A 234,858-nucleotide genomic window follows, 5' to 3' on the forward strand; every position below is an offset into this window, starting at 1 on the left:
TATATATATGTTCCTCTATTAATAATAGTATCAGTATTATTTTAATGATAATGATAGGGGAGACCGGGGCTATTCGTGACACGAGCAATCGGGGTAATCAAAAAAACCACGAATAAGCGTTCAAAGAAAGAACCAGTTCGCAGGGGCCGTGGACGCCTTCGAAAAGTGGTTCCCCGTAATCGAATGTGAGCGATGAGGGCGATTAATGGAACAGGCGTTACTTTTTTCCTCATAATTTTTTATACATATAATATGTAAATTCTGACAAATAAAGGCTTTATCAAAGTATAAAGTAGATAAAAATTACAAAAACGAAAGAAATCCATATAGTTTGTTCAATCAGAGAAAGTGTCCCGCATTACCCCATGGCATGTCACGAATTACCCCGGTCCCGGGGCAATTCGTGACACATGACACAGCGATACATTCCTTGATATATTTTGAGACTCGTAAGAAAAAAACCTATTTTTTTTTCTTTTAAACTAGAGAGATGGACGATTACATCGCACTAATAAAAATTTTTTAAACATTTATACGAAGCGAGAAAAAAATTCGAAAAAAAATGTGTCACGAATAGCCCCGGTCTCCCCTACTTTACAGTGGTGTACATACGAATAAAACGATTTCAGTTTACAATTGGTTTTCTTATTTCTACCGTAACGATTAATGTGATTACGAATATATATATTTCAGTTTTATTCTTTAATCTTTAGTTTCTTTTAAGAAACTACTTGATTGTAGGTGCTGAGAATCCTGCCATTCCACATGTGCGAAAAATTCACTTCACAATATGGCAGTTGATCACGACGTTAAGTTCGTGTGACAACACAGTTGAAACTGTGGTAAGAATTCGGTTAAACTACGGCTGTGTTCCAAAATTCACTGCCAGCGCTGACGTGTACTGTAGATTTCCAGCACTGGCTGGTGAATTTTGGAACATTGCTTTCACCATTTTTTATGCCAATTACATTTCTATCACTAATTTACCGACTTATCCCTTAACCCTTTCGGTACGGGGCGACCGGGACGCGAACGGCCCTCCAGTGGCCGGAGCGTCGATCCGCTGATACACGCTATTCGGCCGAGAGAGCTAGGCACTCGACGTTCAACGCCTTCAATTTATTATATGTAATAAAACTCAATAACAAAAACAATTTAAAAATTTTTTCAACAAAAGCATTTCAAGTTAACATTTCAAGTTGCTCGACCGCAGTGAAAAGCATGTGGACAGTGACTATAGTCCCTGCTCGGCCGCAGTGAGCAGTATAATGGACTGCAGTGACTATAGTCATTCTCCGTACCGAAAGGGTTAATGCGATATTTAAATGTAAGGAAACTATAAGGATCACATACGTGGTCCTCACTTGGTCCGTATCAGGTAACCTTTTCAGGACCTTATACGATTAAAATCCTCATGTCCCATGATCATGCGCTGCGTTATTTTCGGATCAGGGCCATATTCAGATAACCTGACTCGGGCCTGACCAAAAAATCAGGCATTTTTATTTGGACCTGATATTGCCTTGCGGCTTGCCAGGATTTCTGCTCGGGTTGTTGTTCTTAGATCGAGTTTTAGACGAATAATACACTTTCTCGATTATCAAGATAAGAAGTGCCAGGACCATACTGCCCGCCAACATCATCAGAGCTGGCGTTACATCGCTTAATTCGACCAAACCGTAATAAGGTACCTCTCTCGGATTATCTCGTATAAGATATTTGTTCTTCAATTTGCTTATAACGCCATTAAGCTGAAATCTCCGGAAGCTGAAAAATGTGAAAAGATATTTAGAGTATTTATTCTTGAAGAGGGCTCCCCCGACGGGTTCCTACCTTGCCGAAGCCTCGGGGCGGGCGTGCGTGGTACGCGGGACGCGGGGGACGACGGGACCGCTCGGCGGACCCGGTGTTCTCGGGGGCTGCGGGTGGCCGCCCTGAGGCGGATGGGGGGGCTTAAGGACGCGCACGGGGATCACCCGCTCAGGGGTGTAGCCGGGCGCGCCCGACCAAAAGGAACCTCCCAAGCCAAGGTGTGAGCAACCGTGCTGATGGCTGCGTGGCGCAGGGGGTGCTGCGTCGCAAACGGTGCCTTCCGGAAACCGGGCGACCTCCGGGAGTAACCCCTTCGGGGGAAGCCAAGCTCTGGGCAATTTCCGATCGGTCTCGTATTATAAAATCTTTGAAGGTTTAAATTTCTCTCGTTTCCCTTTCGCAACTTATTCCTTACGCCGAGATTATAACTCAATTTTTTAACGGGCAATTTGTTGTTCTTAGATCGAGTTTTAGACGAATAATACACTCTCTCGATTATCAAGATAAGAAGTGCCAGGACCATACTGCCCGCCAACATCGTCAGAGCTGGCGTTACATCGCTTAATTCGACCAAAACGTAAGAAGGTACCTCTTTCGGATTATCTCGTATGAAATATCTGTTCTTCAATTTGCTTATAGCGCCATTAAGCTGAAATCTCCGCAAGCTGAAAAATGTGAAAAGATATTTAGAATATTTATTCGCTTAAAAAGGGAAAAGCAGTCGTAAGAGTAGTTCTATCTGAATATAATACATTTCTTGTAATTTTGTGATTTCAACAACATTAAAATTTAACGATATTCTCGCATTCTTAAATAAGTATTTATAAGACCAAATATATGAAATTTATACCTTAAAAGTTATTAAAAATTATATTTTTAGAATTAGTGATATTAATAAAATTTATCGATTTATCATATGCATCAACAAACACTCAACTTATAAACATCAGACAATTACGTAGTACAATAAAGGATAACAGTTTTCCAAACAATAAATGTATATTAAATAATAAAATATATCTTTGTAAATTAATATATACATTAGGACTTACTGGTAATTCATGAGGCCAGTGTAAGGATTACCTTTCGTTAGAGTTAGCGCCGCATTGCCGACTCTTCCGGTCTCAATATATACGACACTACACGGTATAATGTTAAGATCTCTGTTAAATACCTCCGCCGCGTAAAACGCTAACTTGTTTCTCTCGCAGAGCTGCGTAAGAATTGATATGAAAATGCACGACTTAATGAAACTTAACGTCGTTGATTTCATTAATTAAGTAATATCGCTAACTTGCTTGAATCCCTCCGTCGGTGATAGCGGTAAAAGCTTCTCTTCCAGCAGTTCGTACATTTGCACGAAAACGGGATCTTTGGCGTGCTACAAATTTTGAGAAAGCATAATTTGAAGAAAAATATTTTTTTCCCAGTTGTGTAGTCGGAATAGGGGATGTCTCTTCCTTAGAATTTTCGCCAGTAATACTTACATTATAAGAATACAAAAAAGAATTTAAGAACAATATATTCTCTACAAATTAAATTCTCTAACGTTTAAAATTGCCTCTACAAGAAAATTACTAAATTATTAAGATTTATTGTGTATGTCATGTAATAACTAATACAATCACGAGACTATGCTTTTATTTGCGAGCGTTTCAATCGAAATTACTGTGACTGACAAATTACTGTTGCGCAAGAATAATTTCTGCGCTTTAAATAACGGCGAGCTCACACTAAGATCGTCGTACTCGGCGCTATTTTGCATCACAATTAATTTGTAAGAGCCATCCTCAATGTAACCCTCCAGAGTGGAAAAAGGCAGTTTGGGCATACAGAGTACTATATTGCTGATATACGAGGCGGAATAGATGGCCAGAATTACTATCGACGAAACAGAAATCGAGAGAAAAGCCAGTCTCATCGATGACTCGCTGGGAAATTCTTTGGATAAAATATACATTTGCATTATTATTTTGGTGTCAAATATACATATATATGTAGAGGAAAGTCCCCTATTATGAGATACCACATCTATTTTGCGTGATTGCCGGAAGTTTATGTGCAGAATTGAAAAATGTAGAAGGCGAGAGTACGCACGATCGAATAATGAATTTCCCACTAAACAGGTTTTACTCTAAGGGCAATAAGTTCATGATGAAACCAACAAATAGAATTTATTAGTTTGGCAGAAACCTCGCTATCGCTTATTAGGAGCCTATCTCATAATAGGGGACTTTCCTCTATATATATGGCATATATTGACATATATATTAGCATATATTGATACATATCGACGCATCACACATAATTGCTTAAAACGTGACTAATAACACAAAAATATTATGCTAGACAAATATTGAATGTCTCTAGTAAACGTTACCTGACAAACCTTGCTGACAATAAATCCCCCAAACATTAATATAGTTTTCGAACATCAAGTTCATCGAAAAGTATCCTCTTGTCTTCATGATAGTCAATAGAATAGAAGCTGCTATTATTATCATTAATAATGTTATCCAAGTTCCATAGCTGAATGCCTGGAACATTTATCGGTGAAAGAAAGCAGCAATTTATTCCACTTTGTTACCGTGAATCTTTAGCATAAATTATCTTAACACTGTTTTTTGTTCAATGTTAACACTTTTCCCAGAGATGTAATTAAACAATCTTAAGTAATTGCATTTTTAATTTTATAAATGAACAGGATGATTATAAAGTCTTTGTGCAGTTTTAAACTTCTATCATTGTACAATTAGAGGGGTAAAAATTACAGTGGTGTAAGTAAAATATTTTAAAAAATTTGACTTACCTATACAACTGTAATTTTTAGCCCTCCAATTGTAGCCAATATAATTACCATAGGCATATGTAATACATATATTAAATAATGCATGTCTACTATTAATACACCTAATACTAATTTATGTATAGGTATTGTTGATATAAAGATAATTATTACCCTTAAGTATAAAGACCATTCCACCAAGAGTGTGTTAGGCTCCTTAAAATAAAGGCGGTATGGCGAGCGTATCAGTGGTATTGTATAGTCGATGACGTTTTGTCTGCCAGTCGTCATCGCGAATGCGGAGATACCGATATCAGCTTCGTTGGCCACCAACTGGCCGATCGCACCTGTCCACACCTTTTTCTCATTGCTCCAGATGCCGTATCCCTCCACCGGATCCAGAATCTCCACCGTGAAGTTCATCATTTTGCTGAGATCTATCAGCAACAGACCGAAAAACCCGTCGACCGTACCGTTCTCGTGCGAGATCAGCAGCGAGTTCTTCGTGCATATATCAACAGAATTGTCAAGTCAATTTACGCGAATCTACGGATCTATAAATCATTGTTAAGGAGTAATAAATAATCGTTCAGATCATTGTAATATCGATTTCGTAGCAAATTGCGAGATAATTTTTTTTCAAGGTGACTATTTTCTAGAAGGTCGTCGCTCACGACCATTTTCCGATTCGCAAAAGAAGTAACGCACAACGGAGCTCGAGGAAGAGCGAAAAACTTACGTTCGTGGATGCCACGCGTACAACATCGCCGAACATGTCGCTCCTTCTAGCGTAGAGGGACTTTCGCGTCCTTAAAAGTAAACCTCTATCGGGGGACCACAAGGCCAGGTCAAACGTTCTGGTGCGATTATCGCGAATGGCGTACCACTCGACTAGAATCGGGCGAGCGTAGCAGAGAACCAGCATCTGTGTCCTGAAATCCACGTTGAATACGTTATCGGTTGGATGTCTACAGCGCTCCTCGAGAGGATTTCCAGGACGCTGAAGAAACATAACGAGCCAAATGGGAAAAGAGATGGGCTTTATGCTCCTCGTGGTCTCGGCGAACTCGTCCATGGTCTCCTCGGTGTCGAGGAGAACGACAAACAACGGCCGCGTGACATTCTTCCAGTACTTGTTGTACTCACTCGTCAGATCCGAGAAAGTTATGGTCACGGTCATGACTTGGCGTCGTGAGAATTCGCGCGACCACGTGTGCACCAATGTCATCGTGTTCAAATCTGTAATATTCGAATCGAAGATGGTATTATATTTTACTTGTTGTCAGAATTAAATACTTTCTAAACCATAACTGCATTTAATTTCTTCAACACTGTTAACCCTCAGGGTACGGACTATAAAAAGGTTACGTTCCGTACGGACATGGGTTAGCCTAACCCGGCGACTTTGATTGACTGTATATCGGGCTGTAATTTGTCAATTGAAACAATTTTTTTTTTTTTTGGATCGGAAATTTTCTCAAAAATACAATGGCGTTGATAGATTTATTACATTATTTGTTTAAACAAAGATACATTTGAAAACACCATTCACTTTCTTTGAAATGGCGCTACTTTCAAAATTCGCTCGGGTTACGCTAACCCAGTCCGTACCCTGAGGGTTAAATTCATAGGGTTAAATTAAACTCAATTTTGCGAGTAATTTTTAACCATTCCATAGGTCGCCAATGCTCCTACTCAATATGTAGTTAATTTAACTAAAATAATGTTAATTTGACTAAACCAATGGAGTTAAAATAATCCTATTTTGTTTCAAACTAACTAACTCATGGTATTGGTTTAAATTTCATCCTGTAACCTTTAATAGTGAAGGATAAAAGTTAGAAAAAAGTGACTTAATTTTTTTTATTTAATTACATTTTATTCAATTTAAATCCGTAACAATTAGATAAAAAAGAAAATGATTTTTTGAAAAATTGAAAATATCTTTAACGTTAAAGAATATCGTATAGAAATGAAATAATTTGCACGTGAAATGATGATTCAATATTTGTTCGAAAGTTCGCGGAAGTGCAGTATGAGAAATGATAACCGGAAACTGTTCCCGGTATCTACTCACCGTAATTGTCAGACCACACGAAAATAACACACGACGTGCGATAATATCTGTGGACGTCGTTGATCAGTTGGAAATAATTGTTAATGCCCATACTTTCTGTCAGCGTTTTGGTGCCCAACACGAGGAAAAGTATTACGATTGATCGCCCTGTCGCGTATGTCATTTTGCAAAATGCAGATTAACGGCTACTGTGTAAAAAATAAATTTCGATTTCATCCAGTTGGACAATGTTGCAATAAATAATTAACGTTTAATTCGGAAAAATTATCCCTCTTGTGAACAAAAACGAACAGGTGAGACTGTAGAGAGGCACAAAGAAATCGGAATCCTAAATCCTACTAAACACAACAATGAATTGAAGAGTCCTTTATCGAAAAAGCTCACAGCGCGGCTATCGCCGCCGGAGGTGTTAAAAAGAGGAATGAGGATACTGCAATGCGATTCTCTCAAGGGTGCGAACGCGTGACTGAAGGGCGATCATCGCATACAAGAATTTATTGGATCCTAGGATCTATATAATTAATTGCGGCAGCATTATTATACAAATTATGTAGATGGGGGTATGCGACGGTACAATTTTTATCGGCGAATTATCGGCCAAACCGATAAATTATTCGCTGTCGTTAAGCTCACCATAGCTGGCATTACTTATCCATCTACTTCTTATACACCCGTTACTATTTCAAGTTATATCGACGTATCTTAGCTTTCAACTCGATGCATAAAGATCAATAAATTTAAACGTGCATGTCTCGCAAAAGGGATGTGGTGTTGAGCATGGAAAAAATTTATTTGATATTGATAATTTAATTATTTAATATATTGTTTAATTTGATTTCTTATGTTGAATACTTTGAATGATTGTCAACGAAAATTAAATGACTTTCAAAAAAAAAATGCTAAAACTGAAGTTTTGTTTTCTTCTCTCGCTAGGAAGATGTTTTAAATTCTTATTTTATTTTAGTGTTAACACGCTGCAAACATAATAATTTGCAATATAATAACTTAAATTTTCATTTATGTACTATAATCACTAGGCTTAGAAAAAATTCAAAATTGTTAATAATATTAATATTTAAGTAACATTTCGAAAATTATTCAAAATCGCCCACGCACGACTCGTAAGCCAGCCATTCTTCCCATTTCATCTTTGGCAGAGCTGGTCACATTTGAAAATATCGACGACATGTTTAATATGTTTAATACTTAATACTTATTATTTCCCCTCGTTTGAAACTGTCGCGGAAACGTCTTGTGACTCACAAACCATTTATCACTCCATATGCACGGAGAAAAAAGTGATGTACGTTGCATCAACAGCATTAAGTCTAATTGAAAATAATCTTGTTAATTCAATTCATGCTTTCGTTTTAATAAAATAAGTATTTCTTCTTTTAATAAAATAAGTATTGTTTCACTAATACTGTTTATTGTCTATTGAATTAACAAGCTTACTTCCAATTAGCCTGATACTGTTGATACAACATCATTTTTTTCTCTATGTGCGTCAGCGTGAACAAAATCACACGATAGATATTGTATTAAACGTGATTATAATTCCATATTACCGATACCGAATACAACATTGTCTCTGACATAACTTTGATCGCTCAAAAGGTGTACGAGCAGAAGTGAAAGTCGAGCTCCTCGATCGCCGAGTAAACTTTTACGGGTATACTAATTGTTAGTCGTAGTCGGCACTACCACGTAGAACGATTAACTTATAGGTACCATCGTCGACGAATTCTTCTATCATCTGAAAAGGCAGAACGCGAGTGCATGCCGTTATAGGAAGCAGACTAACGCCGCCGAATAGTGAACCGCTATCAACACCGCTGTCAAAAATATCGTCAAGTACGCGATGCGCAACGACATTCTTTTCGGAAAGAAAAAATTTACTTAAAGCTCCAGTCAACTTTTGAAGAAGGAAAGAATAGAGTCCAAGATTAATCTAATTAAAATAATTTATTAAACGGCACAGTATTATTATTACTGTTATACAGATATATGTCCTAGCAATAATAATACTGTGCCGTTTGGAAGATATTTCGAACTGACCCCCGTAATCTCCGTACTTGTCTCCAGGATGGGTGAATTAACGAGCGCCGCGGAATAACGTCTTCGGACGCTCAGTATATCACGTCGACTAAGACGTCGACGTTGAAGTGAATCCTTGCCGAAGTGCCGAGAAGAACGACAAAGCGACATCGGACACTTGGAGGATCGGTCGAGGGAAGTTTTCAGCGCGATGGACCGGGGAGATCAACTAAACGGGTAAAACTTCCGCTTAGCAGGACAAATGTCTCCCGGTCGCAGTAATACGCAGGGTAAATGCAGGGACGTAGATACATATCGAGCGCTTCAGATAACATAATTGCGGTGATTCTGCGACGTGGAAATTGCGATCGATCAAACGGGGTAATTTGCTTTAATCGCTCTCCTTCCTTGCGCTGTCGCTATAAATGATAAGAATCAACGATATCTTCTTAATATTTATGTTAAATAATAAAATGCGAGATTTGGAAATATACACAGTTAATTAAGCGCAAGGTCTTCCCCGGCTGTTAACGTTACAGTTTACAATAAATAAAAATACCTTTTTATTAAGTATTCTAAAAGTAATTAAACATTCCATTTATGTCAAATAATAAACATGTCCGGAGATACTGATTAATTGCTAAGCGCGATTAATTCTTAGATTAGATTTGCACCGATGTGAATCACTCATATATGGCGATACGAAAGTGAATGGTATAAATGTGATGCGAGATTTGTACTACGTACAAAATCGTTGACTTTACGCCCATAAATTTGAAAATATCGTTCGTATCCGACTCTGGACACATCCATATGACTGTGCGATTTTCAGTAGACATAAAGGAAATCTGTGTATATATTATATATTATTATATTACATATATGTATGTATAAATAATGTATGATCGACGATACATAAATCATGAAATGCATAGAACGATTGTCGCAACTTCAAATTCTAAAAAAATAAATAAATAAACAAATTAGAAAATTGAATGAATCACAACAGCAGCCTCATTGTTGCGGATTGCGAGCAATAAGTAGTTATCTTCAAGCTATAATCGATTATGAAAACGTTCAAGAAAAATACAGAGAGCGACCTCAAGCTGATAATATATAATATATATACATACATATGTCACATCTGTTTGTGCGATTGCTTTCTGGACAGCTCTTATTAGTTTCGAAGTTAATGCATAATGATATGATTCATCGATCGCCTCGCGGTCGAAGAGTGCTGCTGGCGATCATCAAATTCGCCTAGTAATCATGGCACCAAAAATGATTCAGCGACTACCGTGCGAACAACCGGCCTCGTTGCTTTCACAACAATTGCTAATTTATGAGCGATGTTAATACAAGAAAATAGTGACTGTTAATATCGTCATTCAATCAGAGAGAATTTATATCGTTACTTTTATTGACATCGGCATTTTTAATATTTCCTGCTTCTCCGATAATTCTAATTTGTAAATTATAATGAGTATAATAGCTATATAATAGCCACAAACGTATTTATATTATCTCGATCTATACTAATTAAAATTGTTTAATCTCAATTGCATTTTTTTTAGATTTTTCTGTCAATAACTACCTTTTATTGTCGTTTTACGCGCCGCTTATGTGATATACTAAAAAAATGCAATTATTTCCAAGTTTTCGTCGACGACGCAACGTCCACGCGTAGCGGCACCGACGAGGTTTTCAGTCGTGGCACACATTTATATTTTATAATTATGCGAAATAACGCGGTTATCCTCGGCTTATCGCCACCTATAGTCCTGGCATCTCTGCCTACACCTTGCCGCGCCATTCTTGCGGCGACGCTCGAGCGAAGAGGTAGCAGTGCGAGTCACACGCATTCATGTGTGCTGCCGTAATAAATTATAGTACATCTGATAAAATACTCAATTGATATATGTTTTATGATATTATAAATATTTCGTACCAGCGACGAACGTGCTCATTTTCGGGATGCAAAGCTGTCGTATGGTTCCTCGCCGGCGATAAATTCCCAAAAGCGGGGTACGACTTTGATGCAGTGAGGTGCTCCAGCAGTTTGAAGACCAAAAGTAAAAATCGCGAGACGTGGAAAGAGCAACTGTATGTTAACACGGCAATGCCACGAGTCGTTCAAAGACTCATACGTGACTTTAAATCGCCGCCAATTGTCTATAAGCGGTTCGTCGCGTCGCACTTTCGGGAGCGCAAAGTATCGTGTAGGGGAGAGAGGGGCACTGTAGGACACTTTTTTTAAAGTTCATATCTTTCTCAATTTTTAAGAAATTGGTTCTTTGACTCAATTATAAGTTAATTTGGTTGTTAATACTCAATATAAACGTATAATAAAACAAACACATTTGAGAGTAGTGCGTTGTTTCTACCTTTTAAAATAATGTTCTTTCCGCCCTAATCTGCCTCCCTGGAGGGGAAGTTTAGGACGCTGCTGGGGCAGTTTAGGACTGATAATAAAAATCCAAAATAATTTTCGTCTTCGTATTTTATTTAAAAGTAACAAATCTCTTGCTAGGCAACATCTTACAAACCTCTTTTAATATATTTAGAAAATATATTAAAAATTAATAATATATTTTTGTCTTTATCAATACAGTAGGTAATTTGTAGTAGGCAATCAAATAAACATAAGTGTCCACCTATTGGAACCTTAATTAAGGCAAGAATTAGTCTCACAAATTTCTCTTTCAAATTTATCTCTCTTTCTGTCAAATTTCTTTTTGTCCAATACTGCCCCAACCCTAACTTGAAAAAAGAAAACGTAATATTTTATACCAACTCTTTTATTATGTTGTTGTATTTCGTTTATTGCAACGCAAAACATATAATCATAACCAGAATATACAACTGAATTTCCTTTTGAGCAATAGTTTAATATAAAAATACTTACATTTGCGAGCTAAAATAATTACAACAGCCAGCGAAAATCACTAACAGCTAGTAGATTAGTTTGACAACTAACAGCGTGGAAGCTCTCATGTAAAGTTTATCTATCGACCGGTTGCCAACCAAAAAATGCGTTTAACATAAAAAAAAAGTGACAAATTTGTTCTTTATTCGAGATCGGCTAAACTGCCTCTGTCCTAAAGTGCCTCCTTCTCCCCTAATAATAATATAATTATGACATAATTATTACCGTTTTCCTAATTTAAATTCGGGAATGCCGTACAAGTGTCGCAACCAATTATGCCTTTCCGTCGCGATGTATTTACGGGCAATAATTGTCTTGTAACAGCGACGCCTTACTTACGTGCGTCCGGTACTCATTTTTTGTGTACCGAAAAATACTTGGATTTTTCCCGTGATAATCCTCTCCCATTGGGTACAACCTTGCAGATGGTGGAGGGGCTCAGTACCCCGAGGGGTTCAGGATACGTATTACGGAACTTCTCAAAATGGATTTCGATCAGAGTTTAATTATTTCCTAGATTTCTATTGTATTATTTATGGAAAACTGTCATTTTGACAGTGAATCAACGACGACTGCCATTTGTGTTCCATGAGCGAAACACGAAGTAAATTAAATATGTATTTTAAAAGGAGATTTTCTTCTTTCTTTCTTTTTTTTTATTATATATATGTTCCTCCATTATAATAATAGTATCAGTATTATTTTAATGATAATGATAGGGAAGACCGGGGCTATTCGTGACACTGCTGAAATTTTGTCGCGGGCCTAACTTTAAAATGCTTGCTGCTAGAAACCTGTAATATCAATGACAGATGTCTCTTAGTGTCCTACTCTAGGTACCAACGGAATGGCATTTGCGTGTCAACCTTTTTTTTCTCTCAGTGACAAAAAGTCTGACTTCAAGTGCACAAAGTAAAATTTTTCAAATCTCGAAAATTTGTTTTCTCGCCGAATAATAAGAGATCCGAAACGGTAAGTTGTATTCAGTCACTCGACTTCACTAAGCATAATGCATGAGTAGATTTTATAGTATTCTTTCTTATCTGTGAGTCACGTATCATGAATGAGGAAAAACCACGCCGGGGCATTTCGTGACACGAGCGAACAGGGTAATCAAAAAAACCACGAATAAGCGTTCAAAGAAAGAACCAGTTCGCAGGGGCCGTGGACGCCTTCGAAAAGTGGTTCCCCGTAATCGAATGTGAGCGATGAGGGTGATTAATGGAACAGGCGTTACTTTTTTCCTCATAATTTTTTATACATATAATTTGTAAATTCTGACAAATAAAGGCTTTATCAAAGTATAAAGTAGATAAAAATTACAAAAACGAAAGAAATCCATATAGTTTGTTCAATCAGAGAAAGTGTCACGCATTACCCCATGGCCTGTCACGAATTACCCCGATCCCGGGGCAATTCGTGACACATGACACAGCGATACATTTCTTGATATATTTCGAGACTCGTAAGAGAAAAACCTATATTTTCTTTTCTTTTAAACTAGAGAGATGGACGATTACATCGCACTAATAAAATTTTTTTAAACATTTATACGAAGCGAGAAAAAAATTCGACACAAAAATGTATGACGAATAGCCCCGGTCTCCACTACTTTACAGTGGTGTAAATACGAATAAAACGATTATTCAATTATCAACTGAAGTAGTTCAGTTTACAATCGGTTTTCTTATTTCTACACGGAGAGAATTTTCTCTTAAAATTTACCCTGAAATCATGGTAGTTTTGGGACAACATGTACCACCAAGAATTTTATGCGAGCTATTTTGATTAATATCTACCATAATAAAATATATTAATATCTATTACATTAAAATATGAAATATGTTTGATTAATTTTACTAAAATATATCTAGGAAATTTCAATAATTTTTCAAAATTTACCAATCTGCTTGATAATTTTTATCACGTTGTTTGTAAAATGTCTTTTGTATATTTTAAAAATTCCTTGGTAGCCAAGTTGTCCTAAGATTGTAGTGAATTTAAGGGTAAAATATAACAAAAAATTCTCTCCGTGTACTGTAACGATTAATGTGATTACGAATATATATATTTCAGTTTTATTCTTTAATCTTTAGTTTCTTTTAAGAAACTACTTGATTGTAGGTGCTGAGAATCCTGCCATTCCACATGTGCGAAAAATTCACTTTACAATATGGCAGCTGATCACGTGACGTAAAGTTCGTGTGACAACACAGTTGAAACTGTGGTAAGAGAATTCGGTTAAACTACGGCTGTGTTCCAAAATTCACTGTCAGCGCTGACGTGTACTGTAGATTTCCAGCACTGGCTGGTGAATTTTGAAACATTGCTTTCACCATTTTTGATGCCAATTACATTTCTATCACTAAATTACCGACTTATCCCTTAACTCTTTCGGTACGGGGTGACCGGGACGCGAACGGCCCTCCAGTGGCCGGAGCGTCGATCCGCCGATATACGCGATTCGGCCGAGAGAGCTAGGCACTCGACGTTCAACGCCTTCAATTATTATATGTAATAAAGCTCAATAACAAAAACAATTTAAAAAATTTATCAACAGAAGCATTTCAAGTTAACATTTCAAGTTGCTCGGCCGCAGTGAACAGCATATTTGGACAGTGACTATAATAGTCCCTGCTCGGCCGCAGTGAGCAGTATAATGGACTGCAGTGACTATAGTCATTCTCCGTACCGAACGGGTTAATGCGATATTTAAATGTAAGGAAACTATAAGGATCACATACGTGGTCCTCACTTGGTCCGTATCAGGTAACCTTTTCAGGACCTTATACGATTAAAATCCTCATGTCCCATGATCATGCGCTGCGTTATTTTCGGATCAGGGCCATATTCAGATTACCTGACTCGGGCCTGACCAAAAAATCAGGCATTTTTATTTGGACCTGATATTGCCTTGCGGCTTGCCAGGATTTCTGCTCGGGTTGTTGTTCTTAGATCGAGTTTTAGACGAATAATACACTTTCTCGATTATCAAGATAAGAAGTGACAGGACCATACTGCCCGCCAACATCGTCAGAGCTGGCGTTACATCGCTTAATTCGACCAAACCGTAATAAGGTACCTTTCTCGGATTATCTCGTATGAAATATTTGTTCTTCAATTTGCTTATAACGCCATTAAGCTGAAATCTCCGCAAGCTGAAAAATGTGAAAAGATATTTAGAGTATTTATTCTTGAAGAGGGAAAAGCAGTAGTAAGAGTAGTTCTATCTGAATATAATACATTTCTTGTAATTTTGTGATTTTAACAACATTAAAATTTAACGATATCCTCGCATCCTTAGATAAATATTTATAAGACCAAATATATGAAATTTATACCTTAAAAGTTATTAAAAATTATATTTTTAAGAATTAATGATATTAATAAAATTCAACGATTTATCATATGCATCAACAAACACTCAACTTATATAAACATCAGACAATTACGTATATAGTACAATAAAGGATGACAGTTTTCCAAACAATAAATGTATATTAAATAATAAAATATATCTTACTTGTAAATAAATATATACATTAGGACTTACTGGTAATTCATGAGGCCAGTGTAAGGATTCCCTTTCGTTAGAGCTATCGCCAAATTGACGATTCTTCCGGTCTCAATATATACGACTCTACACGGTATAATGTTAAGCTCTTTAAATACCGCCGTCGTGTAAAGCGCTAACTTGTTTCTCTCGCAGAGCTGCGTAAGAATTGATATGAAAATGGACGACTTAATGAAACTTAACATTGTAGATTTCATTAATTAAGTAATATCGCTAACTTGCTTGAATCCCTCCGTCGTTGATAGCGGTAAATGCTTTTCTTCCAGCAGTTCGTACATTTGCAGGAAAACGGGATCCTTGTGATGCTACAAAATTTGAGAAAGCATAATTTGAAGAAAAATATTTTTTTTCCCAGTTGTAGTCGGAATAGGATGTCTCTTCCTTAGAATTTTCGTCAGTAATACTTACATTATAAGAATACAAAAAAGAATTTAAGAACAATATATTCTCTACAAATTAAATTCTCTAACGTTTAAAATTACCTCTACAAGAAAATTACTAAATTATTAAGATTTATTGTGTATGTCATATGTAATACTAATACAATCACGAGACTATGCTTTTATTTGCGAGCGTTTTAATCGAAATTACTGTGACTGACAAATTACTGTTGCGCTTTAAATAAAGGCTCACACTAAGAACATCGTAGTGGGCGCTATTTTGCATCACAATTAATTTGTAAGAACCATCCTTAACGTAACCCTCCAAAGTGGAAAAAGGCAGTTTGTGCGTACAGAGCACTAGAATGCTGATAAACGAGGCGGAATAGATGGCCAGAATTACTATCGACGAAGCAGAAATCGAGAGAAAAGCCAGTCTCACCGGTGACTCGCTGGGAAATTCTTTGCATAAAATATACATGTGCATTATATTATGGTGTCAAATATACATATATATGTAGAGGAAAGTCCCCTATTATGAGATACCACATCTATTTTGCGTAATTGCCGGAAGTTTATGTGCAGAATTGAAAAATGTAGAAGGCGAGTGTACGCACGATCGAATCATGAATTTTCCACTAAACAGGTTTTACTCTAAGGGCAATAAGTTCGTGATGAAACCAACAAATAGAACTTATTAGTTTAGCAGAAACACCTCGCTATCGGTTATTAGGAGCCTATCTCATAATAAGGGACTTTCCTCTATATATATGGCATATATTGACATATATATTAGCATATATTGACACATATCGATGCATCACACACAATTGCTTAAAACGTGACTAATAACAAGAAAATATTATGCTAGACAAATATTGAATGTCTCCAGTAAACGTTACCTGACAAACCTTGCTGACAATAAATCCCCCAAACATTAATATAGTTTTCGAACATCAAGTTCATCGAAAAGTATCCTTTTGTCTTCATGATAGTCAATAAAATAGAAGCTGTTATTATTATCATTAATAATGTTATCCAAGTTCCATAGCTGAATGCCTGGAACATTTATCGGTGAAAAAAAGCAGTAATTTATTCCACTTTGTTACCGTGAATCTTTAGAATAAATTATCTTAACACTGTTTTTTGTTCAATGTTAACACTTTTCTCAGAGATGTAATTAAACAATCTTAAGTAATTGCATTTTTAATTTTATAAATGAACAGGATGTGATTATAAAGTCTTTGTGCAGCTATAACCCTAGAAAGCATATATGAATTTTCTCATACGTGAAAGCGGGGTAATAAATTACCCCAAACTTGTACCGCGTGTATAATGTTTCTATTTGTTGTTAAAAAACTTTGTAATAGATAATTTGTTTTGCTCTTTAATAGGGAAGACGATAGTAGTCATCAGTTTCTGGTAGTAAAAAAAAACAGTAAAAAAATTTCGAAAAACAAATGGATGAAAACGAACCTTCCTAAGTCAGGGGCATAATTTGAATTTCGCGTGGGGTAACGTATTACCCCACATATGCTTTCTAGGGTTAAACTTTTATCATTGTACAATTAGAGGGGTAAAAATTACAGTGGTGTAAGTCAAATATTTTAAAAAATTTGACTTACACCACTGTGGTTTTTACCCCTCCAATTGTAGCCAATATAATTAACATAGGCATATGTAATACATATATATAATGATGCATGTCTACTATATTAATACATCTAATACTAATTTATGTATAGGTACTGTTGATATAAAGATAATTATTACCTTGAAGTATAAAGACCATTCCACCAAGGCTGTGTTAGGCTCCTTAAAATAAAGGCGGTATCGCGAGCGTATCAATGGTATTGTATAGTCGATGACGTTTTGTCTGCCAGTCGTCATCGCGAATGCGGAGATGCCGATATCAGCTTCGTTGGCCACCAACTGGCCGATCGCACCTGTCCACACCTTTTTCTCTTTGCTCCAGCTGCCGTATCCCTCCACCGGAACCAGAATCTCCACCGTGAAGTTCATCACTTTGCTAAGCTCTATCAGCAACATCCCGAAAAGCCCGCCGACCGTACCGTTCTCCTGCGGGGTCAGCGGCGAGTTCTTCGTGCATATATCAACAGAATTGTCAAGTCAATTTACGCGAGTCTACGGATCTATAAATCATCGTTAAGGGTTAATAAATAATCGTTCTAATATCGATTTCGTGGTAAATTGCGAGATAATTTTCTTTCAAGGCGACTATTTTCTAGAAGGTCGTCGTTCACAACGATTTTCTGATTTGCAAAAGAAGCAACGCACAACGGAGCTCGAGGAAGAGCGAAAAACTTACGTTCACGGACGCCACGCGTACAACGTCGCCGAACATGTCGCTCCTTCTAGCGTAGAGGGACTTTTGCGTCCTTAAAAGTAAACCTCTATCGGGGGACCACAAAGCCAGGTCGAACGTTCTGGTGCGATTATCGCGAATGGCGTACCACTCGACTAGAATCGGGCGAGCGTAGCAGAGAACCAGCATCTGGGTCCTGAAGTCCACGTTGAATACGTTATCGGTAGGATGTCTGCAGCGCTCCTCGAGAGGATTCCCAGGACGCTGAAGAAACATAACGAGCCAAGTGGGAAAAGAGATGGGCTTTATGCTCCTCGTGGTCTCGGCGAACTCGCCCATGGTCTCCTCGGTGTCGAGAAGAACGACAAACAACGGCCGCGTGATATTCTTCCAGTAGTCGTACTCACTCGTCAGATCCGAGAAAGTTATGGTCACGGTCATGACTCGGTGTCGTGAGAATTCGCGCGACCACGTGTGCACCAATGTCGTCGTGTTCAAATCTGTAATATTCGCATCGAAGATGGTATTATATTTTACTTGTTGTCAGAATTAAATGTTCTCTAAATCATAACTGCATTTAATTTCTTCAAGGATAAAAATTAGAAAGAAGTGACTTAATTTTTTTTATTTAATTACATTTTATTCAATTTAAATCCGTAACAATTAGATTAAAAAAAAATAATTTTTTGAATCGTATAGAAATGAAATAATTTGCACGTGAAATGATGATTCAATATTTGTTCGAAAGTTCGCGGAAGTGCAGTGTGAGAAATGATAACCGGAAACTGTTCCCGGTATCTACTCACCGTAATTGTCAGGCCGCACGAAAATAACACACGACGTGCGATAATATCTGTGGACGTCGTTGATCAGTTGGAAATAATTGTTAATGCCTATACTCTCTGTCAACGTTTTGGTGCCCAACACGAGGAAAAGTATTACGATTAATCGCGCTGTCGCGTATGTCATTTTGCAAAATGCAGATTAACGGCTACTGTGTAAAAAATAAATGTCAATTTCGTCCAGTTGGACACTGTTGCAATAAATATAATTAACGTTTAATTCGGAAAAATTATCCCTCTTGTGAACTAAAACGAACAGGTGAGACTGTAGAGAGACACAAAGAAATCGGTATCTCAGATTCTGCTAAACACAACAATGAATCAAAGAGTCCTTTATCGAAAAAGCTCACAGCGCGGCTATCGCCGCAAGAGGGTTAAAGAGAGGAATGAGGGTACTGCGATTCTCTCAAGGGTGCGAACGCGTGACTGAAGGACGATCATCGCATACAAGAATTTATCGGATCCTAGAATCTATATAATTAATTGCGGCAGCATTATTACAAATTATGTAGATGGGGGTATGCGACGGTACAATTTTTATCGACGAATCATCGGCCAAACCGATAAATTATTCGCTGTCGTTAAGCTCACCATAGCTGGCATTATTTATCCACCCGCTTCTTATACACCCGTTACTATTTCAAGTAATATCGACGTATCTTAGCTTTCAACTCGATGCATATAGATCAATAAATTTACATGCTCGCAAACGGGATGTGGCTCTGAGCAAGAAAATAATTTAATATATTGTTTAATTTGATTTTTTATATTGGATACCTTGAATGATTGTCAACAAAAATTTAATAACTTTCAAGAAAAATGCTAAAACTGAAGTTTTGTTTTTTTTTCTCGCTATAAGAAGATGTTTTAAATTCTTATTTTATTTTAGTGTTAACACGCTGCAAACATAATAATTCGCAATATAATAACTTAAATCTTCATCTATATACTATAATCACTAGGCTTAGAAAAAATTCAAAATTGTTAATAATATTAATATTTAAATAACATTTTGAAAATCATTCAAGATCGCCCACGCACGACTCGTAAGCCAGCCATCCTTCTCATTTCATCTTTGGCAGAGCTGGATACATTTGAAAATATCGACGACATGTTTAACATGTTTAATTCTTAAATTTCTTAATACTTATTTTCCCTCGTTTGAAACCGTCGCGGAAACGTCTTGTGACTCACAAACCATTTATCACTCCATGTGCACGGAGAAAAAATTGATGTACGTTGCATTAAGGCCAAAGCACATATGACAGTCGTAGTCGTGGACGTAAGTAACGCACAAGCTTTGGCGTATCTTGATCCGTCAGATCGGGGACTACGACCGTCGTATATCGCTACGCCATGTTATGTTCTTTGGCCCTTAGTCTAATTAAAAATGATCTTGTTAATTCATGCTTTTGTTTTAATAAAATAATTATTTCTTCTTTTAATGAAATAAATATATTTAATAAAATAAGTATTGTTTCACTAATACTGTTTATTGTCTATTGAATTAGCAAGCTTACTTCCAATTAGCCTGATACTGTTGATACAACATCATTTTTTTTCTCTATGTGCGTCAGCGTGAACGAAATCACACGGTATATATTGTATTAAACGTGATTATAATTCCATATTACCGAATACAACATGGTCTCTGACATAACTTTGATCGCTCAAAAGGTGTAGAGCAGAAGTGAAAGTCGAGCTCCTCGATCGCCGAGTAAACTTTTACGGGGACTAATTGTAAGTCGTAGTTGGCACTGCCACGTAGAACGATTAACTTATAGGTACCATCGTCGACGAATTCTTCTATCATCTGAAAAGGCAGAATGCGAGTGCACGCCGTTATAGGAAGCAGACTAACGCCGCCGAATAGTGAACCGCTATCAACACCGCTGTCAAAAATATCGTCAAGTACGTGATGCGCAACGACAATCTTTTCGGAAGGAAAAAATTTACTTAAAGCTCCAGTCAACTTTTGAAGAAGGAAAAAATAGAGTCCAAGATTAATCCAATTAAATTAAACGGCACAGTATTATTATTACTAGGACACGTATAACAGATATATGTTCTAGCAATAATAATACTGTGCCGTTTGGAAGATATTTCGAATTGACCCCCGTAATCTCCGTACTTGTCTCCGAGCACCGCGGAATAATGTCTTCGGACGCTCAGTATCACGTCGACGGATCCTTGCCGAAGTGCCGAGAAGAACGAAAAGAGACATCGGACACGCCGAACAGAGCGATAATCTCTTTTTTTTTTCACCGTTGGAGGATCGGTCGAGGGAAGTTTTCAGCGCGATGAACCGGGGAGATTAGCTAAACGGGTAAAACTTCCGCTTAGCAGAACAAATAATGTCTCCCGGTTGCAGTAATACGCGGGGTAAATGCAGGGACGTAGCTACATATCGAGCGCTTCAGATAACATAATTGGTGGCGGTGATTCTGCGACGTGGAAATTGCGACCGATCAAACGGGGTAATTTGCTTTAATCGCTTTCCTTCCTTACTCTGTCGCTAAATTAAGAATCAACGATATCTTCTTAATATTCATATTGAATAATTAACATAAAATGTGATATAAAATATGAAAATATACGCAGTTAATTAAACGCGAGGTCTTCTCCGGGTGTTAACGTTACAGTAAATAAAAGTATCTTTTTATTGTACATATTCTAAAAGTAATTAAACATTCTATTCATGTCAAATAATAAACATGTTCGGAGATATTTTGATTAATTGCTAAGCGCGATTAATTCTTAGATTAGATTTGCACCGATGTGAATCACTCATATATGGCGATACGAAAGTGAATGGTATAAATGTGATGCGAGACTGTTGACTTTACGCACATAAATTTGAAAATATCGTTCGTATCCGACTCTGGACACATCCATATGACTTTGCGATTTTCAGTAGACGTAAAGGAAATATGTGTATATATTATATATTATTATATTACATATTATATTACATATATGTATGTATAAATAATGTATGACCGACGATCGATACATAAATCATGAAATGCATAGAACGATTGTCGCAACTTCAAATTCTAAAAAAATAAATTAAAAAAACGAATTAGATAATTGAATGAAACACAACAGCAGCCTCATTGTTGCGGATTGCGAGCAATAAGTAGTTATCTTCAAGCTATAATCGATTATAAAAACGTTCGAGAAAAATACAGAGAGCGACCTCAAGCTGATAATGTATTTTATATATATATACATATGTCACATCTGTTTGTGCGATTGCTTTCTGGACAGCTTTTATTAGTTTCGAAGTTAATGCATAATGATATGATTTATCGATCGCCTCGCGGTCGGAGAGTGCTGCTGGCGATCATCAAATTCGCCTAGTAATCATGGCACCAAAAATGATTCAGCGACTACCGTGCGAACAACCGGCCTTGTTGCTTTCACAACAATTGCTAATTTATGAGCGATGTTAATACAAGAAAATAGTGACTGTTATAATATCGTCATTCAATCATCTAATTAGTGACGCGCATGAATGGATTAACGAGATTCCCACTGTCCCTATCTAATCTAATAAAAAAGCAGCGCCAGCGGGGAAAGAAGACCCTGTTGAGCTTGACTCTAGTCTGGCAAAAGAAATAGGCAGAAATAAATTTTTCTTGTAAAAAACTTGGCGCTGCTTTTTTAAAGTCTATCCAGACAAACTTGCATAGGTGCATAAGCATATGCATAAAGAGATGGATTGGTCTATTTCCTTTTGCACATATATCTGAATCAATCAATTTCTTACGCTTATGTTTATGCGCGATGCAAATTTGTCTGGATAGACTTTAAAAAAGCAGCGCCAAGTTTTTTACAAGAAAAATTTATTTATTTTATTTTAATTAAATATTTTTATTTTATAATGTTACCTCTTTAATTCTTTGTGATTAAAATGATTAAATGATTCTTTGTAATATTATAATTTTATCAAGGAGAATTAAAACTACTACCACTTGGGTTGATAGAAAGATCCTCAGGAATACAAAGATACATACCACTTGGGTTGAGTTAAGTAACACAATTTTGTTTTATTTTTTAAGAGTAGTTGCACAACAATTATTTTTCAAAGCAATATATATATTCTCTTTGTAGTTGGCGTAATTTAAAGATTTCATATATTTTTTTGAAATATATATATCACTTGGATTGAGAGTTTAGTAACGCAATTTCGTGATATAATAATAATTTTGTTAAGGTATATATATATAAATAAACGCGTATTTATTTCGTTTTTTGTTATATATAAATAATATATAGATATTTGTATAGAAATATATTCAAATAAAATAATGAGAAAAATAAAATTTTAACATTTATTTTTTCAATTTTAATAAAGTACTTTGTTGTTTTAAAGCCTATCAATGAGCACACAATTAAGTTTATAAATAAAAAATGTTTCTTAACGTTTATAAAACGTTTATTTTATATTTGAAAAATAATTGTTTTACATTTGAAAGGTTGTTTAAATGTTTGAAAAACATTTTACGTTTGAAAAATGTTCTTTTAATACGAATACTAAGATTATTATACAACTAATAATATAAATATATAAAAGAACAATTTTTAAGATGTTGTTTTTCAAATATTGAAAAAACTTCAAATGTGAAAGAAATATTTATTCAAATCTTAAATTAACGTTTTTCAAACGTTAAAAAACATTTTAGAACACGTTAAAATAGATGTTTTTGTAACATAAAAAAAACACTTTCTCAAACGTTAAAATAAACATTTTCAAACATTAAAAAAATGTGATTTAGTATACAAGATAGATTGCGGGGATTGCGATGCAACATATATAGGGCAAACCAAACGTCACTTAACGACACGGGTTAATGAACATCAAAAAGACATTAACAAACATGATAGCAATCACTCGGTCGTTAGTAAACATCGTGTTTTGGTAGGCCATAATTTTAAATGGTCCGAAACTAATATCATCCACAGGGAAAAAAACACGAAAAAGAGAGAGATTGCAGAAATGTTTTTAATCAAAAAACACTCCAATACGATCAATTTGAAAAAGGATACAGAAAATTTAAACCCTATATATGATAAAGCCTGCGGTCTACTTGACGCTACAAATGCTACGAAGCGTTCTTCTTCTCCTTCTTTCTTTATTGAAAGAAAGGAGAAGAGGAATGCTTCGAAGCATTTGTAGCATGAAGTGGACCGCAGCCAAAGTCATTGCGTCAGGATGACATCACGTGAGCATCACATGTATAATAACAACCTAATGTATTCGTAAACCGTGAAAACGATTAGTATGTCTTCGAACTCCGACATGTGATCACGTTTGTTGTCGGCGCTCCTTCGATAATGTTTTGCTCCGCTTATCTGAGCGACAGCGTTGCATCGATGTGGGCGCAGTCATCTTATTGCACTCATTCTCGTTTGTCACCAACTACACGTAAAGTATAGTTTTTCAGAACACACAATTTTTCAATATTTGATCTTTCGCCTGCATTGACTTGACCATTGTTCTTATAGTGACTGTCTTTATGACTATTTCTGGTAAAATTTTCAATAATATGGACGTGTAGGTTTTGACATTGTTAACAGGTATCGCTTTTCATTAATTTATTAAATCAGCATTAAAATTGTTATCCCTTCGACCTAATTAATTTTATTCTGAATTGTTTGTCAGTTAGATGCTTGAGAAGGACCTAATCCAAAGGTCGAAACGTCGCAGCGTTTTGTATACATTGCCAATCGTTAGTCGATAACAATAAATGTTTCGTATTAAAAAAATGTCTTTTTAAACGTTAAAATAAACGTTTTTTTTACATTAAAAAGACACTTTCTTACACGTTAAAATAAACGTTTTTAAACACTAAAAAAATGTCTTTTTAAACGTTAAAATAAACATTTTTTAAACATTAAACAAACATTTTTTTTAAACGTTAAAATATACGTTTTTAAACATTAAAAAAATGTCTTTTTAAATGTTAAAATAAATATTTTTTCAATGAAAAAAAGGTCTGTTAACCCATGATTTTTAACATTTTTAAAAATGTTTTCAAAAATGTTTTCCAAATGTTTTTAAAAATATTTTTAAAAACATTTCTTTGCTGATTGGGGCCTTGCGGCTTGCCAGGATTTCTGCTCGGGTTGTTCTTAGATCGAGTTTTAGACGAATAATACACTCTCTCGATTATCAAGATAAGAAGTGCCAGGACCATACTGCCCGCCAACATCGTCAGAGCTGGCGTTACATCGCTTAATTCGACCAAACCGTAATAAGGTACCTCTCTCGGATTATCTCGTATGAGATATTTGTTCTTCAATTTGCTTATAACGCCATTAAGCTGAAATCTCCGCAAGCTGAAAAATGTAAAAAGATATTTAAAGTATTTATTCTTGAAGAGAGAAAAGCAGTCGTAAGAGTAGTTCTATCTGAATATAATACATTTCTTGTAATTTTGTGATTTCCAAAAACATTAAAATTTAACGATATTCTCGCATCCTTAGATAAATATTTATAAGACCAAATATATGAAATTTATACCTTAAAAGTTATTAAAAATTATATTTTTAAGAATTAATGATATTAATAAAATTCATCGATTTATCATATGCATCAACAAACACTCAACTTATAAACATCAGACAATTACGTAGTACAATAAAGGATGACAGTTTTCCAAACAATAAATGTATATTAAATAATAAAATATATCTTTGTAAATAAATATATACATTAGGACTTACTGGTAATTCATGAGGCCAGTGTAAGGATTCCCTTTCGTTAGAGTTATCGCCAAATTGACGATTCTTCCGGTCTCAATATATACGACTCTACATGGTATAATGTGAAGCTCTTTAAATACCTCCGCCGCGTAAAGCGCTAACTTGTTTCTCTCGCAGAGCTGCGTAAGAATTGATATGAAAATGCACGACTTAATGAAACTTAACGTCGTTGATTTCATTAATTAAGTAATATCGCTAACTTGCTTAAATCCCTCCATCGTTGATAGCGGTAAATGCTTTTCTTCCAGCAGTTCGTACATTTGCACGAAAACGGGATCCATGACGTGCTATAAATTTTAAGAAAGCATAATTTGAAGAAAAATATTATTTTTCCCAGTTGTAGTCGGAATAGGATGTCTCTTCCTTAGAATTTTCGCCAGTAATACTTACGTTATAAGAATACAAAAAAGAATTTAAGAACAATATATTCTCTACAAATTAAATTCTCTAACGTTTAAAATTACCTCTACAAGAAAATTACTAAATTATTAAGATTTATCGTGTATGTCATGTAATAACTAATACAATCACGAGACTGTGCTTTTATTTGCGAGCGTTTCAATCGAAATTACTGTGACTGACAAATTACTGTTGCGCAAGAATAATTTCTGCGCTTTAAATAACGGCGAGCTCACACGAAGATCGTCGTACTGGGCGCTATTTTGCATCACAATTAATTTGTAAGAGCCATCCTTAACGTAACCCTCCAGAGTGGAAAAAGGCAGTTTGGGCGTACAGAGCACTAGAATGCTGATATACGAGGCGGAATAGATGGCCAGAATTACTATCGACGAAGCAGAAATCGAGAGAAAAGCCAGTCTCATCGATGACTCGCTGGGAAATTCTTTGCATAAAATATACATGTGCATTATTATTATGGTGTCAAATATACATAGAGGAGACCGGGGCCTAACCATCAGTTTTTTTTCGGTGCCGATTTTTAACAAGAAAATAAATAATTTTAGTTAAATATGGTATACCACTGTAAAGAGTGAACCTTTAGCTACAAAATTTATATAGGAAATTTTTATCTACGTCGCTTTGTTTAACCGGTATAGAGCAAAAACGACAACGGTGGAAACATTGAAATCTCAAAATTGCCGGGGTTTAACCGTCACACTGCATTTTCAATACATATACGTACATCTAATCCTGAAAAATGATAGGATACATCTTAATAATTGTTTTTTAAGAGAAAAATATAAAAATTTATTTAAAATTTTTATGCGAAACATTATTAAAAAATAGTTACGAGGGTTCCTCTTTCCGCAGAAGTCACTCGCCCAACTTGTTTCACTCCTCGACGTCCGATGACTCTATTCGGTGTCTGAACGGTTGTAATTCCCGTCTCATCCATATTCCATATGCAGTGAGCCTGGAAATGCCCGGAAATGCCTTGGAAATGCACCCGGACTGCTTACTGACGGATTAACCCCAAACACAAGTTTCAGGTTTGATCGCCCACGAAATATTAGACATCAACAATAATGAAAAAACTACACTGGATTCGTGTTCAGCATGCATTACTCTTTATAATCACGTACCTCGAGATTTGGAGAGCAAATATTATTGCAGATATTACAAAATTTCCACGCGCAGAAAATGTAACTTTCACCTTCCGAAAACACGTTTGCCCTCGTAAAAATCATAACACGGCAGGTAACCAGCCGAAACTCCGTTGGTCACATGGGTACCATAAGCAGCGTTTACAATGTTAATAGCGAGTTCGCACAATATACAGGTTCCGAGATATTTGATTTGACGGTTCAACCCCGGCGACGGTTAGGCCCCGGTCTCCCCTATATATGTAGAGGAAAGTCCCCTATTATGAGATACCACATCTATTTTGCGTGATTGCCGGAAGTTTATGTGCAGAATTGAAAAATGTAGAAGGCGAGAGTACGCACGATCGAATAATGAATTTCCCACTAAACAGGTTTTACTCTAAGGGCAATAAGTTCATGATGAAACCAACAAATAGAATTTATTAGTTTAGCAGAAACCTCGCTATCGCTTATTAGGAGCCTATCTCATAATAGGGGACTTTCTTCTATATACATATGGCATATATTGACATATATATTAGCATATATTGATACATATCGACGCATCACACATAATTGCTTAAAACGTGACTAATAACACAAAAATATTATGCTAGACAAATATTGAATGTCTCTAGTAAACGTTACCTGACAAACCTTGCTGACAATAAATCCCCCAAACATTAATATAGTTTTCGAACATCAAGTTCATCGAAAAGTATCCTCTTGTCTTCATGATAGTCAATAGAATAGAAGCTGCTATTATTATCATTAATAATGTTATCCAAGTTCCATAGCTGAATGCCTGGAACATTTATCGGTGAAAGAAAGCAACAATTTATTCCACTTTGTTACCGTGAATCTTTAGCATAAATTATCTTAACACTGTTTTTTGTTCAATGTTAACACTTTTCCCAGAGATGTAATTAAACAATCTTAAGTAATTGCATTTTTAATTTTATAACTGAACAGGATGATTATAAAGTCTTTGTGCAGTTTTAAACTTCTATCATTGTACAATTAGAGGGGTAAAAATTACAGTGGTGTAAGTAAAATATTTTAAAAAATTTGACTTACCTATACAACTGTAATTTTTAGCCCTCCAATTTTAGCCAATATAATTACCATAATCATATGTAATACATATATTAAATAATGCATGTCTACTATTAATACACCTAATACTAATTTATGTATAGGTATTGTTGATATGAAGATAATTATTACCCTGAAGTATAAAGACCATTCCACCAAGAGTGTGTTAGGCTCCTTAAAATAAAGGCGGTATGGCGAGCGTATCAGTGGTATTGTATAGTCGATGACGTTTTGTCTGCCAGTCGTCATCGCGAATGCGGAGATGCCGATATCAGCTTCGTTGGCCACCAACTGGCCGATCGCACCTGTCCACACCTTTTTCTCATTGCTCCAGCTGCCGTATCCCTCCACCGGATCCAGAATCTCCACCGTGAAGTTCATCACTTTGCTGAGCTCTATCAGCAATAGACCGAAAAACCCGCCGACCGTACCGTTCTCGTGCGAGATCATCTTCGTGCATATATCAACAGAATTGTCAAGTCAATTTACGCGAGTCTACGGATCTATAAATCATCGTTAAGGATTAATAATTAATCATTCAGATCATTGTAATATCGATTTCGTGGCAAATTGCGAGATAATTTTCTTTCAAGGCGACTATTTTCTAGAAGGTCGTCGCTCACGACCATTTTCCGATTCGCAAAAGAAGCAACGCACAACGGAGCTCGAGGAAGAGCGAAAAACTTACGTTCACGGACGCCACGCGTACAACGTCGCCGAACATGTCGCTCCTTCTAGCGTAGAGGGACTTTTGCGTCCTTAAAAGTAAACCTCTATCGGGGGACCACAAGGCCAGGTCGAACATTCTGGTGCGATTATCGCGAATGGCGTACCACTCGACTAGAATCGGGCGAGCGTAGCAGAGAACCAGCATCTGGGTCCTGAAGTCCACGTTGAATACGTTATCGGTAGGATGTCTACAGCGCTCCTCGAGAGGATTCCCAGGACGCTGAAGAAACATAACGAGCCAAATGGGAAAAGAGATGGGCTTTATGCTCCTCGTGGTCTTGGCGAACTCGCCCATGGTCTCCTCGGTGTCGAGGAGGACGACAAACAACGGCCGCGTGACATTCTTCCAGTACACGTTGTACTCACTCGTCAGATCCGAGAAAGTTATGGTCACGGTCATGACTCGGTGTCGTGAGAATTCGCGCGACCACGTGTGCACCAATGTCGTCGTGTTCAAATCTGTAATATTCGCATCGAAGATGGTATTATATTTTACTTGTTGTCAGAATTAAATACTCTCTAAATCATAACTGCATTTAATTTCTTCAATTGAAGAAATTAAATGCAGTTATGATTTAGAGAGTATTTAATTCTGACAACAAGTTACCTAAGTCGTCTACAGACGATTCCGAGTCTCGACATCGAACTCGCGAAACTCATGTTCGACCGTTAGACGCCGTGCCATCGTAAGCGGTGAGATCCCGACGACGCCGCGACGGGCAGAGGCGCCGTACGGCAAACCGGTATGATTTTTTGAAAAATTGAACATATCTTTAACGTTAAATAATATCGTATATATAGAAATGAAATAATTTGCACGTGAAATAATGATTCAATATTTGTTCGAAAGTTCACGGAAGTGCAGTGTGAGAAATGATAACCGGAAACTGTTCCCGGTATCTACTCACCGTAATTGTCAGATCGCACGAAAATAACACACGACGTGCGATAATATCTGTGGACGTCGTTAATCAGTTGGAAATAATTATTAACGCCTATACTCTCTGTCAGCGTTTTGGTGCCCAACACGAGAAAAAGTATTACGATTGATCGCGCTGTCGCGTATGTCATTTTGCAAAATGCAGATTAACGGCTACTGTGTAAAAAATAAATGTCAATTTCGTCCAGTTGGACACTGTTGCAATAAATATAATTAACGTTTAATTCGGAAAAATTATCCCTCTTGTGAACTAAAACGAACAGGTGAGACTGTAGAGAGACACAAAGAAATCGGAATCCCAGATCCTGCTAAACACAACAATGAATCGAAGAGTCCTTTATCGAAAAAGCTCACAGAGCGGCTATCGCCGCCGGAGGTGTTAAAAAAAGGAATGAGGGTACTGCGATTCTCTCAAGGGTGCAAATGCGTGACTGAAGAGCGATCATCGCATACAAGAATTTATCGGATCCTAGGATCTATATAATTAATTGCGGCAGCATTATTACAAATTATGTAGATGGGGGTATGCGACGGTACAATTTTTATCGGCGAATCATCGGCCAAACCGATAAATTATTCGCTGACGTTAAGCTCACCATAGCTGGCATTACTTATCCACCCACTTCTTATACACCCGTTACTATTTCAAGTTATATCGACGTATCTTAGCTTTCAACTCGATGCATAAAGATCAATAAATTTAAACGTACATGTCTCGCAAAAGGGATGTGGCACTCAGCAAGAAAATAATTTAATATATATTGTTTAATTTGATTTCTTATATTGGATACTTTGAATGATTGTCAACGAAAATTGAATAACTTTCAACAAAAATGCTAAAACTGAAGTTTTGTTTTTTTTTCTCGCTATAGAAAAATGTTTTAAATTCTTATTTTATTTTAATGTTAACACGCTGCAAACATTATAATTCGCAATATAATAACTTAAATCTTCATGTATGTACTATAATCACTAGGCTTAGAAAAAATTCAAAATTGTCAATAATATTAATATTTAAATAACATTTCGAAAATTATTCAAGATCGCCCACGCACGACTCGTAAGTTAGCCATCCTTCTCATTTCATCTTTGGCAGAGCTGGATACATTTGAAAATATCGACGACATGTTTAATATGTTTAATTCTTAATACTTATTTCCCCTCGTTTGAAACTGTCGCGGAAACGTCTTGTGACTCACAAACCATTTATCACTTCATGTGCACGGAGAAAAAATTGATATACGTTGTATCAACAGCATTAGGGCCAAAGCACATATGACAGTCGTAGTCGTGGACGTAAGTAACGCACAAGCTTTGGCGTATCTTGATCTGTCAGATCGGGGACTACGACCGTCGTATATCGCTACGCCATGTTATGTGCTTTGGCCCTTAGTCTAATTGAAAATGATCTTGTTAATTCATGCTTTCGTTTTAATAAAATAAGTATTTCTTCTTTTAATAAAATAAGTATATTTAATAAAATAAGTATTGTTTCACTAATACTGTTTATTGTCTATTGAATTAGCAAGCTTACTTCCAATTAGTCTGATACTGCTGATACAACATTATTTTTTTTCTCTATGTGCGTCAGCGTGAACGAAATCACACGGTAGATATTGTATTAAACGTGATTATAATTCCATATTACCGAATACAACATGGTCTCTGACATAACTTTGATCGCTCAAAAGGTGTAGAGCAGAAGTGAAAGTCGAGCTCCTCGATCGCCGAGTAAACTTTTACGGGTATACTAATTGTAAGTCGTAGTCGGCACTGCCACGTAGAACGATTAATTTAGGTACCATCGTCGACGAATTCTTCTATCATCTGAAAAGGCAGAACGCGAGTGCACGCCGTTATAGGAAGCAGACTAAAGGGCCTCGCACACAAAATTGCATAGGCTGCATATGCATAGCATAAGACCGCTAAACCAATGAGCATCTTACGTAAATTAATATAACGACTTTATGCTGGATGCTCATTGGTTTAGCGGTCTTATACTACGCTTATGCTAAGCTATGCATTTTGTGTGCGATGGGCTTAACGCCGCCGAATAGTGAACCGCTATCAACACCGCTGTCAAAAATATTGTCAAGTACGCGATGCGCAACGACATTCTTTTTGGAATGAAAAAATTTACTTAAAGCTCCAGTCAACTTTTGAAGAAGCAAAAAATAGAGTCCAAGATTAATCTAATTAAAATAAACGGCACAGTATTATTATTAGTAGGACATGTATAACAGATATATGTTCTAGCAATAATAATACTGTGCCGTTTGGAAGATATTTCGAACTGACCCCCGTAATCTCCGTACTTGTCTCCAGGATGGGTGAATTAACGAGCGGCGCGGAATAACGTCTTCGGACGCTCAGTATATCACGTCGACTAAGACGTCGACGTTGAAGTGAATCCTTGCCGAAGTGCCGAGAAGAACGACAAAGCGACATCGGACACTTGGAGGATCGGTCGAGGGAAGTTTTCAGCGCGATGGACCGGGGAGATCAACTAAACGGGTAAAACTTCCGCTTAGCAGGACAAATGTCTCCCGGTCACAGTAATACGCGGGGTAAATGCAGGGACGTATATACAAATCGAGCGCTTCAGATAACATAATTGCGGTGATTCTGCGACGTGGAAATTGCGACCGATCAAACGGGGTAATTTGCTTTAATCGCTTTCCTTCCTTGCGCTGTCGCTAAATTAAGAATCAACGATATCTTCTTAATATTCATATTGAATAATTAACATAAAATGCGAGATCTGAAAATGTACGCAGTTAATTAAACGCGAGGTCTTCTCCGGCTGTTAACGTTACAGTAAATAGAAGTATCTTTTTATTACATATTCTAAAAGTAATTAAACATTCTATTCATGTCAAATAATAAACATGTTCGGAGATATTGATTAATTGCTAAGCGCGATTAATTCTTAGATTAGATTTGCACCGATGTGAATCACTCATATATGGCGATACGAAAGTGAATGGTATAAATGCGATGCGAGATTTGTACTATGCAAAAAATCGTTGACTTTACGCCCATAAATTTGAAAATATCGTTCGTATCCGACTCTGGACACATCCATATGACTTTGCGATTTTCAGTAGACATAAAGGAAATCTGTGTATATATTATATATTATTATATTACATATATGTATGTATAAATAATGTATGATCGACGATACATAAATCATGAAATGCATAGAACGATTGTCGCAACTTCAAATTCTAAAAAAATAAATAAATAAACGAATTAGATAATTGAATGAAACACAACAGCAGCCTCATTGTTGCGGATTGCGAGCAATAAGTAGTTATCTTCAAGCTATAATCGATTATAAAAACGTTCGAGAAAAATACAGAGAGCGACCTCAAGCTGATAATGTATTTTATATATATACATATGTCACATCTGTTTGTGCGATTGCTTTCTGGACAGCTCTTATTAGTTTCGAAGTTAATGCATAATGATATGATTCATCGATCGCCTCGCGGTTGAAGAGTGCTGCTGGCGATCATCAAATTCGCCTAGTAATCATGGCACCAAAAATGATTCAGCGACTACCGTGCGAACAACCGGCCTTGTTGGTTTCACAATTGCTAATTTATGAGCGATGTTAAGATACAAGAAAATAGTGACTGTTATAATATCGTCATTCAATCAGAGAGAATTTATATCGTTACTTTTATTGGCATCGACATTTTTAATATTTCCTGCTTCTCCGATAATTCTAATTTGTAAATTATAATTAATATAATAGCTATAATTGCTATAATAGTATTTATATTATCTCGATCTATACTAACTGATTAAAAATTGTTTAATCTCAATTGCATTTTTTTAGATTCTTCTGTCAAAAACTACATTTTATTGTCGTTTTACGCGCCGCTTATGTGACATACTAAAAAAAATGCAATTATTTCCAAGTTCTCGTCGACGACGCAACGTCCACGCGTTGCGGCACCGACGAGGTTTTCAGTCGTGGCACACATTTATATTTTATAATTACGCGAAATAACGCGGTTGTCCTCGGCTTATCGCCACCTAGTCGTTCGTAATAACGCGAATGTAGCGAAAGTTATATAAACGCGTTTGTCCGTCGTCCGCGTGCGCGCATAGGCAGATCTAGAAAACGTGAGTTGAGCGCGTCACTCCGCAAAATCGTGGCCGAATGAATGAGCACTTTTCCCCGTTACTTTCCAGACGCTTCTGGACTGTATGCGGCTGTCGCAATATTTCTGGACCTTTCCGCGCCTCCGGCGAAGCTATCGATCCGCTCCACAGCGAAAAACATATGTAGAAATACGTAATATTATATATAATAGGCATGAGATAAGAAAAATACGATAAAATTTAACGAAATTAAGAAACGAATGCATTGAGAAATAAGAGAAGGACTGCAGTTATAATAAAAAGAATTGTGTATGTATATGTTTTGGATATAGTTATTTAATATGTAATTGTAAAGTCTATTTTTTAATCAATTCTGTTTAATACCTTTTTTAAATTCCAGATTTGAAATTATTAATCAAATTATTACGCATGTCATTTATTAATCATTTTACAGTAAATTTTAAATGCAAAACTGAATTTTCGAGAATCAATAACGCGTAAAGTCACCGTCGATATCCACACGTCAGGAATAAATCAAGTCAATTGTTTTACGCATTATTCTCGCATAGCGGAAAACGTTCCTGCAACTTATCATAAACAATTAATAACCTAGTGCAACAATCTAGTGCAATATTTAATTTTAACCCTCCAGCTAGTTTAATTAAAAGAAAAGAAGGTGAAAATCATATTATGCTCTATGATGCAACTACGTAGCGCAACGACGCTATCACCTCCAATCGTGAATCATCATGCAACGACAGTCACGTGGTTTACCATCTGTCAAAATAGGCAGACTCACTCAGAAATGGCGGCGCGTGCGCCGACTTCCGCCGTTCAAATTCGTCCGACAAGAAAGACCCTTTCTCGTCCCGAAATCATCATCTTTCCAAGCGAAACCCCTTCCCACCGACGTGTCCGAATCTTGCGATAAAATCGCGAAGAAGAAACGAAAGAAATGACAAGGAGTAACGGCGGAAGGATCGAGAACGGCGCGCGACGCCGGAGTCGCCGGAAGTGACTGGCGGCGCCTAGACGAGTGTCGACGTGACGGACGTTTGGTGGATTATCGATCGTGTATAAAAGCGAGCGGCCGCGGCGTCGTCCCGACAAACGACGCGCGACTCTTGACGCAACCGCATCGGTGAGGAAGACGAGGAAAACAGGGAAAAGAGCGATATTATACGTCGTCGACGATATATTTCGGATACTTCGAGACGTTTCTTCCGTAGTCTCTCTCCGCACTTGAACGTACGCCGAACCGAACCGACGCGACGATATGGCTAGGCAGATTAACAGGCAGGCGAAGCTGAGCTTCAAGGTGTACCTGGAGGACCCGTGGACCTGCACGGAAGTGCGCAGATTCGGCGTCGACGCCGACGTCGCGACGAATTTCGTCTACCTGCGCGAGAAGCTGCAGACCATCTTCCCGGATCTGCGGGGCAAGAACTTCACCGTCAACTGGAAAGGTGAGTTCTTTGTGTGTTCTCCTTTTTTCTCTCTCTCTCTCTCTCTCTTCCTCGAAGGCCGCGAACGCAACGGCGAGGTTGTTGATCTGACGTCAGCAATCGACGTCGTTTATCAGAAGCCTTGTATCACTTAATGTTCTGCGCTGTGCGTTATCTTCTGCGAGCTGACAACGTATTTGATGTCAGCAAAAGCAAATTGAATTCAGAATTGCGTATAAGTACCTACTCGTGCCCAGCTTTTTGTGTAGTTTCCTTTTTTTCTTATTCATAGGTACCCTAAGGACAAAGGTATACACCTTTTTATCATTAAGGCTGCGTTCGGAAACGTCACCCGAGTGCACACGAGTATACTCCCTTCTCTTTCTATCTCAGTGAGTTAGGAGAAGGGAGTATACCCGTGTATACCCGGGTGACGTTTCCGAACGCAGCCTAACAGTTCAATTATTCAAGAAGCAAAAACTGTTACAGCAATGTATAAATGTATAATGTTAAATTATTGAATCTTTAATCTTTACTGAAACTTGGGGCCCTGAAATTTGATGTAAAATGTTTTGTAGTATCTAAATATAATGTATCCTTTTGTTTTTCCTGTTTACTGTACAGATCGAGTGTAAGAGGCACTTAAAACAAATTTTGATATATTAATTCTTGCACAGTGAACCTTTATAAATTTATATTTTCAGCGTAACCTTATAATATGAAGAAGTAAAGTTACTATGATCTATGATACGGTCAATGTTCTTTGTGTGCTAAATAGAAGTCACAGCTGTTAGTGTGCTGGGTGATCGCAGCTAACTATTCAACTTGTCTTTTGCACTAATAGATAATGAACACGAGACCATTACCATATCCACCAACGAGGAATTGGAGATCGCGATACACGAGATGGATAGGCACAACATCTACAAGCTGTATATCTCGCTGCGAGCAGAGCGAGACCCGATAGATATGTTAAACATGGAAACGCTGCATCCCGGCGTAGTATGTGACGTGTGTGACAAGAATATACGTGGCTTCCGCTTCAAGTGCATGCAATGTCCGGATTACGACTTGTGCACCAGCTGCATGACGGCGGGCAATCATCCGGAGCATTACATGGTCCGTATGACGCAGCCGATCGAGTGGACGAGCTATCACGGCCGCCGCTTCGCTCACCACATGCGCAAGTTCGTGAAGAAAGCGGCGCAGCACTGCAAAGAGGACGAGCGTAGGTGTCCGCACAGGAGCAAGCGAACCAGCTGTCCTGTGTTCGGCACTGATGGTAAATTTGGACCTTTTGATCCGTCTATAATAAATTCACTGGAGAATTTCGTAATAGACATTTGTGCCGGTCCATCAGACGAGAGCCAGGAGCAGAAGCGGACTAAGGAGCAGCAGAGGGAACCGTCCGCCGAGGCTGCGACCGAGGCAACGGAGGATCCGCAGCGGGAAGCGACCAGGCACTCATTCTCACAGCTGTTGAAGATCGTCGAGGACAACATCTCCAACATCTCGCAGTTCTTGGATCCGCTCGGCATCAACGTCACCGTGATGGCCGAAAACGATTCCGCCAAGAACAAGCCCGCGAGCAGCGCTCAGACGAAGGGCAGCACGCAAAAACCCGAGACCCGCGCATCTACGTCTTCGGAGGACTCGTCTAAGAAGACCTTCCCCGGTGAAGGAAAGAAACTGCGCGACGATCCTGTAAGTACTGCAGCTACTCCTTCGACGGATAATGTATCGTCACAAAAGGATGCAGCGGCAACAGCAGCAGCGGCAGCAACAGTAGCAGCAGCGGCGGCAGCAACGGCGGCAGCAGTAGCAGCAACAGCACCAGCACCGGCACCAGCACCAGCAGCAACATCTACTGAACAAGCGGCCGAAGCCGAGGAATGGACGATGATACAAGGCGAAAGCCCCAATATTAGCCGCACCTCGTCCATTTCCTCCTCCATGAACGGAAGTAATACGCCTAAACAGGTACGTTCCGCATATATGCAAAATAAACAGTAGTTGACTAGAATATGCAGAATTAATAAAATATTAAAAGGTTTAATGATATTTAAAATACATATAATCAAAAATGTTACTTTCCAGACATAATCGCACAATATTAGGGAATTAAGATATATAATTAAGAAATATAATAATTTAACATATACATGGTGTTATAAAAAGAGGATTCAGGATTTGAAGGATTGATAGAACCCCATTTGCAAATTATTCGCTTTACCAATACCGAAAATTCATTTCTAATTCTGATAGAACTGATTTTTTCGACCTACTCAGCTCAATAGATACTATCATTGGTACCTGGTACCAATGATAGTATCATAAATCCTGAATCTTATTTATTGCGCGTGTGTACGTATCACGTATTCAGAATACCTCATTATACAGGCTGCTACACCATCAGCACCCGTGGCAGAGCCAGAAAAAACGCCGTCAAACTCGAGAATCTACCCACCCTTACCTGAAGAAGTAAGAAACGAGTTTTATCATCCAAATCCCAAGATCCAACGCGCCGTAGAAGCGATGATGGCAATGGGATTCTCCAATGAGGGCTCATGGCTCACCCATCTGTTGGTTGCGCAAAACGGTAACATTGACAAGGCGCTGGATGTAATACATCCGGTACGGATCCCCCATCATTAGGAGGGATGGGGCCAAACTTTAGTTAACGATAGCTTACGTAATAAACGGCAACAAAAAAAAAACAGTGTTAACAGTTAAAATACTTGGTATAATAGTTTATAATTATTATTTGTTAGATATTATGTCTGTTTTATGTTGAATTTATTTTACACATATGATTTTTTTTTTTAAATATGAGCAACGCATAACTTTAATTCTTATAACAGATCATTAATAATATTTCTTTATATACGTATTGCTAAATTTATGTTGTACACGCACCTGATATTATTTTACGATATTACGATATTATTTAAAAAAATGTATCCTCATATTTGTGCGATGTATGTTGTATCCATATTCTTAGTATTTTATTCTTAATCTTAACATAAAGGACACTAAAATATTCTTTGGTGACTGGATTATTATGTATTACTATATGTATTCTATATGTTAATAAAATATCCATGATATTGAAAATAAATGTTCATTTAACTTCAAAGAAATGTTCCTATTAATACAGATAAAATAAGTCTAAAAAAATGATTAGAAATAACTTTTATGAAGACTAAAGGTACTAAGAGCTTTAAAAATTTTATTATAAATATCTCAATGTTCAATTACTTTTACAAGAATTTACATCGCTCCATTAAGCCCAACGGATTTTTATTAGTAATTAATTCTAATTCTCTCTGACCATTGGGTGTTAAGTTTCTGATCCATTTGCGATCCTTGTAATACTCTATCATGCTGTCAAATTCCGCGATGTTGTAGTCTTCGATTAAAACTGGCAAGAAGGGATCCAGATGCTCGAAGCCTTCTTTGCCAAGCAAATATCTGGGAAGATTGGATTCCCGTCGGTCCTGAAAACAAAAAAGATTTTTCCCTGCATTATTATCCATCCGTGTTTAATGCTGAAGATTTTCTTGAATTTTAAATATGAAATGTTTCCATTTCTCCGGATCCAAGTAATCTGTTAAATTTTATTTAGATAAAGAAATTATGCAATACAAGTTATGGTACGTACCTTATTTGCCTTTTCGTCTACTGACAGTACTATTGCACCGTTACACCAATCGTCTTTCGTTATATCGAAGAATGGTACCGCCAACGAGACTTGCTTGGGCAGAACCATCACCTTATTGTCGTCGTGGATGTTCGTGTGACTCGATGTGAACGCGTTGAATCCGTCTATCATGACCAACGTCTTGCACTTGCCTGCAGTGCTGGCGAGTTTTAGTTCCTTTATCAGCGCGTCCACTACGCCACAGGCGTACTTCATGCGACTTATACCAAAGTCGATGAGCTCTGGGATGGGAGTATCTTGCGCAGTCATTTCGCGTTGATTCCATACATAATCCTTGGATACTTTGAGCTGCAAAACGAGCGCCCGTTAGATACAGCCGGCAAAGTAATGTCTCGCTGGATGCACGTACATCTAATTGTGAAAGTAACTTCGAGTTTTGAGATTTGAACTGTTTCAACCACATCCCAGCATCGATCGGCAGATCCATGCAACCTGGAGATAATACCGAAGTCGCGACCTCTTTAAAGTCCTTGAACCAACGAGCAGCTGAAGAATAAACGGCAGTTAGTACAAGTACAACGCTGAAGGATGATGTATCTATCATTTACATAAAAATATAACATACCCCAATATACATGAACAAGTATATATTTCTGCACGAGGGCATAGTGTAGTATGTGACTCAATGTAATACTTTTTCCTGTTCCGTATTTCCCGTCTATTTAATATCGTTAAGGCTTTTTCATTTGTATTATTGTTAATGCTATTTTAATATAAAATATAACGCAAATTGTAAGACCAATCCATTAGCGACAAAAAATGATGAGATTGAAAAGAACTCTTACGATTTTGCAATGTAAAAAACATTAAAATAATTATGCAACTTTTTTTTTGTATCATATAGATTACACATGTATGTTTTTAATATGACAATATAGTATTTAAAATTTAGTTACGAATTTAACACATTAGACTCTATGGCCTGGTAACTTAATATTATCTTTGGAATTTGATTCAAAACGAGCCTCTTTACCTAAATTTAATTTTAATATAAAAAAATAAGCGATTTCCTTTTCTGTTTCCAAAAGGATACATAATACATATTTATTGACAGGCCTCGTTAGGTCGGCTTGACTGAGGTAAGACATAATTTCGATCGCAGGTTGCCTGATCAATAAAGCACACTCCTGAAAAGTGGTGACTTGCTTTGCAAATGTTTGAGGTAAGCCGCCGTACTGAAAGAGTTGTTGCTGTACGTCTGTCGGCACGGCATATAATCTGGCAATGTGATCCGTATTGTGATTCACTGGATTGTTCTCTGTCGTGCGGAACGAGCATACTTGAGTCACTTGCTCATCCTTCACCTTAACAGCTGTGCCGAATTTCCTGCCGTACGTTTTGTGTATTCCCCTCAGAAGCGAATCTGCAATCATTACGTTCGCTAAACCTTTGCCTTCTCCTTAGAGCGACTTTGATCACAAACTCGGATAAAATTAATCTGTAATTAGTTCAGCAAAATTCTTAACTATATGAGCAATTCATTGTCCCTAATCGAATTTATTCTCGTGTCAGACAGCAACAAATCAATAATTGGATCCATTAATAAAATGCTACATTACAGACATTACTTGACCAATTAATCACCAATTAATTAGTCAACTCGAGTTTGGTCAAAATTAATGACGAACGTCATCTTGCAAGTTTTATTATCGCTGTCATTAGTTGCACAGAATCGTGATCGCATAAATAAAATTTGCAAGAGGTAAGACAAGTCACAGTGATCACAGGCGTAGGTATGCTCCAGAGCATTGTCGATTGGTTTAGCACTGACAAATTAAACGCCGACGTAAATGAAATCTTACATGAACGTAAAGACATTGTGCTGCCTTTCTTCTTTCAGAACGAAGCACGTTTGACTGCAATTATCCCGAGTCCTCTTCGAAATTGCACGTTCAATAATGCATCGTGTCCCACGCCGTGCGAATTTGCGAATTTGACATAACCTACGTTTTGAGTTACTTCCTATAGGGATAAAGTGCTGCTAGGTGGAATTCCTAGGAAACACATTTTTCTATGTGTAGTATTTATACGTATATGGAGTATATACACATGTATATACATGATGTGTATATTTATATATGTATATGTATTAATTAAAATCCATATATATCATAAATTTAAAAATATATAGACTTTAAAACTGTTTGTATTATATATTATTATAATGTATATTTTTTTATAGTTTAAATTTATTTTACACAATTTAATGTTCTTATATCAAACCTAATTATTTAATTCTTATTTTAGAAAATAGATAAAATACAATTTTAAAAAATTGCTCGGAGGGGTAACATTACTCTGAATTCATTTTATTATTTCGTTCACGCAATTCCCGACCGCGTTTACGTATTTACAGCCTCGTAACATGATTATTTATCAACACTCTTTCGTCGCAATTACAATAGAACAATCACAGATCACATTGGAACCTCGCCGATCTTCCGTAAAAGAAATAATTTATGTAGATAATAATCCATTATATTTATATTAGATAATTAGTCGCAACAAAATATATGTCCAATCCTTGTAAAGTTCCGCAAGACCCTTATATTATATTTTTATTTCTCCCGCGTAAGATATAATTTATATATTTAACATTATAGTCGCTACAAAATATAATTTTTATATATTACTATCGCGTCGTTCTTCTCTCGTGGAAGAAAATAATTTATACAATTATAATATATCAAACGCTCTAAAAAATGTGCCCAACCTTCGAAAGAGATCTGATAACATCCTCGGACTTTACGGAGAACGAAACCAAACGAAAGTTACACGCAAGGCCATTCGATGTTAGACAGAAGTTGTAAAACAATCGCTCGGTTCGTTTTCGCAAAAATAGTCCTCGTCAATACGTACGTTTTATTTAGGAAGGTATAAAAGAACCTATGTAAGGATAAGTAGATCTCCGACATGCTTTGCGATGCTTCTATGTCTTAATCTCGTCGGCACTTGGACCCGCAATAATAACGCTATTATTGGCAACAATAGGCGTTTCCAGCCGATGATCATTTTCATGCTTCTTTATCGTATAATTATTAGTCTTCTTGCCGGTCAAAATCATCAGATCCGAGTGTATTCTGAAGTGCAATCTAGATTCCAGTAAATAGCCCGTATAGTTTTTCCTGGAATTTAAACACAGTTAATTTTTCCAACGTAAAAACCAACAATATTAAATATAGCATAATATAAGATCCAAACTAACTTGGCGTCTTCCAAAAAGCTTATAGCCAGTTGAGTGTCGCCCTGATCCTGTGCCAATAACGCTAATTCCACGGTAGCATAAGGAAGTAAGTACGTGTCCTCTTTGATAGATTTTTCCAGTTGTAAAACACCTCGCAGACACTCCTCCGCCAATAAAGGATGCTGCATTTGCCGTAGACAGGCGCCCTTCAGTAGCAACAGGAGCGCTTCGTTGTCTACGTGATAATCACTTTTCCTGCACAGTACATCACATATTTATTACTTATAACTTATAATATAAGAACAAATTATATCTATAATTACAAAATAATAACACGAATGCTTACTGTATTTTGCATTTTTATTTAATCGTAAGATTGCCAAATCTGTCAAAAATAAATTTTGCAAAATACCTGCTATAAATTTCATCGACAAAATGCTACAAAAATATAACAGAATTTGTTAATAAAATATGATGGCAGATTGTCTGCAGAATTCTGCATTGATGCAGAAACCTGCCGTCAGATTATGTCGATAGACTCTGTCGAGTACAAAATTAATACAAACGTAGTTCATGTTAATATGTCACAATATTCCATTTGAATCTGCTGGCAAATTGTTAACATTTTATCTACTGGGTCGCTTCTTTTAATCTTATCGCTCATTCTGTATGCCTAATTAACATTAATCTTTATCGATTTTTTTTCGTTTCAAGCTTTGTGCAATCATATATTTTATAATACACACTTATGCTGAAATAACAATTAGAATCATCGGAGAAACTTACGAGGCTGCTTTAAGTTCCCTTTCCTCTTCTTCTATCTTCTTGAATATATTTAATATCAAATCCTGTCGCTTGCCTATTATCCTGAACATGTTCCACACGTACATAAGCTCAAACACGGGCACGACTAGGTTCTTCTTTTGTGCAAAATAACGCTCCGTCTTCTTGATCATGAACTTCTCCAACGGCAGCGACTTGCCGGCAATGCGCTGCTTATAAACCGGTGCCTCCATCATCAGGCTGTCGACTCGCTGTTTCTCCGCGCTCCAGGTCGACGGTTTCTGCATAAGCAGGATCGCGGCCTTCTGGTACAGGTAGATAGTGCGCGACCAGTTGGATTCTTCCGCCAGCATCGTGGCGTACGTGTCCGCCTTGCTCCACTGCTGCATCGAGCAGTGCGCCCACATCAATTCCCAATAACAGAGAATACCGAACTGCGGCCAAACATTCTGACTTTTCCACGACTTTATATACCAGTCTATGCACTCTTCGAAGTTGGCCCGAGTGAGTTCCAGTCTTCCCTTGAAGAACAGGAACCACACACTGTTCGGATAGACGCTCAGTTCCTGCTCCAACACCTGCTCGCACCAGTCCAGGTCGCCGTCCGAGTGACTCAGTATGAAGGAAATTATCAAATGGTAGGTCAATAGAGACGTCACGCAAAGGACGTGTCGCAGGCCTGTCCTATCGTTGCAGCCCTCTCTCAATTCCATTAGACCGTATTCCTAACAATTAAGTTGATAAATAAAATTTAACTTCAACAATATATTCTTAGTAAATAATAGCGATAATATTTTTAGTAAATTAAACTTTAGCAATATATTCTTCGTGAGTAATATATGCTCATAAGATCATAATCTTAATCACCTTATCGCCGGAGAACCCGATAAACTCTAATAATTTAATGACACGTGCCGGTAGCAACGAGATCATCTGGAACAAAGTACGATTTTATAAGTATATACGATAAGATAATAGTTGTCGAGATAAAAATATATATACATATATGTATATATAAAATATATGCATACCAAATTGAATGTGCCGATGCCCATGTGAACGCCGCCTTCGAAATGCACTTTGTGATTATCGTCTTTCCACTTCCGGTTTTTCAAGATCGTCATGCATTCCCTGCAAGAGACAATAGTTGTGAATTGTTGGCGAAATCACGAATCGACGAGTCCGTTGTGGCTTATTTACTTGTACGACAGAAAACAGGTACGAATTTTCAGTCCTGCCTTGACAAAGCTGATCAGAGTCTCGTCCTCCACAAACGTGAGCATCGATTTCAAGAGGAGCGACTCGGCATAACAGAGCTCCGCATGCACTTCCTCTGCAAGATTAATCCTCGGTCATTCCTTTCATGCACTATGCTTTACGCGTAAAAGCTATTTGGTTACATCTGGATTAATCAGTCACTGTAAAATTGTATCTGGCAAAATGCCTCGGCAACAATTTCTATTAATATTAACGTAACAAAAGATTTACAGTAGCACAGATTATGTTAATACTGTAAATTATTAAAGTTTATTAACAAGAAGACTAACTGTACGTGTTATACAGAATGTAACAGGAGCTTGCCATTAATTATTGTCACTCTCACAAAGTCTGGGATACCCTATATTAATATTTGTTGATAAATCTCTCTATAAAAATTCCTCTAATTAAAGGAGCTTGAATTCACTTGTTATTGAAATCGATGTTATATAATAAATTTGACGTCACTTTTGTTAGGTAATATTCATTAGATACGCAACGAACAGATATTGCATGCCACTTTACACGTATACGCAATACATTACCGATCGTGTAAGCGTCGTAGTTAATCTTCTTGACCATTTTCCCGATGTTTTGCGTAATGGTGGTGTGCTTTCGGTGTTTGGAGCACAAGCTTATACACTGCTTCAACATCGCCGACGCCTTCTCGATGTGTTCCTGCACATGACAAAATTGCACATGACAAAATTGTTAAAGAATTAGCTAATGCGATTCTAGGCTGGACGAATAAAAAAAAATATTTGGAGCATAACGGAAGAAACATAATGAATAATCGGAATACTTGTTCGAATGTAAACATCGCCTCTAGGTACGCGAACACGCTAGCCCCCAGAGAATGGTACAGGCTACTGTCCGCCCATGGCTCCATGATTTTTCTCGCCTCGTCGAAGTCGTTGTTGAAGAAACAGTGAATCGCCCTTTTCGACTCCATTATCGCTGTATCCAAATCCATAGATGCGAGTCTGAGACAAGATTTTTCCTCTTAAAAGGTTTGCAACGTCAAAAAAAAAAAGTTGACATAAAATAATGTGCAAACAATTACGATACGCAATGAAAGTTTATTTTAAGTAAGAGGTAATCTTTCTTCCTAGACAAGATTAAAGAAAAAAATGTGCTTTGACATGAAATAATAGGTAAGAAAAAGAGCTGATTCTGACGCAAGTAATTTTTTTTCTCGGATAAGAGCAGAGAAAAAACTTTGACGTAAAATAACACGTAAACAATATATAATACGTACTGTGGTAATGATTCCTGAGCATCTTGAAACTGAAATGCAAAAAGATTGATACATATCAAATACAGAATGCGGACGTTAAAGTGCAGAAAAAGATAATAAATTAGCTTCATAAATATCTACCTCGTCATCGGCTTCAACGTCCGACATCTTTTAGCTGGTGTTAGGAAACCGTTCTGCAAAGGTAATGTAATTTTGCAAAATTAATTTTCTCTTATAATTCAGTATTATATATATTTAAATTTATATTTCTATAATCCATGTCAAACTATATATTAAAAATTATCGTGCTTGTTATATAACTGTTAAATTATTTGTTATACTATTTTAAAACATATTACAGTAACGTATTCTGGTCTTATCAAGAGAAACGAGAGAAAAAAGAGCTGGTATAAAAAAATATTACATTTAGAAAGTTACAAATCGATTTTTAATTACATTTAGAAAGTCACGAAGTTAATAATCCAAGCAGTACCGTGGACACTCCTGCAGAAAAATAATTTCCGGTTTTATCAACTCGACTCGGACCTGTGAACAACGATAATACAATCAACTAACTGATAACGCACGTCCGAGGTGAGGTAATGTCTGCTTATGCCTGGAAATATTTAAAATAATATTTAAAAGAATATGGAAAACTTTTCGCGAGAGTGACGCTTTTATGGCATTCAAGGAAACGCCGCGCGCCGTCGCAAAATGCCGCCTTGATCTAATGAACGGTGCTAAGATATAAAAGTGACATTATCCGGTAATCGGCGAGCAGTAACGATATAATTATACGGATGATTATAGATGATAAGGGAAACGGGCACAAAGAAACGTTGCTTCTGCGTTACACAACATCGCGGGGTATTTGCGCAAAATAAAACGTAGCCCTTGTCTCGCAATACTCTTATTCCAAGACACTTTTAGTTTCAAATTCGTCTTCCATTCGCCGCGGTATTTTTAAGGTGAATATTTAATAAATATATAAAATAGCGCTCTGTCGTATGGCATAATATCCGTTTGATTTGCATTCGTTGCAACGGGAATTATTGTTCGTTGCACTAAACTACCAAAGGGACCGTCACGGACGAAAGTTCGTTTAAATTCCAGCGCGTAATAAACAATTTAACTTTCTTATCCCCCCGCCGCTCCCTCCCCAGGTTCCGTTCACCAATTTCACTCCGCGGCAGCTGGGAAGCCCCGCGAGCGTTAGGGGAGCAAGAAACTCGCGACAGAAGCGGTAACAAAGTGCGGCAAAAGAGAAAAGGGGACCATATTAATTTTTCCTCTTTACAAAATTTCCTAAAAGCGTCGCGACTCCTCGAGACCGACCGACGAGGAGACAAAGACGAACGACACTTCACCTGCGATGCAAATTTGTCTCCCTAATCTCCGAAAAGACGTGGTCTCTCCTAAACGGAGGATCTTCTCCACCGCACCCTGGCGCGGCGAGGCCGGTCTCACCAGGTCGTTTAAAGAGTCGAAGGGGATGTCAACGAGAAGACGGCTCGGGATCGCGACGAGCTCGCGCCTCCGAGACGGTCGGCGAGGAGCGATTTCGAACCCTCCGCACGTGGAAAGTAGACTGCCACGAAGAAAGTATAGGCAGGCTAGACCTACATTTCCTAAACCCGCGCACGACGGAGAGGAGAGGCGAGAAGGAGGACGAGGCGGCGGAGGAAGAGGAGGAGGAGGAGGAGGAGGAGGACGGAGAAAGCGCGCGCACTCGTGAATTTCGCGGACGTTCGCGGTCGCACGACGGCGAAGAGCCGTCCGCTAAAGAGGCTTCTTATCAAGGATTTGCGCGGCTGATACCAGACGGCGATCGCTTCCATGGCTTTCTTCGTCTGATTAGATCGCGATAAGATCGCGTCTTCCTGCGAGATAACCCTGGTGGAAAAACCTCTGTTTTTTATATTATTAATCACAATTTGCATAACAATTTTCGGACTTTCTCAGAATGCTCAGAATTTTTCAGATTTTCTTATATGAATTGGAACGTTTTTGAGGAAAAACTCAGACAAAAATAAGAATAAATTATTTCAGATTTTTCCCGCCAACACAACTTTGTAGAAACCTGAATAAACATGAGAAAATCTGTGCAATTTGTCAAAATAAATTTTCATACATACGGATACTAATAGGAATGAGGAAGTAGAGGATGTTGAGTAGGAGATAGACAATTGGAATAAAGTGTAATACAAGGATACAAGGATAGCGAGTCTACTCATAAATACACAGTAAAAAATCGTGTACATAGCGGTCGATATGTTAAAATCTTCTTGTGTTACCAAGATTTGATTATTATTTCAATGTAAAATTAACATACAACAGCTATGTTATTATTTTCTTAACATTTTCATGCGTTACATTTATGTCAACGTGATAACTGAACACTTTATATATGTCATTTAGAAATTAAATATTATTTTGAGTTCTTTTAACGCAATTACTTAAAAAAATCAACACGTCTTAAAGTTATTTTAGCACATAAACAAAAGTTAAAGTAAATTTTCAAATAATCGTAAACTTTGACACACAAAATAATTAAATTGACTAAAATTAAATGTTTCTATTACACATAATTCAAGTAAAATCTGTAAAATAATTAATATCATGTGTTAATATAACTTGAAAAATAAAGTCGAAAGAACAAATGTAAATGTAAAGTATAATGTCAATTAATTAACATTTCTAATTTGTCAACAAGTAACACACGATGAATGAGTCATTTTAACTTAAAATTTAGAGTGGACTTTCTGGGATATGTAAAAAATGTTAAAATTACGTATTATTTTTTACTGTGTAGATGTAAGGTATGGATGGATGAAAAAATGTAAATCAAGTCCCTTCTTGGCTGTAAACTCTGAAGTAATCAATTCCATTCTGTTCATACATACGGATACTGAACTATTCCTCATCCAATTATTTCTGAAAAAAGTATCTGAGAAAATATATTTTTCCAGAATTTTTCACGAGTCCCAATTCTCGCAACATTTCTGAAAAAATATGAGAAATTTTTTCCACCAGGGCAGCGGGTCGACAGGTCGCGGAAAACTCTTCTCTTCCCTCCTCCAGGACGGCGATTGCATTTTCAACGTACGTCACGCTGGAAATTAAAAGGCGACTCGAGATATGATTCGCTATTTAATTACGATTCAAGAAAGAGAGAGGGACAAAGAAACCTTTCGACTTCTTTCGCGTGCGTCATTCGCATTGTGAAGAAATAAAGATTAATCGAATCGTTAAAAGTGCAATAAAAATAAAGAAACAAGTTTTTCATTTACGTTTACGCTTAATCTTCGGAGGATGAAACGGGCAATTTTGCAGAAATTCTATTTCAGATAGCTTTTGACATTATTTTCTTTTCACTTTGTTTACGTTCACGCGAGACGACGACAAGCTGACAATTTTTGGCCGAGATTCTCGCGTTACGAGAAGCCGATTCGAATGCCAGTTTCGCGGAGGAGCGTGAATAAAACGTTCCGTTTATTATTACTTATTTATGATAACAACAAACGCGTTAACCTTTGAATAGATACAATTTATTTTTTCGACTATCCCGTATCATACAACTCCGAAATCGGGCGTGTGTGCGGTGTGCGGTTCGAGCGAAACAAATATTTTGCCGAAAAGCAGATAACTGCGGGCGGCGTCAAAACGACGATAAACTCGACGACGCGACGCGACGTCGAACTTTACGTTTCCGAAATTAAGTAATTATCTCACGCCGCGAATGACAGAGAGTTTCCCTAATTCGTTCCTCTATTCTCGCAATTCTCTCGTAACTCATTCCCGTAACGGTACGCGGGCGCGATATGCGTAATCACGGCGGGGTCGATCGCCATCAATAATTCATCCAAAAATAGAGCACGGTGCGTGCATGCCTGCCTGCCTGCCTCTGCCTGCCTTGTCTCGTTAAATAACGGCGAGAGCCCCCGCGCGCGCGTCAGGCGATAGGGCGCGGGTGGACGCGCGCGGCGGTGAAAATCGATCGTCGCCGGGAAACGGAAACGGGGTAGACCGGAGTGTGGAGCAAGTATAGGGCTGTGTGTGTACCGTCCTGGCCTTCCGTCGCCGTCCCGCGTCATCCGCAGATCCAGATATCCGATGCGGGCGCGATGGATGATCACGTGGGTGAGCCGGGTCCGCTTCCCGCGCGCGGTGCGCGCCGCGCTCGAAAAACGCGACGGGACGCGACGATTCCGGCTGCCCGCGAGCCGCGTGAAGCCAACCGCGATTACCGAACAGCGTCGATGAACAGCGCCGACGTACCGTCGACGAGCGTGTCGCGTGCACCACTGACCTGGCGGCCGACGGCGACGGCGACGGGGCGACGGGCGACGGGACCGTCGGCGACGGCGGCGGCGGTGGCGGCACGTGACCGCCCGCGGATGACAGGCGCCCAGGATCGTAGCAAAGACGACGGCCCACGGCCGGATTAGATTTGAGAAAAATGTGCCTTTTTCAGGTCGATCGGAGGTCTCTTTATAAATTAACAGAGAGGGAACTGATCCCCTCGTTCTCGATTAGGCTTCGACGCTTTCATTCCCCGACGTTTTTTTCCTTAGAATCTGGATACGCATCGACGCTTCGACTAATGGATAATTAGTTTGACTTACGTCCGTTGCTGAAGATGAAGAATATACATTGTAAAAGAAATAGAAAAATAAAATCAACGTTTAATGATCAAAGACTTTGTAATTGAAGGAACGTCAGAGGTGCAAAGTTCGAGCTTTTAAGAAGAATTCGATTATTTATTATCCCCCCCTCTTCGCAGAAATCTAATTTCGATACTGTATGGACAAGAAGTTAAATTAATCGGAGACTGATAAAACATTGCCTTCTTCAGATTTAAATATGTAAGCATTATATCATATGTTACATCTATTTTCATTTCTTTCCACGGTGATTTTCTGTTATCTATTATCGCACTGCGTCACAAGTGTCCTTTTTTTTTCATTTTCTGTTATCTATTATCGCACTGCGTCACAAGTGTCCTTTTTTTCCAAGTGGTGTCTTATCTCACACTAAATTGCTTCGTATCGAGAGAAGAGTAGTATGAGGAGAATCATCGAGTGCAGAAAGCTGGAGATAACGACGTAAAATAATTTCCCCTAAGGCGATTAAGCCGAGACAGAACGTCAAACGGGACGAAAGTCGCGTCCTATTCTCGAACTCTGAGGAAAACAAAAGAGATAAATCAAGAAAGTGTTTTAAAAGTAGGTATACGTAGAATCGGAAATACATATATGTACCTCCAAGTACATACACTTAAGATTGACGAACAAATCTGTCGTCGAGTCGAGTTTAAAATCAATATGCCTCGAGGATCAATCAATAACTCGAGATTCCAACGGCCGAGAACGAAAACAGGTGTGCCCCCGCTGAACCTCTTGCGTGACGAATTTGCAAGTCGATGACGTGTTCCGTAAAAAGAAAGAAAAAGTCGTTTCGTGGAAAACACAACAGATTTTCCTCACATCGTTTACTCGATGATCCTTATATAAAAGAAATAAAAGTTAAGCCTATCGATCCAACAAGTAGGATTATAGAATATATTAATTTAAGCGTTAGAAAAGAGGATTCGAACTAAAAGGCTGCAACGAGTCGCATTGAGGTCGTACAATTTGGAATAAACGAGGATCAACGCAGAATTTCATAACGAGCTAATTGCATGATCGCCCGCGCGAATACGTCAAAGTATAACTTAGTATACACTCCATTATAAAGTATAATGCGACTTCTAATTATAGCTTATCTCGAACGTGCGAATGTTCATTTCTTTAACATCCTTCGTATTTTAATTGCGTGCGTATTATATAAATCCCGGGCGTTTTCCCGGCTGATTCCTGAACGTCGAGATAAAAATTCATCACTCGATACAGCTCATTCATCTCACTTTTATTCCCACCTTCCTCCACGTTTTTTATTCCGCCGTGAACAGGGCCTTCGAATCGCGGATGCGCCGGCAATCTTCATCCTGCTGGGACGTAAATGTGAAAAAAAAATTAAATATTCTCGGTATAATACGTAATGCATATAATAAATGATACTAAACTGTTGCGCAACGCCTGTACGTGTCGCAAATGACCGATACTATGCGCTTTGTTTCTGTGGAAGTGATTCACGTCAATGTATCAGAGGAGCACTCGAGATCTGCAAGATATATTCTCAATCAGCGATTTAAAGTTCAAATTTGAGCTTCTACATGAGATTAGAGATAACATAAAATATTAGCTGGTAGAATCCAGTAGATTCGGGCAGATTCGTATCAGCTCTGTAATCCATTAATTAGCATAATCACGAAGTAAGTGGTACTTACTTCGTGAGCATAATGCTCGAATTCTACCGGCAGTATTTGCCGATGTAATCTGACAGCAGATTTTCAGCAGAAACCGGCCAGAATCTACCAGTTTGCAACTATCTAAACAGATTAATAATCTAAACAGATTAATTAATCTAAACAGATTAATAATCTAAACAGATTAATTAATCTAAACAGATTAATAATCTAAACAGATTAATAATCTAAACGGATTAATTAATCTAAACGGATTAATAATCTAAACAGATTAATAATCTAAACGGATTAATTAATCTAAACAGAGATTAATAATCTTAAACAGATAATAATCTAAACAGATTAATAATCTAAAACTGGGATTAATTAATCTACACGATTAATAATCTAAACGGATTAATTAATCTAAACAGATTAATAATCTATTAATAATCTAGCAGATTAATTAAGTGAAATTTATATCATATTTTGAAACCGTAGATTCTGCTCGGCCTCTGCCGTCGTATATTTTATTGCATTTCTTGATTTCTAACAGATTCATAACATTCTTAATGCCCAGGTAACAGAACGTTCCGGCCCGTATTACAGCAATTGCAGCAATTACAGCAATTACATCAATATTACAGCAACATTCCAGGATTCCTGCAGCAATGTTGTAAGAGTCTCGATTCTCGCAATACAAACTGGAATTGCTGTAATATTAATAGAATATTCTACGTTAGTTGTTAGATTCTATTACATTTGCGCGGGCAAAAATTCCGGCGAGAAAAAATCTGCTCCCTCAGATTTGGCCATTACGTTACATTATTTACGTTTTGAATCGAATTCATTTGCTTACGTCGGCACCGATGCAAACGCGAGAGAGATAAACAACGTGCTGACACGAGTCCGCGCGACGTGTCTTTTCTTAACAGTTTTCTCTCTCTCTCTCTCTCTCTCTCTCACTCTCTCGCTTTCGGAGCCTTCTTCTCTTCTTATATTTCTTAGTAATTCTTAGCTCCTACCTCTTTTCAGAGGACAATACGGCCACGCTTTCGGAGCCGAGACATCGCGATCGTCGCGGTTGACAAAGTGACAAATCGCACGGGAAACGCGACGATGCGAGAAGAGACCGCGGCTCGCCTCGCGGCGGTGGCCAGCGGTGGCGGCAGCGCTCGCGTGACGTGACTCGCACGGTCGCGTCGCACGTCGAAATCGCGTACCTTGGCGTACCTGCTCGCCCGAGCGAGCAGAGAGTCGCCGCGCCGACGTTGGCCGACGTCGCGGCGTCTTCGGGAGCGTCTCCTGGACGCGCGCGGGAGAAAAGGAGCGAGTGGAACGCGGCGATCGTGCCCGGCGCCAAGATCGCGATCTATCGTGACGACGACGGCGACGTTGTCGTCGTCGCGACGCCGCCGCGGCGCAGGCGATACCGACCTACCGACGGCCAGACAATAAACTAGACCCCCTGGCTCCGCGGTCTACCTCGCGGGATCGTCGCTGCGTCGACTGTGACAGACGGGAAATGTAGGAACGCTTTTCTCTCTCGTCTCGTTCTACTACCCTCCTTGTGCTCTCTTTCCTCCGGTCCGCGGCTCGCGCGGCCGATTCCGACAATCCGACGCGGCTTACGCAACATAACCTTCTCGCTCCGGGAACGGCCAGCGACAACGGAACGGGAGACGGGACTCCCCGCTGCGCGGCACGTAGACGTGTCCTCCTCCCCCTCCCCCTTCCCCCCCCCCGTCGACTCCCGCGGACTGGAGCAGACTGGAGTGCGTCCTGCGTGTGGATACCGTGGATCTGTGGATTCGATTGCGGGAACGGGCCGCGGCGCGCGTCGGTGTCGGGCGCGTCCCTCGTCGGTGCACCGGGGGATCATATGTTATTACCACAATGCGTTTGTTATTACGGGGAATCCGTCCTCTCCTTCCGTTCCACTTGTCAGTCTTGTCACCGTCCCTTCCGTTGTTGTGATCGCTCTTGCAACAATAGTTAGGCGTTGACAGCCTCGCTCGGTGTTACGCTTGACATCACGTGTGTGTACAAAACTACAACGTGTGTACAACATGTTCCGTATTCTTGGATCACTCTTTGACCTCTCAGAAATGCTGAGCTTGTGGCCCGTTTTGGAGAATAACAATTGATACATTGTTAAATTTATACGTGTAATTATACGCGTTAATCTTAGCATATGTTTGTTACGCGAACTGTGATGCAACGATGACGCTTATGACGCTACAAAGGAGCACTCTTCTGGTTCTTGTAGATCTGACTGTCATCGCGAGGGTATGAGGAACGATCCGTGCCGCGGCAGCTGCATTGGAGGATTACCAGGTGCGAGCTAACTTTGTGTTTCCTTCCGCTATGGAGAATCAAGGTTACCACCATCAAGCCATCTCGACTCACCAGTCTTTCTGGAAGAAGAATACGCGGGCTGTACCGGGAAGGTGTGTATCCCTTTACGATTTTGCTTTCCGTGTACCTGGGTTTTCTCGCGGATCAACTTACTAATCGAGAAATCTCTCTTCGAAGGCCAAGCCTGAAGCAGGACGTCAGGCCCGGCAAGTTCAATCCCACGGCGATTGGGTCCGGCAATCTGACCGGTACCGCTAACAGCAGCGGCGGCCACGGTACGGGAAGTGGAAGCGGGGGCTCCACTTCGTTTCAAGACTTTCAGGAGAGCGTGGACGACGCGTGGGACTCGGGGGACGACGAATTCTGTACAGTCTCGGATGTGAGGATATCGAAGAGGGTCAGCCACTCGGCGGCCCTTAGCGTTATCAATAGTCATAGATCTGGCAATAAGTGTTCACAGCCGCCCCAGGCGAACGCCAAGGCGGTCCAACAAGAAATTATTCCGGAGGAGAAGAAGGCGGAGGCCCTTCAGAGGCTGGCGGTGCAGCCGTTGCATCTGCGCAACGTGAATTTCCACTCGCAGATGATTAACAGCCAGCACTCCGGCGAGGATGCGGATCTGAAGCACGGTGCATCGCCCCTGCACAGGCCGACGCAATTCCCCGGTAGACCGCAGCCGCTGAGGCAGACAAATGCTCCCAATAAATTTTTTATACCTTCGAAGGAGCAAGGTGCGTATCTGTTCCTTAGTACGTTTAGCAGCGATCCTTAAGATGAGGTTTAAAAAAAACGCTTGTAAATCTGCTTAGACGGCGAGAGCAAGGTGGACAAGTTTCAGTTACTTTTGGAGGCGTCCGTGCTGAATCTAGATGAATTGAGGCAGCTATCGTGGTCGGGCGTCCCTGCCAAATTACGTTCCGTCACTTGGCGGTTATTGTCTGTAAGTAGAGAAGGTAAACGTACCGCATCATCGAGCCCGATAGAACGCCGCCGCGAAGCGTTAAGCGACACCGCGTTCGTGACGTTGCAGGAGTACTTGCCGGCTAATCTGGAACGTAGGCAGCCCGCGTTGGAACGCAAACGGTTGGACTACTGGAACTTGGTGAAGCAGTATTACGACGTCGAGCGGGACGAGGGTTTTCAGGACACGTATCGCCAGATTCATATCGACATCCCTAGAATGTCGCCGCTCATCTCGCTGTTTCAGCAGACGACGGTGCAGCTGATATTCGAGAGAATATTGTACATTTGGGCGATCAGACATCCTGCGTCTGGTTATGTCCAGGTATTTGGCATAGCAACGTGCCTTTTTTATTCATTTCATTACGTGGTAAAGAGTCAAGATTCGTGTATCATTAATTCGTATATCCATTGTTGTAGGGTATGAATGACCTCGTGACACCCTTCTTCTTGGTCTTTCTGCAAGAGGCCATACCGATACAAGCCTGGCAGGATTTGGAAAATTACGACGTGGCATCGTTGTCGAAGGAGCAGCGTGACATTATCGAGGCGGACAGCTTTTGGTGTCTATCTAAATTCTTGGATGGTATACAGGACAACTACATATTTGCTCAGTTGGGTATCCAGCATAAAGTGAATCAGTTGAAGGAGCTGATACAGAGGATCGATGGTGAGTATCCTACTGTGAATTTACCGTGTCTAAAACATTTGTCCTTTTTTTTAACATTTTATGATAACATTTTAACATTTTAGCGCCGTTGCATCAACACTTGCATCAGCACGGAGTGGATTATCTACAATTCTCCTTTCGGTGGATGAACAACCTGCTAACCAGGGAAATCCCACTTCACTGTACCATCCGACTATGGGACACGTATCTGGCGGAGTCCGACAGATTCGCCTCGTTTCAGCTCTATGTATGCGCGGCCTTCCTTCTTCGTTGGAGGCGACACTTGCTCTTGCAACCTGATTTTCAAGTAATCCATCCGCCATCTCTATGCTACAATGCAGATAGAGATAAAGCACGATCGGTTGTCATACTTCCGTGATTGCAGGGGCTAATGTTAATGCTACAAAACCTGCCCACGCAAAACTGGACGGACTCGGAGATCGGCGTGCTGGTGGCCGAGGCGTACAAATTGAAGTTCACATTCGCCGATGCGCCGAATCACCTGCAGGCCCACGATACAACGACCAGGTGACCACTTTCAGACGGATTGGGTTGATGTTATTATGAATAGTGGCCAAACCGAAAGGCCGAGCGTTACCGTGTTATCGCCGGTACTCCTCTTCCGTCTCGCCGTCACTATGTACTGTGACGTTCAGTCTATCACGGCCATATCGAAAGTTTCCGGACTCCTAACACGCGGTCTCCTACGTTTCGTTCCCGCGTCGGCTATTAAGTTTTCTCGATTACTTTATGCGTTATAGAGTTTATTCCTTTGTTACATTGAAGGACTTTGCGAAAAGGATTTAGATATACTCGCCATGTTCCACTCGGGAACAAAATGTAAAATGCGTTTCAAGACGCGGAGAATGTAACGCGAATCAATTGCCATTTCCCGGTTTTCATTAAATTTTTATATATATAATAAGTCTCAGACATATTATATACAGATAATATATATAGACAGGAAAGTTTTATATATCGACCCTGTGTTGTGCTTTTACATGGTGATTATGCCGTTTTCTACCAGTCTTATATATTCCTATATCCCAATTATCACGAATTTGGTTTCAGAACTAACATTTACACCTTAATATCTCATATTGAAACGACATCATGATATTATATTTCATTTTATAGCATACGCTTTATTTTGATATATTTTATATATTAAAATATGCGACTTGCCATATGCCACGGATATATCTTGTAATTGTGATATGTAAAAGAATTGCAATCGTAGAATGTGAATTATAGGATCTATTTGATATCAGACTTTCAATTATCATTTAGAGATAATGCACGCAGATCTGTGCAAGCTCATATTTTTTATACGATTTTAATGGATATTTTTAATGCGAGTCAGGTTCAATGTCCCAATTTATTGCAAGACAAATCTTGGATTGGAAAGGGAGGTAGGTATATTACCTATATTAAAAGGTTTATTATAAATAAATACGGCTAATACCAGCGAATTATCTAGCATCTAGTATTATCTAGCTACGGCATTTCCTTAATTATATTTCAGTCGTCCTCTATATCGATTTGGCCATAATCTGCGTCGTCCAACGGCGGCATCATCGACAGCGACTCGTTGAAATTAAAGGTCTCCTGCAATACAGTAAAGGGACATTCAATTAGACATACTGCAGACAATGACAAATACCTGCATGATGTCGCAAGGATATTTTTTAGATTTTTTAAAAACATTTTTTGTTTGGTGCTTCTGATATCATACGGTACATACGCTCACGTAATCCACGTGCACAGGCGTCGGGTATATACACGGCATGCATTCCATCTGCGTGACACCGTTATTATCGGCGGTGCACTCGCAGAACTGACACTTGGTCGGCTCGGCTGTGAGGGCGATCCTCTTCGAGAAGACGCTCGCGAACTTCTTGATCGAGGCCGACTTCTCGAGACGCAACTTGTCCCCGCTGAATATCGTGCCGTTCGTCTCCAAGGATAGCGGCGTGCAGTAGCCCAGCACGGTCTTGGCGAGCTTGACCTGCCTCCTCAGATCCACGTCGCCGACCAGAACGCGGGAATCTTTCTTCGTGTAGGCCTTGGCCGCATCTAAGCCGTAGAAAATCTTGCTGATCTTCTCCTTCTCGAACTCGAAGTCGCTGTCCATCAATATGTGTAGAGTGATGTCGTGCTCCAGTAGTACTTGATGCAACACGGAGTACTCCAGCTGAGGTGAAAAATTAATTGGACAAGAATTCAAGAGTTATTATTCAAAGTTTATAAAACTTAGGAATCAGGATTACCGTTTGGTTTTCCGGTTCGCAATGCGAGCACGGCATCAGTATGAAGGACTTTGACACGCCAGCCCTGAAAACGAGCCGTGAGGCGAAGCCGATCGCGGCGAAGACGTCCTGACTGCCGCTGCCGATCGGCACGTGGTCGAAATAATCGACAAAGCGCGCCACGTTCTTCGTGAAGATCTGCCCATCGAGGATGATGCTCCTAGGTTTGTCGTGCACTCCATCACCACCGAACACTACCAAGGACCATCTGTTGCCCGTGAGATCTTGGTCGTCCAACTCCTTACTGAGCTGCGTGATCAGCAGCTCCATGCTACTGTTCATCTTTATCTCGCGATTACAGCTCTTGGCCTCGACGATGAACACCACGTCGGCCGACCGCGGCACCTTGTCGCCCTCCAGCCGCTTGAAACGACCCTCGGCCACCTGGCTGCCGTCCATCATGGTGCACGTGGTGCACCGGTCGGGTATTCGCAGATAAGTGTCGCGGAACAGACACATCTGCATGTACGACACCGCCACCGTGCACACCTCGGCCTCGGTGAGACTGTTCAGACACATCTCAGCGTACTCGGCTGGGTCGATCACGCCGAAACAGACGCCGAACTCCGAGCTCTTGTTCACGAACAGCTCGTCGCAGAACGTGGCCACCATGTCATCCTGCTGTTGAACCTTACCGGTGTGATTCGTCGAATCGGCGCAGTTCTCGCCGATAGACCAGCTATGAGCGAAGCTGCCGGTGTCTTTTAGGAATAACTTGTTCGAGCCTAGGACGTCGTCAAACTGTTCGTTGCTCATCGTGCCGAGGAGACCAGCCGTCTTCCCGTAATACCAGCCTGATAATTCCAAAGTGCATAGGTTGAACTTGAGATTACACTCCAGTCGAAACTGGTTGTGCTTGCGCTCGACCATCACCACGTTCTCCACTTGGTAAACATACGTGTCGTTGTCCAACTCGATCGGCAGCTGCAGGTTGCTCGTGATGTCCGTTGATTTCTGGGAGATCAGCTTCATTGTCTGGATAACGGCATAGCATTTAATGTAACTACTGTTAATAATTGATTTTGCTATTAAAATATAATGACAGACTATGGATTTTTTATCCTTTGTATTTTTGTAAGCATAAATTTTTACTAGTCAAAAAGTGAAATTTTAATTTAATTTTTATTGTGCAATAATAAATTCTACTGACATCATTGAAGAGGTCCAACTCGATAGCGTTGCTTCCGATTAGGACTATGATCTTGTGGGTGATTTCCTCCGCTTGTTGATCATATTTCACCAAAACTGCGAAAGTGTCGCGCACGAAATCCTTCGCCAATAAATAGGTACAATTTCCGGCGAAGTCGAAGTAACGTCCGTCAAAAGTAATATAATGCTGAGAGCCGATAATCATGGCTTGCGCTGAAACAGTACGAATTGTTTGTTAATCGTAGTTTATTATCTATTCGGTCAAAATTCGAAGTCTATTGGACTAAACTAAATATTGTTAAATTTTTGTGACTGCGAGACAAACCTTTGTATGGCGGTAACCAGTTTGACAGCTCCGAGTATGGCTTGTACTGATAATAAAGGCTCCAGAAGGTAGTGTTCGAGGTGACAAAGTACGTCCTGATGTCCGAGATCGCTCTGATCTCCGGTATCTCGTGGAATTCGGGCGTTTGATTGAAAGCGTGCCAGGACATGGGCAGTTTCTGCTCCAGGCACATCAGACCCTCGTTAGGATCGAAGATAAACATGGTCTTGGCTTCTCTGTAGCGGCTCTCGGCCTGCAGCGCCGTCTGACTGATGTCTATCATCTTGGAGTGCACCAGCCGGATGAGACCCTCTACCTTGAGCCTGACTTCGAAGTACTCGCAGAAATAGCTGATTCTGTCGTACAGCTGCTCGAGCTTGTCCACGGCGTAGTTGACCGACGGCAAATTTCGGAGTTCCTTCAGCTCCGACACGATCTCGTCCACGACGTCCTTGAGCTCCTTGCCGAACGGCACGAAGGCGAAATAGCGCTCCTTCACGAACTCTATCATCAGACCCGAGTATTTGTGCATGTTGGTCACTATATCATTCGCCTTGATGTCGCGGTAGACCTTGTCGATGTCGTGGGTGAAGTTAGTGAAGCGATCGAAGTACGGCGACGTGATGATTTCTTTCTTCCGGTCGTACAAAAAGTCCAGCATCTCCTTGCTCGCCTTCCACACGAGCGTCTCGACGTAATGGACGAAGCGAATGAACAGAGGTTCCATTAACTTCAGGAAGCGATACCATTGCTCCGAGATGGACGAGAAGATCGTAACCCAGAGATTCTCGATGTACTTGATGAAGGACACATGCAGGTTCCTGATAAATCTGTCGTACTTCTCGATCAGCTTCTCGATTATATTCGCTACTTGCGACAATGAGTCGCCTCTCAGTACAGCGGCCATAATCTCGGACATTTTATGGTAGGCGTTCTTGATGGTATCGATCAACCAGAGCAACGAATTTCGCAAAGCTTCCCCGGAGTCGCCCATTATCTCCCAGATTTCATTCAGGATGTTAGGAAGGGACTCAATGTGACTTCGCAGAGATAATTCGTCAATGACATATATACCGAAACCGACGATGTCTTTGATGTAAAAATCATTTGCGTTATAAGAATCGTTCAAATATACTTTGAGATCTTCAAAGTCGCGCTCGAGAATTTTCAAATCACTGAAAAGAATGGAGAAAAAGAGAATTGTATAGGTTGTGTACCTAAATTTACACATTATAATGTTTAATAATGTAGATAATTATTTTAACGTTTTTTCTATTATGTATTATACACAAATTACATTGTTAAATTCATAGTGTCAAATTATACTCAATTTGAGTCATTTTTAACCATTTCTATAAGTCGCCACTGCTCCTACTCAATGTGTCGTTAATTTAACTAAAACAATGTTAATTTAAACTAATACAGTTAAAATAATACTGTTCTGTGTTAAAATAATAAATTTTGACACACATGGTGGTTAAAAATAACAAAATATTATTTTTCAACTCAAAGTATTGGTTTCATCCTTTAATATTTAACAGTGTATATTATTTATATCATCTGTTTCTCATTAATATTTTTTGTAACATATCTGATAATATTAGAAGTATTAAATACAGATTTTTAGTACTTACTTCCAATCTTCAACGAATCCTGATACTTCTTCCTGAGCGTCCTCCCACACATCCATGATGGTAGCTCTTACTTCGCTCTTGATATATTGCTTCCAATAATCAATATCATTGTCCACGCTTTCGCACATTTCGTTGAAGGTTGTTTTTATAGTGGTCTAACAACAGTCGTGAGATAATTACTGTTAATTACATCGAAATTACATTAAACGAATATCTTCAATAAATTATCTTACAATAATATCACTCTTAAGTTCGGGCCGCCATCGCAAAGTTGAAGTAACGAGCCTCGAGTGGTTTAGCTTCAAGTAGAAAGAAACGTCCGAAATTGTTAAGTCATCATCATAGGTTCTATAAATATTAAACATGGCGTTTCGAGCATCCGGAATGTTGCCGTGCAACCTTAAGCTCACTGTCGCATCTACAAAATGAAAAATATTGAAAATAGAAAGATAAATCAAGTGGATCTCAAAAAAGATCGAAGAAAAGTCGAAGACAAAATTCTTTCAATTTTATTTCTAAAATAATAACTCACATGAAAAACAGAAGCAATAAAAAGATCAATAAAATTTATTTTAGTTTATAAGCTTTTTAAAATTTGTAAAATCGAATAAAACACAAAAGACACATATTTAAAAATTTCTAATTTTTCAATATTTTTAATATTTATTTTGGTCTTACCAACTTTTAATGTTAATTAAAAGTTTCTGTCTTGTAATATTTACCGGGTGTGTAATTCACCATCATCCATATGAGTTTCTCATCCGGATCCAAGAAGAACTTGCCGGTGGCGTTAAGTTCCGGTGTATTAATAACGCTACCATTTACGATGTACTGAGAAGGCGTAGGATAATAGCCGATCGCGAAATATTTGACCTCGTCATTGTTCACTCGTCGGTAGATTATTTCCCTCGATCTCCGGTCAATCCGACCGATGAATTCCCCAGTTTCACCCGGCATGTAACCGCGCGTGTACTGAGCATGGTTCACCGTCTCGGCCAGCATGTATTCTCGTCTATGAACGAATCCTTCGACGTCAAGGTCCAATTTAGTGGTGATATGTTTGCCGGCTATTTTGTAGATATACTTTCTGTTCGATTCGTCGCTTTCGTCCCTCAGCAATGCGGACAACGTTAACAATTTGTCCTTATTGTTGGAATAATCCGTAGTAAAAACAACGTTTAACAGATCCCTGTGGTCTCTTCTCATTAATACACCCTTCATCGTAACATTCTTCTGGAAGGTTGGATGATGAAAACTCAACACGGCTTGCTGTTGACTCTCCATCGACGTGTCGGTGATGTTCAGCCAATCGAAAGCCGCACCAACGCTCCTCGGCTTCTCTTCGTCGCGTTCCCATTGTAAATTAGCCTCGGAGTTCACTTCGTCGGTGGTGATCCTGTAGGAGCCGCCCAGGGTGAAGTTCCGTCGTGGGTAGGAGAAACTGAGGATAAGGAACTGATTGTCCACATCTTCGGTAGTCTTGTTCAGGATGTTCACGTGGTAGGACACCCAGGCGTCCTCAGCCAGGCTCAGCCAGGTGTTCTGGTCAAACTCGCCGGACAGAACCTCATAGTCTGTCTTCAACTGGATCGTCTTGTTTAAGTGCATCGCCTTCAGATGAATGTTCTGGCCGGTGTGGGTAGTCCGGATTCTGGACTCGCCGGCGATGTTGAACGCCGAGCTATTGTCCAGTCGGTAGACGTTCACCTGTTTGAACTCGACAGTGGGATAGTTGGTACCCTCGTTTCCACCACTGTACTCGTACTGGTTCACGTAGACAACGCCTATGGGCTTATAAATGTTCTCCACCGTGATCTGAATGCGGTCCTTGTCGAAACCGGCCCGGGACTCGCTCTTTGAATTATATTGAGCGTGAAACATCTTCTGGTCGTTATACGTCAAGGTCGAGTGGCCAGTGGTGACTTGCGGACGTTTCTTGTAGCCGTAGTTCAGAATACCGACGTGACGAGCGTTCAGAGGGACTTCTATGTGCAAAATGCCGTCCAGATTCGAATCCAATCGCTCGCTATGGTAATTGTAATCGGAATTCAGCAAAGCCGTGTTGTTAGGCCAGAAGAACTCGACGAATTTCTTATTCTGTTTTCTGTACACAGGAAAAGAAATAATTTAGATAAATTAAGAAAATAAAAGAAATACCCTTAAAAGATTATACACATATTTTTTTAGATTATCACACATTTGATAAATAAAATTCTTGAAAGAATTGATAATTAATATTAAAGTTTTGATTTTTAAAACATTATGCGAAAATATTAATGCTTTTCTCTGCAATTTCTCCTATCATGTAGTAAATTCACTTACAGAGTGGTAAGTATAACAAAATTGCAGCCAACGTATGCCAACTGCTGCATAGATATCGTCGCGTTAACGGTTCCGTTAACGTTATTCAGACTTTGGTAAGATATTCTTGCAGTTCCAACCTGCCGTCTTGAAGGATAAAAAAGATCGGCGTTAATTAAATTCTTCTCATTGGAATTAGCGTCGTAATTGAAGAGGAGCACCACCGTTTCCTCTTCGACGAACAGAGGCGTGTATAGAGAATATTTGAGCTCGATTTCCTTCTTGTCAAAGGTGATGTTAAAGAGATTGTTGAGGGATTGCATGGGCAACAATCCCCAAGATAGCCGGAAGTGCCCGTTAATGTCGCGCGTAGCCATTCGTATCTGAAATTTTACATTCAACTTATTCAAGTTCGTACTATCGCGTATTAATTTCATTGCTTATTAATATTAAAGAAATACAAACCGATCCGTCCGAAGCGTAATTGCTCTTCGCTCGAACGGCGTTGTAGCCCACCACGTAAGAAATATCCTGATTCTGCTTGTTAGTGTGATAGCTGATCAGAAATCGATGATCGTCATTGTTCGGGGGTGGCAGCTTTACGACAAACACCGCGTCAATGTTCTGCTGATTGCGGAAACCAATGGTCGCGTTGGTCTCAAACTCCCACGCCTTTCGATCGATGTCCAGATCGAAACCCACGTCGATGTTCCTATACAATCGGCCGGGGTTCTTGAAGAACACGTGAGTGGACAGCTCCTTCTTGCCCAGGTCCGTGGTGTCGTATCCCGTGATTAATTTCACGAACATGTCCTCCATGTAGTTCAATTTCCATCTCGTGGTTGCGTGACATCGATCGTCGTTCAGTCGATGGTCCAGCCGGACGTCACCGCTCGTGTTGGTCAGCATCAAGTTGCCTTTCACCGTCAGGATCCTGCTGTCGTTCCAGGGTGTCTCGGTGTGAATATATAGAGTGGTATTGCCGTTCACTTGCACGTTCATAAAGGTACTCAGCTGAAAAGTATTCACTTTACCAGCCTCTTGGATATCCGTGCGGGCTCTCACGTCCCAATTCAGATGGTTGAGCACGTTTGCGTCGAGGGAACCATTGAATGATCCGCCATCGACATCCAGTAGGAGACCGAATTTCTTTCTTCTCAGCCGCAAAACGAGTGGCTCGGTGTTCGCGCTCTTCGGCTCGGCCTTTACATCTATCGAAGAGAGAGTGTCATGCAGGAGGATGACAGAGCTGACGTCGTAAGATTTCGCTTGCAGTTCGTTCTTCAGCTCTCCCCTGATGTCGTACAATGATTCGTTGATCTGTCTCAAGTCACCGTGGAACTGGAAATGGGGTCTTTGCGACAGCGGCGTGTATAAATCGGCGCTGATCTTGTCGTTGTTTAAATTTCCAATCAGCTGATACTCTTGATCGCCGAGATGCGTTACGTGCACGTTTAACTTGGCGGTATTGTTTACGTGAATCGCGTTGCTGTAGAGGATGTCAGTCTCCAATGATTTTAAAGCTCTTATCCAGCTTTCCAGCTTTGCGGAAGCTTTCACGAGATGATACTCATGTTCTACTTGCCAGGCGGACTCAAAAGATATCTAGAAAGATAGCGGCTTGGATTTAAATATATTTAATTAATACTAATTTAATTAATATAAAAATCAAATCAACCACAAAATTGATAAAAAATAATTATTATACTTGTACTTTGATCAGATTACAAATAAATATCGATGCCTTACATGTTTTGATACTGGCTCTTCCATCCTTGCGTTGAACTTAACTTCCTTCCTATCTCCGGTGAAATCCTTTTTTACAGCAATTGATGTTTGCGGTATTTTTATAACGGGCGAATCGATCGCACCCGAAAGCATCATGTCCAGCAAAGCGTGCTCTAACTACGCGAAAAAGAAATCGAAATTTTTTATTTTGACAGTTTTTTTTATGCAAATATTTATTTTTATAAATTTAAAAAATTGTGCAAACTCACTCTTGCACTTCCAAGTACATCCAAGATCAATTTGTCTCCACGAATCGCAAGTGTACTTTTGTGAAGAAGGCCCTCGATGTCGTAGGTTGCGTTAACACGGACGGTTTTGAGAAATTCTAAAGGTGTCTTTATGTCGAATTTTACCAAATGCGCCTTTCCATTCTTAATGACTCGATATGTATAATTGCCATGAAATCCAGTCTGTGTAAAATTTTATGTGCTTAACAGATTTTCATTTCGATAGTATATTGTCAGTTATAAGAATATAAAATAATGCGTCAAATTAAAAATATTACCTCGAGCCACGTAGTATCTTTTTTTCTGATATTTATGTCCATGTCCATGAGGTAGGAGAGATTCTCCATATCGATGATAAATGCGTATAATGATGTTATTTCTCTAATTTTGCCGAACGATATATCAATATGTAGATCATTCTTTATATGAAAAACATCTTCTATGGTAAAGCTGTCGTCTATGACGATTTTTTCGGGTGGCAATTGTACTTGACCTAATATTTTATAGGTATAACCTTCAGTATCGATATCCAGCTCTGCCAATATATTCGGGATTATTGCAAGCCAGATCTACAAATAAATAAATATTTACGTTACATTTAATAATTATTAATTATATAACATAAAAATAATAATTATACTTCTATTTTAAGAAAATAAATATTATAATATTCTTCTAATTTTTAATTAATTTATGTTAATTTCTCTCGTAATTATAAATTAATATTCAAAATTTTAATTAATAGTATTTCAACTTTATAATTTAATTATATAATTTAAAAATTGTATAATTCTCTAATTTAAATTTTAAATTTAAATTTTAAATTTTAAAGTAATAAAGTTTTTTGAATCATAAGTTTAGTTATTTTTACAATTACCTGCAATTCCCCTCGCCAATAGAGAGCATCCTCATCCTCGTCCTCTTCCTCCTCTTCTTCCTCCGACTCAGAATCGTTCATCGTGGAACTTCTAATCCCCGGTTTCAGCGGAATTTTAACGGGTGGTGGTTTCGGTCCACCCATAGCCTTGACGCCGAATTTGGTATCTGCCAGTCTCACTGAGAATTCCGTGTCTACGTTCAACATTTGCTCGAGTTCTGTATACGTCACGATCAACTTTGTAATCACGCCGCACTCTTGCAGACCCTCGAGAGGCGTGAACACTATGTAGCTATAATCGAAATCGGTGATGTTGTTATAGTGCCAAGTGCCGAGGAAGCCCGCTGTGATGTTGTTATAACCGACCCTGAAGTCGGCCTCGCGTCTATTCAGCTTGACCACCATCAACGCCTTCTGTAACACCTCGAGGGGCGTCGCCAGCATGAGCTTGACGTTGAAATCATAAGTGGCGGTAAAGACTTGGCACAATGCCTCAACGCCCAGGGGACCGTTCGGGGTGACAACTTCCGCCACGACATGATGGTTGCTCTCCGACAGACCGAACCTGCCACGAACAAAGGCGAACTTCTCCAGTGGCGTGGTAACGTTGAACTCCACCTTGGACTCTTTCCAGTGTACGAGATTGCCGATTAGTTGACCGGTGTATTTGCGTTTATCCAGGTCAAGATTGGCCGCGCCGTAGAACCTCCAGTTGGTCATGAGACGCAGCTGGCACTTGAGCTCGCTCTTCCGATAGTTCATCAGAGGCGAATGCAAATGCAAATTGCCGGTCAAGTTGAACACGTCGTCCGATTGCTTGTCCAGGTGCCAAACACTGCGCGCATCGATCGTCTTGTCGGGGTTGTACTTGATCAGCATGTGTGTGTCCGCCGTTTGCGAGCGTAGTACCTTGTGTGTGACATTCACAGTCACCCATGAGTTGGAATGCACGGTGCTGATCAAGCCACAGTTCGCTGTCCACTCTTTCAGATCCTTGACCTCGCTCACACTAGCGTAGAACTCCGCCATCATATGCTGGGAGTCCTTCCAGTGAACGCTGCTGCTAGCTAGAATCTTGTCTGGCAGTTGCAGGTATCTGCAAAGAGAGCAAAAATAGAATCGAAATATACTTTTGATAACATCTTATTAGAATTAATAATTTTATTATTATAATTAACTTTGTTACATTTTTAATTATTTTTAATGTAACAGCGTTTTAAATATTCTATTGACGCATGCATAAATAATTCATATACCGGATGCGTGCTTACTTCGCGTTCAAGGCAGTCTTCTTCCAGTTTTCAAAAGGCGTTAATAGCTGCGATTCTAATTTGACAGTAGTTATTTCCGGTCGCACGGCATAGTCCGTGCCGATTGACGCCTTGATCACGCTCTCCGGACCCCAGTCCAGAATAATATCCACCAGGTAATTGTGTGGACTACGTGCGATCAAGTCACAAGAGCCGGTAACTAGTCGACCCGGATAGGTCAGCATTACCATCGCGCTCCGTTTGATCCCGGGAGAAGTCGCGTTCATCAGATACACCCTATTTAACTGCACCATTGTGCCCAGCTTCAAGGCGGGATCTCTATTAGCGTCCCACTTGATTTCCGCCGCAAGCTCTTTCCGGTCCTCCTCGTGCATACCGCTCAGGGTCAGATGCACGTCCCGCCACTTGTCCAGGTGTAGCTCCACGCGAATCTCTCGCGTGGTGTCGACGTTCGTCATCGCCGAGTACACGTTGCCGTGGTATCTCGCTTCCACGTAAGACATTAGGCTGGTCGCCGACACCACCGTGTGATTCAGCACAAAGGCGTACTTGTCGTAGTCCAGCTGCTCGACGTACAGACCGACTTTAAGGTCGCTGTGATCCTGATACAACTGGCAATTGAGCAGAATCGGACTGATAAAGCTCGGCGATTTTAAGATCATTTTCAGGTGATGATTGACGATGACGGCCGACGATCGGTCGGAATAAGCGCCGCGCGCGGTCATGTTGTGACCGCTGAACCACGTTCCGGAGAACTCCAGGTCGTACTCGTTCTGCGAACGCTCGTTGATACGCGCGTCGAACAGCATCGAATTGAAGTTCGGGATCGTCAGATTCGTGTGACCTTCCATAGAGAATAACAAACCGCGCGGCATGATAATGTTAACGATCAAACTGATCTCCTTGCCTGTAAAACAGGATTAAATACAGAATTTCTAGATTTTTCCTATAGCCAAATAAATTTCATTTACAAATATGAACAATTGTGAATTTTGCATGTTACCTGGCGCGTATCCTATGAGAAAACTAGTCTTCGATTCGGCGCCAAGGACGTAGTGATTGACTCCCATCTTGAGGTCCAAGTTCTGGATAGGTTTGGTAACGGCTATCAACGCGGTCACTTTCGTGCCTTGATTCTGAAAGTACATCTTCGAGTAGGAGATAATGAGTTGCGCCGTGAGCTTGTGCCGGTCGTCCTTAAGATGCGGATTGGAGTTTATCTCGGCGTGGAGCTCCAAGTGGCCGAGAGCTTGCTGGTACCAGGCGCTTATTACAGCGTTGAGTTGTGGATAGGCGGTGGAGTGCAATTTCATTTCGGCGGCCTTGTACGTTAGCGTCTTCGACGAGCGATTGGACAGCGAAACCTCCAAGTGGAGGGTCTCTTTCCTCGGCATACGTTGCAACTGATAGTCAAGCTGAAAATCGCCGGCCAGACTGATATTCCGCCGGACAATGTAGCCGACCAATTTGCTCCAGACTCGCTTCGTTTGGAAGGTCAGGTCTATATCGAACTGAGAGACGTTGTTCTTCTGTGCGTTTCTAATAACACCTGGCAATTTTAACTTTTTTAGTATTCCATCTCTCAACTTTTTTTAGTTCTTTTATAATATAATCATAATACATTATTATATATATTATTATGATAACTAATTGGATTTTTAAACGCTTTAAAAGTTTAAAGATAATTAGAAAGAAAAATTATATTATTTTTCTAAAAGAAAATATTCGAAAGAGTTAACTGATTGTAAGTATAAAATGGTAATTGCTTGATTATAAATGCAACTGTGAGCGACGAAATACCTGAAATGGCAGCGACGCGTTCGCTATTGATAGTTAAATGGGCTACAGGATGATAGGTATAACCGTGATTGAACTTCTTCCTCGTGTAACCCAAGCTGGCATCTAAGTGCTTTGTGCCATTAATATCAAAACCGATGTCCATAAAAATCTCATCTTCGGAACGTTTATATGTACCTGAACCGTACAGACATTACTATAATATCTTCGTCAATCGTCGCTATTAGAGAAAACAAGATATAAATTTAGAAAACACTAACCTTTAGCAATTAGGGAATTACCAGCCGAATGAAATAGAGCAGTAACGTTATTATTTATTGTGTCAAAAGTGACAACAGCGCTTATTTCCCTGTTCACCTGCGAGCCAGGCGTGTCGAACATCAACTTAAACGTGCTAAACTCCTGGAAGAAAATTAGCTATAAAGAATATCTGTCGCTTTCACAATTTTACTATAATTCTCATTGAATATTAATATCGTCATTTACTTATCACAATTATTATCGAAAATAATTTATACGAAAGTATTATATAAAAAATGATTGGTGGTTCTGATTATACCTGAGTCTTATTCCAACTGTATTCCAACACGTAATTCTTGGCGGTTGGATCGGCTTTGAGCAGGGAGACCTTGAAGAGCGTGAGACCGTCTAAAACAAAATAGGGCGCACTAGAATCCTTAGTCACGTTTGTAAATTGATAATCGGTGCACATCTTTAAGCCTATCAGTCTGTCCAAGGCGGCCCAGGTGCAGGTAGTGTTGCTAATAATATTCTTGGGCACGACTGCGAGGTGTCGCGAGTTCTTCTGATTCTGATCGGCTACCAGGACACCCAACGGTCTCTCCTGGACCTCGCCACCGTTAATCTTGATGAGAGCGACGTCCGAGACTAGCGAAAACACTTCGATCTTGCGGCTCGGTAAACCCAGACTGACGTGCACTAAACGGGTGTTGTTTATATTCAGATGAAGCTGCATAGTTCCGGAGGAGTAAAGGTTCGTTCGCAGCTTGAGCCCGGCGGATTTGTAAAAAGCGTCCACCGTCATTGTGTTCATCATATCGATACTCATACTGTAAAAAAAATAAAAAAAATAAAAATAAAGATAGAAGACTAAGATAGATAATTGCAGATAAACTTAGAATTTTTTATAAAATAATTTTCGAAAATATTAAAGGTGACATACACACATACATACAGAAAGAGTACAAACCTGGAAGCAATATTGGCAGTGAGTTGAAATTCCTTATCGGATAGTCGAGCGTCGTTGAGCATTTTTGAGATCTTGAAGTAGCAAGCCGCGGAACCGGCGAGATCTAAACGAATTGGCAGTCCGGACCCCATCGGTACTACGTAAGAAGAATCCAAGAACATCCCAGCCTTTTCGTAGAGAATTTCCTGCATAGCCAGGAACTCCTTTATCCTCTGCCAGGGATTGAAATTCGCTATTGCAGCCCTCACTTGCTTGTCGCCGTCCAGCATCGTGAACATCAACTCGTTCCCGAATATCTTTCGCAATAAGCAAGACACCGTAATATTATTACAATTAGGATGTATTTTTATTTTTATTTTATTTACTTTTCTATTACCTTGTAACCGAGACTTATTTTCGGATGATCGAAATTATTGTCGATAATATTAGGCAATCGTTTCACACCGTCCCAATAATTCTCATTCTCCGGTGCCGATCTAAAACGTCTGAGGAAATTCTGGAGATGATTCGAAATTCGTTCGTTACTGTAAATGCCATCCGGACCGAAGAGATTCTCCGCGTAATATTCGAGGCCCTCCATTCGTGCTGTGATTTCGAACAGATTCACGGACTGCCCGAGGAAATCGGTGGTCACGTTGAAAGTAAGCGATCGCGGCACGTATGATTTCGGTGAGAAGATCAGATTCGTCTGATAATTCACGCCAACGTTATATTCTTCGGAGAAGAAGGAGCTCTCGTAACTGCGCGAGAACTTTCTGATATCACTGTTGAACTTGTTGCCGATGTCCCGATCCGTCAGCAGACTTTGGATCTCGACTCTGGTAGGCGAGGCAGAATTGTACAGATTCGTCAAGTGGCTCCATACGAAAGAACCGACTGTAAATAAATAGGGAAAAGAATTATAAATTAGAAAAGTCATTTCTTTTCGTTAAAAACTAGAAGCGAGAATAAATCAAGATTGCTTTAGAGTCTTAACCCTTAAAACTGCTTAAAAAAATGCACATATTAAATATCTATAAATTTTTCAAAACACTCGAATTGAACATCGTTCTCGATCTCCGAATGCAGAATGCTGTAATAAAGATTTTAATGATTAACTGTGAAAAGTGCAACGAACCTTGGTTGACTTCTTCTATTTTGAGAGTGTGCTTGATAGTCTTGATAACGTTATAATCGGGGCAACGCATCACCTGTAAGTAAGAAGCTATACGGATCTCCGTGTCTAACGTCGTGTTGCGGTAATAATCGAGGAGGAATTCGTCCCGAGTCTCTTCGCAGGACGGCAGCCTACGGTGAGCATCGACGGCGGCAATGCGAACTTCCATAGGTAAGAATCCACCAGTGTCGTCTATGCATTTCTTCAATTCCCTTTGCAAGTCCTTCGTTTCGAGTCCCATATTGCCGACAGCTTTCAGAGCTTCCAGCGTCTACAATTAAATTACGTACATTAAAAATTATTTTTATTTCTCACACGCTTCTACGTACGTGTATATGTTTCATCTTATATTTTACTACAAATAGTGAGAAGAAACTGATAAATATCTTACCTCTTTCGTCAAAGGAGAAGGATGAAAACGGGGCTCGCAGCCTTGCAAAATTTTCTGTTCAAGATGCGATAGGAACACGTTCACCTCTTCCAAATTACTGCAGTCAGCGTCGTTATTTCTGCAATACGTATAAATGATAGTCGAATAGCTGAGAATAAACTGGACGTGGGGAATTTGAGACTGGAACTCCAGTAGCTTTGAAAGAGCTTTGATAGTGTCGCGATCCGGTTGTGGAAACAGAGCGAAAGTGACGATCCAATTATTGACGGTCATCTGATTAACGTATTTCTTGATTATCAGGTCATTCATTACGTTCACCGCGGCGTTGCTATTTAAATATGGCAGTGCCGCGACAATGTGTTTCCTGTTGAATAAAAGAAGAGGAAAAATGTTGTTAAATTGCATTGAATAAAATAAATTTGTCACAACTTTTTATTTTATTTTTTTAATCATTAATCCTTCGACTTTTTTGTTAATAAGAAAAATGTTTCATCTAAAAACACGGCAGTTACGTACTTCCCGTTTTTGCAAATGCTGTTAGCTCTGCTAAATAGCTGCGACAACAAGGGATAATCCAAGAAGCGTGCCGAATGGACGAAATTAGTGAATACTTCGGAGAATCTCTGCTGCAACTCTTCGGCGTTTCCAAGTCTGCACATGGTCTTCAGCAAGTCTCTGGAGGTTCGCAGCTCACCGTGCATAGTCTTCCGGGTCTTCGCGTGATCGTACAGCAACGTGGTCCTCTTGACGCGAGGTGTACGTCGCACGAAATTATCCTCGTCTCTTCCGTCATCATCGTCGTCTTCATCCTCCTCGAATCCGTGGACGGAACTCGTGCTTTCCTGAACCAGCTGAAGGACCGTTCGAGACTCGGTTTTGGCACCGGCTTTGTCGCCGTTGGAGAGCGGCTGCAGCAGTCGTACCTCCTCGCAGACCACCCTCTCGTAGATATTATGATCGATCGTGATCTCGCAGTCGCTGCGCGACTTGAACAATCCGTGCTGGCGGTGCTGCTTTCGCGGACTTCTGTAGGGATTCGACTGCACGACGGAGAAGTACTTGGGGCCGTTCCGGCAGTCGGCCAAGTGCTTGCTCTTCTTCACGATCAGGCTGGTCTTCTTGGCCTCGTACAAGCGGTAGTGGGTGTCGCAGGCGCCGTGAACGTCCACCTCGTCGCCGCGATGGTCCACGTCGAAACGCCGCATGCTGTTTTGCAGCATCGACAGGACGCCCCGCTTGATGTTTAACGCCCAGACCGGCTCGCGCCGGTCCGGGCACAGCTCGTGGATCAGCCCGTCGTCGAAGGTGAACCTCAGCGCGTGGCGCTCGAGGCTGGCCTTGAACTCGGAGCCGGCGCGATCCGGGAACTCGGGGTTGTACGCGCTACGATCGTGGCTGATGCTGGCGTTCAGAATTCTCAGGGTGCCCTCGCAGGGGCTGTCGAAGTGCACGGACAGGGTGGCGTCGATGTGCAGAGCCGAATCGTTTCTCGAATGACGGGACAGCAGGTGATAGCCCAGATTCGTGCTCACATCCGCGGAATATTTGTACACGTAATGGATATCTTCGTGATATTTGAATTTTCTCTCCAACGGAACTGAAAGGGAAGGAATAACTGACATCGTGTATATAATATTGTTCATTTATAATTACAGAACATTTTCGATTTTATGTATATTATTTTGCAACAACAGATTCCTAACATAATTTGAAATTTATTTTTCCTACGGAGAAATTAAAGAAATGAGTGAAGTTTTATTTCGCTATTTTCCAAACTTCGTGATTTTTTTACTTCAGAACATACATTAGAGAATACTTCCTATTTAATTCATTTAATTAGTAACACTATATTAAAGATGCGAGAAAGAATATAAAGAAATGAACATTAATATGTATTTCTGGAAGATAAAGTTATGTCTAACATTTGTTGCTTACTATGATTGACGTTAGTAAAATGTTTGTGCTTCGAAACATTTTTTTGTGTCTATCAATAATCTGTTTTCTTAATAATTATCAATTCCTCGTATTCTGTTATCTGTGCAACTACGCGTTTGTGTGCAAAAATAAACGTCAGAGTCCTTCACCTCGATAGACATAAGTTCTACGACATATTCTTCGAAATTAATTCAAATTTAAGCAATAAAAAAGAAATAGAAATATATATGTATTTGTATATAAAAGGAAAAAAAGAGAAACATTTCGGATTAAGTTGATAAATTAATTATAATTAGTTTGATAAATTAATCAATAAATTGTTACATGATATAGATTATTTATATTAGAAAATTTGTTTGTATGCGCGCAGCAACGCAAGCGAGATACTATCAACACGTTCATTTGAGTAAAACAATCGATTAAAGTGCAAAATATATTATCTTTCTTTGAAATTATTGACATTTACGAAGAGAAAAATGCAACGGAGAATAATTTCACGTTAGCGGTTTACAGAAAAAATGCGTGAGTCGTTAGAAAAATGAAACGGTTCTTCGTTTCCCCTTTCAACGATGCGCCATGGGATAAACTTGTAACTCAAGCCTATGGAAATATGATAGCTAAGTGTCGGAGGTGTGCTAGCCTGGACTATGTCTGCATGAAAATATTACCTACCCTTGCACTTTGTTCGGCCGCATAGCGTTGGGTCCTTGGCAATCTCTGTGTGAACAAAAAAAATCGAAAAAAATGTCACGCACATGTGAAACATCTGGCGCATATATTAGTATATATATTACATTAGTATATTAATATATTTTATAATAAATTTATTCGAAAAATAACACGTCGATTATTATACTAAGGCTGGAATATATATATTATATTAAAAAATTTAATATTATGTTATATTAAAAAATTTTAAATTCTTTGATAGAAATAAATTTCAATAATAAATAAATTTCAATAATATTTAATAATAATATTTAGTCTTTAAAAATTGGATTGTTCATTCAAGAATGACATTTTTAATACATTTTTATAAGCGCTATATTCCCAAACTATTAAATCACAATATAAATTCACATTAGCATTCTTTGTTTTTCGTTAATTTAACGCGTCGCTCAAGTTTTACGCGTATAATATGATTAAACCAGTTACTTCGAGATCATTTTCCTACAATATAAATCTGGCGAAACCCCTGATGCTGCGTCCCGTCGCAAAGTACACCGTCGTTCGATAACGATTACGAGCAAATTAATGAGACACCGGACGCCGTAATAAATATATACACACCGGAAATTAACGATAATTACCTCCTCGCGCGGCAGTTATCGCGCACGCGAGTGCAAGAAGCAGTATCGCCTTGGCGGTCATGGTTTTCCGGGGGGGGGGGGGGGCTAACCCTTGTCGCTTCCGGAATTTGCGGAACCCTCCGAGATCGCTCCTACCGCGTGGTCTTCATCCCTCGACGTGGGTCTATCGAAACATACGTCTCGTTATTTCGCCGAATCGATAGGGATCTGTCAATACGCGAACAATATCAAAGGGGCACCTCCGGAAGGATGAGGAACTTTCGCGATAAACGGTCCTCTCTCTCGCGCACCGATCACTGTATTCTTCTCTTCCTGCAGTTTCCCGCGTCACTTCCGATCCTTGAAAGTTCTACTCGAAGAGATCTTAAATCACACTTGGAGAGATGTATCTACGGAGATCTGACGTTGCCGCGGCGGCTGGGCGCTTTGTCCCGCGGCGAAAATATCCGCGATAACCACCCGGGCGATAAACCCGGGGTGTGGATCGGCGGCTTGATTGGTGATGAAGATGGAAGTGGAGAGAGTAGAGAGAGTGTGTGCGGCGTCCACTGCGTTACGACTAAATAAGTATTTCCGTTGCTGGTCGACCGACGAATGGCCGAACGACGAGGGAGCGGATCGGATGTTAAAGGTCTCCCGATGCTTTCTGTGTTTGCGCAGGGGTCGGAGGTCCGCTTACCCGATAAGATATAGCTGCCTGCGACCGGATCCTAGGAAGCCTCGTCTCTCGGCGCCAAGCGTGTCGCACGCTGGAAATCGTCGGCTTCGAATCGTCGAAATCGCCGGTTTCGCTGACTCGACTAAAAGGGAAGGGAGTATCTTTATGCAAATAGCTTAAATTACCTTGTAATCGTACGTCACATGCTTTATTTTCCGAATTTGTTTCTAAAAAGCAGAAAAACGCATCCGAACGAGACGGTCCCGAAAGAGATAAATTGACTCGCTCAAAATGATTGTAAAAATGATTGTAAAGATGCGCGAAATATTACGTAAACTAGAAGATGTAATAGGATTGCGTTATACTTTTCTCTTGCACATTCGAAATTGCTTGTTTAGCTTCTCCTCCGTACGAAAGATAAAGATATCTTTTTCTCTCCTAGTTTTAACGTTACGCGGAAATAACCGGACCTATCTACATTCGCATACAATTTGTCCGGGTATCATTGCTAGTGTGAACAATTCTTTTTAATTTTGTGAAAAATAAACGACGAGTATGTGGTGGATGTCGAAGAGTTTCAAAAATGATCGTTGCCTTTGAGTATCAACCTGAGGGTTCGAATAAACAAGAATAAAGAACGAAGAAATTAAACATAAGAAATTAGGGGAATCAGGGAATTGAGAAACCACATTTTAGTCCACAATAAAGGAATCGATTTATTATAGAGTAAAAGATAATAAAATTATTTTTTACTGTGCATAAAGTCTACGGATTAAAAAGCAAGTTTGATCAAATTCCAATTAACTTAATCGATGATTAATTTGCCAGATAACATCTGTGCTATTTTGTTAATTACAGAATGGATTTTTTCAAGTTTATTCAAAGTTACCCTAAAGGCTCCGTTCCTGATTCTTTACGTTTGAAGATGATTTTGACCAAATTTTAATTATATAACTAATGTTTATTTCTATCAACGTAGATTAACTTTAATCTCGGTTTAACTTACTCTTTATCTTCTTCTAATTTTCAGAACTAAGAATAGATTAAAAGTAAGTTAAACCGAGATTAAAGTTAATCTACGTTGGTAGAAATAAGTATAAGTCGATTAACTTTATTAAATATATAACTTTCTACGTAATATCTGCACTATTTTGTTAATTATAATGGATGGAATTATTTATTCTTTGCTATTAAACATAGAGAAAGAAGATTGAATCCGAGTTGTATAATTAGAAATGTTTTAGCTAATTCTGAATTAATTGTCGACCAGCTAATCGGAGCTAATCGAGCTCGCCCTAATTTCTTTTGTTCACTTCGCGTTCCTAAGTTTACTGTACACGCTAGTCGCCACGGTTGCGTTTCACGCATGATACGTACAGCCGCACAGAAGTTGTTGAAGTTGAAGTGCGAAGAAGATGAAAGTTCGTTCCGTTTCTCTTCATGCGCACTCTCTGCGCGCATGGATAGATCTGCCAACAAATACATACGCTACCCCACCTCTTCCGGTGCATGAGACCGCATGAAGTCTGATGAAGTACCTCACCTCGCGCAAACTGCCGAACATGGCAATGACAGTGGATGACAGTTCCGTGGTGTTGCGCGACCAACATTTTGCCATGTGCCTAGAAAACGTGAAATCATTATAATGCGCGCATTCTTACGCAAATTTCATCTTCTTTCAACAGAATTACGTTAATTCACAAAAATCGATCGTTAGGACGTAGATGGAAGTTGTTTTCAAACTGCGAGCGAGCTCTAACTCTCAACTAGATGTGGACGTGGAGTCTTGCTACTTTCTTGCATAGAATCAGACTTTATCTTTTAAATAAAATTTGATTCTATGCAGAAAGAAATGGCAGGATAATTGCTCTATCTGTACTTATCGCTATATTTTCTTGTATCTTCCAGCATATAATAATTATATACAGCATCAAGTTTTATCTTTTACATAAAACTCACGAGGTGGAGAGCGATTATTTTTATTTCTTTTTTTATGTGTAAAAATAAGAATTTCTATCCATAAACGTGCAATAAAAATACATGTCCATAGTTAAGGATTAAGCCACTTGACAATGTCTAATCGCGCTATCATTTCAGTTTTGCTTTATGGATACCGATGGTATACATAACAATCTTGACATTGTAATAATAAATATGGCGTACTTTGTACAAAATTTAATTTCGGTAAATTCGTTTGCAATTAATTAAAGTACAAGTAATAAGTTACTGAAAAACTGAATAAATAAAGGACGAATTAAACTAATAAGCGATTTGATTTAAAACGTTCATTTTGTTTGAAAATCACACACAGTGACATAATCCACTACTCGTATAGGAGATAAAAAATATATATATAGGGGCGATCGGGGCAAAGTCGTCACCGGGGCGGAGTCGTCATTGCAATTATCGGCTTTGTTCCTTCTCGGTTCTGAAATTCCGCGTCCTGCTGCTTTGTGAGTGGCTCATATTGGAAAAACCATGTTTTACCACAACTTACGATATTTTTCATGAAATTTGGATCAATTTGGCCGTTCTTAACATGTCTTTGCAGTGCTTCACTCTGACGTCTTTTTGATCCTCCGTCAGCGTGCGCAGTACGAAGCTTGCACAAACCTTCCATCTGCCCAAATCTTTTTCCAGAATTCGTTGTACAGTTCTTGTAGGTATGCCAGTGAGCTCCACGATAAGTCTTGTGGACACAAAGCGGTCCGATCGAAGGATTTCAAGCACCTTTTCCACGTTTTCGGGGGAACGACTTGTTTTTGGCGGTGCTGTTGAAGCGTTAACGATATCCTCTCTACCGTTACGAAACAGATTATACCAGTAACAAACAGTAGTATTCCCCAAACAATCACTACCGTACACCTCCTCTAGCATTTCGTGCGTTTTGCTAACTGTTATGTCCAGTTTGGAACAAAATTTAAGGGGTTACATGGGTTTCGAAGGTTAAAAAAAGCATATTTTCTCTAATTTTTCTTAAATATAATAAAAGAATTATTTTATTCAAACTTTTAAGCATATAAAAGAGCAACATTTTAACAATATTTTATAAAATGTTCATTTAAAAATTTTGAAAATTCTGCCGTCGGGACCTGGTTTTCGGAGACCCCTTTATCCTCGCGGTGGTCAGGATAACTCATGATAGCTTTATCTGAAATCAAAAAACCAAATATTTTCTGTTAGTAGGTGAGTATAGCTCGTGATTGAACGAAGGATTAAAAAAAAAATTGAAATTTGAATTTTTGGCAGAGTTGTATGCAAAAAAGTACAATTTTCGGAAAAATCTACACCACATATTGCCTTGTAAAATAAATTGTGATCAAAGAAAAAAAAAATCTTCGTTCAATCACGAGCTATACTCACCTACTAATAGAAAATATTTGGTTTTTTGATTTCAGATAAAGCTATCATGAGTTATCCTGACCACCGCGAGGATAAAGGGGTCTCCGAAAACCAGGTCCCGGCGGCAGAATTTTCAAAATTGTTAAATGAAAATTTTATAAAATATTGTTAAAATGTTGCTCTTTTAAATGCTTAAAAGTTTGAATAAAATAATGCCTTTATTATATTAAAAAAAAATTAGAGAAAATATGCTTTTTTTTAACCTTCGTAACCCCTTAATATTTGCTCTTTGTTCCATTTTATTATCCATATGTATTTGTTCAACGATGAGAGCAAGCGTGGCGTAGCAGACAGCGCACTGGTCTGCTAAACCAAAGATCTCAGGTTCGAATCCAGTCCTGGTAGAACCAAAATAAATAAATTGTATCGCTTGTCTCTCCTCCTCGACGGTATGGCAGCCCGTCAGGAGTATCCTATACCTCGAAACCCCCTCTACCTTGCCGTTCGAATTCGGCGTTAAACCGTAGGTCCTATGTGCTTGTGTACAACCTGCGTGCGCACCACAAGCACATGACTTTGGGGGAGGCCTAAGTCCGACTCGGATTCGAATTTCATGAAAAACATCGTAACTGGTGGTAAAAAGTGGTTTTATCACTATGAGCCACTCACAGAGCAGCAGAACGCATCCACGTCGAAATGTCAGAGCCCAGAAGATCGTTAACGCTTCAACAGCACCGCCAAAAACAAGTCGTACCTACGAAAACGTGCAAAAAATGCATAAAATCATTCGATCAGACCCTTATGTGTCTATAGCATTCATCGCGGAGCTCATTAAAATATCTAAAAGAATTATACAACGAATTCTGGAAGAAGATTTGCGGTACAAAGCGTTCACCAACCTTACATTTGCGCTCCGCGATGAATGCTATAGACACATAGGGGTCTGATCGAATGATTTTATGCATTTTTTGCACGTTTTCGTAGGTACGACTTGTTTTTGGCGGTGCTGTTGAAGCGTTAACAAACCTTTTTCACGTAGACAAAAATCAGTTCCTATATTGCTTAGTTCAATATATACACGGTTGCAATAATATACACACAATATACATGCATATATATGTATTAATTTTCTTTTTTCATGCGTATAAATTCAAAATATTTAAAACTTGTTGATTTTTCCTCATATCCTAAAAATGGTGCCCAAGGTAATAATAGTACTAAAAATAAAATTACAAACAAAATATAAATTTCCAATATTTCTGACAAAGTATGCATTTGTAATGATCCCCTCCGTAGATTATTCATTATTTACATAGAAGACATATTAAATATACAATAAAAAAAATTCTATGTATAGAAGTAAATCTAGAAGTGAAAACCAAACGGCCACTTTGCGAGTGAAACAAAAGATGTTAGTTAAAAAAAAAAACGATTTTATTATAATAATATAGATACAAATATTTTTCTTTTCAACTTTACAAAAGAACAAAGATACTGTCAGTACTGAAAATCTTAAATGAATATCGGAACGCAGCCAAATTTAATCAAATAACCTGCCATAAAATAAATAAAATTGAGAGGATGTCAAGACAATAATAAAGCAAATCAATATTGACTAGTAATTTTATAATAATCTGGTAAAATATATAAAACGAAGTAACAATCGAACGCATATTACGTCAAAACAGTTTGATAAAATAGCTATAGTTAATGGTCGAACTTATAATTATGTAAGTATAGGTAATAATCAAGAATTGAAATGGCATGATGTAAGTTACAATAAAATTTAGTCAAAAGTCATTAAATGTTGTGACAAATTTCGTCATTGGAAAAATGAAAAGCGCGAAAAACCAAGATTTTCGCCCAAATTTAAAATGGATCTGCGAAGAATTCGGTGATGGCAAAAATAAATCCCCACTTAGTGCTTACTGTATATATATATATATATATATAGAATACTATATTATATATATCTAGGATACTATCCTAGAACAATGATCAATCATTCCCGCTAAGTAGCATAAAAGTTTGAGTACCTTATCGTGATAGCGTTCCGAGACCACGTGCGAGGACATGTTTCGTATGTACATATATGAAACACAGAGTCTACCCCCTTTTCTTCTTCTTTCACTGTTCTGCACAGAATTAATCGGAATCATCAGCAAGAGACGGTGGACAATCAGCCTTGCTTCGCAAAAGTTCCCGAGAATTTTTAAATTATTAGATCTAGAAAAAAATAAGAAGTTAAACCAAGATCAAAATTAGATAATCTATACATTGGAAGAAATGGACATAAAAGAGGGTACTTTGACAAATCTAAAAAAAACTCGTTTGTGACATGTGACAATTGGGATTTAAAAACCATGCTGCCGAATCAGTACGATTTGAATGGTATTACTATACCTTACAGAATCAGTTAAAGCAATGGATAGATCTGGAGCACACGTTTTGTGAACCCACCGGGTATTATCCGAAGGGCTTAAAGCAAGGGCATGCTTGCGCGATTAAAAAATAATTGCAAATCTATATCTTATGATATACTATCAAAATTTTAATTTTTTGATATATCAGATAATAATAAAAGATGATAAAAGTTATTGGTTAATGCTTGCACTGTTTAATTATAAACCATCCAAAAATAAAGAATAATGATGTTATAAAAAGTAAGTCGTATAAAGTGCTGATTCAAAGTATAAATTTCTTTTGAGGAATTATCCAATTATCCCGGAATAATTGGATCGCGCGGAAATATCGCGACGCGTTGCGAATTAAGCGACCGGATGTAAAACGTTCGATCATCATCCGCGGTTATCGCTTATCTCATTAACGTGACGATGTTAATTTAGTTTTCAGTCAGTCGGAGAAGATTTTGGAGCGGGGCTTCAATCCGTTGTAAGAGGTTTGTTGGAAAGAGAGAGAGAGAGAAAAGGGTGTGTTATCAGGTTTTATTTCTCCGACCGGCGAATATGTAAATGAATCGAAGATATAACCGGGCGAGCATGAAGACGAAAGGGTGGTCGTGCCATGTGATACGTGCGATGCGTGATCATGCCTGTTGAGTGTGTATGTGATGCATGAGTATATAACGGGGACGCCCTTTTTCACGTGACATAATGCCTGCGGAAAAAGAAATCGATATAAATGACAGTAATGTCCATTTATACTAATGTAGATTAATTTTAATCTCGGTTTAACTTAATTACTTTTTATCTTCTTCTAATTCTTAGAATTATTATCGAATTTTTGGAATTTGAAAAAGATAAAAAGTTAAATTGCGATAAAAGAATTAATCTACATTAGTAGAAATAAACATGAGAGGAGTATTGCGTGCAGAATCTAATCAATCAAGACAATTAGCAACAAATTTCTTATTTTTATTTTAATTAACTGCTTTAGATGTACATTTTATAGGAACAGAAGATTACATATCATTAAAAAGTTTTTGAAATATAATCTGCACTTTTTAAACATATGGAATTAAAGCGGCTTGAAAACAAATTTTTTGTACGATTTATGTAATGGCAAATTGCACGCGCATAACTATTTATTAATCGTTCAATTTGTATATTAATATATTTTTGTTCGTATCAATATAACAAATTTTTCATCATTCCCTCTTATTTGTTATACGTGAAAAACGTTGCGAGATATTTTAAATGCTAATTATTCCCGAGTATTTTTAACAGAAAATACAAGAAACCTTAAAATTTTTTTTCAATCGTATATCACATATTTTATTGCTGTGACTACTTAGGCTGCATTCCGATATTCACTGTCAGTACTGCAAATCTGTATTTTACGTCACGTATACTACTTATAGATTTTCAGTACTGAAAGTTGCTGACAGTGAATATCGGAATGCAGCCTCAATAACATTTGACAATTTCTTCAATTTATCGATAAGATAAAGATAAAGTCGAAAAAATATCATCACTTATATTTCCTTTGTTTATAGAGGATTAAAATCTCTGCGTCAGGATTGAACAAATTCCACTATTGATATTAGTTGCTCTCTATTTACATCAAAACTCAGATAATTCTCACTTGTGACGTTATAACTCACAATCAGTTGAATGCACGTTCTTTTTTGCATGCTGAAAAGTGAGATTCAACCGAGTTTTTATCCACAATATCGAGACCGTGTGCCTTAATGAATATAATAGACTCACATTAAAAAAACTCACATTAAATGAGGCTATGAACCTGTCATGCGATAGCTTTGTCACCAAAATAAGCAGCTACTTAAGTACAAAATGACATATCTTACCTGAGTATAAAATATTTATAATTGAGTAATTCAGATCACTTGAGTGTAAATAGCAGCTGTAAATGGAAAGCGACTATTAAACAAAACAAAAAAAAATGTGTGGTAAGTGTCGCCATCTGACGACAGTGCCCTACCAGTACATGTGTAATCCATCCTTGTCTAGGGGAGTGCTAAACTTCTCTCCTTTCATACAACACGGAGGGAGATCGATACTCGGTCTCTTATATACGTACCGCTCGTTGAACGAGCGCTATCGAGAAAGCAAGTTTTTTGCAAATAAATCCTGATTTAATAATCCTATTGCAAAACCGTAAAGGAAAATTTTGTTGCAAATATTATTATGTACCTCGCTATATAAATTTTATCCATGTACATGTGAATTCAACATATATGTGTTTAAATATTATATATAATTTTAATAAGTACATTTTATTATGACAAGTTTTTTTTTAAATAAAAATTATATATTTTTTTTATTTTTAGAATTCAACCTTTACTTCATGCTAGACCTATTTTAGGAATGCGAATCGAATTTTATTTCCTCTTTTGTGTTTGAATCGAATCGAATAATCGACAAAATTTCATTGAAGAGAATAAAATGCTTTCGAATTGAATCGTTAAAATATAATTTGTAATTAATAATATAATTATTATTAGATTAAATTTTAACACGTAGATATATAATAAGAGAATATTTTAATGTGGAAAATAATATATTGATTATATATTATATTAGTATAGATTTTTTAAAAGTAAAAAACACAATTTTTAATATAAAACTAATAAAATATATTTGATTTAATGTCACAGTAAATGAAACAATTAGGCAAAAAAATCATAGACAAATTATTAAAATACTTTAATGTATAATAGTATCCAATAATCATCCAATTACATGCATAAAAATTAAAATAAAATAATTAGTAAAGAGGATAATTATTTTAATTTTAATTACTGTTAAGCAGTAAAAGGAATAAATCTATTATTTTAAAGTATATTCTGTTTCGCTCTAACTTATTGCACCAATGTGCACCAGGAAGGTCTTCGAAAAAGAACAGATGGACTGTTTGATATGCGCATTGCGGCTTGCGCCTTGCGCCGCCCTTGCGCGTCGCTCGTCTGTCGCTCGTCATGCGCGAGACGCGACAGTTTGCATATGGCGGGCGGTATCATGTTGTTGGCGTTTACGGTTTCCCGAGAGAGATCTCGTCCACGAGTGCCGTCGCCGGCGAATTTCGCGTAAGGTAGGGTCGTTGTCGCGGTGCCGATGGTCATCGACGACCGACGGCGCCCGGTCGAGCGCGGCGCGATGCGGTGCCACATGCCCGCGATCTCGGCCGGCTTCGGCGAGCAGATTGAGGTTAGCTTTTTGAATTTGCGCCCGTTTGCGCCGTCGCCGTCCCATGGCAACGCGCCAACACGCCCGACGCCGCGCCTGTCTTTGTGACGCTGACGCGCCTGTCTTTTTTCTAGGAATACGAAGTGTTGAATCTACTGGGCAAAGGCGGGTACGGGAGCGTCTATCGGGCGAGATGTCTCCGCAGCGGCATGGAAGTCGCGATCAAAATGGTAATTTCCTTGTCCGTCCTTTCTTGGAGTTTAGGGTGCGTTCTGATTCCCCATCTGGGTTCTGAAAATCTATAGTGCATGTGACATATACTATAGGATTTTTAGCACTCAGGTGGGAATCCGAACGTAGCCCTTGAGGACTGACGCCTGTTGCTCCAGTTGCATTGTTGAGCTCCAAGGCACTTACCTTTAAAATATGAACTTCGAAATGCATACGCAAAGCCGATCTCGGCAAGATTTGAGGTATTGGGCAAAAGAAATTGGACCAATGTCAATTCTTGAGGTCGCAAACACTATAGTGGCTTGCTCCGTACTCGGCGAGTTATACAAATACAAAATTTATTGCGAGGCTTCTTGTGCCGTTGCTTCAAAGCAGACAATCTATATCTACATATCCTCTTTATGTCTACTTGTCTCTGTAGATCGACAAGAAAATTATGCAAGCTGCTGGGATGATGGATAGAGTAAGGCAGGAAGTAGGGATACATTCACGGTTGAAACATCCCGCTATCCTGGAGGTATACACGTGCTTTGAGAACGCAAATTATGTGTACCTGGTTTTAGAATTATGTCACAACGGAGAGCTTCAACGCTACCTCAAAGCGCAGGGCACCAAAACCCTATCCGAGGAACACGGTACATAATTTATATATATGCATGAGAAAGGATACATTTTAAATTTTTAATTACAATTGTAACAAAATTTTGCTGTTTTAGCCGCCTATATAATCAAACAAGTGGTGCACGGTTTGCTTTATCTCCATTCCCACCAAATACTTCACAGAGATCTGTCACTGTCCAATCTACTCTTGACCAGAGATATGCAGGTGGTACGTAAAAAAAAAGAAATATGCAACATTTGTTATAAGGCAAAAAATTTGTTTCTTTTTTATTCCAACTTGATTTCTGTGCTCGCAGAAAATAGCTGATTTCGGACTGGCCACGCAGTTGAATAAGCCGGATGAAAAGCACTTGACTATGTGCGGCACGCCAAATTATATCTCGCCCGAGGTGAGTGCTTCCTGAAAATTGTCGTACAGGCCGCGATGTAACGCAGGATTGTAACATTTTCAAAAATCTTCAGGTTGCCACGAGATCTTCGCACGGCCCGGAAGCGGATGTATGGAGCTTGGGATGTATGTTGTATACTCTGTTGGTGGGCAGGCCACCGTTTGAAACCGATGCGATTAAGAGCACCCTAACTCGAGTGGTCATGGCGGACTATGAAATGCCGCTTCATCTGTCTGACAATGCAAGGGATCTGATAGATAAATTACTGAAGAAGAACCCGAAAGAAAGGATATCCTTGCGGGACATTCATAAGCACCCATTTATAACGAGCATAGAAAAGAGTAGGCTACGCAATGTAAGTGACACGTACTTAAGATATAATATCAGGTGTAAATTTAAACAAGTCATTAACAACAGGGGAGAAAATATTATTGAATTGACGAGTTCACGAATAATACAGCGTTTGTTTCACGTTTTGTTTATCCAGGAAAGAAACGGTACGAGCAAAAATGCGTTTACCGATGGCATGATGGATTCCGGGCTTGGTAGGACACTTTCGTCGTACGGCCGGCCGAAAGTGCGATCCCGATCGGAGGAGAGAATGTCCACGACACCGATGATGCCTATGGTCAGTGTGAGAAGTGAGCCGTTGTCTGAGCCTATTATGAAAATGCATTTGCACGGTGCGAGATATGCCCATTACCGCTTGAAGGAAGACTCATTGATGAGCATTCCGATATCACGCGATAAAGCATTCTCGCAAAGCGAACAGTACGGCGTCTACAACGACTTTGAGAGACCGAGGATGGTGGAAAGGCACAGGCCAAGGAAGGAAAACATCCCGGAGAACCGTAGCGCGGAAGGAACTGAGAAGAGCACAAAGTTACAAGTGTCGCCCTTAAATTCTAACAGACTGCAACCTACCAGGCACAGAACGAAGGGCGCGATTCTCACTATTCTGGATAACGGGGAAGTGTGCATTGAGTTTATCAAGCGCAGAAACAGCACGGTACGTAGAGAAGAGCGATACAAAAATCATAATATAAATAGAAATATCGCTTTATTCTATGGAAAAAAAAATGGTAGATATACATATGTACAATAAATGCAGGAATGTAAAAATACCAAATATTTTTCATATCGTAGGAAAAGATAAGCGAAGTGTGCAGAATATCAGGTGACGGTCTGCGAGTCGTTCTCTACAAACCGAACACGACTACGGAGATTGGCTCGCAACCGCTACCGTTGCCTAACCGAGGCGCCGATAGTATTTATTCGTACGAGAATTTGCCGGCGTGCCACCATCGAAAGTATCTGTACGCCTATCGTTTCGTGAAGCTGGTTCAGGCAAAAACTCCAAAATTGACATTGTACACTCAACGCTCCAAGTGTCTGTTCATGGAAAACGGTCCGCAACCTGATTGCGAAGTGCACTTTTACAACGGAGTAAAGGTACTGTCGATTCTTATCCATTAGTACTGGTTTACAACCTTGCTTTAAAGGGTATTTAAGCTCTAAGCCGTAAAAAATTAACCAATCATAGTCGAGTATTCTCCTTACATTCCATTGTAATTGATCAATTTCTTACGGCTTAGAGCTTAAAGCAAGGTTGTAGACCAGCACTTTGTGTGTGTGTGTGTGTAGTAATAAAATTAAATAAAACTGATTGTGTGTGAAATAAAAAATAAGCTGCAAAAGTCAACGATATTATAATTCTTATACATTGTTATAATTCAATTACATCTAATATTTTAATTTTATTTAAGATTTGTATATTTTATATTTAGTCTTTATATTTCATGTTCTAGGTTGTCCGAGTGGATGGTGTTGTGAAGATCACCGACAACAGCGGTACGTTTGCCGAGGGCACGTACCCGTCGCACCTCGAGACCTATTACGAGCATTACTCGGAATGTTATCAGCGTTGCTTGCTACTGGAATCCACCCTAGCATCTTTGGAGGCAGCCACCGGGCATTCCTACTTCCCCGCGATAATCGGACGACGGCCCCACACGGCTTTGAGTGATTCTCCCTGTTTTCAGGGGAAAGAAAATGTCTCGCATCACACCACAAATGGTTCCCCCATCGTAAGTAGCGGAGAGGATGCCTGATTTTTCCGCTTTGCTGAATTAACGTTGAATCTCTTTCAGTTGCCGTCGTTTGACGCTTCCTGCTCCGTCGTCTCGACGACGACTTCCAGGTCGCGCAAGATGAACTCCATGCATAATTCTAATCACCATAATGTGACCAAGGTGGCGGTGCCGGGAATCGGTTTTGTTACGAAATTGTCATCTGGCGATATTAGGGTTGACTACAGGGACGGAACTGCTTTAACTGTAAATTTCCTAAATATCGTTCATTAATTTAATTATCGATTTAACTTTAACGACAAAATATTCACGATAGTTTTCTGGTCGACACGTCACTCGTATTTTATCGACAATTGTGGTTTGTTACAGGTAAGTCCGCAAAGTCACCATGGCGACATCACGTACGAAAGTAAGGACGGCATCGCTATACGGTTTAACAAGCATCATCAGCAGAACTTGGAGATACCGGTCCAAGAGAAGCTCCGGCAATTGCCGACGGTTATCAAGTATTTCATAAACCCGATGCACCAAGGCATTCGGTAGCTCCGCACGAAAATGTAGAATATTTTGTATAGTACAAGAAATCACCCTCGTCCATGGACTGTAAGCTTGCTATAGATTTATAAATTAGCATAGATTTATAGATAGCTTATACAAATTTAAATATAGCTTTATGATTATTTCCTAAGTATATATAATAACGAGAAATAAAGAGAAATATATTATATTCTTATCTTATCTGATACGCTCAGTTCGAGTTGCTATTGGTATTTTAATATTCATTTGTAAGAAACAAAAAAAAAAGAGAGAAAGCTCGTTAAATAGTAAAACAAGGGGAATAGGGTGTTTTTCAAATATCGATATTTATTTTTATAGATAGAAGACGAGAGGCAATTGTTGATACTATATTATATATATGGAAAATTTGAGAATAATTCTTATAAGAGTGGATTAAAATTGAAAATTTTTCCATTGTTTGCGATACGTGAAGGGACATTCTGCGAAATCCGGTATCTCCTACTCCTCAGTGATAAACTATGCAGGTATATTTATTGTTACATTTCTCGATATAGAAGATATATTTTTAAATCATCATTACGATCGCTGTTTCGCCCCGCCGAACAGCAACGAGAAACAAATTTCTAATAAATCAAGTAAACCACGAGAACATGCAAGTTCCAATTTTCATAAAAATTGTTACAGCAGATCCCTCCTATTCCCGCAACTTCCCGCAAAATCCCTTCACCACGACTTTTGAGATTTTACCCGTCGGATCGGATCGTTAGAGAATACGGGCATTCTCGCCTTTGGTCGCCTCGGCGCGTTTATTGCGACTCCTCGATCGAATCGGGGTCACAGCCGGTCATCATCGCCTCCCGCCAAGCCCCGCTCCATTGAAGGGACCGACGGACGGTTTCGACGAGCGCTTACTACAGCACGCCCTACGATTCGTCGCCGGAGCAACGATCCCATTCACCATACGGAAAGTAACGGACGCGTTCGTGACGCCATGTTGAGTCTCCGGCCGAAGATACCCCGTGGAAGTCGTTCCCCCTGATCCCCGAAATTCCGACGTGCTTGCGCGCGTGTAATTGCGCGTGATAAGATCGATAAGATCGTCGGCGCGCGAGAGATCATCGGTGGACCGTTCGCGGGTGGTCGATCTTCCATCTCGTCGACGCGCAGTCTCCCGGAGTGGCTCTGACAGATGGTAAACAAGCGAGTAATAACGCAGTGGTATCTGTGAAGTGGAGATCAAGAACCTCTGTAAGCATAAGATTCCTCGAATAATTCTGAATAGTCTTCGCGTGGATGGATAGCTGGTGGAATTGAGAGTCCATCGGATTCGCCAGTTTCATCCTTCTCTCTCTTTTACGCCTAGCGATCGCTAGTGGGATGTCCTTCGCTGCCGCGGCCGTGGGACGCGCGATCGCCGCGGTAATTAACGAGCAACTGCTGCTGTAATCGCGGATTCCTGCGAAGCGTACGGGCGCTGCCCATCCCACCTTCTCCGGGCATTATTAACCTCAGGCGAGCGACTCTGCGAACTGCAAACATGGGTAAGTCCGTCGCGCTGAGATCTCGACGAGAATATCACCTTTTCGGGTCTTCTGCTGTAAATTGACATGATCGTGCGATGCCCCAGATCCGATTTAGGACCGTCGTGCGAGCGTCCATAACAACGGTATCCATACGGTTGTAAACATTGGGGCTACTCGAGGTTCGACGCGCTCGATACAATAAGCTAATCGACTGATTGAGACCGAGCTATTTTTGATACGATGTGAATTATAATTGACGCAGCATGGACGAGCGCGGAGGAAGCTTGTTAAGTGTTATTAAAGAGACGGATGACGTTCGCACGCAAGTGAAGGAGTTCTGGATGAAGACAATAATAGACGCCGCGCGCTAATTATTTCCGTCGGAGACGTCCTGGCGCGTTAACGGCACGTTTACATTGCCGAGTTTATGAATGGACTAGCGTATAATTAGCGAGTATAGTTAGACACATGTCGCGCGTTATCTGACCGAACTGTAGATAAGTGATTAGTCATCGTTTGTGGTATGGTTTAGTCATTGGCCGAACGCCCAGCTCTCGCGGCCACGCGTTCTTCGTTTTTTTATTGTTACTGTCGGATCGTTTATTGTTGCTCTTACAATTATATATATTAAAATGGCGAGGCTGAACAAACTACGTCAGGCTAGAGAGAGCGTGCCATTGCGCGGCAACTTTGGGAGTAACGCTAGCCTAGACAGATTTTCCGAGCGTAGTCTACACGGTCTAAATTCGAAGGAACGAACTTGTAGTAAGTGTCTGAAAATGCTGTTGGAATGTGACGATAAACAGTACGAGTTGTCCTGTGACAAATGTAGACGCGATAACATTGAATTCTGCTCTTCGTTACAATAGATTCTGTTGTAATTTATTTCAACAGTTACGTATCTTACGGTTAATATCTCTCTTTGAAAAATTTACTTGACACACTATGCTATATCATCACTATTATATCTAGATTTTGATCATAGCGAGATTTGATTGTGATAACTTCAATTAAATATGTAAACGGACATAGCGTCCCCTAACAAAATGACAAATATCAAAGGAATTTCCTTGTTTAGGAAACATGTGCAACGAATGCATGGCCAGGGTGCCGTATGCGACTCTCATAGCAACCATTATGTGTTGTCTGGGAGTCGGAATCTTCTGCGGAACCATGTACCGAGGTGCGACGTTGTGTGCTCTTATGATGGATCAGGTAAATCACGTGTGAGAGTACTTGGTGCTTTTTTTTTTTCAAAGTAAAGATTCTGTAAATCTCAAGTTACAAAATTAATCTAGGTGTTCCATCTGCATCTTGGATGGTTGGAAGCGGTGCAGCTAGTATTTGCGTCGATCGGAGCTTGCATGGCAGCTTTAGGATTCATGATTTTGTGCGTCGGTTGTCTCGCAACTGGTGCTACGAGGCACAAAGTCTACCGTGCGTGGAGATCCCGAGTGGGTGGGCGTATCTCCTGTGCTGTTGTAAGTTTTTAAAGTGTAAAATCCTTCATTATTCCCCATTAATGGAAAAATCACGGTGACTACAAGCTATTTTAATTATCTTAATATATACATCTTGATTTTCCAGTTTATGACTATCATCTACATCCTGCAAATAGTTTGGCTTCTGATATTTGCATTCCTGGTTATTACTACGCTGATATTTACCATATTCTGGGGCCTGTGCAGCAATCCACGTGTCCAGTCTCTTGATGACTGCATTGATTTCACTCAATTCGGTAAGTTTTCACACGTCGATATATAAATAGTTTGAAACTACGACGTTGTATTTAAGTCCATCTATATTCTAGTTTATTATATAGTATTTATGTTAATCGTTTGTTATATAAAAACTAAGAATTGATAAAGAGCAAGCAAATTCGTGCCGTTTCAGGCTTCATGTTTCCAAATAACACACGGGTGCAGGACATGCAAGTGTGCGGACCCCAGGAGGTCAAGCTCTTCTGCAAGGATTTTGTGGAGAAGGCCGAGGTGATGTTCATCTTGGCGACCGTGGCGAGCATGCTCGTGATTTTAAGTTTGATACACTACCTAATGTGCTTGTCCGCTAACTACGCGCACATACGAGATCACGAGAAGTTCCAGGAACTGCAGGAGCTGCAGTACCTACAGGACGCGACCGATCCGGACTCCCCGCAGCCGGGAATGGGTACTCTCGGCTCTCATCGCGGTAAAGACAGGTTCTAGGACACGGCCCGCGAGATCTTCACTATGAACCCTTTGTAAGGAGCCTATCGTCCACCTGACTGTCCACATAGGTCATCCTTGCGCCCGATTGGAAATCTCTTCCGGGTACCACTTCCTCTTCTCTATGTACCTAAATTCGGTATTCTGCTCATCGCGGTGTGTCTGTCGCCGTCTACGGTAGTTTACTGATTCGAGGATCTTGCGGGAACCAACTCTATGCCGTCCATTTTATCTGCGACTGTAATCGTATGTAAGCATCTACTTCGTTTTATGTAAAGATGTTTATTGAGGCACGTACCGGTTTGTCGTAAAACTTGCATCTTTAACGCGAATCGCTCGATCAAAGAGATCTCTTGCGCTCGATTCGCGGAGTTTCGGTCTAGAGCGCAAAACGTTCACGACGATATCATTCCATAAACTTCGTATTCATAGGAAAAGTATTTGAAATGTAGCCTTGTGCATTCGAAATGCGCAAGATTCCTGCGCGCACAGAGATTTTTATTTACTTGAAAGTATTTTGTTTCACTTTGGTGTACGCGCACACGCTGTATTGTGCGTAATAGTGTTATGCGAGTGTTGACGACTTTAGATCATTTGCCGGTCTAATCTTTCGGTATTAGGGCTAATTCTCGGACTATACATACCACGTACTATGTCTTCAGTACTGAGAGATTTTTTTACGAAAGAGATTTCTTTTTTTATACATGTTTACATACTAGGCTACTAAGCATATATTTTCGTTACATTACGGACATTTAAAGCATGCTGGGAAAATTACATTGAAATAATAAAAAAGACAACTGTTACATAGGATATAAAAAAACCAAACTAACAACGACCGCGTATACAACAATTGTTAAGATGATTATTAATCCAAATTTCATTGAATATTTTCCCAGCATGCTTGCTAAGAAATATTCATGTCGTTTGTGCAATTATATAAGGGAAAAGCTCATATTTCACTTTAAGCAGCTTTCCACGGAGATAAAATGTTACAGAAAACGTAACATCGTGCATATAGAAGAATATATATTCGTGGATTCTGCGTATATATGTATGTATAATATCGAATGTTGTGAAAAGAGCAATATATTTTTCCGAATAGTAAAAGAATTCCGCTATCAATAGAGAAAGGAATATTAGAGAAAGGAACGAAAGTTATATAAATTCCTCTATGCACGTTACTTGTGCCAAAGTAAAGAATTTTTGCTCTAAACAAAGATCTATGACTTATGTAACACGTCAATGTTGAGGCACAAATTAAAAAAAAATATATACGTACAATCGCGAGCTCGACTCGCCACATATTATTACTTGCTCAAATGATTTGATGATGATCACTGATTTTCGTAATGTGTGCGATTGCCGGATGAAAAACCTTGCGCGTCCCGCAACTTAAATTAGAGATACGATTTTTTTATCCACGATAATTCTAGAATCTAGATTACTTTATTATACACACCTGATGAGTAAAATGACACACATATCAAATAGCAATTTGAATTTATATGCAGCTGCAAAAGGTTGTATACAATAGAGAAGGATAAAACGGCACGCAGTATTTTTTTGCTTTTAAGGAAAGAACTTTGATTTTTTTTATTGCACTGTAAAAACTACGTGCCGCGTTCGAAAGTAATTACAATGTATATTCTATTATATTAATGAATAAAAAAATATTTCCCTCTTATAAAGTATGTGTCTCTGCATATATTTCAAAGTTTCCGTATTAATTATCTATAGTTTTCGTAGCTTTGGTACGTAATTTACATTATCATGGTAGACAAAGTATGTACAGTGATAGTTAAATTACACATTTTGTACAGTTCTTCGTTCGTCGCGTGACGTTCAGTCCTCGTCGAACTGGAGGTCCAGCTCCAGGTCGAGGGCACTGACTTCTTGGAGGGTGTTGATGAACGTGTATCGCGAAAAGATCATGTACAACTTTCGAAACCAGACGTACTGGGACTTGTGTGCGGCCATGGCACTCTGCAAGGGAAAGATAACGTTAGGAAAGAGGCCTGCGCGTTAAACGGATGATTAATTGTCTCGCCATAACGAGGCAGAATGTTCCGATTTACTTTGATCGTTCGCTTCTGCTCGTACGTCACCAGATACCAGTACGAGGCTGAGAGTAGGCTGACGGGCAAATCTAAGAGTTGAATGTACTTCCTGATTATATTAACGGACTCTAACACATATAGCTTGCAATCTGGAACACGATCGGACTTATATTATACGAGCCTGCTATATTTGTGTGTCAATCGAGCGAACGATACTCACAAGGAGGTACTTTTTTCTCTATGCACAACGCGGCGATTGCAAAATACAAGGAGATATGATTTTTATGCCGGCTCACTCCGTGTTTGTCGAACGTAACGACGGCGTTGATTTTATACATTTCTACGTATTGCAAGATGCTCTCTGCAACCGTGTCCGTTGGCCACTGTACGCCCTGATCGTCCGGCAACTCGCTGCTCCTGCACATTTGTTTATCCGACTATTATACAAGAGATAGTTTATCTTTCTATTTCAATTGGATGCAGTTATGCAATAAGGAACCAAGCACCATTTTTCTATTTTTAGTTCTGTATTGCAAAGTAATACTTCACATGGACAGGAAATTTTCTAAAAATGCATATAACACATGGAATTACATTTGACATAACGTTGGCGCAGAATTTTATTTCTAACATTTCGAAATTTACTCTAGCAAAGAAGGAAGATTTTGGAGTTGATCCCGCATTGCAGAACCGTGTCCAATTGTCAAATTTCCATCTTGCAAAAGTTAGACAAGTACACCTAGCGTTAAATATGCCGTTAGAATAAAGCAAATCCTACGATATTTCCTCGAAAGAAAAATATGTAAATAATTAGAGCACGTGTGAGCGCTTGTAAATGACGTTTCCCGAGGCACACTCACATAATGATCGTCACGTTAGCCTCTGGAATTCCCAGCACCTTCGCACACGCCCACAGCTCGTCTACCCTCTTTCTGTCCCCACCTGCAAGCATACTGGTAAACATCAATAGACACAGCGTTTACGTGACGTCTAGCCTGGTTTGTTCCCGGATCGTCGCTCACGATCCTGGGACGACGGAGAGGCCCCGCCAGTGACATGTACCCATGGATAAGCACAGGAGGTAGATCTCGCTGGCCTTGGAGCGGGCCAGCCAGTAGACCAACGGCCCGAAGAACATCACCTCGTCGTCCGGATGAGCGGTGACCAGGAGAAGTCTACCGGGTGGGCCCGGCAGCTGCCAGGCGGCATGGCCCACCCGTTTGAGGACCGCGTAGAGGAAGACGCAGACGCAGAGGTACGCGAGCAGGGCGATCAGCAGCTGCCACGAGATCTCGCGGATGTAGTAGCACCACCAGGAGATCGCCTCGTTGAGCTGCAGGCTGAGGTACAGCCGCACGTACTCCAGGTCGGCCATCATCCTGAGAATCCCCGCGTGCACGACCTGCGCGAGCTATCGCGGGCCCGCCATATGTCGCCGATAACGCGCGAGTTATCGCCCGCGAGCGAAAACGCGACGTTCCCCGGAGCCGCGCAGCGGCCGAGTTTGAGGTTAGGTCGCGCCGACTTGGCGGACCGTCTGAGCAAGTGAGCACTGTGAGCAGTCGCCGTTTTCGGCGTTTCACGGCCGAGGCGGAACTGGAGGAACCGAGGAATCGAGGAAGATATTCAGGGGGAGAGGGAAACGGTGGACGTGCGACGGAAACGTAAGACGTGAAACGATAATTTAATATATTAACTTTCAGATGAGATAATTATTTTCGTAAACATTATTTTGTCAATCCCGTTATTTAAAAATGTGAAATATATCTAGATTTACATTTTACTATAATATCTACATCGCCTCAGGCGTCAGAGATTATTTCTTAAAAATTAAGTAATCGCAATTACAGCTGACGTCGTCAGCATGACGCAATCAGAGGTAAATTAAGAAGAAACGAGATAATTGGCGGATAATTGACTCGTTGCGTGATTCAAGCGTTGCGCAGCGTTGCGCGAAGGTCAAAGGAAAATTTACAGATAAAAGTGATAAAACTTTAAAGTTTCAAAAAATCAATACGAATCGACAGGTATATCGAACTGCGAGCGCGCGAGCTTATCGACCTCTCGAAAGCTCCGCGGCTGCGTTTCAGCGTTGTGTGTTGTGTTCGTGATCGACGTGATCTGTTTTTGCAACGATATTTCTACCCCAAGTTTTCCCTCGAATTAATTACGTTATCTCAGTATCTCTTAAGAGTTTCTAAATACTTAGATAAGAAATAGGAAGAGAGGAGAGATTTTATAGACATTTTATCGTTGCTAGCCGAAAATTCCCTTGGCACTGAACGCCGCGAAGTGCCAAGTCTGCCGCAGGTTATGTCACCGCGCGAGAGGTAGTCGGAAAATCGAGAATTCCGGGACGATGAACGATCAGGAGGAGGTGGACCTGTACCGAGACACGTATGTGAGATATTTAGGTAATGGCGAGAATATTGTTAAGTACTGTTATCGAAATTTTCTGTCATCCTTCTCTCGATTTGTGTTTCACGATTCTGCGCGACATACAAGTCATACTTGATTTATAAATAATTAATAAAAAAAACAGTAAAGCAAATCGGCGTTTCAAGAAGATTTTTTTGTATACAGGTTAACAAGGTGTAAATTCTGTTTTTTGTTTAGGTTATGCGAACGAGGTTGGAGAAGCGTTTAGGAGCCTGGTACCAAAATCCGTCGTGTGGTTCAGTTATGCGTTGTCAAGCGGATATGTTCTCGCAGACACGGTGCACAAAGGTGCAAAGGTCTACCAGGTACTGCGGGAATGTTAAATTTTAACGGGGATAATTATTGGACATTTTAACAGTTTCTATTATTACAGGCGGACACTACGCCACAGAGAACCAAAAACGTCCTGTTGTCCACGTCAGATACCTTGATATGGCAGGCGTTCGCGTCGGTGATAATTCCTGGCTTTACCATAAATAGGATTTGCGCGGCAGTTCAGTTTGCTCAAAGAAAGAGTACAAGAGCACCTTGGAAGAAGCCTTGGATCACCACGCTTATTGGTTTAGTGTCCATTCCTTTCATAATACATCCCATAGACCACGCCGTGGAAAGAGCGATGGATGTTAGTTACAGGAAATGGACGGGATACCATCCAAAGGAGCCTCTATGCGGTGTGAAACACGAATAACGATAGTTGTTCGTACAGGTAGTTAATTATATAGTATGTAACCTGAGAGAGGTCGTGCTTATAAGCGAGCTATATTAATGGATATATTGGAGAATTTATTCAATTTTGTACACAAAGCAACTCAAAGATCTTATATTAATACTGGTGGAAGAATATAATATATTTTTTATGATCTCTATCTAAGGACGATTTAACGATCAAATTGATGCCTGAAAGTTTCCTTAAAATCATCAAAATGTAAATTAAAATTTTTTGTGATGTGATATACAGATAAGGATAATGAAATATGAAATAAACTCTATGAAAGAATAACTTAAGATGAATTTAAATTAAGTTAAGCTAAACTCAGTATCTGCAAATCGCGTTTCAGAGAAACATATTTACACGATCTCTCCTGGTCTAGAAACGGTACAGTATTACTGCCAGATATAAGATAGTACAACAGAATGCACTTAGAATATTTTATTGTTAATTGCAAAAATGTAAAATATTTTTGTTATAATGTACATATTACACAGCTATATGTGCATTAAGATTTTTAGCTGGCTTTGCCGCAATTGTTAAGCTGTTGAATAAAGTTATTGATTTAATTCCCCGTTCTCTATTATCTCGTAATCGTCTTCGCTTTAACGCATCGTTATGTTTTCGGTTTAATATTTTCTATAACTAATATCTTTCTTATTTTTCTCCCGTTATTATATTAAGTAGAAAATATACGATAATCCACTTTCGTGTATTTCTTACTCAAAATGAATTCGAAAAGGAAATGACGTCTCGTTTTTATTTCTATTTTATCATTATTTTTTTCCAGAAATTTATCATCGCGATATTAGAGGAATTTAGACGGTGCCGCAAAGTAGGAATGGTTTCGTAAGTTATGCACGGAGAAAGGTTCTCCGACGGTTTCCACGGTGCGGCGGTTAATAACGGCGCGATGTAGGGTAACACCCGTTTCATGAAAATGTATCGCGCAAAAAATGATACCGCATCGCGCGGCGGCGTTATAATTATACCGCAAGCAGCGCCGATTACGAGATCATTATCTGGCCGTACCACACAATTTCCCCTCGCTATCGCGGCCGAATCTGAGGTCCCGCGCTCACGATAAACGCGATTGTAATCGATATACATTTCTTAACGGCGCGATTCGAGCGAGTTTCGCATTAAGACATCAATGGCACCGACTAAGCGTTTTCCCGCGAGCGTAATTTTCGATCGTCAGATAACGTGATGAATTTTTCCGCAAGGAATAAATGACGCAAGATGTACATTGACGCGTATATCCATTTCGCGAAATAGAATTTCTAACGCGCGAAATCGACGGAATTGGCTCTGTGGCGATCTCTTAGATCCCTTTTCGCATCTTCTTGTATCCGCGATATTTTAGTAGTAATACTTCGAAATCATTTTTTTAAATATTTCTGTCGTAGGATAGATTCGCGTGATTCTCGTTCCGGAGTGCCTCCGAATTCCTGTTTTTATTTTGACAAAAAGATCGACGTCGGCCCTTTTTTAAAAAGAATTAATATATCGAATTAATTAGCGATTAGAAATCTGCCGGCGAATCTTTCGTAAATCTCCGACGACGCGGCATTCTTAAAAACGTTTACGTTCTCGTCATACTGTAATATTGCAATACTGTTTAACCCTCAGGGTACGGACTATAAAAAAGTTACGTTCCGTACGGACATGGGTTAGCCTAACCCGGCGACTTTGATTGACTGTATATCGGGCTGTAATTTGTCAATTGAAACAATTTTTTTTTTTTGGATTGGAAATTTTCTCAAAAATACAATGGCGTTGATAGATTTATTACATTATTTGTTTAAACAAAGATACATTTGAAAATTTAAACAATTCTCAAAAAATTTTCATAAAAATTCATTTTTTTTTAAATTGCATAACTTTATGAAAAAAAATGATATCGACATTTTATAAGTCGCGTTTGAAAGCTAAAAAGTTGTTCTTTGAAATGGCTGAATTCGTTTTTTGATCCATTCCAAAAAGTATATTTTTTTTGAAAAATATACTTTACGGACTGGGTGTAGACTACCCGAGTTCAATTTTCAAAATCGTATAACTTGAGCACCAAGCGTAGACTGACGCTGCCCCTTGGCGCTCACATAGTAGCTACCTCAAAGATTCCCCCCCCCCCCCCGGTACGGACCCCCACCATTCACTTCCTTTGAAATGGCGCTACTTTCAAAATTCGCTCGGGTTACGCTAACCCAGTCCGTACCCTGAGGGTTAATATATTAACGTATTTATATTTTCTGTTTTGCGAATGAAAAGAAAATAGCGCAAAAATGACGATCAAACAAGCGAAATGTTCAAACCGTTTAAACAATTAAATATCTAATTCCGCACAATTTCGCAATTATAACAATATTAGGGATAAAATCGCTAATTGTAACAAATACATATATAATAGAAAGTGATCACGTTTCACGCTTGTCAATACAATAACGAACGATACGCGCCGCCGCGCGCCGTTTTCTCGCTCGAGCGACCGAATTGATTTTGAAATATTATCGGATATTTTCTGTTAGGTTTTTTACGGCTTTTCCTGGAACTCAAGGTTGACGTCAACAACGCTCGTTTGATTTCGGCCGCGCGCGTTGCGCCCACGCAAGGTCGCCGTCGCCACGCTACCATTCGCACGCGGATCTCCGAGCGGGCCGGCAACGGCGCGTGTCGCGTTATTTTTCGGAGTACGAATCGCCGGTGTCAACAAACGCGAAATGCGATTATTCTCCTCGTCTCATCCGTCACGATTAGAGATTATTGGCTCGACGATCAATCGTCTTCGAAAATGTTTTCGAAGCTGGAATTACCGCGCGATTCGTCCACTTTGGACTCGGGACTAGAATCGAGAGGACGAGGGGAACGGCCGGGGGACAGTCGAATGGAACGAAAAGTCGCGCATTATCGTCTCATCGCGACATTTAATTGCTTTTTTAACGCTTTGACTCGGACGTGCCGCGCGGTCGTAATTTCTTTTTTATTTGCGAAAGCGCGAAATAATATACACGAATCGCACGGAGCAAGCTGCAAAGGCGAAAAACGATACGGGGGAGGGGGATGTATCGAAATTTATTAATAAAATATCTTTATCTCGGTGAATTTGTGCCGTTAACGGTTAACGATACTGAATATCGTACACTTTCGAATCGTCCGGCTTGTCTCAATTAGATATTAGATATCGAATTGACTCGCGCCGTGTGTCGCCGCGATGCGGAATGGATCCACACCGACTACACCGAGGTTGGGCGACGTCGCGGCGCGTTAGATCGGCAAACACGGTCCGATTAACCCCATGACTCGATACTCGTCGACTGCGTAGTCTAAATAACAGGGTGAGTGTACCGGCGACGCGCGTATTTCGCAGCATCAATTAACTCGACGAACGTCTCTTGAACACTGGCCGATCGGCAGAGCGACGACAGTGCTCGCGAACACTGGCTGCGTTTTGCCGAACCTCTGCTTAGCTAAGCGCAAAGTAGCAATTGAATGTGATTGGTTCTTACCTTTGGATCCAACCAATTACACTTAATTGCTACTTTGCGCTTAGCTAAGCAGAGGTTCGGCAAAACGCAGCCACTGTCCGCGTCCCGCGGACGTTTGTTCATCGCGATCGCAAGCTGCGCATTTGTTATACTCGTCGTATTTGTTGTAATCTCCCTGAAACGCGAGCTAACATCTACTTATCGTTCGAAATACGACGAGAAATACGGCAAGAGTGCCGTTGGGCGCAATTATGGCGGGGTGAAGCTGGTCGCGCGAGTTTCGAATTCTCTCCCGGCCGTCCCGGGGATTGAGATTGTACTGGTCGTCGATTTGCAAGATGTCGCGAGTGTCTCAAATCACATGTGTTTTCCCTCGCGTTACTTTACTCTCCCGTTACGATGTAAACGTTATAGCGTCCTTTATTAATGTTCTTTATTAACGCCCGAGAGTGTCGGTCGTCGTTTTAACCGCCGTTTTCGTGAGTGTCAGTGCCAGTGTCCTGCGACCGCCATGGAGGAGCGACGGCAGGACGAGGGAGGAGAAGGAGGAGGAGGAGTATCTCGAGGAGGCACCGAGCAACGACGGAGCGGTCGCCGGACGGTGAGTGAATTGTAAGGCCCGGTCTACAATGAGTCGTATGTCGGAGTCGGATGTCGCAACGTAGCCGATGGTCCAATGAGAGAATTTCTTTTTCGGAAACGAATTTTCCTCATTGGACTATCGGCTACGTTCCGACATCCGATTCCGATATACGACTCATTGTAGACCGGGCCTAACTTATTTTATTCGTCATTTATTACTGGGATTAATCGCTCCGTTTATCTCCACGGTATGTCGACGGAAAATCTTTGAGTAAAGCGAGCGCGGATTTCGTGCGATCGATTATAGGAAAATTAGTTTTAAGCGATTGTTGATTTATTTGTGGTTTAAATCGCGCGAGTGTGTATCAGCGCATTTCGGAAAAAAGAACTTTGAGAATATGATTATGTATTAAATGCTTTTGATCTGAAAGCGTTTTTTTATCTATGACAAGATTTACTGTTAAAGTTTTTGAAGAGCTAATAGAAATATGTTATGTTTACAGTATGTGTACATGTATTATAATTCTGATTATGGAATGCATTTAAACGTCAGTTTTATTTTGATAGAGAGATTTTAATATCGATTCCTTTCTCGTAAGAAAAATAAAATTAAATTTATTTTAAATTTATTCTAAAAAGTTATAGAATAAATAACTATATATGTACTCTATGTTAGATATATAATATATTATAATTTAGATTATACGTATATAATATTCGTTATAGAATTTATTTAGATGCTTGTTTTTATTTTTTGATAGAAGAATTAATATCGATGCTTTCTCATAAGTAAAATAAAAGAATCCCCTATAGTTGTTAGAATCTTTTGTAACTCTTGCATGCAGCATTTCTTTTAAACATTTATCATTTTCGTTACACGCACATCAGCCGAATGCACTTAAATTAAATTTTTTAATTTATCTTAAATTTATTTTAAGTAGTAATTCTCTGAGAAAAATATTAAATTTATTTCAAAATTTAATTTTATACAACATTGAAATTATTAATTATAATTTTAATTTTATACAATTTTGAAATTATAATTATCAATTATAATTATAATTATAATTCTATATAACTTTAAAATTATTTTTAAAAGCACAATATTTTCTCGCTATCACGTCGTCCGTGCAATTGATTTTCTATCACTTCTTCGATCTTATACATTAAACATATATTTTTCGTTTTGTCGATATTCTTAGAGAAGCTTCCCCATATAGTCTTCGGACGTTACCGTTTCCGAACACGGAGCTGCGAAGTATCTCGCATCTTGATGACATTAACAGCACGATTCTTAATCGCGTATAATCGGGCTACTCGCGCTGCTCCTAACGACATGTCGCGCGTTCGATAATTAATAATTAACTTCGCCTCTCCTCTCCCCATACTTCCTCCTCTCTCCCTCTGATTCGCGCCCCTCTCCCTCGCGCGGGATTACGCGGGGGGGGGGGGGTGCGGGGAGGCGCCTGAAGAATTTCAATGGCTATCGACGATAACGCACACCGAGCCCGGCTCGTAATCGTATAATTCTAACTATGCGATTACGGGCGCCGCGCGGCCGTAAATGAGGCGGCCAGCGCCGGCCAGTAAAGTTTTAGCCGCGCTAATAACGCAGCCCTTACCATAAATACCCTCCGGGCGCGCAATTGCAATGAAGTCGTTCGTTCGTACGCCCGCGAACACGGCCGGCGCCGTAAATATCGTCTCGAATGGACAGAAGCCCGTGATAATCCCCGCAATAAATAGCCGGTTACAGCCGCGTCTTAGAGCGCGGCCACGAACGCTCGAAAAAGCGCCTCCGCCGTTTTCTTTTCTTTTTCTCTCGATTGTTCTCCCCCTCCTGTCCTGTCCTGCCCTGCCTCTTCAGTCCTCCCTCTATTGGATTGTACTGATTGCCGTTTGTCATTGCATTGATATCCGTTTATGCCAGTTTGTGCGACATGAAGCACGAATTGCTGTAAAAATCTCATCCCTCCTCGCGGCGTGGAAAAATCGCGGAAATAGTACCTACAGAAATATTTCTTTCGTCGCGATAATTGTACAGCTATGTTCAACGGGCCTTTGCCTTCGGAAAGATTGCGCAAAGTAACAGCTACTTTGCGGCGAAACGTATTCGCAGCGGTAACGTAACGTACTTACGTTGTTGCAAAGTCGCGGGTAATGTCGCCTAACGCAATATTTTTCACACATACGCACACACACACACACACACAATGTGTCTTTTCGAAACATTACTGCAACCTGCTCTACTAAATCTCCCGAGAATCAGGAAGTAGTTAAATCGAGTGCCGCCTTCGGTGATGGTATTTTTTAATTGCGATACAATCTCCGAGCTGCAGCCGCCCGCTGTTACCGCGAAGTTGAATCGACCGACATTAAGAAGACGGATATTAAGTCTTGAATTCTCCGTCAGACTTTTATATCGGGGGGATGCGGCACACACGCCCATTCACGCAAGTGCGTTCGTACAGTCTTGGCTCTGCTGATCGCCGTCGTCGCCGCTAGCTTTCGATCCGTGAAATGACAACGTGACGACGTTTTGACGTGACGATGAGATGTTTTGACATCTCTAACCGGCGGGCGATTTTTCACGCGGGCGGCCGTAATAATCTCGCATTAGCTTTTCGGTAGCCCGTCGCCCTCGACCCTCGTAATAAGCCTAACCGAGCGCGACAATGTAATTTATAGGAGCCGCTTCTTTTTACGGCTAATTACGGCGAATCACGGTCGTACGATAGAGGATCGTACGCCATTAAGCCACCGTTGGTTCCTGATTAGGAAGAAGAAATGCGCGGGAGAAGCGAAGACGATGTGCACTGGTTTATCTGCGACTCGCGTGAAATATCCTCCGCGATGCCGCTCTGTACCGGGTGTCTCGCAATATTTCTGCGTTAACGATGTTCCGAATTTTAAGTTCCTGCCAGGTTTTTCTGGACTCTTTCTTAACAATTAAGTTTCTTTGTAAGATCAATAAGAAGTAACAGATATATTAACGAATAAAAATTCTCTCTTTAATAAATGATTAAATCTCACGAACTGAAATTGAACCTTTATTTCGTAGCAATAGAAATAATATAAAAGATTAATATACTTAATGAACAATAGAGTTCGATATTTCACCGTTAAACATTTTTGGGGTTAAGACGAGCACGTTCACTCACATTTCGATTCATCCCGCGAGGCGAGACTGTCGCAGCAGCAGCAGCAGCAGCAGCATTCGGCCACTCGGTTAATGGCACGTGGAGTCCTTTAATCGATAGAAAGGAGCGCGTGTCAGTTAGGTACTCGCACCCTACGATAACGCGCCGTATTTCACCAACGTACTAGCGCGTGTATAATAAAGGAAGATGAGAAAAGACAGAAGAGGACAGAGAAATATATGAATGAATATATGAGAAAATAGATGAAAATAGAGGATAGAAAAAGGAGACTGAGGAAGATGTGGAGAAGAAAAAGAGGATAGAACAAGATGGAGGAAGAGAGAGACGGTTGGGAGATACGCAAGATGACGTAGAAAGAAGAGAAAACCGGGGAAGAGAAGCAGATCGGTAAAAGAAGACGAAGAGAAAAGAAGAAGAAATGATGACGGGGTAGGCACAGAAGGTAGGATGAAAAAAAGAAAGAAAAGGGAGATCACGGATGACGATGAAGGAAGCAAGAGTAAGGCGGTGCACGAAAGAACAGGCACGATCGACAGGCAGAGAAGAATAAAGAAGCGACTGGGAAGAGAGGAAGACAGGATGACGGATTGATAAAAGGAAGAAGCGAAGGCGGAGCGTGCAGGAGGAACGTGGAAGGAAAAGAAAAAAGACGAAAGAAATTAACGGGGTTGATGCAGAAGACAGAAGGATGAGAGTATCGACGATAACAATATCACGTCGAGTCATCGACAACAAGCAAGCGAAAAGACATTCGCTCACTCCATTTAGAAGGGAAAGGACTATCGCGTCGGGAAAGAGAAAGATAGACAAATACTTAAAAAGCAGTATAGATAGGCCAACAGGATAGATACAGAAAACAGAGGAAAAGAATCACCGGCGATGGAAGACAAAGGAAGAGGAGAAGGGAGTTTAAATGTTCATACGTGAAAGGGCGATGTCGGAAGGCCGATGGAGGAAGAAGACAACGAACGGCACTTAGAAAGAAAGGCAAGAGAGGTAGATGCAGAAGACCAGATAGAACGGCAAAGTGGAAGCGGCGTGGCGCGGCGCGGCGAGTGGGGAGCGGGGTAGAAAGAGCAGGAGGAGGAGAAGGAGGAGGAACACACTTCGCGGGCGCGAAAGGTAAAGATTCCCTGAAACCTGTGGCATTTCGCGAGGCGGCGGTCTACCCTCTCGTCTCCCGCGACGCCGCGGGATCGATAGCGTGTCAGACGAAGAGAAGCAAGCGGCTACGGCGGTGGCGACGGCGACGGCGACGGCGACGGCGGCGTCGGCGGCGGCGGCGTCGGCGGCAGCGGCGGCGGCAGCACCACCAGCCTATTTCCAGTAACAACAGCAGCCAGCCAGCAGCAGCAGCAGCAACAGCGGCAGAAGCAGCAGTAGCAACGACGGAAGCGCCTCTCGCAAGCGAACGCGGCTCCGCAGCCATTCCACGGCCATGTCTGGCGGCGCTCCGGCTTGGCTACGCCCGTGTCTCCCGTCGCCGGCCAATCCGACGCCGTCGTACCACGTTTGCCACGGTGGTCGTGGCCAATGGGCGTAGCTGCAGCTCCACGTCGGTTGCGCCGAGTTCTGGAGGAACTCCGGGTGTGTGGAGACGAGGAGGGGGACACTCGCAGACACCGCAGGTGCAGCCAGTTGGCTGGCGAACTCGAGGCGAGTGTGCTCGCGTCATCGTCGTGTTCGCTCCGCCGCTGCCGTGACGTGACGTATCGCACCGCGCGCCGGCATCTCCGGCGTCGGTCCCCCCTCGAGATACGACACAGGGCGAGACACGGAAAGATAAAGAAAGAAAGCGGTCACTGGTCAGCGGTTCTCGCGCGCCGATCCAGAAGTCGCCGCGACAAACGCTCGGGGGATCATCCCGGGAGTGCATGAAACAAACGTGACGAAAGCACGACGCCCGCTAGTATTCTCTCATTCTCGGGATCGGTTCTCGCCGGCACGGTCGACGAAACGGATTTACCGCGTGAGGTCGAGCGAGATCCGAAAGAGAGATCGCTCGATGCACGGGAGTTCCAAGTTCCGAGAGTTCCTTTCATGTTGAAATATTTTGAACAAAGGGGCAAAAGCACTTCGCAAAGAGCGCTGGATCAAGATCAATCGTCGCGCGATCACGTTCGAGGCACGATAACGTCGAACGTGCGACGTCATGACAGGGTGTAAGACGCACGTATCTCGGGCAAGATTGTGAGCGGACGAGTGTTGGTATCTAGTGCGCCGGAAGAGGACGTTAAAGAGATCGAACGAGGGAGCAAGCGGGATCGGATCGCAATGAGGACGACAAAGCGCTCTCAGGACGACAGCTGAGAGAACGCGCGCGCCGTCCGGGGTTGACAACCCCGTCTTCGCGAACGACAGGACGACGAAGATCGCACACGAGTGCCGCGCGTTGCGAGGGGGGTGCAAGGACCGGCACGCGTGAACAAGCACGCCGCGGCGGAAATTTTGCAGTGAGTGACGAGAGGAAGCAAGAGAGTTAAAGTAAACGCTGGCATCACTGGCATCGGGGGGGAAAGTGTGAGAAGTGCGATTTAACGGCCGTTGGGATAACAACGCAGTAAAAGTGGGTGCACTGGGGCCCTCGGGACCGTTCGGCCGATACGGGCCCGTGGAAGGTGGGCCTGGTGGTGGTCCCGGGCCCGGCGAGGGAGTGGGGGCAGGGGTGGCCGCGGTCGCGGCTGGGGAGGTGGAGGGCTACGGGGGCGCCGGGGGCGGGGGAGGGGGCCCCGGGGGGGTTGGTACCCCCCGGATAAGGGTCACGGCCCTTGGCGGGCGTTGCTGCGCACCCCTGCCCGTCACCCAGGCTTGTAACATAGGTAAGAAGCATGCGAACATCGTTTTTACCTTATAGTACCCGCTGTACCCTCGGGCCCCGCAAATGGGCCTCGTCGCGCGCTAACATCACTTTCACGTAGAACGCGCACCCTGCTCCGCCGGGAGATTAATCGGAGTTAGATTTAAAAGTCAAAGAGTAAGTGTCGAAATAATGTAACGCATTATAGTTACCGATAAGATACCGCGTGGACTGTTGCTTTGAAATATTACGAAATTTCGTACAGTTGTCCGTCGCGATTGCGTATCGCGACGTAGTCGACGGAATGTTTCAAATGTTTATTCGGTTTTTCATCATGCAAAATAGACAGTTGATGATGTTAGAATCTGCGAAAGCATGTTCTGGAAACTTCAATTATTAAAATGTGAACCACGAGAGCCTTCGATACATGATAGTTTGAAAATCGATGACCGTATATACTTTCTCGTTATGAATATTTTAGACAAAATTGAGAGAGGTGATATAAATTTATATATGTATAAAATCTCTCTCTCTCTCTCTCTCTCTCTCTCTCTGTTATAAATTCTGTATGAGACAACGTTCGTGCTAAGCATTCTAAAAGGGAATGAGTAAGAGTGTAAAACTTGAGTGATCATTCTTTAGTCCGTATTTCATTTTACCCTATTCCCGATATTTATTTTACGCAGGCGCGCCGTGCAACCTTTTTACACGAGTAGAGCGCATCTCGCGTAAAATAGGATGGTTTCCGAAGTAACGTATCCCCTATAGCGCAACATCGGGCCAATGTCATGCCTAATGCACCGGAGAACCGTGCAAGATACGCGCGACGCGTGAGACAGGATCAACCTTGTTGACGCCGGAGCATCTTTGGAACGCGTAACATCTGGATTGACAATCGATTCGAGTCTCTCCGAGATTCTTCTCTCGAAAGCGGGAGAAATCGACGATAATTAAGAGTGACATCTCGTTTCTTATAATTACACTTCATTAATTTAATCGCTTAATCGCTTAATCGCTTATTATACTTTCCGTGATGTTTCTGCATCTTAAATGTCGTAAAAATCTGAAACTGGTATACACGTACGCGTGTAACTCGATTGGCAATGCCTCAAAAATTTATAAGTTGAAAAGTATTTTTTCACTCGATTCGATATATCAACAAGTTCCACCGTATTTTCTCGAATCGCAGCGCTCTATTAGTTAAGATCACTTTTTGCGCGGGTCGCCGGTTTCTTCGCGAGAGTACTCGGTAAGGTGCGTTACTGCAAAGTACCTGTTGCTGTATGCGAAACTTTTGCGGACGATTTTTCCGCTCATTTTCGCTCGTTGCCGCTCGTTCGCGGGAGCGTCGTGCCATTTCGATCAATCTCGCGACGGAGGGCGTGAATCTCTCCCCCTCCCTCTCCCCCCCCTCTCTCTCTCTCTCTCTCTCTTCCTTCCCTTTCTCTGCGAAAGAAACGTCACGCGTGAGAAGCTGCACACGCACGCATAGATCACGAGTCAATGAACCGCTCAATAGAGAATACAATCCCGCGACGTTATGCATGCAAATCTATGCTGCGATCGAAGGAGCGACGGATTTTTTTTCCGCTCGCTAGGTACGTCGCAATTGCGCGGGTCGAAATGACGTGGGGAAGTGTCTTTTACACGCTTACGCGGCGATAGACTCGCGCCGAAGTTATTCGCAAGGTACAGGGGAAGGCTGGAAACTTTTTAAGGTATGTTAATGTATTTAAATCCCGCCTCTCGATGAAGTCTGTCACATGTGCGAAAGCGGGCGAGTATAATTTTGTACGTGACACGCAAAGTTCTATTTATATTTTTAAATAGTCGCTTATATTACGCGGATAGTAATCTAGTAGTAAAAATGAGTGCGATCAGACGTAATTAGTTCGAAGCTGTTGCGTGAAAGACGGGAAAACACGTGCCCGCTAACGGAAAACATATTTGACTTATTATTTTTCTTAGAGAGAAATATTTTGCATAATTACTCGATATAATTACTACTTAGGATACAAATGTATTTCGCAATAGTGTGTAGTGGGTGAAATAGGCAATATTGAGCAAAATTGTACACACACATAGACATACATCACGTAAAATATTCGACTATTTTTTCTCTTTTGCATAATTAACAGAATTTTACGTAGAAAATCGATATTCTTTTCATTATCAGTTATATTTTATATAAAGAATTGATGAGAAATACATATAAACATAAAGTGTAAAAAGAAATCAAATCAATCGGTCAATAAATTTAATTAGGGATAAACAGTACAGTTGTTGGCCACTCTACAATGATTGGCCACATCTTGAAAAATTAAAGATTATAAAGAAATACTATTAAAATGTGTTTAATTATAAGTACAAAAATATTATAATTATTTTTTATATAGTTAAAAACATTTTAATAGTATTTCTTTATAATCTTTAATTTTTTAAGATGTGGCCAATCATTGTAGAGTGGCCAACAACTGTACTGTTTACCCCTATTAGTTTGAGTTAATGAATCATAATCAAAGAGAGAAAAAGTACATAAAAATGATTACATGATTCTTTTATATATTCCTAGAATTATTTTCAAAGTATTTCATTTTCTATGACATCGGACAATAATTACACACATTCTTAATATCGCTAATTGTTTTTATTGAATTAATTCGTCATCTGTCTTAGAAAGAACAAAAAGTGCTGATTACCCAATTTACAGTTGTACCAAAGTCGCCGAGAAATATATGTCTCTTATCATGGATCACAAAAAATTCGCGTGATCTCGAAATTAGTCTTGAGTAATTAAACACAATTAATGAGATAACTTTTAAAGTCCTATCTTCTTGAGATTTTTCAAGTGTTCTATTTCTCTCTCTCTCTCTCTTCTTTTTTTCTTCGCCAGTCCGATTCACCGAAGTCAGCAAATCGATTCGCCGCCGGCGCGGCGCGGTGCTCGGAAAATAGTAATTTTCATCGCGATGGCGATTTGCCGAATCTAGATGCACTTGTGGTAGACTTAGACTGATTAACCCTTAAAGTGCATACGTTTTTTCGGTACCTTCTAAGTGTATACGTAGGTCTGTCACGTTTAACGCTATTTTTCCCTATCTTAAAGTATTTTAAAAAATCTAAAAAAATTCATGAAACATCTGTCTACATTGTAGTTGACGATTTTATGGTCATTTTGATAAACATCGTTTATTTAATATCTCTAACAGGTTTGCAAGTTTTACAGTTACGAGCAGATATCACTTTGACTCAGACGTCGTAGACCCACGTATACACGTTAAGAGTTAAGGTAATTCGCTGAAATTCGTTCTCCTGCTTTATCCCCTTTGCGTTAGTTGTCCGCGTGTGACAAAAACGCGCATGTCGAAATATACACGAGATACGTGGGGTTGTGCTCCTGTACTGATACATATATATACATACATATATTTTTTATTTAATATATAGATATATGTATATATATATATATGTATAAATTTAATTTACTAATACATTTTATATGTACCTAAAGATATGAAACCTTAAAAATTATATCATTACTGGACAGATATGGCAGAAAAAAATCGAGATAGACGAATTTGGCATATAATAGGTCTGTTTTCTGTTGCTGAACTGGCTGCACTAGTTCAGAGTTTATTTTTTTTACCCACATTGGAAGGAAAAAGATAAACTCTGAACTAGAACAGCCATGGGGCAGCCAATTCAACAATAGAAAACAGACCCAATGATGATGTAAAATTCTAATATAGCAACTAAGATTGTTACAAATACGTTTCCAGATTAATGACACATATTTAACATGAAGCTAGAGTTGTATATGAATAGACACGGTGTCAGGCAACTGTCGAATGCGATTACGTTAGAAATTATGTTCGCGGAACGATTTCTGCTTGCTTCAGCATTAATTTCGGATCTGATGATGTTAAAAATTATATTGCCGGTCAAGATGTCGGAAGATTTTATTCCCATTTATGTTAGAGCGCACCTCGAGATTTTATCTTTAAATACGTGTGAAAGAATGACATAGATATAAATAGAGCGGAGAACTTCTCCTCGAATAATATGTTTTAAATTTTTGTTGATACTTTTTTCTACTCCGCGGTACGTCTTATCATTGGACTGTCATGCTGTTTTTGGTATTGAGTCCATTATTTCATATTTTACATTTAAAACAAATGATACAAACTATCTTTGAATAGCATTTTTTAAATGTTCTGATTATTAATGTTATATTAAAGATTTCGGTTCTTTTATCATATGTATTATTCTCTCGTCATTGCTCTGGCATTTATGATAAAGACGTCTTGATAAAGTCTCCTCCGACGGAACAAAACAAGATCCGGCATGACGCGAGCAATGACGTCCAGCCGGAAAAAATCGGATTAAGCAATCCGATGTCGCTGGATCAACAGGATTTTCGTCTCACGTCCCGTTAATCCTAATCTGGTTTATGCGATTCAACTAACTAGGTCTTTCTACGGTTTCCTGTCTCTTACTTTTTCCGACTAGGGAATCATACGCGAAGTTAGTTTTCTAACTGGGGTAGGCAATCGCATAAGTGACAGACATTTCGATGGATGCCTACATAGATAGATAAATATTTTGATAAAGCCGAGAATAATTTTACACATATTTTTTCTCGCAATCGAAATAACGTAAAAATGAGAGGTAACAGAATTTACGATTATTATTCGCTTGAAATTTATACGCATGAAATTAAGGCATTATTTACGTGTCAAAGGAGAGAAAATTATTGATTATTTTAAGTGTTTTCTAATGTCTCTGTCGAGAACAGTGCCGTTTGAGCAGTTAACTTTAATCGGCATTGATGTGATACGTGAACACCCTGTATGTCTTATATTCGTTGAGACCGTTATTCAAGCATTTAAGTCGTTACGCGATAATATCGGAATTCTACGTGGTACTTATACGCGAGATTAGCTTCTAAACGTGTTACTTTAATTTATGTTATTGATTTCGTGATTAGATAATAATTTAACGCTTGAACGTACGGCCATAATTTCTTTTTGCAAAACTTAACTTTAAATGACTATAATCGCCGCAACGATTTAAAAAAAATCAACTCGAGCTTCATGTTAAATATACGTCATTAATCTGGAAACGTATATTTTTAACAATCTTAATTGCTGTATTAGAATTTTATATGATCATTATGCGCCAAATTCATCTATCTCGATTTTTTTCCTGCCATGTATGGCCAGTAATGATACAATTTTGAAGGTTTAATATCTATGCATATAAAATGTATTCAGCAAATTAATTTCCAAGGAGTATAAAATATATTACGCATCCAACTATTCGCTCAGCAAAGATATCAATAGGTCTATTCCCTTTGTAGTTCGGCCTTTGTATTCTCTATTAAGAGAATACAAATCACTTTTGAAAACTTTATGGAATAACTTGAGAGAAAGAAATTTCAAAAACAACAATGGTGAAATTATTCGTTGATTAAAATTAAGTGACTTTAAATTCTTTTCGTTAACATTAAGATTCGCGCTATCCATCCAGGTGATCCGTTTTTGTTGTATCAAGTCAAGAGATAGCTTCGAGCATTAACGGCGGGGCGCATGCGAGTCGATTACGCGGAATAGTTTACGATTTCGAAGTTAACTTGCGAACGTTCACGGACTACGTCGCCGTCGATGCCGTTCTACCACCCTCGCCTTTCTCGCCCTTCCGCGAGAGGGATGAGATGCGCAAGGTCAGATCTTAAGGGTGGGAGGAGGGTTGCTAGGTTGACAACCCTGCCAGCCAGGCAGAGGGACTCCGCCCATTGGCGGAAACCGCGGAAAAAAAGGAAGAGGAGGGTGAATTCCGTGGGTCTCAATGATGGCGATAAAAACGGCGAGAGGGCGAACGGAGGGAAGAAAAGGAAAAGGGATAATGGTAGGGCGAAAGAAAAAGAGAGAAAAAATGTAGAGAGAGAGAGAGAGAGAGGGGCAGAGAAAGGAGAGAGAGAGAGGAGAGGAGAGAGAGAGAGAGAGAGAGAGAGAGAGAGAGAGAGAGAGAGAGAGAGAGAGAGAGAGAGAGAGAGAGAGAGCAAAGGGCGAAAGAGCAGTCTCGTTCGCAAATGTTAATTAACGACGAATTATAATTATTCGCTGTCCCGGGGCCCGGTCGCGAGAGGCGCGCGAAAAAGCGGCCGCGAAATTAGCCAGATGAAAGATCGCGCAACTATAAATGCCGAAGCGCGATCGTTAAATTCATCGATGCAATAATCCGCGGCTTTTTGTTTAAGTGCCGCGAGATTTATGGTCACGGTACCCCGTCGCGACGCTCGAAATTCTCCCTTTCCTCCCGCCTCGTCTTTCTTGCGAATTAGAAGGGAGCGTCGTTATAGCTAGGCAATCGCAACGCCGCGCAGTCCAAAGCAGTGAGAAATTTCAGCTGACCGTTCGACGATCGTAACGCAAACATTTTAACCGCGATATTTTACATTGTTCTAATTGCCGTGCTTAAATTACTAAGCGATGCCCGGTAGTAATTGAAACCTCAGTTAGCGCTCGGTAATTTTTGATATGTTTAATCGTTACGGTTATATTAACAATGAATGATGTGCATACAGGGTTGCAGCGGAAAAATGTGCGCTCTCCCTCGATGAATTTAAAGACTCGTTTAACGAAACTCTTTGTTTATCGAATTTTTCATTGACAGTCGTCGATCGTCAATGTTAATTTTCAATTATTATCGATTTATTTCTAACTAAAGTATAAATATATTCTACGACCGTAATCTTTAAATCAAATATGTTTATAAAATACAGTTACAAACTAAAAATATATTTTACGACTGTAATCTTTAAATCAAATATATTTATAAAATACAGTCACATCTTGGGTAAACCAAGATGTCGTTTAACTTTGATTTTTCGACAATTATTCATACAAGGTAATGTTGATACAACGATAATAAAATATGAATAAAATAAAATATTGTTTTTAGAAAGATCTAAATTGGGATACAAAGGTTAGGTTCATGCCAGCTAACGCAGTTATCCTCGCAATGTCAAATGTTACTCTTGATGTAGTAATTGTAATTACGATTATCTAGATTCAAAAATTTATGGTTTATAATTTACGTTTAGCAATATTTGTACTAGGTTAAGAAATGATATGCACATTCTGTTGTTTGCAACACTTTAGTGGATTATCGCACGAACATCTGCAATTGCCAACTCTTTCTATTTTTCTTTGTTCAAAAATTACATATTTCGAGTTAAATTTTGATTGCGGAGAAAAAAGAAACGTAATTACATTCAATTCTCAGTAGCGTCAAGAAGGGAGGAAAATAACACCAGATCGTTTAAGATTAATGTAATTTGCAGAAAGTGCGCGATATCCTGTCAAGATTCCTCGAAGAAATCGCCCAGCCCCAAATTCATTAAAGAATCTGCGAAACTTGAAAGGAGCGCACGCGACTTTCGTCATCAATCTTATCAGCTCAATAAAAACAGGGATTTTTTCCGCAAATCGGATTAGTTGCCGCTTTACGTGATTAGTACGGCGATTATGTAGCATTGTTGTACTTTTACACCGGTCCGGATTGTGTCAACCAGATCGTACGGCGATTTAACCGTCGAATATACAAAAAAGTCGAGCACAATGCACGCCTCGTTATGCACGCGCGCTCTTACAATGAAAGCGCTTAATCTTCTTTCTAAATAAAACGCGCGCCACGCTCGAAAGGCTCCGAACATTTCGTTCGATCGATGCTCCCAACGCGATTAATAAGCCATCTCCCCCCTTTTTTTTCATATAACAAATCATCGCCACGCGCGCTTACTTTGCGTATCTGCATGTGATTTTAATTCGACTCATTGCGGATAATTTCGCGCATAATTCCGATCAAATTTCCATTGTGATAATTACTCGACGGGCGCTCCGAACGAGCGCCCGGAAATTAGTATTTATAAATAAATACGCGCGTGTGTTTCGCGAAAGAAGGATTTTAACGTTTTGCGAGCGCCGCGCCGGCGATATATTTCATTCTTTCAGCACTGGGAAAGCAGAATTATATTATTCGAAATGGAAAAGAAAGAGAGAATATTCTCGAGTATAAACTGAAACGTTACTAGCCGCGATTTGAATCTCGCGATGCACCCGCGATTACATTAAATCGCGTAAAGCCGGGTTTGTTGCGTTACGCGGAATGCGTAGCGCATATATTTGCAGCGAAATGTTCAGCATTGCGTGCAGAACCAATATTAATTTAAGCTTTGCCCGGAACCAGTGACGTAACGTTTGTGTCCGCCGCGCGCATGCATTAATAACCCCGCGTGCGTTAATATTTCATCAAATTTCAATTGAAATTTTCGAAATTGTACATGTATCAGATCGAGCCGTTTGACGAAGCGCAAAAAGATTTGCGCATTTCATCTTTGAAGGACGTGAAAAAAAGAGATAGAGAGAGAGAGAGAGAGAAAAAAGAGAGAGAAGCAGGTAGTTTAAAGGGGGAGGTATTGAGCGAGCTTGTACTGGCGGGGCTGAACGTCATGTCCGTAAGATCGCGGAGCCCGAAGTGACGGAGGTGCGTAATGTGTTCTCTTTTAATTTCAACAGGGAGACGCGGTCTGGCGATGCTCCTGTCATGTGCAGGATGCGAGAAACCGATAATGGATCAGTACCTGCTGAACGTTTTGGATCGTGCATGGCACGTCGAGTGCGTGCGCTGTTTCGACTGCAGAGCCGCGTTGCAAGACAAGTGCTTCTCCAGGGAGGCGAAGCTCTTCTGCAGGAACGACTTCTTCAGGTACGCGGCCGTCTATGTGTGCGCGCGCTTCCAATCCTCACGTGGAAAGATTCTTCTGACTTAACCCTAGTATATTATATCCAGAGCTAGTTATTTTAGAATAAGATATGACAGCGTTATATCAGTATTATCAAATCAAACACGTCAAATTTGGTAATAAAATCGTTTATTAACGATCGAATCGTTATGCAACGTACAATTTTCTGATACAGACAAATTATTGACATTGCTGAGAAAAGATTAATTGACACTTAATAGAATTATCTTTCCATTTGAGGAGCATTTGCAAAACGCCAACACTCCTTAAGGTGATCCATGCAAATGACTGACGATTATAGAAATTGATTAATCATTACCATAAATAGGAAATTATTATTATTGAGCGGCATTATTAAATGTCGCACATCTAAATTAGAGCTCACGTTCATGATCTGCATGTACATATGCATCGATGAATATAGATACGGTCGATATAGGCTGAATATAGATCGACTACGTGACTATCCTCTCATTGCTATACTGTGCTATACGGTCAGAAAAACTTCTTAAAAATTTACGCCGATTTATATTATAATGTATTTATGATACAAAATGATAAAAATTTCAAAGTAGCCTCTCTTTTCCCGTCTTCCAGTTTTCTCTCGGACTGCCGCGAAAGTTCGCGTTGTCGAGTTTCTCGCCATTCCGCGCACCTTTCCCGGTGCGAACCAACCATCTTCTTCCCGTTTGCGATCTATCGGCGATGAATCACGCGGGAAAGATCGGCCGTCGGTGTTTTTGCGTGATTAAGCGACGGATCGGCGCGATTCGAGAAAAAGGGATCCCTCGCGGAGAGTAGGCCTTGGCGTTTTCTCGTCGAACAACGCGGGCGCCGTTCGCTCGGCCTGACCTTAACCCGGCGTTACTAAGGCGGGGGTATGACAAATCCCAGATACTATAAACATAGTATTATTTTCACAATTACTCTGTCAGTGTAATAAAAAAAATTTTTTAACAAATTTTGGACCCGACCATTTTTATTGGTAGGGGAGAGTTGGATATTACCGCGCGGTTGACAATTTCGCGCCACTGTTTAACTCAATAACTATTTGTATTACGCGCCTACAATGATCTTAATATCATAGACTAACACGGAATACCCCCCGCGAATGCGCTGTCAGTTTGTTCCGGCCGTCCATGTGAAGACACTGCGCTCTGCAAGATTTTCTGCTTATTTACTGTAATTTTGCTGGTAGTTTCGATAAGAGGTGAGTAATATAATATTTACATTACAGAATTAAATTTGACGCATTTGATAGGCTAAAACACTATAAAATTAGGTTGCAAAATGATTTTAGAAACACGCGTTTCTTTTCTATATATTTTAAGGTTGTAAAGTGAAATAATTGAGTTTGATAATTTCGCGCCTAAAGTTGAAATTTTGAGACTGATTGAATTTTGGAGACTGATAAGATTTTAAAGTTGTTTTTATAATTCATAGACAATAGGTATAACGATAACTGTGTGTTAAGAGTTACCAAGACTGTTTAGTTTACAATGTAAAGGTGCTTACAGAAAAGATCGTTGCTTAAGTTTTGATTTGAATTTATAATGATCGTTATTTGTTAACACATTCACTTATTTTTATATGTAGGTACCTACTAGACGATATTAATGCATAAATATAAAAAAAACATTTTGTTATTGTGTTCTACTTCATGTCACTGGCTGAAGCCAGAGTAATTTTTATAGGCACGATATTATCAGACCAGTTCGGTAATACCGCGTTTTCTCATTTTTTGGAAAATTGTTAATATTTTAGTTTGTGTTTAACTTTGAAGATTATTACTATTATATATGGATAGCCAAATAAATTACCTATCTAAAACTGCACATTTTGTTTTTTTGAAACATTTCTAAGCTTAGATATACGCTTCAATTCTTAGGGGCTCGGTAATATCCAACTCTCCCCTATAACTTGGTTTCGGGGACCAAACTTAATTTAAAGTATTCTAAAAAATTTCATTGTGACTCTTAACTTAGCTGAGCTTTAAGTTCTATTTTAGTAACGGCGAGTTAAAAATCGACTATTTTTGTCGCTTGAGCGATGCATAGATACGCTGACGCTATCGTGAAGCAAGACATGTAAACTAGCTGCGCGACGCGTGTTTTCGTTTTTGCGTATCTCGGAAAAACATGAGGAGTGCACGCTGACGAGTTTCCGGTGAATCTTACATGCGACACGACTCGTCGAAACGCGAAAACGCGAGGGAATATTCGAAACGCGGATTACGAGCGGCTTGCTTTTAAGTCAGAAGTCGAAATCACAGAACCTCGGGAGAGGTTCTTAAGCTTCTCTCTCGTGTTGTCGGAAGTTCGCCGGAAGGAAAAGTAGTTCAACCTAGTGATTTGAATTAATGATCGTCGCGCATAGAGGCGATTTAAACGGCTCGGCAGCATGGCCGATGATTAATTCAGACACCCGTAGAGCAAATTGCTTTCGACGTCGTTTTCGGCGGTTGCTTTATTCCTATACGGCCATCTCGCGCTGTAAAATTAGCGAAGGAATAATAGCTCGATACATCGTATGGCAAGCAATTTCGTATCGCCGACTGCGGACTATTCCTTTCAAACCTCCATCCTTTCGTGCATTTCATAATTTTGTAGAAATTTATAAAAGTAACACATTCGTAACGAGCATCGTAACGTTGTCACGAATTATTACTGTTCCTTATTATGTGTATTTCATACTTAATTGCAAATTATTGTCAGTGCCATTATTATTTATAATTTGTCTTTGAAAGCTCAGTTTGAACTTGAATTTAAATCGATCGAGATGATGCTGCAAATTATCGTTACGGTAGATCGTAACGAAATATAATTAGTTGTCTCAGTCGCTTATAACTAAAAAAAAAAATCGAAGTCGCCGCAACCGGTCTTCATTATTCGCGGCACCACGTCGCCATAGATCTGTCGCATCCTACGGTCCTTGCCGTTCCACGTGGGTGGCGAACTATGATATCACCGTATCGATTAGTCAAGGCGAAAAATGGCGAGTTCGCCGCACCGCGCCGCTGTGGCGAATTCAATTTCGCGGCCGGTACTTTTCTGCGGTAGCCGGGCCGCGCGGATCGTTTGCAAACAAAATCGCCGCATTCCCGGACGCGGTCCCGCGGAGAGGAGAGGTACTCGCTTCTTTCGTGACTTCTGGAAGTGATGAACGATCCTCTTTGTGACCGGCGGGAACCGCGCTGTAGCGCGGAATGGTAGCGCGGGCGGGGGTCGGTGGAGGAGGAGGAGGAGGAGGAGCGCCTCCGATATACGTACGTATGTACACGAGCGTGTACGAATGTATAACGAACGTGTTGTATACATTACGAGGCAGCTACTTTGCATCTCCCGGCCCGATGAAAAATTCATCAGCCGATCGAAAAATTCATCGCCGCGCGCCGCGGTGGAAAAAGCGTCGCGATTGCAGGACGCGGGATTCCCCGCGCGTCTTCCCGACCGATTCGTCGACCGATCGGCCGACGGAAGCTGCGTGATTTGTAAGTTAAAATCAGATAATTGACCATCGTGTAAATTAATAACGCAAATCACGCGTTTAATCTATATGCAATATGATGCAGGAACGATTTAGAACACGGTTAAAACGACAGTCGCGATATATTCTACTTAAGGGCTTTCGATTAACTTAATTGATGAATAATTAATAAATTTTCTAACTATACATAACTCGTCGTTTCTAATCCAATCTTCTCTTTCATACATTAAACAACAAAAAAATTAATAATTCTATCTATATTAACAAAATATTGCAAGCATTCCTTGACAAGTTAATCGCCGTTCAAGTTAATCAAAGTTTACTCGAAGTCACCTTAAAATAGAGGCGGATATTCGTTTTAATATGCGAAAATGTTTAGTTGAGATCTCGACGGAATCTCCCTCTCCCCTCTTCTCCCCATTCGTCTCCTCGCCTCCGCCATATACGAGATTCTAATTCGAATGGGTTGATCGAATCACCGAGAGTCAGGTTTATTTAATGAACACCCGTCGGGGTGTGAGAGCAGGACGCCCAAGGACGGTAAAACCGACGAAGAGCACGGAAAATACGTTCGGCCGGGGCCCGAGGGAATTCTATAACACCTCCGGGAGGTCCTCCTCCCGGCGTAGCGAGCGGTTATACGTGCGGTTATGGTAACCGGTCTCCACGAGTCGCAGCAAGGTCCTTAAAGGTCGATAATGGCCCCGTGGCGTGGCCCTCGACGGGCCCCTTCGGGCACGATCAAAAGGGCCGATGTCCCCGTTTCGACGCCGCCGCGCCGCGCCGCGCCGCGCCGCGCCGCGCGACGGCGGGCCATCGACCGCGGCGAAAATTATTGTCTTAAAATACGGTCCGCCATTCCTGAACGGCCGAAACGCTGATGAAAACATTACCGGCGGCGGACCCCGCACTACGTCATCCGTGCGCGACCGGCGACCGGCGACCGGCGACCGGCGACGCTTCGGGACTAGTCTGCACGGAGAGATGAGCGAGTGTCGCTCGTTCGCTCGCTGATCCTCCGGCGCGGACAGCTACCGAAAATTAATGAATGAATAATTCAATGGCCGACGACAGGGTTGCGCAAGACGGCGCTGCTTCACGGACGTTATCGATTTCTACCTGTGGCACTCGGCAAGTCAGTCTTGACTATTTATGAAAGCGTTAAATTATGCCATTCGTATCGGATTTTCAGCCTCTTCTTCAGATTTCGTAGATTTATCGCCGCGCTTCGTTAACGGTATCCCCCATCCATCGTCGGGTTATTTAGGATGAAGTTACAATTGCAGTGTCCGCGATGTGAACTGTTAAGGCCATCGCACACAAAATGCATAGCTCAGCATAAGCGTAGCATAAGACCGCTAAACCAATAAGCATCCAGCGCATAATGTCACCATATTAATTTACATATGATGTTCATTGGTCCAGCGGTCTTATGCTATGCTTGTGCAGCCTATGCAATTTTGTGTGCCTTTACGATCCCCGAGAAAGCTATACTTTAGTTCTTTTTCGTTGCGTCTCGTTAATATCATTCTTTTCAATTGTTTAATCAGAAAAAAATTTTTTATAACAATGACTGACCTAATTATATATTTTTACAAAAATTCAGATAACAATATGTATGTATTCTTGATTATTTTTCGGTATTATTAGCTTATTCAATTCTCCCTGATTGGCGAACCCTTTAACACGCAGGACTTTCGTGCGTCAATTGAATTAAAATACAAATGAAACTAACCCATATTTTTTAATCACTTTAATTGAATGACGTTTCCTTAAACTTATCTGTATTAGCTCGTCAACTCTTGACGTAATCTGGTTGTTAATCTGATTTAGGTAAGATATTATCGAGCTCGACGTGGCTCCGCGACAGAAATAAATAGAGAGCCGCGGACTCGTCTTTGATAATTCATTGATATGCCGACGGTATCATCGTCGGCGTGTTGCCGATGATTGCCTCGATCGTTACACGGATCGTTACGTGCGTTACAATGTTACGTTGTGCGCGACGCCGCGCGCTCGCAATTAACATATATTTTTCCGCTAACGAAGCCAGCGCGGCGCGCGCATATCAGCGCGTATGTCGATTGAATGAAAAGTATTCCGGGTACTCGCGGGTCCAGTTTGTGCCTCGAGGACACGAAGTTACTTTACGTAACGGCGTCGACGGGTAACCGACGGAAATATTGCGCAGGCGATATTAATGTTTTACGAGGGTGCTAAATAACACGGTGGGACGCAACTTGAGGCGCGACTCGCGCGAATCCGTCTTTATTTTTTTCTTTCTTCGCGACACGCGTGCGAATCGTCATGATCTCGCAACAGCTCTGCAATGTATGCAAATGGAACGAGGACGACGAAAAGTCCTTTTCCCTTGAATATAATTTTGCGGTGAATCAAAGAAACGTAAAAACCTCGTCGCTTTTCGCGCAAACTTTTATTCGCCAATACTCAATTAATTGTTTTTCATTTTAATTCTTTTATTTATGAGAAGTTATTTTGTTCACATAGAGTTTGTTTTATTTACCGGGAATGAAATAATTTATGGACAAAAAATCTGAAACCTTTAAATCTCTATCCTTTGTCCCTTTCTTTATTTCTTCATTCGTCTCATATCTTCCCCTTACAAGAATTATTTCTCTCCAAATTCTCTCGCTTCTGTTAATATTAAATCATGATCGTGGATACATCGATATTTCGTCGAATAATTGAAGGATCACGCGCGTCGCCGAGGCTTTTCATGGCAAAGGGCGCCGACGTGGCAGACCCCATTGTCCTTCCACTCTCGACTCTCGGCTCCGCGGGAGTGGACCCATCGAAACTCGAACGTGGAAACATTATAAATGCGGCGTGACGCCCGGCTACGAGTCGTAGGAGAAGTTTGTTGGGCGTGACGGGGCCGGCGCGGGTCGCAGGGTTGGCTTGGAACATCGGCGGCAGGAGGAAGGGAAGGGAAGGTGCAGCTCTCCGGGGCCCCGTTTCCCTTCCAGGAAGGCCCGGCAATAGCATCGCGATGCGTATATACCCCGCTTGTGTGTGCGCGCCCGTGAACGTTTTTTTTTTACCAACTACCGACTCTCTTGCGTCACGCCGGGCCGTCTTATTCGCGATTAACAAGAATCGCGCTGATGCTCATTTATAAACAGCCGAGAGGATGATTAATCACGCGTATACGAATAAGATTGAGTTGTTCTCGGTATTGTCCCATCGCTTCGAGGGAGGGGTGGGGGGAAGCGCGTAATTTAGATAATTATACAACAAGGAGCGAGACATTGTTAGATTCTTGCGGGGGAGCTAATGTGATACTAAATCCGGTAATAGGCTCCCAACTAGAAAAGTTATAGCGGTTTTAGTAGCTGTAAAGAGCGCCGGCGACAGCTGGTCTGATGGTACCAATCGCATTTTTACGAGGTGCAGGAAAAAGCGGCGTAGGAGAGACACTTGCATCCAGTCGGAATGTCCCGGTAACAAATTCTCAAGAGGCGAAGTAACGTTTAAGTAATACTATATAATCGCGTCGCGGAGACGACAGGCTTGGCAATGCGGCGAAGTGAAGTCGCGGTGAAGATAGAGAGAGAGAGAAAGGTAGTGGAATCGAAGAGAGAGGAGACCGACGGAACGATTTGAATCCATTTACTATGCTCCGATAACAAGCCGGTTGAAAAACGGTGGAATAATGATATATAATTGACAGGACTATAATAAAGCTAAATGCAATCCGTTACCGCGATTATATGCCGAGAGAGAAAGAGAGACACGACGGTGGACGACACCGAGAAGAAAAAAAAAAGAAGGAGAAGAGGGAAAGAAAAGAAAAGGCGATTATACGAAGGCGGGAAGGCAAGGAAAGAGGAATGGCCTAAATTCAGGGCGACCCTTTATCGCCTCCGCCTCTTGAATTTTATGCGGAGGCCCTCGTTTCTTTCCCCCCCATTTTTTTTCACCGCGTTACGCGCCCCGTTAAAACGAGACACACGAGCCCACATTTCGCTGTATCACGTTGACGGTGGAGAGATTATGTATGAATGCGAGGCATTTTTATGCGTGCAAACAGACGAGAAACGCGAATTACGTCCGGTGAGAATTTTAGGGATGCTGTTACATGAGTGACGCTTCCGCGCGCGCTAATGTTTTATTTTTTCACTCTTATCTGTGTACAACTAATGCAATTTATTATGTTCTTCTTGTTTTATTTAGATCTCTAGCTCTCTAACAGTAGTTAGAGAGTTAATTAATTAATCTCACATTTATCTCGAAGTCGTATTAATATTGAGGCACCCGAGATATAAATAAATTTTGTAAGCTACAAGAAAACGAGAAATTCACATAATTTTATCTGATGAAGCGACATTTAATTCATTTTTTTGTTTCTTCTCCAGAAAGCGAATGTACAGTTGCAAATACATTCTTCCGTAACTTTTGCTACGGAGGAAGCTACTCCCCAAACCTGTTCGTACCGTTTGAATGACATTATCTTCGTTCCGAAGCAAGATAGCGCTCTTATTTGTAGAAACCAGATCTGTACGGCAAATCAACAATCTCTTTTTATTTTCTACCTTTTTTTTTACACGCAATTGTGCGGCTTTGTAAGTTCTTTGACGCGCGATTATGGTCACAATCGCCGATATCTCACGGATTAATATCCGCGCGGTCGCCGAAGGAGACACGATCGCGCGATAAGCAGGTACGCGAGTTTATCTCGCGTGGTTCAGCTGGCGAAAATTCAACGGTGAGCCACGGTCGCTTTAAGCGGAGGTGTCGACTATCATTACCTTGAACCCCGTGGCCGCGATTACGGGAAACACTTCCCGAAGAAGAGAACTGCCGCGGAAGAGCGCCGCACGCTAATTGGATGCAGTTAATTAGAGTTCGCTCGCGCGGCGAATATTCCCCGGTGTCGCGAGGATATCGACGCGAGATATCGGTGGTAGAAAATCGCCGGAGACCGGAAAATATCGCGCTGATTTGTTAACATTTCAGCACAGAAGCGACGTTGGGATATCTAATCGCCAAGAAGCCGCATGAAATTGCTTTAATATTTCAGAGCGTTGTCCTTCTAAACTTATAGAGTCGAATGATTAAAAAACGATGGAAAAATTTTAGTTATAATAAATAGTAAATAGTTATAATAAATAGTAAATAGTTATAATAAATAGTAAATATAATAACGCGTAAAAAAAGGTAAAAATAATATTTCTCTCGGCTTACTCTCATATTAACCGTTCACTTTGAATCAGAAAATTATATAATTCTACAAATTATATAATAATGAGCGGATTAAACGAGTGAATTAAGCGTAAGCATCTAAGATAAGCATAAATAGATAGTGAGATTTATTTCACCCCGGGATTAAATCCGCGTTAAGGAGGATTATGTACTAAGTAAGTACAATGTAGCTGACAACTTAATATAATTGCAAGCGTGCGACTTTGTCTTAAAGCTTGACTCAAGGCGACAACGCACGGGTTCGTGATAGAAGTTTGATAAAGGTTAATAAGATTCATGCATATCTAAATTGCGTAACGTAAGAAGCACGGCGATCTTTGTAGAAAACCGCAGCGATGGTCTATTAAGATCGTCAGACAAAGGCAAAAAAAAGATTTAAAGAACATGTTGTAGTAATAAATAGTTGAAAGAAGGAACGCGCACGTACCAATTATATAAGCCGAGATAATAAGAATTATGGAAAAAGGGGAGAAGAGAAAGAGCAAGAAAAAGAAAGAGAGGAAGGATCTTACTTTACACGTGGAAGGGTTACTTGTCTGTTCCGCGTTGTCGAGCAAATTTATATCGCGCTGTCCCCCCCGGTGATCCCTCTTTCCCGCTGCTGCTGTCGTACGTTAGATAGCGTCCGCCGAAGGGAGATTAAAGGGGGAAAAGGAGGGAGGGAGGGAAAGGGAAAACGAGGGGAAAAAAGAAAATGGAAGGAAGAAAAACGAGAAATATCGTATCTTGAAATATCGGTGCCCGCGGCGCGGCGAAATGTCCCGCGCATTATGTATGCACTGCCCGCGAACCACACTTTTATTTCTCCGCGCTCTTGTATTTGCAGAAGATTATCCGCGTAGCGTCGCGCGGCGCACGCTGCGAACCGTTTATTTTCGGTTCCTCGTTGCGTTCGAACCGCCACCGAGTTAAACGGCTTGTCCGCGACAGAGCTAATCTTCGCACGGTTGTATCGCGCGATTAAAAAAAAAGAGAGAAAAAAAGAATAGGAGGGACACGGCGCATTAAGGAGGCACGAGAGGCATTGTGTTTTGGACATTGGGATTTGCTAAGGACCTCGAGTGACTTGATTTCTAGGCAGTGTATTCTTCTGTTTAGCGAATTTTGTAAAATTAAAGTGGAGTGTTGAGATTTAAAATTGAAGCTATCTTTGTAGTAGAGTACTTTCTATCTTATTTCAGCGTGAGTTTCTTTCTTAATGAAGTATAGAGAGTGTAAACTGATTAACTGAAAGAGAAAGAGAGAACGATTATTTATGTAATGAAAAATATTACAATCTATTTCTATAATATCTGTATATCGGGAATATAATATAAATTGCAGAAATCTCTCTTTCTCTTTTGTCTATCTCTCGGTATCATATAAAATAAAACATGGAAAACCAAAAATAATCAATAATCGCTGGTCAAAAGCTCTCAGTAACGGGTACGAATTATCCAGATTTTAAATGACACGGCGCGATAGTATTTATATTTAGTACTTACACTTTGTTATCTAGCCCGATCGTTACATAAAACGTCATTTCGATCAAGCAAATAAATTGATATAAAAGTGTCGCGCTCTGAAATTAATGTTTCATAAAATTATTGGTCAATTAAATGGTACCCTTTAATATCGTTTTCGAGAGCAAAGTGCATCCGTCGGTACCTGCTGCGCCCCTTTCGTGACTTCGATCGAAATAATTCCCCGCGTTGCGAGGAGAGGCGAATAACAAGGGGGCCCGCTCCACACACAACATCCGTCCCGGGATCGTTCATGGCGTACCGTTTCGTCCGTTCGTCCGTTCGTCCGTCTGTCCGCGATATCACACGGACACACGCGCGCGTATCCGTTCTCTCGGGTCCGTGGCAAATCGCGCCCCGGGCCCACCCCCTTTCTTTTTTCCCGTCCGGGGCCCGCCTGTCCTATATTTCTTGCTCCACGCCGGAATTCCAGACGCGGCTCTTTACGCTCTCCTTAAGGGAGCCTCTCGATTCCCCCCTCCCCCTTGGTCCCGCTGCCACCCTTTCCCGCCCCCCCCCGAGTTTCGTTCTTCTCCCTTCTCGGCGTACACGCGTGGGACCACGTAAGCCTTTAGTCTTTCTATTAATGATTTTTACGGCCTGCCTTCTTCTTCTGGGACTTTCCTTTTTTTTCTCTTCTTCCCGACGAAGACGGACCTGTCTTCTCCTGGGAGAGAGAAAAGAAAGAAGGTGGACAAAGATTCAGTATAGGGATGTCCCCTCGGGGTGCGGCGACAGGCGCAGCCGCACCTGCAGAAGTCGACACGGTCGCGACTAATTACTATGATCAATTAAATAATCCCTGTAATTAGACCGAGCTGTGGACGTAATGATGGCCGTCATTGTCCCCCGTCCTCGTCCTCGTCGTTATTCCCGTCGTCGAGAGAGCACCTCCGAGAGATCACCTCGGGCGCAGCTTCCGTGATGATAGTTTCGTTGTCCTGACCGTGAGCGTTAATTCGGACAGCTTGATGGATAGTTCGGTGAGAAAAAGCGCGCCGGCCGGCTGATTACAGGACGCTCTCGCCGGAGCGGCATCTCGCAATCACGCGATCCGACGTCCGAGTTGATCGATAAGAGGCACTCCCTTGGCTTCTGCCGTGGAAAAACTGTCCGTTCTCGTTATCGATCCGGACGGGATCGCTATTGACGGATCACGATCGCGAGATCGATTTCTGAAGAAGTCCACCAGTAAATTCGCCACGAAATGGATGCAGGAATTCTTTATTCTTAAACGCATGATTCTTCTAGTTTGAGATAATTTTTTTTAAGTAGAAACTCTACACGTTTTTAGATGACAAAAGTAACTTTAAAACCGAGTTTTATCTTTAAGGTAGTCCTTTCGCAGCAGCACCTATAGTCAAGTAACAGTCCGTCATGAGGTAATTGAAAACAAACATTGCAACATCCCAATAATTATAATAATATAAAATATGATTTTACGCGCACGATTTAATCGTATTTAATTATTTACTAATTAAAAAAATATCACAATAGTAGTGCGGTTGGACTCGATTTAGGCTCGATTTAGGTTAGATCAGGCATGACGGTACGAGTAAAGCAATATGCGATTGGATCCACTACTTATTTAACCTCATATATCAGAGCAAAACATTCGACAAGCCCTTATTTTCAAGGTAGGTGGTCGCTAAGTATATGTATTATTCGTTGAAAACCTCGGCCGCGGCGATTTGCATCATTCTATCTTTCTCGTTCATTAGATGTAAACAAGGATAGAATGACAATAGCACGCTCCGCGAACGCACATTTAGAATGACTTATTTCTTGTAAAGTGTCGATAACCTCACCTGATTTTTCGTACACATGCCCCTTACTACTATATGTGTTTAACATATATCAAATTTAGGTACCTATCTAATACTTATTCTCATGAAAGGACTACCTTAAAAGTTTTGTTCAAGTTGAATTTCGGTTACATTCAGTGTCAATGTTGCGGAACACTGAACATTCGAACCTTCAGTAGTAGTATTGTCTCACATTTCCTATAATTGTCAGAGTCGGAATTCGGAATGTCGATGCCAAAAGTACTAAACATTTCTAATTGAACGGTGGCACTTATTGATGAATGGCGCCGGTTGTTCACTCGGTATCACTAGGACTGGTTCGAAACTTCGTTCGAACGCGAATACTGGTCGCGAAAAGTATTATGCAACAATGATGATAATTAGCGACTTTTTGCGTACCGCTATTTCCTGCGGAGGTGGATGTGGGTCGTAAGACCTTTGCGTCGTAAAATCGCGTCGCTCCTGCGCCGATAACGCCGTACAGCGATTTGTTTTGCATTTGTTATTGTTCACGGGCTGACGCAATTTTTTAAAAGAATAATTCTTTTTCTCGCTTCATAAGAGAAAGAGAAAGAGGAAGCACTTTTCTCCCTTCGATTTCTTTCTTTTGTTCGTGATTGATACGCTCTATGGGGTACAAATTAAAGGAAGCTTAAGGCGCTATAATCAAAGCGACGCTTTCCTCGTCCCACATTTACTCATTACATCTGTATACGTGCGTCTTTATGAGAGGTAATCTCGATCAGCGTTCGAATGCGTACTTTTACGAGAGATATCCATCTTGCCCACGAGTGGAGAGAGTTGCGAGTGCTCGAGCGCACGATGGACGACGAAGCCCCGACGTAGGCAAGTCCCGGCGCAATACGCGAACACAATGTTGTGTTGCGGGCACGTGCAAGCAACCTTTGATATTCACCGGCCGTGCGCGAGCAACCGGGCTCCACCTAGACAAGAGAAAGAGAGAGCCGTATCTCTTTGAGATACACGGCGCGTTTTCCGCGCGCGACTTTCTCTCTCTCTCTCTCTCTCTCTCTCGCTCTCTCTCTCTTTCTCTCTCTCTCCTTCTCTTTTTTCCTTTTTCATTCTTCCTTTTCACGAGATGCACGTCAACCGCGAGACGTAAAATATTTCAGAGGCGGTTAAAGGCTGCGTGCGGTGGGAAACCTCGCAGGAACGCTCGCTAGTATGCGAGGCGGATTATAGAGAAAGAAGCTGCGCGTTGCGTCAAGTTCTTGGGTGTGCGCGACGAGCGCGATGAATAATCGCCGATCCATCAATGGCTTCACGCGTATTCGAGATCTATCCGTCTGTTAAATGGCGATGGTGTCAAATTACGCGAGAGACGCGGCGGCGCAATAATTAATATCGCGACGAATCCGCGGGGAAAACTCATTAAGGATCGCATGCGTGTGAACGTAATACGCGGGAAAAAGAACGAGGGACACGCTCGTATTTAGCGTTTATTCAACTGTCACAATTCGCCATTCGCGAAACGTTCTAATTAATTGTTTAGCAGCCGTAGTTTAATTTATTGTTTATTATATAGCGTATAGCGATCCCGCTTCTATACTAAAATTTTTCGTTAAAGGCAAATTAGTCATCCGCGATGCGCTTTAGCAGTCAATATGTCACACACGATTTTCCTATTGACGAGTTACAAAAATTTTTATTCTCCCTCCGTTGACTTACTTTTGACTTCCTTTTCTCCCCCACGCGAGATGAAAGTCTTGCTATTAATTTAAATCACACGTGTATTGTGATTTTCGGAGTTGAGTTTGAAAATGTGGCATTCCAGGATTAGAGATGCGTCGGACGGTTAGTAATTAATGGAACGGTTTACGGAGCATCAACAATTTACGCGGTTCGTGAATTCGTTAATATCGATTAACGGCGTCGCAATCGTAGATAAATAGTAAATACGGAGTGTAAATGTAACCGATGTAACGTCGTCGCGCGCGACGAGCGGTTTCTCTTCTATTTTCTCTCTCTCTCTCTCTCTCTCTCTCTCTCTCTCTCTTTCCTTCGACGGCGGTGGCACGTCGCGAGACGCCCCGCACTTGCATTCCCGTCGGACGTCACGCGTCGCGTCCACTTGGTAATAAAGCGCGGCGAATTGGGTCACTTGATACGGCACACCGGCAGCAGTCAATAAAGGGAGATTCCGCGGGATTTATTGTGCGCTCAAACGCTCAAAACGTCGATGCACACCGCGCCTAGGCGCGAACGCGCCGTGACCGTCAGGTACACCGAGAACAATTAGGCTAACAATGACTCTCAAGCGGCGTCCGGGTCACGGCTGCCCGGCGCGCGGCGTGGTGTTGCGCCTCCTATTTCTACTATACGTGCTTTACGCGTAGCGCGTACTTTTTATGGTCGATTGCGCGATAATAACGCCGCTGAATGAGAAATCCGAGTTTAAAAAAAAAATTGCAATTAATATCGGCACGCGTGGTTTTGCATTTGTTTCCTTGTTCCTTTTTGTCCAGATGCATACATTTTAAACGTTTGCACACTAGCGATTGTGAGAAACTGCTGGCGTTGAAATGTCAGTGGCTATTTGTGCAATATAGTAAAATTAAATTTACAAAAGATTATGGATTTAAAATCAGAATCACAAATGATAATTAAAAAAAATTTATTTTACACGGTTAAACGGAAATATAACATATAACAATATCAAATATAATAAAATAAAATATAACAACACCAAAGAAAAAAAATTGTGGTAATAATAAAAAGTGAGTATTAAGAGGAAAAAGATTTAGAGAAGGATTTTAAGATTCTTATATTTGTGCGAGATAATACTTAACTCTTGTGATTTTCAATCTCAGCTCCTTTGATTGATGCTGTTAATGGCGTAGATTACAAAGTAGCTCGAAAGCTGCAGGTCGATAAGTATCGCCCTACCGAAATTGCTAATAAGCGACCGATTCCGTGATCTCTCCGGCGATCTGCCATCCGCGTTTAACTTGTTTATTGTTGGCATAACGACGATGGGTAGGAGGATCGATTGAGACGTCCGCTCCTCGGAACACACCAGCCCTAAGGGCCCCGGCTAATTGCTATAATTAATTGCGTGATTGCTATAGTTAGATCGATCCGGATTGCCAGTTAGAAGAATGTAGCTTCTGCCACCGTAATGATACAGTCGCAGATATATACCTATATTGACTTGACGATTGTTCCGGTTCGATTCAGAAACGCGTCGACCGGAAAAGTTGCGAAATTTTCCTATTCTTTCTATCCCTTCATATAATTCTATCCTTCAATTTAATCTTATAATTTTGATATTTTATATACAGTTATATTTTTAATAACTATATAATTTTAAATAATATATGTAATTTCACTAAATTTAATTTAATTTAGAATTTTATTTTGACAACACACATACACGTACAAAAACGGTCTAATATTCTATTTTATATAATTTTCAAACTTATTTTCACCATTTTTTGATTAGTGTATTCAATTTTATTTATTAATTTTGTATTTTAATTTTATAATATATGATTTTTTCAATTTATAACATAATTTTGCGATTCTCTCGAGAGACTCCTTCGCACAACAGTCGTGGTAACACTCGGATGATTTAAGTTTTCGATGACGCAACGACGAAGTGGAAGAACGTTTAACGAGAGATCAGTAAGGCGTCTGAAAAAAGCAAGGCGCTTAACGATTCGGCGAGGAAGAAAAAAAATATCGGGCGGACCGGCGCGGCGCGGCGCGGCGCGGCGGTGCGTTTTTACGACACGGTAGGGCCTCGGCTCTTTATGCCTGGATCGGAACATTAAACCGCCATCTCTTTAAAAGCGCTGTATTTCTTTCATCGACATTTGCGGTCCGACTGAGTTACAAACAGAACTTGTAACTTTCACATTCTATGAGTACAGACCGTTCTATACGGTCAACTCCGAGCAGTCGCGGGCATTTATCGAGCGAGGCGTGCGCCAACCCATCCCGCGGACGACGTCAAAATAATTTCGGGGTGTAACAACGCTTCGGAGAGTTTCGCGGTGTAAATTGCGGATTAAAAAAAAGCTCGCGCCTCTCTCGCCATTTTCCGTGAAAGGTCTGTTATCGAGCTGAGAAATATGATCCATGGCACCCTCGATGGAAAAATCATCGAGAGCCGCGCGTCGTACGTGTGATAATAACACGTTGCGTGGCGATACTTGCGGGGTTTAATGATTAGGGGTTCGCGTTAACGCGCCACGACGAAATTACAACGTCGCGGGATCGGGCATGCCTTCGCGAAAAAGAAAGGCAAGTGCGAAAAAATTGCGGAATCGGAGGTACGCTTATGATTAACTTCTCCTTCGGTACCTTTTACGCTTAATACCAACCTTCTCCTTAACAATCTCGCGAAGCGTGTCGAACTTGGATAAGTTTGGGAGAAAAATTGGAAAATTAAATAGGATTATAGTCTAGCTGGAGTTTAGAAATACGGAAATTTCCCTCCCCCGCGGAAACTCCGCCGTGACGCGAACTCGCAGCTGACACCGGACAAGCGACGTTTCGGTCTCACGGTTAATCTGGCGCGCATTTTTATTTTTATTAACACACGCGTCGCCAGTCTCGGTTCGCAACACTCGCGACAATCGATCAATATCGATTTTTATGTTTAAAGTTTAAGAGAATTAAGGTAAACTTTTTTTTTTTTACAACGGAAACTTGTATTTCCTCACGGTGGAAGAACATGCTCTTCGGGGGACACCCACGCGCTCATTATCCGTCCTTTCATCGGCTCACCAGCGATAAATCTGTATTATGTGCTTGTAGGCGATACGGCACCAAGTGCGGCGGCTGCCTCCAAGGGATAAACCCGCAGGACCTTGTGAGGAAAGCGAGGGACAAGGTTTTCCACCTGAATTGCTTCACCTGCCTGGTGTGTCGGAAGCAGATGAGCACCGGCGAAGAGCTCTACGTCCTGGACGACAACAAGTTTGTCTGCAAGCAGGACTACCTGTCGGGCAAACCGCTGCCGGACACGCATCATGTGCACGGTCATCACGGTGAGCCCCGCCAAAACTTACCCCCCTTCCGTCATTTAGCCACCTCGCGTAACAATGTTATCTCGACGCGATCATATTATCGTACTTATTTACACGTAAATCCTGCGCCGAAAAGGCAATGAAACGAAGTTAAGATTGCATAATGAATTCGCGCCTAACTCGCGCGCGAGATTAAATTGCATAGCGACGTCAAATAATTAGGTTCTTCCATTATCGACAGCGGAGTTAATAAATAATTCTACGATTGAAACGGCAAACAAAATCGAGAGAGTAAAGTTAGTCTACGAAAAGCAGGCACTTCGGAGTATCACAGTTCGTCTGTGTACACTGTCCTCTTCGTTTACAGAGATCGATTCGTCGCGGGATTTAAATTTAAGCGATATCCCGAGAATCCACGTGGTCTCCGTGTTTGTCTGTACTTATCATGCCAATCGATATCGAGATTAATCTCACGCTATTTCTAATTGCTGCTGATCGATAATATGATTGCGATATTTTAGGATCAATATCCAGCTTTTATAAAGTTCGACAATTATATTATTTATTTTATTTATTAAGTTGAACGTATATAGTTATATATAATATGGATATTATCGCGGGTATGGATATTTATTGATATATATATATATATATATATATATATATATCGAGTATGAATATTTGTTTTCATACCGATGCTTTGACAAACCATAATGCTGCCAAAAAGTTACTTGATATTATAAAATATGGTATTATAAATCGTAAAAAGAATTAGTTGACGTTATGATTATTCCGAGATGTCAGTTATCTGTCTAAGACGAAATTAGGGTTGGTGATTTGCTTCGAAGGCCTCGATATTCGAAGAAACTCTTCGAAGCTTCGACATTAAAATCTTCGAAGCTTCGAAGAATCAAAATTATACAATTATTAATTTAATATAATAGTAATAGTATACCGTAATAGGAACACATTTATAAAATTATATGACAAAATCCGAATAAAATTTCTAATGTTGCAATTATGTCGCTTATATGTCGCAATTATACTTTTCGAAGCTGTCGAAGAGTAACAGCCATAAACGAAATCTCTTTTTTTTCCATCAATAAAATATAATCGAGTTGGAAAAGCGAATAGTTTAGAAACATCAATGTATTAAAAGCGTATTAAAGTTTCGGTCTTGAACGGCACGGCCTAAATATGTCGCGCGAGCTGCTACGCCGCGATTTCGACGTGGCACGTGGCTGTCAGCGGCACGCGGCGATCGATCGCGGGCTCGAAAATTCGCGCGAAATCGCGTTTGGCACACGCTCGGCTCGGTGCCCAAACAAAGTCAACGCACAATCGCCTTCCATTATATCGATCTCCGGCACCGCTGTCACCGGAACGCGGCGCGGCGCCGCGCCGCTGTCCGGAGAGGGGTAGGGCGTATTATCGCGACAGCGCTCCTCCTCGCTCGACCCTCCCCCCTCCCCTTGTCTTCCCGTCGGGTCCGCCGTCCGATCTCGCGCGTTTTACGATCGCCTCCGTCGTTTCTGTTCCCGTCGCCGATAAATAATTTTATCCGCCGCTCGCGAGAAAGAGCGGCCGTCGTAAATTATCGCGCGGCTCGCCGATCTCGAAGTCGAGAGGCCCGTCGGCGTCGTCCCGATCTCGAGATGTTCTGCCAGAATTATCGAAGAACCGGAAAGCCGTCAATAAGGAAAGACGCTTCGGTGCCGATTGAAGCAGAAGAGATATCCCGCGCGTGTGGCGAAACTATTTGGATGCTTTCCTAAAACGAAATATGAAGAGTGTCTCAAGAGAGAATTATCAAAAATATCAACATTCGTTACACGCGGTGTTAAATATCGTATACGAGGATATCCTTTTAAATTGGAGAATTCCTACAAAGACCGACGGGACCCATTTCTCGAGTGGCTCGAGAATTTCGGGATTTATTTTTTCGAGCAGGCGAGGCTCGAGGGGGTCACAGTTCAACGCGCACGCCGCCACGGATTTTACGGAGTCAGGATCAGCTTAAAAAAAAAAGGAGGGACCGGCGGGTCGGCGGGACGAGGGGGAGGGGCGGAGAGGGCAGGTTTTTCACGGGAGTTTCTACCCCGAGAAAGAGAGAAAGCGGCAAGCTGTGAAAACAGCGTGGCGCGTATGCCACCGTGAACCACCGGCCGAGAAGGGAGATAGAGAGAGAAATGGAGATGACGAGCGCGAGAGTGAGAGAGAGAGAGAGAGAGACGGCGCGCGGGTCGGCTCGGTTTCACGAGGGCCCCACTCGTATATAAGCCGTGAAACGAAAACCGAAAGGTCGTTAGGCAGGGGGCGAACCTTTTGTCGTTCCCGTTGCCGACGTTGCCGAAACCGCAAAACGCACCGACAACCCGTTTTCTTCTCTCTCTCCTTCGCCCGGCCGCCTTTTTCTCCCGGGGATCTCGGGGGCCCCGAACCCCGACGGGCCCCGTTGTGTGCTCGCCGTACGTGAGACAATGTCGTGGGACAGCCGCCGAGAGCGCGGGAGAGCGCCGCGAAATGATTTACGCCTCGGCCGCGGCCGATTCGGCCCGCCGACGACTCGCTGTCGATGAGTTTCGCGTGAAGCGTCGTCGTCATCGCCGTCGACGTTGTTGTCGGCGTCACGAGGCGATCTTGAGGCGCATACCTGCGGATGCAGGAACGAATCTGTAAGCCGCGTCAAATGTCAACGTCGAGAGGCTGCCTTCGCGGAAGGATTCTATGATTTTTCGGAGGCGGTTCCGACGCTCTACAAACAGAAATTTCGCGGAAAAGGATTAGCTATTAAATAGAAACGAAAATAGGGTAAAAAGCGAGACGGTAGGGAGTAAAGGAACAAAGAAAATTTCTTATTTATACAAATAATAAAATAAAAATATTGTTGAAAAATAAAAGTAAAATAAGGAAGCGTTCTCTTAGCATGATTTATATGCGAGTTCATTAAATAGATCTGTATTTAGTCAAGTTGTGTGCATTAGGTTTATTATAAATAACTTGCACACCGTCGATTATTTTTTACCATCGTCCTCGACTACTGATTATCGATATAACTGGCGGGAACAATAGAGGCAGGTATGGAGCACGAAATCTTCATCGCGTGGAGAACGAATTCGACGCGCAACTGGGGGCAGAATGTTGACGCGAGCCTTCAGGATGATTTCGGGCCGATGATTAAGCGACACGACCGTCTTGATGCCCGACACTTTTTCAACATTAATCTCTGCCATCCGCTCGGCCATTTGCCGGTTGTCGAATCCGCGCGGCCATCGTTCTCTCTCTCTCTCTCTCCCTCGGCGCGGCGCAAGACGAGAGCACGGTAATTATGCTCGTAGGAGACGATTAATATCCGGAGACACCATTTTTTCGGCGGTTCCAGCCGTAAAATATATTGCGTCTGGAGTATTTCGTGCGCAACGCCGTCATTAAATCTAGAAGGCAAAAGCCGACTTTTAAAAGTCGCTACTTGCCCCTCGCAGCCACGTACTTTACAATCGAGATATAGCTGCACCGATTAAATTACACCGAAAAAAAAAGTACGTGATTGTTCGAATGTATTTCTTAAAGTTTTCGAACGCGGCGTCATTTATTGCGACATTCTTCTGCCAACAAAATGCAACTATTTCTCTTGATAAATTACAGAACAATTGCGTCAATACGTGCGAATAGTCCATATTTAATTATGCTACACGTAAATATCAATGTCGGCCATGATATCAACGAATAATCGATTCTTTTTTGACAGATTCCTTGCCATCGGAAAGCGTAATCACTTTTCTTTCAAGCGAAAGTTATTTCAAATCAATTAAAAACTTACTTAAATCGTGCTACTTTGAACATCAATAATATCCATACCACGATAACTTGTAATTTATTTCTGCATGTTCGCTAAAAATTCTATCGCTGATTTCGAACTATTTCGCAATTGCACAGAAGCGATATTAAAAAAAAAATACATTTCCAATTAGCAAATAAAATTGGAAATAACTTTTTTTCGGCCATTTTGGCAAGTTAGCTTCTCATTTGTTTATAACTGTACAATGTAGGTAACATACAACTTCAAAGATTCGAAGTACCTCGTTGATGGGGCGCTTAAGGCACTTCGTTTCGCTTCTGTGCAAGTGAGCGAGTCGCGACGATGCGAATCGTTATTTTTCGAAATCGGCGGTTCGTTGGTCGATGTTATTAAAAAGGCCGGTGTCTCGCGTCCGTTCACGAGCAGAACCGTCCAACCTGTCGGCAGGCGGAGACTCGCTGATGGGCTCGGGATCGGAAGACGAGGACGAGGACGGTAGTGCCCACCATCACCATCACGATTCGGCCGTACGCGGCGCTCACCTCGGGACCCACAACATTGGCTCGGGTGGTCCCGGCGACCAGGCCGTCGGCCACGGTGGCGAGCTACCTCTCGGTGGCGATCCCTGCAAGCAGGAGGACTCCGAGGATCAAGGTGAGTAACTCTAGCTCACTTGCCGAAGATGAGATAACGAAATAATAGCGGCAGGCGATACGTTGGATTAGACAAAGAAGTTCTCTCTCGCGCAATTCTCTGTTGGAAAAAGTATTATTCATGAGAATTATCTTTTGCTGCGGTTGAATAGTGCGCGTGTATAATGTGTGTATAAAGAATCAGTCTTTTTCTTGTATCACGTTAAATCGATTATTCCCGCGAGTCAGAAATCTATTGAAAAAAATTCTATTACTTTAATAAGTAAAATAAAAATCTAGTTTTTGAAAAATAATAGATTCTTTTAATTGCCTGATAGGCGCTATAAATATTGCTCCGCAAATAGTCTTGGAAAGTTCTCTTTAATCTCTTTAATCGCATTTATAAGCGATACGTGTAAGCGATATAAATATTACCGAGTGGAGATACATATTTTTACGATATAGACAGTTTTACGCAGCGCAAACTGCCTCTCGACGGAATAAGAGAACGTCTTTATTACGTCAAAGACGAAAGATAAATCTCGCGAGAGAGAAAAGTAGCGAAGGATCGTAAACGAAAGTCAATATCGCGTAGCCAAGCGTAAAGGGCAGAGTGCACGTCTGAAATATCTAAGCTGTCATCTCGATTACCGTGATTAGACATTCCGTATGTATCACGTACACACATATCGGTGAACTGCAAACGAACCCGGACCACATTCGCACGCCGTAAATTACCCCGCGCAGTACGCGAAACTCGATCAAGAGCAATCGATTGGCGGCTCGATCGGGCTTCCCTTCGAACCACGGCGCCACTACGTCACCCTTGGAGATCCCGCGAGCACGAATTCGCGGCGTCGCGACGTCACCAATCGCCGGAGGCGTCGTCAGAAGCCGGTCTCGAGCCATTATACCGTTCCTGCTCTTTTATCGCGCGCACAACAATCGGTCCTTTAGCCGTACACCACCTAGTCTCTCACCCTCGCACAGGCCCGGTATACAAGCACGCAACACAAGCGCGTCGTTGCCCCCCTCCGCCCCCCCCCCCGGGATCGGGAAAGAGGGAGCGGACGTCTTCACGAGGGGTGGCCCCCGTTGTACGGTGCGACACTGTCCAAACATTTTCTTTGTCCCGCGGTTAAGACCTACCCGGTATACATATATACGTACAGTGTATAGATTACCGTGGAGAGCCGGGGACTTATATTCGCGCGTGTATGCGCGTGCGTGCGTACGCGTGTGCGTGCGTACGTGTGTGGTGACACTGTGCGCGATGCGTGCGTATGTGCGGGGTACGGCTTTCAGCGCGCGGCAGCAGCCACGATAATCCGATGGGGGTTTCGCATCGCTTCCGGGGGATTGGCTCCGATTGTTGTTACCTCGATCCGGCCGATGAAGATACCGGGATACACGGGGTGTCCCAGACCTACCGCGTGGCCTCTCAGCCGCGATTACCTCGACGAATCTACGGACGATTATCGCTTCCCGCGCGCGTTTGTCGGGAAGCCATCGGCCGCGATGAAATCCTTGAAATGCCCATTCGGCTTCCATCGATTTTGATTATATATTTTTAATTTAAATTTGATAAAAATTAACACTAGAACTACACCGAAGAGTAACCTATATCTATTTTTACCGACGGGATCAAAATAAGAAAAAAAGAGAAAACAAATTTATAAAATTAATTATCTGTAGATTTCAACAAAAGTCAGAGAAAATTTCAGAAATTGTGATGTTTTGAAAATAATAAATTATATTTAAAAAAATTTCAAACCAGTCATTTTGATCCCCTTGATAGTTTTGTGTAAAATGAAAATTACAAAAAAGAATTTAGCAATAATTGCATGGCATGTTGAACTTTATTAAGGTCTTTTAACGTCGAAAACTATCTCGATATTGACAGCCGTCATCTTCAATATTCGCATGGAGACACCCGATAAGTACGCGTACCTACATACGATAGATTCCCGGTTATCTCGCTCGACAATGTGTTTTCTTTTAAATTTAACTGGAATGTTGCGGTACGCGAGAGATCGCAACTTGACGGGCGTCGCTTAGAAACTCCCGTAACGCAATGATGACTACTCGTGTCTGAGGATGACAAGTCATTTCTGGGTTACCGACGAGTCACGCGTCAGCGGATACGCATAGTTCGGGATTAAGAAACCGACTATCCCCTCGACCACATCGACGACTGGGTAATAACAAACGCGCGGCGTAACGCTGAAAATATTGTGTCAGCCTTTTTTTTCCCCCAGACGCTGATACCTTTACAGCTTGTCTCTATAAATCGTGTGCGAGTGACAGCCTCGTCTCTGAAAATTGAGGGCTCGAGGATACGGAGTTACGAAACCATTATTTCGGTCTAGATGAAATTTAGATCTAGCAATTATCGAGCGATTTACTTTTACTTTACCGTTTTTCAGAATAAATTAATTTTATTGGTCTATTTATATCACGCAGCTATATAATTATAATTTAGAAGAGAACAAATCGTCGTTTGCGTGCTTATTAATTCCGGCCGCCGGCGCAACTCAGGAATTTCGTGAAACAGAACCGAAAAGTCGTGTCTCCATCTGTTCGAGAATTAGGTTCCCCGTCATTATATTTAAAGCAGACAGACGTGAAACTCGCTATCGCGAGAAGACACGAACTTCTCGCGGGGACCGATTTCGCTGGCAGTCGATCGAGCCTCTCTCGCGAGATAGGCCCCAGGTGATCGTCGTACGATTGTGACGCGATAGCTCGGCTTCGATCGGTTGAAGGTTCCCTGGACGGCGATCCCGAGACGAGGGACAGCCAAACGGAGAACAAGAGCCCGGATGGCGGTGCCGGCGGTGGCAGCGGCGACGGCGGCGCCGGCTCGAAACGACGCGGCCCGCGGACCACTATAAAGGCGAAGCAATTGGAGATCCTCAAGACGGCCTTCTCGTCGACCCCGAAGCCCACCAGGCACATCAGGGAGCAGTTGGCGAAGGAGACCGGCCTGCCCATGAGAGTCATACAGGTGGGAAAAGGCTCTCACTCACTCTCTCTCTCTTTCTCTCGCAACATTTGCACTTTGAAATTTCTCTCGTCTGTCTATTATATTACATATATCTACTTATTTTTCCTCCAGCGAAAAGTTTCTTCATAAATCGTCTTCTTTATCCTTTCCGGCACATCCTCTCCACCTCCCAAAAGCTTCATATTACCCAATCGCTTGTCATCTCACTCTTCGACTACGCCGACGTCGTTTATATTCCAGCACTCAACCAACAGCTCCTAAATCGTATCCAATACATTCAGAATTCATGTCTCCGCTTCTCCTATGGTGTACGTAAGTTTGACCACATATCCCCCACTCTATTCTAGCTCCTGTTGGCTAAAAATCCAACAACGCTTTGTGCTTCATCTCTGTGTGTTGCCTGGTTTTCCGTCTCCTTCACTCTAATACTCCTCCGTACCTTCGACGTCTCTTGCATCTGAATTCCGAGCTCCATACCAATGACGCCCCGAATACTCGTTACCCTGACCTTCTTTCCTTTCCATCACTCTGCCAAGTTTCGCGCTTCCTTCTCTTACTGTGCAGTCAAATATTTCAATGACCTTCCCTCTACCATAAGATCCTTATCCTCTTTGTCTTCTTTTCGTACAGCTACGTCCGCCTTCATTTTGTCGACTGCACTTCCTACCAGAAATGCATCTCAACCTGCGCATCACTAATTTGCTTACACGATGTCGTGTCTACTAACGCGCACACGTGCGCATCTGTGCATGTGCGAGTTGTATGTTACGCGTCTAGTATATAAGTTTAGTATATAAGTTTAAAATTTTATTCTCGTGAGCGAATCCACCACTTTGTATGTCCATTTTACATTTTAACATTGTTCTCCACTGGTAGGCTTGGAAACAACGCGTGTTGATGCCTCACCATTTGCGTGCTCTCTTTACATATTTATACTCCCCACGACTGTATCCCCACTATAAGCATCGCAATAAAATAAAATTAAATTAAATTAAATAAAACTTTTCATAAAACTGATCACGCTATCATTTAACTAATCATCTTGATAATTAAATCCGAAATAAAAATTTGAAATAAAAATTAGCGTTCTGTTAAAACCTTTAAACGAAGAGAACGGTTTTGTTATACTCAGAGGAAAAATCTTGAAAAATATCTTTAATCAGATGTTGGGGCGTTGATAATTAAATAATAATTATAAATTTAATCTTGTAATAAGAATAATAATTTACTTTTCCTCTCTCAGTTTTCGTTACGACATTTGCTTCTCAGGCATTAAATTCTTTGACTTACGAAGAGAATCGCTATTAATATCGAAGTGAATCGCGATTTGCACTATCGGCGACGGTTTTATGCAGCTGGCATCTAAATCGCAAAAGCGACGTAACGCAACGTTCAGAAGTCCTCCGCCATCGCGAACAAGTAGGAAAAAACCGCGTCGACAAACCATTTGCCGGAGAATTATTCACTCGGCTCGACGTCATATTATTTACCGAGAAATTATTTCGCGACAGCACCGTCGCGCCGGATAATTCGCGATGTATCACCGATAAAAAATTGTTTATCACGGTTTTCTCGTGTCCCAGAATGCAAAAGAACACAATAGAATGGACTAAGGGTATATCGCGTGTTCCAAGACCCACATTCTTTCAGAACATTATACCTTTACAGTTTAATATAGCAGTGGCGAAATATAAGAACAGGGAAACTGACGAATAAGCGCGATATTTTTTACAATTTTCAAGAATCTATCATATTAACATATATTATTATTCATTATTATTCACATTAATATCTATTCTTAGAGCGATTTACAATTGTAAGATGACCGTGCGCAAAATGGAAAGGGTCAGCGGAGGTGAAGAGGGAGACCCGTCGTTAAATAATTCAGCGATTAAAGGCGGCCGGTCTGCCCGTTTCAGGTCTGGTTCCAGAACAAGAGGAGCAAGGAGCGCAGGCTGAAGCAGCTGACGTCGATGGGCAGGAACCCCTTCTTCGGGGGCTCGCGCAAGATGCGCGGGTTCCCGCTCAACCTGAACCCGGGTGCCCTCGGCGGCGAGGACGGCCCGCCGCCCGGCTTCCCGTACTTCGGCCCGGACAAGTTCGAGTTCGGCTACGGCGGCCCGGTGGCCTTCCATCACGAGTTCTTCGGCGCGCATCCGCCCCCGCATCCGCACGGGCCACACTTTGCCGGTACGGGAAATCCAGGTGAATCTCCCGCCATCACAGATGATTATCGTTGTCATTATTATCGGCGTCCTCTCACTGTGTTGAAGCTAGAATAGATTCTAGTCTCGAGACAGGTAGAATCGAACGCGGAAACTCCGAGGATATCGAAGATTCTCTTGTTACGTAAATTTCCAATTGACCTTTCATATCCTCTTACTTGCAATCAGATTTTCTGTGTAAAATTCCACTGTTTTATTAATCGCGCTTTTGTCTCAATAATACAAAAACTTGAAGTAAAAAAAAAAACAGCTCGTCTCTACCGAAAGTCGGGTCGGGGCCCGGCGAGAGCCTAGTCCCGGAATCTCGCGTAATTATAATAAACCTCGAATCAAGTAGGTAGGCCCCCGCGATAATTATGACAGCCGGTTTCGGAGATGGCCGAGCGGATACGAGATCCCCTCTGAGAGCAGTACGTAATCTGTTTCTGACAGGCCTGGACCCGGCCAGTTTAGCGGGCATGGCAGCCGCAGTGGCGGTGGCAGGGGAATACCCACCTCCGGGCGCGGGGGGCGGCCCTCCGGAATTTCTCACGGGGCCCCCCGGGCAGGGGCCCCCTGCGCCCACCGGCGGCAGCCCCGGAGAGTTCCTGGCACCTTCAGGTAAGAGGGAAATATCCTCCTCCGAACTATTACCACCGAAAATCGGCCGAATCGCCGATCGCCAATCTACCTCGGCTCGGGTCTGCCCGCGAGCGGACTTAATATTTGCGCTCGCGCCGATTTATTAGCGTTATTTTCGCGATGCGGCGGCGGCCATTAACTCGCGACCGTTCGAAGGAGATCGACCTGTTTCTCGCACCGAAAAATAATATTAATATAATAATAATATTCCGCACGAGACGCGTTTCTTTATAGACGTCGAATAATTCTTTTTCATCGGAACTAGACATCCAATATCCTTAATACATCAATTTTTTTCTATTCAATTATATTTTATATTGATGTCTGTCTTAATCATTTTTCTTAACTTGATTTTCGGCAGTACGCACAAGTTAATGGCCGGGAAAGAGAGATTGTATAATGTTCACTTGAGTCGCGTTTCGTGACGATTATTCGTGACGATTTATTATACACATCTCTGTTACATCGAACATGCCATGTCGTGTTAATTAGGAACGCTTTAGTCCCGCGGTATCGAATCGAAACTGTTTCACGCCATTCAACGTTTCACGTTGAAATGAAAATTATACGTTGCCGTTAACCTTTCGCACGCGGTATCATTTTTATCGCGCGGCATCGCGCGCCATTATTCGCGCACCGTCGCGACGTTATTTCGCGCACGAAAGACACGCGCGCAGGGATTTCTAACCGGCTCTAGGATTTTCTGCAACAAAGTACAGCTCTGCGTGAATGTCATTTCCTTCTGAGCCTGTCGTACGGATAATTGAGATCTGGCAATCAGCTTGGCGTGACCTTTCGCGATACACGTCTAAATACTGAAATTCACGTTTTCCAACCGCGCGTCAGATACGCATATGCGTCTTATCCGGCTGTCACCGGCGTATCAATCACGTCACATACGCGCGTTATTAATTCGTTGAGGAAAGTGCAGTTTAACGATAGTCGCATTAATAATCATGGTACTTATAAAGGAGCGCGTTTAACGCGGCTAACGTGGCTAACGTGGCTTCTGGTAGCCCGAGGCCAAGTTTGAGAATTTCGCAACGCGGAAACTTTTATTCGTTAAAATATATGACAGCAAATGTTACGTATATAATGCCTGCAAGGAATAATGGGATAATGATAATATTCGAGTTTCAGAACTATCGATGGATTCAAGGTACATTAAATCGCATCGGATTGGCTCGAATATATGATGAGATTTTCCGGATGTTCGAAACTTTCAAGAGTCTCAAGATATTCAAGAATCTCCGGTTTCGAATGCGGAACAATTCGTATCTTTTTTTACGATTGAAGTTGCTTAAAAACTTTTACCGCTATTCCAAGCCAATCGAGGCTTTTATTCGCCGATTTCGTATGATGGATATGGCATGCGCGCAGTAGATAAGACAAAAAAAAAAGGGCCGGTGGCAGTTGGAGAGTAGGCGTTTTACAAAATGTCACAACGACGAAATATATAAAGCGTATCGCGGCTATCGGAGATCGCGCGCGTTAATATTTATAAACCGCCGGCGGCGGATTGTCTCGCCGACTTTCACGGGACTTCCGGCCATGTCGGCCGGGTCGGGTCCGTCGCGTCGCGTTGCTCTGCACGCTGCGGGATTTAAATCTTAATTGGCATCGACGCCGTGCGCGTTCGCTTGTTCCCAGGTGGAGGGCAAGGTAATCCGAGCGGCGGCGGCGGGAACGGCGGCGGTCCAGGCGGCGGCGGCGGCGGCGGCGGTGGCGGCGGGGTCGCGGGCGGCGGGTTCCTGGAGCCGCACCAGATGCAGAGCGAAGGGCTCGCCTGGTAGTACGAGTTTTAATTAACGTCCCTTTTATGATAATAACAATTCCGCCCGCGCGCCTAAAAAACCGTACGGAGGATCGCGAGAGCGCGCGCCGTCGAAAGCGCGAGAGCGAGGAAACGGCGACGGCGACTGCGGCCACGACGGCTGCTGCGGCGATTTCGAGTCCGGAGGACGACGGGAGGCTCGGCGCTTCGTTGCTTCTCCTTCCCCACCTCCGGTTTTTTCCGTTCCTTTTCGTCCCTGCCCTCCCCATTCTTTCCGTTTCGCGTTGCGATCGTGATCGCGATCGAGTCGTCGTGAAATCGACTCGTTCTTTATGTAAGATATTACGGACACGGAAGCGTTTGTCCGCGCGCCTCGATTCACGGTTATTGTCGTCGACGCACGGTCGACGCTTATTATCTCTATTGATTACGGCATCTCCCGGCGCCGCGACGCCGCGACGTTATTATTTACATTATTATTATTATTATTATTAATTATTGATTATTATTATTATTATTGTGTATAAAATTCGAAGAGGTCCCTATCGTGTAATATTGTACCCCTCCCTGTTGATTATTTCTTTTCTCGACGTTACTTTGGAGACACCCTGTAGATATCTGCTGTTGTACACCTGATAAAGACACGCGTACACCGGTCGCTAGACACGTACACACACACACTCTTACACTTGCAACGTCACACGTGCATACGAACAGATACACGGATACACGTATCCACACACTTGGAGACACGCTGTACTAATATTATTATTAAAGTATAAATATAAATAGGAAACGTGTAATTTGTATCTGTTAAGAGCGGCGAGATCGATGTAAATACACACGAGGAACACGCAGAAAAAAAAACACGCTCTATTCTCTCTCTTTGCTGAAAATGCGCGCGCGTAGCGATTTGCGCGAGACGGCTGGACTTACTCCACGAACGCCATCGGAAGTAAGAAAAAAAAATATATAGTATATATATGTGTATTGTGACGCAACAACACCGAGAGTAAGGCAGATCGGGAAAGAGATGCGCCGCCGCGACGCATAACGATTATAAATACTATTATAATAAACCACCTCGTATTTCCGTATGCGGATCTGTGCATTTCATTTCCTTCTGACCGCCGCGCGACGCTTTTCCTTCGGCTGAGCGAATGACGTTACGTAGAAGGACGGAGGAGGAGTGTTGTCCGGTTGATTGCTTAGACGAACAATTTGATATATCGCGCAAACTCCTCTTTTGTTTCGTAAGAACGTTTTATCCGATAAATCGACATCTGCCTCAATCACGATCTATAAAAAAGAATTAGGCAATTAATATCCATTTCTACTAATGTAGATTAACTTTAATCTCCGTTTAACTTGCTTTTTATCTTTTTCTGAGAATTAGAAAAATATAAGAAGTAATTCGAAAAATTAGAAAAAGATAAAAAGTAAGTTAAACCAAAATTAAAGTTAAAATCTACATTGGTAGAAATGGACATAAGAAATTAAATCAAAATACTAATTTGTGTAGATATATTTTTTTTCGACGATTGGTCTTTATAAAAATATCGTTTTGCAGCGCAGCCGAATTATTCGCAAAATTTAACGGGCCTAATCTTATCTGTTCGCCTGTCGCGCCAATAGCAGTTGATCTTGATTGCGGTCGGTCGATCAAGATTGGCGATATCATTGGCGCGACGGATCCTTTGATTTATGCTAATTAGGAAAGCGTATCTGTGTGTAACAGCGATCAGATATCGATAACGATAGACGGCAGCAAGAAATCGCCCGACGACGGAAGTTAATGAGGTAAGTGACCATTTACGTTTTTTTTTTTATTAGCGCGTGTCGTACCGGTGTCACCGTCTTCGATTTCCGTCTTTCGATGTGTATTATCGCCGTCGACAGACGTCGTTCGGCGTCACGACGATTTCAGTAGCATTATCCTAATGAGCTGCGACGCGATACTTCGCCGCGCGAATTCGACACACGTATCGGCGAACCGAGAAAGCCGCCGAAGACAGTTTATCATAACTTGTTACTGGCGCGCGGCGTCAGATCGCTCCTTCAGCGGGACGAGGAAATTATTAGTTGTCAAAGGTGGCAAAGTGATCGTCGGTATCAAGTGGCAAAGATGACTCGCCCCGTTTGAAAAGATGAAATCTCTGCGCGTCGTGCGCGACGAGAGAAATTCTGCGACAACTGCGCCGTTTTAAACTGATTGTGAAATCAATTTTTCTCCGCGTATATCCGAGAGAGGCGGGGTACAGTTTATAAATTGTGTCAGTTTTCTTGCGTATATTTGCATACGCTTTTGGGCGCAGCTCTCGGCGTGCAATTGTCGCGTTTACATTGCCGCCAATCAAGTGTGCCACATTACGCTGCATTACGTTACGCCACGCTAAATGCGAGGCGCGCGCGCGCGTGTGTGTGTGTGTGTGTGTGTGTGCGTGTGTGCGTACCTACATACGTCGCGTCGGCCGGTTCGCACAGCGCTTTTTTTGCGCGTCAAAAAGCGCGTTGGACTTATTCAAAAGGCAATCCGGCTAAATACCGGAATGACGTGCGCGAAAAAATTCAAAGCGAAAAGCAGGTATATACGCTCGCCGCGTATGACGACGTAACGGAATTACAACAACGACGCCACGTCCCACGCTTGCAAATCCATCGTTGAAATTCCGCTGAAATTTCGTTAAACACGGCATTTACATTATCCAGTATTTCTTATTTTGCATGTGATTTATATTTTTTAAAAATAATTTCTATACTCCCTTTTCTGTTTTCATGATAAGAACCTTTATTGATATTAAATCGATAATTATATTCAAATGTTATTCAATTAAATTCTAGTTTATAAATCTCTCTCTTTTTCTCTATCTCTGTCTCTCTCGTAAAACTACTTTAAATAATAGATTCTCAAAAGATTTAAATATATGCATTAACAAAGTGTACATTATTTAAGGTAATCTAAAGAGAGAAAGAGAGAAAATTGATAAATTATCTAAAAAAAACTTTATAATCACAATTCACAAAATCATTTATATTTTGAAGTGAAAATTTTCGGGATTACAAGTTCCATCGAATCTTTTATTCATCAAAGCAAGTTGTTATTAATTACTGTAATAATTAGATAAATTACTATTTATATCGACGTCAATTTCTAAGGTACTTTCGCCTTCTTTCTTTTCCCTTTTTTTCTCTCAGAAGAAAGATGGCCTTGCCGAAGGGCGGACGAGCTCAGGTGGCAAGTCGAATCCTTTTCCTTCCCCAAATCGCCGGTCGTAAACGCATCTGCGACCGACTTCGCCCCGAACGTCGTTAGCGGACGCGACATCCTTGTGTCCCGAGGTAAGGGAAAGAGAGAAGGGTGCGCCTCGCATCGGCCTGGACATCTGGTGAATTCGATTTTGATGTGTTTCTGTGCGACCCCCCGGGGGGTACGAACGGACGTTCTCCGCGTCGTATCCCCGACACGGCCCCGCTGGGGCCGCCAACGATGCCGCCGCGTGCATGCGTCCCCATGTGTTTCGCGTATACACATCGTGTATACACAAGCTCCTACCCCTGGTGCTTGTTGCAAGTGCACCCGCTAAGTGTGTGCACAGAGTCGGTGGTGGTCCCATGTCGCAGTTTACGGCTGCGCACGAACGGTAACGAGATTTCGTTTCGAGAGCGAGGGCGCCGAAATTTCTTCAAGAATCTAAAAATCTATACGATTTCAAAAGTCTAAAATAAACTTTCCTGTTTATTTTAACGAACCGATGTCTCCGGAAACTTTGCGCTTAATACTAAGAAGCTATCCCTCGTGAGACGCATTGAGAAAACAAATTTTTAGATCCAAAAAATATTTATTTAGGTGGCTCCTAATAGCTTATTTATTTAATATAATACACATATTTATTTAGAATTAGATATTTTTATTTTAATAAATATTTTTTTGGACTTAAATATTTTTTTCTCAGTGCGTTGCTCTAACGAACTCTCATTTCTGTTTTCTTTCTTTTTGAAACCTTTTTTTTTTAAGGAAGTACAATGTTCTATTTGATTTCTTTATACATACGCATTATACATCTTCAGCGAGGCAAGTTACAATTCTGTCAACAACCTTTTTTCACCCATATACATGCCTTCGCGAAATAATTTAACATCGTTAAAAGCGCTTTGTTCCCTCCGGAGAATTTTTAGGCGCCACCCGCTTTAACTGTCCATGTGGCGAAAGTTTGGGGTGTAATCTAGCTGGAGAAGCGAGCACATGTAACGCGCGTTGTAATGACGTCGACGGAGGCGTCGGCGTCCCGTGTAATACGCGCGTCTTCTGCGGTATATCTCTCGGGAGATTCGACAGATGTGCGGCCCGCCTCCGTGCCCCAGGAACTACCACGGCCTCCCGTGGGAGTCCTGCAGGGACAAACCGTCCCGGGGGGTTCGCACCCCCGGCCCTCGCGTATCCTTGTGTTCTTCTATTACCCTCGTTTACACGGAGCAAGAAAACGAGAGCGCCGAAGCAGGCCGGCCGACATTCTTACGCACTCTTATTGTATACCTGAATATACCGCGCGTGTTACCGAAATTACGGCAATTGCGACAAAATTCTGTGGGATTTTGTTAGATTTTTATTGCACACATCGGCAGAATAAAAATCTGATAATATTCCACAGAATTTTGTTGCAATTTTTTGTTGCCATCATTATTTCGGAATTTGAATCATTACAGAGCAAATGACAAGTGACATTTTCTTGCGCTATTAATTAATGGCTTGATATTATACACGTTGAACTTTACTTAATTATATTATTACAATAAATAATTTCGTGAGCAACAACAAAATTTCTTATTTATGAATCAATTTGACTTTCGGCTATTATATGGTAATTAATGTTCGTCCATTTATTAACACGACTATTTCGCCGACAAACTCTTTCCTGCCCGTATTATCAATATCTAAGTTTCTCTAATATGATATTTGACGCTTTCCAGATTTCTACACGCGCAGATTGTCTATTTTATATTTAAAACCATTCTCGCGGAATAACTTTTGCGGCGACGCGAGCTGCAACGCGAATGTTATCTTTATCATCGATAATACCGGCTATACATTCATCGATGCTTATCTACCCGTCCGAGAGATATGTACGTTCGAGGAGATATGTAGAGCAGGACGATGAAGAGGGGCTCCCAAGGGGTGGTGGTGGGCTCCAGGGCCAAGGGCCAAGCGCCCGACGTGTCACAGTCCAACGCGCTCCGCCGACTCGCTCACGTGTTCGCGCACGTGTCGCAAAACGAGCCCCCCTTCGGTCTGTCATCATTATGCAAGGAGGCCATACAAATCACGCCCCACTTACCGCGGGCGCCTTCGTCGCAGGCTCGAATTAACGCGGCGGAGCTTCGAATTGACCCCCGGGACCACCCCTCCGATCGTCGGCAGCGCCGACCGCGAATCTCGCCGTCCTTCAAGTTCTTCCCTGAAACATTTGCTTTGAAGAAGCCATCGGTTGGTTACGACGCGAACAGATCGATTTTAAGGTCCGTCGTTTTGATACAAATTATACAGTTTCAAAATCGTGCAGACACAGTTTATATCGACTTTAACTCTTTAATGTCCATTTCTAACAATGTAGATTAACTTTTGTCTCGGTTTAACTTACTTTCCATCGTTTTCTAACTCTTAGAACTAGAAAAGATGAAAGGTAAGTTAAACCAAGATTAAAATTAACCTGTGTTGATATAAATGGACATAAGACTCTCGAAATTAGACTAATAAAATTAATATACAAGTCTATACATGCGCACCTTCTTATATACAACTTCTTATATACAACTTACTTTCTTTTTAACATTTACAAATTAATGGTTAGTAATCTTCATTACATTTATCCAAATGTTTGTTACATTTTTTATTTAAAGAATCTAACGATTTTTATTATAACAATGCTTCTTGACGAGTTTCTCGATCGCAAACATTTCGCCAACTCTCCTACGAGTCTCTAGAAAAAAAAAAAAAAAAAGAGTCGCCGGTGACATTAGCGTGACAGATTCAACGACCGTACGATCGCGATAGCGCGTCGTCCACTTTATTTCTCCAATGATACCGTACGTCCCACGCATGAAGTCGCGTCATCTCCGATGGAATCCCCGGGCTCCTTGGCTCGTGCGTCTCTTTCTTCTGGGATTCCTTACGAATTCGGGGTGATATACGAGTCGGGTGACGGCGATCCGCGGGAGAACGGTGACGGCACAATGGAGACGTCGAGTGGCGACGTTGTCGTCGCGAACGACGAGGAGAAGCGCTCGTGACACGATGCTCGTACTTATTTCCGTCTCCTTTCGAGCGAACACTCGACGAGGGAGGGCGAAGGGGATTCGGGCGGGGTAGATACAGACCAGAAGTCCGTTCAGGCAGGCAGACGGATGGACGACCTCCTGGCGTTTCGTCTGGGCTTAGGCTAATCCAAAATCCGGATTACCTGCGCGTTCCACAAGCCGTCCAAGCTGCCCGCTGTCTTACGCGTCGCAACGGCCGATAGGTTCGCCTCTTTTCTTCCGTGGATTAAGCCTCCAAGCTCCACGTGTGACGTCCTCGTGAACGCGAAAGCGAACGTGCCTTTCTCTATACATGCGCGGTGTATTTCCTTTCTACTTCTCTCTGTCTCTCTCTGTCTCTCTCTGTCTCTCTCTCTCTCTCTCTTCTTCGGATCGGGATAAACGTGGACGTAGACAAAGGTATTCCGACCGCGTGTTTGTTGCTCGTCGTAGGCTGTCGGCTTCACGCGTCACCGTGATGACGTTGAAGATCCGTGTCTTGAAGAGATTTTCGGGTTTCTTGAAAAGTTCAGGGACGTTTCGAAAATTGCCCGAGAAGAATTTGAGTCGTCACGCACGAAATGAAATTATCTCAGCGTAGGCATATCGATGCGGACGTCGTCGATAGCGTAGACCTTAAATTTAATAGCTAGTCGTGTAATTTATATAACCCGGCGACTTATTGTTAGTATTTATAAAAAATAGTGATATTTACTTTGGCCTTTTAAGAATAATCACGATTATGCTAAGCTAGGACTAATCATGATTACAATAAGCTGGGAATAATCGCGATTACGTTAAGCTAGATCAAAATGTCTCTTTACAAGAGACTTTTTCTACTTACGTCACAGATCAAAGATACGTTTCAACAATTCGACGAAGCTTGATGATAGCGCCCCCGCTTCTCCCCCTCCACGAATTTTTATCCTCTCGTTATCAGAATTGTTGTGCCGCCTTGTATACGGAGTGCATATACATGCATGCATACGGCTGCCTCGACATAAATGCGGCGGCCCTTGTCAGCATTCTTATTACCATACATGCATGCAAATGCGCGTATCGCTCGCCTTTATCACCGTCTGTAGAACACGCGCATTTTTCCGGCGTGATTTTCTGGAACGGCATAAAGCTCCGCTCTCGGAGATGAGTGCCTTGCCAATCGCATCTACGCGTATACGATCTTCCGCTCCGCAGTTATTCAAGCGGAGGGGTTAATTAAATTGATCATCAGAGTATTAGAGGGGAGGAAATCACATCATTTTATAGGTATTCTTGTGAATTTGAATTTATTATCACAATTTACAATCGACAAATTGCCATGAACAATTCGTTTTAAAGGCGAATAATGCTTGCGACAATAATTGTATTTAATTGGTAATAACAGCAACGCAATAATTACACACGGAATAGTAATCATATTCATAATATAACAGCAATGGGAATGAATATTAATAGATAATATTACTAATGATGAAAAGAATAATATATATTGCCAAAAATTAAATTATCACGCGAGAGAAAAGGCGGCGAATCGGGAAAAGTATCCACGTGTGAAATCTAGTAGATGAATAAAAATGACGTCAAGAACTCTCCGCGCGTTCAAGGAAATATCTCTCACACCCCCCCCCCCGGCTTCTTGACGATTTCCCACCCTAATCGTCCCATACGCGCTTGCACCCTCTCGACCCGCTTATCAGGGCGCCTGCCCGCCCCTCGTCGACGAGATAAGTATTTGCTATTTAAAATACCAGCTCCGGTCTCGCGCGGGCCCCAAGATAAACCGCTCGTGTCGAGGGGTTGGCCGATGTACGCGCGAGCGAGAGCCGCGAACGAGTGCGAGCGGGAAGGGCAAAAAGAGGGGTTGATTATAAACCGAAGGCAACAGAGAGAAGGTTCGTGGGCGGCGGGCGGGGGAGGGGGAGGGGTGTACGCGCAGGGGCGGTGGAGTGTGCAGCAACAGCAACAGCAGCCACGGCGGTCCACCGTGAGGGTGGTTTACAGGGGGAAGGGGGGGCTGTACCGGGCATTGTTGTATAAATAGGTTTGGCGAGTTAGGGGTTGCTACCCCCGAGGGAACTGCACATGTCCGCATCGATTATACCCACCTCTTCTCTGCGTTCAATTCTCTCTCTCTCTCTCTCTCTCTCTCTCTCTCTCTCTCTCTCTCTCTCTCTCTCTGTCTTTCTCTTTCTCTCTCGCCCTCTCGGGCCTCTTCTCGATTCTCTGCCGTCGGGGGGATGGCTTCGATTCTCCCTGTCGTACAACACATCGCTCTCACTCTTTCTCTCCCTTCGGAGGCCTCTTTGCTCTCCTCTGTTTCTCTCCCTCTCTCTCTCTCTCTCTCTCTCTCTCTCTCTCTCTCTCTCTCTCTCTCTCTCTCTTCACTCGTACAGTTTTATTCCTCCTCTTTTTCTCCTCCGCTTTCTCGCTCTCAGCTTTACCCTCGGACCACCCTTGCGCGCCCGGCGAGCGCTTTCTCCCCGTGGTGCCCACGGGGCACGCCGCTCGGTTATTTTCAAGCCATTTGCTTTGTAAACGCACGCAATCTCGACCGACCACCCCCGCGCGCGCTGCACCCTCTCTCGCCGACGTCTTTCACGTAACCTTCGACCCCCGCGGACGCAACCCCTCCGTCGCATGCTTGCGCTCGAATGCCAGGCTTGAATATTCAAACTCTCGCGGCATGCCCGGTTTTTTTCCCCGATAAAAAGGCGCTCCCGCTGCGATATCTGATTTTTACCGTCGTGACATAACGCATTATGTTCTTATCACCTTCCATACTTGGCCAACTAAGTATTCGCCACTTTGCTGTTATCATCTTATCGTTTGCCAAGTACCCCTTTAAACTTCAATATTATTCATATTTGAATATCACAAATCTCAGATGTAACAAATAACTGAAAGACATTCTAAATCTCTTCTAAGAGGACAACGTAATGCTTTAGGATGTTTTTTAAATGTTTAAGAGATATTCTATAATCCTTTTAAGATATTTGTCTTAGCTACAAGACGATTTAAGCCTTTGGAAAACCTTTTAGACATATTTCGACGTAAACATTTCCATCTGTGTACCTTTAAATTCATAATAGCCGTCCTTTCTCGCGACATCTCGGTTCAGTAGCTCATACTCGTTCTCCTTTATAACTTAACCCGTTGAGGTACACGTCAGCGAAACGCCCGGTTGACCATCAATTTTCAAAGGGTTGTGCTCACGTGTTTTAACGTCGCGTTAGGGTCGCGGGGTACTGGGGATGGTGATCAAAAATAACCACAGCGTGTACGCGCATCCAAAAGCTCGTATCGGCCGCGAGCGTTCGTCAATGTTTTATTTTCGCGATTCAAAGGGGCATTCGCACACAGGGGAACGTCGAGCCGCCGCGCCGCGCCGCGCCGTCCCGAACACCCGTTAGAAATTTCCGCAGCATCCGCACCAGCGTCGCGCCCGCCCCCGCGGACGATCCCGCCGGCACCTGGCGCATGACAGAGTACACTCCGTTGGAATCACAACCCCCAACCCCTCGACTCGCTCGCCGAACGGCGGCGACGGCGGCGGCGGTGACGACGACGCCCGTTACGGCGCGTTTGACCTCGTGTTTTTATTAACAACAGGTACCGTCACGGTCCATCGGCGATGACGCTGACGGCGCGATTTCTCGATCGGACCCGCTGCCCTTAGGGCTGCTCGTGCCCGGATACCGGAAAATCTCGACGGGACGGCGATCTCTAGATTGCGCTTGATGGATTTCTTCTGTTTCCCGCGATTCAAGAGCGAGACGAGGGGCGATCGCTACATTTTCGGGGGCGCAAACAGAAATATACTTTAAATTTTGTCAAAGGGCGTTAATCTAATCGTCTCTTTGTCAATCACGATTTTCATCTCGTTTATTTTATTAATTATAATTAGAGCTGCATTATGATATATATAAGTATAGGACAGTTGCAGTAGCTGCAGATATACGAAGGTTTGAAGTTCATTTAAAAATTCATTTAATCGTACGATTTGCGCGAGTGCAAGTGGCAAGTGGATTTAGACCGTCTGGTCAGACGCGCGTATTATCGGCAATCCAGTTCGCGTCCAATAGCTGGACATAAATTCGGGGACCGTCTGAAAGAGAGTTTGAAATTGCAGGACAGGGTGGTGAGCGAACGCGCGTTTATCCCTTCCCCTTCTTCTCTTCCCCCTCTCTCCCTCTCTCTCCCTCTCTCTCTCTCTCTCGTCGATTCGTAATTCCGGGATGCTTGGCTACGGGGTGCCTCCGCCGAGGGTAATTGTGTTTCGCGTTGTCCTAATTGTGTTAGCGGGTCTTATGGGGGGATTAACGTGGTTTGGCAGAGATTGCCGTCGAGCATCGCCGAGTCTTGTCGCTGCTGGAAGAATATCTTCCCGACGGCAGTGACGATCGACGGGTGTCCGTTCATCGAAAGATTACTATTTAATTGCTGCCTCGAACATAAATGTCAGGATATATAAATGTTGCAAATATTAAAGCTGCAAATATTATAGTTACGATTATATACATAATATATGTTTAGAAAATCTTTATTTAATGAAATAGAAATGGAAAACGGTATTCTCCAAAAGCTCATAATACTCGGTGATATGTAATTATTGTATGAAACTTTAAATAAAACATGCTCGTGAAAGAGAAAACTATTACTATTTATTGCATCTTTTGTATTAAATATTTTTCGATCGATATTTAAATTTGAAATTAAAATGTATTACTTTCATTTATCATATTTAATAATTATTAAATTTGGAGCGTTTCGACATTCTTCTCAAATTTTTGTCTCACAATTAGATTTGAGAAAAGATTCGATACTTAATGTTTCATACACTGATTTGATTACAGATACATTCGAAATACAAATAATAATAAATAATACATAAAAATATCTAAATGCACAAATAAAATGCAATGGATTGAAGATTCGCGTACACTTGCGGATTTATAAAAGATTATAAGCTTCTAATTTTCTTTCTCCTCCTCATTAGATGCGATTACGGAATTGTAGCGAATTGAACGTATGGAGAGGTCGAAAAATGGTGCATAACGCGCGCGTAAACGACAATGGGCCAATTTCCAGCGGTAATAATCGTCACAATAGAACGGGCGATATTAGCACCCTCATTCCACGGATGTAACATCGATTCCGCGGCGATTACCCGCCGTTGCACCGGCCGCCGTTGCAATTTCGTACCACGCCCCCTCTCACCCCCGTGTCAGGGGGTTAGCATACACAAAACGGAGTAACGACAGGCGCACGCCGACGTAAGGAAGACACCGGCACTTACGCGGGGCGGCAAATCGTCGCGGAACTACGCCCCCCATCTGTGCACCCCCCGTGTCGGCGGGTTCTCCGTACCCTCCCAGACCACTGTTGTATCCCGTCAGAGGCATGCGTGACGGAAGAGGGTGAAAGGGTCACCGCATGGGGGCTACTTCTCGCGCAGGGTCGTCCATTTCTTTCGAGGGTTGTAACTCGCTTAAAATGCGATACGTGAAAGAGGGTGGAGCGAGAGAGAAAGGGACGGAGGAGCGAGAGAGAGATGGAATTCGGAGTCGGAGGGATGAACAGGTGTCCGCGGAAAAGTGGGTGTCCCGAACCGGGGTGTCGGCGGGTGAATATCATATCGCCACTTTATGGCGGGGGTTACGGCGCGCGTTACGCGTCGAGGGACGGTGTATATGCGTGCATATATACACGCTCATACGTAGCGGAGTGTGTGTGTGTGTGTGTGTGTGTGTGTGTGTGTGTGTGTGAGTGAAGGGCGGCGTAATGCCACGGTCTAATCGCGTTTCTGCGGCGCTAATTAATACGGCGTCTCTGACTGGCGTCGGGGATGTAAAGTGTTTTGATGGCATTTCTCGAGAGGGACAAGAAAGGTGGGGCAACGGGGCAACTGGAGGGTCGCGAGCGCGCTCGAGAGTCAGCGGGGCAAAAACGAGAGCGGCCCGTGAAATTCGACTTGGAATCGCGTGAGTTTCTAGGACGTCGATTAATACGAAATCGCTAGCCGGTTTCCGAGGGTAATTGCACTTCCGTGTGTTCAAACGGTGGACAAATGTCGGACAAAAGCCGTGGTGATAATCGCGGGCGAGGGTACTAGAACGACAGATGAGAGTGCGAAAGAAATAGTGAAGAAGAAATACGTCATTAAAGCGAATCGACAAATTTGTCTGATTATAGAATTTTAGAACAAGGATAATTTGTGGAAAGATAATAAATTATATGTAATATAAATTTTTTATACTTGCTGCTCAATTTAGTATTATAAAAAATATAAAGCAGTCAAATAAAATTTTACGATTTTCACATATACTGATAAAATGAAGGCGATGAGATAGAACCGCCGTTAAGGCCGCGAAGCTAGCGTAAAATGCGTTCGCATTGCGTTATGCTATCGCGATTGAAGATTCCCAGCCGGTTTGCTCACCGGCGCCGGTATTCGCGCAGACTCGATCCAACAAGAACGTCCACATTGTGTCTCGCATGCACATCGAGCGGAGGCAACGAGCGCGGCGATTATCTCCTCGGAAATCTCACCTGTCTCTCACCTAGTTGCTCCTTCCCGCCCCCCTCCGTCTCAAAGAAACCCCGAAGAGAACTGTCAAAACCTTCGCGATCGCACCTCGGCGCGCATTTCTGCGGACGGGAAACTTGAAGAGGAGCCGCGTCGCGCCGGATCGTCGATCGTTCAACGAGAAAGAGAAGAGAAAACGCTGTACGTCAAGAAGAAGAAGAAGAAGAAGAAGAAAGAGAAGTAGAGGGAACACCGCGTTATGCGATATCCCGCGTTGCGAAGGTGGCGGGGTCGCCGAAGGTGTGCGGAGCGAGAAGCAAGAAAAAGTAAGGGGGGGCGCGACGGGCGGGACGGGGGTCGGGGGAACGCGCGCAGAGGGTGGGGCTGGGAAACGGGGGTCCCGGATGACCCCGTGGCCCGGCACGTATGGGGCCTCCAGACTGCTGGGCCCGACTCCCGACTCCCAGCTTCTACCAGAAGGCTAACCCTGAGGAAGAAGCAAAGCCTTTCTCTCTCTTTCTCTTTCTCCCTCTCTCTCTCTCTTCTCTTCCTCCTCTTCTCTCCTCGACGTCCTCCTACGTCCACCTCTGTCCACCTCAACCCACTTGGCTTCTCTCGCACAGCCTATACTTATCCTCCTACTAATACCACCACCACCACCACCAGCAATGCCGCCGTCGCCACCACCATCACCAGCGGCCAGCCTGGCTCCCTCCCGTCCCTCGCCCCCCGCCGCCCTCTTTCCACCTCGGGTTACCTTATACTTATTGCCTCTGGTGGGCTCCGGGGCCTGCCCCTACAGGGTGTGTTATTATTATCTGACATTATCTATAATTCCGAAGCGGGCAGGAAGCCCACTTAGGGATTGTGATAGCCCCCGTGATTAAACCACCCTACCCCCGGCTCGTTCTCTCTTACCCGCACCGCCGCGCGAGCGCGAGGGCTCTCTCTTTCTATCTCTCTCTGCGTACACCTACACGGCCACCCGGCGGTGGGCGCGGGTAGCCGATACAGGCCCCTTCAAAGTGATAGGTAGGATTTTTCAGAGGCTACAATGTTGAGGAACTCGATGCGTTTACGAGCATCCGTATTTCGATGGAGAGATTCTCTCTGGCCGAATGTCGGAACTCTCCCCATTAGTCTTGCCACCTTGGCAGTTTGATGGAAACGATATGTCGCGGACTTCCATGGAAGCCATGATATCGATTGTTCTTGCGAACTCTTGAAACGCGGATCTTCCATTTGCGCCGCGAGACATTCAATGATCGCGCTTTGAAATATCAGAAATTCAATGTTCGGCTTTTTCTCTCTGATCATGGATTAGATTATCATCAGTAATCCTGGGAAAAGTAAATTAAATTTCAATATATCAGCGACACTATCAAATTCCGTGATATATGTGTATGCAAAATATATGATTAAACATATATAATACATAGTTGATAATATTTTTGTGTGGTGGAGCACATTCTCTTTTTTTCTCTCAATTTCAATAAATCCAAGGAAATCTATTGTCAAAGCAGAACGATTCCGCACGCTGTGGGGGGCACTTCCGCGTAGCTGGTAGCCAAGCATCTCGGGCACACCCGGGCAATTTTTTCTCCTCATCGCCCTCGATTAGTCAGAGACGCGTCCTGTCGGAAGTGTCGCCGTGTCGATATAGCATCAGGTGAGATAAGGGATCAGGTGAGCGTTCGCCTGCCCACGTATACGTATATCTGATCGTGGTTGAAGGGCCCTGTAGAGAGAGAGCTATTCCTCCGATCGCGCACCCCCTCGCGGCCCGAGGTGTGCCCGACGATGAGAGGGGGCGAGGGGCGAGGGGCACGGAAAGGGGGACAACTCAACAGTAGGCACCCGGGGACCGGTCCCGGGACGCTACTTCGGTAATCGCCGGCCGATTATAAACCGAAAAAGCCGGAAACCACTTACGTCCGAAACCGTGCGGCGTTTATACGCCGGTTACGTCGCGGCGAACCACACCTTGTGCCGGGGCCGGGGCCGGGGCCGGGCCCCGACCGACCGACCGACCGACCGTCTTGCCTTACCAAGAAAATCATGCGATGCGTGAATTTCGCCGGCACTGCAATCCGCCAGGGAGATCATCGAGTACGTTAACCCTTTATACGTATATAAATTCTTTGTAATGAGAAATTATCGTGTACTCGTAGCAAAGAACACGTAGCTTGCGGCGTTTGCTGCAACGTTTAATTCCGAATATAAGAAATCTATTTGTCAGCGAATTTTATTTTCAAAGAGAATTAAGTCAAAGTCTTTCAGATCTTTGTATAATACGACGTCTTATATTTATATACAATTTTACTTGACATGTAATCAGAAAAAAATATATCTCGCAGTTTACGTGAAAACTTAACGTTGTAGAACTTCCATCTTTAAGCATAACGATCAATAATTGTCCAACATTATTTCGTGCGTAATACGCGCCTCGTAATAAGTTCGTATCAACTGTCACGATAGTCATACACGTACGCATTCGCAGAAGAAGTTATCTTGCATTTACAATAAGGCACACGATGAAGGATAACGTTAAGAAGGATGTTATCATAAGAGATTAAATTTCGTCGGCGGCTTTCGTCCTTTCGGCATCCTCCCCCGGAGCGTTACTTCCTGGAGCGCTGCTACCCACTCGCAATTTTCTCCATGGCTGTCCTTGGGCTTCCAGGAGGTGCTAATTTACCGGCCGATGTCTGATCCATAAAGATCATCGCCGGAGAGAAACGGAGGGAGAGAGAGAGAGAGGGAAAGAGAGAGAGAAAGGGGGTCCGGTACAGGAAAGAGCAGCCGGGTAATAATCAAACATCCCCTCGGGGCCGGTGGTAAGGCCCCAACAGTAGGCGCCCAAGACCGGCCCCGGAACGCTACCTCCTCCCGGTAATCGTCTCCCGTCGATTATAAATCGAAAAAAGCCGGAAACCACTTAGGCCGCCGTCGCCGCCGCCGCCGCCGCCGCCGCCACCGCCACCGCCACCGCGCCGCCAGACCGATCGTCGTTTATACGACGGACTCTCGGGTTATGGTCCTGTACCAGCCGTACCTTGTCGAACGGGACAAACGGGTCTCTCGGGACGACATGCGACTCGCGCCATGAACGAGCGGGTGTCGATATGCATCTGGGATATCGCGGACCCCCGCGGGGGGTCGTGGGTCCCCGGACTGTGTCTCGTGTCTCGGGCCCCACTACTTATGGTGATTCCGGACGGAGCGGGCCCCCGAGGTGATGCTACCGTAAGTTCGTTCGTCCACTCGCTATCGTGCCGGGAATCTCGGAACGGGCGCGTAATCGATCGGAGCACGATAATGCGCAGTCAAAGCAGATCGACGGAGCCTCTCGTCTCGCTATACGGTATCAATGCCGCGCAATAGCTTCCTCAGGGCGAGTGAAATATGGCGTAGGATCGTATGAGAAGACAGAGGAGAGGAGGGAGAAGGAGAAAGATGCGGACTTTGAGCTTTGAGACAACCGTGCATGATTAATCGCTCGAAGATACCGAATCTCTTCCTCGCGACGAATGTGACTGCGTCTTTATATCGACAAATGCTCTATTAAAAAGTTTTATAGTATAAGATAACACATATCTTTTAATATAAAAGCAGGTATATTATTTTTTTAGATTAACATATATTACAAAATATGACAATTATTTTCTCGAAGTAGTAAATAATATTTTTATTGTATGTACACAACAAATAAATGTAGTATAAAATATCGCATAAGAATGATACATAAGTATGCACGGAGCAGACAGACTGAGAAAATTAATTCAATTACTGTCGACTCACAAATGAGAAGTTTCGGAAAATAAACTTATATTTTTACAAATACATTTTTCAGTATCGTTAGAGAATAATATTTTCAGTCGTACCAAAAACCGTACAAATTTCTCGATTACCATTACCAATCACGTTAAACTACTACCATTGCCTTCTGTGCACTTCATTTCCAAGAGACTGACGTAATCGTGATTCGTGATTGCGGAATTCGGCCCTGGTGGTTGGGCTGGGAGGAGGGGTGGGCGGTAAAAGAAGAGGGTGGTACGATGGTGAAGAGAGAAAGTGATAGAGAGGGAGTGAGAGGGCGGCGGCGAGAGAACGAAATCATCGGAGCGACGTCGAAAACACGCGAGCCTCGCGGGTACCCACGTGGAAACGTCATCGGCAGCTGGGCTCGCGGGGGCCCTTTCGGGGGTGCGTTCTGGGTTAGACGAGGGTAGGGATGGACGGACCGGCAGTCAGTCGTTTCGATTCGGGGGCGAGGGTGTGTGCGCGCGGCCCTAAAGCCGCCCCAAAGCGCGACCACCAAAACCCCGCGGAGCTTATTTCACGAACGACCGGCCACCCCGCTCGATCCATCCCTCTGTCTCAGCGCACACGCACACGTACGCATACGCCCTGATACGCGCCCGCGCTTACGACCCCTCCGTGCCGCGACGCGATGCGGGAGAAAAAGAGACGACGCGACGTGAGGGAGGCTTATCTTAGCGCGACCAGCAGCGCAGGTCCCGCCGGAGAAATGAAACTCGATCATCTATACTGGGTAGTCGAGGCGGAGAAGATCCGTCTTTGATGACGGAAGCCGGGATACATCGTCCCACACGACGCTTATGGCAGCGGGAAGATTGAAGAGACGATCGTGTGTGGAATTTCGTAGCGTTTGACATACTTCTAATATATAAATATTCTAGGCGAATAATAACGAGGGAGAAAGCAGCGTCTTTTATATTTATGTAAAGTAAATTAATGTAAATTCAAGTAAAATATCATGTAATGTTCGTAATTGATGCTTAAGGAACGTAGAAAATAAGCACCCGCATTATTTAGTCAAATTGATATTTGAAGTTACTTGTTAGACATAATTTTTTGACGCATTTAATTTTTTAAATTAAATATATAAATTACGATATATGAAAATCGGATATTGTTTGCAAATCAGACAGTCCTTTTCTAGAATTACATATTTAAACTTATGCCTTTTATGTATATACATATATCCAGTGGCGAGGAATGTATTCTCTCGGAAACGAGTTGCCGTTTCGTCCGCGAACGACACATCAAAACGCGCCCTCGTGCCTACGCGGTAGCACCCCTTTAAGCACCCCCGATTTCATCCGCGCGACTTTAAAACATTCTTACCGAGAGCGTCGCGTCGCGTCGCGTCGCGTCGGAGCGTGCAGTCAATTCGACAACTTCGACACCCAGTATAGGCCGGGGGTATAACGCGAAGCGGGGGAACGTTATCTGCCGGGTCCCAGGCTGACGGGGTTCGCCCTTCGGGAATAGCGCGGAGATAAGCACCCCCGTGGCCCTCCCTCTGTCCCTCTCCTCGGTTCCCTGCCCACCCTCTCTTCGCACGGTGGAGATGCAAAGAGATCTTGATACGGGCTACATCGAGGCCGTCTCTCGTTCCTCTCTCTCTCTCTCTTCCTCCCCTCGTAGATAGGTTCACCCCTCGGGCCCACGGGCTCGGCGTAAAACCCCCCTCGGTAACTTATGAGTCAGATTTATCTCGCCGACTGGTGACTGATCGCCCCCCACGAATTTCCAAACTTCGAGCGTCCGCCAGACCCCCGTTGCCGTCTTCATCGTCGTCGTGGTGGTCGCCGCAGAAATCGAAAGACCGAAATCGCGGAGCCACCCTTCCGCTCCTCCTCGTCGACGAGAAACTCGCAGCCAAAATGACTCTATCGCGAACGCGCTCGTTTCTGTAGATCTTTAGATCGTTTTGCGAAAACACATTATATGGCTCATATCTTGGGCAATTGGGCATATGTAGGTTTGTTGATCATAAATTATGCCGACAGTCATAATAATTGAGAATATAGAGCGCGCGATTGAAAACTTCGTAGAGTTAATTAGTCAGTCGGCTCATCTCTAAGATGTCTTAGGAATCATTATCCTATTGCGCACTGATCAGCATCTACTGTAGTTTAGCTGCTTTGACGTGGGCGTTGTTTCTTACGACATTACCGTCAACTCGACCGCAGGATTGCGATCCGGAGACAGTCGCTTTCATGACACTCGGTGCGCATCGGTGGCACCGGACACCGGCAAACGAGCGTAAAACTCGACAACCGGACAATGCGGCAGGCGTGGTACGCTGCCACATTTCGGTGGCGACGATAGTGCGATTTGCGGACGCTGGTGGTTTCGACCGGCCACCATCGGTTTGATTCTTTCGTCGTACAAACACGCGTTTATCTTCCAGCAGCATGTAGCCATTTTACAAGAACGCTATTCCAAAATTCTTGTTTTCCAAAGAGTGTATAAATGTATAGGAAAGGGTAACTATTTGCGCATATAGTAAAAAGTTTATAGAATTTGTACATAATAGTTTCATTCTAATTTATAGTATTCTAATTTTCAGTATTCTAATTTATATATCAACTTAGAGATGTAGTTTTATATCAATCAATTACATTATTCTTAATTATAATTTTAGATTTATTAATTGTCTTGTTATATTTTTCAAGTTTAATTTCTAATAAATAAAATAAAATTTTGTTAAATAAATTAACAGTAATTATATTTTTACTACTTTTTTGTAATAATTCATCTATTTTATTTATCAGATTTATCTAATAAACATTCGTGATATCCAATAGAAAAAAAATCTTTAAGTTGAATTAAGAATAATCTTTTTTGAAATTATTAAAATATCATTACGAAACATTTATGATATATTATACTCGCCGCGAACATGGTAAGAGATAGCGACATGGATAACGAAGCACATAATAAATTAAACTTACAAGCGTAATGGACGTCTAACGCATCTCGCAGAAAGATGGGGAAGAAGATGGGGGAAGGAACTTGAAGAAGGTTTCGCGATAGCGACGGCAAACGAAGATCGCAATGAGGTCCTATTCCGCACGTTTTATTCTGCCGCGTGTAATTCGTGCGCGACAGCGGCTTCGATCGCGCACGTTGGAGCCATGCGTCGCACGCATGAGTCTCGGTTAATCAAGTGGAACTGTCCGTCGGCTGTGTTGCGGAGGGCACCGGACAAGACAGACCGTCTGCGTGATCGACAGACAGTGTCCGCGTGACGTCGGACAGGTGGTGGCGAGCCGGCGCGCGGACCCCGCCTGCACACACCCTTCCTCCGCACGGGGGAGGATCGCAGATGCGATAAGGTACTTCTTAACAGTTCTGCCGCAGCAATCGCGCTTTCGTATCCCCTTGAAAACCGCAACATTCGGATTGTATGATTAATGTCCATTTCTACCGATGCAGATTGACTTTAATCTCGGTTCGACTTACTTTTTATCTTCTTCTAATTCTTAGAAAGAGATGAAAAGTAAGTTAAACCAAGATTGAAATTAATCTGCATTGATAGAAATGAGCTTAAGAGCCTCTCTGTTTGTATAATATAAAAATACAGAATAAATAAAGTCGTCATCCCCCCGTACACAGCGAGTGCTGTTCTGAAAAAAGATCCACGAAGTGTCCAGGTAGAATTCAAGTAGTCAAAGCCAACCCTCTTAGTTAGATATTAGATTCGACCCAGATTTTGTTCAATCATGCGGATCCCGATTAACTTCGCAAACTGAAGATGGAGAGTTCACCGTTACGGCAAATGCAAACGCATATTTGCACAAACGGAGAGTCGTATGAAAGATCTCGAGACTTCTCGTTCGACTTCTTCGCAGGGTGTATTTATTCCTGGGATTAGGATTCGGGACTACCATTCGTTTGATTACCTCGCCTAAGTCGTTGGCCCCTTGACTCTCCCCAGTTTCGTTTTCGCGATTTCATATCAGCCCCTCTCGCATTAAATGGATCGTGAGCCATTAAATTGCGCGTACGTTTCGGTAGATCTGCGCACGAAGAGGGTAATCTAGCTCCGAGGCTATATAAAACGTGCGGATTGCTGATTTTGAAGGGATACATAGCCAAACAATGCTTTGATTAACCGCGCATGGAACCGTGCATACAGAAACGCTTCGCACATTTGTGCCAGGTATCGATATTTAAACACAAAGTCTAAAAAAAAGCAGGCTTTGAGAAGAAGAGACTTTTATTTTCGTCTATTTATTCAGATCACACATACAATTTCTCATAATTTTAAATACATAAATTAATCTAAGCGTAGTTTTTTTTTATAAGGAGACAAAGAATCATTTAATTAAAATTGACATCGCAATTAGTTGAATGATCGTTAAGATGTTAAATTAATAAGATCGAATTTTTTGTGCATTTTCTGCAAGTTGATTTGGATACGTAAACTTTGAAATCTCTCTATCTTTTTTTAATTCTCAAAAACGCTTTCTCGATTATAGTAAGATTTCAGGCTTTAAATGTAAATTATCATATCTCTATGACTTGTCTATACCGTATATACCCTTAAACATAATTTATAATCATACTTGTGACGACCGCAAAGTTTTAACTTCTCGATCAGCACCGAGGGACAGATGGTGCGGCCGGAGAAAAGAAGGGTAGCCGTTCTCGGCGTGTGCCGGGGCCCAAAGGCGCGGAAAGCACCATGATCGAAGATCCTAGCGATCGACCGGAGTTGAGGGAGGCAGGGGAGAATGAGGGAACGATCCGTCCGTCGGGCACCAGATGACAGAGCCATGACCTAGGAAATCCCACGGACGCGAAGGATCTCGAAAAGGAAGGAGGAGGAGGAGGTGGAGAAGAGGGAGAGGAAAAGAGGCATACGTCGGACGGGGCACTGAAAAATTGATGTTCTCGCGTCGGTTCCACCCCCGATATACAACGTAGGAGGAGGCGAGACGGCGGGAGGGGGGAGGGGGGGAGAAGAGGAGCAGACGGGACGTCGGTGGTGAAACACGATGACTGGCGATCCGCCGCTCCTTTTTTCGAGGTCGTGGCGGCGAAACTTCAAGGACCCTCACCGGGGCCAGAAACACTCGCTTGGCCCCCTAATTATCACTACGGGGGTTCCCCTTTTCGGGCGCGGTGCCCTCTCCCGGGTACAAAACTGCTCGGCAGGGGTCCCGCGCGCAGAGCCCCCTCCTTTTACCCTCCTCCTCTCGGCGTCGCTCGCTCTTCATCCCGTCCTCCCCCTTTGTGTATATCCTCCCGTCCTCCCACGGCCGGTCGATCGACCCAGAAATATCTTCTTCTCCCTTTACCAGTTCCCCTCGATCCGACCGGAGTTTATCAATATTTTCGTGCGCGCCCCGCCATGGAAACGAACCCGTGTTCGCGGCGTAATCAAGAGCTTCGACGAAACTCGAGCGACGAGATATAGCCGTCCGGCCGATCGAGCCGATCGAGTGTGGAATTACGCTCGCGCGATCGATACGCGCGGCCACTTGTTGGAGTAAACCGGATCGTCCTGAGTAGGTGTGACTGTCAATCGCTTCGAGTGCGTTTTCACTATCCGGTCTAAAAAGGATAGCCGACACCTTTTACACGCGCGTGCTGGGAAACACGGTCCGAAAAGTTGTCACAACATCTTGTAACCACATTTCTTTTCTTTGCTCAGCGACTCTTCAAATTTTAACCTATCGTTTCTTACGTCGAAGAAATATTAAGTCGGGCCGAGTTTCGGGAAAAGAAGACGCAATCTCTTAACTCCGCTCGTATCAGGCTGGATCTCCGCGAGAACGGAAATCCCATCCCCAAATTTCTCGCGTTCTCTCTCTGCCGTTCGATTATCCTTCCGATCTCGACTTTCCTCCCCCCGCGTCCTTCTCTATCTCTCCCTCAAACGAATACGCGATCGCGTTACAATCGCAACACAAATTTCAACGCGAACAAGAGGGTATTATTCTTAGACAAACACCAGAAGCCACTTGATCCGGGCGATCAAAGTCTCCACCGAGCTTCCGCGCCGCCGCACCACCATGCGCTTAGGGGCTGTAACGCGGCGAAGAGCCACCGACAAACCCTGTAAGACCCGTATTCGGATGTTGTCCCCCTCCCCCCTCCCCCTCCCCCTCCCCCTCTCGCACCCGCCCATCCTCCCTCGCGGAATGCGTGCTGTCCCGTGCACGCATCCAACCACGCCACCGCCAGGACGAGTTCGCCCCCTTCCCCCCTCCGATCCGACACTTGGCCGGCTCGCAGCAGTTACATGCGTCTCTCCGCCGCGAGGGTGGTTTCGCCCTCGCTTGTTCGTTCAGGATGGTTGGCTTGATCGTTGATGTTTCGCCCTGCGCGCCCGTGACGAAGGAGGCCGAGGGTTGCTCGACTCCGACACGACGGACGAGAGAGCGAGAGAAGGAGACAGGGGAAGCGAAAGCGAAATGAGAAAGAGAAAGAAGGAGAGAGAAGCAGAAAGAGAGAAAGAGAAAAAAAGGAAGGGGATGCACACTTCGCGTTTCCCACGTGCTGCTCGGTGCAAACGTCGTGCATCGCGTGCTTACCTATACGTCAGTCCAAAGGGAACGGGATTAGTCAGGGGTTGCCCAAGACAGGGGTAGGTGGGGAGGGTTGGGCGCGGGTCGGGAAACGACCCGGGGGGATGATTGCAGGGCCGGCCGCGTGACGGTAACTACTGGGGCTTGGCATGACGGACAGCCCGAGCGAGCGACGGCAGCGGGCGCGCGCGCGCTTATGGTCACGCGGCCTGTCTCCTCGGAAAAGTTTCCTTGTCCATCGCCCTCTCGCCCCCTCGCCGCCTCGCCCCCTACGCGAGGCCACCCCTTTCCGCGCTCGTAACGCGATCGTTTCATGGCGTGACACCTCGCGCGATTTGTAAGGAATTTTGTCCAAGGGTTCGGGACCGTCCGGTATCCGGAATTGGACGATTAGGCGTTGCGCGTTGTATCTCCGCGGGAAGGAGGCTGGAGAGGTGTCAGAGGGATAGACGTAAGCGTTCAGGTTGAGAAACTATTATACACTCTAATGCTCGTATAATTTCTAAAATTAAATACTATAAGTTTGCTTGGAAAAAATTATAGATCATTACAATTTCAAACTTTCACGATTATATTTTCAGAAGCTCCGTATTTCAACACGCGAACTAATTTCTCAATCGTCCAAGATAGTTGCATGTGCTTTTTAGCGAAGCAACAGTGGGATATCTTCGCGAGAACTTGGTTAAAAAGGAGTCGAAATACACTTGTTTAAAAATGAATAAATATTTATCAAAACGTTAAATTTCCATAGATAAAAAGCATTTCCATAATTTCCATAATGCAATTATAACATACGACTTTTGATTTTCATAAAAACATCTTACGCTCCCTTATCTTGGGAGCCTATTATATTTTGTAATTTTTAGAAAATGAGACTTACAAAGCTCTGTTTGTAATTTTAAGAAACTAATAAGTTAATAGTCTCGCCGTCATTTCAGTTTGCAGACGGATTTTTTCAACTTCTTTACTATGCAATGCACGGCGGTTCGGTAATTTCATTTATGGTCTCTTTATCCGCAATTGTCAGCGACGGTAATGCAGCAGGTAATGCATACTACAATACGATTATCGTTATCTGCCGCATTTGGCTCGCCGCTAATTATTGTCTGGCTTAGAAACGCGTCTTATTTTTACGCGCGCGAAAAAAAACAGTTTTAAAAAATACCACCAATTTTATCCCTGAAAAACGGAGATAGAAATAATCGTGTTTTTTGGAACTATCACCGAGAGTATATCAGCGACGTCAACGTAGATTAGTCGGGCGAAACTTCAGTTCCGCGTATTTAAGCCGAGAGCATTTCCAGATCGTATTGATATATCCCCTCGAGAGAATCCTATTTGTTTTTATTATTTCGTATGATAGCGGTTATACATTTTCTATTACCGGTTACGTCCATCACGTTGCCATCATTGCGAGCGTTACCGCGCGCTCTTGTTACGCAACGTCAATATTTTACTTCAATAACTGCGTAAAACATTTTTTTTTTTTCACAAGGCGAGTAGCGGCCGTTAGTTAGCGTTACGAACTGTACAATAATTTAACGATTCCATTAATGTTTCTTTTGACGGTTATTAACTTTAATTGCAAACTTGAGAATCTTTATCTTATCAGTAACGCGTGTTTTTTTCCACGGTCCTTTGGTCAGATAAAATTTTCTAGACTTTATAAAGTCTAAATCGAGTCGATATTTCATATTAAATATAGAAATAAATATTTTACAGCTCATTATAATATAAATATTAAACTATAATAATCCGATTCAATTCATTCACACTACGGTACTTTAAATCTTTTTTTCTAATACAAAATTCATTGGTATAATGAAATTTTATTAAACACTTGAGAAATCTAATTTCAAAATTCAGATAACTAAATTTAGTTTAATTGTATATCGAGTTTTTTCAATCAATTCCAAATTAATTAAAAGTTGTCTCCACGCGAGAACTCTGGGACTCCGAATATATTGTACGCGACTCCGAAAGCTTCTCTATCTTACTACTTCCTTTCTTCGCGTAATCTATGTTGATTCAGCTCTAGTGACTCTTGCACGATTTCGAGAGATCGACGAGGATAATGGCCATGCCCCCCGCCCCCCGCCCCCCCGTGAAGTCTTCATCATCGTGTACCTCTTGGCGCTTGCCCTCTTCCCCCCTGTGTCCTCTTCCCGCCGCCTAACACCTTGCCAGTGCGCGACTCTACCTTACAATTCGATAAATTGAATTTCCCGTAATATGATAATGTTATCATTAGCCGCACGTGACGAAGATGAATGACACGATTAATCACGCCGATCGCGTGGGCCCGCTAACACAATTCCGTCGAGTTGCATTAACACAAACGCGCACGCCGATCTCGTCGTTTTTCTCTTTCTTTCTCTTCATAGAAGTGATTTATAATGCTTAACGGTCGCATAAATTTCAATTTCTCGTCGTTCTTCTCCTCGAGCGTCCACACGCTCGCGCGGTGGATCGATCTCCCTTCGATCTTAATTTGCCGAAACTTTTTGAACCACGGCTCGATCGAACGGCCGATTTCGACGTAATCGCTCTTTAAGCGGCAGCTGAACGACCCAACGTTGAAACGTCGCCGGCATTTTTACTCGTCGATACTTGTACGCGAGACATGCCTGCATTTGCATGGAAAGGATCGAAAGGATTTACGCTGAAAGGAGACGTTGATTAATGAGGCGAAAACATGAATTCGGTGATTCATGGTGATCTTGTAAGTATAACAGAAAGAGAAAAAGCAGCTTCGTTACAAACTTCTTTCTCGCAGTCCACTTGTACAAGATTTGTTTGTTCGATTCAAATAATTTAACCGTCGGATAAGATATTCATATTCAGATATATTCATATATTGATCATATTTGACATGGCAATATAAATTGTATATAATCGTAGACAGATATCTTATTTCGATAATTTCGACGTCGAAAAATTCGACGAAGCCAAATTGCCGATAAAGATACGCCACGAATTAACGAATTGATATAAACATCTTTTATGTTGATCACATTTCAGAGTCTGCATTATCAATGCGATACGCCGTCGATCGCGGGATTTTCGTTCGGCAACCGTCGGAACGAGAGTGGACGCTAATGCGCTCGAATTATACCCGACCTTGGCTGGATCGAGGGGGCCAATTCGAGCGGTAATCGCCCTTCAAGGAGCACCTAGGTGCCGGCGCACACGCGGGATGTACGCGCGCCCGCCCGACCACGCGCGCCCAGCACCGCACTACACGGCGAAGAAGAGACGGAGCCGAAGTTCCGGTGATCCACGAGGAATCTTAATGGGGAAACCGGGGCCCCGGCCGAGCGGGCCGAGCCGAGCCGAGCCGGCGCGGCCGGCCGGCCGGCCGCTCTGCGGGCAGGCAGACTACGCGCATATAGGGACGTGCAAGAACGCTCGTCCTTAACCACCTTTAACAAATTGCGGCCGCGGAGCAATCGTTGACCGACAAGAGGAAGAAGGGGAAGGGGGGCCCCGCGCGTCTAGGCTCTCGTTTTTGTGCATGCCGGCCGAGCGCGCCGACGTATTCGTGAACACGCTCGCGCGAACTTGTACAGCGCATGAAATATGCACGCTCGCGTCCCCCCGGCGCAAGCGAGCCCAACACAAGATGTCCCGGAACTGTTGGCGTTCTCCCCCCATCCTCTCCCCCCGATAGTTTCCCGGACCTGGGCGCGAAGGCGACTCAATGGAATTGCGTCTGACACGTGGCTGTAAATATTACATGTCTTAAACACGTATTTGTTAGCAGGTTTTTAACTCGAGACTGAATGTTGAGACTAAAAATAGATTAGACTATCAAAATGTTAGAATTATATATTAGAAATTATAGGATACTTAAATAATAATGTCGAACGATTATTTTCATGTATTATATTTCATAAGATTGGTTTAAAGATGCTAATTATAATACATTAAAAAAAATTGTTTTTTAAATTTTCTTCTCAAAGGATTGTACATTTCTAGTTGTAAGTTACATTAATTGTAGTTAATTCTGTTTCTAAATCAGCTCTTTCGCGAGCAGTATTAATTGTAGCAGTCAATGGGATTGAAAAAATTACGATTTATCGAGGTAAAAAAAAATTGCACGCACAGAGGCTCGCGATAAATGATACGCAGCGTAGATTGTTAATGCATTTTGTAATATGCAAGGCGATGACGTTATTTAGAATTGGCTCTTTTAGCGAACGTTACATTTTTCATTCAACGCTCGTCTCGATTTTGCCGATGCGCTTTTAAAAAATTAACCACCGGCGGGCACGTGCGCGCACACACGCGTGGAAAGCGCACGTGCCGCGCGTGATACACGCGCGTGCACGCACGCATGATGCATGCACGCACATTTCCAGCGGGTAATCAGACGCGTACCGCGGGGGTGCATTAACCTTTCGATCGCGGATTCCCGGGGTTTGTACATACGCGAAAATAAATATCGCTGCTCGAGGTGGGTATCGCGTCGTCGAACGTTTGTCCGCGAGAGGATTCGCTCCCGTTCGATCTCGCCATTCTTCATTACTGCAGCGAATAACATTTCACTTCGCATGTTCTTTTAGCCTTATTTTAAGGGGATCCTATAGTGGCAGTCGTTACCGACATTTAGTTAAATGAGTTAAACTTTTAATTGGCTTTACGGAATTGCAAAATTCTTTTACAGAATTGAAGTACGCACAAAAATGTAGTTCGGGCTGGTCGACTTTATATCAAAAACCAAAAAAAAATTAAAAATTTGAGCACATAGAGCTGTCACTGACGACAATATTTGCTTATACAAAAATACTGCAGTTTATATATACAAAATGAGATACGGTACGAACTAGGGAAAACATTTCAGAACAATATCGTGCAATTAGAACTAAGATTGAAAGCCTAGAAAAAAAGATTAGTTATTTTAACTTTTTATATGTGCAAAAGCACATTCAGGTTGATAGAATAAGCAGTATTGCGTGTAGCGAGAGATGGCGCAGCAATCGAACAAGGACAGATGCCTCTCGTTAGACAAGGACAGATATAGATATATAACATAGAAAACAGGATTAGAAATGTTGACATTATCGACGTCGAGGAAGTTCGGCCGTCGCTATAGGATTCCCTTAAGGATATATTTTTATTTTTTAAGTAATAAAAATGCTCTTCTTTTCTATGTTATATCCCGGTCACTAGGAGGTGTAAATAATGGACGATGTAAATGATTCTATAACTGTTCTAAGTAGGTATCTGAAACGCAAAAACAAAAAATTTTCTTATTCAGGAGAAGTATGGCTATCGTCTCAACTAGAATAAGCATTGTATGTTTATTAGTTTTATCTTTTAATAAAATACTAACAAAATTTTGAGAAAAACTATAATATTTTTAATTAAAAAGCCGCCATTTTGTCCAGATTGAAAATATTGGTTTGGTTCTAATTCAAACGATAGCCACACTTCTCTGAATAAGAAAAATTTTTGGTTTTTGCGTTTCAGATACCTATCTAGAACAGCTAGAATTATTTACACCATCATTTACCTTCTAGTGACCAGGATATATAAATAAAAATATATTATTAAAATAAAGCTAAAAGAACATGCAAAGTTTAGCGTTATTCGCTTTTTTTTCCTACAAAAAATTCCTGAAAAATACCTTTCTTTACGATCTTTTAAACCAAAATATCCCCTTAAAAAGAATTAAAAAGCTCTAGCATGCTATTAACGATTACTTATTCGAATATTAAGGATATATATATCCTTAATTGAAATAAATATATATATAAATCTGTCTTACCCGAAAGGTGGATTTCGATCATCAAGAAATTCGAGTCTAACGATGAGAGCGGGAACCGGAGCCGATCTAATGACGACTTCGAGCCAGGCAGAAGAGCGACTTGAACGGAATCCCGCGTTAATCTTCCCGTCAATTTGCCCGCAGGGATCTAGGATATTGGAAACGTAATCGTCCATCCCTCTAGCCTCGCCGCGGCCGCGCAATTTGTAAACCGCTGCGTTTTAACCGCGCGCGGGACAAAAAGGCGGGCGTGATAACGGCACGGCGCGCGGCGGCGGCGACGGCGGTCGACCGAGATGGAGCGAGACGCGATTTCTCGGCCCGTGGATCGATCCGCGCGATCCACCGTGTGAAACACGGTAGTCACATAGCGACACTTATAAGCGGGAAAACGAAATTGTGTGAGAGGAATGAGAGGAGCTTCGCGCGTATTTATTCCCATCGCGGATTCTCCTTTCCGTCAGATTACGGCGGAGAGAAGTGTTCGTCGATCCAATCTGCTTGCTAGACAGGAGAATAAGGTAGCAGCTATTTTAATCGACCGTCGTTTTCTTCATTACTTATCCATTTACGGCTCTTAAATATGTATCCGTAAAATATGTATCCGTTCCGATTAATTCTCCCGAGGCGCGCGCGGGTTTTGTATTCGCGTCCCCCTGCGAAGGCGTTCAACGGCCGATTATCCCGATAAGAATCAAATTTCCACAGTTCTATCCCCGAGAAGGAGGAGGACAAGGATCGTAATTGGTCCGGGGATGGCGATCCGACGCGCGTGGCACTTTCCTTAGCCCGGAACGTGTCTCACGCGCGCGGCATCTTCCGCTCCGGTGTCGGCGTGATAAGTAGGATGTCACCCGCTACATCCGCCGGTGTACGTGTGTTTGTGTGTGCGCGCAATTGGACGGTGGATGCGCGGACCGGTGTGCACGCAACGAGCGCAGCACCGGTGCGGTGTGCTGCGGCTTTCCATAGGGTCGTCCTATACGGTGGCTGGTGGACGGATGGCGCGGGAGAGACGGGAAGAGGCGCGCGGGATGGCGAACCGAGCGAGGGGGCGAGGTGGGGAAAGTGAGGACGCAGCCGGCTGAGGAGAGAGGAGCGAGGGGGAGGAGGGTGGACCGTGGGGGCTTTAATGAACCAATTTAAATGCATGCGATGATCAGTTGGCCTCTGAGCCCTCTTCTTCTTCTTCTGCGGGCTCTTTCGACGACGACCGGCTACCTTTACACACGATAGGCCACGCCACACGACACACGCTGCCTCCTAGGACCCTATACTCGGCCGAGTAGTATATTCCGCTGCTGCAGCCGCCGTCGCCGCCGTCGCCGCCGCCGTTGCTGCTGCTGCTGCTGCTGCTGCTCCTGCTGCCGCGTCCCGTCCCCCTCTCGCACTCCGTTTCTTCTCTGTTCGCGCGGATGTGGCCTCATCGACAGTCGTACCTTTTCTTGCCTCCTTTCTTTCCTCGTGCACGCCGCCACCTTCCGCCCTTCCCATTCTTTCATTCATTCCTAACCCCGCTGCCCTCTCCGTCCATTCCCTTTCCCTCCCCCACCGGCTCGTTCTCGCGTTCCTTCATCTGGAAGCTCCATCTCCATTTTTTAATGAAATCGAAATTGCAATGGAGAACGCTGCGCGCGTTTCTTTCCCTCTCGTCTTTTACTTCTTCTCCCTCTTCCTCCTTCCTTCCTTCCTTCCCTTTTTCTTTCTTCCGCTTTGTTCTATCGCTGTTTCGCGAGAACCGGCGCGAGAGATTGGGGGAGAATGGCGGAGAGGGATAAAAGGAGCTCTACTGCGAATGCGGTGTGCTGAAGCTCCGGGCGACAAGCGGGATTGTATTAACCGATCGCGGCGAATCGTCCCGCGAGAGATTTCTGCGAGCGCGAGATGAACGTGGATCCCCTCGCCAATCCCTCGAGATTTCCGCGGACGGCGTCCCGGAAAAAAGAACTCCTTTGCCTGCGAGAATTTAATTCTGGGAGAGAGAGAACAGCGACTCTGCGGTTGAGAAATATTCGTGGGTCTTCTGATTATTACAACTAAGAGGTGTGCATGTTGCGTCAACATAATTACAAATCTAACGTAATGAGAACAAGCGTAATTTTTTCCTTCACCCGCGACAAGACATTTTCTCTGATGACATGCGTAATCGAGTAAAGCCTGACAGTTCCGGGATCAAAGTCTCGGCGCCGCTACCTCGAGATTAGTGGATTAGAGGCTAACTCTTCCCCCTCCCCCATTCGAGAATTAATACTCCTCCGCGTAACAGGTATATCGCGCGGTTAAGACCTGGTCCTAATAATCGGCGGGGATGAGGCGCGAGAACAAAGCGACCGAAAACCGTGGGGGATCCCCACGGGCACCTGCTGGAGTTCTCGTACGCGCACGGGGGGAGGGCAACGAGCACAACGACAAGCCACTCGGGCGCCTTGTAAAAAGCGAGATTTGCGTCACCCCTGTGTATCGACCCCCCGCGACGCATCGACACCCACGTCGTGCGATGCGTGCACCACACGCCGTTTTATCAATCCACGCGACGGTCCTGCAGCTGCAATTTTGCGCTCCGCGAAGTCGCCATGTAAATCTTCAAACGACGAGTAGATTTACAAATGACTGGGAAAGCATTAAAATAAAAAAAAAGAGCAACTTTCTTCGATTATATTTCTAGAATTTATTTACGCAATGTTATTTATGTAAGAACTTTCTAGCGTGTCTATTTTTTTTATATATTTAGGAAATTGCCTAGAACCTATTTAGTGTATTAGCTTTTTAGTTATTTTTTAAAGGTATTTAGGTATTTACTTTAGAAAAGCATAGGGAACCGAATTCAGTTCTATTAATTAACGGAGGATGAGTAGTCTAGTTTGTAATGGATCCGGCGGCAACTAACTCATCTCGAGATGTGCACGATTAGATCAACGCCGGTCTCCCATGACTCTTCATTTCACTTTAGGACGAACCATTGCTCCACTTTGTAAAGAAACCTTCACGTTTTTTGATCGTAAGAGGCATATATGCTATTAATGACCACAAATGTAATCTCTTACATTGTACACACACAGTTTAATTTCTTTCGACAGCCTCATTGTTTCGACAGTATTAATGGCATAGAGAATTGTACATTGTTATATTTTAGATATGCGAGATATTTCTTTCTATTCCTCTCTCTTTCCAACTCTTTTCTCTCGATCGGCCAGATCAAGGACGAGCGACTAGCGGCTCTACCTATCTTCCCATGCGGTTGTACCGCGAATTAATTAACGGCGATAGACTTTATTTATAGACGCCGTGTCAAGGTCGGAGAAAGGGTTTCCCAAAGCTTCCGTCGACTGGGAGATTAATGTCGATTCCGAGTATCGAGGAGGTCCCTGAAAGAATTATGTACGAAAAACGAGCCGGTGCGGTGGGTCCCCCTCCTCTAACATCGATCCCGCCGCATTCGGGAATCTTCGATAAAAATTCGGCATATAATCTTGAGATAAAATAATACCTCCCAGCAATCAATAATAAAATTAATGATATTATATATATATATATATAAGAAATAATGCCAGAAATGTAAAGCAATGTTAAAAAATTACTGAAAGAAATAACTAACAATGCAATTGAAAGATAACGAGAGAAAAGCAACATTGTTTAGCGTATCGCTCGATCAACACGCGCACGACACGTCTCAATTTTTGCGTTCATGATTTTCTGATTTTTCTCCCACCTCCTTTGAAGGGAGAGGTACGATTCGCGCGTTCTTTGTGTCGGGTATCGAGAGGATAATTACGAGAATTCCGTGTACACGCGAAATGAAGTGGCGTTATACCAGCTCCCCGCGCGCGCGGTTTTATCCCTCTCCGTGTCGACTTCATCCGTCGACTGGCGGCTGCACGCATGAACGCCCACGCACCGAACGCCCACCTCCGGCTCTCCCTCACGAGCCGTCTCTCCCTTGATCGCCGTATTGACGTGTCTTATCGGCGATCGGCGCCCGTGGATCGTACAGTAACAAATACACGCGGCTTTTATATTCCGTTACGATCATATGCCTCTCTCGCGCGCGTCGAGTAGGCAGATAGGTAGGTAGGTAGGTATAGGTACCACGTCGCGCGCGCCTGGATGGAAGATCGCGTAATCTCCCGTATTTGAATAACATCGTCGGCCTCGGCTACTCCGCGCGTCGCGGCAACGCTCGAGGAATCGCCGAGAAGCGACCGACGATTCTTTCTCCGTGTAAATCGCAGGTAATACGGTTTCGTTAACGGAGCTTTTTCTCGAAAGAGCTTTCTTTGAATGAGAAAATATATTATCTTCAGATAGGTATTAAAAAGCTATGATAGAGTTATTTTGAAATAACAGAGCCATTTTGATAAAGCCATTTTAAAATCAGAGAAATTATGTACCACTTCTAAAAACAATAGTAACAGTGATAATATTTACTTTATTTATTGTATATTACAAATGTCGTCAAATTTACACAGGAGATAGAATGCACCGAGAATTTACAGAAAAAAAGTGTCAAATCAAGACTTATACTAAAATTAAAATGAGATTATATTAGCGTTAAACGAAGAAAACTTGCTGGAATAAAGTCATATAGTTCAACCAAGAAAAAAAAAGTTGAGATTCTTATAAGAAGATTATAGATTATTGTATATGCGAGTATAAGTTTTGATTTGACATTTCTTTTTTTTCTGTGGTAAAACGACAAATATCGCTGCTATAAGACTCAACTCGAAAAAGTAAGAAATTTCAAGAAATACAATAAAATATGAAAAATGAAAGAAAATATAGAGAACAAATGTTGGTTTATAGACACATTTCTCGATTTCACTTTGCTTTGAACTTGGCAATAATATCGCTATTCAAGGTAGCGATTCGACCGAAGTAACGGGAATGATAAAAGATTATTACCATCGGTAATTCAACATAATTCTATCATACCTTCGTCATCGCGTCGGACGCTCACGGAACATTCGTGCACGATACATACTCGGCGCGCGGCCGACTATGTTTACGATTCATTGAAAGTTACAGTTCCTGTCGAACGATAATCTCGTCGTAACGGGCCTACCAAGCCTTCTCTCCTACGGATTACAACACGCGGCGACGTCGTGAATACGTCGTTTTACGCGCGGACAGGTACACGCGCCCGTACACCCCGCAGCCTTCATAAATTCCCCCGGCCGGCCTGCCGACGCCGCCCTTTTCGATAATGATACTGAAATACTTTGACTTTTTATCTACCCTCGTCCAACTTTTATTTCGTGACGCGTCGCTCAATTCTTTACCGCATTAAAAAGTTTCCGTACATCAGCCGCATAATTTCTTATATCTCTCGTACACATTAGCGCAACTTGTCAACTACGCCTCGTAATTGAATACCGATTCTATTAGGGCGACCAGCGTTGAATATTAAAGCTGGAAATATTTGACACATTTTCGTTGACGGAGCTTTTTCTCTCGAGAGCTTTCTTTGAATGAGAAAATATATTACTGTTTTCGGATAGGTATTAAAAAGCTGTGAAAGAATTATTTTGAAATAATGAAGCCATTTTTAAATCAGACCGAAAGACAACGATTTGAGAGAGATGTATCTTGGCTGAGAGAAAAAGCCACTAATTTTCTCGTTAAGTCGCGATTTTGATAAAAAGTTCCTTTGTTTTTATACCCTTCCTCGTCTCTCATCACTGATCGAGTTCGCTGTGTAATTTATGAACAGTACTGTATATGAGATCCCCCCCCCCCTCTTCCCCGCGATTCTGCGTGACTTCGCGTTCACCGCGAATTCTCCCTGCCGTGCACCAACACGCGCGCGCCCAGCACCTACGCGTACGCGCAGCGTGTGCACGCGTGCGCTCGTCATCGTCAGGTGTTGTCGAATCGACGTGTTTTGTCGATAATCAACGTCTATCGAATGCGTAATCGAGTGCAAGCGCGCCCGCGTTACCAACCCACCCCCTATCCGTCCGCCGTCCACCTCCGCCGTGCTGGCCGACTCCGTCCACCACCACCACCACCACCACCCTCCTCCTCCGCCCGTTTCTGCGCCGCGCTCTCATTTCGCTCGCGGAGCGAGAGCGCTTTCATGAAAATTCGCCCCCGTTGCCGACGTCGTTTCCGAGTCGCAAGCGCGGGCTGTCGTTCGGCCTGCCCCGTTGATTACTTCCCCCGCTTTTTTTTACCCTTCCGTCGGTTTTTTTTTGCGCGCTCGGAACGGAGCGCCGACTTGCGCGACGGCGGGAACGGCAGGGTGGAAACGTTCGCCGGAACGAACGAACGAACGAACGAACGAACGAACGAAGGAGCTGATGGCGTATTTCTCATTTTTCTCTTCGCTCGTGCCGTTCTTTCTTTCGTTACGAAGCTAAGACCAAGAAGGGAGGCACGACGAGCGGGCGGTGGAGGTGGAGGAAGGTGGTGGAAGGTAGGGAAGGGGGCGCAGGGTAGAGAAATGATATTTTCGCCGGAGCTAAATTACGGGCGCGCGATGGAATGCGCATGCTACTCTTTCGCTGCGCTTCGCTGATGAGCGCAACACCGTCGATGCGATGTGCTATGCACAACCCGCCTGATTATGATTACTTTCCCGATTAACGGCACGCCGTAGATGCCGGCGACGACGTGTATGTTTACCGCGCGATTGCAGGCGTCGGGAGTAACGTCAAAGTCTTTTACCGACTTTTGAGGTAACGATAAATGACTTGGAAAATCTTGGAATTAAAACGGTTTGGTTTCCGTGCAATCCATGCGTTAATTAAAATCTCGATACCACTTTCGGTAGCCGAAGCGATCTCGCGTGCCCTGCGTCGTAATCGTTCTAACGCGACTGAGAACCCCAGAGATTTTTACATTGTTCCCAATTAATCCCGCCACAATGTGTGCATTTAATTATCATGTTAAATTATATATCGTCATTTTTACATGGAGTACGTATGAAACGCATCCACGAACGTTACTAGAACGAATTGGATATATTAAGAATCGAGCTTAGACGCTGAGCGATACTAAGCGATTACTTCGCTATCGAGATAATTAATATTTCCTTCGCTTTCACGGGGGCACAATGCGCGCGGCTCTTGGCTCCATCGAGAGCAGCGTCGCCGCAGGTGCTAAAGGGGCGATATCTCCGGCGGGGCACGTAGCCGCAGGGGCGGAAGGCGGACACGGAGGGGGGGGGGCAGGCAGGGAGGGGGGAGAAAGGCGATTTTTCGCCCGGTGGCTCCCGCCCTGCGGCGAGCATCGCCTCCTGCAAAGTCACGGCGGTGAAATTTAGTGCCCCGCCACTAAATTTCTCAGGTATTCCAATATATTCCGCGGTGCGTATCTACCTGTTCCGCGGCTTCTCTCTCTCTCTTCTTTCGTTCTGTGTTTCTCTCTTTCTCTCTCTCTCTCTCTCTCTCTCTCTCTCTCTCTCTCTCTCTCTCTCTCTCTCTCTCTCTCTCTCTCTCTCTCTCTCTTGATCTTTTCATTCTTTCTCCCGCTTCCTCGGCCGTCTTCCTACTCCTTTTCCTCTTCTTCCTCCTCCTCTCTTTTACCGTACATCTCGTACTCGTCCTTCTCTTCTCTCTTTCTTTCTTTCTCTCGCAGCCTTTCTCCCTTTTTCTTTCTCTCTCGAGCGAGACGAGCGTTTGTTGCACACGCTCGACTTTAAAAGAAAAGGCACGAGATGAGGATAGGCGTTCCCACCGGAGTTATTAATGGCTTTGACTTCGTTGCTATGGATATCCATAAGTCTTTGGCCTGTGAGAAAAAGAGAGGATGAGAGCGAGGGAGTCGCGGGAAGTGAGAAGGAAGGAGTGCGAGAGAGAGAGAGAGAGAAAGAGAGAAAGAGAGAGGCCCCGTCTCTCGGGCTTTCCTTGGACCTCGGGGCCGCTGCCGGACCGAAGGACGTGAAACATGAGAAAAAGGCAGAAAGATGAGAAACAGCGGACGCGAGAGGCAGAGTACATGGAATTGTCAATTTCTTGAACGTAAAGGGGCGGAAGAGCGATAAGAGAATTGAGCGGTACACCAATCTCAAGAAGCTGGGACGTCAACTGCCATTGATGTTTATTGGCGGATTTAATCCGTCGTGATTTAATCACTTCCAGAAATGCGCCGACATTCAACACATCCTGATTTTTTAATGTCTAATTTTAATTTACCAAATTAATTTACAAAAATATTTGTAAAGTTGTTTTAATAATATCTATAAATTATACAAAACTAATTATTGACCATTTAAAATGTTTGCTGCAAAAGATCTAATATTATCATAAGCGACCGAGGATTGAAAGTATCAATCAGGTAAATATATATATATATATATATATATATATATATATATATATACATCGAGAGAAATATTTAAACATCTCATTAATTGATAACGGAACACTGGGGAAAAAGGGAATAAAAAATGGGATCTCTAATTAGAATCGAATCGTCGCGTAATCAATTAACTCGACTGTTGATATTATTAGAAACTAACCAGCTTTGTTATTACAGGATAAATAATACGTCGCGTCACACAACGGACGGCAATGTGCATACAGGAAGGAATACTTTTATGCAGTAATTGGCGAATAAAATCAATTATCAGCATTACTGGCTCATTAATGAATAACATTATCGATGCACGATAATAATTTGCAATAATTAGATTCGCGTGGCAGTTAGCAATAATTAAATTGAAAACTCCATGAGATATATTTGCGCCAAACTTACATTAACCAATAAATTTGATCAAATCAACGGATATTTCATGGGAGGAATATATAATTTAAGGCTCATTTCTATTACATATATATAAATAAACGACGTATTGGACAATGAATGTTTTTCCCTCATCTACTGGAATAACTAGAAAAAAAAATCAAAAATTGACAGAAAGAATCGAATTCATACGTAGCAAAAACCTTCATTCGGTGTCGCGGAGGTGGGATAAAATTACCCGCATGGTAAAAGCCCGAGTTACGCGTCGTAAACGGGCGCATGTAGTAGCGAACGATCGTTCCAATATCAATTACAGGCGAGAATTAATTACCGGCAACGTGGCGGATAATGAAGCTTATTAATTTCGACGCTAAGAAACGGCGAAACGCGCTCGCCGTCGCGCTCGCGCGCGACGCTGTTCGCGGAAGGACGCCGATTAATTATCGCCCGTATCATCGAACGCTAATCTGCGGACGTTATATTCCAATGGGTCCCCCGCACCACCGAGTTCGAGTTTAACTTAACGCAGCGCGAACATACCCCGCTCGCGCGATTCGATCGAAAGAAACGACAGCGACTCGACAACGTCGATGTATCACCAGGTACGCAGGGCGGTGCGCGAGCTTGCATGCGCACCGTTCAATTTCCTGACTTTTCAGATAGATATCAGTTAATTCGAAGGTTTAATCCGAGATTTAATTACCGCGATACTTGTTATCACAATTTTTTTCAATCGCCCCCCTTGAGCCTTTTCCCAAAGTATCGCCGGTATCGTCGAAGGACACGGCGCGGCGCGGCGCGATCGTCTCCCAGGCTCGTCCCGTATAACAGAGGGGCATCCTGACGGACCGCGGAGAATCGAGAACCCGTTCGTGTGCGACGAGAGGGCTTCCTGGCCGCGCGTGTATTCGAGAAAACGGGATTGTACGTAACGCCTCCTCCGCGGCGTAACCGCGCGAGGAAGCGGGAGGCGGCCGGCGTGGCGACGAGGTCGGAGGAGGAGGAGTAAAGTGTGAGTAAACATAATGGCAGAAATAACGTTTGCGGGAGAGCGAGAGAAAGAAAGAGAGAGAGAGAGAGAAAGAGAGAGGAGGCCGGCGGCGGACGTTCCTTTTCGCGACGCGCGGCGGGAATCGAGAGGTACCTATTGTTGGCTCGCTATGCGAGCGATTTCACGTGCGAGTAGCCGCGTTGATCGCGCGAAAAAGGAAGATTTGCCGGCGAGCGAGCGTAATAGCCGGAATAGCGCCGGTCGGTGCGGCGATACGCCGCCGCGATGCGATGCGATGCGATGCGATGCGATGCGATGCGATGCGATGCGATGCGATGCAATGCGTCGTTCCGCCTCCCAGAGGGGCGGCGTAAAATCCGATCGTGATACACGGCGAAGGGGGATGCCGTGGATCGCGAAGAAACTATCGGCGGTAGGATCGGCAAAACTAAGAAATGACGAATTACATAATTCTCGTATCTAATTAAAATCCACATGAAAGAAGGGTTTTCTGAGAATTTAATAGAAATTCAATTTAATTTTCACAGAGAGACTATAATCTGTCATTTTTTTAACGACAATTATAAATATATTTGAACACGGAGGAGACTAAAACCTCGTAAGGACTATAAAACCGCGTAAGATGTTTGTGGTTGTCAATGAAATATGCTATCGACTAACGGATTCGAGAGATGTTTGGAAGACGGTATCGAGCATCGAGACTCGACAGATTTTCACGTTTAGAACTATTTCTAAAGAACCTATGTACGTAATTATTCGTACGCCTTTCGATCGTGATATCGACAACATCCGCGTTGTCAGATGTCATCTCACAATCGAAGGATTAAATAGGAAGCCGCGCCGGTCGCGCGCCGGTCTTGTCGCAAGATAACGTCTGCATTCCTCGATAAGGGCAAATCGCTTTGGGAGTTAATACCGAACGCGAGTCCCCCGTTGTTTTGCATCCCGTCTCCGTAATGCGGAAATTCCAGCGCGTTTCGCAATGCAGAAGCACCGCCGAGAATCCAGTGGTCGCAGCCAGCTCAGCCAGCTGTGATCCGGCATACGGCTTTCCCGGCCTCGGTGTTTCCCGGGGATTTTTCAGCATCTACCGACGCGGCGGGGAGAGATGGAAACTTCCGTGAGGAAGAGCGTGTTATCGGCGAGACTGGATTCCTTTGAAAAGCCGGCGATAATAAAGCGACGCCGTATACCGGTGTCATAACGGGAACGAGGAGGTTCGGCGGATGCCTCTCACCTTCTCGCACCGCGCCCGGAAAGGAAGATCCGACACGGAAACTGCGTCCCTGGATTAAGGACATTACGGCGCGGCTTCGCGCAGGAGGAAAAGCGCGCTTCGTAGCTTATCGGGCCGTTTGGACGTTCGTTCTTTGTATAAGAACGCGGAATATGTTCGTCGGCGTGGCGGAGGACGAACTTTATATTTCGACGCGTCGAAAGGGAGATCGAAGATACGGGAGAAATTGTTATTCCTCGTTTAACCGCGAGTTTCGCAGGCTATCCGCTGTCTGCCCAATTTTACAGGTGTTGAAAGTAAAACAAGCGATTTTGATTTTTCATTCCCCGTAATTTTAGCTTGAAACGTTTGTTATTAAAAACGCCGCGCTTATCTGGCGGTTAATGATACAATGTGCAACTAATTTTCGCTTTATTGCGTATTGGAAAAAGCAAACGTGAATTTAAGATCTGATTGCGATGTTTTTCGATATCGAGATGTTTTATCAGACTATTTCTTTTCTGCGACACGCGGCTTTCAGAATCGGACTGGCATAAATGAAAAATCGCAGGAAGCGCGATCGATACGTACTCTCGGCGAGTCGGCCGACGGAAATTCCGCAATTACGAATGTAAAGACTGACGAAACAAAAAAAAAGAGAGAGAGAAAGGAGAGAGGCGCACAGAAAGCGGCGTACATTTCGCAGACAGCGACGGCGCGCCGTGTGTTGCATTTGCCGTGTTTGCGCGCGACGTCACGGCGAAAACTGCATCCGACGATACGTACGCATTTCAAATGTACGACGTGTTCCCCCGTTGCGATCAAAGAGATAACGAGCCGCGCTAATTATAATAATCACAACATAATCGCAACATGTTTGTTACATTCGAAATTCATTTTGCCCTTTGGTCGATCGCGATCCCCCCGCTTTCGGGAAGGAACGTTTGAAAATCACGCTAAACTATACGTTCGATCGAGAAGCTATCGATTAGGAGTTTCTCTAATCAATTCAAATTGATCCCATAAATCTCTCGCAACGACTCGTTACAAGGATGGACTTTTAAACGCTCGTTCGGATCCGCGCGAACGTCCGAGAAATAAAGAAAAGTTGCATTTAAATAACCGCGGACGTAAATCTAAAATGGAACACGTTGTGTCCGAAAACGCAATGTCCATCTACCGCCGCACGGAAAGCAGATTTGACCTAATTTCGCTCGGCGGGGCTCGGCAGCCCTTATCGCAGATTACATCGGCGGGTACGTACAACTCAATTTCGCTAAAAAGTTGACCTGGTCAGTCCCCAGAGTGAGAACTGCGCATCGTTGCGCGTGGCGCGATTACGCGTCGCGCGCGTTTCGCACGGCGGCGGAGAAAAAAATAGACCGCGCGGAATGAAAACCTATGACTTCGAGGAGCGAGAAGCGAGAGCTCTCTGGAAAGAGAAAGAGAGCGAGAGAGAGAGAGAGAGAGAGAGAGAGAACGAAGGCGAGAGATCAGACGGGAAATAAAGAAACGATGGAAGAAAGACGAACGAAGAAAGAGAGGATTCTCGCGGCCGGAGTTTGGCGCAATGAAAGAAAAAGAGAGGCAGAGGAGAGGACCTTGAGGAGGGGCGGGAGAGAGAAAGGAGCGGATAAGAAAAAAAGGAGCAGCAAATTGACCGCCGCCAGCGGGAGGCCCCGGCGCGACGGGGAGTCCCCTTCGTCCGAAAACTCTCCTCCCGTCCTCCTTGGTCTCGCGGCTCTCCCTACAACCGCCCTTAGTCCCGTCTCTCTCTCTCTCTCTCTCTCTCTCTCTCTCTCTCTCTCTCTCTCTCTCTCTCTCTCTCTCTCTCTCTCTCTCTCTCTCTCTCTCTCTCTCTTTCTCTCCCTTTCTACCTCTCTTTGTCTTCTTCTCCCTTTCTCTTTCTCTCTTTTTTTGCGCTCCCCGCGCGTCCTCCCGTGCCACGATCCCTACCCGACGATCTCGCTCGCTCCACTCGAAGCGAGACAAATGAGCGGCATCCGTCTGCGTCACCTGTCCGTCAGTTCGTCCGTAACTTTTGACTCGAGGCAAATCGAGAGACGCGCCCGTCAGGAGAGGGAGAAAGAAAGAAAACGAGGGGCGGCTTTTTACTGCGGGGCCCGGTGACCCGACAACGACGATGACGACGACGGATCCCGCGGCTGACGCCCCGACGCGAAGATCTGAGGGAATAAGGGCCGGTTGCACAACGGTTATTTTTATTCGCCGCGTTAATGGAAAAGGCTGATATACCCGATTGAACTCCAGCTTCGTCATTTCGAATTAACAAGATTATATTTTAATTTAAAAATTCTCACACTCGAAGAAGCACATACCTACCTGCGCTCGAGTTCGAGCGAACGTTATTATTTTTATTGCCGTTATCTTTTTACAATTATTGCTTTATTGTACATAATATAATTATTGTACAGTTGCATGTTCTATCAATTATATATATCGTATATATAATATTTTAAAATATTTTTAAAGGTATAGATTTTTTATTACTGTAGGTTTAGGCTTAAGTAGCCATAAGCTTGTTATTGTTGATACTGATATTCACTTTTCGAGGTGCAGCTCTCTTGATCTTAGCCTTTATTATTGCACTTCAATAAACTTATTATCATTGTTGTTATTACATCGATATACCCCTTATATCCTTTTTATCGACTTGTAGCGTCGCCCCGGCTACGTGTGCGGTTAGAATAGTAACGCGCTGCCATTCGCGTGTCGGGTGGGAACGTAAAGAATAACACTCGTAGAAAACAACGGGACACGGAGATTTTCTATACGCGCCGCGCACCATAAATAATCCTCGATTACACGCGTCTCACGGCGGCTCTCTCTCGCCGGCATGGCACTCCGAAGAGGCAAATTCCGGGCTGACGAGCGCCGAGACGGGGCTCTTTCCGCGGTTGCACGCCGGATTACGTCAGCGCCGGGGGGAGAGATTGTAAAAATGCAATTTGCATTATCAGATATGCTCGCAACGACGTGGCGTCGATACGCGACGCGGGACCACGTCGTATACGAGTTTACTGGCCGACGCGACGCCCCGCGTCTTTTATTTGTTCTTACTTTTATTACCGTCGTTACGCCGATTTTGCGATTTCGCGAGATTATTTGGACGCGACGAATGTCTATATGCGCTTTCGGCAATTTTTAATGGAAAAATCCTATTTCGATGCTTCGCGAGCTCCTGTAAAATTAATCGAAGGGATCGAGTGATATATTATTTAACACTCAGTTAAGGCATCTTTAATAGATAATAAGACACAGATTTCGAGAAATAGCCTGGACTTTTTCTACTTCTTACTGCATGTTCCTCCTTGGAAGCAAAAGTAAAAATGATACTGCAATTCTTCAGTTCAATTAGAAAGAAAATAAAAGAATGTAAATAACACTTCTTCGCTTAGATGTTTGAGGGATGTTGTAGGTTCTGAAATGATTGTTAATACGTGCCTGCGTGAATTGCACTCGCGACTTCCGTCCCTTGACGCGCGAATCGACCGGTGAGATCGACGCCGTGCTCCACCCCCGTCTCAGAAACGGAAAAGCAATACTACCGGTTATCGGGGTACCGAGACCCCCATCCTCCTTCTCGTTCCCCTATCTCGCGTTGTATCTTTGAACGCGCGCTAAACATATTTTACAGGTGTTACTTCCTAGCGGGCGCGCAACGCGGAGATAAGAAACAAAGTGCTCCGGTATTCATCACGGTTATCTTTATGGATGCGCCTGTAACGCTGATGAGGAATTCTTAACTTTTATGGACGCGCCGATACGCGGACGCTGACTACTTTTCCTGGGAAAGAGCCCGAGCGACCGAAATTTATTCGTTAATTGCGTTAAACGCGATAATTAATCACCAGGCCGCTCTTTTTTAGAATCAGCTATTATTATTCTACAAATTCTTCTAATAAATATTAATATTTATAATACGCCGAATAAAAGTTCCACATGAAATAGAAAAAATTTTTCGCGTGTGAGAGAAAAATTCGTTTTCTTTTGTGTTTAGCAAGTTGTAATTTGAGTGGATTTACAATAAAAATGGAATTGCAGCTACAAATTAAGAATATTTGTATAATATTAATTTTCTTATTTAGATCAATCTCGATACAAGTATTAAATATGCTTCATAAGCTATAAATTGTTTATATAAAATACCAGAAAGATTTAATATATATCGCGGGTCTCAAGAAAAATTTGTTTTCTTTTGTGTTTAACAAGTTGTAATTTAAATGGATTTACAATAAAGATGGAATTGCAGCTACAAAATAAGAATACTTATATAATATTGAATTCTTTATTAGATCAATCTCGATTCAAGTTAAAAATGCTTCATGAGTTTTATTTATTAAAATTGTTTATATAAAATACCAGAAAAATTTAACACATATCGCGGATCTCGCAATCCATGCATGCCATAATCCAACATCATGGAGATTTCGAAAGCACCAATTAAATTTTTATCTAAAACGGGTTTTTATCTAAACACCGTCGTGAGTTGATACGCAGCGCGCCTAACTACCGAAAGGGTTAATACAAATCGTCGAATATTAAAATTTCATTAACATCCCGAGGCAACCGATAAGGCGGAAGATTCACGATTACGACGCGCGTAAACCGAGATATGCGAGTTACGCTATCAGCCGCGAGTTTGTTTTTTCGCTCGCACTCCGTGTTTTATCAATTTTATATTATATTTTATATTTCGGTGGCATTTCGGCGACCAAAGCGAAATATTCCCGCGTGCAAATTTATCGTTCAAAGCGCCCGGCAGTCATCGCGCGCGCGAAGGATCGTGCGCGCCTTTGGCGCGTGCGACGTTTACAGTAATTTACCGCCGCGGAAAGGATTCGTTAAGATAGCGAGAACACATTTCCCTTTATCTGCTGCGGGATGCACACGTCTCCCCGCGGGATGCAGTTGCGCGGGGAGAAAGAAAGAGGCGTAAAAAGAAGCGGAGGAGCGCGAATGAGACAGAGTGGAATGCGAAGCGACGATGATTCGTCGTCAGAAAATTATACGGGGTGGGTCGAGGGACAGCCTCGCCGTTTGAAAGGATATAATTTCGCACCTATTACCGGCGCAAAAAGGATCGCTGGAGGTCGAACGGATGGATGGTAGCCGCCCTGGACGCGTTCAGGAAGTGCAAACTGCCCCTCTCGTGGGAGAAAGAGAGAGAAGAGAGAGTGTTCGTTGAAAAATTATGACATCAACGCTTCCAGCTTGGGAATTAACGCTTCCGGTGCTCCGATGCCTGACTAACAAATCAAATGTAACGGAAGCCAGTGAGGTTTACTCGCTCATTCGTTATTGAAAATTTGTCGGCTGGATATTGCCGAGTGATATAAATGAATCGGTCATTTGGGAAGCGGTGCCTTTGATCAGCTCTCATATTCCTTTTCTAGTTACTCTTCTATAAGAGATCCGAATAAAATTTTCATATGTTTCGAAAAATCGTTTTGATATCTGTTGCTTAACCATAGCTAGCCACTTATTTTCGAGTCCTTAATTCTACTCCGGTTCGTGAGACCGCTTGACTTTGTCGCATTATCATTTTTATTATAATTAATATTTTTAAGCTTGTAACGCGTAGGAATTGGAAATATACAGAGTCTGAATAAGATGTTTATGTGATAATATAAGGTCAAGAAAATGATTTGAGTTTAAACTGAACTTAATATAAGGAAATGTGAAGACTAGAAAACTTTCAGCGGTCCGCTGGACCGGAATATGACGAGCTAGGGTTAAAAGTGATTACAGTTAACGGGGGCGTGTTCACTTCTGTCATAAGGACGTAAGGGGGCCCCTTTTGTCCGGCAAAAATCGCAATTCTACCGCGAGGACTCACGAATACTTTTATCTCCATAACAGGATCGCAATTCGCGACGCGAATTGCCGTCTATAAATCGCGCGTTCTCGTTTTTTTAAATTCGACGTCGCGACGTCGATGGGACAAAAAAAAAAGAAAACACGTTGTAAAACGCGTCTCGAGCGTGCCGCCGAGTGCGAGCGAAAAATGATGATTTACAGGGAAGTAAGCTACTACGTCGTAATAAAACTGTCAACCGGCCCACCCAGTACGTAGTGGTAGGACAGGCAGAGGCCGGGTCCGGACTCGGACGACGCGTTGTCGCGGTGTCTGTGAGTAAGACGAGTGCCTTCGGGATGGCCTCGAGATTAGAATCTGAACGACGCGCTTAGGTGTGTCGCCCGTCCCGAGAGGTGCATCCGGAATTCGTGCCGGCTTCTGTCCACGTGTCGCCCGTCCCGTCGTAGATCACGAGAAGAAGATGTTCCGGCTTCCGTCGAATTTCTTTATTTCCCGTCGTCGCCCTTCCCTTTCTAAAGCGAGATTCGACCCTGACTGCATGCGATGTTACCGCACGTGATCGCGGAACGTGCAGCAATCGCTGCTACCTTTCACTGCTTTTGTAGTGTCAAATTATATTTAATTAGAATCATTTTTAACCATTCAAATAGGTCTCGCCAACTATGTCGTGCTACATTGGTAAATATCATAATTTATGCACTGGGTGGGTTTCAAAGAATCGTAAAGTTTATATTAATATGTATTGCAGATGTTGTTGATCGAGATAAAATGGTTTTAAAAACTATTGCACAGACATGCAACGTGGAAGGTTGTAATAACATAATAAAAACCTTTTCTCGCTCAACCCTTGAAACGGAAAAAAGGAGTGAGGATATGTACGAAGAAGATCATTTATATTGCTTATTGCCTGTAAAGTGCTATGAATATTCCTTCCTTCTAACTCCATTCTTTCACGAGTATTGCAAACCACCTGCTATACTATTATGTACGCGTACTGAGAGGCGTAACTTATGGAAGTTACACTTACATAGTATTCTTATTCGAGAGCCAAGAAAGTTCCGTTCCTTGTTCCTTACCAAGAAGCTCATTTAGAAGGTTTTTTAATCTACTTCATCCAGCTCACTTGCAAACAACGATTTTGGATCGTATTTGATTTGTGTAACGTAATTCATTGATTAAATATTTATTGACCCGGTATATTTATTGTAAGAGAGAAAGAGTAAGAGATAAATCTGAATAAAAATCGAGAAAATGCAGTATAATAAACGTTTGTAGAAACATTGCAGAAAACGGACAGTATTATGTCTACATATTTCGATAAATATCGCGTTGACTTGAGTTTTATAAATCGTGATGTTCTATTGCTTGTCATATTATTTGAAAATCGTTATAAATACTAAATAAAATACTTAACAATTGTAATAGCTTTACGCCATAATATGCAAATACTTTTTGTATGTCTGTGTATGTAATTTGTATATAAAATAAATGTTCTATGGTCTACATTTTCTCTTCTTTTTCATTGGACCACAGAGCTTGAGTCGAACCTTTTAGGAAAGGTATAGTGCTGTATGTACCGTGGCTTTCTCTTCGTTACAATTGCAATTTTTATGGGAATAGAGTGTATGGCCCTTAATTCAATTTTCACTGTGCGAGACCAAGGTTTGTTTTGAAACTAATTTAGCATTACTGTTTGATAGTTTTCTTACTTTACTAAGAAATGATCAGTATCGTATTCCTCAGTTGGGAATCTTCGTCACCACTAGCAAAAGCTTCTAAAAGACATTTTAAAAACGTTTAAAAGACATCTTAAGGACTTCAGACGTCCTATTTCTTTTATGCGTTTTTTAAACGTTTTAAGACGTCTTTTAAAAGTTTTTGCTAGCTGGGTTAGGATATACTTTACAAACACCCAACCATACTCTATACTAGCTGTATCAGAATCTTCTCAATATTAGAGAATACTCTACAGAGGACCGTGACTCCTCCCGAAAAAAGGACAGTTTTTGAAATCAAACTCTAAAATTCGGCATCAATACATATGAGAATTTATAGATCATTAGCCGCGCATTTCGTATTTCGTTAATACTAAATTGCAGAAGCGTTTTCCATCGAATTGTGGCACATTTCTTAAGCCGGTTCTACAATACATCGCAAACGATGGCAACTCTGCTAGTTGAAAAGTGTTATTTCTGATTGCTGATTGCCAGTTACTGTCACCAAAAAAGTTAAAAGTTCGCCAACTCCCTTTTGACAACCGCAATTGACAAACGCAACGTGGAAATAACACTTTTCAACTAGCAGTTGCCATCGTTTGCGACGTATTGTAGAACCGGCTTTAGACTCGAAAAACCGAGCTTTCGTAGACAACTTTTTCTAACGTCGCGCGTCGGCTAACGATCTCCTTTGTCTTGGGTGCCTCAATAAAAAAGCGCGTGAGAGCACCCGAGACAAAGCAGGACCCAGACAGCACCAGCATGTCCAAAATCGGGACGTAAGACGTCTTTTAGCAATTATTTCGTAAAATGTCTTAAAGATGTCTTTAATGTCCCGGTTCTGGACAAGCATGCTGTCTGGGGAGCTAGTCACCGATAGCAGCTGATCGGCTATCTGAGCGACCTCGAAATCAGCTGAGTAGACTTAGATAAAAGGGCCAAAACAGTTGATCGTCCGGTCGATGGTCAGTTTGTCCTTTAATTTACTTATTATTACCGAGGCGCGAAGGTTCGGCAACATTCGGGAACTTTGCGGATGTAACCCCGGATCTTTTTGTGTTCACAGCGCACTCAATCTTACAAAAGGGGACAACCAATCCTTGACCATCCCTTGAATTTTGCTAAATATTTAACATGTTACAGTACACCCCATTCACTAATACAAGGTACAGTAAATCTGTTTAATGAGCAATAATAATTTATCAAATATTAATGTTTAAATTATTTTTTCATATCAATGATATATCAACCATGTTAATGCAAAGAAGTTGCATTCATAAAATGAGTTTAGTGCAAATTAAAAATGTGCTTTAAATGTTTTTATGCTAGATACTATCCAAAAACGTATACACATTGTAACTATAATATTGATAGTGCACAAATTGAAAGTTCCTAGACCAAAAATTAATTGTCATGTGATGTATTTTCATTAGTTATGATGTACCAAAATACGTGTAATGTCATCATAATTCTATTTCTTTTATTTATAATACATATAATAATTATAGTAAATAAAAGAACTTTATTCTGTTGAGTTAAACAATTACACACACGAAAATTATTAAACATTAATATTTCATAAATTATGGCGCATTGAACATATATAGATACTGTATCTTGTATTACTTTTTTTATTTTAATAAATTTTAAAATAATTTTAAAAATAAAGTCCTCTCGTACAAATATTTTTTTAATAATTATAGATAGAAACCGATCTGGCTTACGCCGATCTAAACTCAAATCATGTAACATTTTAAAAGTCGAACACAATAATATATATTTTAAAAGAAAATGTAGCACACACACTTACAGAAAAGGTTCACTTTTCATAAATTCTTACAATTAGCAAGGGCATTAATACCCTGAGATGTCAGACCACGTATGTGCAGTGAATTTATTACTTCCAAGTCACGACACGAATTTCCCAACTCTATTAGAACTGCGTCTTCGTATATAAAGTCTATATTTAACTGACGCATCCGTTGAATTTTTACAGTATTTTGCAAAGACGTTCAGTTTTTATACGTGTATCACAAAAATGTAAACGTCCCAAACCATTCAGCTTTTCTCGAGGTACGAAAATCCTTCGTCGTCTATGAGATGACAATGACTTAGATCCAATTCTAAGAAAAATTTGTATTAGATATATGCACTTTACTTATAATCTTGATAATTATATACTATTATATGCATATATATACATACATTTCAAATTTTTACATATCTCTGAAATTTTAAGTAGGACACGATTGTTAACATATGAGCAGTAACTTAATCTTAAGTGCGTTAAACGCCTGCCGCAATTATCAAAAAAGTTTGCGAAATCCTTAACATCAAAGTTGCTTGCTGTAAGATCTAACTGTTGCAAATATTTACATCTAGGTGTAAAATAACAAAATATGTCGTGCATATATTTGTCAAATTCAATACATCGCATGTTCAAACGTGTATAAAGTAGAGGTCCCGTGTTAAGTTATTGAAGCGCCTATTATTTACTTCATTTATGCGGCATAACGTTATCAAATCTAAATATTTAAATATTTTTAGCAGTATTTTTCATCCTGTAAAGATAAAATATAATAAATATATAATATAAAATAAATACTTTAATACTCGAAGTACGAAATGACATTGCAATAAATATTATGATGAAAAATAGACTTCTTGCTTAGGATACTTTGGAGGAAACTCAGACAAATTGCGTGATAGCTCCTTGGATTCATCCGAAGAAAGTTTTATACTCGAATCTTTACACAATTTGATTGACTTTTTAAGAAAATATGACGCGAGTTTTTCTCTCCGTTAGATTGCATATAACCAGAGATTACCTCCCGAGATACTTCTTTGTGCTTCAAATTACTCTTATAAGAAGTCTTCCTTCTTATATTGTTGCAAATAACATTGGAACAAATTAATTTTTATTATTAAAAAAATAAAAAAAATCTTGTTTTACAGAGAATAATATGTATAAGGTATCTATTTTTAATAACATTAATTTTTACTAAAATTAACTTCTTAGCTTTTTATTAACAAATTGTACTTTTATAATGAAATGTTATGATGAGCAATTCCACGTCAAATCGGACGACAAATAATAATCTTGTATTTTAAATTAGTCGAAACTTTTTTCACACAAAATATACATAAAATAAGAAGATACATATTTTTTTGTTCGTTCAAAATATTTTTTTTTCCAGAAATTATAAGCAATACAATTTTCGAAAAATAAAGAACACGTTTAGTTTAAAATTTAATATCTTTGGTCGTACTTATCGTAGAAAAATCTTCGAAAAGACATTTTAAAGCTAAGAAGACAATCTTTTTATAAAAATATTTTAAATTACAAGAAGTTGCAAAATCCAATTGTTATAAGCAATTAAAATGTTTAATAATTTTTTTCACCAAAAAGTACACATTTCTTTTAATTTTTAAAATAATGCTACTTATTTTTTATTTTATAGAAAAACAATGAATTCTATTTTTTATATATTTTTAATGACAGGCGTCGGCGCCGCGCCGTGCTCGTGTCTCTGGCTCGACCAAGTAGCACGGCACGTCGAATTCTTCGTAAATCTTTTGTATAAAGAATGTACAGTATGAATGGCATATAATGTTGAATATAATCAATATACAGAGTGTGGCATTTTAAATGCTCCAGACAAATATCTTAAATAATATGGAACACACGGAAAAACATTTTAGACAAAAGTTGTAGGATATCAAGGGGGACTAATAATGGTAAAACCAATTTTCAAAAATACAGATGAATTAGATAATCGCACTAAATGCTCTGCGACGATCACAAGGTTGAGTATTTAAAAATTAAATGTACAAAAATTATAGTGTAATTTTTAAGAGGAAATGGCAGACAAATTCTGCCAATATTCATAGTAGCTTTCATGAGTTTAGTTTCAGAACAGTATAAAAATAAATTTTACAACAAACTTCACAGAAAGCTGTTTTAGAAACTGTTATATTTTAGTAACTGTGGCTAGAAAAAGTATCACAGGAGATATATTTCTAAACGAAAGAGACATACGGTTGCGGAAAAAAAATATCAAGAATTTACTGACGATTAATGTTATTAATGTAGCTTTTGTAGTATTTCGCTGAACAATTATTTCAAACAAAGGAATGACACTATCGCCCAAAGAAAGTCAAATATAAAAAAGAAAAATAAAATAAAATAAAATTGTTTAAAAATAACAAAATTATAAATAAATATAAATATTTTGTTTTTATTAGATATTAACTTATTTTACAACCTAATTTACCAGATAATTTTTACAAAGTAAGTTTGTAAGTACAAAAATTTAAAAGTAAACGTAACTAAAAACTAAATTGATATGTCATAAACTAGTAAACAAAAACTATTCAAATTATCATTGGCTGTCGTATGTATAGACAGACACATGCGGATATCTCTCTTTCCATTGATTAACCAATTGATCGCTTATATCACAGTGTATGAAACAAAACTCTTGCAGGTTAGGACATTGTTCAAAAATAACGGAATATTTATCAGGTGTATGAAATTTCACAAGATCAAGAAATAACTTTTTTAAGTTTTTGCACTCTGCTAGTAATTCTAACTGGTGATCAGTGAGTTCAGCAAAGAACAAATGAACTTCTTGCAAGTTTTGATAAGTGGAAAGTAATTTAAATAAGCTATTATAAGTAACTGAATAATCGAATCTGTAACAAAAATCATATAATATTATTACACAGTAATTAATTGCAAAGAGAAACTTAATGTAACTTTTTCAAGATGCACGCAAGCTCAGCAAACAAATTTTAATAAAGAATACAATAATATATTTTAAAAGAAAATGTAGCACATATACTTACGGACAACCAACAAAGCGCACTTTTCGTAAATTCTTACAGTTAGCGAAAGCACTAATACTCTGAGGTGTAAGATGATGTGCAGAAAAATTTATTACTTCCAAGTCACGACACGAATTTCCCAACTCTATTGCAACTGCTTCTAATATCATATGCTTTGAGGCCCAATGTAACTCACGCATCCGTTGATTTTTTTGCAGTATTTTGCAAAAACGTTCAGTTCTTACACGTGTTTGAACAAGGTTTAAACATTCCAAACCTTCCAGATTCTCGAGGTACGAAAATCCTTCGTCGTCTATGAGTCGACAATAACTTAGATCCAATTCTAAGAAAAATTTGTATTAGTTATATGCCAATTTACCCATAATCTTGCTAATTATATAGTATATGCATATATACATACCTTTCAAATTTTTGCATATCTCTGAAATTTTAAGTAAAACACGACTGTCAACAGATTCGCTGTCACTTAATCTTAATTGCGTTAAATTTCTGCCGCAATTATAAAGAAAGTTTACGAAATCATTAACATCAAAGTTGCTTTCTGTAAGATCTAATTGTTGCAAAGATTCACATCTAGCTGTAAAGCAACGAAATACATTGCGCGTAATAAGTTTGTCAGTCACACGTCGCATGTTCAAACGTGTATAGAGTTTCGGGTCCCGTGTTAAATAATTGAAGCGCCTATTTACTTGATTCATGCGGCATAACGTTATCAAATCCAAGTATTTTAATATTATTAGTAGTATTTCATCCTGCAAAGATAAAATATAAAACTTTTATACTAGAAATGACATTGTAATAAATATTATTATTAAAAAAATAGACTTCTTAGGATACTTTACAGGAAGCTCAGACAAACTGCTTGATAGCTCATTGGATTCATCCGAAGAGAGTTTCATACGCTTTGCATAATTTGAATGACTTTTTAATAAAATACGACGCGAATATCTGCATCCAATAGGTTGCTCATAACAAGGAATTACCTCATGAGGTACTTCTCTTTGCCTCAGATTACTCTTATAAGAAGTCTTCCTTCGTATATCGCTGCAAACAACATTGGAACAAATTTATTTTTATTGTTAACAAAAAAAGAATTTGAATATTATTACCTATATAATGTCGACTAGAATAATACCTTTTACAAATAACGCAATATTCTGAGAAATTTTCTTGCAGATAAACTACATCCAAGTGTGCACTTTTTAAATCTGCTGTTAAATTATGACCATCGTCATGGCATGAAGAGTACATGCAGTTAATTCTTTTTAACAGATTAGTTAAGCTCTCGTTAGGATTTTTAGAAAGGATCAATTCTGATGTACCGATGAGCATCACAGCATCTAGCTTTGTGTAAGAGACATGTGAACTGTTTTTAAATGTTAGTCTGAGCATTTTGGTTTTAAAGTTACACGGATGCGATAACGGTGGAGAAAATAATCTTGATGTCGGCGGTACAAAATGAGACGATTTATCCCACAACTTAAACCACTTATTATTAGAATCTTGGGCCGAAATTTGAATTACGCATCCAGGATGATGTATTTCGTAAATACAGACTCTGATTGGATATACAGCTTCATGAAACTCGATACCTTCAAAACAGAAAATATATAATTATGCTCTCTTCTCAACAAAAGCATATCTTTTCAGCAACAATATCTTCTTAGCAATATCTCATAAATCAAATATTACATACAAATATAATTATTTTTGTTCGTCTTATACCATTGCCAAATAGAACTAGTCCCATCTTCAGGTTCGTTTTGCCATGGAGATATTGAAATATCGACATCTCCATTCCATCTCTGTATTAAAAAGTCAAAAAGTGTCAAATACCACAAACTCTTGTAAGTTTGAATTGCGATTACTTTTTACGAGACAATAATGTATAATACCAGGAAATATACATACCAACATTTTTTCAAAAAGAAATTGTAAATGAAATAGTTGTCCATAGTTTTGAAATTTGGGTGGTCCAATTATGTCAGGAGCAGTGTGATATATGCTAATATTCTGATGGTTCTTGGGAACAAATCTCTTCTTCGCAAATTGATAGATGAAGTCAACACTACCCTCCTCTCCTACGGATACTCTGCCGACATAGGGATATCGACTACAACTCTCGCAATATAAAGGTTGATAATGGGATGTCATATTTTTTCTCTGAAAAAAAAGACAAAAAATATGGAGAATAATAATCCTTGCTTTTGTAGTATATGCTAAATATCATGTATTTATAATTATAGCGGTAAGATTATATAATTAGATTAGATTATATAATCTAAATTTATCCTGCTTCCATTCACATGGCTAGTACTGATATTATTATTCCAATGTCTGCATGTACATTATTATTAAATATTAAAAAATTAATTATTCTAAAGAAAATTACATTTTTTTAATATAGAAAAATGTTTTTTTATAAATCTGAGATATCGCGAGCTCTGTGTTCTTCTACCACCACGCGTGATACACGTGTACGAGCCAAAGGAAATAAAAACTTAAAAAATTTAATAAAAACAAAAATTATAATAATAAAAAACAAAATACAAAAAACTTAAAAATTAATTGATAAAAAAATTTAATAAAAACAAAAATTATAATAATAAAAAACAAAAAACAAGAACTTAAAAATTAATTGGTAAAAAAGTTAGTTAAAAAAAAAGACTCCCGACTGCTGCCTAAAGTAAGTTAAATAATAATAAAAAAAACAAAAAACAAAAAATTAAACGGTAAAAGACAGGTTTAAAAAGTTCGAAATAATAATAAATAAAAAACAGTTTTAAAAAGTTTAAAATAATAAAAAATACGAACAGGTAAAATTTTTTAAAAATTTAATACATATATAATAAAAAATACTTTATTTTTACGCTATAATTAATTGCACATTTAAAAAGAGCTGTCGGGAGACGTCACGCCAAATCTAATATTTCTTAATCATATTTATTTCTATTTTACAATATTAATACTAAATATACACGCACGCGCGCGTGTTATGTGGCTGTGTATGTATATGTACGAATATACATGAAGTACACAATATGTGCCAAATCAGTATATTTGGCGTGACGTCTCCCGACAGCTCTTTTTAATTGTGCAATTAATTATAGCGTAAAAATAAAGTATTTTTTATTATATATGTATTAAATTTTTTAAAAATTTTACCTTTTCGTAGTTTTTATTATTTTTACAGTGGAAGAGAGCGGCAGGAGCAAAAATTCCGGCGCAGTCGCCGCGGGAAAGCGTTTCACGGCAGAGAACAAATTGGTCACGATCATTAACGCCCTCCTCTGGCTCGAGAGCCGAGCCCACGGCAGTTACAAAACGATATTTTATATACCTATACGCGCGCGCGAGGGAGACGGATCTAATAGCGCCGCGATGCACTTGTTGCCACGATGACGTCGAATTGAAATAAAACGCCGCGCGCGCGTTTCCGCCGGATGGAGAACGGCAAACGATCCGGACCGGCAGGCTCGATCGTGAGTAATAGCGATCGTCGAGCCTCTGAATGCCGGCACTTTCTCTCGCGAGTCGCGACTGAAAAAAATCCTGGAAATATTGGATATCGTACACCACAACTTTGGTCATTTTGGAGAATAATATTTTTCTCTCTCTCTCTCTTTCTCTCCTTGAAAGAAATAATCATCGAAAAATTATGCGAAAGAGAAAGATTTCCACCTGGTGAAAAGTTTATCCACCGATCAATACTCGGCCTAGTATAATTAATCGCTGTCCTTTACCCGGAGACGTAGGGTCAAGCGTTGCATTTTTCTCTTCTCTTTCATCGTCGATCGCGCCAGAGTCTCATCCTGGCGGCGCGATATATTCGCAAGAGGAACGCTTCCCAATTGTCATTCATCTTTTTCGCTCGTCATAAAAGGAACGTAAATTCGTTGTTGCCATTTGTCTTCCGGCGTGAGGAGGACAACCCTTCCATTCTTTCGGGAAATTCATCGTCCTCTTATTCCAGAACTGCCAGGTTGAGATCGCATACGGGGTGTATGCAAATAACGCCGGGAATACACCCTCGACGCGGCGCGGCGGCGCGATCATTGAAATCATTAAGCGTGATTTAGCATCGTAACAAGGCGTATCGCGCCATCGGTCACGTAACAGCTACCTCGCATCTCCTTTGTTCGCCGCATAATTTCGCAGCGGCACGACGATGGAGTAACGCCGACAATGAGCGAGTTACGTGACGACGTCGCGTCGTTAACTCTCGTTCAAAACTAGACGAAAAGTAAGGTGACAAAAGTAAACTGAACGCATCGTACAATGCGCCGCGAACTAATGCAAGGGAAAAAGGAAGCGTGAGAATTAATCGCATTGATTAATCGCGCTGATTTCAACGTGCGTTTCGCCAAGTTTGAAATTCAACTATTATTTTTATCTCTATTTTCCTTCTTTTTTTCAGCGCAACATCAATTCGCGTTGGCGGAAACGTTGCCCGACATATTTTTATTCAATATTATGTCGAAATTAACTGTACCTTCGGCCTTTGAGCGCGGTTCGATTAATTTTTGCGTGTACTCAGGGGGATGAAATGGGGGGGAAAGGGTGGGGAGAAAACGAGTTGGGTTCGCGGATTTCGCGATATCGCTGTGAAGTCATCGTTTGCATAGCGCTCGGCGCGACGCCGCATACATAAAGCGCTCGCGACCATTAAAGCCCGACCCTGTAGCCGAGCCTTTGGCAACGGGCGACAAAGCGATATTTCAGCGTTACGAACGTTTGAGATGCGTTAAAACAGCGATTAACGCACTTGTCGCGACGGCGTTGAAATAATCCGAACGACACGCCGCCGACAATCTGCCACTCTTCTTTCCCGAGGGAAAGGGAAGGAAAAAATCTATCGTCTAGCTAGTCATAACTTCATTTAAATATTACACGATTTCGCTTACATGTTATAATTATAATCAATCATAGACAATTTACATCTGCAGTATGTTTTTTCTATCCCCAGGTATTTATCGATCCTCCGTAAATTCGTTCTTTCTCGTAGAACGTTTGATTCCAAACGCGCGTATTATACAGTTCAAATGTGTTAATTTTTTTTTTACCGAGAGATTTCAATTACGATTCAAAGTGGGAACGATAGTATAGGCTTTGAACCAGTGTACACGCATGCCATGAAGGAAAGGTATACGTCCGCATACGGAGAGAAAGGATTAAGCTCGACTGCGTCTCGTGTGACTATCATTACGCTGTTAATAATTATCGTTTGGTAACGCACTACTACGGGGGAACGGCGATCCGGCCGTGGCGCGGCCACAAAGAGAGCCCAGAACTCCGTGAAATATATGCAATATATTCTTTATCCTCACCTTCGCACGCGCGATAAAATGGCGTAGATTGGAGCCGGAGTCGTAAAACTCTCGCGTCGAATAAAAGTCGACTGCTAATTGGGGCTCGCCTCGGATATCGTAATCTCGCGTTGCGTCTGTGCCGAATTTGTTAATTAATTTAGCGTCTCGTGAGAAACAGTGCATACATGTTTGCCGCGATCCTCCGTATGCAAAATGAAAATATACGTCTCCAGAATAAAAGGTTGCCACTCTAGAAATTAATTCAAGATAACATATTGAAGTACCCACATTTCGATGATAAAAATTGTAGAGTTATTAAGCTAAAGTGGTATTATTCGGTAATGTAAAAATGACAAATTATTGCGAACGTCGTTAATGACGATAATAGTATTTGTACATATACATACATATTTGCCGCAATTCTCTGTGTACAAAAAGAAAATACGTTTCCAGAGAATAAAAGGTTGCCACTCTAGAAATTAATTCAAGATATTGAAGTACCAACATTTCGACTATAAAAATTGTAGAGTTATTAAACTAAATCGGTATTATTCAATAATTTAAAAATTAGAATATTGTTAATAATAATGATAGTACTTGTAATAATCGTAATTTTAATTTATAAAAGTAGGTACAGACATAAAATGCAGCTTCGATCAGCTGTAGCCATATCGTAAGAGCAATAACCGATATTTTCAAGAACTTCAGAGACGGGTAATGCTTCGTGCAACTCGATCTGAAGTAACCGACCGCCGGCTTCTAGCATTGTAACGCAGAAGGAAGAAGCCGAAAGGGCACGAATCCGATTTGTCAGTTGCGCGAGTCTTCTATTGCCTAATCGCCGCAGAAAAGTGGCCGATCTCGCGCGAATCGTGCGGGTCGGCGAGGGAAAAAGGAGGCGGTGGAGGAGGAGGGTGAATCGCGCAACGGATCGCGCCCTTGCCAGAACAGAACGCGAGAGATTCGATTCGCGGTGGAGAAAACGAACGCTTAGCGCGATAAATCACGCGTCCGTCCGTCGTGCTTTTTACCGTAACGTCATTATCATAATTGCAGCAACGTTGTATCTCGAAGGCGTTTCACGCGGAAAACAAATTGGTCACGATCATTATCGCCCTTCCCGATCACTTGGAAGCAGAGCTTCGTGGTTGCTGGCCGCTGCCGCCGCCGTCGCCGCCGCCGCGCGCGAGCATCCGTGTCTACTATGCGCTGCACACGCGTGCGAAAGCGGGTACGAAGGGTGCCGCGGTGCCGCCATCCATTAGCGCATACATCTGAGAAAATCTGTGTTCTTTACATGCGCGATTAACCGCGGCGGTGCATCCCTCCGTGATTTGATAATAAATGACTGTAACCTCCCTCATTTTGCTCTAATAAAAAAAGGCAATTAATATTATAATAATAAGGAAGTTGCAATGGACAATAATATCATAAATTCCATCGTAAAATCCCGAAGACCTCTTCTTAAAAAGATATCTCGTCTTGAAAAATTGATGAATATATAAGTGACATTTATTAATTAATATTTAATTAGTTTTTTTTTTAAATAAGTTGTTATTCACGAGAAATCTTTATATGTATTCTCGCACGGGACGTATCGGAAACGAGAGTTAACTGGAGCGGCACCGCGATCGCGCGAGCGTGCTCGAGCTCTGCAGCGCGGATGCACTCGCTGGAAGAGCGACGCGCGGCATTATGCAGATGCGTTTCGGCGATCGAAGGAGGCCGCGGCGCGTGAAGCTGGTCGCGGTTAACTACGGGATGGAAATTATTCCGATTCGGCGTAATCGCGATCGCGCAACGCGCAACGGAGACTGCTCAATTAGTGGCATTCTTGCCGGCGAATCCGACCGGAAAGCGCGGAAGCGAGATCCTTATCAATTAATAGAGCAAATAGAAACGGGTAACACGGGTAGCCCGGGAAGTTGGAAATCGCCAAGCGCGGTGTTAGCGCCCGGCGAATCGGGCGATCATCGTATTAATTAATTACGGAATCGCGTCGCTAAATTGTAATTCGGCAACGCGATCCTGCGAGACGCGCATTTTGAATTACTCGCGCTTGCAAATTCGCAAGATTTCAGTGGATGCCTCTATGTTGAAATATATTAAAATTTATAAATATGAAAGATAGAGATCTGTTTTGCCTTGTCGTTAAATTTACACACATTTTGTTAAGTTTTTATACAATTATATATTCTATTCTTTCTCCAGTTTTTCAATTTCCTGAATTTTTACACCGTCATCGTTGTGATAAATTAATTTCATACTTTTAACCTTTTTGAATCCACTCTTATTCTTATTCTTCCGCGCGCAAATTAATTTTAATGATTAATTCAATTCAATACTCGAATTCACTAGCCATTAAAAATTGCGAATATCGTTGTGGCCACATTTGGAATGAAGAAATTAATCGAAGAAATTAAACGTCCGCAAACGTAATAGGCACCTTTCCGTTTGGAAAACAGCGGGTCGTAATGCGGGGCGACTGAAAGAGCAAATAAGTAGTCGCCATCAATTAATATCGCGAGGATGCGGGTATCATTTTCTCGCATTGATGAGACCACTAATCATGCGCGGCGCGACATCGCGCGGCGTGCCCTTTTTATAGCGAAACACGCCGGGGATGCGAAATTAATTACGATGCATGGCCGTCTCTTATCGCGCCTAGACAATTACGAGTACAACCGCGATACGCGTGTTAATTCGCGACGCGCGAGAGATCCGATCGGATCTCCTAATGGCCGCGTAAACTATTAAGCTCCGCGAGGATTTATGCGAGCCGGAAAAATCCCGCGCGCTTAAAATCGGTTTGCATCGCGCGAAACAATCGGCGAACGGGAATGGGAATGCATTCCGGATCCGGAATAATTCTAATCAGCGCGCGCCCGCGCGTGATTGTTATGCGCTCGCTGAGAAAATCTGATCGGAAGAGTCGAAGGGGATTCAACGTCGATCAATGAACCTCCCTCGCCGGAAAGCGAATCTCCCCGACGCGACGGGACGGGACAAAAAAAGGTACGTACGCGACTGCTACATTCACATAATGAATAAAGCAGGACGCTTTTTCTGTTTCCTTCCTTCGCGCGATAGATTTCCATTTCCGGAAGTGAGATACGGGAGATATTATGGTTATTGATGTCTCGAGAATCTCGCCTCTTTATCTATAGGAAAGCAGATTTAGCAGATGCCTGTTAATTAACGACTATATCTCGTCGGAATGTTTAATGACCCCGTGTCAACAACTTTGCCGTTTAGCTTACGCTAAGGAACCTTGAAAATTCGCAATTCCGCGCGGCGAGAAATCCGCCGCGTCGCGCGATACACACGCTAATTCGAGCCGCGAAGATTGAATCTTAATGTGTGCGCAAACCATTAAATCGCGGCCTGCGAAGCGCGGAGTGCGAGAAACAACGCGGCGGGGGATTACGTCGATTCCGCGGAGTAATTGCAATTATTTGTGGAGCGGATCCGCGCGAGGCATCTCCATAATCCGTCCCAGACGAAGGCGTCGAGCGGAGCTGCCAACGAAATCACTGCCAATTACGATATATCTGTCTCATTATCGCGGCTCACGTCTTCCTCTCCCTCTCCCTCTCTCTCTCTCTCTCGTCTCGGATTATTCTCCGGTCCGCGACGCTCGCAGGCATCTTAATGTTTCTATTACGAATTAAACAGATCAATTCGTATCGGCTAACGCAGAGGTACGTACGATGATGCGGTACTATTGATATCGCGACTAATTTTCGGTTCTTACTCGCGTCCTCCTCGCATATATCGAACTTGAATTCGAGATTATCTAGTCAACCACAAATACAGGATTCAATTCATTCAATAACAAATAATTTCTAACGTTTGAGCAAAAAAAAAACAAAGAGAGAACACTTACGGTTCGAGATATATTCGGGAACTATTAGCATAATTATATATGCGTTAGCGCAATAATTCAAGTCGCTCCCCTCGGGGAATTTTTCAGTGATAGAAAGATATGCGTGATCAAACAGCTCGGTACTAATTTTGACCAATTTTTTACGACTGATTACCAACTGGATGTAATTATATATCGTGTGCGGACAGAACTTAGTCTTGAATGCAAGATAAATTCTACTTTCTCTCCTTCTCTCTCTCCCTCTCTCTCTTTTCCTCGTTTCCTCACGCACCATTCTTCAGCGAAATTACTGTCTAATTTTCCTCGAGCCTACTGGATATGGAAAATTCAAGAAATGCCTACCGCAATCGGCGGGATATTTCGTCGTAGAAGAAGAAAAAGAAAAAAAAATCACAGAAAGAGGAGATCGCCGTTTACGGACGGTGGAAAGCGGAAACGATCGTCGACATTCCTGCGAAAATCACCATCGAGCGGCTTTATCGCCGCCGAATAACTTGCGAATTTCGCAAATACTTTCGCAAGGTTATCTTTTGTTCTTCTTTCCGTCTATAGTTGAAGATTCCTTCAAGGAACTCATAAATGACAATTTATACAAATAAAATTGATAACACAAAAAATAGCTTTAACGATAATTTCGTCTGCATTTTTATTTCATAAACAATAATAGCAATTTTTAAAGTGCACAGTAAGTTCCGAATAATCTTTTAGCCTAGCATCTAAAAATAAGTAAGAAGGAGCTATTTAAGTTAGTTAAAGAAGAAATCGGACAAAAAATTTTCAAGACAAAAAGTCAAGAAGCCTCAAAAAATCAAAAAGCCCCTTACTTCCCCGAAAATTGAAAAGCTCTTCCTTGTTTTGAAAATTTTGTATCCGATCGTTTCTTTAACTGACTCAAATAGCCCTTCCTTACCCTATATTTGAAGATATTGATCTGGTGGTCCGACCCGAAGATAACAATAATCATTATTATCGTGCTTCGCTCCGTCTCTCACTTTCTCTCCTTCTCTTTCTCTCTCAAAATCGTCGATATAACCGTCGGCTTACGCAATACCGGAAATCGATCCTCCGCGGCCAGGAAGTGGATATTACTTTCGCACGAACGCCGTGTCCCCCGTAATCGGAGCGCGAGCCGCATACTACTGATTACAGGTAGTTGCCGATTCGTGCTTGACCCTTCACCCGGAGCCAGCTCATTTTTGCTCCGGAAGAGAACGTCGACTTCGGTGAGGTAGATTAGCAGCGCGATAGAGTACGATACGTATATACGCGTAATCCTCATCCGGTGATCCATTTTCCAAACGCGAACAGAGCTATTTTCGCAACGCGCCATTGTGATGTATATAATATAGGAAAGTAATATAGAAGCGCAATTCGTAGATAGATAAACGAACGGACGGATAATTCTATAAATTTGTAAAAGCATGGAAAAACAAAAAAAAATCGGATTCACATTCGACCGCACGGAGTGCAGTTTAAGAGTTGATGCGTGCCCAAAAAAAAAAAAAGATTACCGGGCGAATCAAATTTCGCGTAGCGCAAAAGCGCTTTTTGCCATATATAAAATATACCGGCGCGACGGCGGCGGTTCTTGTTTCGCAGTTGTGATTTTAATATCGCACGAACGCGGAATTTACGCGGTAACTGAATTCGCGACTCTCTTTACGATCGAAAGTAGTCGCCGTTAATTGCCGATATTGCGGGCCCGCGATTTTAAATTAAGTGCAAATATCCCTTTGAACGCGCGCGAGTATCGTTTCTAGAAACTAATAGGTAACAACCACATTCGCGGCGCGTTTTCGAACGGCGCACGACCGTTATTAATAAATCGCTTCTTTTTTGCCGCGGAAAATGCGATTCTGTAAATGCGTTGCTTTGATACTCGCGCACGTTAACACGTGTACGGGGCGCTTCCGCCGCTAAAATATTTGCCTTATCAGTCGAAAGATACATACGCCTCTCTGACGCATCAAACGCCGAGATTTTTTCTCTCTTTTTCGCTTCGGCATTACGCTGAAATTCTTTAATTTCCATTGACAAAAACAAGACTTTAATTACTCCTCTCTTCGCATGTGTGCACAAGACAAAGAGCCGACGTCCAATTAATAAATTTAGACGATATTCGCGTCGTTAATGTTTCGATGTGCATACATAAAATTTTACCGCGCGTTGGACCTTTGAAGACCTGTAAAGTCGACGTTGGCATCGGCGTGCGTTTTTACGATCGTCGCGTAAAACCGAATTTCAGCGATCGCCGCTGATCGCCGCCGCATATCGTCGACGTGCCTTTCTTCATTCACCCGGTGGCGGATTTCATTCATCGCACCTGGGCTCGCCCTCTTCGGCGACCTCTCGCGCAGATATCAATAACGTCGTGCGATAAATCCAATGCAATTAGCAGCCGTTCGGTGCAATTAAAGTGCACGCCGCCGCAAGGAGGAAATCGCATGCGAATTCCATTCGCAGAACGGTCCGCGATATCTCGAGTCCGCGGCATCCACCGCGTTTATTTTTGTGGGGGAAGTCCGGGAGAGACCGCGTCTCTCTCATTCTTTCTCTCTCTCTTTCTCTCCGTTCTGCGGGTCCAAGCCGGCGATTATCGTTATCGCTTCTCTCACCGCCTCTAACTTCCCGAAGGACTGTCTTACGCAATGCTGGAAATTGGCGAGAGAAATGAGGGAAGATTGAGAGAGAGAGAGAAAAAAAACACTCGGGATTGGGTGGAGGCGGCGTTTTATGACAACGAGCTTTACGATTTTCCCCTTACACGTGGGTCCCGCCGATTGCGGCGTTCCCCCGAGATCGAGAGATCGACGAGACATCAATGCGTGGAAGGTCAACGCGAAAATGCGAGAGAAAATGCTTGTCGTGAAGTGAACCGCGACTACCGCGGCTGCGAGATCTCGCGGGACGCAAGAAAAATGAGAGATAAAAGAAGGGAAATACCTTTTGCATTTCTGTTACAGAAATTACGGCATCAGATGAAGATTAATATATAAATGAGAAACTTATAGCTCGTAAAATATGTATTATAAAAATTGCTTTGTTCTGTATTTTTTTTTCTGATATCGTGACACGCTACGAAGAGATCTATTCTCTCTGCGCCGATCTGGACAGTGGAATTTGTGCGGAGACAGACGAGCGATATGCGACGCACTCGAGCCGAATGTCGATCAGAGGCGATCGTTCGGAGTCGTAAATTGCTAGATATCCGCTACCCCGCGCATTCGTCAAGCGAAAATATTTTCCGGCCTGGTTGAAAAATCCGGGCGCTGTACTGCCGCTGACACGCGCGTGCACGCGAGAGAAAACGGAACGCAGCAGCGCGTTTTCTTGGAAAATCAACATGGGCGCAATTGCGCGCGATGAAAGTGCTCCGGGCTCCGGGAGAACGAAATCCGGCCGAGATTACATATTTTCGCATACCGTTTTCGAGAGTTTTCTTCGACGGGGTAAACAAAACGTTGTTTACCTAATATTCTCCGAATTGTTGCACCGTTGAGCTTCGATTACACGCAGCGAAGACAATAGCAATAGTTTGAAAAAATACGAAATAGCATAGCGTTCACGACGATGATGTGAGGATCGCGAGCGGCAAAACGGGAACAAATATTGCTTCAATTCGTGACACCATAACAATTGCCCGCGGAATCCATGCTTCGCAAAATTTATATAAATTTTCATTTAATGGACTGCTGATAACGCAAAATTGGTCGCAATTGTTTTACATGTATTGTCATTTGCAATATGACAATAATTAGTCAAACGGATGTGGTACATATTTTTAAACAAGTATAAATATAAAATATAAAATAAATATAAAATAATATTTGTAAATTGTTTTCAGCTCGATGTTACACAATACAAAATTCAATGTTAATAATATTCAGATGAAGAGAGAAAAATTACAGCGCACGTATTAAAATACTTTGCAATTTTGTTCGCTGAATAATCATTTTGTAGAATTTGTCCGAGTATGTGGCTAATTTTTATCCCAATTTTTATGTCGAGCCAATTTTTCAGAAGCTTCGGCGATATTCCGTTCCGTCTGACGTTTGCATTTTCCTGATTTTCGCTCCGTTCGCACATCGCGTTCCAGTTTCAAATCCCCACATTTCCAGATGTTTATTTGCTCTCCGCATTGACAGGTTCGTCACCGTTGTAACTGTCGATCGACGTCCTAACGACATGCCGTCGACGCGGACAAAACGACGCGACGGCGAAATCCAGAGGGAGGGAGAAAGAGAGAGAGAAAGAGAGAAAATCGCTTCTCTCCGACCGTTTGACGCGTTTTCGATCGCCCTCGAAAATCGAGGACCGGAGACAGGAAGCTCTTCATCGAAACTCCCTGTCGATACTCTAGAAAAAGATCGTTATTTCGTTCCTCACGAATCTCTTACCTTCCGCATTATCACTTGATTGCAACTTTAACACTCGTTTTTATTAATTTCGTTTAATGCGACTGCTTCCACACAAACGAAATTAAAGTACAAGACATCGTGATTTATTTTTAGAACCAAAACAGGAAAATGCATTTTACTCCATGTGTTCTTTTTTTCTTTAATAATTTATACAAAGAACGCGCAATTTCAGAGATTACACGAGAGATTATCAGCTTGCTTCACCTGAATTATTTTTACAACAAATAATGCGAGTGACAGAGTGATTTTTATCCTCAGACGCTGTTCTCGTTGCGTTAAACGTTATTCCCCGCCTCGTATTTCAAACGCTAAATTCCCACGCCGTGAAATAACGCGGAAATGTCGCGATCGAGCCGACACACGTTGCACGAGATCGGATCACCTCGTCGCGCTTATCACGCCAGGCTCGCTAGCGGCGCGGTGGCGCGCCATTTATTTTTCGCCGGGTATCAGAAGCAGCCCCGTCATCGCGCTGCCGACGATCGCCGTTCTCAAAGCAACGCGGATCGTGTTCTGGCGATCGCTCGCGAATGCACCTTTCCCTCCCCCTTCTCTCTCTTTCTCTCTCGTCGTTTCTCTCCCGTCTTCCTTTTCTCTATTTTTCCCACCTCCGCCGCCCCTCGCTCGCCGCCCCTTCTCACCCTTTCGCGTTCCTGCGTGTCGTACGTGCGTACGAATTCGATTTCACGCGATTCCCTTCGATCGGGGAGCGCCGTAAACTATTTCTCGAGCAGCCGATCTCGCCCTGCCCTCCTTCGGACCTGTGCCTCGCTCCCCCCCTTTCCCTTCGTTCCTCCCGATCCCTTTACTCCTCGTACTCCCCCTTGACTCGGGTCTCTTTCTTCTTCGTCTCTTTAGGCCGACTCCCTAAACGCGGCGCTGAAAAAAAGGCAATTAACAAGGAGAAGTATGCGGAGGTCGTATACACTCCGTGGATCGTTGGATCGATTTGTTTGATCGATCCCGAGCGATCTCTCGCTCCCTCATCCCCTCGCGGTAGTTTCGCTTCTCGTCTCGCGCGTCTCTTTTTTTCATCAGCTCTCGCCTCTCTTCTCTTCCCCCCCCCTCCCCCGGATCCCCGGCAGGGAGCAAAGAGCAAACGGATATTTTTTCCTTGGTTTTTTTTCCGGGAGTGTCGATTGACACACACGTAGTGTTTGTACGCGATGCGCGAAATGGCACGATATAAATTTAATCGATCGGATTACGATCGGCGGCTCGAAAGCGCGCGATGCACAACAAGGCTTTCGGAATTTGCGAAATAAGAAGGTGGATTCGCGGAACGATTAGATTTGCTAATAGATACGCCTGAATTGGTACGGCCTCAGTCCGGGTTAATTATTCCCGGATCGGTAATTTATCCTCCCTTTGTGGATCGAGAGGCTTAGTTCCAAAACGCGACGTACATGCCTCTGAGAAAAAAGTAAATCGCGCTAGTAAATGCTCTTGACGTCCGGGAGACACCCTGCACGCTTCTGATATAGAGCCGGATCGAATTACCGTCACTCAACGCGTTTTCTAAACTAATAGAGTGACAATCACTAGGATATAACTTTGTATATCGCCGTCCAAATCTTGATCTGGATTTGGCTTCGCGCAACCGTGAAGAACATTTTTCGTTGTGCGACTCTCGCTCTTTTCATTTTCGCGTATACTGAGTATGTCAAGATATACATAAGATATAACGATTTCTTATTTTGAGAGAACTCTTCTTTTGTCCAAATTTAGATTGAATTCTCATCATAGAATTATTTAACATTGAAAATTTAAGTGTCCTAATGCATTAAGCTTCAGGCCAAATAAATCATACAGCGTTATCTTCCAAGCAACTTTGAGTTTTAAATTGACAGAGTTTGATATCGGAAACTTTATTTTCCTAATATTCAATGATAAAAAGTCAAACTTGTTCAATCTTCAAACCGTTTCCAAATTCTATTACCGCAAATAAACTGACACACCCTGTATATGTGTCTCTCTTCTCCTCGTTATGGCAGAGAGGGCGGCGGCCAATTTTAATTCGCAGTTGGAAGCGTTCTCATAGACTGATCGATTTTTCTGATCTTGATAGGCCGCCGCCGTGTAACGCGAAACTTAAGCCGCGCCGTCATGCGAACGAGCTTCGTTCGTGAAACGTAACGGGGCGTTTTGGGCGACAGGCACGAAACGCGTTTACATAAAAAAAAAGGACAAAAAGAAGCGGGGAAAGAAAGGGTGAGGGATTAACGGGACATCCAATCGCGCGAGGATCTCCCGGGATTCGTGCGAGAACGACGCTTGTGTGACTAGTACGGAACTTTGCGCGAAGCTAGTCTCGAATTGAGGAGGTCCTTTAATATTAGTAGAGATTTTATGTTTTATAAAATACCGACATTCAAAATTCTAAAATACGATCGCAACTTTAGTGCTATTCGAAAAACGTCAGATATTTATTTCATAAAAGCGGATGAATGATCGATCATATCTCGGAAAATCTCAGCCAATAGCGCGATCTTCCAGACATTACGTAATTCCAAGTGTTATACAGTCCTCTGACGCTACGTGATTTTTGGAAATAAAAGTATCCTTGTCTATCTAATAGTTTAATTTTCCTTTCTAATTAAAATGTTTGAAGAAAAATTGCCGAGATTTTCCACTGTATACGTCAGAACGTGTGTCAGAACTCTTTCGCGCAGTCTTTGATATAATAAATCATAAAATTGACTGTAGTCGAAATCGACAGGGACTGAAAATGATGACAGATAAAGGGCGAAAGAAGCGGAAGTCAATCGCCGAAAAGCGGAGCATCGGACTCCTAAGTAGTAATGGAACGTCTGGCGGCAGACGAAAATACAGCGGCGGCCGTGAGTAAAAGCGAACGTGGGAAAAAAAATGGGCAATAATAAAGTTCACACATCGAGTTGTTCGCGATATCGCGAAGTCCGAGAACCGTCTTCGAGGGGGAAGAAAATGCGACAAGTTGTCAAGTGAAGAAAAGCATGTATGTATCCATGAAGGTTTTAACATTTCAAAGATTTTCGAGAATTGTACTTGTACATTTTTGCTGTAGTCTTTTTTCGTACGATCGAATTCACATACGTCAGTCACGAATAAAAGTGTCACTTGATTTTGTATTCGTAAGCGGCAGTGTTACAACGTGTGTTACGTGAGCGCGTAAGCTAGTAAGTTCCTAACTAAAAAGTACAGCAAGTTATTGTGCAACTTCTTACGACTGCTTCTTGGTGTATGCAGCCTTTCGTTTTATCTTGCAACGAGCCGAGAAGAAGAAGCGCGTGCTGAAATCAAAGACGAAGAACGCTGCGCGGCTGCGATTTCGTAAGAAGAACCGCCTCAAAAGGCCGCGACCGAAAGGCAGATCTGTCGGGAACAGTCCGTGAAGTTTTGCGCTTTCCTCGCAACGTATTAAGTCTCTAGCAGAGCGTAACTTCACGCTAAATACACCCATAAAGGAATAAACGAGCGAGTTTTGTGCTGTTAGACAGAGGAATTATTCACTCGTGAGCCGGATAAGGAAAAAAAAAGATACGAGTAAAAATTTAAGAAAAATGAAAGCCATAAAGTAAGATACTTATCGGAAATTAAGAGTCTAAAGAAATTCATAGCTTAGGTAAAAAAACGTTTGAAGAACTTAAAAAAATCAATTTTTTAACACAGAAATTCAGCAAAATCAAGAATGTTAATAGATTTGCGATTGCTTAATAACTGATTAAAAAAATTTTTATCTACGGATTGCGAATATATAAAAATAATCGAGATTATATAAGTTTCTTATGTGTGGATTTATTGCACTTCTTGTATTTACTATGCTTTTTCGTCCCTTACTTTTTTCTTTTTAGCTTTCTGCAAGGGTTCTCACAAAAACGCAGAAGAAACACAAAGAACAATCAACTCGATTTCCAACACTTTGAGAGGGAGACATCGAAACTGAGGGGTTTAACTGCATCTATTCTCAGCCGTGAAAAAGACGACGATTTTCGTGAAAAGACGTCGGAAAATGAAGGAGGATTCGCAGTAAAAGGACGAAGGAACGAGGTGAAAGAAGCCGAAGAGCAAGGACACGACGATAGTGAAGGAGAGGAAAGTAACTGAAGAAGGAAGAAGCGCGTCTTATATAGGAAGGAAGGAAGGAAGGAAGGAAGGGATCCTGGAAGGAAGGCGGATTCACCGCGGGATCGCAGGTAGTAGCAGGGCACGGTAGGACGATTTCTACGTGGAGGCCCGTCCCTCCGCGATGGTTTTCTTCTCTTTCTTTCGGCGCGTATACGCGAGAGATATCCTCCTCTCTCGTCTTCCTCGGCCTTCGTCGTCTTCTTCTTCTTCTTCTTCTTCTTCTTCAGGGTTTCGTGACGAGAGCGCGAAAGGGCCGAGGCCGCGAGCCGAAGCCGAACGAAACGAAACACGGTTCTCTCTTATTCGCTCCACCTCCTCCAACCCGCAGTGTGGTACACGCACACGCACGCACGCACGCACGCACGCACGCATGGCACGGCGCACATGTTTGTGCGCGCGCGTGTGCACGTGTGTACACGCATATATACGTACGCAAACGCATCTACGCGTTTATGCTTCTCTCGCTCGCACACCCGCGCTTCTTCGCTTCGTTCGGTGCCACCCTCTCTCGTACTCCCTTTTTCCTCCCTTCTCGCTTCATCCTCCGCCAACGGCCGGGCGAAGTCTGTCGACGTCCTCTTCTAATTCTATCTCGCCGCTCGACCGCCTCTCCTGCCGTCTCTCTTGCACTTCTTCCGTGTCGTTTCTGCGTCTCGTATCCTCTCCACGCTCGCCGCTCCGTCTCGCTCCCTCGCCCTTCGTGCTCTCTCGCTCGAACAACCTATCAACTCGGTGGGTAGACGTCGGGTCCGGACGACGATTCTCTCTCTCTCATCCCATCGACCGACCGTTCTTACACCGATATAGTCCCGCGGCCTGGCGCGGCTGTGTTCGTGGACGGGAACACGGGTCGCGTTATAACGGGTGTCCGCCGCCGAGATTCACCAAACGCGATCACCTATACGCGCACCTGAGCGCGAGTGAGTGCAAATTAGCGCGAGCGAACGTCTCTTAACAGATGTCCGCCGATACCGCAACGTGAAGTGACTTCGCGTCCAAACGGAAAAACTTTTTCCAAATCGCCCAACATCGACTAATGTCCATTTTTATCAATGCAGATTAAGTTTAATCTCGGTTTAACTTATTTTTTTTCTTTTTCTAGTTGTAAGAATTAGAAAAAAAAAATAAATTGTTAAACCGAGATTAAAGTTAATCGTTGATAGAAATGGACGTAAGCGATCAACAAACGTCTGGGGTTGAAGGTAAAATTTGTTGTACGCGAAATCGAAAACTGTATTCCTATGTATGATTCTTGTTATGCGAATTATATATTTTCTTGTGGCGCAAAGTTGATTGATACATAATAATTTAGGTGTACTTAAAAATATCGATGCTTATCAATGATTATCAATAAGCGATATCTTAATGGGTTTATATAATTTTATAGCCTTGCCTTCCGAAAATTGTACTGTTTCATGCGACTTACAATTAGATTCCTTTCTGAAGTTTACCTGTTTATGTAATCTCGAAGGCAAGATCTCTCATCGCGAAATTTCACGACTGGCGTGTGCAGTCAATATCGTCTAGCGAACTTTACAGTCGCCGCATTCTCTATTAATACATCAATACCTACGAAGTAGAACAACGAATGCCAGTCTGCGAGTTAGAAATAGAAGGAAGGAATTGTCATTTCGCGACATTGATCGTTCTAACTTTAATGATAATCTGATATCAATATATCAAAGAGCTATTATCCTACAATCAAGCTTTAATAACCGCTCGAAAGGACTGGCTTTCGCCAATATTTCAAGTGACACTTTTCTTATCATTTTACATATCGCGAATGAGATAGAAATATCAAGCGTCTTGCGATCGGGTCGCGTCACTTTAACAGCCTATAATTCGTAGAAAATACGAAAACGCGAATGAATGTGATTTCTTCCTCGAAGAACGAGGATCTTTGAGGATTTCCGCAGCGCACTGAATTGTCCACGATAATTCTCGGATGCTCGACCGCAGGGAATCGCGATAAACGGTATAATACAATGCGCGCGCGTACGTATCGCAACACCCTATGTTTGATTTACACATTGGCTCGCGCTGGCCGGGCTCTATAACGCGGCCTCGTAATTGTCGTCCATTCTGAAATGGCATTTCGACCAACTCCGGTCACGGGACAAGATTTGATAATATATCGTATCGAGTGATACACCGGACGACCGATAACAGGTGCTTTGGTACTCCGTTTGCCTCGCAGGTAAACGCGACCTGTCGAGCCACGGAATATTAGGGCCTCGCCACATAAATCATGCGCCGTTTAATGTCGCCAAGCGCCGCCGGTTTTAAGGACACGGGAGAACGCAGACCCGGAGAAAAATGCCACCGCGCGCGTCAACTGACAGCCCGCGTTCTGCTCCGCGAGAGATAAATTGTCTTTTCGCCGCGAGAAAATGGAATTTTTATAAGTTCGATTTTAATGAAGATATCTGTCCAACGTGAAAATACTGAAAATATGCCAGCGGTCGCGGGTCGCATTCAATTTACAAATGTATCGCAATTACGGCTCTTGTATGCGAATTATTAAAAGTCGGAGCGTCGAATTTATCGCCAAACGTGGAACACGTGAGTGTCAATTAACATTATTTCACTTGATTTCACCTCCTCCATAGATGTCGGCCGCTCGTTTGGCAGCGAAGACGGGGACATCCGGGAAAGGCAGCATTTTACACCTACGCGCGCGATTTCCGGACGCTATCAGTTTTTAGCAATTATTTACGGGGCGTTGTTATTGTTCGTGGCGCCCGATAACAGCGCGGGCCGGCCGTAAAGCAAAAATCGCTGATGGAAAATCGGGCGCGTATATCTTTTTATGAATTCGCTGCCATGACGGGTCCGCCGCGATGGGGAATTAACGACGGACGATAATAGGGACGAATAATATTCGGCCATTGATAAAGCGTGCGATTTCGCAGAGGCGATCGTAAACAAACGGATGTAACGGGTGGTCCGCGCCTCGTCGCCTCGCGCTTTTAATTAATGCACGAGGCAACATTGAAACTTCGGCCGTCTTTATTGCTCGCTCGTGCACTCCGCCTTCGCGTAATTTTTAGCGCCTTCGGCCGTCATCGAAATTTCAAATAAGTTTACGGAAATTTAACTTAAAAACCATCGAGAGAATTCAAACGTTTTTATACCCACTATGTAAAACAAGAAGAATAAGACATGTTGCAATAACGTTATTGTAAAAAATATCGATATACAAATAAGAGAATGCAATTAAATGTAGATAAATTATTTTTTAGGTAAATTCAACTTTTCGCAGATACACTTGCATTGCTCTGTCCAACTTTAACTTTATCTAATTCCTAAGTAGATTTTCAATGCAATTTGCAAACCATCGAAACTTCAGTGAAACAGTCTTTGCTTTATCTTTCATAATCCGCAATTTTCCGTGGAACAATAGGCTTAAGACACTTGACATTTTATTAATACTTATGACACGTTTACTGCAACACATAATTTTTGAATTTTCTATTTTTGTGACAATCTTACAATCATACAAATTCGTACCAGAAGTATCGATATAATTTATGCCGAGTGTCAAGGGCTTGCATTTTTCGCCATTGTCAGCGGAGTTTCTAAAAGATTTAAATCACACGCCGTCCAAACTCGAGAAAGAGACGCATTCGCGCGGCGAGGCGACCGTCAATCACCGTCGCCGAGCGGCTTTCAGCGAATTCGCAAGCGCACGTAATGAGCGTTCTCAGGTGGCTCGCTGATGATTCGCGCGATCCCGGAAGACGACACGCGACAATTCCACGGACACGGTTTTTGTCCCACATGTGCGGCGGAACAAAAAAAATCCGACGAAAGGGACAGGCGGACGGACAGGTGTCGCGGCGCGTTGATCCGATTCAATTCGGATCCCGATCGGATTTGTATCGCGGCTATCCATCGCAGATTGCGGTGGATTGCCCGATTTTAATTACGACTCGCCTTTCCTTCGATCGACTGTTTATCAGTCGATCCGCCGCGCCGATTCCACCGGTCGACACCGCAGTTTTACGGCCTACGTGCATCGCGCTACTTAATATCCTCGGTAAGTACGATCGTAACAGGTGTCGATCCCGACGCCCCGCTGTCGACAAATTGCGGCACGGCCGCCCCGGTCTCGTTCGTCCGTCTGCGTGCCGCAAGCAAATTGATTGGCCGTCCGCGACAAGATTGCGGGCCGAGATATTTTACGTTCTTGTCGCGCGAGGAGGCGTAACGAGAACGACGCCGGGGAAAGTAAAGTAGTCGATAGTTCTCGTTACACGGCGCGGTCCCCCCGACTCGCGCGATCCCGTCGCTGCTTTATGAAGTACGGTCGCGAGACGCGTCTTCGGGGTGTTTAGCCGATTAGCGCCGCGCAAACTTCATCGTAAATCGCGCTTTCGTACGATTGAAACTGCCCAGGTCGCCTTGAATTTATTATTTAGTAGCGCAATAACTCGCGCGGTTGGTTAATGCGGGACATATATTCTAACGTTTATCGCGTGCTAACGCTTTTTTCTTTCCTCGGCGACCATTCGCGAACATTATTCTAACGCGGGAAGAAATATATAGGCGCGCGAATATATACGCATCCTAAACTCCGCGCTTATTCCCAACACGCGAGCGTAATGACGGTGATAGCGGCGAATGCACCTATTCGTGCTCCGGTTTCGACTAAAGTAGACTTGCAGTACATATACACACATGGTGCCAAGTAGCTCTCTAAATTGTGTCACGATTCGAAACTTTGTATCTAAAGAGTTTCGCGTCGCTTTTCAAAATAATTGATAAATTATTAGTCCTGTAAACAGTCCGACAAGCATCCTGGAACCCTCGAATCCGCCGTGATCGAAGATCAGCCGAAATGTCTCACGGTCGTAAACCGCAAAAAAAACCCGGGATTTTTATTCCGTACCGTTGGTAATTTAATACGTGGCGTCTCGCACGGACGCAATCTTCATTTATTTAACGAACGCGTGGACGCGGAGATTGCGGACCGGCCGGGCCGCGACGGGGCTAAATGACGTACACGAGCAGCAACGGCAGCCGCCGCGCCGGTCCGTCGCTGCTTTTTATCTCCGCGTACTCCGGGTATCGAAATGCAAATCGAATCGTCCCGTAGCACGGAGGAATTACGATTCGCGCGTGGAAACGTGGCGGTGGTGTTCTCCTCGCGAACGAGAACTATTGTTCTACACCCGGGGCGGAGGAAGAAGGCAGGAAAAGGGAGGACAGAGAGAGAGAGAGAGAGAGAGAGAGAGAGAGAGAGAGAGAGAGAGAGAGAGAGAGAGAGAGAGAGAGAGCGAGAGAGAGAAAGAGAGAAAGAACGAGAGGGCGGAGGGGTGAGAGGAAGGAGGCAGGGGAAAGAGAGGAAGTTAATCAATTCGAATCACCGGGCTCTGATCCCGCAGCGCGCGAAAGATCGGCCGGCCAGATTGCGCCTTACAGCTTCGGCTACGGCCCCATTCGTTACACCGGGGCGAAAAGCCCCGGAATCGCACGTGCGTGCGGAATGGCGACAGCCAGCGGGATTTCTCGCGCCTGGATTTCCCGGGGTTTCCACCGACCGAAAAAAAATGTATACGGCTTCTCTCCTCGCGGAGAATTGCCCTTCGCGAAACGAGAACGTCGTCGTCGTCGTCCGCTTGCCACTGCCGTGGCGGTGAAGTTAGCACGAGGGCGGCGCGATAGAAATATTTCTTCAGCATTTCTCGGGCGACACGGAAGAAACGAAGGAAATTGGAGGCAAACTCGCGAGAGAGAAGGGATAACGGTGAATACAGGAAGAGAAAGAAAGAAGAGAGAAAGAGAGTACTCTTTCTTATTTTAGGGATATTCCCCTGAAGATAGATACACGAATTTTTAAAGAAAATAGAATGTAATAATGTTGTGTGAACCCGAGTTAGTAATTTAAAAGTAATAGATTATTCAACAGTCTTCTAGCTGTTATTTCATGCTAGAAAAAGAGTATTTTAACATTTTTGTGATACCTATTTTATAAAAAATTCGATGATACTCGGCATTACTATTTTTTTTCTATATCACTGCAGAAACTTTGTATTGAGAATCATCTTTCGCGTCGGCAAAAGCATGCATAAACTTCGAAAAATCGTGCGGCATTTTGCACAGCCGCTTTGTTGCAAATTACATCGAATCACGCGGATTAAATAAAGTCAGCGATTTCGTACATATTAGCAAGCAAAAAGGCGATTTAAACTCGTTTTCGCGTATCCGCCGCCGATTATCCGCCGCGGACTTAATCGAAATCGTAATGAAAGCCCTTTTAAGGAAAATATATACGCCGAAAGGGTATATAAATACAAATGAATCATTTTATGTAATACAAACTCCCAGGACGGCCGTTCGATTACGCTCGCGGCTCGCTCGGACGCATTTAATTACACGGCCGCGTCCCCCGGTGTGCGATTTTCGGGGGTCACCCCGTATACGGCGTATATACGCGCGAGCGTGACCTTTTTTTTACCCCGGGGGGGGGGGAACGCAGTTTCTACCCCATTTTCCTCGAGTTATCGCGTACGCGTTATCGCGCGATGCACCTCTCGGTACACCTCTGAATTATCGCTCATCGTACGGCGGGAAAATATGAAATTTCGCGCGGGCCGTAGCAATTTTTCTATCTCTCCACGCTCCCCTTCCCTTCCCCCTCTCTGCGCTGTCTCCCGTGCCCCCGATGCATTTTTCCGCCGCCGGCCCCGCTCGCGGAATTGTGAACAAAATGCACTCAACGGGCCGGCGGGCGGCGCGATTGAAAACGCGCGTCGGCCGTGAATGCGACTAAAGCGACGATAATAGTTCGCGATATAGAAAATTTTTCATCTCTGGCCGCGCGCGCGGGCCGTTTGCGATTTCGCGAAAATTGCTCGCCTTTCATTTCGCTCCTCTCTCACTCTCTCACTCTCTTTTTCTCTCCCGCACACGTGTTTGTTTGTTTTAACGTAGGCTACCGCGGGAGAGAGAGCTCGCGCGCGCGCGCCGATTGCCAATTTGCGCACGCGGAACGCACGCGTTGTGTGTTGTCCCGCTGCATCCCGGATGCATCCGCTCGGCATCGCGCGGTAAATACTGCAAATAGTTGCTTCAATATCGGGTATTGTGGCTTAACGATTTCATAACCGCGCGACCGCGCGTCCCGTGCGGTGACCAGAAGCTGGAATTTTCTACGAAATTTTCCAGCTGCAGCCCTCTCTCCCTCTCTCTCTCTCTCTGTGTGTGTCTTGCGGATGTAGTGGCGCGTGTTTGGCTATAGCAAATCCGGTAAATTACATGGATGCGAGAGAGAGATGAGAATCGCTCGTAAAGAGTTTTATGGGTTTTATATACACATATCAATTGTTATTAATTTCGCTCGCGCGACGCGAACGACGACGAGTAATATCGAAATTTGATAAACGCGTTAATGCACTCGATAACGTTAGCGCTTTCAACATTACTTCGGCTAAGGTAATTAATATATTATTGTAATTAATATACATAACAATTATACCGTGAGATAATTGTGACATTTATGACTGCAGTGACGTAGAATTAGAATTATAATAAGAATTATAATTCTAATCACGTAAGAAAAGCTTGATTTCTTTGTAATATTCTGTACTAAAAAAAGTACTTAACGGGAATACGAGCTCTCGAATTGAAAGCACAACTGAGATTGTATGGCAAGGATTCTGAAATAAGCGATATTTCTCTGCGCGTGCTTTTTTCAATAACTCAATTTTTCCTTTTCCCTTTACCGTTAAGCCCCACTTTCGATTCCTCTTTCACATACACGTTCATCTCGCACAATTCTTTCTTATCTACGGACCAAATACGGATCTCGCGTACCCATGGCATCGCCGACGACGTGAGAACATTCCGATTGCGCGTCATTAACGCATCGGAATCGCCGTTCATCAGCATTATCCAACAACTCAATTTCATTGCGCGTTCGTCGTTCTGCCGCCGCAGAACTCCTGGTCTCTCTGGCGCACTCAATTCCCGCACTCGCGGAATTCACGTTTCGGCCTTGCTGTAACCATTCGCCGGCACTAACCACCCTGACTCCCTCTTCCCTCCGAACCTGCGGTACCTCGTTGTTGCCGGCGCCTGGTGGAAAAAAAATACCGACGTTTCTCGGCCACCCGGTATGTGCGGTGGCACATACAGCCCCGCGGTAGACGAAGCTTTGGGTCGCCGCTAGCTGCGGGCGTCCGGACCTCGCGTCTACCCTCTCATTTACCATTTGGTACCTATAGATAGGTACCCATATATACGCGCTCAGGTACCTAATGTACGTGCACGCAGACACGCCGCTCGCTCTCGTGTGCTCGCGGGCGCGCGCGCGCGCGCAACGAGAGCGAGAAGAGGACGGCGGATAAGGGGGTGCAGAAGAACGAAGACAGCGGGATGTAGGGAGGAAGGGAAAAGCGAGAGGAGGACCGGAGAGACACGCGGCGAAAGATGCCAGAGCGCGCCCGGAGGAGCGCAGGGCTCTCTCTTCTGGGTGCCTAGGTGCTGCTGCGTGCACTTATTTTTCCACGTAACAGGCCGAGGAGGCGCGGGGCGAGAGAGAGAGAGAGAGAGAGAGAGAGAGAGAGAGAGAGAGAGAGAGAGAGAGAAAAACCCAGGAGATCCGAGAGAGGAGAATCTACGCGCCACTCGGGTCCATCGGGAGCGCGCGTTTGTTTACGCGCGTACACGCGTAATACTCGCGGGGAGGAAGATGGTTTCGAGCTTTCGGGCACTTAGCTTTGCTTCGCGTGTCTTGGGCGGAAAAAAAAGATGAGAAGAGGGAGAGAGAGCGAACGGTGTCTCTCTCTCTTTCTCTCTATCGGAACGGCGGAAGCCAGGAGAGCTCTAAGCCCGAAGGGCGCATTTTTTCAACGACTCGAAAAAGAAGAGAGAGAGAGATGGCGTACGCTGGATGGGTGGAGAACGACGAATAGAGGGTGGCAGAAGGAGGAAAAGAAAAAAGGGTGGGCGGTGATGAAGAGGCCGTGGATGGAGAGAGGAGGATTCTCTCTCGCTCGCTCGCTCGCACGCTCGCCGAGAGGGCGAGAGCCCTTCCGTTCTCCCTTTCGCTCTCCTCCATCCCTCACCTTCTTTCTAAGCGAAATTGATCAACGTCCTCGGGAAACCGATTAACCGGGGCGCGCGCGGATCGCCGACGCGGGCGCGCATGAATTTTATAAATATATTTTCTTTGAGAGAGCGCGCGCGGACATTCGGAGTCGCCATTTGCACGACGGGCACTGGCGGCTCTGCGCTCTCTTTGTGCGGATTTGAGGGAGATTGAGGTTCCCGGGAAACTTTTCTCTCGTTTTTCCCCCTTCTCATTTTTTCTGTCTCTTTCTCTCGTTTTTAGATCGCTCTACGCCCGCGCGCGTGGAATACGGGATTTAATCGGGGCGAAATGTCGGAAGGATATTTTACGGGAATATTTAAAAGTGTCCTCGCGTGCGAGATGTGCAAAAAAGAGAAGGAGGGAGAGAGAGAGGGGGGAGGAAGCTTTTCCGGCAACGACGAGATTCAAGCTTGCGTTTCGCGAAAATTCCGAAGAGAGCCCCGCGAAATTGTTTCATAACTTGTGGGTGTTTATGGCGCGCGAAAGGGAAGACGAGAATTGAGCGAACTTGGAACAAATGTATAGTTACTTCGGAGGGAAGGTCTTTTTGTCTTTTATCCTAGTAATATACACGAGTAATCATCTGTTAAAGGAGAATGTGTTCTTTGCAAATAATACACATCCAAAAATATGGTAGACATGATTTCATTCAATTGTGCTGTAATATATCCGAAAAAAAATGATATTAAAATATTGCACGTTCTATTAAGGATATTTAAACGCCATATATTATTATTTACATAAATAAAACTGAAGGTTTGATATGTCGATATGTGAGGCGATAATCTGATGATAGTACTTCTCCTTAGATAAGGAGGAAATTAAGTAAATTGATCGACAACAGAAATAGACACCCGTTATGCAAATATCAAAATATACATATGTAACAGAAGCTTCTACCCATTCTTCTTTGAGCATCCTTCTATATATTCAAATTTTTTTTATTTTTAAAGTTATGTTGCTTCTAAGTTTAAAAAGCGAATATTCAATTATCGTTCACCGTGACCACTGAATGAAGAAGATGTTAATACTGAAGTAGTAGAAGTAGTAGTAATCGGGACAATAAATTATTGCACCTGTGGCGATTAATCATGCGGTTCCAGCCTATAATTATTGCCATATCCAATACTGTACAAACCGGGGGTTAATTATAATTCCATAAAAGTTATTTTAATAGCAGACCCTTTTAATCGATAATGCCATGTTTTGTGGAAAACTCCCTCATTAGTATACGACAATATTTCAATCGCACTGGATAATTCAAGTCGGAAGGGTTCGACTACATTCAAGAACGGTGGATGAAATCATCCACGATCCTGTTAAAAATACCGCAGGAAAATGTCGAGCTTTTAAATTTTAGTTGTGTACAGCTATTATTAAATAAAAATTAACAGTTCTAGATCGACATTAGAAAATATTCTCGTAAACGCGGTTGATTGAACTGTAATGATAAAACTAAACATGATTGAAATGTAAAATCTTCTCGATTTCGAGATTTTTGGAAATTTTCGTGCACATCAATCAATACACTTTTCTAACTTTCGCTATTCTTGCAGATATAATTTTTAAATAATTATTTTTTTATTTTCTCCTCAAGTAATACTTTTTATTTCGCTCTCTTTTATTGTTACTTTAGTTTTTTGTAAAATATTTTCTAATATTTATCTTTCTTTACTTTACTCTTCTTTGTTTTCAATATTTCTACAAATATACATCTCTGTATTCATATACAATAAGCAACTACCTTCGCCGAAGTGTTACGTAAGGTAATACGCAGCGGGATCTCACGATGGATTTCTAGGTAAACGCATAGAAGAGGAAAAAAAGGACTCGGGGAGCATTAGAATCTCAAAGACCGCGACCAGGCTGACCGCAAAACTATCTCGCGAAAATCGTCTTGCGTGCACTGCCAATTCCGCGTCTCGTGCCGGTTCCCAAAGACACGGTTTAATTATCTCTCTTTCTCTCTCTCTCTCTCTCTCTCTCTCTCTCTCTCTCTCTCTCTCTCTCTCTCTCATCGTGAGAAAATCGCTTCGCGCTGAGAAAAAGGCGATTCTTCGTGTTTCTATCTTCGCGAAGTCAGAAAGTGAACCGCCGGCGATGCCAATACGCCGTAATTGTTAGGCGAGGCGGCATACTAATTATCGAGCTTACTAAGGTAACGCCGGTTTTTGCAAAATTATCATTCAACTGGAATATCGAGAGTTTCCCATTATTTCAGAGATCGTAAAGCACGAACTTGTCCCGTCGAACATCATCTTATCTAAATACGAATAGTTGATAAAGAAAAGGATATCTCTCCTTTTTATACAATTTGCCCCGTGGACAAATTATTCATCATTATACTTAGGAAATCATTGTTCTCCACCGCACATATGCGCTATAAGTATTATTTATAATAAATTACAAGAACGTGTATTGATATATTAGTTAAAAACTAAGAAATTCTCATGACAATGCGGAAATAATTCTAATCTTTTATTCATCAGCTTTAAGGACGATAAATCTAAAGGGCCATTTGTAAACGTAACACGTTTCCTTCATCTGTCTGCCATCTAATAAAGATAATCCGTTTTTCTTTTCTTCTTTTTATTAGCGGAATTATATTATTGCGCCATCGCGTGGACCCCGGCATTTAGAATGCCCGGAAGATGTGTGATACTGTCGTTTCAAGGTCGTCGCGAGACTCCGCGATAACGAAGGAAATAAATTTTCGGCGTAAATTCTGCGCACGAAGTTTCCGTACGTGCGAAGATTTATCATTTCGCCGCATTTCGCGTTAGGCGATTCTCGAATTTCGAAGCGGATCTGCTTACGGCAGACGCGTCGCGTCGCCTGTGAACATTGCGAGCGAGTCGTTACCGGTGTTTATCGGGCTTCCGATTGCGCGACGGCATAAAAAAAAAGGGAAAAGAAACGCGATTGAAATGATAATGATAATTGTGATAACACGACGCGTTACACCGTTTCACTTCATTCATTTGTCGCGCTATACGTCATTATTATCTGGTTAATAACGTAACAACAATTTCCGGTTAATTATGGCATAATAAATATATGGTGATTGTAATACGTCGTTTTGCCGGATTCTCATCTATCAGCGAGCGTCGATATACTGTAATTTATTATTTATAATTGCGTGAAATTTAATGGCACCCGTAATAAGACCGCCCGCTGCAAAAGGGGTGACAAAAACGATCAGCCACGTGCGACACGATGTCATTACTCCGCGATCTCTCATATTAATCGCCGTACGAAATAAAAAATGCATAACTGTCCTAAAATTTGCAAAAACCCTTTTCTCATCACAGACAAATATAAAATAAAATAAATCTTGATTTTTTAAAAATAAACATTAGCTTGTAATCTAAAAATTAATCTATCAATTACATAAATTATATAAATATATGAATTGTATTTATATCGAGAAGGTGAAGCTTATACATTTTTCTCATATAAAACGCTTTCTAGTTGCATGTTCAAAATATTGCTTATATCAGAACAATATTCGCTCTGTCTTATTTTAATTAAATTGGTTTGATTATTGAACAATCGTGTTAAGTCATCAAGAAAATCTCCACGGGGAGTCTTTCTTACTTAAAAAGGTCCCCCCAATTTCCTTATTCGGTTAAAAAGCTTACTAACAGCAGCGACTACGACCTTCCGTGCCACCAATACGCGCTTGCGATAAAAATAACGTGGTTCGTCACGGAAGTGGCGGCTTCCGACGCGACCATATCGTTTTCACGAGGAAAGGGAGGAGCACGTTAAAACGTGTTAATCAGCCATTCGGCTCGAGCGCGGGTAATCAGTTGTCGACGGAAAAATTCTCCGGATGATTAAGTGCTTTCGTCGGACATATGCACTCTGTCGCTTCCTTTCCCGGCCCTTCTGATCCACGTGCGTTTCCCTAAAACGACGTCGACGACGACCCCTCAGTATACCTCTTATGACCGGCAGCCCTTCGCCGGCTAATTTGTCGACAACGCGACTTCGACCGCCCTTTCGAGCCGCTCTCGATTTTTTTGTACGACAAGGGAACTCCGGGAATCGTTAATGTAACTTCTCGATACGAAGGGAAAACGCCGGCATTGTTGGAATGTAACTTCGACGAGTGTCGTCGTGGAAAGTTTCGCCATCTAATTCCGACATTGACAATGAGAAGTTCGGTAATCTAGTCCCGATGCGAAAAAGAAGAGAAGTTTCGCAATCTAATTCTAAACGTTAAACGCAAAAAGACGTCGAATTAAGATAGTTTTAATGAGCATAAACATTTCTATAATTTCGTCCTGACGCTATATATTTAAATTTAGCATCCGAAGCATTAAATTATTATCGCAAAAAAAAAAAATAGTTTTAGAATCTAATTCTCAGGGAGAAAGGACAATTTATTCTCCATAAAAGCATCCACTTTTCCATTCGGAGATCCAAGTACCGCGACAACCGACGCGGTTGTACTCTCGGGTGTTGACAAATCGCGGGGTACTCGCGACTCGCGGCGATATTGATTAATTTCTCGCGGACAATCGGCGAAGTTTTTCGTACGTTCTTTTTTTTCCACCGTAGGCCATTAGGCCCAGGAAGTGATTATCCGCAACGGGACGCTGTCAGGACGGCAAGCGAAGACGGACAGCGAGCGGACAGCCGGCCGGCGAAATTACCGAAAAACTTGTTTCGCGGCGGACGAACGAACGAGGCCGTTACTGCGAGAACGCGTCCCCGCGTTTGCCCTCCGGTCGAGAATTATTACCGCCGTGCAGAGCATCGCCGACGACCGCAGCCCGGCGTAATATTCTGACAAATGTCTACGAACGCGCCTCGTTATAATAAATTGATGATTCGGACGCCCGTCTTCACCGAGCGGCGTAAACCTGACTCGGACAAAGAAGGACTCGCGGAAAAAAAAAACGGAAAGCGACTTCCGAAATCGGTGCGAGTAGCTCGACGGGTCTCGCTGACGTTCTTCGCTCTCCGCGAAGAAAATATCTTCCTGTTCCTCAAACTTCCTTCGTAACCCACGAGATCGCACGATATCTTGTTACGGATGCCCCGCCTAGTCTCGTTACTTAAGTTACTAACGCTTTCGGTTAAGAGGCTGCTAATTTCGATCAGGGCTTACATACCCCACACATAGCGAGCGAGCCGCCCCGTCGCTCAGCAATTACCATGCGCAATTAACACGCTCCGCTTTACGGCGGAAGAAAGGCTGATATCTCGCTGGAAACGGCTGATGCTTTTTTCCAGTTTGCGTTTCTGCTCCCCTATACCTATGTCCATCGGCCACCGCGATTATCTCGCTCCGTCGTCGTCGTCGTTGTCGTCGTCATCATCGTCATGGACGAGATCGTGCAGACCGCCCTGCCAGAGGACTCCTCCCAGTCGAGAACGAGGGAAAGCTGCCGCGCGCGGCCGGCAGCTACCAACCAACCCTTTGAAGACGTCAAGACGCAATCTCTGTCCGTCGCGCGCGAGAGCGAGAGCAAATCGACTTCCCATACACACTCTCGCCGGGATAATTAATACTCCAATTTGCCTTCACTCCAGTTCCTACAAAGTTTCTCAGATGCTCTCGTCGTCCGTCCGTCGGTCTGCGCGCTCTCGATTCTTTCGGGCGTCGCTCGATTCCCCCCGCGGGCAAAAAGACGCGGGGCCCCGGTACGTATGAACGAGCGTGAACAAGCGGTAGAAGAAGAAGAAGAAGGAAGAGAAGAAGAAGAAGAAGTAGCAGAAGAAGAGACGGGCGTGTGGCGTGCGTTCGTCATACGGGACGTGTTATTAGCCCGGCACTCTCCTCTCTTCCTCTGCTCCTCTGCTGCCGTCTCCTCCCTGTTTCTATTCGTCTTCTTCCTCCTCCTCCTCCTCTCGCGGCTCCTTCTTCTTTTTTCTTCGGTTTTCTATGCGGGGGCTAGAAACGCGTTTAATTAACATAGCTGGCGTGGCTGCATCCCTCTTCTCTCGGGTGCCGAGCAGCCAGTCAGCTTTTACGGGCCATTGCACGCACGATGCACGTATATGTATTACGCGAGTGCCGCCCTTTTCCTCCGTCTCCGTTCTCTATACTCTCTCCGCCGCGACGTGTGCATGCATTCAGGGTTGAAAACGTTGGGTATGGCACTCGCGGGCCAGGCAATGCAATTCCCGAGAAAATTGTAACGCGAGACCCTCCCCCCTCTGTGAAAAATCTTCCCCGAAAGTCTGGAAACTTTTGGGAAAGCGAGTTCGACAATGTTCGTGACAATGAGTGAAAGTCTCCGATCGTAGAGACGTGGCAGTAATCGTAGCTGTTTTTTATGTAAGATGCTTTTTTAGGAATATATAAAGATATAATAGTATATAAATATAATACAGGAAAATTAATATCTTTAAAGTTGAGAGATTAAATTTGAAATTAATTTCTGATCCTTGTAAACTCTTTAAAAAGTTGAGTTAGACTTAAATCTATAATTTATTAATTTGATGTTTAGCGCGTTAATTATCGAGACAATTTCTTTGTAAAGAATTGCATAGTCATAAAAAAGTGAAATGGCACAATTATTTACAAATAAGATTATATCATTCTGAGTATCTGAAGAAAATGCAATTCATGGGCGCATCGTCGGTACTCGTACAATTCGAAGATGCTCCGGGAAGGGGGAAACCTCTTCCCGAATAAAACGACAGGCTCGAAAAGCAGCGAATTTCTTTTCCACCGCGGGATATTTTCTCGAGAAGATATCCGCCTCGCGTGTCCCTAGACTAGAGCGTGGCGAACCCGCGAGTCCGAATCGAGTAAAAAATTTAACGACGCCGAGCGCGCGCGAGTAAAAGACAAGACGAGACGAGAACCGCGGGACGTTCTTCGCGGTTCTTGCATCCATGCACGCTGCCTTGAAAGAATCAGCCTGGGTAATGTAGCAGGCACGCAACTCTCTCGCGGTGTATTACGGGGCACATGTATCTCGCGGAGCAAATTGGGCTTTTGTATTATACGTACAGGTATCGCAGGAGTAAAAGGGCGCGGGGCGACCAAGTGAGAAAGAGAGAGGGCTCACGGGTTACGACTATCAAGAAAAGGTATATCGTCGATATAGTCAAGGCATATGTTGTACTTAATAGTAAGAAAAAAAACGGGATACAAAACAGTAAAATAGAGCAAGGCTGCACCATTAAACGTCCTGTGAAATATGTATGCGTAGAAATCTAAGGTATGTAACACATAAACTAGGCTTCTCTCCAGCTTCATCGAGCGGAGGAGCCTCCTACCTTCGTTCCGGAGTCGCTAGCACTTCTGATACTGCCCGCAGCGGATGATATAGCGAACCACGTGCGATCCATGTACGGGTGGAGCACTGGAGCCTCGACGTCTCTGCGTTTGTTTATTCTCCGTTTCACTCAGGGTGACGTGGCGGCGAAGGCGTTTTGCTCGCGAGCAAAAACTTGGACAGGCCTGACGAACAAACGGTTTTTTCAGCTTTTATGCAATTGAAAATAACTGCTCTTGTTTCCCCGAAAAAAAATACGCCAGTTAAACGCGTCAGGTCTATGGAATTTCGAGTGAAGTGAAGGGATATTACACTGCTAAAAATATATAAGAGCCGACAACAGTTCAAAGATAATATATTGCGTCTCCAGATAATGAAACTCTAAATTAAAAGAATAAGAAAAGAGTAGAAAAAGAAGAAACTTGTCTGTCATTTCTGAATTTTTCCCCCGTTTATTTTATAAATAAAACTACGACAATAGATCTAACGACGGATTATGAGCCAATAATTAATTTTTGTATAATTAAAATTTTTCCAAGCGAATAAACTTTTTTATTCAAGAACGTAGTGAAGGTTCATTTTCTCAGATTTCAATGTATGGCAATTTTCAACGGCATTTTTCGTATCAAATTATTTGATTTTGGATATCTCTAACTGCAAAGTTTGAATACGCACGCTCTCCTCGCGTTCTAGAGACGCGCTCGTGAACGCGTGCACGCGTTGTGCGTGCGTGAGTGCGAAATGCCCGGAACGCCATGTGTTCGTCCGAGACGGCGGATATAACGCACGCCCGCCCACGGAAATGCGCTTTTTGACGGATCGCCCGACTAATTCGGTGGTTGTCACCGCGTACGCGCGAGGATTAATGGCCGACCACCTAGCCGTACCCGCCGCGAATTCCTCGGAAATTCCTCGCGTCCCACCCCCCCCCCCCCGCCCCCGGGGAGGAAAGAGCCCGGAGAGCCCTAATTGGGACTTTCGAGCCGGCGATAATGACGACAATAATAGAGCTCTAATTCACTTTGCCGACTTTGCACGCGTCTCGCGAACAAGGGAGCTCCGTTTTCTTCTTTTCTTTTTTTTTTCTACCCGCGAGGGCGGTACGACTTCGATTACCTCGCCATATCCGGAAGGTTTCGAGAAATGGAACTTTGATTTTGCTAAAGTAAACTGCGGATAATAATGCGCTAAATTATATCTATCGTTAATGATTGGATAGTTACGATATAATAATTAGAGATAATGTTAAAGTCAAAGCTGTTTGAGGTTACAAAGGAGCCTAAGGGCCGGTTGTCCCAACGTGTTGGTGAACTAACTAATAGTTAAAGCAAATATGCGTCTTTGTTTTTCCTTCAAATTGGATAAAGGTAGACATGTGATTTAACTATTAGTTAGTTAGTTTACCAACAGGTTGGAACAACTGGCCCTCGGCCCTAACTGTGGTGATATCCGCACGCAGAATTTCAACGATATATTTACACATGAATATTATATGTATGCTAGTTAATGCGAAATGTAAACTTTACGGTGAACTTTGCGAAAAAGATAATTTTTTCTTTGAGAATTGCATTATTTAAGAAATATATTACCTCTTCTCACAATCAGTCGCGCGCGTTTCATTCTCCGCTGCTTTCCTTTCCACTGCTTTCCTCTTCCTCCGCGACTCCACGGCGCCCAATGTGGAACTGGTAACGCGATCTCGTATGAGCATTCGAAACTAAGCGAGCTTAACTTTAGTAAAAATGCTCTTACCACTTATCGATAACTTTCAACCGGCGTGTTCTCGCTCTACGTTTTTTATGCAAGTGATCTGTGTCACTCAGTTATGTGAGTATTTTATACTCAGGTAAGATATATATCATTTTGTAATTACCTGTTTATTTTGGTGGCAAAGCTATCGCATGACAATACGGGTTCATAGCCTCACTTCTCACTTTTAATGTGAGTCTATTACTCTATTAGATTCATTAAAGCACATGGTCTCGATTGTGAATAAAAAACATAAAACCTCAGTTGAATCTCACTTGTCAGCATGCAAAAAGAACGTGCATTCAACTGAGTTATGACGTCACAAGTGAGAATTATCTGAGTTTTGATGTAAAGGGAAAGCAACTACCTATTGGGAGCTTTTCAGCAAGCGACACAAATCGACACAAGTGTCGTTTTGTCTTTGTTACTCATTGCCAAAAAAGAAAGTTAGAATGACGTTTGTGTCGACTTAATTGTGTCGCTTGCTGGAAAGCTGCCAATATATTTTTAAAAATTTCTAAATAAGATTTATTAAATAAAAAAAAAACAAGAAATTTAGGATTTCTATATAAATTAATCTCGGTTATGAGTGATTCAGATTTGTATAACTTTAGCACAATAATATATTTAATTTTCCGTAGGTTCGTTGAACCCAAATAACTGTGTGGATCAATCATCCTTGCGGAAATAAATGAAATCAAATGCCCACAGCTCACGGTGCATCACATGCGATCGTTACATTCGAGGTATTCTTTGCGCGATATACATAGCTTTTCATGTCGATGATATATGTTTCTTTATTATTGTTTAATTGTATTATATACTTACCTTTTATCTTTTTCTAGTTTTAAGAATTAGAAAGAGATAAAAAGTAAGTTAAACCGAGATTAAAGTTAATTCGCATTGGCAGAAATGGACATAAGCCGTGCTCGGATCGGACGGCTTGACTGACCCTGAAGATCGATCGAC

General features: G+C 42.1%; 14 protein-coding genes, 3 long non-coding RNA genes, 1 other non-coding gene and 1 pseudogene across 34 annotated transcripts; 8 read left to right on the forward strand and 11 right to left on the reverse strand.

Moving 5' to 3' along the window:
* Positions 1–1,502: 1,502 nt before the first annotated feature.
* On the reverse strand, positions 1,503–5,777 carry LOC139774819 (glutamate receptor ionotropic, delta-2-like). Its single transcript, XM_071710296.1, has 8 exons — positions 5,337–5,777; positions 4,772–5,098; positions 4,193–4,349; positions 3,545–3,753; positions 3,107–3,193; positions 2,865–3,025; positions 1,977–2,477; positions 1,503–1,767 (listed from the first exon to the last, which is right to left on the reverse strand). The coding sequence occupies exons 1-8, from the start codon at positions 5,775–5,777 to the stop codon at positions 1,503–1,505; spliced, it is 2,148 nt and encodes a 715-aa protein (XP_071566397.1).
* Positions 5,778–13,475: 7,698 nt separating this feature from the next.
* Positions 13,476–18,418, reverse strand: LOC139774809 (probable glutamate receptor). Its single transcript, XM_071710290.1, has 7 exons — positions 17,921–18,418; positions 17,365–17,691; positions 16,494–16,650; positions 15,845–16,053; positions 15,430–15,516; positions 15,191–15,348; positions 13,476–14,795 (listed from the first exon to the last, which is right to left on the reverse strand). Exons 1-7 carry the CDS (start codon positions 18,356–18,358, stop codon positions 14,531–14,533), a joined length of 1,641 nt encoding a protein of 546 aa, XP_071566391.1. The 5' UTR covers positions 18,359–18,418; the 3' UTR covers positions 13,476–14,530.
* A 6,346-nt stretch (positions 18,419–24,764) lies between these two features.
* On the reverse strand, positions 24,765–34,995 carry LOC139774836 (probable glutamate receptor). The gene is made up of 8 exons (XM_071710328.1): positions 34,754–34,995; positions 28,858–29,357; positions 28,302–28,619; positions 27,723–27,879; positions 26,166–26,374; positions 25,731–25,817; positions 25,492–25,649; positions 24,765–25,104 (listed from the first exon to the last, which is right to left on the reverse strand). Exons 2-8 carry the CDS (start codon positions 29,296–29,298, stop codon positions 24,765–24,767), a joined length of 1,710 nt encoding a protein of 569 aa, XP_071566429.1. The 5' UTR covers positions 29,299–29,357; positions 34,754–34,995.
* A 51-nt stretch (positions 34,996–35,046) lies between these two features.
* On the forward strand, positions 35,047–38,517 carry Ref(2)p (refractory to sigma P). 2 transcript variants are annotated; one of them, XM_071710311.1, is made up of 4 exons: positions 35,047–35,420; positions 36,244–36,681; positions 36,760–37,379; positions 37,800–38,517. In XM_071710311.1, the coding sequence occupies exons 1-4, from the start codon at positions 35,231–35,233 to the stop codon at positions 38,052–38,054; spliced, it is 1,503 nt and encodes a 500-aa protein (XP_071566412.1). In that variant the 5' UTR covers positions 35,047–35,230; the 3' UTR covers positions 38,055–38,517. The 2 variants fall into 2 exon arrangements, with proteins under 2 accessions (XP_071566412.1, XP_071566411.1); XM_071710310.1 differs by having other exon boundaries at positions 36,244–37,379.
* A 91-nt stretch (positions 38,518–38,608) lies between these two features.
* Mrps29 (mitochondrial ribosomal protein S29) lies at positions 38,609–41,099 on the reverse strand. Its single transcript, XM_071710322.1, has 6 exons — positions 40,923–41,099; positions 40,154–40,483; positions 39,686–39,778; positions 39,470–39,606; positions 39,061–39,408; positions 38,609–38,896 (listed from the first exon to the last, which is right to left on the reverse strand). The coding sequence occupies exons 1-6, from the start codon at positions 40,936–40,938 to the stop codon at positions 38,660–38,662; spliced, it is 1,161 nt and encodes a 386-aa protein (XP_071566423.1). The 5' UTR covers positions 40,939–41,099; the 3' UTR covers positions 38,609–38,659.
* A 309-nt stretch (positions 41,100–41,408) lies between these two features.
* LOC139774828 (tetratricopeptide repeat protein 39B) lies at positions 41,409–49,876 on the reverse strand. Of its 5 annotated transcripts, none has more exons than XM_071710305.1 (12): positions 49,644–49,876; positions 46,075–46,127; positions 45,723–45,775; positions 45,603–45,631; positions 45,147–45,327; positions 44,890–45,022; positions 44,288–44,420; positions 44,119–44,218; positions 43,955–44,020; positions 43,091–43,812; positions 42,326–42,559; positions 41,409–42,245 (listed from the first exon to the last, which is right to left on the reverse strand). In XM_071710305.1, exons 3-12 carry the CDS (start codon positions 45,747–45,749, stop codon positions 42,050–42,052), a joined length of 1,821 nt encoding a protein of 606 aa, XP_071566406.1. In that variant the 5' UTR covers positions 45,750–45,775; positions 46,075–46,127; positions 49,644–49,876; the 3' UTR covers positions 41,409–42,049. The 5 variants fall into 5 exon arrangements, with proteins under 5 accessions (XP_071566406.1, XP_071566403.1, XP_071566407.1 ...); XM_071710302.1 differs by having other exon boundaries at positions 46,038–46,127; XM_071710306.1 differs by lacking the exon at positions 49,644–49,876 and adding an exon at positions 46,949–47,964.
* A 5-nt stretch (positions 49,877–49,881) lies between these two features.
* On the forward strand, positions 49,882–50,320 carry LOC139774837 (uncharacterized). Its single transcript, XR_011718684.1, has 2 exons — positions 49,882–50,066; positions 50,156–50,320. It is a non-coding gene; the product is annotated as an uncharacterized lncRNA (long non-coding RNA).
* A 2,779-nt stretch (positions 50,321–53,099) lies between these two features.
* On the forward strand, positions 53,100–56,831 carry Tbc1d22 (TBC1 domain family member 22). Of its 2 annotated transcripts, none has more exons than XM_071710308.1 (8): positions 53,100–53,394; positions 54,137–54,317; positions 54,403–54,956; positions 55,035–55,165; positions 55,256–55,510; positions 55,606–55,855; positions 55,939–56,162; positions 56,241–56,831. In XM_071710308.1, the coding sequence occupies exons 2-8, from the start codon at positions 54,235–54,237 to the stop codon at positions 56,385–56,387; spliced, it is 1,644 nt and encodes a 547-aa protein (XP_071566409.1). In that variant the 5' UTR covers positions 53,100–53,394; positions 54,137–54,234; the 3' UTR covers positions 56,388–56,831. The 2 variants fall into 2 exon arrangements, with proteins under 2 accessions (XP_071566409.1, XP_071566410.1); XM_071710309.1 differs by lacking the exon at positions 53,100–53,394 and adding an exon at positions 53,456–54,035.
* A 263-nt stretch (positions 56,832–57,094) lies between these two features.
* On the reverse strand, positions 57,095–76,137 carry Apoltp (Apolipoprotein lipid transfer particle). The gene is made up of 27 exons (XM_071710300.1): positions 75,775–76,137; positions 75,536–75,698; positions 74,898–74,942; positions 72,807–73,887; positions 72,291–72,654; positions 71,861–72,170; positions 71,120–71,619; positions 70,744–71,039; positions 70,093–70,603; positions 69,794–69,935; positions 69,537–69,710; positions 68,740–69,285; positions 67,737–68,643; positions 66,466–67,561; positions 65,867–66,157; positions 65,571–65,771; positions 65,323–65,478; positions 64,039–65,178; positions 63,595–63,956; positions 61,995–63,376; positions 61,506–61,690; positions 61,273–61,427; positions 59,639–60,813; positions 59,315–59,526; positions 58,126–59,139; positions 57,600–58,049; positions 57,095–57,463 (listed from the first exon to the last, which is right to left on the reverse strand). The coding sequence occupies exons 2-27, from the start codon at positions 75,594–75,596 to the stop codon at positions 57,377–57,379; spliced, it is 12,843 nt and encodes a 4,280-aa protein (XP_071566401.1). The 5' UTR covers positions 75,597–75,698; positions 75,775–76,137; the 3' UTR covers positions 57,095–57,376.
* A 2,561-nt stretch (positions 76,138–78,698) lies between these two features.
* LOC139774820 (protein GVQW3-like) lies at positions 78,699–79,070 on the reverse strand. The gene has a single exon (XM_071710297.1). The coding sequence runs from the start codon at positions 79,068–79,070 to the stop codon at positions 78,699–78,701; it is 372 nt and encodes a 123-aa protein (XP_071566398.1).
* A 22-nt stretch (positions 79,071–79,092) lies between these two features.
* Positions 79,093–83,385, forward strand: LOC139774821 (ERI1 exoribonuclease 3-like; annotated as a pseudogene).
* A 507-nt stretch (positions 83,386–83,892) lies between these two features.
* Positions 83,893–83,999, reverse strand: LOC139774852 (U6atac minor spliceosomal RNA). Its single transcript, XR_011718689.1, has one exon. It is a non-coding gene; the product is annotated as a U6atac minor spliceosomal RNA (small nuclear RNA).
* A 783-nt stretch (positions 84,000–84,782) lies between these two features.
* Sak (Sak kinase) lies at positions 84,783–89,640 on the forward strand. Of its 2 annotated transcripts, XR_011718683.1 has the most exons (12): positions 85,109–85,162; positions 85,276–85,371; positions 85,794–86,007; positions 86,089–86,201; positions 86,290–86,382; positions 86,456–86,737; positions 86,870–87,391; positions 87,529–87,834; positions 88,191–88,469; positions 88,533–88,718; positions 88,842–89,075; positions 89,349–89,640. XR_011718683.1 is itself a non-coding variant. In XM_071710301.1 (11 exons), exons 1-11 carry the CDS (start codon positions 85,070–85,072, stop codon positions 89,013–89,015), a joined length of 2,358 nt encoding a protein of 785 aa, XP_071566402.1. In that variant the 5' UTR covers positions 84,783–85,069; the 3' UTR covers positions 89,016–89,640. The 2 variants fall into 2 exon arrangements, 1 of the variants encoding a protein (XP_071566402.1); XM_071710301.1 differs by having other exon boundaries at positions 84,783–85,162; positions 88,842–89,640.
* A 113-nt stretch (positions 89,641–89,753) lies between these two features.
* M6 (neuronal membrane glycoprotein M6) lies at positions 89,754–94,412 on the forward strand. 2 transcript variants are annotated; one of them, XM_071710325.1, is made up of 6 exons: positions 89,754–90,239; positions 90,355–90,532; positions 91,593–91,729; positions 91,813–91,995; positions 92,102–92,252; positions 92,408–94,412. In XM_071710325.1, the coding sequence occupies exons 2-6, from the start codon at positions 90,529–90,531 to the stop codon at positions 92,719–92,721; spliced, it is 789 nt and encodes a 262-aa protein (XP_071566426.1). In that variant the 5' UTR covers positions 89,754–90,239; positions 90,355–90,528; the 3' UTR covers positions 92,722–94,412. The 2 variants fall into 2 exon arrangements, with proteins under 2 accessions (XP_071566426.1, XP_071566424.1); XM_071710323.1 differs by lacking the exons at positions 89,754–90,239; positions 90,355–90,532 and adding an exon at positions 90,555–91,279.
* Positions 94,208–96,159, reverse strand: Pig-l (phosphatidylinositol glycan anchor biosynthesis class L). Its single transcript, XM_071710326.1, has 5 exons — positions 95,844–96,159; positions 95,642–95,723; positions 95,002–95,198; positions 94,800–94,930; positions 94,208–94,707 (listed from the first exon to the last, which is right to left on the reverse strand). The coding sequence occupies exons 1-5, from the start codon at positions 96,157–96,159 to the stop codon at positions 94,567–94,569; spliced, it is 867 nt and encodes a 288-aa protein (XP_071566427.1). The 3' UTR covers positions 94,208–94,566.
* Positions 96,160–96,338: 179 nt separating this feature from the next.
* On the forward strand, positions 96,339–98,498 carry LOC139774835 (mitochondrial fission process protein 1). Its single transcript, XM_071710327.1, has 4 exons — positions 96,339–96,445; positions 97,042–97,195; positions 97,398–97,525; positions 97,594–98,498. Exons 2-4 carry the CDS (start codon positions 97,141–97,143, stop codon positions 97,906–97,908), a joined length of 498 nt encoding a protein of 165 aa, XP_071566428.1. The 5' UTR covers positions 96,339–96,445; positions 97,042–97,140; the 3' UTR covers positions 97,909–98,498.
* A 107-nt stretch (positions 98,499–98,605) lies between these two features.
* Lim1 (LIM homeobox 1) lies at positions 98,606–172,909 on the forward strand. 9 transcript variants are annotated; one of them, XM_071710315.1, is made up of 8 exons: positions 98,606–102,015; positions 116,534–116,723; positions 133,559–133,791; positions 137,996–138,223; positions 140,967–141,208; positions 143,128–143,413; positions 143,845–144,033; positions 145,705–146,925. In XM_071710315.1, exons 2-8 carry the CDS (start codon positions 116,551–116,553, stop codon positions 145,845–145,847), a joined length of 1,494 nt encoding a protein of 497 aa, XP_071566416.1. In that variant the 5' UTR covers positions 98,606–102,015; positions 116,534–116,550; the 3' UTR covers positions 145,848–146,925. The 9 variants fall into 9 exon arrangements, with proteins under 9 accessions (XP_071566416.1, XP_071566417.1, XP_071566414.1 ...); XM_071710316.1 differs by lacking the exons at positions 98,606–102,015; positions 145,705–146,925 and adding exons at positions 107,891–107,976; positions 172,019–172,909; XM_071710313.1 differs by lacking the exon at positions 98,606–102,015 and adding an exon at positions 107,891–107,976.
* LOC139774811 (uncharacterized) lies at positions 105,031–106,726 on the reverse strand. Its single transcript, XR_011718682.1, has 2 exons — positions 106,298–106,726; positions 105,031–105,243 (listed from the first exon to the last, which is right to left on the reverse strand). It is a non-coding gene; the product is annotated as an uncharacterized lncRNA (long non-coding RNA).
* Positions 172,910–198,149: 25,240 nt separating the features above from the next.
* LOC139774808 (uncharacterized) lies at positions 198,150–199,122 on the reverse strand. The gene is made up of 3 exons (XR_011718680.1): positions 198,925–199,122; positions 198,483–198,834; positions 198,150–198,404 (listed from the first exon to the last, which is right to left on the reverse strand). It is a non-coding gene; the product is annotated as an uncharacterized lncRNA (long non-coding RNA).
* Positions 199,123–234,858: the final 35,736 nt, after the last annotated feature.

Source organism: Temnothorax nylanderi, unplaced genomic scaffold (assembly GCF_030848795.1).
Source record: "Temnothorax nylanderi isolate EJ_2023f unplaced genomic scaffold, tnyl_v1.0 TNYL_tig0088_pilon, whole genome shotgun sequence".
Lineage (NCBI taxonomy): Eukaryota > Metazoa > Arthropoda > Insecta > Hymenoptera > Formicidae > Temnothorax > Temnothorax nylanderi.

What these genes read in the sequence shown, in the direction of transcription:
- LOC139774819 (XM_071710296.1), bottom strand. Translation starts at nt 5,777, where the DNA reads ATGACCGTGACCATAACTTTCTCGGATCTGACGAGTGAGTACAACAAG. An exon ending in CGACGGAGGGATTCAAGCAA is followed by an intron (nt 3,026 to 3,106) that starts GTTAGCGATATT and finishes ATTCTTACGCAG; the next exon opens with CTCTGCGAGAGAAACAAGTT. An exon ending in ACTGGCCTCATGAATTACCA is followed by an intron (nt 2,478 to 2,864) that starts GTAAGTCCTAAT and finishes CACATTTTTCAG; the next exon opens with CTTGCGGAGATTTCAGCTTA.
- LOC139774809 (XM_071710290.1), bottom strand. Translation starts at nt 18,358, where the DNA reads ATGACCGTGACCATAACTTTCTCGGATCTGACGAGTGAGTACGACTAC. An exon ending in TTGTCAGCAAGGTTTGTCAG is followed by an intron (nt 16,054 to 16,493) that starts GTAACGTTTACT and finishes TTTTATGCAAAG; the next exon opens with AATTTCCCAGCGAGTCACCG. An exon ending in CGACGGAGGGATTCAAGCAA is followed by an intron (nt 15,349 to 15,429) that starts GTTAGCGATATT and finishes ATTCTTACGCAG; the next exon opens with CTCTGCGAGAGAAACAAGTT.
- LOC139774836 (XM_071710328.1), bottom strand. Translation starts at nt 29,298, where the DNA reads ATGACCGTGACCATAACTTTCTCGGATCTGACGAGTGAGTACAACGTG. An exon ending in AATGGTCTTTATACTTCAGG is followed by an intron (nt 27,880 to 28,301) that starts GTAATAATTATC and finishes TAAATGTTCCAG; the next exon opens with GCATTCAGCTATGGAACTTG. An exon ending in CGATGGAGGGATTTAAGCAA is followed by an intron (nt 25,650 to 25,730) that starts GTTAGCGATATT and finishes ATTCTTACGCAG; the next exon opens with CTCTGCGAGAGAAACAAGTT.
- Mrps29 (XM_071710322.1), bottom strand. An exon ending in ACTTGTTCATGTATATTGGG is followed by an intron (nt 39,607 to 39,685) that starts GTATGTTATATT and finishes TTTATTCTTCAG; the next exon opens with CTGCTCGTTGGTTCAAGGAC. An exon ending in AGTTACTTTCACAATTAGAT is followed by an intron (nt 39,409 to 39,469) that starts GTACGTGCATCC and finishes CTCGTTTTGCAG; the next exon opens with CTCAAAGTATCCAAGGATTA.
- LOC139774828 (XM_071710307.1), bottom strand. Translation starts at nt 45,749, where the DNA reads ATGTCGGACGTTGAAGCCGATGACGAG. An exon ending in GCATCGGCACATTCAATTTG is followed by an intron (nt 44,021 to 44,118) that starts GTATGCATATAT and finishes ACTTTGTTCCAG; the next exon opens with ATGATCTCGTTGCTACCGGC. An exon ending in TCGGGTTCTCCGGCGATAAG is followed by an intron (nt 43,813 to 43,954) that starts GTGATTAAGATT and finishes CTTAATTGTTAG; the next exon opens with GAATACGGTCTAATGGAATT.
- Tbc1d22 (XM_071710308.1), top strand. Translation starts at nt 54,235, where the DNA reads ATGGAGAATCAAGGTTACCACCATCAAGCCATCTCGACTCACCAGTCT. An exon ending in TATACCTTCGAAGGAGCAAG is followed by an intron (nt 54,957 to 55,034) that starts GTGCGTATCTGT and finishes AAATCTGCTTAG; the next exon opens with ACGGCGAGAGCAAGGTGGAC. An exon ending in TCACTTGGCGGTTATTGTCT is followed by an intron (nt 55,166 to 55,255) that starts GTAAGTAGAGAA and finishes GTGACGTTGCAG; the next exon opens with GAGTACTTGCCGGCTAATCT.
- Apoltp (XM_071710300.1), bottom strand. Translation starts at nt 75,596, where the DNA reads ATGACCGCCAAGGCGATACTGCTTCTTGCACTCGCGTGCGCGATAACT. An exon ending in AAATAAGTCTCGGTTACAAG is followed by an intron (nt 71,040 to 71,119) that starts GTAATAGAAAAG and finishes TTATTGCGAAAG; the next exon opens with ATATTCGGGAACGAGTTGAT. An exon ending in ACTGCCAATATTGCTTCCAG is followed by an intron (nt 70,604 to 70,743) that starts GTTTGTACTCTT and finishes TTTTTTTTACAG; the next exon opens with TATGAGTATCGATATGATGA.
- LOC139774820 (XM_071710297.1), bottom strand. Translation starts at nt 79,070, where the DNA reads ATGCTAGAGGAGGTGTACGGTAGTGATTGTTTGGGGAATACTACTGTT.
- Sak (XM_071710301.1), top strand. Translation starts at nt 85,070, where the DNA reads ATGGTCATCGACGACCGACGGCGCCCGGTCGAGCGCGGCGCGATGCGG. An exon ending in TCAAGCGCAGAAACAGCACG is followed by an intron (nt 87,392 to 87,528) that starts GTACGTAGAGAA and finishes TTCATATCGTAG; the next exon opens with GAAAAGATAAGCGAAGTGTG. An exon ending in CCACAAATGGTTCCCCCATC is followed by an intron (nt 88,470 to 88,532) that starts GTAAGTAGCGGA and finishes AATCTCTTTCAG; the next exon opens with TTGCCGTCGTTTGACGCTTC.
- M6 (XM_071710323.1), top strand. Translation starts at nt 91,147, where the DNA reads ATGGCGAGGCTGAACAAACTACGTCAGGCTAGAGAGAGCGTGCCATTG. An exon ending in GGCGTATCTCCTGTGCTGTT is followed by an intron (nt 91,996 to 92,101) that starts GTAAGTTTTTAA and finishes TTGATTTTCCAG; the next exon opens with TTTATGACTATCATCTACAT. An exon ending in CATTGATTTCACTCAATTCG is followed by an intron (nt 92,253 to 92,407) that starts GTAAGTTTTCAC and finishes GTGCCGTTTCAG; the next exon opens with GCTTCATGTTTCCAAATAAC.
- Pig-l (XM_071710326.1), bottom strand. Translation starts at nt 96,159, where the DNA reads ATGATGGCCGACCTGGAGTACGTGCGGCTGTACCTCAGCCTGCAGCTC. An exon ending in AGAGAAAAAAGTACCTCCTT is followed by an intron (nt 94,931 to 95,001) that starts GTGAGTATCGTT and finishes ATCGTGTTCCAG; the next exon opens with ATTGCAAGCTATATGTGTTA. An exon ending in AGCAGAAGCGAACGATCAAA is followed by an intron (nt 94,708 to 94,799) that starts GTAAATCGGAAC and finishes TTTCCCTTGCAG; the next exon opens with AGTGCCATGGCCGCACACAA.
- LOC139774835 (XM_071710327.1), top strand. Translation starts at nt 97,141, where the DNA reads ATGAACGATCAGGAGGAGGTGGACCTGTACCGAGACACGTATGTGAGA. An exon ending in CACGTATGTGAGATATTTAG is followed by an intron (nt 97,196 to 97,397) that starts GTAATGGCGAGA and finishes TTTTTTGTTTAG; the next exon opens with GTTATGCGAACGAGGTTGGA. An exon ending in AAGGTGCAAAGGTCTACCAG is followed by an intron (nt 97,526 to 97,593) that starts GTACTGCGGGAA and finishes CTATTATTACAG; the next exon opens with GCGGACACTACGCCACAGAG.
- Lim1 (XM_071710312.1), top strand. Translation starts at nt 116,509, where the DNA reads ATGTGTTCTCTTTTAATTTCAACAGGGAGACGCGGTCTGGCGATGCTC. An exon ending in TCATGTGCACGGTCATCACG is followed by an intron (nt 133,792 to 137,995) that starts GTGAGCCCCGCC and finishes GTTCACGAGCAG; the next exon opens with AACCGTCCAACCTGTCGGCA. An exon ending in GGAGGACTCCGAGGATCAAG is followed by an intron (nt 138,224 to 140,966) that starts GTGAGTAACTCT and finishes GATCGGTTGAAG; the next exon opens with GTTCCCTGGACGGCGATCCC.